Source organism: Rhinichthys klamathensis, unplaced genomic scaffold (genome assembly GCF_029890125.1).
Source record: "Rhinichthys klamathensis goyatoka isolate OS25496 unplaced genomic scaffold, OSU_Roscu_1.1 h1tg000093l_1, whole genome shotgun sequence".
Lineage (NCBI taxonomy): Eukaryota > Metazoa > Chordata > Actinopteri > Cypriniformes > Leuciscidae > Rhinichthys > Rhinichthys klamathensis.
The window spans coordinates 2,924,841-3,190,921 of NW_026606632.1; the positions used below are offsets into that span (position 1 = coordinate 2,924,841).

The window sequence follows — 266,081 nt, forward strand, 5'->3', positions numbered from 1 at the left end:
GCAGATGTAAAAGGAGGAGGACAGAAAGCCTGCAGCACAATAGGCCTCGGAGTCAAGGTCGGCACCTTAGGGACGTATCCCTGTTTTGGATATAAGAATGCCTTGACCATCCCCGGTGCAAACTCAAGGCAAGTGGGGGAAACCGAAAGGGCCTGAAGGTCTCCAACTCTCTTAAGGGACGAAATAGCTAGCAGAAAGATAGTCTTAAAGGTAAGAAACTTCTCTGAAACCGAATCTAAGGGCTCGAATGGAGCCCTAGACAGGCCTTCTAGTACTAAAGCAAGATCCCAAGCTGGCACCCTAGTGCGAGTTGCAGGCCTTAGCCTCAAAGTGCCACGAAGGAAACGTGTAATCAGGGGGTCTCGACCCAACGATGTACCCCCCACCAGGGCGTGGTAAGCCGCAATGGCCGCCACGTAGACCTTGAGCGTGGAAGGACATAGACCTGACGTAAAGCGCTCCTGCAGGAACTCGAGTACTGTGTTCACAGAACAGTTAACTGGATCCCACTGATGTCGGTGACACCATACAGAAAAAACTCTCCATTTAAGCGCATATAGTTTCCTAGTAGCTGGAGCTCTGGAGCTTAGAATGGTCTCAGCAGCCTCAGCTGAGAGACCACTCTCTATGAGTTGGGCCCCCTCAGAGGCCAAACCCACAGGTTCCAAATTTCTGGTCGAGGGTGAAATATTGTGCCCCCGGCCTGAGACAGAAGGTCTCTCCTGATCGGGATCTCCAAGGGAGGACCGTCTAAGAGATGGATCAGGTCCGCAAACCAGATCCGACTCGGCCAGCGTGGTGCTACTAGCAGTAGGCTTATTCCGTACTGGCGGACTCGTTCCAGAACTCCTGGGAGCAGAGCAACAGGGGGAAATGCGTACAGACTTAGCCTCGGCCACGTCTGCACCATAGCATCCAGCCCCAGGGGGGCTGGGTGAGTAAGGGAGAACCAAAGTGGACAGTGCGTCGTATGCTGAGACGCAAACAGATCCACCTCTGCTTGGCCGTAAAACTCCCAAATTTTCTCCACCGCCTCGGGGTGGAGTCTCCAGTCCCCTGGCCTCAGCTCCTGCCTCGACAGGATGTCTGCCCCAATATTCTGGTCCCCAGGAATATACACTGCCCTCAGGGAGAGTACCTTCCCCAGAGACCACAGGAGGATCTGGTGCGCCAGCTTGCAAAGCGGACGCGAACGCAGACCCCCCTGACGGTTCAGATAAGAGACCACCGATGTGTTGTCTGTACGGACGAGCACATGATGGCCCCTCAGGTCTGGGAGGAATTGCTTCAACGCATTGAAGACGGCCATCATCTCCAGGCAATTTATGTGCCAAGAAAGATGATGACTCCTCCACCGACCCTGAACCGAGCGGCCTTCCATTACCGCTCCCCAGCCGGTGAGGGAAGCATCTGTCGAGATCGTAACTCGATGGCAGAGAGCTCCCAACACCGGACCCTGGGTTAAGAACCAGTGTTTTCTCCATATAACCAAGGCACGAAGGCATCGCCGCGTGATCTTGATCATACGAAGTGGGTTTCCCCTCGGGGAGAACCCTCTGGTCCTGAGCCACCACTGCAAAGGTCTCATGTACAGCAGGCCAAAAGGAATCACGTTGGACGCTGCCGCCAAAAGACCCAACAGTCTCTCGAACTGTTTTACAGTGCGTGACTGGCCTAGCTTTAGCTCTTTGGTGGCTGTCAGGATAGCAGCTACACGAACGGGCGATAGAGTGGCCCGCATCGTCACTGAATCCCATACCACACCAAGGAAAGTGGTTCTCTGTACTGGAGAAAGCACACTTTTCTTGGCATTGAGCCTCAACCCCAACATCTGCATATGAGCGAGAACGACACCTCGGTGCCGAACCGCCAACTGCTCTGATTCCGCTAGAATCAGCCAGTCGTCGATGTAGTTCAGAATACGTATGCCCTGAAGCCTGAGAGGGGCTAGAGCTGCATCCACGCATTTCGTGAACGTGCGGGGTGATAAAGCTAGACCGAAAGGAAGAACCCGATATTGGTATTCTTTGCCCCCGAAAGAAAACCTTAGGAACTTCCAGTGCTGAGGGAGGATGGAGACATGGAAGTAAGCGTCCTTCAGATCTATCGTGACAAACCAGTCCTCGGATCTGATTTGAGTCACGATCTGCTTGAGTGTCAGCATCTTGAACTTGAGTTTCTGTACTGAACGATTTAACAGACGAAGATCTAAAATGGGACGCAACCCTCCATCCTTTTTTGGAACAATGAAATAACGGCTGTAAAAACCCGACTCTCTGTCGGGTGAGTACACCTGTTCTATAGCTTCCTTTGCTAACAGGGCCTTTACCTCTTGCTCCATTACCAGAGCCTGCTCGGGATGCACCACTGTGGGCAGCACCCCGTTGTAACGAGGAGGACGAGAACCAAACTGGATTCTGTATCCTTTCTCTACAATCTGCAGGACCCAACGAGAAATATTCGGCAGAAGCTTCCACGCTGCCAGAAAATTTACTAAGGGAACCAGCCTCTCGAGGCTGGTCTCTGGTGTTATCGAGACGGCTAATTCCGGAGCCTGAAACATAATGGCAGGAACTACCTGAACTGGCCGCTCTAAGGCCCCCCTCAGAGGGCGCGAAACCGATGCTGTGCCGCAGCATAGCATCAGGGACTCGCTGGAGACCGCTGCGCCCTGAAGCACCGAGGGTGGCAGGGTTGGCAGAACGGTCTCGTGAGGACCCCGAAATGGAACGGGCACCGTATAATGAGGTGTACACCGCTCCACTTCGGTCGGGGCTGTCCTCACAGGCCTGATGCATGAACATCAGGACCTTTTTTTTTTAACCGAAGCCTTCTTCGCCTGAAGAACGGTCCTCAGATCCGGCTTCGACTTAGAAGACTTCGGTTGAGAGGGTTGCGTCCGTCTCCAGTCTCTACGTGGAGGTGCACGAGACGCAACACTCTCTTTCTGATGCACACGATATGATGAGCTCGACGGCTGGGGCTGCTCACGCCCAGCAGCCCCAGGGGGCTGGACCCGGCGAGGGATAAACTTTTTAAAAACGTCAGCTTGTTTCTTTGACTCCTGAAATCTCTCGACGACCGCGTGGACTGCGTCGCCGAAGAGACCAGAAGGTTCAAGCGGAGCATCTAATAAAAAAGCTCGATCTTTTTCTTTAATTTCAGACAGATTTAACCATAAATGTCTCTCAGTAGCTACCAAGGCTGCCATAGACCGCCCAATTGCTCTGGCGGTCTCCTTAGTAGCCCTGAGAGAAAGATCGGTAGCCCGACGAAGTTCACGAATATCGTCATGACTGACTCCCTCACTACTATCCAGATCCCCCAGCAGGTCAGCTTGATAAGCCTGGAGCACTGCCATAGTATGCAGACATGCTCCAGCTTGACCTGCTGCCGTATAAGCTTTGCCCACTAACACCGAAGTGGCTTTGAGCGGTCTAGTGGGCAAAGCCGAGGCTTTCAGAGACGATGCGGGACCAGGGGAAAGATAACTGGCTAAATTCTCTTCCGCCTGGGGCATCGCCTCATAACCATACTCTTTCAGCCCTCTTATTCTCGAATAAGTGTTAACTTGAGGGCTGAAAAGACGTGATGAGTAAGGTTTATTCCACGATTTAGATATTTCATTGTGCAAATCGGGAAAAAATGGAAGCCCTCGTGGTGGAGATAATGTGGTGGAAGATAAAAAGCGCTCATCTAATTTGCTTTTAGGACGAGCGCCCTTCTTCTCAGATGGCCATTCAATATTTAATTTCTCTACAGCCCGCGACATAACATCCACCAGCTCATCATATGCTGGGGAAATAAATTGTGAATCTCTTTCCCCCATGTGTGTGCTTTCACTCTCCAAACTCATCGCATCAACCTCCTCGGAGGAAGAGCAATAAAGTAATGGAGGGCTCTCTCCCCGGGCGGAAGAAACCGCAGAGCGTGCTTCCGACACCGGGGGGAGAGCGTTGGACCTCTCGGGTAAGGAAGGAGAAAGAGCCCTCGGACCCGTCTCCAACCCCTCCGAAAGTTCCTTTTGCGATCCCCAGGAATGCAATCTCCGCGCTGCCTCAGCAGACGCGGGTCCTGATCCCTGCGGATCGCGAGCCTGCCCACTCTCTTTATCAAAGAGTGACAGGCGAGAGCGGAGCATGCGAAGCGGTAACATCTCACAATGCTGGCACTCAGCCCCCTCGAAGGCTGAGACCGCATGCTCCACTCCCAAACAAACGACACAAAGCTCGTGTGTGTGTCCACCCGTTAAATAACGCGGGCAGGGAGAAGCACACTGTTTGTACACTTGTTTAGTTTCCATCCTTTTCCGCAACAGACAACAGTAAATAGACAGAGACAAAATGACACAGATCGCTTGCTGAGACACAGAAGCTGGTGCCGCGTTTCACCGGGTGAGCCTTTATCCCTTCCTGGTCATGACGTCACCCGCCCGTGACGCTCATTCTTTCCATTGGACTAGTTGACATTGATGCTCAGACGCATGCACGCTGGGGGCGTTCCCAAAGCGTCAAGTGACGCATCAAGAGTTCCCTCGAAAGGGAACTCTGGGTTTTCTGTTTCAGAATGGGAGGTAAGTCAAACCTGAGAAAGCAGAGTAAGTCAAGCCCGTTTCTGAAAGAGAGGTAACTTATACTCAGAGTCAGTTACCATGGTAACTGTGAACGTAACCTGGTCGGAAGCAGGTTTACTTCCGTAAACCCAGAGTTTATTTCGGTCTCCTCCCCTTTTTTAAAGAGGAAGCAGAGTTTAAACACCTCATTCATTCTTTCGGTACATTTATTCATTGCTGTTTTTTTTTTTCTTCAATTTTTTTAATAAGATGAAGTCAATATAACTTCTTAACTGGCAACTGAAAATACAGTAGATTAGAGATACATCATGTAGTTCTAAACACATTCTACAGAATTAAACTGTGGCATTCACTGAAAATCACTGTGTTAATCTGTGCACCAGAAGTTGATGGACCTTCCTCCTGCTGTTCTTCCACACCCTGGGGACGGTGAGAGATAAGAATATCTGTTTATACTTAGAAATAAACTTAGATTCTATAGGCTACTCTACATAAATAATGTGAAGAAATTTGAATGTGTAGATTGTTTGATGTCTAGAAAATATTAACATTTCCTATAGGCCTCTCTGTGGCAGCAGAAACTGTTTCTTCATCCCCATCGTCCTGTGAAGATGAGCATTTGATTGAACACATTTTATAATACTATTTGTCATAATTTTTGGTGTATTGAGTATTTACAACTGCCTGGGGTTCTGTTGGGACAGGAGGCTCCAAAAGACAGATATTACCATCAGAATCGGTTTGGAACAACAAAAAACCCAAACCCAAAGTAAAATATATGGAAATATCAAAAACAGCCTATATAAAAAATAACACATATGTAGACCTCTTATACATTTTATGAAGGCACTTGAATCTTCGGGAGTGACTGGCTCTGATGAAGTCCCTTCAGGAATTCCCTCAGCCATTGGCCTTCCAGCATTCAGGCTCAGGGCCATCTCCATCTCCATCTTCTCTCCATCTTCTCTCCATCTCCATCTCCTCTGCATCTCCATCTCCATCTCCATCTTCTCTGCATCTCCATCTCCTCTGCATCTTCATCTCCATCTCCATCTTCTCTGCATCTCCATCTCCTCTGCATCTTCATCTCCATCTCCATCTTCTCTCCATCTCCATCTCCTCTGCATCTCCATCTCCTCTGCATCTTCATCTCCTCTCCATCTTCATCTCCTCTGCATCTCCATCTCCTCTGCATCTGCATCTCCATCTCCATCTTCTCTGCATCTCCATCTCCTCTGCATCTGCATCTCCATCTCCATCTTCTCTGCATCTCCATCTCCTCTGCATCTTCATCTCCATCTCCATCTTCTCTCCATCTCCATCTCCATCTCCTCTGCATCTTCATCTCCATCTCCATCTTCTCTGCATCTTCATCTCCATCTCCATCTTCTCTGCATCTTCATCTCCATCTCCATCTTCTCTGCATCTCCATCTCCTCTGCATCTTCATCTCCATCTTCTCTGCATCTCCATCTCCTCTGCATCTTCATCTCCATCTTCTCTGCATCTCCATCTCCTCTGCATCTCCATCTCCATCTTCTCTCCATCTCCATCTCCTCTGCATCTTCATCTCCATCTTTGTGAGCCTCTTCCTTCTTTCTGTTGGCTGAGTAGAAGTCAAATGAGAATGAACATTTAATTGTGTTAATTAGACCTATGTCAAAAATTCTGCTGCACTGCTAAACACTGGATGCTATTTAGTTATTTAATATGTCAAATGTTTGTAAAGTCAGGTACCCTACTACATCCATGATATGCTCAAGCCTTACCTGATTGAATTATTATTATTTTTTTTTCAGCTGCTGCCATGTTCTTTAAATGCCTGCAGGATTGCACCTACATGAAAATTAAAATTAGGTTGAATAACATATTGTTCTTCCAGTTTCACCTCTGATATTATAACAGTTGGGTAAGTTACTCTAAAATAGTTATTAATTACTAAATGACATCTTCAACAGTGTAATTAGATGAATGTAATAATTACTATCTCTAGAAAGTATTGGTCTACTTATTACTAATTACTTTCTAAATCCCATATCAACCTCAACCACTTGAACAATACAAAAAGAGACAATAAACTCCACTTTTAATGCTTTCAAATTAACAATATACAATTCCATGAATTATTCTTGAATTGACCAAAGTGTGTATAGTGAAGGTTACATTAAAAATGTACCTTTTAAAAATTTATGTTAAATCCACTATTGTTTTATACAGAATTGTTCTATAGTCTATGCAGTATTTAATGCAATGACATCATATTTTACTTTATATTACAGAAGAATTAAGAGTAATCCCTTTAACTAAATTACAGTATTTAGATTACTTGGCAATTACACCCAACACTGTATAACAGTAATTAAAATGTAAACTTACGCATTGATTCGAGCAACTATTTTTTTCTCCCAAACTAACTCTCTAGATCGCCGCTGCTGCCGTGTTGCTTAAAACATTTTTTTTGCGTACTGCTGGTGAGAAATATGCAGACCTCTTTTTGTCTGGCGCTGTTACCATAGTGACTCATAATATCTGCGCTCCATTGATAATGGCTTTTTATAGTTGTGGTGCACGCGCTTAACTCAGAGTCAGTCAACTTAGAGTTGATTGAACTTACTCATTTCAGATGTTCTGTAACCAAAAACTCAGACTTTCCCATCTCAGGGTAAGTCAACTCAGAGTTCAAGTTTTAACTCGGAGTTGGTTGAACCCTTATTGAAACGGGCCCCTGATCTGCACTTTCCCTGTCATGCTCCGTTTCTTTCCCTTTCCCTTTTGATTTTGTTTTTTATTGTTCCCTTTCGAGGGAACTCGCGATGCGTCACTTGACGCTTTGGGAACGCCCCCAGCGTGCATGCGTCTGAGCATCAATGTCAACTAGTCCAATGGAAAGAATGAGCGTCACGGGCGGGTGACGTCATGACCAGGAAGGGATAAAGGCTCACCCGGTGAAACGCGGCATTAGCTTCTGTGTCTCAGCAAGCGATTTGTGTCATATGTCTCTGTCTATTTACTGTTGTCTGTTGCGGAAAAGGATGGAAACTAAACAAGTGCATTCCTGGGGATCGCAAAAGGATCTTTCGGAGGGGTTGGAGACGGGTCCGAGGGCTCTTTCTCCTTCCTTACCCGAGAGATCCAGTGCTCTCTCCCCGGTGTCGGAAGCACGCTCTGCGGTTTCTTCTGCCCGGGGAGAGAGCCCTCCATTACTTTATTGCTCTTCCTCCGAGGAGGTTGATGCGATGAGTGTGGAGAGTGTAAGCACACACATGGGGGAAAGAGATTCACAATTTATTTCCCCAGCATATGATGAGCTGGTGGATGTTATGTCGCGGGCTGTAGAGAAATTAAATATTGAATGGCCATCTGAGAAGAAGGGCGCTCGTCCTAAAAGCAAATTAGATGAGCGCTTTTTATCTTCCACCACATTATCTCCACCACGAGGGCTTCCATTTTTTCCCGATTTGCACAATGAAATTTCTAAATCGTGGAATAAACCATATTCATCACGTCTTTTCAGCCCTCATGTTAACACTTATTCGAGAATAAGAGGGCTGAAAGAGTATGGTTATGAGGCGATGCCCCAGGCGGAAGAGAATTTAGCCAGTTATCTTTCCCCTGGTCCCGCATCGTCTCTGAAAGCCTCGGCTTTGCCCACTAGACCGCTTAAAGCCACTTCGGTGTTAGTGGGCAAAGCTTATACGGCAGCAGGTCAAGCTGGAGCATGTCTGCATACTATGGCAGTGCTCCAGGCTTATCAAGCTGACCTGCTGGGGGATCTGGATAGTAGTGAGGGAGTCAGTCATGACGATATTCGTGAACTTTGTCGGGCTACCGATCTTTCTCTCAGGGCTACTAAGGAGACCGCCAGAGCAATTGGGCGGTCTATGGCAGCCTTGGTAGCTACTGAGAGACATTTATGGTTAAATCTGTCTGAAATTAAAGAAAAAGATCGAGCTTTTTTATTAGATGCTCCGCTTGAACCTTCTGGTCTCTTCGGCGACGCAGTCCACGCGGTCGTCGAGAGATTTCAGGAGTCATAGAAACAAGCGGACGTTTTTAAAAAGTTTATCCCTCGCCGGGTCCAGCCCCCTGGGACTGCTGGGCGTGAGCAGCCCCAGCCGTCGAGCTCATCATATCGTGTGCATCAGAAAGAGAGTGTTGCGTCTCGTGCACCTCCACGTAGAGACTGGAGACGGACGCAACCCTCTCAACCGAAGTCTTCTAAGTCGAAGCCGGATCTGAGGACCGTTCTTCAGGCGAAGAAGACTTCGGTTCAAATGAAAAAAAAAAGGTCCTGATGTTAATGCATCAGGCCTGTGAGGACAGCCCCGACCGAAGTGGAGCGGTGTACACCTCATTATACGGTGCCCGTTCCATTTCGGGGTCCTCACGAGACCGTTCTGCCAACCCTGCCACCCTTGGTGCTTCAGGGCGCAGCGGTCTCCAGCGAGTCGCTGATGCTATGCTGCGGCACAGCATCGGTTTCGCGCCCTCTGAGGGGGGCCTTAGAGCGGCCAGTTCAGGTAGTTCCTGCCATTATGTTTCAGGCTCCGGAATTGGCTGTCTCGATAACACCAGAGACCAGCCTCGAGAGGCTGGTTCCCTTAGTAAATTTTCTGGCAGCGTGGAAGCTTCTGCCGAATATTTCTCATTGGGTCCTGCAGATTGTAGAGAAAGGATACAGAATCCAGTTTGGTTCTCGTCCTCCTCGTTACAACGGGGTGCTGCCCACAGTGGTGCATCCCGAGCAGGCTCTGGTAATGGAGCAAGAGGTAAAGGCCCTGTTAGCAAAGGAAGCTATAGAACAGGTGTACTCACCCGACAGAGAGTCGGGTTTTTACAGCCGTTATTTCATTGTTCCAAAAAAGGATGGGGGGTTGCGTCCCATTTTAGATCTTCGTCTGTTGAATCGTTCAGTACAGAAACTCAAGTTCAAGATGCTGACACTCAAACAGATCGTGACTCAAATCAGATCCGAGGACTGGTTTGTCACGATAGATCTGAAGGACGCCTACTTCCATATCTCCATCCTCCCTCAGCACAGGAAGTTCCTAAGGTTTTCTTTCGGGGGCAAAGAATACCAATATCGGGTTCTTCCTTTCGGTCTAGCTTTATCACCCCGCACGTTCACGAAATGCGTGGATGCAGCTCTAGCCCCTCTCAGGCTTCAGGGCATACGTATTCTGAACTACATCGACGACTGGCTGATTCTGGCGGAATCAGAGCAGTTGGCGGTTCGGCACCGAGGTGTCGTTCTCGCCCATATGCAGATGTTGGGGTTGAGGCTCAACGCCAAGAAGAGTGTTCTTTCTCCAGTACAGAGAACCACTTTCCTTGGTGTGGTATGGGATTCATTGACGATGCGGGCCACTCTATCGCCCGTTCGTGTAGCTGCTATCCTGACAGCCACCAAAGAGCTAAAGCTAGGCCAGTCACGCACTGTGAAACAGTTCGAGAGAATGTTGGGTCTCTTGGCGGCAGCGTCCAACGTGATTCCTTTTGGCCTGCTGTACATGAGACCTTTACAGTGGTGGCTAAGGACCAGAGGGTTCTCCCCGAGGGGAAACCCACTTCGTATGATCAAGGTCACGCGGCGGTGCCTTCGTGCCTTAATTATATGGAGGAAACATTGGTTCTTAACCCAGGGTCCGGTATTGGGAGCTCTTTGCCATCGTGTTACGATCTCGACAGATGCTTCCCTCACCGGCTGGGGAGCGGTAATGGAAGGCCGCTCGGTTCAGGGTCTGTGGAAAAGTCATCATCTTTCGTGGCACATCAATTGCCTGGAGATGATGGCTGTCTTCAATGCGTTGAGACAGTTTCTCCCAGACCTGAGGGGCCATCATGTGCTTGTACGAACAGACAACACATCAGTGGTCTCTTATCTGAACCGTCAGGGGGGTCTGCGGTCGCGTCCGCTCTGCAAACTGGCGCACCAGATCCTCCTGTGGTCTCTGGGGAAGGTACTCTCCCTGAGGGCAGTGTATATTCCTGGGGACCAGAATGTGGGGGCAGACATCCTGTCGAGGCAGGAGCTGAGGCCAGGGGACTGGAGACTCCACCCCGAGGCGGTGGAGAAAATTTGGGAGTTTTACGGCCAAGCAGAGGTGGATCTGTTTGCGTCTCAGCACACGACGCACTGTCCACTTTGGTTCTCTCTTACTCACCCAGCCCCCCTGGGGCTGGATGCTATGGTGCAGACGTGGCCGAGGCTACGTCTGTACGCATTTCCCCCTGTTGCTCTGCTCCCAGGAGTTCTGGAACGAGTCCGCCAGTACGGAATAAGCCTACTGCTTGTAGCACCACGCTGGCCGAGTCGGATCTGGTTTGCGGACCTGATCCATCTCTTAGACGGTCCTCCCTTGGAGATCCCGATCAGGAGAGACCTTCTGTCTCAGGCCGGGGGCACAATATTTCACCCTCGACCAGAGATTTGGAACCTGTGGGTTTGGCCTCTGAGGGGGCCCAACTCATAGAGAGTGGTCTCTCAGCTGAGGCTGCTGAGACCATCCTAAGCTCCAGAGCTCCAGCTACTAGGAAACTATATGCGCTGAAATGGAAAGTTTTTTCTGTATGGTGTCACCGACATCAGTGGGATCCGGTTAACTGTTCTGTGAACACAGTACTCGAGTTCTTGCAGGAGCGCTTTACGTCAGGTTTATGTCCTTCCACACTTAAGGTTTACGTGGCGGCCATTGCGGCTTACCACGCCCTGGTTGGGGGTACATCGTTGGGTCGAGACCCCCTGATTACACGTTTCCTTCGTGGCACATTGAGGCTGAGGCCTGCAACTCGCACTAGGGTGCCAGCTTGGGATTTGGCAATAGTACTAGAAGGCCTGTCTAGGGCTCCATTCGAGCCCTTAGATTCGGTTTCAGAGAAATTTCTTACCCTTAAGACTATCTTTCTGCTAGCTATTTCGTCCCTTAAGAGAGTTGGAGACCTTCAGGCCCTTTCGGTTTCCCCCACTTGCCTTGAGTTTGCACCGGGGATGGTCAAGGCATTCTTATATCCAAAACAGGGATACGTCCCTAAGGTGCCGACCTTGATTCCGAGGCCTATCGTGCTGCAGGCTTTCTGTCCTCCTCCTTTTACATCTGCGGACCAGGAAAGGCTGAACCTCTTGTGTCCAGTGCGAGCACTGGATACTTATGTTCATCGGACATCTTCTATGAGGAAGTCCGACCAGTTATTTATTTGCTTTGGATCACCTAAGAAGGGTCTTCCTGCTTCTAAACAGACGGTTAGCAAGTGGATAGTCGAGGCTATTTCACTTGCATACGAGTACTCTGACCATCCGTGTCCCTTGGTGGTCAGAGCTCACTCAACGAGGGGTATGGCGGCCTCTAAAGCCTTGTTATTTGGGGTTTCCCTCCAAGACGTTTGTGATGCGGCAGGCTGGTCCTCACCGCTCACATTCGTCAGGTTTTACAGTTTGGACCTGGATGCTGCCCCAGGTTCTCAGGTGCTTAGTGCTTAGTTCCAACAGACTGACACTCAGGTACTTGGAATTCTGGCGTTTTGGGTATTCTCGTTCCCAAAGCGTCAAGTGACGCATCGCGAGTTCCCTCGAAAGGGAACGTCTCAGGTTACTACTGTAACCATAGTTCCCTGAGAAAGGGAACGAGACGATGCGTCACCCTGCCATACTTCCTGCTTCCCTGTGATCGGCTTGCTTCGACTTTTTGAAGCTAATGCCGCGTTTCACCGGGTGAGCCTTTATCCCTTCCTGGTCATGACGTCACCCGCCCGTGACGCTCATTCTTTCCATTGGACTAGTTGACATTGATGCTCAGACGCATGCACGCTGGGGGCGTTCCCAAAGCGTCAAGTGACGCATCGTCTCGTTCCCTTTCTCAGGGAACTATGGTTACAGTAGTAACCTGAGACGTTTTATTTACTCCCTGCCACACTCAAAAAAAAAAAAAAGGTGAAAAGAATAAGCCTCAGTCTGAAGGAAATGCAAATTCATGCCTGTACAGTAGAGGGCTCAGCTCAAACAAACCTTCCGCTGTGCCATTGTGGATTGCAGAAAAATGTGAAAAAAGTTTGCATTTCATTCATTTTTGAGGAATCCTGAATCTGTTTCAAGCGAATCAAGCGAGTAAAATGCATGCTCACATTTAGTCTAGATCTACAATAACCATCATGTTTACACAGTGCTTACTCCCGATTTTGGAAGAGAGGTGTCAGTCAATACATGGGAAAACAAACCTGTATTCGTTATTTGAAAAAGGACCGGTAACTCAGATATTTTTTTTGTAAATTTAAAAGTGATGTGTTACTTTTTTCCCTTTTTTCTTTTATTTAACCAGGAAATAAAACTCTTAAGATTTAAAATCGTTACTTGAAAAAAGTAATTTGATTATGTATAACTCATGTTACTGTGTTATTCCCAACACTATTCATTTCCCTAAACATAATTTACTCTTGGTGATCCAACCAGAGTGCTGTCGATGGTCAAATTGGTGCCCTGTGCAGAGCTGCGTGAGATTTCTGAGTTTTTAATGTGTTCTTGTTATGTTGGACAGGAGCTTGTTCTTAAGTTGTGTTTGTTTTGTGAGTATGTTGGCTATTTGTTGTAACTACAGTAGATCTTCAGATAAAAAAAAAATAGAAAAGGTAATACATTTGAGTGCAAAAGACAATTAAGTAAAAAAAATAATAGATTTGTGTTGCTTTAGCTAATTTTAATTAAGGAAACTGTGCAAACAGCTATAACAAACCTCCTGTAATATCAGTTTTCAAATCAATGTTGATATCATACTTTGCCCAGAGAGTTTCAGTAAATATATTTTCCCAATTTAGCATTTTCTTAGTCTGCATTTGAATGGACCATCAATCAAGTCAAGTCACATTTATTTCTATAGCGCTTTTTACAATACAGATTGTTTCAAAGTAGCTTTACAGAGATAACAGGAAAATAATGCAACAAAGTTTGTTTCCAAGCAGAAAATAGCGTCACAGTCCAGCTTAAGTAAGTTCAGTGATGTTTCATTTTTGTTGTAAAAAAGTTATTAATTTAGTTAATTTATACACTCACCTAAAGGGTTATTAGGAACACCATACTAATACTGTGTTTGACCCCCTTTCGCCTTCAGAACTGCCTTAATTCTACGTGGCATTGATTCAACAAGGTGCTGAAAGCATTCTTTAGAAATGTTGGCCCATATTGATAAAATAGCATCTTGCAGTTGATGGAGATTTGTGGGATGCACATCCAGGGCACGAAGCTCCCGTTCCACCACATCTCAAAGATGCTCTATTGGGTTGAGATCTGGTGACTGTGGGGGCCATTTTAGTACAGTACATGGTGCATTATCCTGCTGGAAGTAGCCATCAGAGGATGGGTACATGGTGGCCATAAAGGGATGGACATGGTCAGAAACAATGCTCAGGCAGGCCGTGGCATTTAAATGATGCCCAATTGGCACTAAGGGGCCTTAAGTGTGCCAAGAAAACATCCCTCACACCATTACACCACCACCACCAGCCTGCACAGTGGTAACAATGCATGATGGATCCATGTTCTCATTCTGTTTACGCCAAATTCTGACTCTACCATCTGAATGTCTCAAAAGAAATCGAGAATCATCAGACCAGGCAACATTTTTCCAGTCTTCAACTGTCCAATGTTGGTGAGCTCTTGCAAATTGTAGCCTCTTTTTCCTATTTGTAGTGGAGATGAGTGGTACCCGGTGGGGTCTTCTGCCGTTGTAGCCCATCCCCCTCAAGGTTGTGCGTGTTGTGGCTTCACAAATGCTTTGCTGCATACCTCAGTTGTAACGAGTGGTTATTTCAGTCAAAGTTGCTCTTCAATCAGCTTGAATCAGTCGGCCCATTCTCCTCTGACCTCTAGCATCAACAAGGTATTTTCGCCCACAAGACCGCCGCATACTGGATGTTTTTCCCTTTTCACACCATTCTTTGTAACCCTAGAAATGGTTGTGCGTGAAAATCCCAGTAACTGAGCAGATTGTGAAATACTCCGGCCCGTCTGGCACCAACAACCATGCCACGCTCAAAATTGCTTAAATTACCTTTATTTCCCATTCTGACATTCAGTTTGGAGATCAGGAGATTGTCTTGACCAGGACCACACCCATAAATGCATTGAAGCAACTGCCATGTGATTGGTTGATTAGATAATTGCCTTAATGAGAAATTGAACAGGTGTACCTAATAATCCTTTAGGTGAGTGTATATATAGCCACTCTGGAGAAAACCGTGATGTTATTGTCTAGCTCAGTTCAGTTCTCATATAATGGTGTCAATGCAGACAGATCCATGTTATTGTTGAAAATTAAATGAAAATGTTACATTTTATATCACCAACTAAGCAAGCCAAAAGATAATGGCAACAAAAAAGGAGAAAAAAGGCGAAAAGGGTGACAGTGGCAAGGAACCAAAACTCCATCAGGTGGCAGAATGGAGAAAAAAACCTTGGGAGAAACCAGGCTCAGTCGGGGGGCCAGTTCTCCTCTGGCCAACAAACGAACAGTGTATGATTATGAATCAAGCAGCATTAAAGGTCAGAAGTCAGATTGGATTGGAACAATCAGAATATTATCCAGTTCCATCTGGTTGAAGATTGGAGTCATCACACCGGTATAGAGACGGGTTTTTTGAGGATCAGTGCCGATGGCTGTCGTGTCGATGAGCTCTTAACAGGGAAGAGTCTAGTTGACACAATCTCTGCTGACACGTCAGGGATGCGTTGTGTCGTCGTGTCTAGGAGCAGGTCCTCCATCTGATCTGGATACGGCCCGGATCCGGCTGACTACATCATGTGTTGTGGTCGTGTCTAGGCGCAGGTCCACCATCTGATCTGGATACGGCCTGGATCCAGCTGATTACAGTAAACCTCGGAATAATCAGAAAGACTAACAGTAGCGTAGATGCCATTCTTCTTATGATGTAACGTGTACATCGGGTGTTATAGGAAGTGTTCCGAGTTTCGGCTGACCTAATTTATGCAGCCTAATAATCATTTTACTGATTTGAATAAAAGGAATGTATAATTTTCTATGTGTATGCCAGGTTAAAGAGATGTGTTTTTAGTCTAGATTTAAACTGACTTAGGGCCCTATTTTAATGATCTAAGCGCATGGTCTAAAGCGCAGGGCGCAAGTTCACTTAGGGCGTGTTCGAATGTTCGAATCCACTTTTGCTAATTTAACGACAGGAAAAATGGTCGGCGCGCCAGGCGCATGGTCTAAAAGGGTTGTCCTTATTCTCTTAATGAGTAATGGGTGTGTTTTGGAATTTACGTGTGTTAATCCAATCAGAGTCTCATCTCCCATTCCCTTTAAATACCAGTTGCGCTCGATCCATGACGGATTTGCTGTTTACATGACGGAATTTGATAGTGGAAAGACCGAACGCGTCTCCAGACCGCAAACGGAACTGCTCGTGCGCGAGGTTAAAGTGCGCAAGCAAACCATCTACGGGACAAGCCGGATTCCACCATATCTTTATGTACACAAAAATAATCTTTTACATTGTAATCCTTTTATTTAAAATATTTGACATGTTTGTGTGCTGCTGTGCGTCCTTGTGTGTTTAATAAGCAGAGTGTACGCGTGTTTTGGACCCGCTTATAGGCGCACATTACTACTGTAACGCGCTCTTTGAATAACAAAAAATATATATTTCTGTCAGTCTATTTCTGTTGCCTCAAAATAGCAACGTGCCAACAATGCGCCTGAACACACCTCGTATTCAGACCAGCACGCCCAATGGCGCACAAATGGTCCCAAATGCATTTGCTATTTAAACAACGTGGCACAGGACGTGAAAATGATGGTAAATGGACTGCATTTATATAGCATTTTCACAGACCCAATGGCCACCAAAGCGCTTTACATATTGCCTCACATTCACCTATTCATACACCGACGGCGGTGTCAGCCATGCAAGGCGCCATCCAGCTCGTCGGTAGCAGTTGGGGTTAGGTGTCTTGCTCATGGACACCTCGACACTTGGTCAGGTGGAACCGGGGATTGAACCACCGACTTTCTGGTTTGTAGACAACCTACATGAACCACTGAGCCACTGTCGTTAAATGATAACTGCGTCGGGCTGAAACTATCAAAAAAACACTTGCGTTGCGCCTGGCGCTGCATTGCGCCGGGTGTAAGTGCTCTCTCTCCACGAAATTCGAAAAACGTCTCTTAATAAGGGCCCGAGTGTGCTCGTTTTACCACGGCGTTGGACTATTTTCTTTAATCTTCTTTAAGCGGAAAGGAGAGTCAAAAGTTTCTGTCGCAATATTTTACATTTCTTCTAAGCTATCTGGGATGCTAAGGAGACGAAACTGATCAGGACTATTATTAATAAAGCAATCTTTAGTGGCAGAAGTGATAGTTCTAAAATATTTGTAACACGGAGTCGGCTTTGCAACCTTGGTTAAATGGAGTATACACAAGACTAGATAATGATCTGAGATGTCATCGCTCTGCTGTAGAATTTCAACGGCATTAAAATTGATTCCATGTGACAATATTAGATCTAAAGTATGATTATGACAATGAGTGGGTCCTGACATGTGTTGTCTAACTCCAATAGAGTTCAGAATGTCTCTAAATGCCAATCCCAATGCGTCTTTTTCGTTATCTACATTTATATTAAAATCACCAACAATTAGGACTTTATCTGCAGCCAGTACTAACTCCGTTAAAAAATCAGCAAATTCTTTGATAAAGTCTGTATGGTACCCTGGTGGCCTGTATACAGTAAATAGCACAAATGTCAAGCGTGATTTATCACTCACACTAGATAGTGTTACATTAAGCACCAACATTTCAAAAGAATTATATTAGAAAGTAGACTTCTCAGTAATTCTGAAGATATTACTATAGATTACAGCAACACCTCCCCCTTTTCCTTTCAGACGTGGCTCGTTTTTACAACAGTAATCTTGGGGGGTGGACTCATTTAAAGTAATGTAATCGTCTGGTTATAGCCATGTTTCTGTCAAACACAGCATGTCTAGGTTATAACCTGTAATCATATCATTAACAATAAGTGCTTTTGAAGTAAGGGACCGGATATTCAGCAACCCAAGCTTTATCATTTGTTCATCTGTATTATATTTATTTTTTATTTGTTGAACATCAATTACATTTTTACTCTTAAAGGGATTCTCCACCGTTTTTTCATATTAAACTATGTTATTTACTTAACTAAGACGAGTTGATACATACCTCTGTCGTCTCAGTGCGTGCACTCAATCGCTCTGGCGTGAGACACTTTGATAGCAACTAGCCCAGTTCATTCAATATGGGCCAAGCAGAGAAGCGACCAAACACCGCCACGTTTTCCCTATTTAAATACAGTTACTCGAGCAGTGTAACTCGACCTAGGACGGTGACACAAAATAAAACGTTGCGCTTTTCTAAGCGTGTAAAATGGATAACTATATTGTATGGCGGATTACCACAGCGAGTGCTTGGGAGCACTTCGACTCGGCGCAGTAATATCATCACTCGTGAAAAGTCCTCTCCCCCCTCTCACTCTCCGGAGTGATGATATTACTGCGCCGAGTCCATAGATATATATGCGCCCATATTGGCACTTGGCCCATATTGAATTAACTGGGCTAGTTAAGTGCTATCAAAGTGTCTCGCGCACCAGAGCGATTGAGTGCACGCACTGAGACGAGAGAGGTATGTATCAACTCGTCTTAGTTAAGGGAATAACATAGTTTAATATGAAAAAACGGTGGAGTATCCCTTTAATTGGGTTTGGGAGTTTTATGTATTTCCTAATTCGGGGAACAGACACAGTCTCTATATGATGATATCTAGGTGAAAGAGGCTCTATGTGATGGGATTTATCTGACCTCAGTGACGCGAGACAGCTGGCAGACGGTCGGATTAGCCAATCTGTCTGCTTCCTGACCTGAGCCCCAAATTGTCATGTTTGAGCTCTAAGACTATGTGCCATATTACTAGAGAGAAGAGCAGCACCATCCCAGGAGGGATGAATACCATATACAGTACAGTATAATGGTATAGTACATATACACTCACCTAAAGGATTATTAGGAACACCTGTTCAATGTCTCATTAATGCAATTATCTAATCAACCAATCACATGGCAGTTGCTTTGATGCATTTAGGGGTGTGGTCCTGGTCAAGACAATCTCCTGAACTCCAAACTGAATGTCAGAATGGGAAAGAAAGGTGATTTAAGCCATTTTGAGCGTGGCATGGTTGTTGGTGCCAGACGGGCCGGTCTGAGTATTTCACAATCTGCTCAGTTACTGGGATTTTCACACACAACCATTTCTAGGGTTTACAAAGAATGGTGTGAAAAGGGAAAAACATCCAGTATGCGGCAGTCCTGTGGGCGAAAATGCCTTGTTGATGCTAGAGGTCAGAGGAGAATGGGTCGACTGATTCAAACTGATAGAAGAGCACCTTTGACTGAAATAACCACTCGTTACAACCGAGGTATGCAGCAAAGCATTTGTGAAGCCACGACACGCACAACCTTGAGGCGGATGGGCTACAACGGCAGAAGACCCCACCGGGTACCACTCATCTCTACTACAAATAGGAAAAAGAGGCTACAATTTGCAAGAGCTCACCAAAATTGGACAGTTGAAGACTGGAAAAATGTTGCCTGGTCTGATGATTCTCGATTTCTGTTGAGACATTCAGATTGTAGAGTCAGAATTTGGCGTAAACAGAATGAGAACATGGATCCATCATGCCTTGTTACCACTGTGCAGGCTGGTGGTGGTGGTGTAATGGTGTGGGGGATGTTTTCTTGGCACATTTTAGGCCCCTTAGTGCCAATTGGGCATTGCTAAGTAAGTAAAGTTTAAATGTCACGCCTACCTGAGCATTGTTTCTGACCATGTCCATCCCTTTATGGCCACCATGTACCCATCCTCTGACGGCTACTTCCAGCAGGATAATCCACCATGTCACAAAGCTCGAATCATTTCAAATTGGTTTCTTGAACATGACAATGAGTTCACTGTACTAAAATAGACCCCACAGTCACCAGATCTCAACCCAATAGAGCATCTTTGGGATGTGGTGGAACGGAAGCTTCGTGCCCTGAATGTGCATCCCACAAATCTCCATCAACTGCAAGATGCTATTTTATCAATATGGGCCAACATTTCTAAAGAATGCTTTCAGCACCTTGTTGAATCAATGCCACGTAGAATTAAGGCAGTTCTGAAGGCGGAAGGGGGTCAAACACAGTATTAGTATGGTGTTCCTAATAATCCTTTAGGTGAGTGTATAATATTAGTACAGAAGACAGTGGGAATAATTCTTCATAGCATTCTAAATGAAATATACTGGTGTCTGTAATTAAAAATCTTCATATTTTTGAAAGTGACATCGTTTGTCACTAGAAGTGTCCACATGCACTGCTATTAACTTTTACTCAGCCTAATGCGTTATGTAATGGGAACATTTAAAGGAATATTTTGATTTTAATAATATACAGATAAATCCAATTAGTTTTCAGTTTCTCTTGGCCTTTTCCTTTTCTTCAGAGATAATGAATTTTCCTGTGGCCAGTCTTCTAAGTCTTAAATATGGCTAGATGTCAGATAAGAGGAGCAGCAGCCCCGGCTCACGGAAGCGTCAGTGATATTAATGAGTTCCGGGTGAGAGCGGGTCAGTGTAACGTCTGCTCTTCCCTTCCTTAATGAGCAGAAGAGGTTCTGTTTATCTTGAGTCTCTGCTAATGGTAGACCCTAAACAAAAGAATTTCATCATCACCATCTCGCGGAGCAGTTTAAGATCAGAATGGATTCTGAAGCCAGCAAGAGAGAGAAAACTTTAGACTCATTTAGAAATGTTGAAAAAGAGCAGTATGACATAACTGTATTTTATCTATATCTTATTGTAAACAAGCTTTGTTCCAAACCCTTGTGAACTACTAAAAAATACAGAATTTTAAGGCTTCATATCTGCATACTGAAGGAAGAAACATTAATCTGTCAACATGAATAGAAGATAATGATGAAATAAGCAAATCAAATACAAAATGATTTTAGCCTAAATCTAAGGCAGCATCCTGTACAGAGGCAAAAATCTGAGTAATATATCACACCCTGGGTCACATGATAAAATTACTTCCTTGAAGTGACCATCGAATGTAACCTTTGCTTACAGACTTGTGGAAGGACCCTTCATGAAGGGATTCAGGTGTTAACTTTCATTTGGAACACCCCTCCAAATATCGTCCCCTTCCCAGAGTGCCCTTCAAGGAAGCAAAAACGCAGTTTGGAATTCACACCTTATCCACACTATCTCTAATATCACATTCAGGAACTTGCATCCCCCGATTTTTGCTACATTTCTAGTAAAACTTTCCAGTGTAAGGTAAATTAATTAGATTTTTAAAGCGTATTGGAAATCAAAATGGTTAATTTAAATAAATCTCTTGCATTTTTACAATACTATGTTATAAGTATGTCTTATTGGGTAATCAAAAGTTATACGCACACTTGTGGTCTTGAACTCTTGGGCCAAATACAGGAAATATGTCATGTAACTAGACAAGTGGTGAAGTGCAAATACCACAAGTGAGGGTTTTAGGACAGGCCCTAGTTATTAGTCATAAACTTTTCTCTCGTTTCCTCATTTTTAGGAGACTTATATATATACCTTTATTTAACCAGAAGAAAACTCGTTGAGATTAAAAAACCTCTTTTCCAAGAGTGTCCTGGCCAAGACAGGCAGCAGCACAAATAACAAAGTTGCAGACATAAAAAAACATATATATATATATATATAACATATAATAACATAGAACTAGTTATTCTAGTTATAGTTAATAACATAGAATTATTCTAGTTATCTAATAACATAAAACATAACATGTCTACCCTGTTGAGTCAATGTATACCGGACGTATTTCTTTATTTTTTAAATAGATTTTATCAATTATAATCTATTAAAATTCTCCCTAAATGTAAATCTTCTGCTAGCATGTTGTTCTGTTGTAAAAAAAAAAAAAAAATGTAGGAAACTGTAGGAAAGACCCAGGACGTTGTTAGCATTGTAGCATGCTAACATCAAACTGCAAGTAATACATGTAAATGTGCATTACATGGTGTTTGGTATCACATTCCGTTACTTGTTCAGAGTTTAATGACATAAATTTACTTTACATTTATTTTATTTATTTCAAGACTGGTCAAGACGACCACTGCAAGGATATGACTAAATTCCCGGTGCATTGTCTGATTTATTTGTTAACATGATTAATGTGTTTGGATGCAAAACTTGCTGCTTCAAATGCAATCAATAACTTATTTCTAATATTTACTGTTGTGCTCTTGATGTTGCAACAAAATCTATCAACTCTCTCTTTTCTAGCACTGTAGACATGGTTGCTCCTTTGCGCTTTGCTAAAGAAAATTAAGGAAAACAGTCCAACGTCGTGGTATAGCGAGCACACTTGCGCCCTCAAGATAGCAGCCTGGAAAATGGAGTGCTAGAAGAAAACAAAACTAGAAATATTACGCATTGCATGGAAGGACAGTGTTGCTGCATATTCAGAAAGGTCTTAAAAACTGCTATATCTGCTTATTTCCGTCTCTTTTAGACGAAAACAACCCTAGGTATTTATTTGATACAGTGGCTAAATTTACGAGAAATAAAGCTTCAACAATTTCAGACATTTCAAAACAGCACGCCAGTAATGACTTTATACATTTCTTTACTTGATTGATAGCAAGATTGATACTATCAGAGGACTTCCACGGACTTGCGAGCCGTCCGTTGCGTTAAATCTCCACTCCCCTAAGGCTCCGTCTGGCTCCGCCCTCCCTCTGGCTTCACCTTGGGCCTCAGTTGCTCCGGCTCCACCTCAGCACTCTGGTACCCCGGTTCCTCCTCGGACAGTCATCGCTGTGTCCTCATGATGCCATCCCCTTCTCCACCATGGCTCCTCCCTTACTCGACGCCGCCATGGGCCTCCTTCTTGGCTGGCTGAACTTCTTGGTTCCTACATCACCACTCTTTCTCCTGGTTGTCCGCTGAATAGGATTTCAAACCACATATGTAGGCTATGTAGCTTGATCCAGATTTGTAAAAATTTCATGTAATTTTTTGCTGTTCACATTAGCTAATTCTGATCGGATTTCAATCGGAAATATTCACAAAAATCGAATTTGGACTGACAGTCTGAACGTAACTCTAGTTCCCTTTTGAGGGAACTTCCGCTGCGTCGAAAATCGACACTATGGGGAACGCCTTCAGCGTGACGCGTCTGAAGCCTGTATGGAACTAGTCCAATCTTGATTGGTGCTGCGTGATGACGTCACTCGTGACGCCGCATGTGACGGTGAACCGGAAACTATAAAAGGACACCGGCAACATAATGGCGCCAGCTTTCTGATCTTCAGCAAGCGTTCTATGTGACTGTGTGTCTTATTTGGTGTTGTTTGTGATTGTATATTGTGAGAGATGGCAGCTAAGAAGCAGTTCAGACAGTGTGCGTCCCCTTGTCCACGCTTTTTGAGCGAGGGTGACACACACTCGCTCTGTGTTGTTTGTTTGGGAATGGAGCATGCACAGGCAGCACTCGAGGGTGCTGTCTGTGCAAACTGTGATCTCATGCCCATGAGAACGCTCCGTTCCCGGCTGTGCCTGTTCAGTGAATCAGGACAGGCACGCGTTCCCCAGGGATCGGGTCCCGCGTCTGCCGAGGCAGCGCGGCGCCTGCATTCCTGGGGATCGCAAAGGGATCTGGTTGGGGATGTTGAGACGGCTGAGGCCCTTTCTCAACATTCATCAGCCAGTTCCCATGGTCCCGCTCGCGGGCCGGGAGCCTGCCCTGCGGCTTCTCCCGCCCGTGATGAGGACCAGATGCTCGAATTGTCTGCCTCTGAGGAGGTGGATGATTTGAGCATCGGTGCAGGGGAATGTGGGGATCTGCCACCCTATTCTCCTGCATCTGAGGAGCTGCTGGAGGTTGTGACTAGGGCTGTGGCCAAACTAAACATCAGTTGGCCACTAGAAGTGCAGGAAGCGACGGTAAAAAGTAAACTCGATGAGCGCTTCCTGCAAACCCAGTCACAACCTTCACGCCGGAGTCTTCCATTTTTCCACGATCTCCACACCGAGGTGTCGAGGTCGTGGGATAAGCCCTTCTCCTCTCGACTTTCCAGCCCCAATGTCAATATATATTCCACCATAATGGGGTCGAGAGAGATGGGCTATGGGACGATGCCTCGGGTTGAAGAGATTTTTGCATCTCATCTCTCGCCCGAAGCTGCATCGTCCCTGAGGGCTCCGGCGCTTCCCTCCAAGCCCTGCCGTACAACATCGGCCTTGGTTGGGAAGGCATATATGGCGGCAGGTCGGGCTGGTGCATGCCTGCACACAATGGGGCTCCTGCAGGCGTACCAGGCCGACCTGTTGAAAGAGGTGGACGATAGCGGGGAGGTCGCCCTCGACGATATTCAAGAGATGCGTCGAGCGGTTGACTTGTCTCTCCGTGCTACTAAGGAGACGGCCCGTGCAATCGGCCGTTCTATGGCAGCCTTGGTAGCAACGGAGAGGCATTTGTGGCTGAATTTGTCGGGCGTCGGGGATAGGGACAGGGCCTTCCTCCTCGACGCCCCGATTTCGTCTTCTGGCCTCTTCGGCGACGCAGTCGATACTGTCGTCGAGAGGTTTCAGGAGACAAAACGACAATCAGCCGCATTAAAACAGCTAATCCCCCGCCGTCGTCCCAAGTCGCGTGGGTCTGCTGCCAGGGGGCAGTCCCACGAGGCGGCCGCCAGCTCCTCCCACATGCAACAACAAAGAGAGAGTGTTGCTTCTCGTGCTCCCCCGAAGAAGGCTTGGAGCCAGAGGCAACACTCTCAACCGAAGTCTTCCCTGCCGAAAGCGGATCTGAGGACCGTTATTCAGGCGAGGAAGGCTTCGTCGAAGAGGTCCTGACGTGTTGCGCAGGCCTCTGAGGGCGTTCCCCCCCGCGATCGAGTGTCAACAACTCGCTCCTTCGCGGAGCCCTCAGGAAATCGATGTATGCTTCCCGCCGCCAAAGGCGCTTCGGGACGCATCGGTTTCCAGCGAACGCAGATCGCAGTGTCCACCCGTAATATTGGTGGCCCGGTCGAGTTCGCTTCCTCTCAAGAGGCCTGCAGAAGAATTATTTCGGTTAAGACCTGCCAGTCATCTGCTTCAGGTCACCGAGGTTTTAAATGTAACACCAGAGGTCAGTCTCGAGAGACTGATCCCCCTAGTAGAATATTTAGACACCTGGAATGGTCTTCCAAATATATCTCAGTGGGTCCTGCATATAATAGAGAAGGGCTACAGAATCCAGTTCGAATATCGCCCGCCAAGATTCAGCGGGGTCGTGCACACACTGGTCAGCTCCGAGCAGGGTCAGGTCATGGAACAGGAAGTTCAGTCCCTCTTAGCAAAGGAGGCCATAGAGTATGTTCCTCCTCAAGAGCAGGAAGCCGGGTTCTACAGCCGGTACTTCATAGTTCCCAAGAAGGATGGGGGTTTACGTCCTATATTAGATCTCAGGGTATTGAACCGGTCTCTGAGGAGATACAGGTTCAAAATGTTGACCATACCTATTATCGTAAGTCAGATCAGGTCCGAGGACTGGTTTGTAACGATAGATCTGAAAGATGCGTATTTCCATGTTTCCATCCTTCCACAACACAGGAAGTTTCTAAGGTTTGCTTTCGGGGGAAAGGCTTACCAATACAAGGTTCTTCCGTTCGGTCTAGCTCTGTCACCACGCACCTTCACCAAATGTATGGATGCTGCTCTTGCTCCTCTCAGACTTCAAGGCATTCGCATCCTCAATTACATCGACGACTGGCTAATTCTAGCAAAGTCGGAGGTAGTGGCAGTTCAACATCGAGATGTTGTTCTGCACCATCTAAGGTGCTTGGGACTGAGACTCAATGTCAAGAAGAGTTCATTGACTCCTCTGCAAAGGATTATGTTCCTGGGAGTAGTTTGGGACTCACTTACGATGCGGGCACAGTTGTCTCCTGCTCGTGTAAATTCCATCTTGACCACAATAAGGAGTTTCAGGCTGGGCCAAACCATCACTGTCAAGAAATTTCAGAGAGTGCTGGGTCTCCTGGCGGCAGCGTCCAACGTGATTCCTTTTGGCCTGCTGCACATGAGAGCCTTACAGTGGTGGCTCAAGACCAAGGGGTTTTCCCCGAGGGGGAACCCTTTTCGCATTATCAAGGTAACGCGCAGATGCCTTCATTCCTTGATAATGTGGAAGAAACCTTGGTTTCTCTCCCTAGGTCCTGTGTTGCGGGCACCGTGTCAGCGAAAAATTGTGACCACGGATGCTTCCCTAACAGGCTGGGGTGCGGTTATGGAAGGCCGCTTCACCAGGGGGCTTTGGAAAGACCACCATCTGTCTTGGCACATCAACTGCCTGGAGATGTTGGCGGTAGTTCTGGCTCTCAAGCACTTTCTTCCGGACCTCAGAGGCCATCATGTTCTGGTACGAACAGACAATACGTCAGTGGTCTCCTATTTAAATCGGCAGGGGGGCCTGAGATCGCGCCCTCTATGCAGGCTGGCGCACCAGGTCCTCCTGTGGGCCCAGGGCAAACTTCTTTCAGTCAAGGCTATGTTTATCCCTGGAAGCAGCCATGTGGGAGCAGATATTCTGTCGAGGCAGGGGCTGAGGCCCGGGGATTGGAGACTCCACCCAGAGTCGGTGGAGCTAATATGGAAGGAGTTTGGACAGGCCGAAGTGGATCTTTTTTTCCACTCACGAGAATTCTCACTGCCCACTCTGGTTCTCCCTATCGCATCCAGCTCCCCTGGGGCTGGATGCCATGGTACAGACGTGGCCGAGGCTACGTCTGTATGCGTTTCCCCCTATCGCTCTGCTCCCAGGGGTTCTAGAGAGAGTCCGGCGGTACGGGATCAGCTTACTCCTGGTAGCCCCGTACTGGCCGGCCCGAGTATGGTTTTCGGACATCATGGTTCTTCTAGCAGGCCCTCCTTGGCAAATCCCGATCAGGAGGGACCTTCTTTCTCAGGCCGAGGGCACGATATTTCACCCTCAGCCGGAGTTGTGGAAGCTGTGGGTCTGGCCCCTGAGGGGGACCAGCTCGTAAATACTGGTCTCTCAACTGAGGTTGTGGAGACCATTTTAAACTCTAGAGCCCCCTCCACGAGGAAACTTTATTCATTAAAATGGAATGTTTTTAACATATGGTGCAGAGAACTTCAGTTGGACCCAGTTAACTGCCCGGTGGCTTCAGTGCTGGAGTTCCTCCAGAGTCGCTTCTCTGACGGGCTCTCCCCGTCCACGCTTAGGGTCTATGTGGCGGCCATAGCTGCCTTCCACACGCCTCTAGGGGTGGGCACCTTGGGGAGACACCCACTTATTGTTCGTTTCCTTCGTGGAGCAAGGAGGATGAGGCCTGTCGTCCAGTCCAGAGTTCCCTCTTGGGACTTGACAGTGGTCCTCGAAGGGTTATCCTTGGCCCCTTTCGAGCCCTTGGATGAGGTGTCTGAGAAATTTATGTCCTTTAAGGTGGCCTTCTTGCTGGCAATTACGTCCCTCAAGAGAGTTGGGGACCTGCAGGCTTTATCGGTTGCTCCCTCGTGTCTCGAGTTCGCTCCTGGCCGGGTAAAGGCCATTCTCCACCCTAGACCTGGCTATGTGCCTAAAGTGCCGACAAATGTGGCACGGTCTATAATTATTCAGGCGTTTCATCCTCCACCGCATGTGTCGGATGAGCAAGCTAAGCAACATTTATTGTGCCCGGTCCGAGCCCTGGAGGTCTATACTCAGAGGACCCTGGGCTGGAGAAAGTCAGACCAACTTCTTGTGTGCTTTGGGTCAATTAAAAAGGGTTCTCCTGTTTCTAAACAAACTATCAGTAGATGGATAGTAGAGGCTATATCTTCAGCTTACGAGGCGCGCAGTTTGCCTTCGCCTCTTCTGGTGAAAGCCCACTCGACTAGAGGAGTGGCTTCCTCTAAGGCTCTACTGTCAGGAGTTTCTCTTCAAGAGGTCTGTGATGCCGCAGGCTGGGCCTCCCCTCACACCTTCATAAAACATTACAGTCTGGATCTGCCCTCTACACCGGGATCTCAAGTTCTCTCGTCTTGAGTATGCCAGATTTCATACCAGGGCGTTTCTCTCAGAGTGGCGCAGTGGGCATTCGTTCCCCATAGTGTCGATTTTCGACGCAGCGGAAGTTCCCTCGAAAGGGAACGTCTCGGGTTACGACTGTAACCCTCGTTCCCTGAGAAGGGAACGAAACGCTGCGTCCCTCGGCCACTCCTTCGCGCTCCTGAGAACGACTTGCTTCGACCAATTGAAAGCTGGCGCCATTATGTTGCCGGTGTCCTTTTATAGTTTCCGGTTCACCGTCACATGCGGCGTCACGAGTGACGTCATCACGCAGCACCAATCAAGATTGGACTAGTTCCATACAGGCTTCAGACGCGTCACGCTGAAGGCGTTCCCCATAGTGTCGATTTTCGACGCAGCGTTTCGTTCCCTTCTCAGGGAACGAGGGTTACAGTCGTAACCCGAGACGTTTCCAAGTCTGTGTTAGTTTCATTCAGTTCACCTGGTGTACATTGATTAGCTCATTAGTTCCCTTTTTTAGTCTGGTATGTCGCTGTATGTCTCGTCAATGTTATGTGGTTGTGTTTTCCCTTTCTCCTGCGATTCTCTTGCCTAGATTTAATAAAGACTGTTTGTTTTTTAATATTCTCCTACGTAGTGTGTTTCTACTCAGCCACACGTGACATGTGCCACCTCTGCAGTGCAAATATGAATTGTGTTTTTAGTGATTTCATTAGATTGGTAACAGCTCTATATAGTGTCTTATTATTCTAGTTGTATTTATTGATTAAAAATATTACATTTCACAGGCAAATAATGTGGATCTTTTAGATGGTCTTGGTCTTGGTATTGTCTTGGTCTCAACCCCTCAATTTCTTTCTGGTGGTCGAGGAGATTCCCCCTCCTATGTGAAGCACTTTGAGTGTCCAGAAAAGCGCTATATAAATGTGATGAATTATTATAATTATTATTATTCTTGGTCTTGACTTGGTCTCAGTTTACTGTAGGTGGTCTTGACTACAACACTACCAGAAAGTGTCCTCCATAGAAGTTAGCTGACTAGAGTTAAAAACAGTTTTGTTTTAAATGACAAGCAGCATTACAAATAATGAAAAGAAGCTCAGGCTTCTACTTTTTGGCAATGCATAATACACAGCATAACATACTGTACACACACACACACACACACACATTCACTCAAGTAAAACAAACACACCACATTTCCTGGTAAGACTTTCCACGTTATCTTGATCTTTGTAATGCTCAAAAACAGCCAGTTACAAATGTAATTTGACAGCTGTTATCTCTAAGATTTGCTCTTAAGTGGCGCATAAGGACAGTCTGAACTGGAGCGGTCCCCTATGAGCTCGACAGCATATGGTGAGGAGCATCTTGCTATTTATGGCCAGCCTCTCGCAAGAGCTGTGACAGGGGACTCTTCCAGCACAGCTCCAGCAGAACAATTATTTTAATTGTGCAGATTATCTCCCATCAGCGAGGAGCAATTAATGCATTTTAAACTTTCGCAGTTAACACAGCAGCCAAAAAATCTTCCAGAGATGAGGGGGTGCTGTGGGTGAAGAATCTTTTTGTGGTATAGACACGCTTTTGTAAATGATACAGATTCTGTCATAAATATCCAATGAACAATTTGTCAGAAAAGAAATAGAGCATGAAATAAAGACAGATTGATTTAGCTGAACAAGAAAGAGATACAATGTGCAAAACAATGTTAGGATTTTCCGGTAGTCGTCAGGGTGTTGTTGTGGCTGCTAATGTGTTCTTAAAGCTGCATTTACACTGCAGAGCCAAAACTCTGCTCAATGCCTCTGACAATGCTAAAACGCCTCACTGCACAGCTAATACAATCGTCACATATACACGCAATTACATTTTAAGATGCAAACTTTGTTTCCGAATGGCCAAAGTAAAGATAAGTGTCAATTTAATCATCTTTTGTAAACACAGGCAATCTATTCACAATGAAAATGTCCAAACTGCAATATTTAACATAACAACTTATGCATTCAATGTGTAAACTCTGATTTATGCACTAAATCCAGCAGAAACTCTAGCACAATCTAAGTATTTGTAAACGCTCAAGACAGACGTCACTACCTTAACCTCACAGCTACAGCTGCACACCAGCCGTTTTCTGCTCTTTATTTGCATAAAGTTGAGCATTTCTCAATTTTAGAGCTCTTGGCCGCTCTCAACACTTTATCCTGTCCGCTGTCAATCTATGACTGAATTTCACCCGCAAAATTACTCCAAGCAATAGTAAATGTGACTGCAACTTTAGTGTTTGGAGCCCACCTCATGTTTTTTTTTTATATATTCTCATCTCTATATATGCTTTGAATCCACCTTCATTGCATGTCTAATGGAATTTATGACTTTTCACCCATTGCATCATCCACGAGGAAAAGCAACTAAACATTCTTGTCAAGCAGTATGATTTGAGGGATCATTTATGTCAGTAGCACAAACACCACTAATTAGGTCTCTGCCATTCTGGGGCAGAAAACTCTGATTGGCAACTCCAATTCTATCTATTTCTGACTTCGATTTGCTGCCCCATTTCTATTTATTTCCGATCTTTGACAAATCCTGTGAGAGCAATGATCCCTTATATCTCCTCTCTAAAACTGATACTCGACTCTCCAGAGACCAGGGAAAGAGATTTGTGTAACCCATTTCATAAAAATAGTCGGGTTAAGGCCTGATAGGGGATCTTGGATTTATCTTATTAATATAATCAGCCAGGAAAGGGGACACAAGATGACTGAGTTCAATTCTCTCGCAGCACTTCCATGCAGGGTCACTCAGCCAATCACTCCAGACAATCAATTCTCTCGTTTCCCACTGCGTGCCTTAATCACTCTCATCAGAGTTATTGCATGAGGTTGTTTGCCTCCATTGTGAGCTCAGATAAGGTCTATTAGAGTCTTTAGTACCTCTCAGAGACTGGTGGTGTAGTGTGGGATTAGCTATTTCACAGATATTGGAATCCGTTGTTCTGTTGTGAAAGTATTGATTACCAATAACTGCTTTCTGGGTAACAGTTTTTCATCTTCATAGAGGAAATGCTATACAAAACCTATTTTCAATCTTCTCTGAAATTTATTGGCTGTTTTGTTGATACTCTATCTATGTTCTGTAATGTTGCGGTCGTGCTGGGTGAATGATCAGAGGATTATATGAGACACCTGCTGGGGAGTAAAATACAATGCGTCCATAGCAAATTAGAAACATTTCAGTGAGTACAAAGATCAGTAGAGGTGTCACATGACTTACTTTTCTGTTTTTACAATGCATAGTATCCACTATAGCGCTCAGGGCAATTCACTAAAAAATAATTTATGCCCACTGTCATTTCTTGCATGTTTCAGTTCTAAATGTGTGACAGCAGATTACCACCATATGGCATACTTTATTGTATGCTGTCAAGTACAGCATCACTTGACCACTGTGATTCTAACCCGATCTTAGTATTTATAGGCATCAGTGTTATTTCAGTATCATTACTATTATAGTTTTTATTAATATTCTGAAGTAGTTTTTATTTTTAATTTTAGTAATTTTGCTGTGTTTTTATTTCTATTAGTTTATATATATATATATATATATATATATATATATAGATATAGATATAGTTCTTATTAATTTGTATTTAAGTTTTTGTTTTTGTTATTTTAATACTTAAAGTTAAACAAAAAAAAATGAGAAATTGTGTCTTGGCAACTAGCTAAAATAAACACAATAAAGATAATAAGATTTTAATATTATATTTTATTTAATTTCAAGTAACATTTTGTTATTGGTTTTAGTTTTAATTTAAAGATAATAAACCTGATAAGCATTATAACATACTCTAATGTATTTGTACAGATTTAAAAAGTAACAATCAATAATAAACCTCTATACACGTTAATGATATGTATTTTTGCATTGCACGAGGAACTGGCTCGCCAGTCTTAATGAGATTCATAGTGGGCTACACTCGGGCTATCAGCATCACCATGGTTCCTATCTACCAAAACTATCTCAAGACCAATTCGTATGAGTGAGTACTAGGTGGCTAATTCGTATTAAGGTAGGTTATGGTCCCATTTATACTGTTCTTAGGAAGCAGTATATGTTTATCACAGTGCCCAGAGAACAACTTAGTACTTTCTGGTATACTGTGAACTAATACACACCGTGTGACAGTATTAAGTCAAATCTCACAGAAATGCTAGGGTTCATTTAAGAATGAGTCTCATTTCCATATGGGAACAAGGGTATGCTTTTGCCACACTGAGGATTTAGAGAATGTGTCCAGCTTCACTGTAGCTCAGGATCGACCCTTCCCATGAGACTCACACTTGTAACACCCTCTAATTAAAACCGCTTTTGTTCTCTGGAGCAACCGTACCAAGCGCCCCCACCCCAATTAAGAGCAGCAACATTTCTGAGATCAGTGGGAGAGAGAGATGAGACACTAACCTGCCTGTTTTTTTATTTTTTTATTTTTTTTTATGGGTGTTTTTTGTCATTTGTATAATCATCTCAAATATACGAAACCATAATACCCATGGAGATGCACACACAAAATGCACACACAAATCACAAAATGTACAGACACTGTATTTATAATCATGTCTCCCTCTGCCTCACTGTCTTTCTCCCTGGAGAAATAATCTCCAGCAGTTATTTTGCAGTGTTATTTAAAGAAACACAAAACAAGTCTAAACGTGAAACAGAGGGTCTTATTAACTAGTGTGTTTTAGAGAGGAGGTCTGTCAGTTCATCTGCTGATCTCTTCTCCTTAATACTCTTTAAATGTAACTTCAGGTCACATCTGACACCAGTAAGATTGTCTATCCATTGAGATGACATCATGAACAAATAAAAATGGCATTCTCATGGAGACACTTATAGCTCCAAAAACATACCTAATATAGTCATATCAGGTTGATATACACTCACCGGCCACTTTATTAGGTACACCTGTCCAACTGCTCGTTAACACTTAATTTCTAAGCAGCCAATCACATGGCGGCAACTCAGTGCATTTAGGCATGTAGACATGGTCAAGACAATCTCCTGCAGTTCAAACCGAGCATCAGTATGGGGAAGAAAGTTGATTTGAGTGACTTTGAACGTGGCATGATTGTTGGTGCCAGAAGGGCTGGTCTGAGTATTTCAGAAACTGCTAATCTACTGGGATTTTCACGCACAACCATCTCTAGGGTTTACAGAGAATGGTCCGAAAAAGAAAAAACATCCAGTGAGCGGCAGTTCTGTGGGCGGAAATGCCTTGTTGATGCCAGAGGTCAGAGGAGAATGGCCAGACTGGTTCGAGCTGATAGAAGGGCAACAGTGACTGAAATAACCACTCGTTACAACCGAGGTATGCAGCAAAGCATTTGTGAAGCCACAACACGCACAACCTTGAGGCGGATGGGCTACAACAGCAGAAGACTCCACCGGGTACCACTCATCTCCACTACAAATAGGAAAAAGAGGCTACAATTTGCAAGAGCTCACCAAAATTGAACAGTTGAAGACTGGAAAAATGTTGCCTGGTCTGATGAGTCTCGATTTCTGTTGAGACATTCAGATGTTAGAGTCAGAATTTGGCGTAAACAGAATGAGAACATAAGTAAACAGAGTTACCACTGTGCAGGCTGGTGGTGGTGGTGTAATGGTGTGGGGGATGTTTTCCTGGCACACTTTAGGCCCCTTAGTGCCAATTGGGCATCGTTTAAATGCCACGGCCTACCTGAGCATTGTTTCTGACCATGTCCATCCCTTTATGGCCACCATGTACCCATCCTCTGATGGCTACTTCCACCATGTCACAAAGCTCTAATCATTTCAAATTGGTTTCTTGAACATGACAATGAGTTCACTGTACTAAAATGGCCTCCACAGTCACCAGATCTCAACCCAATAGAGCATCTTTGGGATGTGGTGGAACGGGAGATTCGCATCATGGATGTGCAGCCGACAAATCTGCGGCAACTGTGTGATGCCATCATGTCAATATGGACCAAACTCCCTGAGGAATGCTTCCAGCACCTTGTTGAATCTATGCCACGAAGAATCGAGGCAGTTCTGAAGGCAAAAGGGGGTCCAACCCGTTACTAGCATGGGGTACCTAATAAAGTGGCCGGTGAGTGTATACGTCAAGGCTTTTACTAATTTTAGGTCTTTAACTTGAAAAAGAATTAATTACTGCTTTGGGAATCTTTCATTTAGATTAATTTAATTAATTTACAGATGCATTTATCAAAACTTAGGAAAAGAACAAACAATTTATTGTAATATAGACAACCATTTAAAAAAATATGTTATGACGAATGTCAAATTCCAATTAAACTGGCTGGATTTAACAGTATCTTAACAATAGTGAAAATGCAGGAAAGCAAAGAAAAGAGGGAAAACGAGTAAACTTGAAAAAAAGGTACATAGTAAAAAAGTGTCCAAGTCAAGTCATCCTCATTTATATGGCACTTTTAACAATGTAGATTGTTTCAAAGCAGCTTTACAGAGATAAACTTAATATAATGTAAGGTAACGGTTTTATAGCGGTTCTTGAATAATGTTATTTCCCAGCTAAAGTTAGTCTTGATTGATTCACTTCCGTTGAAATGATCATTTGTTATTAAATTAGGGGCAGCTAAGATGACACCGTTCTCTCTAAACAGACTTTAAACGCAGACCTGTGATAAACGCTGATGGCGATTTTATTCTTCTTTCAAAGTTGCAATTTGGTTCCCTTTCGAGAGCGGTAACTCTACATTGCGTACCAAGCTATGCGGGAACTCCCCCCTTCTCCACTTTTGTTGAAATCTTAAATCCTAAGAACCAGGAGGGATATGGTTCGTGCTATAATGGGGACGAGGCCCACTGCCGCCAGCAAGCCGCTGGTGGGCCCTTCCCCGCCTGGAGGTGAAGATGACGACGGGGCCTGGAGCCACCGTCATCCATCGTCATCACGCTCACCTCTTTGCAGACGCGAGCTCCAGTCACTCCCTCCGGCTCTTTGGTGACGCCGTGGAGTCAGTCACGGAGCATTTCTCCGAGACGCAGAAGTGTGCAAAAGCGATGAGCCACATGACGCCCCATCGCTCGCTGCAGCCCTCGTCGAGATCACGCTCTTCCTCGGACCAGATGTTCGCCGCAAGCAGTGTACAGGGCCTGCGAGGAAGCATCAGGGTCAGAGTGGCACACAAACCGTTTGGAATTAACACATTAGCCCTGGAAGCTTTTCGGTCGAGGTTAGAGCAGCAGCATGTACTGATTCGAACCGACAACATGTCTGTGGTTTCGTCCATAAATCGCCAGGGCGGCGTACGCTCCAGAGCAGGCAGCTTTTCAAACAGGCAACGAGTCTCCTGTTGTGGGCGGATCGACACTTTCTCTTCATCAGAGCGGCGCATATCCCCGGTCTCCTAAACCGCGTAGCGGACATCCTTTCGAGGAACGGGATTTCTCAAAGAGAGTTGAAGCTTCACCCCGGATTGATGTGGATGATTTGGGATCGATTCGGTAGGGCGGACGGGGATCTGTTTGCCACGAGCGAGAACACGCACTGTCAGACGCTCTTCTCACTATCTCACTCCCCACTGACAGGAGATGCTCTGACATCGTGTTGGCCGAAAGCCAGGCTTTACGTGTTCCCTACGGTGAAAATTCTGCCTATGGTGTTATGCAAAATCAGGGAGGAGAGAGCATCAGTGATCCTCATGGCCCCGAACTAGCCGAACCAGCCCTGGTTTGCGGACCTGAGAGAGATAATGGTGGCTCCCCCGTGGCAAATCCCCCTCAGGAAGGACCTGCTGTCTCAGGCGAATTGAACTATATGGCACCCCAGCCTCGAGTTGTGGAACCTTCATGTGTGGCCGCTTCAGGGACCTTAACCATCTGGGGTCTGAGGTGTTTCCTGGGCCCTGGAGGTGTTCTGACATGCGCTGACATTTGAGCTTATTTCAGTTACTTGTAATATTTTCATGGCTAAAGTCTGATTACACTGTATTAAGCACAAACTCTGCCACAATAATATGTCAGCAACATGTATGTAAAAGTTTGTAGTTTTGAGATAAAGACATTTATGCGTGGTTTGTGAAAAAACTGAAAAAACTTGTCACTGAAATAAGGTCATGAAACCCATACTAATTATTTCTTCACAAGTCTTTTGAACATTTTATCACGTAGCCTAGAATATTTGCTTCAAAACTATTTGAAAATCACCCTGCATACTCATTCAGATAAAACAATATATTGATTTAAAATTTGTAAGACATGTTTTGTGCAGTGGCGTAGCAAGTCAGTCCCGGGCCCATATGCAAAATAAAATGGTACGGGCCCCCCTAACCCCGCCCCCAAGTACATTGAAGATAAATTTATGATACATTTATAGACGTTCACTGTAGTGTATCAAGAAAATACCATACCAAACAATATCATTAAAAAAAACACTCTACCCAACAACTTTTCACAACCAGAACGGAACAAAAACAAGTCTAAAACCAACCAAGGCTCAGCCAATGTCAATATTAATGAACTAATGATCTTGGCACGGCGGCAGTGGCGGTTCTAGCCCATTTCAACTGGGGGGGCCAAGCTGGGGCCAGTTGTACTGTTAGAGGGGCCAGTTACATTTAGACCTTATTGTTGTCATATCATTTTCTGCACTGCTGCAGGCATTAACAGGCAAAATACCGTGTTTATAATCATTCAACAATGTATTTGCATTTCCATTATATTTTTACATTTGCATTACATATTCAGTATTAGTCACAGTAACTGTAATAGACATGATGTCCTTCTTTCTCTTCATTTTGAGAACTATAGAGCAAAAGCAATGGGGACCAAGAAGCTTATTAATTCATTTACTGAAAATAACTGACTTGATATGTCTAACCGTTTACAGGGTTCCTGCACACTTTTTAAAGTCAAATTTAAGGCTTTTTAAGACCTAAAGAAATCAAAATTAATACCGTACATTAGGGGTGTGCAATATTGACAAAAATATATTTCAATATTTTCAACATTTTGTTAATAATTAGATAATATTTTGTGATTGTGTTTTTGTGCTGGTGCCATGGCTGGTTTAGGCCTGTTGTTGACAGCTGACTCACGAAGATATTAATATTTTTCATATTCTATGCAGTGGTCAGTTCACAGCAGTGACAGAAATACATTTTTTAATTAAGAGGCAATATTTGCCACCTTAAATTGATTTCCAGGGGCATTTTCACCTATATATGGACATTTTTTCTAAACTTATTTAGAGTTATGCATCACCTTTTATGTCAAATACTAACATTCAAATTATACAGTAATTATACTTATTTATACAATAATACTTAATTATGCAATAATTATAGCCTACAGTACCACTGTTACCAGTCAAATTAATTAATTCAATCAAAATCCATCTTTGCAGTGCAGAGGTGACACAGAAGTGGCATTAATATATTTACACTCTATTTAAAATTGCATAAATAAAGCTATGAGATTTTTTTAAAATCAATATTTAAAAATGAAATTATTTCTAATTTTAACGTTTTAATTAAAGGATACTTTAAATATGAAACTAAAACCGCCAGTAGACGTAGGCGGCGGCAAGTACCTGTAAGAGGGAGTCATTCATTCAAACGATTTGTTCAAACGGCTGATTTATTCGGGAAAGCAGCAAGTGATTCGTTCAAAACGCGGATTTCAGTCAATAAATCATCGCTGTGTTGTAATCAGTAAATTATCTTTTGACAGGGTCTGCCATGTTCTTATTCCTTGTGTCCATGCCATGTTGTAGCTTTTGTGACTGCGGTCTGCAAATAACCAGCATGGTTCACAATATGCTGCGTCAAGCTTAGGTGAGTAACACAGCCAAGATCTCGGTAGCTGAATACCAGCTTTTGTTGTGGTGGAGTAAAAACTCGTCGAATAGCACCTGTCTCCTTGCAATGGATCTCGAGGAAATGGACTGGGGGGTTTGCATGAACCTTGCGACACAATAAAATGCTTTACTTGCCCATCTGTTAGTGTGTCTGGATAGTTTCCTTTATCTGTTGGGTAACCCGCTGACATAATTCCCGCCGAATATCCAGCTTTTGGCTCGTCTGCGACTGCTTCTTCACTCCGGGACTCTTGGCACCTCATCAAGCTGTCAGCAGTTGCATTGTTGTTCTCATCCAAAGACATGCAACTGCTAATATTAGCTGGCAAAACTTCACTCTCACCTTCAACATCGTTGTCATTCGCACTAGGTCGGCACAAAAAACTGTCTATTTTTGGTAGTTTGTGTGTCGCGACTAACTTCTCCACCTTCTTTTTTCTCTTTACGGCCCCACTTTTATGTTTGTATTTTTCCATCCTTTTCCATCCAATGTTCGATTAGCTAGTGGCTAGTATCCTCTCTCACACTGTTTTCTTTTTTTAATTTGACGCGGCGATGCAGCGTCATATAAAACATGACGGCACAGTTCTACGGCAGCCGCCGGGTGCAAAAAATAATAAACGCACACAACAAGAAATGACGGAGAAATTAGACATTATAGAGACACAATCAATTATTACACATGACATGCATACAAAAATATATTTATTGTGGTTACTCTTTAAAAATGAATTCTCGTTTTAATTAAAAGTTTCCCATGGGCGGGGCCCCCTATCGGCCCGGGCCCATTTGCACGTGCATACCTTGCATGCCCAGACGCTACGCCACTGGTTTTGTGTAAGAAAGCTCTATGCGAGGAGCGCGTGAATCATCATAAATATTGATGTGTTTCACACCTGAGAAAGACAAAGACCCTCCCATAATGGCCATATAAGGTGCTATCAGGCCCTATCATTATGAGGAACCTTGCACAAAGAATGAGGAGAGATTTAAAAAAGAATGTCTTTTTGATTGTTTGGATTTATTACAACACAACACATAATCCAACGATACACAACAAATGACAAAAAAGCACATTATTGAACACAGTGATCTAAAGACTGAGACTTGAACAGTCACACACCTTTGTGCCACTCCTGAAACATGGTACAGACCTGTCATTTCCAAGGTGTTTGATTTTTCATTTTACCATGTTCATGTACAGAGTCTCATGTGAATGTTGAAGTCAGCAGGACTTATCAGTGGCATCTGGTCCCTGTAAAAAAAAAGAAAAGAAAAACAAACAGCTGTGAACATGGTGATATCAAGAGAAACTATAGGGATGCATGATTTTGGGAATACATTTTAGATTTTTCTGGTTAAAATTGCGATTTAAAATTGACAAAATACACCAGGTTTGTTGTGCCTTGTAGGCATATAGGCTACATGTAGTGCTGCATAAAATAATAATAACAATAGCCTATAGCAGGAGGCCTATAAATCGTTAAAAAGAAAAACTTCAGTAACACGACACTAGAGAAAAATATATGGATTATCATGTTACTTCAAATAATTCCATTCGTTATGACGTTATGAAATGAGATTGTAGTAAAAACATGAAGCCTAATGTTTGGCGCGTTTTGCTTTTCAAACGCACAGCGCGATTTACTCAAACTCACAGTGCGTGCAGAGAACATTTGTGACCGATCACGGAAACTAGGGACACAAGTCGGTTCTTCGGCATTTTGAGTTATTCATAGATTCTGAAAGTGTAGTCTCCAAGCTTTCCAACGATGTGTAACACGTGGAAATCTGATAATATTTGGAGAAGTTGTGGCCATTTGAAGGTAGGAACTCAAAAAAGGTAAAATGGGTGAAAACGGCCTCAAAAGATTGTGCATTCTCACCTCTCTCTCCTGCTGGGAGTGACAATAGGGCTCATTTACATCTCATTTAGATAAGCCATACCCCCTGTAAAGCTCCCCCTGTGCTTTACAGCTTTTTTTTCTTTCCTGAGCTAGCTAATAACAATAGGTAGGTATGGGAAGGTCTAAACAGACTAAACATGAGATAACATGTACGTGTTCTTAGAATTAAAACAAAACGACAAACTTTAATGCTTAATGCAAACTCACCCCCAGGACCGGCGAATGCACTTCTGCCGCTCTAGGCGAAAAACAATTGTGCTGCCCCTCTATTTGCAACGTTTACCAGCAACAACACACAAAGACCAATATGCCATATACATATAACGCAAAACCAGCAACAACACACAAAGACCAATAAGCCATAGGCCTACATATAACGCAAATAGTGCGCAACGCGCGTGTGCCCAAAATGTCAACAATATTAAAGTTTATGCAGGAGGTAAATGCCTGCTGGCATTTTTCTTTAAGCAGTCATGACAGGAATTTTCCAAATAATCATATTTCCTCCTCAGATTACTGTTGCAAATCTCTTTACACCACTTTCTTATGTGCGTATACACACACAAATGAAATGTCCGCAAGCACATTATATCATCAGCAGGTTCAGCATCTTAAATAACGACTAGAGAGCAAATGAAGCTTAACTTACGTTTCAGAAACGCGCACGGCAGGCCTTCATCGCAGCAAAGGTCTTAACTGCATCCTCTATTTCGATTCTCTGTGCCAGTTCATGTTCTATGGAGATTGTTGCCAGTCCATTAAGTCTGTTCCCTGTTCACAAAACGTTCCCCATTCAAAGCAATCGGGACATCACATATGAAACAGTTAGCCACCGCTGTCAGCGAGCCGAGCCGCCGTATTCAAGCACCGAGGGCGCGCGCGCCGCGCCCATACCTCCGGTTCAGTTTCCCGAGCCCACAAAGTGCGGCGAAAACATTTTCGGTGTAACTGCCACGCTTCAGCTCGTCTGCGACAATCTTTGCGGCGTCCATCTTCATTGAATTTTGATATCAGATAGAGCCGGCCAGAGCGCTGCATATTAAGTAGCCACGCTGTTGGGGGGCGGGGGCAAAAGCGCCGGCGGCTATTCAGTATGGAAATACACACAGACAATGACACGCCCCTACTGCATGCTAGAATCTCCGAAAAACAAGCCGATTTCAACCTCAAAATGTACGCTTTTAAATATACCAATACTGTTATCTCAAACATGTAGAGGCTTCTTCATGATCTCAACTAACAGATTCTGCAAAAAAGCGGAAATCACCAATTTTGGAAAAAAACGCTTCTTTCTCATTTTGCTCGCAAGTTGTGCTGCCGACTTGTGTCCCTGGTTTCCGTGACGGGTCACATTTATGGGGGGAGGTCCAGGGTGGATGGGAGGACTGGGGGTCTTGGGTCCACGGGAGGAGGGCTGAGGACGAGAACTCCGGGCAGGCTTGGATGGGGACACATGAGTAGAGGTCTTGGGAGAAACAGTCCGGGGTTTAATGGTGACAGGGGAAACAGACCGGGGACAAGTGGAGACAGGAACGAACGGTGAAACAGTCCGGGGACTAGTGGAGACAGGGACAAACGGGGAAACAGTCCGGGGGCTAGTGGAAACAGGGACAGATGGGGAAACAGTCCGGGGGCTGGTGGAGACAGGGACGAACGGGGAAACAGACCGGGAATTAGCAGCAACAGATTCAGACAAGGACACAGAGGATGCGGAACCGGGGCTCCTGACGTGAGACATAGCAGGCAAAGGGGCAGGACAGGGTGCAGCAATAACAGCGGCAGGCTCGGGTGCAGCGCTCACCGGGATAGGATCAGGTGCAGCGCTCACAGAGACAGGCTTTGGGAGCTGAGGACAAGGCAGGACAGACAGGGGGTTCAAGAATAGCGACGAGACGAGACAGGTAATCGGAAAGGGTCTTGGCCGCAATGATGACGGGCATCTCCTGACGAGCTGAAACTGCTCGCAGAACCTCCTTAGCGGCTAGATCGGCCGCAACTCTCTCAGCGGGTTCTGGGACCGCGCTTGCTGAGGCGGGCTCCGGGACAGCGCTTGCTGAGGCGGGCTCCGGGACAGCGCTTGCTGAGGCGGGCTCTGGGACAGCGCTTGCTGAGGCGGGCTCTGGGACAGCGCTTGCTGAGGCGGGCTCTTGGACGGCGCTTGCTGGAGCGGGCTCATGGACGGCGCTTGTCCCTGAGAGGTTGGACTTTTCTCAGGTTATAAATTGCATCCACACCAGCCCTTCCCTCTCGCGCGCTCTCTTGTCCTCTTCGCTTGTCCTCTCTGGTCCTCTTGGCCTCTTGCTCTCTTACTCCCTTGGTCCTTCTTGAGAAGTAACATAAAGATGAGGCTGGACTAGAAGTCCCTCAAGGACTCCCAAGCTTGTGCCAGGCTGCGGCCTTGTCTTTCCATTCACCAAAGATCCTCTGACTCCCACTGGTTCTCTCTCATCAAGACCAAATCAGCAAAGATCAACTGGAGCCTCAACAAATTGCATCAGGACAGTTTAATTCAAATGGACGAGACATGCAAGTATTTGATACATTAAGTATCCTTACCCCTTTTTAAGAAGGGCGTGTTAGAACTAAACTGATGGTTTGCTCAGGCTGTTGATCTGCTGAACATCAAACAATGCTATAACTTCTTGCTTTCCTGTATTCTGCTTCAGCTCTCTTTCCCTTGGTAAACTGTATGCATGTATGTATGTGTATGTTAGAGTAGTTTAAAAGTTTAGTCTAGTTAATAAAGTCTTTTTCATATCACACGTAAAGTTGTCCGTGTCTCAAGCTCATATCTGGAGTCACTAATCATAGATCTTGACTACTTGCTCTTAGTAGTACTTAGTAAGAAAGACATTTCCCATGCCCCGGAAATGTACATTTCTATTAATTAATTAATAACCAATATTGAGTGTTCACAGGATGAACCGAGTAATTGGTTGTAATGTTAATGTAGCTACATCAAGTTAACCCGATTAACTGATCCAAATATTCATAATCAATTATAACAAGTTATGATTGATTATTAATATTTCATAGAGCTAGTTTGCTACATATTATTTTCATGTTATCACTGTGAAGCTGCTTTGATACAATCGGTTTTGTAAAAAGCGCTATATAAATAAAGGTGACTTGACAAAAAGTTGATCTGACTTTCACCACAGGGCAGCTCTGTGGATATAAGCATCTAAAGCCCTAACAGGGCACAGCAGATTAGGTTTCTCCTGTTCTGATGATTGATAAGGTGGAAAACAAAAGGCCTGCAACATAATAGGTCCCGAAACATTCATGGGGACCATGGGCACGTAACCCGTTCTAGGGTGAAGAAAGGCCTGTTACGACCTGTATAAATGTAGCTTATTGTTTTTTTTCTCTATTGCTCTGTGTTCCTCTACTCTTCCTTGTTTGTCTGATTTCTAATAGGTTGTCCAATGATGGAGTGTACAAAAGCCATTGGTTGTCCAGTCGGGGCGTGGTCTTTATACGGACGCTGCTGGCACTCGTCTGGGAGCTCATTGTTGGTTCGGTCGCACTTGGGTTGAGAGCTCCGTAATCCCTCCTCCGGCCGATGATCAAATTAGTGATGTAACATAATATAAATTAGGTTAAGTGAACGTGCATCCTGTTGTAACATCTGAATCCATTTTCCCTATGTCTAAACAATCCATCCTAAAGGTGTGGAGCGTAGGGGTGTCCTGCCTTGTTTATTTTGAAATTGGTTTGCGCTCTGTTTTTTGGCAGGGAGTTAGGTAAGCTAAATGTATTTTCGTTTGTTATTGGATTAGGTTAATAATTCTCTCCTATTTTCTTTTTATATTTGTTTGTTATTTTGGCCTTTGGGACACCCTGAAGAGATGCTCTTTATTTCACTTGTTATTTCTTAATAAATTTATTACTTTTTCTGCTTAGTTTTGTGTATTTGTTTGATTATCGACCGGAGTGATTCGTTGCTGGGATTCCATTACCACAACCCAGAACTATTTATTACGCCTCTTTAGAGTTTCCGAGTTCCCCCTAGACACGGGGCGTAATAATATACCAGGTGCAAATTCTAGGCATGAAGGAACAACCGACAAAGCCTGTAAGTCTCCAATTCTCTTGAGAGACGAAATGGCAAGAAGATAGTTTTTAATGTGAAGAACTTTTCTGAAACATCTTCAATAGGCTCAAAGGGAGCCAAACCAAGGCCTTCTAGTAAAATGGTCAAATCCCATGCCGGTGCTCTCGTGCGTTGTGCAGGCCTTAGCCTCAAAGTGCCACGAAGAAAACGAGTAATAAGTGGGTCTCTCCCCAATGATGCACCACCCAAAGGAGAGTGGTAAGCAGATATTGCCGCCACGTACACTTTTAAGGTAGACAGAGAAACGCTCCTGCAGAAATTCTAGCACTGACCCAACAATGCAGTTGACCGGGTCCAGCTGACGTTATCTGCACCAAGAAGAGAACAACCTCCACTTCAAGGCATACAATTGTCTCGTGGAAGGAGCTCTAGACTGGAGTATGGTCTCAACGACTTCAGTTGAGACACCAGATTCTATGAGCTGGGCCCCCTCGGGGGCCAGGCCCACAGTTTCCATAACTCCGGGTGAGGGTGAAATATTGTGCACCCTTCTTGGTCCGAGGTCACGTCTGTACGCATTTCCCCCGATCGTTCTGCTCCCAGGAGTTCTGGAGAGGGTTTGCCAGGACAGGACCCATCTGTTACTAATTGCCCTGTTCTGGCCGGCCCAAGTTTGGTTCTCGGACCTGGTGTCCCTCCTCGACGGCTCTTCTCTGGAGATTCCGATCAGGAGGGACCTATTGTCCCAAGCAGGGCCACATCTTTTGCAATGGTGGCGGCTGTAGCAGAAGCGGTAGCAGTCGCAGGGGGCTGTGAACTGCTACAACAAACAAACATCAAATACGCGACAATTCAGGCATCTGCAGGTCTGATATTTGTCAAGAATGCTGCAATATGGATATTTTACTGGCTCCGATTGTGTCATGGGTCTAAGATGTTTTTGGGGTCCTTGAGATGTTTTGACATGCCCTGACATTTGTGCTTTTTTCAGTTGCTTACAAACATATTAATGGAAAAGGTGTCATTACACTCTATTCAGCACAAAAAGGGCTACCATAATATGTGCGCAACATGTATGCACATGTTTGTATTTTTGAGAGAATAATGTTTATGCATGGTTATTGAAAAAAACTAAAAATGAAGGTTTCTGAAATAAGGCCACAAAACACATACTAAATATCTGTCCACAAGACTTTTGACTAATGGATGTTGTCGCCTAGAGTTTTTTTCTTCAAAATGATCTGAAAATCATCCTGCCTAATCATCCACATAAAACAATACATTGATTTACATTTTGTAAGACACTTTTTGTTTGGAAAGGCAATATGTGTGGGGGCGGAATAATCATTAATAATGCTGTGGTTCACACCTGAAAAGGCAATGACCCACATAATGAGCTGCATAAGGCCGGATTCACATATAGCGCCTAAAAATGCGTAGTAAACGCTGGGCGCGCCGCATTCTCCTTTTTCCAAAGCGCTAGGGCGGTTGCACTCCGGTTGGTTCTTGTCACGTGACCTATTGTGCGCTTATGGTGCGCTTGCGGCATTCTGAAAAGTTGAGATGTTTTTATCTCGATCCGGCGCGGACGCGCTTGGAAAAAACGAGCGTGTCGCACCGCGACCGCGTCGCTTCCATTATGAGCGGCGCATACCGCGTGACTACATTTGAAATAACGAACTTGAGCGTGCAAAAGACGCGATATGTGAGCAGGCCCTAATGAACCTTTCAGTCAGGTGTGTCACTGAGAGGGTACCACAAGAAAGGATGTGAGGACAAATATATAAACATATATATTCTACAGAATTGGATTAAAGTTAGAGTTGGAAACATCTTGAAAAAATAGTCTTTTCCCACAAATTTTGTATGCATGCAAATTGTATAATATCCAAGGTCAGGTCAAGTCATGTCACCTTTATTTATATAGCGCTTTTTACAATACAGATTGTATCAAAGCAGCTTCACAGTGATAACATGAAAACAATATAAGAAGTTTGTTTCTAGAAGAAAATTGCGTCATCGTCCACCTGAAGTAAGGCAGATCAATAATATTGTATGTCCCCAACTAAGCAAGCCAAAAGTCAAGGCAACAGTGGCAAGGAACCAAAACTCCATCAGGTGACAGAATGGAGAAAAAATCCTTGGGAGAAACTTGATTATGATTCAAGCAACATTACAGGTCAGAAGTCAGATTGGATCAGAACATTCACAATATTTATCCAGTTCCATCTGGCTGGAGGTCGGAGTCATCACGCCGGTATGGAGACGAGTTTGTTGAGGTGTTCATGAGGCCTTCACAGGGCTGATGAGGCTGGCACTTCAGGGATGCGTTGTGGTCGTGTCCAGGCGCAGGTTCACCGTCTGATCTGGATACGGCCCGGATCCGGCTGACTTCAGTAAACCTCGGAATAAATGGAAAGACTAACATTAGCGTAGATGCCATACTTCTTATGATGTAACGAGTACATCGGGTGTTGTAGGAATTGTCCCCGGTTCCGGCTGACCTAATCTATGCAGCCTAATAATCATTTAACTGATTTGAATAATAGAAATGGCCTATGGCCTTAATCAAAATGCCCTAGTCATCAGAAAACCTTCCCCCTCTCCCCTGTTGTCATCGGCCCTAAAACCAGTTCTCTTCAAAGGCCGTTATCACCTCGGCTCCACTGAACGATCTCAGCAAGAGACTGTGTCTACAAGCCTCAAAAGACAGCACAGGAGACACTAGCCATTTGGTAAAAGACTATAGAGACAAACTCCAATACACAAAGGACATTTACTCCATTCTTACCCACAAACTATACCTAATGTTATAGTATTTCTGCTGTGTTTTATGCATGCCCCTATGTTTTATTAGTTATGACTAGTTATGATTCTTTAGTTATGTTAGAGTAACCAATGTTGATATCCAAAGATGATGTATCACTGCTTTAATGTCTTCAAATCCCTTCTTTCTTGGTATCAAAATTAATCCTCTTTTGATTTTATAATAAATGGTGTACAATATGGTATGATAAATTGCATCAGGAAATTTTTACCATACTTTTGTGTAAAGACTGCACAAATTCCCCATGAACATGCAAATGGCGATAGGATGGAACAAAGACTTTCTCCAGGTCATCTTAGATTGGTCACCTCACCAAATGGGTGTGAACTGAATCTGATAAGACCTTTAAGAGTATCTGATTAGGTCAGATCCTTTGCTCAACCTCTTTGAGACAACATCCTCCTGTCTTCTTCCGGCAACTTCATCTTCAAGTTAACTTCTTTGGATTCAACGTGGACAACCCCAAGAACCCAAACGAATGCTTCAGCACACTCCTGGCATCAGGAATCTCAAGAATCTCCTGCATCTGGACTTGTTCAGCAACCAAAACCAATGCAAGTAACCGTTTGCAGCCTTAAGATGCGTTTTTAAGTTATTGTGCCCCTTTAAGGTGACCCTGATTCTCTAATGTTTCTTGTAGTTTGTGGTTAACTGATTGTAATCTTGCCATTCTCTTTTCTTCTCTCTCTCGTTCTTCACTTCACTTTTCTTTACTTTCTTGATTCTGTATACAATCTTTGCTTAGTTTAGTTGTGTGTGTAGCCTACCGTAGTTTCGTTTATTAAACCATTATATTCACACCTTATTGTCTGTGTTTGCCACTCACAAAAATATCGAAGTCACTTAAACATCTTGATCTAGCTAACTATGCCATTACCCTGCTAGTACTTGATTTACTTTAGCTGGAAAAGGTTATTCCTTCTTGGCCAGGATGATAATATATTTCGTAGAATTAATAATTGATTATGCTTTCTGTTCATTGGATGAACTGATTAAATAATTGTACCATTAATTCTGCAACAGTCAATTCTAAAACATTAAAAAATGTATAATTAATTATAATTCGTTAAAATTAATTTTATATATATATATATATATATATATATATATATATATATATATATATATATATATTTCAAACTGTAACTCGTTACAGATGTATAATGTTCTATGTGAATACCAGGTAAAAGAGATGTGTTTTTAGTCTAGATTTAAACTGACCGAGTGGGTCTGCTTCCCGGACAATGTTAGGGAGTCTGTTCCAAATTTTAGGTGCTAAATAGGAAAATGATCTACCGCAAGCAGTTGATTTTGATATTCTAGGTATTATCAACTGGACATAATATTGAGATAGCAATAGACGTGAAGGACTATAATGGGTTAAGAGCTCGCTCAAGTACTGGGGAGCTAAACCATTTAGTGCTTTGTATGTAGTCAGCAATATTTTAAATGTATACGATGTTTAATAGGGAGCCAATGCAGTGTTGACAGAACTTCCTGGTTCGAGAGAGAACTCTAGCTACTGCATTTTGGACCAGCTGTAGTTTGTTTATTAGGCATGCAGGGCAACCACCCAGTAGATCATTACAATAATCTACCATTGAGGTCATGAACGCATGACCTAACTGTTCCGCATTTTTCACTGAAAGCATATGTCGTAATTTAGATATATTTTTAAGATGGAAGAATGTGGTTTTACAGATGCTAGACACGTGACTTTCAAATGAAAGATTGGTATCAAAGAGCACACCCAGGTTCCTAACCAACAACAAAGACTTGACAGAGCAGCCATCAAGTGTCAGACAGTATTCTAGGTTATTAAGTGAGGAAGTTTTTCGGCCAATAATTAGAATCTCTGTTTTTTTCAGAGTTAAGTAGTAGGAAATTACTAGTCGTGCACATTTTTATATCAGTTTTGCATTCCATTAATTTTGTGAATTGGTGCGTTTCGTCAGGGTGCGAAGAAATATAGAGCTGAGTATCATCAGCATAACAGTGAAAACTAATGACATTTTCCTAATGATATCTCCCAAGGGTAGCATGTGCAGAGTGAACAGCAACGGTCCTAATACTGAACCTTGTGGTACGCTATACTGAACTTTTGATCGATAAGACATCTCTTCGTTTACTGCTACAAACTGATAACGGTCAGATAAGTATGATTTGAACCATGCTAATGCAATTCCACTAATGTCAACATAATTTTCAAGTCTATTTAAAAGAATATTGTGGTTGATGGTATCAAATGCAGCACTAAGATTGAGTAACACTAATAGAGAGATACAACCACGATGTCGGATGTTAAGAGCAACTCATTTGTAACTCTAATGAGACCAGTCTCAGTACTATGGTACGGTCTAAATCCTGACTGGAAATCCTCGCAGATACCATTTCTTTCTAAAATGGAACATAGTTGTGAAGAAAGTATTTCTCATAGCATTTCCAAGGTAAACATTTCTAGCAATTGTGGAGTTAATTATCATACTGTATTTTCAGAAAGTTTTGGAATATATATCCTCTCCCCAAATTTGTCGCTAATAAAACACAATAAACCGATTTAGATTTTGTTTAGTTTATATTTACCTTGTAAATATATTTTTTGCTATTTTATTAAAAAGGTTACAATTACAACAATTACAATTTTAACAATATTTCAAGTGTCTTTCTTTGTAAAAAGTATACATTTTATCATACGTATTTCAAAGTTAAGGATTCATTAGTTTGAATATTGGAACAAACACTATCTTAGTTGATAATTCAATATACCTACTTTATTTTTGACAAAACATCCCATACTATATATTTAACACATGAGCAGAAATTGGCGAATAAAAGCTTATTTGATGTGGCAGTAGTCTCTTTTACAGTAAAAACTTTACTATAACAATATAGTTTGGTAAAAGCTAAACTATATGTGTTCATGTAAAAATAACATGTTTACTAATGTAAGTGCCAGTGTGAATGAACGGCACTACATCTGTGCCATTCATTCATTCATTCACACACAGACATGCGATTCATATTTAAACAGTCTTTTTGCGGTTTACAGACACTATTCCATATCGCGATTAGAACAAAGCACTTAAGAATAAAGAACTTACCATTCACAATTCTCAGCTGGATCCTTTGCTCCTCGAAGTGAAACTAAACCGGCACTTCTGAGGTAAATTTCCCAGGATTATTATTACGATAGTTTTATTCCACACAGCGTAGCAAGACGACGTAGAGTACATTAACCCTCTGGGGTCTGAGGTGTTTTCTGGGTCCTGGAGGTGTTCTGACATGCTCTGACATTTGTGCTTATTTCTTTTACTTGTAACATTTTCATGGCTAAAGTCTGATTAACACTGTATTCAGCACAAATTCTGCTACAATAATATGTCAGCAGCATGTAAAAGTTTGTAGTTTTGAGATAATGACGTTTATGCGTGGTTTGTGAAAAAACAAAAAAAAATTGTAACATTTCCAAGGTGTTTGATTTTTCATTTTACCATGTTCATGTCTCATGTGATTGTGAATGTTTAAGTCAGCAGGACGCGTATCAGTGGGGTATCTGGTCCCTGTAAAAAAAAAAAAAAAAAAAAAACGAAACAACTGTGGACATGCTGATATCAAGATAAACTACAGACGGAACAATTTTGGGAATACATTTTACATTTTTCTGATTAAAATTTAAAAATGTACAATATATATATATATATATATATATATATATATATATATATATATATATATATATATAATAAACACCAGGTATGTTGTGCCTTGTAGGCATATACTATGTGTAGGCCTGCATAAAATAATAACAATAGCCTATAGCAGGCGGCCTATAAATCGTTCAAAATGAACACTTCAGAAACACTACAGTAGAGATAAATATATGGATTAACATGTGTTACTTCAAATGTTTCCATTCGTTATGACGTTATGAAATAAGATTGTAATAAAAACATGAAGCCTAATGTTTGGTAGCATTAGGCTTCATGTTTTTACTCCAATCTCATTTCATAACGTACATTTTAGTATGGCACCAGTTTGACTAGTTACTACAAAGTTTATATAACATGCTTACTATTATGAGTGAATGTCTTACCTTAAAAATCTTTCTCATCTTTAAATCGCGCTCTTCTTCTAGGTAATCCAAATTAAACAGCACAGCACAGCACAAAGACAGTCTTCCAAACTCGATGAAAAGTTACTGGAGTCTCTTATTCTTTCTTTTGAGGCGAAGAGGGCATTAACAGTTTCGCATTCCTCCACATGGATAATTTGCATGTGAATCGCTCGAGCGTGCATGGGTGTGGTCACATTACAGTTAATTAGGACGAGTTTGAGAAACTGTACATGTCGTTGCTTTCATATGAATTACTTAGAGTATATTTGTTTTTGATATAATTTACATCATTAAAAAATAGAGACTCCAAGCGTTGTAACGACATACGTTTCAAGTCTGTGTGACAAACATTCGCTGAGTTACAGGTGTACACAAATAAAAGACGACATTTAACAGTTTTGATTGATGTGTAACACTTATATGTAAGATCAAAATCAACAGAGTATTTTGAGTCTGTTTTGCACTGATAAGAAAAAAAGCGAGCAGATCACACCGGCGTGATTGCCGACCCCAGAGGGTTAAGCTGATTAAACTTGATGTTTTATCGAGTTGATGTGGGCGTTCACAGGTTTGCCTCAGATCATTTGCGTTTGAATAGCGTGCGCTCTCTGTGGGCGTGTTCACATTAGCAGTTAATGAGCTGAACTGAGAACGACTGACATCTCTCTCTTTTCATACAGATTTCATAAACAGAGAATATTAGTTTTTTTATATAAATTACTTCATTTAAAAGAAGAGAATTCAAGCTTTATAAAGACATATCTCTCGTGCCTGTGTGACTGAGTAGTCGCGGAGTTAGTTCATTCTCGGACGAGTTTCAGAATGAACTTCACTGACAAGAGAGAAGGCAGAACTCGCATCATGTTTATTTTTCTTTATTTGGCGAAAAGCACAACACTTTGTATTTATTGTGAGTATACACAAAAAAAAAATAGACACTTAACAGGATCGAATGATGTACAACACTTATATGTAAGATCAAAATCAACAGAGTATTTTGAGTCTCTTTTGCACTGATGAGAAAAAAAGTGAGCTGGTATCACCGGCGCGACCGCCGACCCCAGGGGGTTAAGGTGATTGGATTCTCTGCTGGCTCTCAAAGGTTAACTGTTTGTGATATTTGCCATTCGGTGATCTGCTTTCCCTTTCTTTCCTTACTTCTCGTTATTATGTCGATATGTATTTTTTGTTTAAGTATAGTCGTATCTGTCACACTACTAGAAGGATGAGGACACAAGGAATACGGTTAACAGACTTTATACACCTGTTGCAATATCCAATCTTTTAGATGGCTTCGAGATCCAGGAAACAGGGAATAACTGGAACATAAACAGTCTCTTGAATACGTTGAACTCAGAGGTAGACTTGATGATAAATCAGGGCTTGATGGCAGACACAAATGCACTTTGAACTTGAAATGCAGATACGTAGAAACTTGAATAGGAATACCGATCCAAAGACACATGAACTGAGAGAGAACATGAATAAACTTACAACTTGAATGCAGAGAAGAGATACAAGGTCCATAGATGCACAGAAGAACTCGGAGAATCAGACTGGAGAATCCTGAAGCACCGCCACACACAATGGCTGCTTGGAAATACACACAGGAGAGTGGTTACTGATAAACTTGAGTATACTTGCGAGTACACAAGAACCCTGGAACCAGAGAAGCATGAGGAACCGGGTGAGTCACACGCATCGATAGATGAGACCGGACAGAGAACAGTGGAGAGACTGAAGCTTAAATCCTGTGTGCAGCGTGGTGAGTTCGTGATGCAGTGCAGATGGTGAGTAATCAGTATTCAGGGGATGATGAGTGTGACCAGGTGTGCTGAGTTGATGCTGGCTGGGGTGTGTCGCTAGGTGTATTCAGTCCAGGGAGATGCATGATGGGAAATGAAGTCCGTAATCACCCAGGGAGTGAGTGGCTAATCGTGACAGTATCGTATATATTTGTACTTTCATTTATTAAAACCCATTATACTCTTGATTGCCTCTGTCTCCTGCTCACCTAACAAAGTCTCTTAAATGTGAGATCTTAAGCTACAAGTACTTTATAGTAATCTAATAGAACAGGGAAGTTATTCTTCATGACCAGAAGAATAACCTTTCTTGAGAGTTGATAAGAAGAATAATCTTCCTTGAGAGTTGATAAGATGATCGTACTGTCGGTTCGGTGGACGAACAGATTATTCGATGTGAAATTAATTCTGTTAAAGGTTATTCTTAAAATTGATCTAGCCTATCTATTAGGGGTGGAACGGTACACAGAAGTCACGGTTCGGTTCATACCTCGGTTCAGACATCACAGTTCGGTACGATTTCGGTACAATGGAGGGAAATTTTGTATTAATAAAGGCATAGAACCAGTTTATTTGTAGTGGACTGACAATAGTTTTATATAATTAGTTTATTAATTAAATTAATAAAAAGACAAAAAGGCCTTGCTTTGGTAATTGTACCTGAATTAATTTAAAATTATTTTGCTATATTTCAGATCAATATATTTGTTTTCCTTAATTTTAATTAACATTATTAATTAACAATGTAACATTTTCATCTGAATTATAAATGATAAAAGATGGAACCCACAGATTGTTTTGAAATGGAGTTGGATAAATATGTTGTGCTTTTAAAACAGTGTGTGTGTGTGTGTGTGATTTTGGTTGGGTGAAAGTTGTAGTAGGTTACACTTTGACAAGAGTTTACAGTGTGACAAAAGCACAATGTTGTGTTTTATTGCGAGTGTACACACATATAAGTGAACACTTTGCAGGTTTAATGATCTGTATGAACAAAATGACGGAGTATGTTTTTTAGGTTTCCACTGTTCGATCGCGCTCGCGGCTCTCTCTCTAGCGCGCACACACACACACACACACACACACACACACACACACACACTCCAGCATTGCAATCTTGACATCGCAGCGTTTTCATTATGCCGTCACACCAAACGCGAATAGAGCGTCAAATTCGCGTCTATCGCGTCTAGTTCGACGCTAGTCCAAAGCGAATAGGACGCGCGTATAAAGCAAAACGTTTGAAGTGAACGCGCGTTCAGAGCTAAGCCGATGGTACAGATTCCGCATTGCATTAAGTAATTTGCACGGGAGTTTTATTTATTTTTATACCGTGTATTCTCCGTATAAATTCGTGCACCGAACCGTGACGCCCGTACCGTTTCGGTTCAATACGAATACATGTACCGTTCCACCCCTACTATCTATATATTCATTATTGATTATAATTTGTTGTAATTAATGATCCATATAGATACAAATACATGGGCTATGTATCTATCTCCTTTTTGGGCGATTGAAAATATGAAGTTAATAATTGATCATAACCAGTATGATTAATTATTAATTATATATTCCCTTTTTGAGCTAATTCTCTAAACAAGTTAGCTACCACTGCAGTCACACGGCTGATGACGGAGGAGCCCCCTAGGGGGGAGGAGTCACTAGTCAATCCCCAGCCGGTAGAGGCGGCCGGTCAGTCTTTGGATGTTAGGCCGGTGCATCTTTGTTCTGGACCACCTTCATCTTTAGTAGCCAGGAAAGTCTAGGTTAGGCAAGGGGAGGGGACACAGGGAGTGGTAGTGACTGTTCCAGATCCCCCGGCAGCTCCAGTAGTGTGGAGAAAGCCGAGGAAATACCCCAGAGCCTGCGGTTGGCCAGGTTGATCCTAAAATGCCCCGGGTGGTTGAGCGTGGTGAGCTCAGTTTCTCGTGGTCCCCTGGACCAGGCGATAGTCTCATCTTGTTTTGGGGAGGGGATAAGGGAGTGGCGGATCAGGCTGGTCCAAGCTGAGGCCCTACACTAAAAAAAAAAACAGGACTCCCGACAGGCCCCCCAAATGTCTGTGGTTGGGCATACTCGTCACACAGTCCCAAGGGAACCCGTCACTGGCCTCCAGGAAGAGGTACAGATGGTAGCTCAAAGCCTGCACATTAGACAAGAACATTATGAGGACAAGTTTAAAAACTAGGATCTGGCCCCGGTTAGGCCGATTCTGCTTCTGGGAGATTTGAACCTGGGCTGTCTGCCATATATATAATATATATATATATATATATATATATATATATATATATATATATATATATATATATATATATATATATATATATATATATATAATCAAAATATAAATGAAAGTGAAAAGCACATTTTTAGTCATACCTGGAAACAAATCCTGTTCAAATAGGTTATATGGGCCATTCTATAGAATTGGTTCAAAGTTAGAGTTGGAAACATCTTGAAAAGAACATTGTCTTTTTCCATATACTGTATCTCTGATAAAGTATTATTTTTTAAAGTAGGCCAATACATTTTATCATACATATTTCAAAGTTAAGGATTCATTATTTTGATATAGCCTAGCTTGCATTGGAACAAACACTATAACAGTTGATTAGTTTATTTTTGACAAAACATACTATATATTTAAAATATGAGCATAAACTGTCTAACAAAAGCTTATTTGATGTCTATTTTAGAGTTAAAACTTTATAATCTATCCAAAACTAGTCAACGAAATGTTGTCATTACAGACACTATTCTATATTGTCACGGTTTCCCCTGGTCCTGTCCCACACTACACTTCCCAGCATTCCCCTGGATCCTCACCTGCATGCACTCTCCCTGATTATCACCTGCACCTTGTCTCCTCATGATCACCACTCACGCTGCATAAAAGCCTCAGTCACCCTACACTCCTGGTCCGATCTCATCAACTCTGGTCCCTGGTTCCTGAGTATTCTTCAAGAGACTATTCTGGTATTTTCGGTATTCCTAAGTATCTTCTGAGCGTTTGTTTTACCTTTTATTTTGGAGTCTGCATACCGTGTATAAATAAAGCCTTAATTTTACTTATTCCTGAGCGTTGTGTGACAGAAGATCGGACCACACACAATGCAGGACTCCATCCACGCCGCTCTACTGGATTTTCTCCACGCCCTTCGATTCCCAGCACCTCTTCCTTCACCGCAAGTCTACCCCACTCCGTTCATCCTCCGTCTCTGCCCTGCCGAACCGGCGTTTCTGTTTGGATCCACCAAACCCACTCCCCACACCTGCCCTTCCGAAGAGCCCTTTCGCTTCGGTTCCTCCGAGTCAACTCCCCTCACCAGCCCAGCCGAACCACCGCATCTCATCTGGCCAGCCGAAACGGTGCACAACCAAGACCACCCAGACCGCGTGGATCGACAGCAAGAGCCCACCTCTTTTTTCCAAGTCGAGCCTGCTTTTCACGACATGCCTGAGCTTCTTCCCGCCGAGACCGACATGCCTGAGTTTCTGTCTTCCGAGCCCGCGACTAACGTCTGCCCAGCCGAACCCGCGGTTCACGAGTCAAGTGAGTCAAGTGAGTCAAGTGCCGTGTCAAGTGCCGTGTCAAGTGCCGTGTCAAGTGCCGTGTCAAGTGCCGTGTCAAGTGCCGTGTCAAGTGCCGTGTCAAGTGAGTTTTTGGTTCCAGCACAGAGGAACTTTCAATGTTTTGGAGAGTTTGACATATTTGCCCCATTGTCTTCTGAATCTGTCTGTCATGTCCCGGATTCTCTGTTCCCGCCCAGCCTCCCTCTCCCACCACCTCTCCAAAATACTGTTTTATGTTTGGATGATGTTTGTCTGGCCCTTCAAGCTCCTTCCCAGTTCCCAACCATTTTTGCTGCCCAATCTTCGCCTCCCCCCATCAGCCCCTCTGTTCCACCTCTGCCTCCTCTCAGTGGTGTGGTTTCACTGCTGGACTGCTGGGGGTCATCTCACCCTGGGCGTGAGGACCCCGTGGCTTCGCCTCCAGCCTCTGTACACTCCACTTCGACCCGTCGCCCTGACTCCCACGCCTATGCTCCATCCACCCTTGATGTCTGCAGTGACCATCGGACATTCGGCTTCACCGGGCTCCCTCGGTACTTCGGCTCCACCTGGGTCGGACATCGCACCACCTTCGCTGCGGACTTGCGGGTCGTTCAGTGCTCTCCGACCCTCCACCCCTTCGGCTGCGGTTTGTTCCGCCCTCCCTCAGGCTCCACCTCTGCCCTCGGTCACTCCTGCTCAACCTCAGCCCTCCGGATCCCTGCTTCCACCTCGGGGGGATGTCACTGCGGCTCTGTCGTGGTCTCCTAGGTCTTCTGTGTCCTGTCACTCCTTCGGCTCTCCGGCGGCACGGTGGGCTCCACCTTCCACGTTGTCATCGCTTCCTGTCATCACCATGAGACCTGCCGGCTGTCTTTCCCCATGGCTCCTCCCTCCAGCTATGCCACCGTGGAGCACAGTTCGGTTTAGGCGCGAGGTCGCGCCTTCCGGGAGGGGGATGTAATGTCACGGTTTCCCCTGGTCCTGTCCCACACTACACTTCCCAGCATTCCCCTGGATCCTCACCTGCATGCACTCTCCCTGATTATCACCTGCACCTCGTCTCCTCATGATCACCACTCACGCTGCATAAAAGCCTCAGTCACCCTACACTCCTGGTCCGATCTCATCAATTCTGGTCCCTGGTTCCTGAGTATTCTTCAAGAGACTATTCTGGTATTTTCGGTATTCCTAAGTATCTTCTGGGCGTTTGTTTTACCTTTTATTTTGGAGTCTGCATACCGTGTATAAATAAAGCCTTAATTTTACTTGTTCCTGAGCGTTGTGTGACATATATCGCGATTAGAACAAATCTCAGAAGGCTGTAGCAATATAGTTTGGATGTCTTCATGTAAAAATAACGTTTACTAATGTAGGAGCGAGAGTGAATGAACGCACAGATGCGATGTACATCTGTAAACAACATCGCGTGCGTCTGTGCCATTCATTCACAAACAGACACGCAATTCATATTTAAACAGTCTTTGTGCAGTTTACAGACACTATTCAATATCGCGATTAGAACAAAGCACTTAAGAATAAACTTACTTCATCAGCTGGATCCGTGCTCCTCAAAATGAAACTATACTAGCACTTCTGAGGTAACTTTTTGGATGTTTTATCCAGCTGATGTGGGCGTTTTCATGGCTTGCCTCAACATTTGCGTTTGAATAGCGCGCGCTCTCAGTGGGCGTGGTCACATTAACACGTCATACGCTATAATTAGCTGAAAGGAAAAAGACTGACATCTCTCTCTTTTCATACCGATTACATAAACTGAGAATATTATTTTTTTATATAAATTACTCCATTTAAAAGAAGAGAATTTCAGCTTCATAGCGAAAAATATTTTGTGCCTGGGTGACAAGTATTTACTTAGTTACAGTTAATTTTCAGACGCGTTTCAGGATAAACTTCCCTGACAGAGAGAACGCAAAATTCGCATCATGTTTATTTTTCTTTATTTGACAAAAAGAAGAACACTTTGTTTTTATTGTGAGTATCCACAAAAAAATAGACACTTAACAGGATCTAATGATGTACAACACTTATATGTAAGATCAAAATCAACAGAGTAATTTGAGTCTCTTTTGCACTGATAAGGAAAAAAGCGAGCTCGTCGCGCCGGCGCGATAGCCGACCCCAGAGGGTTAATGAACAGATCCGTCATTAATCTGTCACAAATTCTTCAGTTATCCCTGGTGCAGTTCCGGCTTCTGAATAAGGGTTTATCTTTTTATTCCTTCCTACTAAATAAGGCCATTTGACAGGGGGTCCATTTTGGCAGATTTAGGCCGATTCCACATGTAAATGCAGAGGCCAAGTTCAGATGCTTCGCGGGCCCAGCCATTTTGTACCAGATCGGATTGGGTTCCTCCACCCCAGGATTTGCCTGGGGAGATTTGGTATTTTTTTGGTAAGAATTTTGAGGATGCTCAAGAAATAGTAATGCACACGAGCACAGGCATTTGTCTCTCCTGGCCGCCTATAAGCGAAACACCAACATGTGGGACCTGTTGGTTCATAGCCACCTTCCCAGGGCCAAGGAACATTTACAGTTAGCCAGAAAACCTTGGGTGGTCAGGGCCTGGGGTCGGCAGGAGGCCTTCTTCCTTTCGAACATCCCTTTAAACACTGAGATTTATATCTACATTATCAGATGCTCCAAGTGTGGCAGGCAGTACGTTTGGCCAAAAAAAAATTCCATCAGAATGCGGCTGTACCAACACTGGTACGTGATCCGTTCCAAGCGGCCATCGGAAAGGTCAAGGCGGTCCTTGGTGAAGCATTTTCGAAGACATGGGGTTGAGTTTTTGCAGATACAAGGATTGGAGCACAATCCGAGGAGGACAAACTGGCAAAGGCTGTATAAGGAGCATCTATGGATAAAGAGACTTAATACCAGAGTTCCTCATGGTTTGAATGAACGTAACTGTCACGGTCACCAGCTAGTCACCACCTCCTCACTACATTTCCCTGCCACTTAATATTTAATACTACTCCAACATTTAATACTACTCCAATACATCTACTACTCCAACATTATCAATAACAGTCCAGGAAATTCAAAACAGTTTTTTTTCCACCATAAATCATCTCCTCAATCCCAAAAACCAAACCCATACCGAACCCACAGCAGAACTCTGCAACAGGTTTCTTGCATTTTTCCAAGATAAGATCAACTCCATCCGGTCTCAGCTTTCTGGCTCCCCAGCTCCATCTCTGCCATCCGCTTGCTCACAACTTCCTCTTTTCAGCACTTTCACTACAGTCACACAGATCGAAGGCGAGGGTCTCATCAAAAAGATGAAGCCTTCCACCTCTCCCCTGGACCCCTTCCCTACAGCACTTATAAAATCAAATCTGTCGACCATTAGTCCTCTCTTCACACAAATAATAAACCATTCATTAAACTCTGGCCATGTCCCACCCCCTCTCAAAACTGCTGTTATCAAACCTCTCCTGAAGAAACCCAACCTCGACCCAGAATGCCTCTCTAACTATCGGCCAATCTCCCATCTTCCATTCCTGTCCAAGGTGCTTGAAAAAGCTGTTGCTGCACAGCTACAGGAACATCTACAACGTCATTCACTGTTTGAAACATTCCAATCTGGTTTTCGTACTGCCCATAGTTCAGAAAAAGCACTGTTGAGGGTAACCAATGACCTTCTCATTTCTGCAGATTCTGGATCCTCCTCTCTGCTCATTCACCTTGACCTTTCAGCGGCCTTTGATACTGTCGACCACCATATCCTCTTATGCCATCTCCATACTGACATTGGTCTCTGTCACTCCACACTGGACTGGTTCACCTCATACCTTGCTGACAGGACAGAGTACGTTTGTCTGGGATCTGCCAGGTCCCGAACAGCCCCTGTCACTTGTGGTGTACCCCAAGGAAATATCCTAGGACCCCTGCTCTTCATTCTATGCATGCTGCCACTGGGTCGTGTCATCAGCCGACACGGAATCTCTTTTCATTGTTATGCTGATGACACTCAGTTATACCCGCGAACCGACTCAAAAACCTATGCTCTACCCCGGTCCTTTCATCGTTATCTGCTCCCTCATCATATTCTGCTTCCTCTTCACCATCATATCTAGCCCTCTCTAACTGCCTGGAGGAGATTAGGGCATGGATGATACTTTTCTCCAGCTAAACAGCTCTAAAACTGAAGCCATACAAATCGGCACCCCTCATCAGGTCCAGTCATCACCCATTACCACTATCTCTTTCCCCGGTCAAGACATCCCCCTCTCAACTACTGTTACCAACCTCGGTGTGAAGCTGGACCCACAACTGACCTTTGCAAATCATATCAAACATCTGTACAAAACCTGCTTTTTTCATTTCAAAAATATTTAAAAACTCCACCCCTTCCTCACTTTCTCTGAAGCAGAAAAACTCGTCCACGCCTTAATTTCCTCCAGGCTTGATTACTGTAACAGCCTGCTTATCGGTACACTGTAAAACCTAACAGTAATATTCACTCAATTAAATTGAGTTCACTGCACTCAAATAATACTGAAACTTTAAGTGTCTTGAATGACTGAAACAGAACTCAATCTGAATGAGTTATAGAACATTTCTAGATCCCAGAATGTTAATTGAATAATAATTGTATAGTTAAGTTAATTAATCATCAATTAAGTGATGATTGATCATTAGTGATTATCACCTGCTGTTAAAAAGCAGAATCACTGAAAGAAAGAGAAACACAAGAAATACAAGGTTTAAGGTCACCATGATGGAGATCAGCGTTTGCTTTAGTTGGGCTCTTGACCCTTGACTTTTGAGTAAGAGTTTTTCTTTGGCTGCTGTAATTGAGTGTTTATGAAACATTTGTTATGGCACAAAATTTAAGGAAAAGTATGATCGGATGATGATGATCAAGGTTTGATGATGACAATGAGATCATAACTGATCTCATTCAGAGTCTAGTCTCTGATTATATTATTAGTTGTATTCGAAATTAAGATTCTACAACATACGAACTAGCAATGTTATGATTATCAGATAGTATGAAGGATTTTACAGAAAATGTAATGCATTACCAAAGCTAACACATATATCAAGAATCAGCATATGAATCTCAACAATGGTGACCATTAAAAACATATTCTTACTGCAATGCATGCCGGGTACTACCATAATACAAACCTTATCCATGGCTCCCAGCATGCATTGCAGCATGAATCGTTTTTTTAATGGTCACCATTGTTGAGATTCATATACTGATTCTTGATGTCTGTGTAAGTCTGCAAGACACCATAGAGGTTTTTAAAATCTGATTGTAACAACACTGGGCCTTACAGCAGAATCACAGTTATTTCATAATAAATAATACAAGTTATATATCACCTGTTTAATCAGAGATTATTCTCTAGAAAAGATCAGAGAATCAAGACACCAAATAATGATTCATCATTCCATAAATCATCATCAAAACATAACCACATGCTCAAATTTTCTTTTGGCTTTTGCTCCATAACACATGTGTTATATAAACACTCAGTTACAGCAGCCAGAGGAAAAACTGGTGTTATAAAGTCAAGGGTTAAGAGCCCAACTAAAGCAAACACTGACCACTATCATGGTGTCTTTAACCCCCTGGGGTCGGCGGTCTCGCCGGCGATACCAGCTCACTTTTTTTCTTATCAGTGCAAAAGAGACTCAAATAACTCTTTCGATTTTTGTGATACAGGCAAGTGTTATACATCATTCAAAACTGTGAAATGTCTACTTTTATTTGTGTACACTAATAATAAAAACAAAATGTTGTGTTTTTCGTAAAATAAAGAAAATAAACATGATGCGCGTTTTGTCGTCTCTCTCAATGTGAAGTTCATTCTGAAACGTGACAGAAAATTATCTTTAACTCAGCAAATACTTGCCACCCACACGTGAGAGTTATGTCTTTACAAAGCTTTAAGTCTCCATTTTTAAATGATGTAAATCATACCAAAAACAAATATTCTGTGTTTAAGTAATCCGTATGAAAGCAACGACATGTACAGTTTCTTCAGCCCGAGCTCATTAGATCTAATGTCACCACGCCCACACGCGCACGAGCTGTTCAAATTCAAATGATCCACATGAAGGAACGCAACGCCCTCATCACCTCTAAACAAAGATTCAGCGACTTCAGCCCTGCTCTGCTTTTCGTCGAGTTTGGAAGTGTTTGGTCTTTGCACCTTGGATTAACTTCAGAAGAATTAGAAGAACACGATTTGATTATGAGAACGATTTTTAAGGTAAGACACATAATAAGCGTCTTATGGTTGTATATACTTTACATTGTAGCTACTAGTTAAACTGGTTCCAGACTAAAATGTTATGAAATGAGATTGGAGTGAATATACATGTACACACAAGAATGTTTTTTTCTTCGATAATTAAACACAGCATGATATAAAGTATGCTTATTCTTCAATGGTGAATATTATAATGTTTAGACCCGTATTTACTGTTAAATACTGTGTTTGTGGATATCTGCTCAAACGTAGATATGTATAATGTAACAATAATGTTTCATAGTTTGGAGCGGCTCGATCGCTTCAGTAAATGTAAAAGTTTGAGTCACTCGCGCTGTGGGTTTGAAAAGCAAAACAAGCCAAACATTAGGCTTCATGTTTTTCTCCAATTTCATAACGAATGGAAACGTTTGAAGTAACATGATAATCCATATATTTTTGTCTAGTGTAGTGTTACTGAAGTGTTCCTTTTTAACGATATATAGGCTGCCTGCTATCTATCTGTATTATTTTATGCAGCCCTATACATAGGCTATAACAATGCACAACAAACGTGGTGTTTTTATATATATTTAATAATAATTTTAACCAGAAAAATCTAAAATGTATTCCCAAAATCATGCAGCCCTATAGTTTCCCTTGATATCAGCATGTTCACATGTGTTTATTTTTATTTTTTTATTTTTTTTCAAGGACCAGATGCAAATATTCCAGGCTATGTGGTAAAATTTTCAAAAGTCTTGTGAAGAAATAATTAGTATGGGTTTCATGACCTTATTTCAGTGACAATGTTTTTTTAGTTTTTTCACAAACCACGCATAAACGTCATTATCTCAAAACTAAAACCTTTTACATACATGCTGCTGACATATTACTGTAGCAGAGTTTGTGCTGAATACAGTGTAATCAGACTTTAGCCATGAAAATGTCACAAGTATCAGAAAAAAAGCATAAATGTCAGAGCATGTCAGAACACCTCCAGGGCCCAGAAATCACCTCAGACCCCAGAGGGTTAAATGAAACTCAATAAATCATCATCATCTAAATCTGTTCATTCACAATAACAACTTCTGTAGACGCATGATAAAAGTCAAACTGGTTAGTAATAAGCAAAGCTGGTAATGCTGTTTGTGGAGTTGTTCATTCCTCCTCTGCTGAGATCTTGAGAGATTTAAACATATTTTCTCTTCAGTTGATTTCATCTAAGGCTGTGGTTGGAAGTCAGTTGTAGTTCTTGTGTTTCTCTGTCCTTCAGTGATTCTGCATGTTAACAGCAGGTGTTCATCACTAATGCTCAACAATCACTTAATTAATCACTTAATTAATCACTTAATTTCTTGACAGCAATATCTACTTTTAGTGAACTCAACTGAAATAATTTCAGAGTACTCATAACTATTGTTTTTTATAAACTTAAATGAATTGAGGCAATCGGTTTCCTCAAATGTAATGAGTTAGTTTAACTCATTGGATTTGACTTTGTGTGTGATATTGTGAGCTAGAAGTAACTGCATGTGCTCTGAGTTCATTTAAAGTTTGTCATTTAAATTAACACCTTCAAAAACTTCAATTCATTCAGAACTGTGCTGCCCGAACTCTGATGAAAACCCGCAAATATGAACACATCACTCCCATTCTTTAGAACCTCCACTGGCTCCCCATAACCTCAAGAATTCAATACAAGATTGCCCTCATTACCCACCTTTGCATCTATAACAATGCCCCGCAATACCTCAAAGACCTCCTTACCCCTCATTGATCCATCCGTAACCTCCAGTCCCCAAAGCACAAACCTCCTCCATCAGCCACGCTCAAGACTCCGTACCATGGGAGACCGAGCCTTCTGCTCCGCTGCCCCTCGCATCTGGAACTCCCTCCCAGAACATCTGCGAAAACCCCAGTCTGTGGACAATTTTTAAAAAAGAGCTTAAAGAGCTTAAAAAGGAGCTGTTCATGCAGGCGTTCTTAAGTTGTCCTTAGGCTTTGCTCATTTTTTTACTCTGCACTAAAAACTCCTCTTTTAGCTGTTTTTTTTTCTCTTATGAATTTTATCAGTTGTTTTTTGTTTCTGATTTTAATTAGTGCTTTATAAATAAAATGTATTATTATTATTATTAATAAACCTGATTCTCACCTCAACCATCTTGTTTGGAGTATCTTTTCCGTTACAGAAGACCAGACCAAGACAGACCCTAACTGACTGCAATATGAGCCTATTCCTCCGCCCGATAGACTTGTTATACTCCTGCACCCAAGATGGCCGTCCAGTTGAGAAATATGTGGAGGATTTCCTGGAGCTGGCTTCAACAGTCTACAGAGGTTTGGACGAACGAAATGCCGTGGAAGATGCATGGCTGCACGTTAGAGCAATACATCCTATGTACTCCTGCTCAGTCGATTCGCCTCCAGAACGCCACATTCTCTCCCATAATTTACAGAGTCCTCTCCTAAATGCCCTCCAGAGTCTCGTCCCGTCGAGACCACTCTTCCAGAGTCTCGTCCCGTCGAGACCGCCCTTCCAGGGTCTTGTCCTGTCGAGACCACCCTTCCAGAGTCTCGTCCCGTCGAGATTACTCTTCCAGAGTCTCGTCCCATCGGTGTCACCCTTCCAGTCTCGTCCCGTCCAGACCACCCTTCCAGAGTCTCGTCCCGTTGAGACCACCCTTCCAGAATCTCGTCCCGTCGAGAACACCCTTCCAGAGTCTCGTCCCTTCGAGACAACCCTTCCAGAGTCTCGTCCCTTTGAGACCACCCTTCTAGGGTCTCGTCCCGTCTAGACCACCCTTCCAGAGTTACAGTGGCTGTAACCAAAGAGGTTACAGTAACGAAGATTCAGGGGTGTGATTCAGTTTTGTTTGAAAGAATCATAAGTTGAGTTGGAATTATTACACTTTTTGTTCAAAGAATGTCAATATTTTTTTTTTAAATAAAATGCATAAAAACAAAAATTAAAAAGAAAAAAAAGAAAGAAAAAATATGAGGTTGATGATGGCATGGGGAATGAGGGACGGATGTCCAATTTCATTCTCTGCTCTGAACACAACTTTAAGAGAAAACGTAAATTCTCGAATTGGGTGAGTTCGGGTTCAGGTAGGACTCTAAATATTCTCTTAAGAGTAAAAGTAGCCACTCGTGCAACAAATCGGAGAAGGGTGGTTTTTAAAATTTGTAATAGAAAGAAAAAGTTGATGTTCCATTTGAGAAAGAAAATTTTCGAAAAATTTAAAACATCGTTTGGGTTAGTTCAGTTACGGGAAGGACTCAAAAAATTCTCTTTGGAGAGTAAAAAAAAGGAACTCTGGAATTGATTAAGATTTACCGATGTCACTCGTACCAATAGTTGTTTACCAATAATGGTGGTTTTCGAAATTCGTAACTGCTGGGTGGGTTAGGAACAAAATTAGGGGTTCTCGGGCTTGAGATTCCTAGTGCAACCGAGGAATTCTTGCACCTGGTGGTTATCCCTAGTAAGGATGATGTCTGTTCAGTTCTTGTATGAACTTTTAGAGGGAAGGGCTGGTAGGAGCTTGGTGTGCAGCAAGGTGCACCCGCCAGTCTCGACTCTCAGCCCAAGGCATGTTTTTTGGGGGTCTTTTCTTCAGAAGTCGAGGGACCTGGCAACGATTATTTTTGTTGTACCTTGTAATTTGAAGAGACTCCTTGTTTTTAAGTCAGTGGGGGACAGGGTGGTTTGCACCATCATTTCCCCATGCCATGTCTTGCTCCCGGGTTGACAAAGGGCCCAGAGATGAGACCTTTCCCGCAGATTTTCTTGAGTAACCTGGATACCTAGCAGTGTTAACGAAAGGTTGCTTTCAAAATAAAAGTAGCATCAAAAATAAAAGTCTCGCATCAGAAAAAAAAAAACGTTTAGAATTACGGTTGTTGTTTTTTCTTTGACTACACACACTTAAAACCCACGTGATCCCCACGTGATCGCGATCCACCAGTTCTACACTGTTCTAGAGTTTAAGATTGAATTCTATGAGGATTCTACATAGGTTACAGTGAAAACCTTAATCTACTTTATATCAAATCTTCTTTTTATATAAAGGCCCCATGGAAATGTGAAGAAAACAATTTCCAAAATTATTGTCCCTTTTTTATAAGTAGCATCAGTTTATATCACAGGCATACTTGCACATTGCACAAATATAACACTTTCAAAATGAAGTGTTCCAGTCACAACCACAGACACATCGATGAACCATGATAAAAAAAAAAAAAAAAAAAAATAGAGATATTTTGGGTAAAACCAATTCCCTATTTGTTAAATGCAAGAACTGACCCTAATGCTGTTTGCTCTTTGATACCAATCTTTCATTTGAAAGCCACATTTCTAGCGTTTGAAAAAAAACTAATTTTTACATCTTAAAAATATATCTAAATTACAACATATTTTGGCAATGACAAATGCAGAAAAGTTAGTTAATGCGTTCATGACCTCAAGGCTAGATTATTGTAATGCTCTACTGGGTGGTTGCCCTGCACGCTTAATAAACAAACTCCAGATCGTCCAAAACACAGCAGCTAGAATTCTTACTAGAACCAGGAAGTATGACCAAATTTGCCCGGTTGTGTCAACACTGCATTAGCCAATTAATTTGGCTATTGAACATTGTATACATTTTAAAACCTTGCTAATAACTTTAAAAAAAAAAACACTAAATGGTCTAGATCCTCAGTACTTGAGCGAGCTCTTAACACATTATAGTTTTTCACGTCTATTGCAATCTTACAATTCTGGCCAGTTGGATAATACCTAACATATCAAAATCAACTGCAAGCGGTAGATCATTTTTCTATTTAGCACCCATATTTTGGAATAGTCTTCCTAGCATTGTTCAGGAAGCAGACACACTCTTGTCAGTTTAAATCTAGACTAAAACCCCATCTCTTTAACCTGGCATACACATAGCACATTATCAATTTATATTATTCAAATCAGTTAAATGATTGTTTGGCTATCTAAATAAGATCAGTCGGAATCGGGAACACTTCCTATAACACCTGATGTACTTGTTGCATTATAAGAAGAATGGCATCTACACTAATATTAGTCTGTCTGCCATATCCTTATCCTGAGGTTAAGTCAGGTCAGTGTGGTCCTCCGACTGATCCTGGTTTATCCCAAGGTTTTTTTTCCCCCCATGGCTTGCTTAGTTTGGGAGACATAATATTTTATAACATTATTGATCTGACTGTATCTGACGCTGCGGTATGACAACTGAACTGAGCTGGATGATGACATAATTTTTTGCAGAACTGCTTTATAGATGAAATTAACTAATTTAATAGATGATATTTACAACGGAACTGAAACAGCACTGAAGTGACTTCAGCTGAACAACAATTGTCCTGTTATCACTGTAAAGCTGCTTTGAAACAATATGTATTGTATAAAGCGCTATAAATAAAGGTGACTTGACTTGACTGAATTAGAACTATACAAATTATAGTTCAATTTGGTGATGTGTGTATTTCTCTACATTTCAGAATCCATTTAGATAATTTACAAAACCACAATGGATAACCTAGTCCAGATACTTCCTAAAAATATATATATTTAAATAATACATCTGGGTTATTAAAAAAAAAAAAAAAAAACACAGACATAGTAGTTTTGCTGTGCTAATCTTATTAATAAGAAGGTGATACATGTATCAACAATGGTTTATTACAGTTAGCAGTTATATTAATCTATTAAACATGAGGTCAGTTGAGAGAAAAAGCTGTGACAAAAAAAGTACAAAACAGTTAACATTAAGTTGATTACAAATTCACACATTTTCCGCTTTTATGAAGATAAAAAAAAAAAAACAGAAATGTACAGACTGTACCATGCATGCGATAGCTCATATTAATCATTGACATATAGTTTTATGATACCCCTCTCAATTGTGAGCATGTTTAATAACTAAATACACAAAACCATTAAACCCCCAATTCAAGAATCAATATTATTAAAGTTAAATTTGTGTGTGTGTGTGTGTCTATGTGTGTGTTAAACAGACATCGATAGAACATTAACAATACATGGTGGATGCATTAGTGGTAACACTTTACAATAAGGTTCATTAGTTAACATTAGTTAATGTATTAACTAACATTAACTAACATTGAGCAATACATTTGTTGCTGTATTTGTTAATCGTTGATAACGTTAGTTAATAACAATACAGCTGTTCATTGTTTGTTCATGTTAGTTCACAGTGCATTAACTAATGTTAACAAGATTTTAATAAAGTAAATGTTGAAATTAACATTAACAAAGATTAATAAATGCTGTATAAGTGCAGTTCATTATTAGTTCATGCTAACTAATGTAGTTAACTAATGTTAACTAACAAACCTTATTGTAAAGTGTTAACGCATTAGTTGTGTACATATAGGAGCAGTGGAATACAGCTGTACAGTATTTTCCAAACATTTTATATACACCAAGCAGTATTACAGCAGTATCGATTTTTCCACTGGAGTTTTTAGATTTAATCTTAAAAAAATATTTGCTTTAATATGTACATCAATGCTCAAAAGGCCTAGGTCATAATTTGTACAGTTGTGTGTCCAGGAACATCTATCAGTCCCACCTGTGTTTATGGAGATGATGAAAGTGGGGCTTCAAATGATTTGTTTTAGTTTTGCCTGTGAGATGCTGCTGCCTACAATTCTCCCATGATTTTTATACACAAATGGTAGCACATTACCAAATGTAGACACACAATCACTACATTTGAAATGTTTGATAAAAATAAAATGGACACTTGATAAGTAAATACCCTGAAAACAGAAATGTCCTGGTCATTTGTTTTGGGGTTAAATATGAAGCCACTTTTTTTTTGTACATGATAACCTGATGAAGTGTGAAGAAATAATGAAATGTTTCTTTTCAAACAAAGTGTTTGAATTTTTGCATTCTCCGTGCAATTTCCAATATCTTATTATCTAACTAAATTCAGATAAACTAGATAAAACACAGATAAATAATACACCCATAAATCACATGAACTGTACTATACATTAAGATGAAATGCAACTTCAAAATGAGCTGCTGTTTAAAAGAAAAGATCTTCCCTTGAATATCTGGATATGTTTGGTTTTACAGGTCCGTTTGTTTTTTGTTTTTTTTTGTTTTTTGCTGTCTACATGCTTTTCTGATCAAGTTTCCTTAAGGCAGGTCAAGTATATATTGCAGCCTCGCTGAAAGAGATCAAGATAGTTTTGAGAAACAGCAGCGAGTAATACATATAATCCACTGACCAACACACAATCCCTTCAGGTGCTTTAAAGAAAGTGGAGCTGAGGATTCTGCCCAGTGCTAAATGCACTTCAGCACAGAGGAGGCTGACACAATCACTCCATCTCTAAAGAAACATATAGGCTACTGTAAAAGATATGACATGTAGGATATTAAGAGGCACCATAACTCCCACACATGATGAGCAGCATAGATAGCCAGTGACACAGATCAGAGACAGCATGCGTTTAAACCTCGCCAAGCTGGTCAATGGCTGTGATCTGACCCTAGACCAGTGAATCTGAGAGTTAAAGGATGCAGTCCAGACATGAACAGAGACACAAGCCTGGCCACAATTGGGTCAGTAAATGGGCTGTGTGTGGTTCTTCTGATCAAAGCCTGGCTGGACTTGATCTTGAACCAGCAAATGACAGTTCACAGAGCTGTGAAGAAGGCCATAAACCTGACTTCAGGACTCGTGTTGTGTGGTGAGTGCCGAGATTCAGGTCTGAACTGGATGTTGCCGGCTCTGTCAGACACTTAGCGTCATATTCCTCAGGATCCACTGCTGTGAGCGCCTGCCGCTACAGTCTCTGAGAGTGGGAACCATCTTATCCTCTTCAGAAGGCATGTCGAGACACTGGTTACTGTTCACATGGAGCAGAGTCAGCCGCTGTGGGGCGAACACAGATTTATAGAAAATGAAAAATAATCTAGTGTGGATGAATCTCACAAAGTCTGTCAACATATCTGGCTCATATTTCACCATAACATATTATTAATTATAATAATAATAATATGCTTCATTAAATATTTAAATAATGCTTAAATGAAATTGTAACACTTTCACAATACGGTTTCATGTTAACATTAGTTTATTAATCTATTAATACAACATTTATTAATCTTAATGTTAATTCCAACAGTTTTTTATTCAAATATTGCATCTGTCAACATTAAGAACTATCATGAGCAAAAAATAAACAATTGTATTTGTATTATCCTACAATAACAAAGGTCAATAAATGCTGTAAAATATATATTGACCATTCTTAGTTAGCAAATGCATTAACTAATGTCAACAAATGAGGCTTATTGTAAAATGTTACCAATAAAATAAACCTATTTTAGGACCAGCAGGCTTGATTGCTGACAGTATTTTTATGATATTTAAGCAGATTTTAACCCCAGATTTCGGATTGAATTTGTAGCAACTATCCAACACAGTCCAATTAATTAACAGTAATATATGTTGTAATAAATGAAATGTTAGCAAGGTAAAATATGACTTGACAAAATATTATGTATATAATCAGTGCTGAAAGTCAGTGGTGCTCTTTTGGCCCAACTGTGAAAGTATAGAAAAGATAACCTTGCATCCAGACAGTAGTTTTTTTTTTTTTAAAGCACTGTCTTTTCATTTAATTGAAATGAATGCATTTTAATGCTGCATCTACACCGACAGCAAGTGATGCACAGGCAACATGCAATCGTCATTTGACTTATCTTGCACAGCTTTTTGGCCAAATACACACACTTATTTGTCAAAAAAGGTGGGAGAAAACGTCTCAGGTTACGACTGTAACCATAGTTCCCTGAGAAAGGGAACGAGACGATGCGTCATCGACGCTTTGGGGAACGCCCCCAGCGTGAATGCGTCTGAGCATCAATGTCAACTAGTCCAATGGAAAGAATGAGCGTCACGGGCGGGTGACGTCATGACCAGGAAGGGATAAAGCACATCCGGTGCAAACCGGCATTAGCTTCAAAAATGTCGAAGCAAGCCGATCACAGGGATGCAGGAAGTATGACAGGGTGACGCATCGTCTCGTTCCCTTTCTCAGGGAACTATGGTTACAGTCGTAACCTGAGACGTTCCCTTTCGAGGGAACTCGCGATGCGTCATCGACGCTTTGGGAACGAGAATACCCAAAACGCCAGAATTCCAAGTACCTGAGTGTCAGTCTGTTGAAACTAAGCACTAAGCACCTGAGAACCTGGGGCAGCATCCAGGTCCAAGCTGTAAAACCTAACGAATGTGAGCGGTGAGGACCAGCCTGCCGCATCACAAACGTCTTGAAGAGAAACTCCAAATAGTAAGGCTTTAGAGGCCGCCATACCCCTCGTAGAGTGAGCTCTGACCGCCAAAGGACACGGCTGGTCAGAGTACTCGTATGCAAGTGAAATAGCCTCAACTATCCACTTACTAACCGTCTGTTTAAAAGCAGGAAGACCCTTCTTAGGTGATCCAAAGCAAATAAATAACTGGTCGGACTTCCTCATTGAAGATGTCCGATGAACATAAGTATCCAGTGCTCGCACTGGACACAAGAGGTTCAGCCTTTCCTGGTCCGCAGATGTAAAAGGAGGAGGACAGAAACCTGCAGCACAATAGGCCTCGGAATAATGGTAGGCACCTTTGGAACATATCCATGTTTCGGGTAAGATTGCCTTGACCATCCCCGGTGCACTCAAGGCAGGTGGGGACCGAAAGGGCCTGAAGGTCTGACTCTTATAGGGACGAAATAGCTAGCAGAAAATAGTCTTAAAAGAAAGGAACTTCTCTGAGACCAAATCTAAGGGCTCGAAGGGAGCCCCAGATAGGCCTTCTAGAACTATTGCAAGGTCCCAAGCCAGCACCCTAGTGCAAGTTGCAGGCTTCAGCCTCAAAGTGCCACGGAGGAAACGAGTGATCAGGGGGTCTCGACCCAAAAATGTACTACCCACCAGGGCGTGGAAAGCCGCAATGGCCGCCACGTATACCATAAGCGTGGAAGGACATAGACCTGATACAAAGCGTTCTTGCAGAAACTCGAATACTGTGTTTACTGAACAGTTAACCGGATCCCACTGACGCTGGTAACACCAAGAAGTGAAAAACTCTCGAAATAGTGAATATAGTTTCCTCGTAGCGGGAGCTCTGGAGCTTAGAATGGTCTCAACAACCTCGGTTGAGAGACCACTCTCTATGAGTTGGGCCCCCTCAGAGGCCAAACCCACAGTTTCCAAATCCCAATATTGCATCCCCTGCCTGAGACAGAAGGTCTCTCCTGATCGGGACCTCCAAGGGAGGTCCGTCGAGGAGAAAAATTAGGTCCGCAAACCAAATTCAGCTCGGCCAGGGTGGTGCTACTAAATAGGCTTATTCCATCCTGGCGGAATCACTCCAGAACTCCTGGGAGCAGAGCAACAGGGGGAAATGCGTACAGACGTAGCCTCGGCCACGTCTGCACCATAGCAACCAGCCCCGAGGGGACTGGTTGAGTGAGGGATAACCAGAGTGGACAGTGCGTCGTATGCTGAGACGAGAACAAATCCACTTCTGCCTGGCCATAAAACTCCCATATTTGCTCCACCGCCTCGGGGTGGAGTCCCCTGGCCTCAGCCCCTGCCTCGACAGGGTGTCTGCTCCAATATTCTGGCCCCCCTGGAATATACACTGCCCTCAGACAGCGTAATTTCCTGAGGGACCAAAATAATAGGCCACCAACGTGTTGTCTGTGGGTCAAGAACCAGAGTTTCCTCCATATAACCAAGGCGCGGGGATACTGCCGCGTGATCTTGATCGTACGGAGTGGGTTTCCCCTCAGGGAGAACCCTCTGGTCCTGAGCCACCACTGTAAAGGTCTCACGTACAGCAGGTCAAAGGGTATCACATTGAACGCTGCTGCCCTGAGGCCCAACAGTCACTGTTTCAGAACAACACATGATGGCCCCTCAGGTCTGGGAGGAGATGTCTCAACGCATTGAAGACGACCATCATCTCTAGGCAATTCATGTGCCAAGCGAGATGATGACTCCTCCCAAGCCCTGAGCTGAGCGGCCTTCCAATACCGCTCCCCAGCCGGTGAGGGAAGCATCTGTCGAGATCACAACTCGATGGCAAAGAGCTCCCAACACCGGACCCTGGGCTAAGAACCAGTGTTTCCTCCATATAACCAAGGCACGAAGGCACCGCCGCGTGATCTTGATCATACGAAGTGGGTTTCCCCTCGGGGAGAACCCTCTGGTCCTGAGCCACCACTGTAAAGGTCTCATGTACAGCAGGCCAAAAGGTATCGCGTTGGACGCTGCTGCCACAAGACCCAACAGTCTCTCGAACTGTTTTACAGTGCGTGACTGGCCTAGCCTCAGCTCTTTTGTGGCTATTAGGATAGCAGCTACACGAACGGGCGACCTTTAGAGTGGCCCGCATCGTCACTGAATCCCATACCACACCAAGGAAAGTGGTTCTCTGTACTGGAGAAAGCACACTTTTCTTGGCATTGAGCCTCAACCCCAACATCTGCATATGAGCGAGAACGACACCTCGGTGCCGAACCGCTAACTGTTCTGATTCCGCTAGAATCAGCCAGTCATCTATGCAATTCAGAATGCGTATACACTGCAACCTGGCGGGGCCAAAGCTGCGTCTACACACTTCGTGAATGTGCGGGGTGATAGAGCTAGACCGAAAGGAAGTGCCTGATACTGGTGTTCTTTGCCCCAAAGAAAACCTCAGGAACCTCCTGTGCTGAGGGAGGATGGAGATATGGAAGTATACGTCTTTTAGATCTATCGTGACAAACCAGTCCTCGGATCTGATTTGAGTCACGATCTGTTTGAGTGTCAGCATCTTGGACTTGAGTTCCAGCACCAAACACTCCAACAGACGAAGATCTAGTATGTGACGCAGCTCTCCATCCTTTTTTGGAACAATGAGATAACGACTGTAAAGACCCGACGCAATGTCGGGTGAGTACACCTGCTCTATAGCTTTCTTTGCTAACAGGGCCTTTACCTCTTGCTCCATTACCAGAGAGATATATTTGGCAGTAGCTTCCGCGCTGCCAGAAAATCTACCAAGGGAACCAGCCCCTCGAAGCTGGCCTCTGGTGTAATAAAGACAGCCAGTTCGGGGACCTGAAACATACTGGCAGGAACCACCCGAACTGACTGTTTTCGAACCCCCCTCAGAGGGCGCGAGTCCGACGCAATGTCGAGTTGACGCTGCGCCAGAAGCTCGCTGGAGAACGCTGCGCCCCGAAGCACCAAGGGTGGCGGGGTTGGCAGAACGGTCCCCTGAGGGCACAGAGATGGAAAGGGCACCGTATAATGAGGTGTACACCATTCCACCCCGGTTGGCCCTGCCCTCACCTTTTCTTTTGAGCCGCAGCCTTCTCAGCATGAAGAACGGTCCTCGGATCCGGCTTCTGCTTTGAAGGCTTTGGCTGCTGTGTTGTGTATGAGAAACTAGCCGGCTGGAGCTGCTCACGCCCAGCAGCCCCAGGGGGTTGGACATAGCGAGGGAGAGATTATCTTGTATCTTTCTCCATGATTCCCATCAAATTGAGCCAGAGGTGTCTCTCAGTGACCACAAGGGCTGACATCCCTGAGAGATAAATCTGAGGCCCGATGGAGTTCTCAAACCCCATCGGGCCAAACTCCCTCACTTCTGTCCAAATACCACAGCAGGTCAGCCTGATATGCTTGCAGCACTGCTATAGTGTGCAAGCAGGCTCATGCTAGACCCACTGCCATATATGCTTTTCCCACTAGATTAAAAAATACTTTTCTTTAATGGTTTAGTGAGAGAAGCCGACGCCTTCAGGGACGATACTGAACCGGGAGACATAGCTCGCAAGTGTCTGTTCTACCCGGGGTATTGCCCCATAGCCATACTCTCTTAACCCCCAAATATCTGAATATACATGAATGTGGGGCTAAAAAATGAGTAAGGCTTTTTCCATGATCTAGACAGCTCGCTGTGCAGATCGGGAAAAATGGAAGGCCCCGTGATGGAGGTGGAAAAATAGAGGGAAGGAAACTCGTTCAATTTATTTTAAGGACGAGTGCCCCCTTAATTCTGCTGGCCATTAAATATTTAATTTATCTACAGCCTTAGTGAATACCTCCACCAGCTTAATATTATATATTTTTTTTTTATATATATACATTCTTTATATATATACACTTTATTTTATATATAATATATAAACTATCATATATATATATATATATATATATAGGCTATATATATTTCTCATACGCTGGGGAAGAGATGGCAAATCCACTTCCCCCATGATTGTGTCACTTTCAATGCCCAGCACATCTACCTCCTCGGAGGTAGAGCACTGAAGCATTGATTTCTCTCCCCGGGCGGAAGAGACCGCAGCGCGGGCTTCCGAGACCGGCGAGAGAGCACTGGATCCCTCGTGGAAAGGGAGGAGATAAGATCAGCGGACCCGTCTCCAACCCCGTAAAGAGATCCTATTCGCGATCCACAGGAATGCATTCTCCGCGCTGCCTCGGCAGACGCGGGTCCTGCACCCTGAGGATCGCGAGCCTGGCCACTTTCCTCGAAAAGCGCCAGGCGAGAGCGGAGCATGCGGAGCGGAAGCATCTCGCAATGCCGCAATCAGCCCCCTCGAAGGCTGACACCGCATGCTCCACTCCCAAACAAACTACACAAAGCTCGTGTGTGTCCCCACCCGTTAAATAACGCGGGCAGGGAGAAGCACAGAGTTTGTAAAGTTGTTTCGCCATAACTCTTCCAAATAATATCGAACAGACAACAATAAATAGACAGAGACAGAGTAACACAGATCGCTTGCTGAGACACAGAAGCTAATGCCGGTTTGCACCGGATGTGCTTTATCCCTTCCTGGTCATGACGTCACCCGCCCGTGACGCTCATTCTTTCCATTGGACTAGTTGACATTGATGCTCAGACGCATTCACACTGGGGGCGTTCCCCAAAGCGTCGATGACGCATCGCGAGTTCCCTCGAAAGGGAACTGGATCCATGCAATTAGTCTAATATACCTGCTGTTGTCTGTATCATTGATGTTAATCGAACAATAAAAGAAAAAGAGAAACTCACTCACTGCTTTTGACTAATTAACCATTATTTATTTCATACTGTAGCTGCGTTTACATAGACCCTATTCATCCGTTTGTAATAGTACTACAGTCCGGATAAAACAAGTCATATGTAACCAATTTAATCTCAATGAACTGGCCAAAAACCCTATCTTATCTATTCGATAAGATATGTAAACACATGATCTGATTGAAAACAGAACCTGGGAAGTTCTGCACAAATGGTATAATGACATATGACACAACGAACGAGCTGTTATTAGTGTAATACATGACTGTCCTGTCATTCTAAAATTGCTGCAGGAGAATGTCGTCCCGGCAGTCCTTGCTTCAGACTCTCATCCACAGATGACTTGTTTGGGTTGCGGGAAGGGGTGTTTTTCTTTTTATTGCTTGCTAAGCAGCACGGCACAAAGCTTCATGTGTTTTGGGCAATACAGGTGAAGCTGCATAACAAGATACTCACATCAACAACAATCAGACAGTCGTGTCCTTTGCACTAGAGTTTAACAGCCTTGTAGCCAAAGGAACAAAGGTTTATATCTAAACCTTGGGATACGAAAACGTCGACCCGATGGAAATGGTTCGAATTCTGGATAAAGCACATGAGGGTCCAGAGTCATATATATTTTATATAAATATATATTTTTTTAAATAGACTGAAGATGGGGGTAAACCCCTAGACCGACCACATTCATTGCCGTACGCACCAGATCTAGGAGTAACTGTCAAATTACCGAACCAGGCAGGCAGCAATACCATACAGTAAGATGGATTCAATAGAGGCATGATAAAACAGCAACATGAACCTCTGAGCAACTCCAACAAGTCTGAGCCTCCGGAAAAAGACATTTTTTTGTTGCACCTTTCGACACAGATTATTCACATGAACCTCCCATGAGAGTTTATCATCAATAAGCAAAAAAAAGTTGTTAATCATGATAGATGAGTGGTTGGCTACTAACTTGGGATCAAAAAACATTTCCTCGGTTTTTCTAACGTTAATTACAAGACTGTGTTCTTTACTCCATGTAACATAGTTAGCAATCTCTGTAGTATAATGTTGAATGTCCTTATCTTTATACAGAAGACCAAGAGTGGCAGTATCATCTAAGTCATTTTACGACAATATAAGATAAGATAGGCTTTATTCTCCCGAAAGAAATTTGTCTTGGACACATACAATACAATACTGCTGTTTAAATACAAATGACATATGACATACATACAACATCCAATCAACATATCACAAAAAAAAATAAAAAAATAATATATATATATATATATTCCCAGGATGGTGACTCCTTTATTCATTGGTGTACAGTGTAAATAAGAGTGGTGAACATACACACCCCTGGGGGACACCAATAGTAGACCTACACCCAGAAACAGTCTGCTTGACTCTAACTTGCTGAGTCCTACCAATAAGAAATGCATGGAATAATTTAATGCTATATGGATTAACAGCCATACTATTTGGTTTGGAGAGAATAAGGTGTGGCTGCACGGTATTAAAAGCAGAGATCAGACCAAGAAACAACAACCTGGCATAAGCCTTAGGATCCTCTAGATGTTTTAAAACATGATGGACCACAGTAAGGATAGCATCATTAGTGCTCCTATTTGATTTGATAAGCAAACTGATAAGGATCAAGATGGTCCCTATCCTCTTCCTTAAGCTTCTTTAAGCTTCCACACCATGATCCTCTTCAAACACTTCATCACAATGCAGGTTAAGGCGACTGGGCAATAGTTGTTATACTCTTGAGGACTAGGTCTTTTTGGAACTGGTATAATATTTTTATTTTTTCCCCCCAAATATCTGGAATTGTATGTAAATCAATAGACCTCTGAAAAAATGTCCACCCATGCAGGGGATAATTCCTTTGCAAAGGTTTTCAAAATAAAACCAGAAAGTCCATCCAGCCCAGTTGCCTTGTTAATGTCAAGAGCTTTAAAAACCTTAACCCTTTTAAAACCGGCGGTGTCGTCGCCGACACATACCACCAAGCTGTTTTCATGTTACTGTAACTCTTCAACCGTTTGCACTATCAAAACCATTCAAACGTCTCAGGTTACAAATGTAACCTTTGTTCCCTGAGAACAGGGAACGAGACAATACGTCATTCGACGCTATGGGGAAACGCCTCAGGCGTGACAGGTGTCTGAAATCACTATCAAATCACGTCAATCACATTGACCGGCGACAGCCCGTGAATCATTAGCGTGAATGATTAACGTGCGACCTGGAAGTATATAAGGGCGCCTTGCAAACATGACAAATCACCTTATCGTCTGAAGGGACTGTACGGCAGGCAAGCCCCGAGGCATGGCAGGGAGACGTATTGTCTCGTTCCCTGTTCTCAGGGAACAAAGGTTACATTTGTAACCTGAGACGTTCCCTTTCGAAGGGAACTCAACAATACGTCATTCGACGCTATGGGGAACGAAATACCCACTCCGCCATGCTGAGGGGAGTGCATGCCCTCAGGCAGTGACAACTGTCCGAACCAGCAAATTCAAATGAAATGCTAGAACCACTCACCCTCAGGTCACACTGGGCTGTCAGTGACAGCATTCCCTACGGTCATAGCCCAAGCTATAAGCCTAACAGGAAAACCTCCATAAACATAGTTAAATGAAAGCCTACCTGGGCCTGCTCAAAGGCCTAGGACCACAACTTCAATTAGAAGGGGCCCCTTCTAGGGAATGTGGCTAGGGAATCCGAAGGAACCCCAGCCAGTCACTATTCAGGGGAACGTACTCACCCCGATTTGCCACCAGGACGGCCTGACCTGGCGTCAGATACATAGACACTTAGTCTGGCCACTTCCTGTCTGTCCGAAGACAGAGCCTCTGGAAAAAAGCCTTAAGTAAGGCATCCAACCCGAGGGACTGCGACGCTGGCAGTGAACCACTCGGCCCGGATCTCAGAGACGGGATATCCCGGAGAGTATGACTCAGCATAGTGCTTTATGACCCTTGCTAGCGAGGGGAGTTTCTCTACTCGATCCATGGATCAACCCAGTGTTTGCAAACACTGAGGAGGCCTGTGAAGGCCTAATGGCTGATCTAACCGGGAGGCCTCACGAGAGGCCTACGACCGTCTGACCAGACTCAGGAAGCCGCATGCTCATAGAGACCCTCAGTGAGGGGAGCACAAGGTCTGCCTGGTAGGCAAACCAGGCTGTAGGCAGGAAAGGTTCCAGGAGGGAACAAATAGCAGAGAATAAACACTTTAGCGAGCCAGGGCGCAAGCTCGCCCTCAGCAGCTGCCTATTAAGGCTAGCTGAAACTGATAGCAAGAGGCCACTAGCTTCATAAACCCAGCACCATTAGAGAAACATTACAGGGAGGCCCGGAGAGGCCTACTACCTGATAACCCCAGTATGTGGGGTGCTCCACCTTCAGGGAGGCCCAGAGTGGCCTACTACCTGATAACCACAGTATGTGGGGAGCTCACCTTCAGGGAGGCCTGGTGAGGCCTGCTACCTTACAACCACAGTATGTGGGGAGCTCACCTTCAGGGAGGCCTGGTGAGGCCTGCTACCTTACAACCACAGTATGTGGGGAGCTCACCTTCAGGGAGGCCTGGTGAGGCCTACTACCTGATTGCTACAGTCTGTGGGAACTCACCTTCAGGGAGGCCTGGTAAGGCCTACTACCTGATAGCAACAGTATGTGGTCACCCACAGGGAGGCCTAGAGAGGCCTACTACCTGATAACCACAGTATGTGGGAACTCACCTTCAGGGAGGCCCGGTGAGGCCTGCTACCCTACAACCACAGTATGTGGGGAGCTCACCTTCAGGGAGGCCCGGTGAGGCCTGCTACCTTACAACCACAGTATGTGGGGAGCTCACCTTCAGGGAGGCCTGGTGAGGCCTGCTACCTTACAACCACAGTATGTGGGGAGCTCACCTTCAGGGAGGCCTAGAGAGGCCTACTACCCGATAACGATAGTACGTGGGGAACTCACCCTCAGGGAGGCCTGGTGAGGCCTACTACCTGATAATCACAGCATGTGGGAACTCGTCTTCAGGGAGGCCGGGTGAGGCCTACTACCTGATAACCATCTTAAGTGGGAATTCACCTTCAGGGAGGCCTGAGGGGCCTACTACCTGATAGCAACTGGTAGCTGAGTCCGGGTGACAGTTCCAAGGCGGCCTGCTAAGGCCAGCTAGCTGGGGACTCGCCTATCAGGGAGGCCCGGTTGGGCCTACTAGCTGATAGCAAGTCAAATCTGCAACAACGGAACACTGTTGGGAACCATACTACACCAATGTAACTACTGGGCCCACCCACAGGAGGCCTAGTACAGCTAGCTACCTGTAGCGGCATTAAAGCATGTCCCACAATGTTGGGACTCACCTCCGAGGAGGCCTGTTTAAGGCCTACTACCCACCGGTGAGTCAACTGCCCGAACCACCAAGGCCAACCAATTCTCTCGAGAAGTAGCCTATAGCGCCCTCTTGGGGGCTGCTCATACAAGGAGGCCTGCTGAGACCTACTACCTGATGGCGCAGCCCTCGTTGGCAGATAAGCTGTTTACACAGCGCCTACAGCATCCTGGTGCCTAATCACATTGCCCATGGCAGTGTACTCAGCATAGAGAGCTAATACCCTTAGAACAAGGGGAGTACAACATACGCCACTCTGCCTCAGTGGAGGCCCCAGTTAGTCAGGGGCCTACCATCTATGCATGGGCGTCAGCACAGGGCAATGCTCTGGCTTCAGGGGAGCGAACTTCGACCAAAGAAGAAGTGAAGGCTTACTTCATACTCGACCCGAGCCATAGTAGTGCGAGGTAGGATAAAAACAGAACTGGGAGTGAAGTGCTCAGACCTACCCTGAATCACAGGGGAATACTCACACCTCACCCTGAGTTTACCAGGGTGCGGGCCTGCCAGCGGCTCTAGGGGTAACAGAAAAACATCTGTGCCCAACCTAGGGGAGTGGGGCTTGAATGAAAGCCAACCACCTACAACCCACAGCCTGAGCAGTAGCTCAGCAAGGTATTAGTGAAGCCTACACTGGCGGCCTAAATCCGTAGGCCAGTTCTGCACGGCAGGGTCGGGCAGGAGACTCAGTCTTCTTCGTGAAGCGAAAGACGGCCTAACCCTGCTCAAAAGGACTTATATACCACGGAGGCCTAACTGAGGCCTACCATGTCCTTATAAACCATCCTCTGCACCACGCTGCATTACTCTAGTCACCCCAGAATGCAGAGAAGGGGGTGGGCCTTGGCCTAACGACTCCCATGGGAGGAGGCTGATTATACAGGGATGCCAAAACCTACATTCACAAAGTGAAGGGTCAGAGGAAGAAATGCTAATTTTAGCAGAACGCCTCTAATATCCCTGGCACAGCCTAGGCCAGCTACAGAGGCGGCCCTGGTGAGGGCCAACCTGTAAGCATAGATCTATCTGAGGGCTCAGAGGAGCCACAGCCTACTAAAGAATATAGTCTGTATTATTCCATACAAAGGGCTGCAGAACGCTCAACCTAATGAAAACTCAACAGAGCTCAAGGGGCGAAATACTCAGAAAAGTCAAACGGTCCCATGGGCCGGACATAAGATCTATCTGAAGCTCTAGCGTCAGTCAACACTCTAAGAAAACATTCTATCAGAGAGAGACCAACTACTCTACCCTGAGGTGGCTAATAGCCCGAAGGCTAACATAGTTATCATTCTGGCCACCTAACGGGGAACTTCAGGGCCCTGATAATCCAAAAAAGTTCTCTTACCTTATTACCTTGACATGGTCCCATAACTCTATACAGGGAACGAGGTCTGTAAAGAGAAACATATTATTTTTTAATCACAAAAAATACTCTTTGAAAGACCAGCAGCTCACCTGCGGCGTGCAAAGTGAAGACTCACCAGACAGTTCTTCATGAACATGGGGTCTACCACCTTTACATACCTGAAAGAGGCACTCTCACTAACCAAGCCGAGGCGGGCCATCAGAACATTGTTCTAACCATGAGCCCAGCCTCAGGCCTGATGTAAGAAGCGCCTGGGGAGTCGGGGAAGAGAGGAAAAGGCAAAGATATAATCACGCCCTCAGGGAAGATGATCCAAGACCAACGCAACGTGCGTTTGTGCCGGATCACCTCCCTCAGATCCCTCTTCCCATCCACGCATACCCACGCTCTCCTATCCTCTCAACATCAGCGAACTAGCCCGCTGATGTTGGTGGATACAGGCAGAGTATGGGTTCTTCCATGTCCTCTCGATCTCAGTATGAGATCGGGAAGAAATGAAAGGCTCACCTGAGCTGGTGGTTCTATGACCGGGGAAAAACCGCTCTCATCGCGAGCGATTTCTCCCCCAACGAGCAGCCACGGCAGCTGTTTTGCAGCCTGCCCGCGGCGCGTTCTATAATACCAACCAGCTCAGCATACACGGGGCAGGGTGGCTGAGAAGATACAGGAACATATTTTATTATTTCCACCCTCATCAGCCATCTCCTGTTTGTCCGGGAGAGCGCTTGCTGCCGGACTAAGTTTTCCCTTTTTTTTTAAAAACTTCATCCAATTGCAGCTTCTCATCAGCCGCCGCATCGTCTGAGAGGATTACACCCCTCTCAAGGCGATCGGCGAGCTTCAGCTGTGACATCCAGATGCTGAACCCTCTTCTCTCGAGAAGAGGGACAGGCGCGATCACAATTTGTACAGGCAGTTCCCTCGAGAACCGCCTGTGCGCGTCTTCCTTCCCAGACAAAAAATGCACAGTTCACGTGTGTCACCCGGCTACAAATATCTTGGGCACGGGTCTGCACACTTCTGAAAGCATTTCATAATTACCTGATTTTCAAAGCAGTTACAGACAAAACAGTCCCTGAAGACGATGAGATGATTTGTCATGTTTGCAAGGCGCCCTTATATACTTCCAGGTCGCTCGTTAATCATTCACGCTAATGATTCACGGGCTGTCGCCGGTCAATGTGATTGACGTGATTTGATAGTGATTTCAGACACCTGTCACGCCTGAGGCGTTTCCCCATAGCGTCGAATGACGTATTGTTGAGTTCCCTTCGAAAGGGAATTGCCCCTGACAGTATGCGCTTTTCTGCAATATACAGCTTATTACGGCAATTTCATGCTTTCCGTCAGCAAATGACAGCAGCATTCTAGCAAGGATTTGAACAGAGAGATACGTAGCGCGGCAGTTTAGAGTGTTTTGGATTGCATAAAATAATAAAACAAACAAACAAATACATGATGAATGAAGGAGTAGACAGCAGAAGAGGCGATTGGGATGATCTTTGATTAAAACTTGCGAGGCAGCTAAGCATTACTCTTTCACGCAACTTAGCATGTGGTGTGTGCACGTGTATGTGCGCGTGCGTAAGCATGTGTATGTGTGTATGAAAAAAAGTCTCCTGGGTGAAAACTGTGCAACCCAGTGTCACAAAAAAAGACTTGTATGTCTATTAAAGGTCATTTTTCAACTTTAAAGTGTTAGTTTCTTTCGTTCGTGATTTTTCCGATTTTTTCTAAATAAAAATCAGTACATTTATTCACGTTTCTTAATTTGTGTCTATTTAAATTCTATTTACAAACTCACCACACACAGTAATGGCCAATAACTAATTTATTCAAAGCTTTTTCTGAAAAAAATGACACCTTGCACTTGAAGATAGCATATTGTTTTAGAATTGTGCAGTCAAAAAAACAAAATATATTAAAAACACCTATTTTAGCTTTAGGTTCTAAAGGGTTACAGTCAAACTCATTTGGGGTTTAGATACAGAATCATCAATCCTAATAGCCCACAGTACCTCCCTACAGTCATAAGAATTGACATCAAACCTACAGTAAAAATCATTAAGCTCATTTACCAATGTCTCCTCATTTAAATCATGCATACTTATCCTTTTAGGTATTAGTTATACACCTTACCTTAGACCACAACCTTTTATGGATTTTTACTCAGATCACCATCAATTAAATCTCTGTAATTCTTAGGACTGTCTCTTATTTTATGATTAAACTTTTTTTCTGAGCCAGTTTTATAAGATCAAATACGTTTTGAAGCTTGTTGTTACGTGGATGAAAGGAGATGAACCCAAAACAGACAGAGTGCAACGAACAGGGGGTTTATTGGAACAAAACAGGAAAACAAAGCCCACGAGGGGGCAAAACACGACAAGGAATGGATGGCAGACTAGACTAGACAATGACTGTACAATAAACTGACAATACTTCAAATAAACGTTCACAAAGACAAGACTCTACACTAAGTACTCACGGGTAAGAAATGGCAAGGTATAGCAACATAGACAGATTCGACAGCATACGTTAGGCAATGAACCGACACAAGACAGCAAACACAAGGGGATTAAATACCAAGAAACTAACGAGGGGAACAGGTGACGCTGACAAGGCAATCATGACTAAACACGGATAACAAGGGGGCGGGGTTACAAGACGAGACAACACAAGCACATGGCCAAACAATTGGCCATGCGCTTGTACACAAAACATTGGTTCTGTCATGATCCTGCCACAAGACTAAGAATAATCAATAACATGATGGCAGAATCATGACAGAACCCCCACCTTAAGGAGCGGCTACCAGACGCTCCTCAAAGAGACACTAAGCACAGGACAAGACGGAACGAGACATAGACAAAAACCAACAAAACATGGAAAACACTAATAACGGCATACATGAATAAACAATAACAGGGTTGGGATGGAACAATAAAAACATCAAGCATGGCAGGGGAGGTGGAGGAATAACAGAGTTCATGGGGGGTGGTCCAGGGAGGATGGGTGTGCTGGGGTTCTTAGGTCCATGGGGTAATGGCAAGGAACGAGGAATCCGGGCAGGCTTGGAGGAAGACAAACGAGGATGGGACTTGGGCGAAACAGTCCGGGGTTTAGTGGTGACAAGGGGAACAGTCCGGGGATGAGACGTGACAGAGGAGACAGGGGAAACAAACGGATGACCGGAGACAGCGGGGACTGCAGCAGCAGGAAGTGGAACGGAGACAAGGGGATTATCAGGTGGTAGGGGGGTGGGAACAGGAACAGAGCTCCCAGAGGTAGACCCAGAATCAACGCTCCAGAACTCTGATTCAGTGACCGCCATAGGCTCTGAAACTGTACCCTCAGCGGTAGGCTCGGGTGCAGCGCTCTCGGCGGCAGGCTTGGGTGCAGCGCTCTCGGCGGCAGGCTCGGGTGCAGCGCTCTCGGCGGCAGGTGCGGGGACTGAGGGCGAGACAGGACGGACAGGGACTTCGAGGATCTTGGCTAGACACGACAAATACTCAGACAGGGTCCTGGCAGCTATGATGACAGGCATTTCATGTTGAGATGAAACAGACTGTAAAACTGCATCAGCCGCTCGATCGGCCGCGGCTCTCACGGCAGGCTTCACTGGAGGCTTGGGCGGTTCGGACGCAGTCTTCACTGGAGGCTTGGGCTGTTCGCCGGCAGGCTTCACTGGAGGCTTGGGCTGTTCAGACGCTGGCTTCACTGGATTAGACCTCGCCCTCTCAACCGCGGGCTCAGGAATCACGCTTCCAGCAGCAGACACAGGAGAAGCGCTCACAGATGCCGCCTCAGAAACAGTGGTCACAGCTGCAGACTTCGGAACAGTGCCTAGAGCTGCAGCTTCCGGAACAGCGGTGGCGGCTGCAGATACAGGAACAGCACATACTGGTGCAGCTTCATTAACAGCACTCGCCGCAGCAGACTCAGGAAAAGACGGCGATGGGGAACAGGAAGCTCCCTTCTTTCTCCTCTTCTTCTTTGGCCGCGGGACAATGGTCACAGCAGGGCTCGCGACCGGCTGGCCGGGCTCAACGGAAGACGAAACGGGAACAGGATAGACCACTTCTGGTTGGGTGAGCTCAGATGACGATGACTCCGAGGGGGAATCCCAAGAAACCCGTCTCCCTCGTTTACCACGGAGGTCAGCGGGTGTGGAAGACGCCTCTGGAGTCGAAATAAGGTGAGCTTGGTTCTCCTTCGTGACCACCGCTAATATGCGACCCTCCGGGATTACTGGCAGCGCAGTAGAAGTAGGTCTCGTGGAAGGAGCCTGCACCTCTTCCCGAGAAAAACGATCCCAGAGTTGGGCGTAGTTCCTCAGGATCCACTCACCCTGGGGAGGCAAAGGAAGCTCGCCCCTCTCACTGTTGGTGGGAGCCGACAACCAGCATTGTCTTCGGAACCCCGACTGTCGCTTGAGCAGGGAGGACGCACTGTCTGCTGGGTTCAGTTTTGGTCGGTTCATTCTGTTACGTGGATGAAAGGAGATGAACCCAAAACAGACAGAGTGCAACGAACAGGGGGTTTATTGGAACAAAACAGGAAAACAAAGCCCACGAGGGGGCAAAACACGACAAGGAATGGATGGCAGACTAGACTAGACAATGACTGTACAATAAACTGACAATACTTCAAATAAACGTTCACAAAGACAAGACTCTACACTAAGTACTCACGGGTAAGAAATGGCAAGGTATAGCAACATAGACAGATTCAACAGCATACGTTAGGCAATGAACCGACACAAGACAGCAAACACAAGGGGATTAAATACCAAGAAACTAACGAGGGGAACAGGTGACGCTGACAAGGCAATCATGACTAAACACGGATAACAAGGGGGCGGGGTTACAAGACGAGACAACACAAGCACATGGCCAAACAATTGGCCATGCGCTTGTACACAAAACATTGGTTCTGTCATGATCCTGCCACAAGACTAAGAATAATCAATAACATGATGGCAGAATCATGACACTTGTGACATATAAATGCGCATATTAGCTATCACTTTATTTACAGAAAAACTACATGCATTTTACATGTGCAAAAAAACATGTGGCCAAATGTGGAGCACATGTGAAACCATCTTGTATGCCTGAGAAGGGAACGAGATGCTGTGTCAGATTATTGCTATTGGAACGCCTCTGTGTGAGCCGGTGTCTGAAGTACGTGTGCCGACACGCCAATGATATTGGCCTTTTAAGTAGTCAGGTGATGACTGGTAAGCAAGTCAGCAAGACCATAAATAGACTCACGAACATACGTCATCCGATTTTAATTGTCTGAAAGAATATGCCCAGGTGTTCATGCAGTATGGCACAGCAATGCAGCATCTTGTTTCCTTCTCAGGAAATCAGGGTTACATACGTACCCCAAAAAGTTCCCTTTCGAAGGAAGTCGATGCTGAGTCAGATTGACGCTATGGGATGTCAATGCTGCCATACTGCAAAATGCCTGGTGTTACATCCTTAGGGATGTTTAGAGTCTGTTTCGTGTGTGTTTCTCTTTTCGGTTCCTTTTGTCTTTCTCTTACTTTCACTTTAACAGACATACTGATCTGCTGTTTTGCCTGTCAATCATCCGTGACGAGTTGATTGACTGTGCCCTGTGAGGGCGTGATCCTCCAATCATCCCGATGCTCGACACCTGGGGAATCGCTACTTAAGGGACATGCTACTGCCAGAGCGAGAAAGAGACTTTTTGTATTAAATTTTGACATGTGATGTGTTTCTCTTTGTTTGATTTAGTTTTGTTAAGTGCGTTGACTGTCATGTTAAACTTGCTTTTTTGACTGCCCTTACAAACTTCTCATTTGTGAGTTTTTGAAAGTCTTCAAAGCTGGGTTAAGCTGGATGGAGGAGAGGGGTTAGGTAAGCATGTCACGTGACATACATGGCGCCCATTTAGCTTGATTTTGTCTATACACACTAGGTTAGGGATTTGTGCCACTCTCTGTATTTTTGTTTGGATAGTTAGAGTAGTTAAGTTACGACGTTGTGGACGTTGAAGAATTTTTCTTTTAGGATTAGATTGAAATGGTTTAGTAAGTTCCTTTTTGATTGTTATTTTCTTTTGTTTGGCACAATCCAGTTTTACCCTTTGTTCTAACCCAGTTCCTAAATTTTGCCGGTGTTTTTAGTTTTCTTTTGTTTCTTGGTTTATGTATCTTTGTGTAAATATTGATTTTATTAATTCATATGTAAAATAGTTATCACTTTGTTTATTAAAGGTGCCCTAGAATGTGAAATTGAATTTATCTTGGCATAGTTAAATAACAAGAGTTCAGTACATGGACATGACATACAGTGAGTCTCAAACACCATTGTTTTCTCCTTCTTACTTAAATCTCGTTTTTGAAAAACACCCCTGAAAAATAGGCGAATCTCCACATAACACCGACTGTGACGCAACAGTCGGGATCATTAATATGTACGACTCCAAGAATTTGCATATGCCAGCCCATGTTCAATGCCAGGCGGAACTGCGCAGCCGAAGCATAGCAGTTGCTCAGTGTTTGGATGTACACATGAACACAAAAGTATTTTTTATTTCCTTCATCCGAGCCTCTGAAGAAACAATGGGTTAATTTTATTTTCTCTGGAAATTTCCAAACATTTCACTGACGACTGTTTCCTCAACTTGGGCAAATACAGAGCTGGCCTCGGATCGAGCTACCAAGCAACACTTTCTGATGTGTAATTGTTCAAGTTCAGACAGGTAATCTTTCTCTCAAAACCGTTCAATACTGTTTATGCATCAGTAAGTCAAGCCAGTGACTAAAATATCAACTTCACATCGTTTCTTTTAGTAGGATGAAAAAAAAATTTATTTAAATTGTGAATAAATTATATAAAGAAAGCGATCAAAGAACAATCTTTCCACAGCGCGAGTTTATCTGGACACTTGCCAAACTCGTTATGACTTCAATGACGCACGTTACACTGCACAACGAAGCTCTTACTGTATTTACATGATCGTGTTTGCATTGGTGAAAGCATTAGAGAGAGTGCAGAAACTGCATTGCAATGATAAGATCTTCATGCTCGCGATCAACAGACTGTGATCTGCTTGCTCAATGCTCAGTCATCACGGCAACATTGTATGTGATGGGAATAGATCTAAATACTTTAAAAACATCTCACGATTCGTTAATCTCGATAGCTGTAATAGTAAAAACGTATAATAGCTGTAGTAAAATTATTCGAGAGAGTTTCACATGTAATACATAGCTATTTCACATGCAAGCATGTCAGCCAATCACAGCAGAGGCCGGTTACACGCCCCTTCAAACAGAGCGTTCAAATCAGAGGCTAAAATCAGGCTAGGAAAAATGCCTTTTATTTCTAAATTATGACTATTTTTTTATCTAAAAAAACATACTAACATTATAAGGGCAACCCAGGAAACATTATAAAATAATATAAAAAACCATTCTAGGGCACCTTTAAATTAAAGTTCATTTGACTTTTCATCTTGTGTCTCTCTTTATTTTCAACCCATTCAGTGATTATTGGTGACAGGGGTCCAAACTGGTTTAACGTTCCCCTTCTCAATCCCTAGATTGTTAAGAACCAAAGAAGGGTTGTGACACCTGGTCATAAAAAGATTGTGAAAAATGCACAAGTCTATAACCAGGCCAGGAATTAAAGGATAGTTGAGAAGGACCTTCCCTTTCTCCTTCACTAGGGAGGCCGCCGCACCAACTGCATCTGCCAACAACTTGAATAGAAGAGGGCAGGTTGCTGCCATCTTCAAACTAAGCATATATTGCAACACCTCTAACTTCACTGCTATTCCCACTCTCACTTTCGGCTCACAATGCAGAATGGGGCAACAGAATAAGTGGAACTCAGTCAACTAGGGACACTGCAATTACGGTTACATCCACCAACAACTTCCAATGGAAGTGGGCAGGTTACTGTGCAGCTATATTAGGCGTACCCCATCTTGCAGACTCTAAAAGCAACCCAACCTTGGGGAGTAAATATAAACATGGAATCCCATGAACAGGAGAGAGCAATGGCCTTCATCTCTGTCAACTGCCTGCTCAACTCTTAGTCCTCCTAGGAGGAAAAGTAAGAGCACTTCAGAGGAACTCGCCCGAAAGGGCTGCCAATGAAGAATGGCGGACCTCTTTCTGACTTCTGACCATTGTAAACTCAACACTCTTCCACTCCGCTATCCCTTTCCTAGCAGACCATCAGGGAAGCATGCCGGCTTATAACATCTACACCAGGGGTCATCAACTATATTTGTCCAAGGGCCAGAATTTTTCTCTGCAACACTGTAAGGGCCAGATGCTCGTAACATAAAATAAAATTAGTATTGTATCCTAAGTAATATGTTATTATTTGATAAACTAATTCTCATTCCAAATTTCTGTTATTTTTTACATATTACCTGTACTGCAGCAAGCCACCAGGGGGTGATAGCGATATTTTAGGCTTCATATTTGTGAGGTTGTCAATCTGTCCATCACTGTCATATGCAGGTCGTAGTTTGTGGAGAACACTAGAAGAAAGGCCTTCTGAATATATTTGAATGAAAAATGGCACTCTCAAAGAGCCTTAAAGGGGTGGTTCAGGATTTTGGACATCGGGCCTCATTTCCAAGTTAGCCTTAGTGTTATTTATCAGTGGAGACAGTTTTCAACAAATTTCATCCAGTCGTTCCAGTTGCATAGTTCGCCGGTGCTAGGCTAGCACGAGTCAACGGTAACTGCTTTAGCCTGCCATTAAAAACAGTTTTACCCACTCCACAGTACACCAAAAGCAAATAAATTATAACGCCAGACTATCGATGTAAATGTCTGTTAAGAGAATAATGTTAAAAATCAAACTACTCTTGCATCTCAATGATCGCAATACATTTACAGGAACTAGTTTCTCAGCAGCGGCGGAATTTTACTTTGCTCCGGTTAGTAGTACTGCGCCGAAAAGTAAACACAGAACCGAAGCGCACTACAGTCGGGACTACCTGCACTACGTCTCTCTACCTCTCTCTCTCTCACTACCTCTCTCGATTGCCTAGGTAACTACATATCACTCCGCTGCTGCTGTAGACTGTGCTAATAAATACAGGGAACAAAGTATAACTATAGCAATGCAATGAAAGGTTAGTTCGATTTCTAACATTATTCTCTCAACCAGACTGATCTCATGAAATGGCGTATGTATGACACGCCAATTCGTATTTTCATTTTTGGCGTGCTATCAACACGCATAATCGCTTTTCAGCGTGTTTATCAACGCCTTTGACTTAACGTTATATTACTGTATTATGTATATATAAATATATGACCTACCCCAACCCCGTCCCTAAACCTACCCGTCACTGGGGTTAATACCATTTATGAGTCTTCTCCTACCATCCTAGGAAAATAAATATCGCTCCACAGATGTAGATATAGATTTTGCTTCGTTTCGCTCGGACATTTAACGGCGTACACATACACGCGGAATCACTCGGACATTTAATGGCGTAGACATACACGCAAAAGATTTCGGCGTGGACATACACGCGGATAGCTCAAAATGCGTATAGATAACACGCCACTTGAATTGAAAGTGGCGTGTATGTTTACGCAAAGTCATGATGTCATGTTGTCTCAACAGACATTTACATCGATAGTCTGGCGTTATAATTTATTTGCTTTTGGTGTACTGTGGAGTGGGTAAAAATGTTTTTAATGGCAGGCTAGCAGTTACCATTGACTCGCGCTAGCCTAGCACCGGCGAACTATGCAACTGGAACGACTGGATGAAAATTTTTGAAAACTGTCTCCACTGATAAATAACACTAAGGCTAACTTGGAAATGAGGCCCGATGTCCAAAATCCTGAACCACCCCTTTAAGCGGAAAGTTGATTCAGAGAACCGTAGTTTTAATGAAGAATGGACTGATAAGTACGTATTCACAGGGACGGACTGGGACTAAAAAACGGCCCTGGACTTTGACTAGGCCCGGCCCAAAGCAATCGGTGCGCGGAAACTCGACAACAACAACAATAACGCCTGCCATGAGTGTCACTTTAACTGTGGCTCATGATACTATACCATCCAAATTATAGCTAACAGCATATTATACAATCTATTCCATGCTGTCTTAAAATTAATTTATTACTTAATAATCTTAATTAGTTTATGCAGTAATTAATCTTAGCTACTGCACAAATAATAATACCACATCTAAATGAAAATACACCATTACAAATGTAACTTCTGTATTCAAAATCTTCAAAGTTTGTAAGCATTAACTGTAACGTTACCAACATTTTTAAAAGTAAAAACACAACATTTTTCTTAATATTAGCAACTGCATGTGGCATTTTACAGCTAAAATGTTGAAGTTTAGCTGTTTTAACTACTGTAATCATTAAAAATGTAGCAAGCTGAATATCACTTCCTAACATCATCCCTAGCAAGTAACTTGCAAAGTAATTTCTGATTAATTCGGTTCGGGAGTAGTAGAGATAAAAGCCCGCCCGCACTGACAATTGATTGGTTGGGTCCTTACATGCGCTTTGTGAGGGACACGCGCACACTAGCACACACACGCAATCTCTCGCTCCCTCTCTCTCTGCCGTGCACGCGGTACGCATGCGCGCTCTTGCTCGCTCTAGATTCCGAGAGATTTTAACTAATTTCCGGACATCAGGGAGCCGCTATCAATATGCGGGAGACTTGGGATGTGTGTGGCGGCTGGTGGGCCGGCCCGCCGGCCGTCCTGTAGTACCGGCCGTTCTGTGATTCTCCAGATCACACAGATGGCCAGTCCGCCCCTGCGTATTCATAGTGCCTACTTTTAGAAATGCTGTACCTGTGTGCCTCATTTGCAACGAAACTGTCGCTGTCACTAAAGAGTCGCTGTCGCTGTCCAACTACAGGGGAAAGAAAACCCTGTGGTGAATATGGTGGAAAAGCTTGATGCCTTTGGAAACAAACTTGATCTTTTCCACGAAGATTTGTTGTCGGGGAGACAGTTAAGCAGTTAAGCACTTAAGACAGTTGGTCACAGAGAACATGAAGACATTTATCACACAGCTGAGGGAAAATTTCTCTGCCAGATTTGATGACTTTGCCATTTCCAGGGATGTCATTGGATTCGTGCGTGACCCGTTCAGTCCAGGTGGAGAATTCTCTGGTAACGTGAGGAAGGTGATGCCGCTGGACGAGGCGGCTATTCAAAGTGAACTGATTGACATCCAGGCCGCTGGTGACATGAAGGCTGCTCTCCGTGGTGGTGAAAGCTTGAGCGCCTTTTGGGGGGCTTGTCCCCAAGAGTATGACACACTGAAGACATTGGCCATGTATGTGCTCACCATGTTCGGATCAACATACACCTGTGAAGCTTCGTTCTCAAAAATGAACTCTATAAAAACGCATGAGAGGAACCGACTGTCAAACCAGTCTTTGGAGGACTGCTTGCGCATTAGCCTGACAGCTGTCAAGCCCGATGTCAAAAAGATAGTGTCGAAGGGGAAATGTAACTTCTCCCATTAAGCAAACGTGAGTATTTTAGTCTTGGGATTTTCTTGGTTTTACTTTATTTGTGTTTATTTGTTGGATCACAGGCTAGTTTAATTTTATGTGAATAGCAACATTTCTAATAACTGAGGCCTGTCGCTTTTATTTGTCATTAGAACTATTTGCTGATGTGCAAGGCTTGCAATTACCATGTCCTTCTCTGTTATGTTGATGGTTGTTATTGAGACAATTGTGCGCAAATCCCAGGCGAGGAAAATTTTGACATTTGTGAAAAAATGAGCATGTGAAACAATAAAAGATGTTCAATGAGAGCAATGCGTTTATCGTCATTTTTTATTGAAGGCAGGCTATGGCACAAGCTACAGTACTTTTCAGTAGGCTTTTTTTTTTTCATTTGATTTTAAAAATAAATAAATATAGAAACATACTTTTTCCTCTTACTAGGCTATTCCTGAATTCAGTATTATTCTGGGGGTCGTCATTCATCGCCATACCGGTTACATAAAAAAGCATGTTGTACATACTCTCACATTTAGCTAAAATGCTAAGAGGAGGCAATAAAGGAGTTAAACAACTAGCAGAGTAAGCCAGGGAGGCTGCAGCTACAGCAGTGGCCAACAACTCTCAATTGAAAGAGGTCATGCTACTGCACAGCTAACGTCTAGGTTTCGGCTTTAAAGAAATATGATTATCTTAACTCTGTTTCCACTCCTACAGAGAGTATACCACAAGGATGCATCTATATACACTCTCATCTCCAGCACAGTACTGGGTATTCCTCAGTCACCTTGCTGGATTGAATGTGCCTCTTCCTCCTTCACTGAATAATTGTGCAAGCTGTATACAAGTCCACATTATCCCCTCTAGCTAAAGTCCTGAAAAGGGGCATGAGATGAGTGGAAACTATCACGCCAGACATAGAATCAACTGACCACGTTGTTGTACGAAAAAACAGGGGAATATTATATCGGAGTAAACAACGGGAGTGTGAACTACACTCAGTCTCTGTCTAACATTTCTCATCCCCTTGTAGACTCCTCAGAGATGCATGCTAATGAAACATGCATGACCACCAGGCTAATGGGGAAGCACAAACAGACGTCACCCGACAGGAGGAGGCGGGAACCGGCGAACGATCAACATATTTTAATCATAAAATAAACAAAACGTAAATTTCAGGCCTGTTCCTCTCTCATCCTGTCGTCACTCCTTTTATCCTCCCAGAGCATTCTCTAAATTTGTAGGGCAGACATGTCAAAGACAGCCCACAGAATTATTTGATTACATTATTTATTGTATTTACAAAAACATAAAAAAATTGCAAAGTATTCAAATTTACTAGGGCTGTCAGTTAAACGCGTTATTAACGGCGTTAACGCAAACCCATTTTAACGGCGTTAATTTTTTTATCGCGCGATTAACGGTCTTTTTGGCCTAGCAAACTTTGTATTTTTTTTTCACATGCTTTTTGCAACAGGACGCAGCATGCGCGGCGCGGCGCTATGAAACCTATTCATTTCAATGGCTTGCGCTGCGCGAGGACGTTTTATTGCTTCGTCGACCAAAGCGCAAGCGGATCTAGCTAGACTGGATACAAAACAACAGGCACGACGCCGCACACACTCGTTTGGGCTTGCGAGCCGGCCAAATAGTTGGTTAACGTTACGTTTTGAGTGGATGACGAGCGCGAGACGCCGAAATGGATGTCAATAAGATTCTGAATTGAAAGTTTACTTTTAAAAAGTTGCCAAATGGTTCCATTGACAAGACCAAAGTGATCTGTGTGTTTTGTCGTTGTGAACTGAGCTATCATCATCACAGCACGTCCAGTCTGAAACACCACTTTTCTTTTCTTTTTCAAAATTATATGACATAATACAGTAGATATAAATGTTTCACATATACTGTACTAAATTATTACAAATCATCATAAGATATGAAGAGCATTAAAGATAACATTCATATCAATGAAATTAAAGAACATTCGAATCACATATTAGAAACAAGAAAAAGAAAGAAAAAAAACAATGGAAAGGAGGTATACATGTATAATTAAAATAAAGAAGAGGAATTTAATTCTTTTGAAACACCACTTGATGGCCAAGCACACACACACACACACACACACCACACACACAGCTGATGCGAATTCTCCGCCCCCTCGTCAATATCAGGACCTCGTCCTTTCACCCTTTTATTGATAGACAGTGTTACATTGTGTGAGAGATTATTTGCTCCAAGTGAGAATGTTAGTGTGAAATTGAACACAGTATTGTCAATGTTGTTTTCAATAAAAAAAACATTTGCACAAAGCAAGCCGATCCACTTTTCCATGTTGATAAGAGCATTAAAATGAGAAAAAATAATGGGACAAAAAGAAATCAAGAGACATTTAGAATAGATAAAAATGTGCGATTAATTGCGAGTTAACTATGACATTAATGCGATTAATCGCGATTAAATATTTTAATCGTTTGACAGCACTAAAATTTACATTAATGTCTGGTCACACTGTTAAATTCTAGTTTTAAAATGATGAAAAAAATATATTTCTAAATTTTATGTCTCTAATATTTGCCTTGGGGGATGGGGGTGGGGTAAGTTATCAGTTACATGGATTTAGTTAAAACCAAACCCCATTTTTACACCGTTTAGCTTCTATATTAGTCTTCAGAGTGGGCATTCAGTACAGTCTCCAATGCCTCATGCCATCCAACAGAACTCCAGAAGCGGATAATGAAAGCTGCTGCCCTGCTGAGTCCAGACACCCTTCCAAAAAGCCTGGAGCCTGCGGGTGATTGCTCCTCAACAGCTCTGAATGAAGGTAATCAGTCACTGTCTCACACTGAGAGATAGGTGAGAATATGCACTGTTCTGCCTCTCCTCAACTATAGACTGCTCAGACTCTGACACTATTTTACAGTTCATGCAGAAGACAGCAAGACAAATGAGTTGACCGCATGCGGCTCAGGTTTAGTATGAATCACTGAGCATTTTGAGTTCATCATGAACAGCAGATAGTTAATATCCAAACATAAGAAACATGTGTTGTGTTTTAGAGCTCTCACAGCTCCCCGATGCTTGCCCTGATTTTACTGTTTAACACAGAACACACATGAGTGAAGAGCTAATGATTTAAGAAATATCATTGATGACTTGGAATACAGCAAGAACAAAAAGGTGTTGAAACAATTTTCACTCATAAATGGCTAATAAAAAAAAAAAATAGTTACAAAGAAATGGCAAGTAACATTGAATCAAACATTAAACTTTGAAGTAAAAAGACTGAAATGGTATTTTCTTGTAAAAAAGCACTCCAATAATCTATTTACAACTCGAAAAAGGCATTTTTTACATTGTATTTTTATTATACTTTTATGGTGCTTTTTGGAGCTGGTTACGAATTGAATGATGCTTTAATTGAATGATCCATATTCTGATAAACATTTAAAGAAAAGAATAAGTTTGGAAAGACATTTGGGGTGATAAATAATAAATAATGACATCATTTTTATTTTTGGGTAAACTATTCAAAACTGCTTAACTGAATCCTACCCAGGTGTGTGTGTGTGTGTGTGTGTGTGTGTGTGTGTGTGTGTGTGTGTGTGTGTGTGTGTGTGTGTGTGTGTGTGGCAGGTTCCAGGCAGGTCTTTACCGCATTACAGTTCCATATCACTTCGCCAAATCAAACCAAAACCTACAATGACACTGACCAAGCAAATAAATATAGTAAACAATGGGATAAAAACGACACGACACATTATTTACACGTTTTTGCCACAACATTACCTTTTATTATGTACGGAAAGCACATACTCTCTTTCTCCCTCTCTCTCTCCCACTCAAACGTGTGCACACACACATACTGACACACTCACACAGAAAGAAACGTGTGTCCGCTTCGCGTTGTGGCGGCATTACCACCTCAGGTGTGTATTAGCCTACTTTTCTATTAATTCATTGGCCAGTCCAGCCCGTTCTCATCCTTTGGCGTCATACATGTGACGCTTTGGACATTTCGTTGAAATCTTACGCACATGGCATCCTTTAGCATCAATATGAGACGCAGAACCCAAGGCGTCATACAGGTGACGCTCGTCTAAATCCAACGCACATGGCATCGTTTAGCGTGAATATGAGACGCAGATCCCAAGGCGTCATAACCGTACCCTACTCCAGACCTAAACCTACCCACAACAGTGCGTGTTATATTGACGCTAAAGGATGCCATGTGCGTAAGATTTCGATGAAATGTCATATGGCGTCGCCTATATGACGCCAAAGGATGAGAATGCGTTGGCCAGTCATAAATTATTCCTTACATACTGTGGGCTATATATATATATATATATATATATATATATATATATATATATTACTTACAGTATATTTCTTAAATGTTGTTATGGTTTGTTGTAATGTTGTATGGTATGTTTATTTGGTTGTTATTGTATCTTTTTTTAAAAGCCAATTAAAACTGCAATAAAAAGGAAAAATCTTATTATTCACTGAGAACAGTAGTACAAGAACCAGGTTGTCACGCGTAGTCTGATGATAAAGAAGAATGGCGTTGATTAACAAAGTAAAATAGTTCTTTATTTAAACAAAGTAAATACAGGTATCCGGGGAAAAATCCAAATCCGGGGAAACAAAAACAAAACAGTGTGCATAGCACAAACAATACCGGACAATGACTGAAAGGAAATAAGGAACTTAATTAGACGTGGTGATGAACTAAATTGTTAATGAATGTCCATGACAACTAATGACTGGCGGGAAACTAGAACAAAGGAAACAGCTAACTAGAGAAAGACAAACTCAGGGTACGTTTACACGACAATGATATGCTTAAAACGGAGACATTTTTCTTTGAGTTTTCCGCTTACAGGCGACAAAACGATCGTCAAAACGATCCCCATTCACACAGATCCGCGAAAACGACAAAAAAACTCTGTATTCTGCTGCAAGGCCATTAGATGGCGATGATACACTATAGACTGAACACGTTATACGCATGTGCATGAAGTCATCGTCTTCAGAGATTCGCGTTTTTGTTGTTTAAAAGGAGACCGGTTTTAAAAACTTGCACTTTGAAACCCATTTTTAAAGGTTTGCCTTTTCAGGCACCCAAAACGCCATTGTCATGTAAACAAACGGCCAAAACACATACAAAGTTTTATGTTTGTAGTAGAAAACAGTGTCGTGTAAACAGCCCCTATGTCCATCAAAATCAAACTAAACAGAGCATAACCATGACAGAATGCCCCCTTCAGGAAGGTGCCGTAAAAAGACTGAGGAGGTGGTGAAGGAGGAAGCTCTAAGGAACATGGGTGGCGATGATGGTGGGATTTGAAAAAAATTCCCAAGTCTTTGTTGTAGCTGTTATCAGTGACAGAAATCTGCACACAGATCCAATCTATTGGTGTTTTTCACTGCTGCAGGGGCTTGCTAAGCATTCAAAAGACAAAACAAAATTCAAACAAATGTTCCACTTTTGATATACATACACTAATGTAGATCTAAAAATTTGGTTGGTTGATTAACATATATGAGATGGATTAGAACAACTGGTACTAATTTTGGTTTTTAATTAATGCATTTCAGTCCTTACAGCTCTCAAAATAGTTTTAGCATGTAATTGAACTGTCAATGTTGATGTATTTGGACTTTCTATTGCTAATAGATACACAGACACACTGCTATGAACATGTAAGTTATGCTGCTGCTACATAAATATCCTACTGCACATAAATCCTGTAAAAGATCTAGGCAGGTGGAGCTGAAGGATTTCAGAGGAACTCAGATAGCCTGTTGGAGGACCAGCTCACAGCAAACGCTGAACCAGACTATTTAAATGTTGAGCAAGCAATCTCATTGGCTGCAGGATCAGCAGAGGCCAAATCAGCCTTGCAGTAATGAAGTGATTGCTAGCAGATTGCATGTGAACCTGTGACCTCTAAAGTTTAGTGTCTGAAATGAGATATTTATCATCTGACTATGGCGTTATTTCCCTGTCAAATGTCGAGAGCGCATTATTGTAGCGCGAAAGTACATTAATATAATGCGCAAGCGTGAATCAAGCAAGAACGTTAATACAACGTTTATATAACGGGAGAATTGAACGTTCTTATAACCAAGAAATAACGTTAATACAACGTCTAAAAAACTGGACGTTTTGAAATTCCCTGGAACATTCAGAAATAACGTTTTTATAACTTAATGGGAACGTTATGAAAACGTTCTTATAACCTAAAATTGCTAGCTGGGGAAGATGAGAGATTCGCGATTGCACTGAACACGTTTTAAGTGAAGGCATATTCTCTGAGCGAGCCCAGAGAGAGAATTCTTACAAGAGAAGTGTATCTGAGAGCGCGCGAGCAGAGAGATTCGCGCTCGGCACATAATATTCCGCGCGTGCGCATAGAGATTCACGCTCGGCACATCATATTCCGCGCGTGCGCAGAGAGATTCATGCTCGGCACATCATATTCCGCGCGTGCGCAGAGAGATTCATGCTCGGCACATCATATACCGCGCGCGAGCAGAGAGATTCACGCTCGCGCATTATATTAATGTCCTTCGCGCTACAATAATGCGCTCTCGACATTTGACAGGCAAATAATGCCATATCTGACCAAGACAATCCCAGGGAGTTATAATATTAAATGTCACAAGTTCTTTTGAGTGGTTTTTGCTGCCTTAAATCAATGTGGAAAAAATGAATGGCAACTTATAGATGTCAAAAAACATCTGATAAACAAGAAATCACACAGGGATTTACTATATCCGGATACTTCCATAATCAACTCTTCGCATGGATAAAAATAATGGTTTGACCTTTCTGGCATAATTAATGAATGGAGTGGCATCATCATCATTTTTTGACCACATATAGGTACTAGTTAAACAGTGCTACATGGTTTAATTCTGGCTAAAATCAAAATAATCAATATTTTACAGAAAAAAATACTGTTATTGGCAGAAAGCACAAGTATGCGGACTAGAAATAGTGTAGCATGGAGCAACAATATATATAAGTTAAGTCTGTTAGACATTTTTGCACCAAATTTCAACCATGTTATTTTCAATGCAACCAGGTCTGAAATAATTTATCATTGGTTTGGGTTTAGGCTTGTGTTAAATAAATAAATAAATAAATAAATAAATAAGCAGTTTTATAAGGATTACATTACATTTTATATAATTCTGTTTGCTACAATGGCACCCATAGCTTGTGTGGTTCTCGATGACAGATATAGTTTCAGTGTGTGGTGGGTTACAGAGATCTCTAGGTGAGATGCTTTTATCAGTGTGCATCTGAGCAGCGACGGACACAGACAGCATCGCTGAGTGACGGCATCAGCTGTGAGCTCACACTAATGGACCGTCCTCACTAAAGTCAATAACACTCGTTCACATCGATGCCTATTTTACATAGAACATTAAATATACAGCATCCCTCTATAATATATGTGTGTTTGAAGAAGAGTTCAATTACACTCACCTAAAGGATTATTAGGAACACCATACTAATACTGTGTTTGACCCCCTTTCGCCTTCAGAACTGCCTTAATTCTACATGGCATTGATTCAACAAGGTGCTGAAAGCATTCTTTAGAAATGTTGGCCCATATTGATAGGATAGCATCTTGCAGTTGATGGAGATTTGTGGGATGCACATCCAGGGCACGAAGCTCCCGTTCCACCACATCCCAAAGATGCTCTATTGGGTTGAGATCTGGTGACTGTGGGGGCCATTTTAGTACAGTGAACTCATTGTCATGTTCAAGAAACCAATTTGAAATGATTTGAGCTTTGTGACATGGTGCATTATCCTGCTGGAAGTAGCCATCAGAGGATGGGTACATGGTGGCCATAAAGAGATGGACATGGTCAGAAACAATGCTCAGGTAGGCCGTGGCATTTAAACGATGCCCAATTGGCACTAAGGGGCCTAAAGTGTGCCAAGAAAACATCCCCCACACCATTACACCACCACCACCAGCCTGCACAGTGGTAACAAGGCATGATGGATCCATGTTCTCATTCTGTTTACGCCAAATTCTGACTCTACCATCTGAATGTCTCAACAGAAATTGAGACTCATCAGACCAGGCAACATTTTTCCAGTCTTCAACTGTCCAATTTTTGTGAGCTCTTGCAAATTGTAGCCTCTTTTTCCTATTTGTAGTGGAGATGAGTGGTACCCGGTGGGGTCTTCTGCTGTTGTAGCCCATCCGCCTCAAGGTTGTGCGTGTTGTGGCTTCACAAATGCTTTGCTGCATACCTCGGTTGTAACGAGTGGTTATTTCAGTCAAAGTTGCTCTTCTATCAGCTTGAATCAGTCGGCCCATTCTCCTCTGACCTCTAGCATCAACAAGGCATTTTCGCCCACAGGACTGCCGCATACTGGATGTTTTTCCCTTTTCACACCATTCTTTGTAAACCCTAGAAATGGTTGTGCGTGAAAATCCCAGTAACTGAGCAGATTGTGAAATACTCAGACCGGCCCGTCTGGCACCAACAACCATGCCACGCTCAAAATTGCTTAAATCACCTTTCCTTCCCATTCTGACATTCAGTTTTGAGTTCAGGAGATTGTCTTGACCAGGACCACACCCCTAAATGCATTGAAGCAACTGCCATGTGATTGGTTGATTAGATAATTGCATTAATGAGAAATTGAACAGGTGTTCCTAATAATCCTTTAGGTGAGTGTATAAGCTTGAGATCAGGACAGCACAGATGATTACACATTGCACACACAACAAATAAGGATGTCCAAAAACAAAATATTTTAAATCCATCTGCCAAGTTCTTTGAAATGTATTCTTTATATTAATGTATGGTTTGCAATAAAAACAAAACACTTCCATTTCGTTTTCAACAGCAGTGGCATCTTAAGAGATTTTTTCAAAGCTCTAATATTTTTTTTTTTTAAAGAATGTTTTCATGGGCTTTCTTGTTTACTAATGCGTGTGTGAATACTAATGTGAAACTACATTGCCATGACATATCAAATATAATAACATAAGACATATGTCTTTCTGCATGTTGGTAACTGACAACACATGTGGGAAAGTACATAAGTTGGGGACACTTAATATTCAATATTATTGATATGTCTGTACTGACGCTGTTGTATGAGAACTGAACTGAGCTGGACGATGATATCACTGCTTTCTACTGAACTGTTTTATAGATGAAATGAACTAAATTAATAATTGATGATCTTTACAACGGAACTGAATCAACACTGAATTGACTTCAGCTGAAATGCATCATTTTCCTGTTATCACTGTAAAGCTGCTTTGAAACAATCTGTATCGTATAAAGCGCTATGTATGACTTGATTCGACCACACAACACTAAAATATTTTAAATGTTCTTGCCCACAAAATCAAATTCAAAGTAAAACAAAACCTTTTTATTTTAAGAAATGTTTTTGTCATCCTTTGAACGAAACGTTTTTTTTTTAATTCTCAAAATTGTATATTATTATAATTATTATACATATAAAAAATATAAAAATATATAAACAATATAAATTAAAATCTAAAATACAATTGCAAAAATATGACAACATGTTCATCATAAAAGATTAGTGTAGATACCAAGTCATTATCTTGTATGAATTCAATTTTTAAAATACATTTATAGATTTGTAGACAAAACAAATGGTGGTATAATATATTTATATATGTGCATGAATGTGTGATTTGGTGTCCACTCTGTAAATTGAATATGCATTAAGAAATTCAAAAGAATAAAAGTTAAATGCTGTATCCTTTGGAAGACATTCAGCTTTGTAAGACTTCAGCTTTTAAAGCCATACCATAAAGTCTTTGCAGTGTGTAAAATCATGCAGTACTGCTGTCATTCATATGCACCAGTTAGAAGACAAATGAATGATGAAAAGAAAAACCTACGAGTGAAAAAAGCATTCACAAAGACACAAGCACTGATGAAGCGTTGGTGGCCAAACATATGCTGAAAAAAAAAATGCAGATTAAAAAATGCTGAGAGGCCATTCAGATTCAGGGTTTAGACAATAAATAAAATAATAATAAAAAACCTCATTCTTTTTGTGCTGAGCGCAGCTGCCGTGTGACCGTGAGATCGTGTTAATGCAAGCCCGGGCCATGAAAGAAACCTTTCACAATGAGATCACTTCAAAAGAGCTTGTAAACAAAGACAGGCCCATTTCAGTCCACCACGAACAGATAATCAAGCTTAAATAAAACCGCCTTCTCTGATCTGATACTAAATAATAGCTGGAATAGGTGGCCATGCTGGCTGCCAGTACACTTCCATTTCAACATAAAATATTTGTGTAATAAAATAAAATTTCAAATAAAATTTTATTTGACATAGAGGTGCTCTGAAGGTCGTTGAAATAGCTGTATATATCCAGCTGCTCCTGTGATGTCTGTTATTTCATTTGTGTGTCTTTGAGTTGCTGTCCCCTCACATTTCCCTCAAAAGGTCAGCAGTAATTGCTCCTAAACGCATGGAAACCTGCCTTGAATGTAGACTCACAGCACAGCCTGAGCTCCGTAAACCAATTTAAGATCAAAAAAAGGCCTCACAATCAAAAGGCCATTCAATAGATACTCACTAAAACCAAAAAATGTTTCACAACTTAAAATGAACAATTGTGATTTGTGTTCTATGCATCTTCCCATGACTTATTACCGATTAACAGCACACTGTTTTTAAATATATTTAACTACAACATATTTTAGTCTAAAATGTGCAATAACTTTAAAATAAAAATTTAAAAATAACTTTATTTTTAAATAAAATTAATATTTTGAGTTTCCATTTATATTTAATTTTGTTTTATAATTTTGTGGTGTGTTTTGTCATAAAATATTCATATTTTTTGTTAAGTTTTATCAAGTTAAAGTCTTCTTTATGGAATATAGCTATCTATAATATATCCAAGCATCATTATTATTATTTATTTTTTTGTGCCCTCGTTTTATTTAATCAAAATAACTTCCTTTCCCTCGTGCAGTGACATCTCCTCTCTTCTCTGATAATGTGTTTACCATGCAAGGGCAGGGCAATCTGTCACTCACATGAGATCCACCAATAGCAAACCACAACGATCCAACAATCCAATCAATTCCCGATTGATAAAATCAAGTCCTGCTCATATTTTTTTCTCGTTCAAGAAACCGTTTCTTGGATATGTCACTCTAGGGAAGAAAAGACAATCGCAACTTGCGTTTCATGCCGACTTGATTGAACTAAATTAAATTAAGCAGACTAAATGAACCAAATGAAATGAAAACGAGAAATGTTGCTTTGGCGACTATAGGTGAATAGCTTTTTTTTATTTCAGTTAATATTTATTTAAAATATTTAAGGTTTTAGTTAATTAACTACAATAACCCCGATTCTGCGTAAATGTAGTAATGACTCAAGTATTACCAAATCTTTCAGAAGGAATTGGAATCCAACAGAAGCAATTAATATCAAAAATCTTACAAAAACCTAAGTAATTCCTTCTGAGGAATTTGGTAATACTCAAGTCATTACTAATGGGTTACCATGATCTTTACATTAGAAGTAATTATACATATATTGCATTAATCACATTCAATATGAACCTGCATATAGTAGTTCTTAGTAGTCCTTCCGGGAGTTATGGAATAAATAGCAGTTATTGATTAGCTAAAAGTGAACTACCACATTCAACTGAGTGCTATTACTTACTAATCAGAGTTTCTTATTAGTTAATAGCAGTTATTAGAATGTTAATATTGTGTTACTAATTTGTTCCTGTGTATAGTTATTCATTAATGACAAAATAATAAACTGAATGTCTATTTCTAAGTGGACCATCGAAATAAAATTCGATACATTTTTTTTACAGTAAATTTAAATTATATCCGTAATACCAAAAATGTTGCTTGCATATTTTTTCAGTAAATTTCTGGCAACCTAAGCTGCTTAGCTGATTGGAGATTGGTTACTGAAATGCTGTAACTAACTACTGATGTAGGAATCATACACTCTTCAAACCCATGTTTGCCGAACATTCATTTGAATATTAACTGGGACACATCCCCCATCATGATCTCCAAAAATGTCTGGTGAAAAAAGTTCAGCAGTAACCTTTTCAAATGAAAATAAACAGTACCATATCTTGAGAATATCCAATGCACAGTCCATACATGGCATCATTACATATCCAATGATCAAAAACACTAGACAGACCAAATAAAATAACACTCAAACTAAATCCAGAATCATGTGCAAGACAGATATGCCTAATATTTCAACAACTATGTGCATGTGGTCAAAAGGACACCATACAGCACGACAGCTCTAATTACTATGGGTTGCCTACCTAAATCCTCATAACCTCAAAGGAACTGTTCTAAGGTCTGGTTTTGGATTGGGTTGCTGACTCGTTCAGTACTGACCTGCCATCAACAGGACGTTCTGGTAATTACAGAAAGTAATCAGTTGGACTGTAGTAGAGCTTCTTAAAGACCTCCTGTCTGGTGAAGTTGCGCAGGGTCCAGGCCTGAAGGGGACTATCATCACAGTACTCCACCGTTGGGCCGTACGTTCCATCCTCCAGCCGACTGAGGGTTAGACACGACTGGGTGATGATGTGGAGGAAGGTGCGTTTCTGATGGTTCCCATGTAACATGACAATAAACCAGGTATGGGTACTGGTGAAAAAGAGCTCAAAACATGGCCCAGTCTCTTACAATTTAAATGACTGTTAATATTAAATAAAAAGATGCACAGCTAATTGCATATAACTTTTATTGAATTGCAATTAACATGCAATTAAGCGTCCGAAAAAGAAATAAAAAGTGTGAGACTGAGACCACAAATGATATTCTACTATCGTTATAATAATAAAAAACATTACAAATTAATTGAAAATGTGAATTAATTTTAGAATGTATTTGCTTTAATGACAGCAGTACTTGAACTGACATGGACAAAACCTGATGATCCAGGTTATTCATGACTTTCAAATGTTTCAAAGAGACACACACAGACGTTCTAAACAAGGGCACAAACTAATAGGAGTCATGGGAAAAGGTCAGATGTTGAAATGCAAATGTAGGGCTGGAAAGTCAGGAAATAAGTGTGGGTGTGTAGTTTGTATTTGCTGTTGTCTCGTAATGACAGAAATCAACTGTAATGGGGCTGACTTGGCAATGCTGAGTTAATGGCTCTTTTCCTTCTAAAACAGCTATTTTTAATAGCTAATTGGAAACAGTGCCAGAAACTGAGCACATGACATCTCGGTAAACCAAAATCATCAATTTCCACATGCAGTGAGAAGAACCTGAGAGCTATTTTTAAAGCAAATGTCTGTCTCTCCGGTTGCCAAGTATCGAGTAGTCTATGGATAAATTGGAAACTGAATCACAATTTAATGGTGGCAAATTCTAGGATGTGAAATGATGTCAAGATCATCTTTCTTTATGATTTGATCATTTATAGGACTAAAGTCCTGCAGCACAAGTCTCCAGGAGATGGAATAAATACAATGCCCTAAATTAGAGGCAATTTAGAGGTGAAAACTAAACACTGGATTCATGTCTGTGTCCAACATTAAAACCAAAGCCACCGAGGGGATGGAGATCTATTTTTAGATGCTTCTGATTTCTTGCGCCCCTTTGGGATTCGGCACCAATGTCCCTTATGGCTCAAGTGTGATGTCTTCTTTTTAATCAAATGACTCATTTATTTTGATATATAAGCACCACAATCGACCTAGCTGACAAAGAAGTGTCTGTTATATTAACATAAGTATCGATGAGATCAAAGATCTCCAACTTTTTCTTTATTCAGTTGTGGCGTCTGTGAAATGTGTTTCTTGATATCTTGAGAATGCTATAATGAATCTCAGATATTGATTTTGTAATATTCACAGAAAACAAATGCCCACGGAGGCTAAGAGGAGATGTTATAGGGCTGTATGTGTATAGTAAACAAATATATTCCTCCATGTCATCACTCTAAACCGACTTACAAAGATGTCTGTATATGAATCTATGCAAGTGTGTTTCTAAACCATTCACAATGTGACTCAAATACAGTGGGAGTCTAGTTCACAAACATCACCACCAGAATACTGAAACAACACGCAGCAAAACACAATTCAGATTATCTTACCTTAAAGTCATACTCCCATTTGCCAACATACTAAGACATGCACACAAAGAATAGTTTCAATAAGCTTTCATTAATTTTCAGGGCCAGCAAGTGCACAGCATCTCAAATACACAGTTCTGCTCCAGACAAGGAAAAAACATGACACACTACAAAAATAAAGGAGCACACAAGGTGGATAATAATATGATATGCAGCACCATCTGGTGGTTAAAAGCAGAGATTTTCAACTAGTTGAAGGTCTGATGTGATATGGTTGTGGACAACAGGGCAATAACAATGTTAAATCTGGAAAAATGAGTAAACATTTTCATTTATATATATTGTTTTCTTTCCATAAATATGTGAGCATGTGAACGACGAATGTGTCATATGACTAATTAATACATTGCAAGCTTGAAAATGCAGAAGCGAGAATGAGATTTTTGAGCTATAGCAGAAGGGAAGAAGAAAAGTTATATTTAAACGAAATTAAAGATGACCATTTTCAATTCTGGATGAGCATTCCTTTAGGGTCTCAACCCACTCTGTATGATCTTTGTGAGGCTCAAACTTACAACTTTTTGAGTCCTGGGACTCTTCCACTGCATCACACCAATAGATTTATCATTTATCCCATGTAGCAATTTTCACTTGATTGCACTGCAAGTATCAGAAGATTAGTATGGAGGCAGCTGAAGCTTTACTCGCAAACTACATTTCCTGTTCTACATAAATAAAGGTCAATAAAGGTGAGAACCAGACCCGTTATAAACCTAAATATGCTGTGATTAAATTAATTGAAAAGTGTACTGTCGTGTCCTAGTAGTAATAGAAGATGTTTGCTGTCGTAATGATGACAGCAGGGCACAAAAGAGTAGTAAACGTTCAGTTCTCCGGCGCGGTTGTCAATCACACTACATGCGTTCCGCACCCGAGCCCGACTGAACAAGCGGGACAGGGACGGTTAGGTGAACCGCACCCCGGCACGGTATGGAGCGATCACACTAGTCAAACGACCCAGACTTTGGGTCAAACGTGCTCGGGCACGGTTTAGATGGCCTAGTGTGAGTACACCCTTAGTACAAATTAAACTTTTCCTAAGCTTATCTCGATCTAAATATTATGTACAAGTATAGGGCAAGTATCCTTATAATTTAATACTTGTCAGTATAAACCAAATGTGGTTTACTATATACTTAACTATACACTGTACCTTATATAGTACTACTCAGTTTTTTAAAAGTATATCTTTACATAAAAGGTAGACTAAATGTATACTCTCTTATTTTTCATATATAATTATACTAACAACTTGAATAAACTACTTTTTTTATGTGGGAATAATTTGCATAATTTGATTTCTATGTTTCACTGACTTCGATTCAGTGTGTGCAAGAGTGATGTGGTTGTTGTGTGAGGTATATTCGGTGTAATATGTACCTCTGCATCGTATTCAAACATCTGGTTTCCTTTCATGTGGTGGCACTTCAGCATAACAACAGGTCCATTAAGCCGCGATGCATCCAGACACAGGTCATCAGTACGGATCTCTTTATCAGCAGTATATGAGAACACCTGCAAACAGGTTGATCAACAGGGAATTAATTGTGTTAATAATAATGAAATTTCTTACTTTTTATGCATTTATTCCTCTACAATTTTACTTGTGATCTCCCTAAATGAGTTCCCTTTCGTAAGGGAACTCCCGCTGCATCGATACTGGACGTGTGCAAGCCACAATGGGGTTATTACAGGCATACCAAGCTGACCTCCTCAAAGAGGTGGATGATAACTGGGAGGTCTCACTCGACGGTATTACAATGCAGCGTCTCGTTCCCTACTCAGGGAACGAGGGTTACAATAGTAACCCGAGATGTTTTCCATGCCACTGTTCTATAGAGTCAGCAGTCTAAAAAATATATTAACACCACGATTAGTTTTAACAATATGTAGCTAACCATTGTATATCTACATTTATTAATTCAAAATCACCTACGTGTATTATAGCTGCATATTTATACTCTAGAATGCTTTGACGCACTACCACACCGCATGATCCCTAAGGGAACGTCAGCCAATTCCTCCAAGTTGTTAAAACGTATAATTTGTATTAATTCAACATTCAAAAACAGACATGTTCAAAATCCAAAGCTTGATTGTCAGTAAGACTGACTTACTACAGGTGAATTATTTCCAATACCTCCCTTCATGTTTTTACAGTAAACAATTATATTTTAGGATATTTAGGAAATGTCTGTAATATAAAAGTTTTTTTTTTTCTTTTACCATGTTTCAAAGGTTGTAGTTCCTAGTAACCAGACTGACTTACTACAGGTGAAATTTTACCAATAGTTTCCTGTATTAGGACTACTGTAATTCACCTAAAGGTTTTTTTTTTCATGTCCCAAAGCTAGTGGTAGGTTCCTAGTGACCAGACTGACTTATTACAGGTGAAATTGTGCCAAAACCTTCCTGTAATTCTGCAATTCACCAAATGGTTTTTATTTTTATTTATCAAATTATATTATAATAAATTATACGTTTTAACCACTTGGTGGAATTACCAGACGTTCCCTTAGGGATCATGCGCTGTGAAGCGGGCCAAACCATTCTCGAGTATAAATACGCAACTATAATTCATGTAGGTGATTTTGAAGTAATCTTTTATGTCGATATACAATGGTTACATATTGTTAAAACTAATCATGGTATTGATATCTTAAGATTGCAGACTCTATAGAATAGCAAGGAAAACTAACTTTACCGCGCTTCGAGAGCCCTCTAGTGGTCGGGAGCATTTCTGTGTTGCGGCTTTATTCCGTTGTGTTGTGGCTTTATTTCTTTGTGTTGTGGCTTTATTTCTTTCTGTTGTGGCTTAATTTAGTTGTGTTGTAAACTTATGTTTGCTTTTTAAATTTCGTTGTGTTGTGCACTACTGGGCCGCCATAATATCCAGACCAGATGGAGGACCTGCACCTAGACATGACCACAACGCATCCCTGAAGTGTCAGCAGAGACTGTGTCAACTAGACTCTTCCCTGTGAAGGCCTCATCGACACGACAGCCATCGGCACTGATCCTCAACAAACCGTCTCCATACCCATGTGACTCCGATCTTCAAGATGGAAACTAGATAATATTCTGAATGTTCCAAACCAATCTGACTTCTAACCTGTAATGCTGCCTGAATCATAATCATACACTGTTCATTTGTTGGCCAGAAGAGAACTGGCCCCCTGACTGAGTCTGGGTTCTCCCAAGGTTTTTTTCTCCATTCTGTCACCTGATGGAATTTCGGTTCCCTGCCACTGTCGCCTTTTTCAACTTTGTCACCTTTTTTTCACCATTGTTGGCATTGGCTTTTGACTTGCTTAAGCCTAGTTCACACTACATGATTTTAAAACGTCGGGCTGAACTGTGCGGTTCACACTACATTGCTCTCTGTGAAATCAGGAGTGTTCAAGTAGTTGAGCTAGTTCACACCACACGACACAACGCGATTGATCCGCAACAGGAGGTAACGCACTACACGAGTTGACAACAACTCTGTCACCCAACGATTCTATCTATTCTATCTACAAACCACGTTTTGTCACGTAAAATCACGCGATAAAACGAACCGGAAATGACGCGAAACAGCTAGCGCGCCTATACCCAGCGAAGAAGACGAAGAAGAAACAAAACGCGAACATGCCTTGGTCTGATTGGCTGTAGCTCATGACATCACGTGAGCTTGAGTCGTGCGACAGCTCTGGATATCTAGCATGCTAGATATTTTTCTGGGCTCGGCAACGCGTCTGCGAGCGTCTTTGATGCGTTGTTTGCTCTTTCATACTAACAGATTGGCGAGCGTTCATCGCCCGCTAATCCCCCGCGATTTGCATGCGATAACACCCTGACCACGCCCATATGGGGCGGGATCTCACTCACAGAATGTAAAGACAGTGTCAGCCATCTTTCTGTAGAAGCTAAGCTAACTGGCTCTTGCCTCTTGGTCTGTGTAGAAAGTTTGTATAGTAGGCTAATCACGATGGCGGAAGGTAGTTTTAAAGTTAAAATGGTAGAAGGGGATTTCGAAGATCTGTTGCGAGAATCTGATGCTCGCGGCTACCTGTACGAGCCGCAATACAGCGATAAACAGTTGCGGGAGATGGAGGAACAAGAGACGGAGCAGCTGCTGCAGCAGGGGAGCGAGACCTGAGCCCGGCCAGACTCGAGCTGAGGCGGACTGGCGGTGTCAGTGCTCTCGCTGTGCGCCTATGGAAACAGATATAGAGTCCTATTGAATCTCAGCGATGCCATTTTCTTCTGGACAAGATCGCTGAATCCGCAGAGCTTTGAGTGTAAAAGTGGTAATATTAATTATTTTTTCAATTAAAAGTTATAACTCACATTGGTTGTGGTTCTTTTTATAAACCTTTGGTGTTACTAGAGTATGGATTAGCCTAGATAATGCATAGCTTAGAGAAATAGTGATTTCAATTGGAGGAAAACAGTTCATATGCAGAGCTACTAAGCTACTCTGTTGACATGGTCCTGCCTTGCATCATATTTTTAATGCGAAAGTCTAAGTTGTGTTATATACATTAGGCTAGTACATCCCGGACGGTACAACGCAATTTAGCACCATTTCGATGGAAATTTATCAAATAACTCATGATGTATCAAAGCAAGCCTAGTTGTATCCATTTTTCGGATTCTGCCGCCTGTAACCGGTAGGCGTGGTTTGGGAGTGGCCTCGTAAGGGCAGCAAAGCAAGTGCATTCTGGGAGTTGTTGTCTTTCAGCCACATGAGTAAAAAATAAATTTTCTGCCTTTTCTCAGTCTAGAATGCTTCAATTTCAAAAATAATTTCACATTTCTACTATATAAATGACCAATATTAAATACACATTCATCTTCCCAGAGGTGAAGTATCCCTTTAAGCTGGACTGTGACGCTACTTTCTTCTGGAATCAAGCTTTGTTGCATTATATTCCTGTTATCTCTGTAAACCTGCTTTGAAACAATCTGTATTGTAAAAAGCGCTATATAAATAAATGTGACTTGACAGCTTTCTTACCTGGTTGCCGCCCATTCCATGACAGTTGAAGAAGCCAACCTTTTCATTCTCTTTACGGCCCATGTTATCCACACACTGATTTGTCTCAACATTTCTGATCTATTAACAAGAGGACAATGTCTGAGGATTTCGTACAATGCAATATTCTTTTAATTTAATTTATAATAGTGCTGGGCAACGATTAAAAATTTTAATCGCGATTAATCGCATGAATGTATTGCGATTAATCGCGATTAATCGCGTTGTTGCGCGCAAGAGTGAATAATGAATTCTAAAGTAGTGTATTGCGCACTTTTGATTTAAATGTACTGCTATATACACAAAAGTGCAATAACATGTGGTTTGCAAAAACTTTAAACAAACAAGGTGCTTTATACCAGCAGTATTACCTTTACACAGTAGCAATAAAATATTTATTGTAAATCTCAACTTAAACATTAATGTAATCAAATCAAATATTAAAACAAAGCTATGCCACATACCAGGGCATTACCTTTAATCTAGCTTGTTAAAACGAGTCCAGTTTTCTTGTTTTTTTCTGAACAGGTATCAACAGGTATCTTTTATCAGGGAGCAGCAGAAACAGTCTATGTAGTCAGAGGTCATGACCACTACTACAAGTCGACCAACGTTACTTCTCTGATAGTAGCTTAGGTTTGGTCATGACATGGTTTCCCACGTACACTAGATTACATTAAACAGATGTAAAGCCCAATTTATACTTCTGCGTCGAACTCACGCCGTAGCTACGTACCTGCTGTGTGTAGCGCGCGTACCCTGACGTGCTTACCGCAAGCGCTGTGATTGCTAGAACCGCTCCCTGCGTTTCACATGCATGTTCTCTCTGCATGTTTAATTGCGCGTCAAGGGGGACAACGACGCAGAAGTATAAATAAAAACCAACGCGTAGTCTATAGCGTAGAGGCTCCGGCGTAAAGGCCAATTTATACTTCTGCGTCGGGTGCGCGCAGTAGGTACGGCGTAGCATACGCACAGACGCGTACCATACGCCGTACCCTTCGCCGTAACCTGACGCGCACCTCCTCAAAAATGTAACTACACGTCGCGACGACGCGGACCGCAAGATCTGTGATTGGTCGGCTTGGTAGCATCGCGTTTCCTCCTATGCATTTCCGGCGTGTTCTTCTGCACCGCCCGCCATTTTTAAATTCTAAGTACAGCGAAACTGTTAAAAAAACTAAAAATGTACCTTTTCCACCTCGATAAGCTCCAACTCCAACATGATCTGCTCTCTTTCAGTCGCCATTGCTTGTAGTAACCTAAACTCAAAACAGCCGCGAGGAATCTTCTTCTTGTTGCCGCGAGGAATCTAAACACAGTGGAACATTAAAACCCTCCGCCGCCAACTAGCGTTTCGGCGCTGTACTGCAGAGCAACGCAGACCTAAACGCAGAAGTATAAATGCTCATGACGCCGTCGCCCACGTGCGTAGCCTACGCCGTACACTACGGCGTACACTCGACGCAGAAGTATAAATTGGCCTTAAGTCCGACGCAGAAGTATAAATCAGCCTAGAGTGAGGTGAAGTGGTCGAGCACAGGTGCAGCGACAAGCGGGTGCGTTCCTGTGAAACTGTTGCGGTCATGCTCGCCTCACGCACGCGCCCGCGCTCTCCTGTTGCCGAAGTTGAATTGTCTATTTTTGTAGCTACACGAAGCGCAGCACAAATCATTGGAAGAGACTGGACCTCGGCTCGCTGTTTGTGAGTTTCCCAATCTAAATAGTTATCAGGACGTCATCAACAGAAGGGAATTCACATGGCAGAGCATCCCCGCTAAACTAAACGCAGGTAAAGTTATGTATAATTTTAATTTAAGTTAAAAAGGCTACAGCTGCGTAGCGCACAGAAGCCATTGCCATGGTTACTATCCATGGAGCGCCTGTCATTCACTCGCGGAGCGCTGTCTCCCTTTCTGTTCACCTGAGAAAACCTGCCAAAGCCTCTCCACTGTTTGTTTGGGTGGGTTATTTGCTGGCTGACCAACATCCCACCCCTCCCGTGATCATGGTTTGACTGTAGGCCTATGTGTATTCAGAGCCAGTGAGCAACGGACTTTCAAAATAAAAAAAATAAAAAAAACTGCGTTAACGTGCGATAAAAAAATTGTCGGCACTAATTAATAAATGCGTTAACGCGATAATAACGCGTTAACTTGCCCAGCCCTAATTTATAAATTTTTATATTGCAGAGATTTCAGCATAACCACATACATAAACCTGCACATTGAGGGCCAGATTTACAAACAGCATGCTCCAGCGCAAACCCTCGTTTGGTGTTAAAAAACTTCTGTCAAGATTTACTAAAGACACGCAGTGAAAAATTAGCACTGAAAAAGGCGTGGAGGCTGACGAGGGCGTGGCCTACCCGGAGCAGGAAGCCTCCAGGGCGGAGTAGGATGTGCAGGCTGCCAGGGTGGAGCTCGCAGTGTAGGTGGCCAAGGCGGAGCAGGCCGTTCAGACGGCCATGGCGGTGGCGCCCGTTCGGACGGCCATGGCGGTGACGCCCCTTCGGACACCCCTTCGGGTGGCCATGGCGGAGACGTCCCTTCGGGTGGCCTATATCCCCCCCCTATCCCCCCCCCCCCCCCCCCCCCCCCCCAAAAAAAATTTCTTGGGGGGAGTGACAGGCCCAGGGATGTGATCAGGGACCGGGACAGGCTCCGGGCTGGACGGGAACAGTGGTGAAGGCTCGGGGTTGGAGGGGACCAGCGGAGAAGGCTCGGGGTTGGAGGGGACCAGCGGAGAAGGCTCAGGGTTGGAGGGGACCAGCGGAGAAGCCTCGGGGTTGGACGGGACCAGCGGAGAAGCCTCGGGGTTGGACGGGACGAGCGGAGAAGGCTCGGGGCTGGAATGAAGCTCAGGCACGTCAGGGCTGAAGTGAAGCTCAGGCTCGTCATTTTTGCTAGTCAAAAATTTTGCTAATTTGCGCTGCTCTTGGTAAATTGCGTTGGTCATTACACAAATGATCCGGCTGCGTCTGTGTACTTTAATTTCCACGTCGTCAGTAGATCATGCTCAGAACATTCCATTTCCTTCTGCGTTTTTATGGGATTGTGCTCTCATGCTAATTTGACCTGTTTAGTAAATCTGGCCCTTAGATGTGGGTAAAATGACAAAACGAAAGGTGAAAATGAAACAGTTTATTAAAAATTCTAATTCTTTTAACGACCATATTGACCAAGAAAGCAATGGAAGTCTCATACCTCCCCGAGTGAGTAATATCTGCGTGGAATCTGAGAGTCAGGGTAGATGTTCTCCAGGTACCATGAGAAGTGTTTACACTTCAGAGTTTCCCTCAAGGCCTTCCGAGATGAAACATCCCCATAATCCACCCGAACCACACCTGAAGAAACACAAATAATTAACATCCATCAAATTCATCATATTTTGGCGTTTGAAATCAATGAAATGACCCTCATTTAGAAGTCACTTGAGGTAAAAGTGTCTGCTAAATGAACACATGTAAATTACCCAGTTACAAACATGACACAGGGTAAATGAGGAAGACATATACAGATAATGAGTCTATAGCACCTGGAAAAACTTGGTCCATATCCATATTAGCGAACATGTTTACGTTTATTAAAGTCATTTCTGTCAGGACTAATATTGTCAAAGATGATTAACAATTAGCATATAGTTTGGATTGACAATATGGTTCCATTCTGGGCAATAACTCCCTGCCCATCCATGCAGCCTATGGATAAGAGCAGGGAGCAACGATGACCCCTCAAAGCAGAACCATATGCCAACATCCCTAGTCTCGCGTAGCCAGACCTTCAGACTGACGGCTGAAGGTCTGGCCAACGTTCCGTGGGCGTGACGTCTGAGCCTGAGACTACAACATCCCCAAACCACAAACTGACAGTGAAAATGTTAGAAATGCTCTATTATATTTGTGTTTTCAAAATAGACATTGTAAAACAAATTAGATTTTTTAAAAACTTTATAATAGCTGACAATTTCATTAACAACTATCATAAAAACTATCTTTTTATATATATATATATATATATATATATACAGATACTCAAACACAATTAACAGCAATGGGTTTTTTCACCACTAAAGACATTTAGGAATCAGCCTTTTTGAATATGGTTCTGAATAGAATATTTAGATATGAAAACAAGATATAACAAATACTAAGAATTATTTACTGATTTACTTGTATTAATTTAGTTATTCATTGCAGTGATGTGAACAACCGGTGATGAAATAAGGAGGGTTTCATGAGCTGTTAACGAAAATATCCAACCCCCCCATACTGTATAAAATAAATAAAACACAGATACAATATAAATAAATAAAACACAGATACAGATTCCCAGATTCACATTATATGCCTAAAATAAAAAGCAGTGGCACAATTGAAAAACCTCAGATGTCTCGATTTAAAACAGCAGACACTAGAGGGAGCGTCAACATCACTTTTCTCCAGTAAAAGTCCTATCTGCTCACACTAAAATTTCATCCATACATTCACCAAACCGCTTATCTTCTTTATCTTATCTTCTAGATGGGTGGTCTCTTATATGCGTGGCTTTGCAGAGGGGGTACATCTGCAGGACACACACACAGAGCAGCTGACGTCCCAGAAGCATCAGTGATCGAAGCACACACTGACAGCTAAAGTGCCAGGCATTGCTGAGTGTTAACTTTCTGCATTTCATCCATAGTCTAACGTTTTCTCTCTTTACGTCTGTTTTGATTTTTTTCTGCTGCGTTTTGTGACCTCTCTCTCTCTCTCTCTCTCTCTCTCTCTCTCTCTCTCTCTCTCTCTCTCTCTCTCTCTCTCTCTCTCTCTCTCTCTCTCTCTCTCTCTCTCTCTCTCTCTCTCTCTCTCTCTCTCTCTCTCTCTCTCTCTCTCTTTGTCTGTGGTGCAGATGATAAATGATCTTGTGTGTTTCAGTAGACACTGTGGGGCAGAGCTACTCTCAGTTGTGATGACTGGGTCGAAGTTATGTGCTCTTGTGTCCCCTGTTATATCTCTCCCCTCTGAGCTCAGGCCTCAATTAAAAGAACGTAGACTTATTGTTCCAGGAAAAACAAATGTACATTCTGTTGTTTTCCATAAGATGAAAAGAGATAGTGACAGGTGTTCGAAAGGACAAAAATAAGCCACAATATCTATAAATGTAGTCCACATGCTAGGTCAAAATTTAACAAACCGAAATGCATGCCATTATTCACAGAAAATCTTTGTTGTAGCTCTCAAATCTCATGAACATTTCCACATATTCAAACTTGTCACATCACACGTGTTTTGAAACACACATAAACCTTGTGACCCAGCACATTTGTTGAATGAGATATAGCAGAGTAGAAGATTTTCAGTGAATAATGTCTAAAATTTCACTCTGTTCTCTACCCTATTGTTTGGATTTATAATGTAATAATATAGCAATATAGTCCATGAATCAAATAGACTACATGAATAGAGGTTTTATAGTTCTGTTTTGTCCTTTTTCAAGACTGACTGTATGAATAACCACTCTTAAAACATACAAACTATCCATTATTTTAGGCGTTTCACAATTTTTTATTTTTTTATTTAAAGCAAAACACATCAATAATTATATAACATTATTATCCTCCTTCTTTTTTGTCAAGCCGTGGTTCTATTTAAATCACCGGACCCTACAGGACTCTGCGGTGTGTGAACCAGCAGCATGTGGTCCATATAAATTGTGCTCTGGAATACCCGAGACATTGAGTGCAGGGATTTGCTTATTAATATTAACATAAATATACATTTCCGTCATTTGAGGTGCAACATAACACTTATGTGGTTTATCCACTTGGAAGTGCTCGCCCAAGCAGAAAAAAAAAAAAGTAGAATATTACAAATTATGACAGATATTAATTACAGAATAGTTTTGTTTGAGGAAAACATGAAAATACTTCACGGTTACATTTCTGTTCATTTTATTGAATTGATTAGGACAAAATTAACAGAAATGTAACCGTAAGTGTATAGTTTCATGTTTTCCTCAAACAAAACTATATAAACAAGCATTTTCCCCCATTTTTGACATACACAAAGGTTAGATTGTCTGGCAACATGGGTTAAAAACATAGTTAACATAAACGTTACAAAAAAGGACCAGAGAATTAATTTAATCTACAACTAAGACAGGAAGGTGGGCATACTTTTACATTATTTGTCTATAATTTCTTATTTATCATCTCTGATTTTGGCTGAAACATGGTTGAAAAAGTCCCCACTCCAGTGCAGGGCTGTTCAGACTTTTTGATGTTCTTTACATTCAGGTACAGTTGAGTTCGGAAAAAAACTGCCATTGGGTCAGACTAATTTTAATAATTGTAATAGGCCAGTCTCAACCCAGGTTTTGCCTCTTTCTTTTTTTTTCTTCTTCTTTTTTTTTAAATGAAATGTATGCATGTCAAGTTAGGGGCAGAAGTGTAGCATTTCTGTATCTCAAAAAGTAGAGCATGCACTAGCAACACCAAGGTCATAATAGGTTTGATTCCCAGGGAATGCATGAACTGATGAATTTGGTATTGAATGCAATGTAAGTTGCTTTGGATAAAAGCTTCTGCCAAATGTAAATGTAAGTGATCGGGGTCAGGTACAGATCTTAGAACTAGAAGACCTCTATTGTGAATACTGCGATAAACATCTAATTGTGTATTTCATGCACTGAACACAGTAAGTCATAAGCATTTTGAATAGCATTAGGGTATACTGTAAGTACATGGTGCAGAACCTTCTTTTTTGGGGGTGAACTATTCCTTTAAATGTGCAAAGATTTGACACTTCATTCTGTTGAGCCCCAAACCTCCTTATTCCAAATAACCTCAGTCTCTCTAAGAACAGCCACTGCCCTCGACTCTAGAAATACCAGACCACACTATTTATTCATCACACACACACACACACACACACACACACACACACACACACACACACACACACACACACACACACACACACACACACACACACACACACACACACACACACACACACACACACACACACACACACACACACTCCAGTCGGCACACCACAACACAGCCCAGCACAGCACCACTGGGATGCTTTTCCAGGAACAATCTCCCTCCTGTGCTCCACATTACCACAGAGTTCCTCCTGAATCTTTCCCTCTCAAGTGAACTGACAGGGGTTTCAGTAAAGGCTAATCTCATTATTGTCCTTGTACAGGATACTGAGGCTTTCTAACCCCACTATAGCACTACATTTCCCAGGTCTCCCTAGGGGTGAGATGCAGATAAGAATAGCAGGACTGTCATGAATACGTGAGCAGCAGATTAGAACTCAGACACTTAGCACAATGCCAGGCATGAATAAAATATGGAAAATCTCTCATCAGAGTGAAATATCTGTCCGGCTGAACTGTGATGGCAGAACCGCTTGCGGACTGTCATGCAAAAAGTCCATATCAGCAAATACGAGGAAGACAGATTGATGTAAAAGGTTTTAGGGGGATTTGGCACAGTTAACGTTGAATGGGGATTAAATATTTATGTTTTATGGTAGGAATTAGAGGCACTGTATCTTTTGTAGAAAGAAAAAAACACTCACTGGTAAGTTTGTGAAACAGAAGTTGTGAATGGTAGCACAATGAGTGTAACCAGGGTGCCACAAAAATGTTGTCCTTATGACAGTGTGATTATTTAATGAATTTAATTTTCCTCACTTCATCTGTCACTGAAACGTGAAGAGGGGTCTTGTCTTTGATTTGAATAGCTCAAATAATTTCAGCAAGGACTATTATTATTACAATTTAACTTTATAATAATGTTTTTACTTTGACCCTAAAAGTTTTATTTACTCACCCAAGCTAGATTTATGTGTAGATCAGAGTGTTAAAATAGATCTCATTGTCATTTTAACCCTTTGTATTTAAACAATTGTAAAGTCAAATGCTGTTGTTTTATATAGAAAGGCTTGTGAAAAAGAAGTGTGCTTAATTGTCTTAAATGGGTGTGCTCTTTGATACCAATCTTTCATTTGAAAGTATCTGTAAAACCGCATTTTTCCATCTTAAAAATATATCTAAATTACGTCATATTCTCTCGATTACAAATGCGTAACAATTAGTTCATGAGTTCATGACATCAAGGCTAGATTATTGTAATGCTATTATGGGTGGTTGCCCTGCACGCTTAATAAACAAACTACAGCTGGTCTAAAATGCAGCAGCTCGAGTTCCTACCAGACCCAAGAAGTATGACCATATTAGCGCGGTTCTGTCAACACTGCATTGGCTCCCCATTAAACATCGTATACATTTTTAAATATTGCTGATTACTTACAAAGTACTAAATGGTTTAGCTCCCCAGTACTTGAGCGAGCTCTTAATGCATTATAATCCTTCACATCTATTGCGATCTCAAAACTCTGGCCATTTGATAATACCTAGAATATCAAAATCGACTGCTGGCGGTAGATCTTTTTCCTATTTAGCACCTAAACTCTGGAACAGTCTTCCTTACATTGTCCGGGAAGCAGACACACTCTGTCAGTTCAAATCTAGACTAAAAACACATCTCTTTAACCTGGCATACACATAGACAATTATACATTATTCATATTATTCAAATCAGTTAAATGATTATTAGGCTGCATAAATTAGGTCAGCCGGAACCGGGAACACTTCCTATAACACCCGATGTACACGTTACATCATAAGAAGAATGGCATCTACTCTAATGTTAGTCTTTCTGCTTAATCCGAGGTTTAATGTAATCAGCTAGATCCAGGCCGTATCCAGATCAGATGGTGGACCTGTGCCTAGACACGACCATAACGCATGATGAAGTCAGCCGGATGCGGGCCGTATCCAGACCAGATGGAGGACCTGCACCTAGACACGACTACAACGCATCCCTGAAGTGTCAGCAGAGATTGTGTCAACTAGACCCTTCCCTGTTAAGACCTCATCGACACGACAGCCATCGGCACTGATCCTCAACAAACTCGTCTCCATACCGGCGTGACTCCGATCTTCATCCAGATACAAATGGAAAATATTCTGATTGTTCCAAACCAATTTGACTTCTGACCTATAATGCTGCCTGAATCATAATCATACACTGTTTGTTCATTGGCCAGAGGAGAACTGACCCCCGACTGAGCCTGGGTTTTTCTCCATTCTGCCACCTGATGGAGTTTTGGTTCCTTGTAACTGTCGCCTTTTTCCACCTTTGTTGCCATTGTCTTGGCTTGCTTAGTTGGGGACATTAAAGTTAACATTTAATTTAAAATTCAACAATAATATTGATCTGCCTGCATTGAAACCATTATATGGTTTCTTAGCGGCCCCTAAGTCGGCCCCTAAGTTAATAACTGATTATCTTTGCAACGGAAGTGAATCAATCAAAACTAACTTTAGCTGGATAATAACTTTATTCTAGAGCTGCTGGGAAAGCCAAACAATTTATGTTACTTCAATTTCCTAGTATCACTGTAAAGCTGCTTTGAAACAATCTATATTGTTAAAAGTGCTATATAAATGAAGGTTACTTGACTTGACTTGACTATAGAATGTGCACTTGTAGTGTACTACAATCTTAAAAGCACACAGACTCATTAAGGGCTGCTCAAGTTAAACTGGTGTGTAATTACAAATATGTGGCAACTTTGTAAACCTACAAAAAGCCGTGCTGCCATGTTCTTTTTAGAGAGAAGAGTCTTTCTCCTGGCAACCCTTCCAAGCAAGCCATACTTGTTCAATCTTTTCTAATTGTAATGTCATGAACTTTAACATTTAACATGCTAACTGAAGCTTGTAAAGTCTGAAATGTAGCTCTTGGGTTTTATTGCAGTTTCTCTGAGCATTGCACAATGTGACCTTGGGGTGAATTTGCTGGGACGTCCACTCCTGGGAAGATTGGCAACTGTCTTGAACGTTTTTCACTTGTGAATAATCTTCCTCACTGTAGATTAGAATGATGGACTTGGGAAATGGGCTTGTAACCCTTCTAAGATTGATGGGCAGCAACAATTGCTTCTCTATGATTATTGCTGATGTCTTTCCTCCTTGGTACTGTGTTAACACACCTGCCGAAACTTCTACTTTTATAGAGTTGGTGACGCTTGCTGATGATCAATTAATAAAAGTCATTTGATTAGCAGTGTCTGAATAATACGTACCCTCTTAATTCCTATGGAAGCAGTAAGATTGTTGTCACACATTGCTTCTCCATTTGGGCCAAGATTTTGTTAAATAAACCATGGCACTGTGTAATATGTCTTGTGTTGATGAGGTTGTATTTACCTAATTGTAAGACCTGCCAAGGACCAAATGATTTGTTATGTTGTCATGATACGTAAAACCATAGACGTATATAAGTAATTATGAAATTACATATAAATATTTACTTAAGTCCTACTTAAGTGGGTCAAAAAGCACTTTTAAGTAAATCTAATTGCTTTTAATATATATATTTAAACTATAATATGTTTCTTTATTAATTGTAACATAAATATAATGTAAATAACAGAGTCCGGAATTACTGAATTACATTCAGTTAAATCTTATCAAATATATTACTTCCGTAATAAGTACTCTTTTTAAAACTATGTTAAAGTGTACTTATTTTTCACAAGGGTCTTTAAGAAGTAAACTTGTGCAAGTGGGCAAGAGGAAGAAAAAGGTACAAGGAAAATGAAAGAGGAAGATAAGAGGAAGTGCGGTGAAGGAATTGCATTTGAAGAAATTTAGTCTGCTACAATTCCTTACTGTCTGTGTAAGCTTGAGGAGAGCTGTGTTTGTGCCAGGATATAAAGCAAAAGAAAAGCCCACAACAATGGCCCAGGAGGCTGAACGATAAGATAATTGCAGTCTTTCACAACAACCATGACCACATGTGCAAATCAACACGCTACTTATAGAAACCATCTCTGTAAAGACAGCCATACCCCATGATGACACTAATAAAGACCTGTGAGAACACAATTACTGCTTCATAAAAAAATTGTGGCATCATCTTGATTTCACTTTTACTTTTAGTTGTGTTAGAAAGTAGTAGAAACAACAACCATTATCAAAGATTACCAAAGATGATGGTCCATCTCAGTGAAGTGTCATTTAAAGATTTCCTGAAGACTATTACCTGGTGAGATGATGTAGAAAAAATCTTTGAACTCGTCCATCCAGACTTCAGCCAGTCGTCTGTTGTTCTTGTTGATCACCTGACCAGTTCCACCAGGGAAGCTGTATGGTGTGGCCTTCCGGAATACATGCCCTACATGAGAACATGTAACTATCTCTAGAGATCCTCCACACTGCCAGATCTATTTTCACACAAAATGAATTAAATCAGAATGGTTTTAAAAATTGGTTACATAAAATTACAGTAAAAAGAGCATTACAAAGTGTATTTATGAACACGTATATGGCATACCAGGACATTATGAATATGTGAGACATTTATGAGCCTTGCTGGTGATCTTTTTAATATCTTAAACTTACCCTAAAAGACATTTCAAGATTTTCCCCTCCCCATATGTCCATTCCTGAGTCATAAGTGCCGATCTCTTCAAAATAAGTTCGGTCAATTGAGAACAGACCTCCTGCCATCGTGGGAGTTCTGTGGAAAAGATTTTAAAAAAAAAGAATTTAAAAAAAATCTGACAGTGTTTATATATGTACAGTGATAATAGCTAGGTTAAGTGATGTGAAACCTTTTATACTGTGTAAACATTTTAGAGCCCACAGAAGACTGAAAGACTTTCTTGACTGCAAGCCAATGATGAAATGTCATCAGACGACAGTGTATTTTTTTGTTGTGGATGTCTCAATTGGGAGACAGGATATGCAATTTTTAGAGAATAACTATGGGCCCTATTTTAACAAACAAAGCGCATGGTCTAAAGCACAAGGCGCAAGCACACTTAGGGCGTGTCCGAATCCACTTTTGCCAGTTTAACGATGGGAAAAATGATTGGCGCGCCCAGCACAAGGTCTAAAAGGGTTGTCCCTATTCTCTCAATGGGTAATGGGTGTTTTTTGGGCGTATCGTGCAAAAAAAAAACAATCATAGTGTAATTTGCCATTCCCTTTAAAAGCCAGTTGTGTTCGCGCCATGGCGGATTCGCTATTTACATGGCGGAATTTGCAAGCGGAAAGACTGAACGCTTCTACAGGGAGCAAACGGATCTGCTCCGAGGTTAAAGCGCAAACAGATCATCTACGGGACAAGCCGGATTCTACCATATATTTAGGTACACCATATAAATCTTTTACATTGCAATCCTTTTATTTTTAATATTTGGCTAGTTTGTGTGCTGCTGCGCTTCCCTGTGTGTGTAATAAACGCGCGTTGTGGACCCGCTTATAGGCGCACATTAAACACTTTAAATAACAAAAAAAAAATACTACGCCATTGACCAGGTTTCAGTTGGTTATTTCAGTTGCCTCAAAATAGCAACACGCCAACAATGCGCCTGAACACACCTCGTTTTCAGACCAGCAGCCTATGGGTGCACAAATGGGCATTTGCTATAAACAATGTGGTGCAGGACGTGAAAATGATAACTGCGCCTGCATGAAACTAGCAAAAAAACAACAACACTTGTGTCATGCCTGGAACTGCATTGCGCCGAGTGTATGATTGGGCCCTCTACAAATATGTATATCAAAAATGTGTATCACGCATGGTTTGAGGTATTGGCAAATGCTGTATCGTTGACTAAGAGAATCGATGTCGGACTGCATCGCGGTGAAACGTTTAATTTAATTTTTTCACTGACACTGTTTGTTTTGCATAACAGATTTGACAGACAAATGAAATTTAAAGGTAATGCAGTTTAAAACTTTTCTTAAATTCTCAAGTTAATAAAAGAAATACATAGTTCAGTCATGAAACTCTACCGAGCAGCTGATTGGTTTTCTTAAAGCCGACTGCTTTGACCAATAGATCTGTTTGTTCTATCTACATAGCCTATTTATTTTGGCATATTCCTTGCAGCAGCTCGCTTTCTATTAAATTCCCCCTGTGGAGAAAATCAAGCTTTTAATGTTTTTTATATGTCTATGTGGTGTTTTTAATATACTTTAAGGCAAACCATGTGCAAATTCATAAGTCAACACCATTGCTGAGTATTTTCTCCTTAAAACGGCAGTGAACCAAAGACAGTCTCAAAAACGCTGATGTTTCTGACGTCAAAAAATACCTTGTAACCAATCAGGTCAACATATGATCGTCAACGAATGGATCTCTGAGCTGGTGTTCATTCTTATCAATAAATGCTGTTTAAATCTATTCTGTGAGTTGTCATTATTGAACTGGTATAAAGAGTTGACAATATCAGATTTGAGTTTTACATCTTACTTAATGGTCAATTAAAAATCGGCAGTCCTGCAGTGACAGCAACTGTTTAGTTTGTGCCACCTAAATTACATGCTGTCAGCTCAATTAACCAAGAAGTATCAGCTATTATGTGAGGGTTTCGAAATATGTGGAATGAAGGCAGGGTGTCTTTATGAAGCTGTTGTCATTAATTATTTTTGTTTGAAAGAAACAATATAGCACAGAACATTTGTATATATATATCAGTGTCATTTGTGTACAATTAACAGGATACCGAACTTACATAATTTTATAAATTTAGCATATAATTCAAAGGAAATGTCATTACCTTACAGGAAGGGTCCGGTCCCCCTTGCGTCGGTCCATCTCTCTCTGAGGAACTGGATACCATCTGAAGTTGAGTTTCCAGTTGAATCCCCCGTAGGTCATATCTGAGCCGGCCATATACTCAAATGTCTCATCACTGATGACATCAATGATAGGGCAGACCACAGCCCTCCTAGAATGTCAAACACAAATGACCCATTCACCTTCAACAGGGTGTCATCAAGTTTCTATTTTTTAATATATAAAATTTCAGTCATAAACCAATCACTGATGATGATAAACAAGACATAAAAAAAGCTAAAAAAAAACATAAGCCAAATTCATGGACACACCCCTAATCATGGTCATATCCTTTTCACTAAGTTCTGCGAACTTAGAATTAAATCCTCTGATATTTGTATTATGTCAGCCCAGCAGTAAGTTAACTTCTGTAGGTGACAAGAGACTCTTTCATATTATGACTTTTGCAGCATGGAAGAACATTCTTTTGTAGTGGAACACTGTGAAATGCTAGAAAAAACTTTTAATAGAGTTAACACCACTGGAATACCATTCATGTATAATTCACTCTGTGGGCCCTATCATTCACCCGGAGCAATGCAGTGCCCAGCAAGTGTTTTTTTGCTAGCTTCAGCCCGACGCAGTTATCATTTTCACGTCCTGCGCCACGTTGTTTAAATAACAAATGCATTTGCGCCCATGTATTGGGAGAGTGGGCGCTTTAGATACTTTCAGATACTTACAGCACGCCGCTGGTCTGAAAACGAGGTGTGTTATTGGCGCGTTGCTATTTTGAGGCAACTGAAATACACTGCGGATTTGACCAACTGAAACCTGGGCAAAGTCAATAGTGCAATATTTTTCTGTTATTTAAAGAGCGCGTTAGTACTGTACACCTATAGGCGGGTCCACAACGCAAGTACACTCGGCTTATTACACACACAAGGACACACAGCAGCACACAAACATGCCAAATATTAAAAATAAAAGGATTACAATGTAAAAGATTAATATTGTGTACATAAAGATATGGTGGAATCCGGCTTGTGCCGTAGATGGTCTGTGTGGCGAGCAGGACGAGGCCGAGGGCCGTGTGAGAACAGTGCGAGGCCGGTGGCGTGATTGATAATGAGCGACACCTGCGCGATACGAGACGTATCTCTCACGGAGCGCAAGCACAAAAGGAGGAGCGACGACAGTGAGGGACGAGAGAGGCCAGGCCTGGATTTATGTTTCTGTTTTATTGTGTGTGAATGTGCCATTTGTATCCGCACATTAAGCACATTATCGGTTATGTAGCAGAATTATCCCAAATACATTTCCAAAAAGAAACAGTCCACATTGTAGCTCATGCTTCCATGTTATTTGGATTAACACCTCCAGCTCCAGCTCCAGCTTCAGCAACACTAGACTGATTCTAAATCCTCAAATGACAAACTCATCCTTTACTGCTCAGTGATTGGCAGTAGATCGAAATGATCGTGTATATGATATGTTGATAGCTGCACAACATATTAGTTTTACAAGAATCTTTCATAGTTTCTTCATCAGCAACCAATCCAGCTGCACATGCAAATGAGCATGCTTGAAACAAAAGATCCATAAATCACCAACAGAGGAATTTTCCACCTTTCTCATTGGTCAAGCAAACTGGTTTCTGGTTTCTACTGCTGCTTCTTTGGGTATATGTCTGTGGGGACCCCCACCGTGGCCCATGGGCGTCGGCAGGTCTTGACCACAGCCTGCTATGCCTTCAATCTCCCAAAAGAGTCAGACTGTAATTTCTTCATTCCAACTCAGAAGAAAACTGCAACTTTACCATCACTGAATGGACAACCATCAACTCTTCCGACTTCCTCCCTTCTCCTGGTTGCTCTGAGTGGCTTCTCTGGCCCAGGTCCGGCAGGCCACAATCTGCAATCCAGCCAGGAACTTCATAAAATGCTTTCACTGCAAAGGTCATGCAAGTATACATTTAATGAGGTGCTCTGAAAATAATATGCTGATGGTTCTTTTCAAATTTAGATGGATCTTTTCCATCGTTCCATTTCCTGCTTCTATTTCATACTTTCATGTATGTGTGTTTAGATTAGTTATGTTTGTAATTTAGTTAATAAAACTTGTGCACAATACATGTTTGGTTCTGATTCTCTGCTTGCAAAAAAGTTTATTTTACAATTTAGGTTTTGACTACAGGCTCTTTGTAGTACTACAGTAAGAAAGACATTTCACTTCCCCGGAAATACACATTTCTTATAATTAATAAACAATTATCACTGAGTGTTCATGGGACGAATAGGTTGATTGATTGCAATATTAATTTTAATTATATTAAATAAAATTAAATAAATGAATGAATTATATTAACAGATACAAATATTCATAATTAATTATTGCAAGTTATGATTGATTATTAATATTTATTTTGAGCTAATTTGCAACATCAGTGTGAACGTAATAAAGGTCATTTTACAAATGGAGGACACGTCACACTTACTGATGGTTAAAAGGATTATACTTTGAGAAACCACAAACTAAAGCAGCTGGAAAGGTAAGCATTCAAAGCAAGCTAAATAAGCAGTAGAACAATTTTTTACCTCAGTTGAATAGGTTAAATTTGACTTGAGCATGTTTCTGTGGACTTTCACCTAAACTTCAAAACATGTACACCCTTTCCCTACACTTCTACATTACACCACAGAAATCACTGCAGTTGCAAGTGTACTGTAAGTACCTAGTGATGCAGTGTTTCTTGATCAGGGGACTTAGCACACTGTTAAGGTGGCTTAAAATAATTTAAAATAAGACAAAACAAACTTTAAAATAAGCTCTAAAAAGTCCCGATATAAGCAGTTTGATAACTTTCTGAAGTTATTGAAACTTCAGGAATTATGGAATTTAATTACTTAGTACTATATACTGCCATTCCTAGTTTCACGGGCAGTCATTCGGACTGTTAAGGATGCCTCATCAGGCAGATTGTTTAGCAGCTTTGAATGAATGTCATTTTTAGTGCGATGGACTTAACTTCTAGTTTTTATAGCGTCGTAATGTCTGAAGAGGACAAGAAGTTCACTGCCTTCATGACTCCCATGGGCCTGTATAAATTCAACCGTCTACCTCAGGGGCTCTGTAACAGTTCAGCCAGCTTTATGCGACTCATGACCAACATTTTCGGGGATCAGAATTTCCTCACTTTGTTATGCTATCTCGACAATTTTCTTGTGTATGCTCCAAATGAAGAACCAGCCATTAAACGGCTTGAGCTTGTTTTTACTAGGCTCAGTGTAGATGGACTGAAGTTAGCTCCGAAGAAGTGCCATTTTCTTAGGATAAGTGTGAAATGTGTGGCAACAGATCCAGACAAGGTTAGCGCCATTTCTGCCATATCCGAATCTGATCTAATTATGCCAGATGGAGTGACACCTTCACAAAAAAAGTGAAGAACTTTTTTGAAGTTCACACAGAGTGGAAAGTAGGCACGAGAGATCGAGCAGTCCAGCGGCTCACTCAGGATACCCACCAGTTGTTGTCTCCAGGTCCTAGTCCCCTGCCAGTTTTCTCATTGAGGGAGTTGCAGGAGAAGAAGCAGGATGACACAACACTGTCAAGAGTCTTGTTCTATGTGAGCAGAGGAAGGAAACCATCTAGATGTGAGCGAACAGGAGAAACTTACAAGGTAATCAAAACACTTAAGCAGTGGGAGAAGTTCAAAATGCTTGACGGAATACTCTACGAGTGTCCAAGGATGTCCTGACTTAAAAAAGGAGACTGCAATATGTTGTTCCAAGTTCGCTGGTGAAGCAAGTTCTTGAGGGCATTCATGATGAAGCTGGGCATCAAGGTCAGGGAAGGACTTTATCTCTTGCAAGACAGAGGTTCTTATGGGTCAGTTTGGAACAGGAAGTGTGTGAGCATGTTAAATGTTGCAAGCGCTGTGAAAGTAAAACTCAAGAACCTGAAGGAAGAGCTCCTCTGGAAAGAATCAAAACATCGAGCCCCCTGGAATTGGTCTGCATAGATGTTAGGTCAGTGGAGAATTCCTGTGGTCACAGCGTGGATGTTTTTGAGGAAACATGTTCTGTGGATGTTTTGTGTTTGAGGAAGTTGAACCCTCATTCAGTGACGGCAGTGAACCAGTTGATGACTGTAGTGGAGCAGGGACTGTGGCTCCAGATGCTAACCTGAGCAGTACATCCTCTAAGACAGAGAGTGTCCTTCCATTGGTGGTGGATCCTGATCCTGCACAATCTGTGCTTTCAGCAACACTGCGGTGAATCTTTGAGATGTGACATTGTTTCTGATCATTCAAGTAATGGAGGATTGACTTGTGATACAGTGATATCTGCAGCTGTGGGAGGTTCAGTTGATGATATACAGACCTCTGATCCTATGTATTCACTCCCTAATCAGGTGGTGACTCAAGTCACAGGTTTGGCAGGCTTGTGAAACCTGTGAACAGGTTAATTCATGACCAAAAACATGAAGACGACCAGTTCAGTTAATGGGGTTACCAGCTCTTAATTGTCATTAAAATGATTAAGCAGTTATATAAGTAGTACAAGTGCGTTTCCTTTGAGTTTACAGGGTTCTCAAGTCTCACGCATTGGCCGTGAGACACACACAATTCAACCAGTTCACACGCCACACCATGTATTTCTCACGCTGAAAAGGAAATGCCAACCGAGTTGTCCTGCAAGCTTTATATATAACGTTGTATTTGAAGCGCAGGCACACAAAGTGAAGTTTCCTGCCGCCAGCACGTATCTCGGCCAGATTGCGTTCGTTACTAGGCAACATAGATGCGCGAACACACGGAAGTTGACGGAACATTCTCGGCCACCGTATGTCCGTAACTAGGTAACCAACAACATCGCACGAACACACATCGTGATGGAGAAGGTAAGTTGGATGAAAGCTCGTCTAACATTTTTAGGCTAGAACATTTAATATATAGCCCATCATATACATTATTATTGATGCAGTCAAAAACTCTACATCTACTTTGCAACCAGGCCAGAAGCTTTGGCTCAGTTTGGCTAGCTTACGTTATCTGAAACTAAGGGAAATGTTAGTGGGTATGGGAAGGAATGAAGATGTATTTCTTCATTTTATTTTAAATTATATATTATACTGTATTAATAGTCTTTCTAGTTACATTAAGGCTACATGTATTAAAGCAGAGTGCTCTGGGTAATATTTTATATCCTTTCAAAACATACATTAATCATTGCCATTGCATTTGTATTTTTCAAAGATGTCAGGGAAAAAGCAAAAAGATATTTTATCATTCTGGGCACCAAAGGGTAAGCCCCTAAAAAGGTTGCCAGATTAGAGGAGGAGACAGTGGAAGAGGTGGCGGAGAAGACACCAAGTGAGACAGTAGGAGAGACAGTGGAAGAGAGCACACAGGAGACAGTAAAATTGGGGGGCGGGGATGGGCGGGGCTTCATTAGGGCTACCGCATGTGATCTCACTCCAAGCTTTTGATAAAACTTGAGAAGCATCAAGTTGAAAGAGCCAACATTCAGAATTAAAGTAACTGTCATATTGAAATCAAAGTAGTTGTGTTTGGGGCACCATATTTACAAGTGTTCTCTTTGTAGGCCTGATCAGCCTGCTTAGGTCACTTTCCCTGTGGGTTGGGCAGCATGTTGCTGTGTCAAGTGTATTGGGCGTTAATTGTGTTATTCTGTATGTGGCTTTTTATTAGTTATTTATCTGGTTTGAACAAGTTTTGTGAAGTTCAGCGGGGAGTATGTAGCTGGTTCAAAAAGTATCAAATGTAATGAACTCCATCATTATTTTTTATTTGTGTACTGAGTTATAAGGTACAATGTACATTTGTATACAAGGAACCATACAAGGAACCATTTATGCAGAATGTTTTATAAGGGGCACATATTGGTGACGCACATGATAACTCCGATGTGCAATGTGCTAACAACGCCATCCTTAGAAGCACATTTGCCATTGACGGGGTTCGGATGTGCTTTCTCTCGCTCTTTAACAAGCATGCTGGTAAGGACATTTTGAAGTGAATAAAACTACGTCATCGATTTATTTCATGAGATAAAAATGTTTAAGTGTAATGTAAAAATCTAATGAAATTTGCATTTTGATTGATTGCATTTTAAGTGTTTTATCGATGCTTACTAGCTTTCTCCGTTCTATATGAGCAGACTGAAGGGGAGAGACGTGTATCCCAAATATTTCACTGTGCTCTGTGTATTTCTGCAGGTATGTTTGATTGTTTGTGTTATATATTGAGAAATGTTTGAAATGTGTTTAATATCAAGTTTATATGAGTTTAATACATACTAAAAAGTGAGGTCTGTATGCAAAAGTGATGTTGTCATATTGAATGTTTTTTTCTTTCAATTTATTTGTGTATAATCTTTGACATTTTTCTCAATCTAATTAATTAACTGATATGAGTAAACGGTGAGGAAATTATATTTTTCCTTGTATATTATTTCATATGCCATATAACGGTGACATGTGTTTTGTGGCGTACTAAATTTTGTGATTTTATTTAATTTATTTTATTATTGTCTTTGTTTTGTAACTATTAATTGAGTAAATTAAGATCTTGAGAAGCACATTTGCCATTGACGGGTTAGGATGTGCTTTCTCTCGCTCTTCTAACGAGCGTGCTGACTGAAGGGGAGAGACGTGTATCCCAAATAATTCACTGTGCTCTGTGTATTTCTGCAGCGAATAAAGCATCCTGAGGCCTCTTCCATCGACATTATCTTTATTGACGAGAACAACAAACACAACCAGAGTAAAACTGTTACATGTTCACATAAAAAACATAGTACCAGAAATATTATAGCCTACATGGGGGGCTGGAAAAATTGTCTTTGCCCTTACAAAACAACAAGTGTACTTCAAGTTCATTTTATTAGTATCAAGTTCAAGTTTATTTTAAGTATATTTTATGTAGTAAGAAATACTAATATCAATGTACTAGTAGTATACTTTTAAGTATACTACTAGTTCAATAATATTTGGGACTAAACTGGCCCACTTTTTAGTTTATAAAAGTATAACAGTTGACATGTAGTTGCAAATTAATGAGAGTTAGTTGACATGTAGTTGAAAAGTTGCTTATAGTACGTATAATGTCTAAAGTGGACTATAGAGACAAAGTGTAATCGGTAAAATAATGCGAATAACACCGGAAGCCTCGCACATTCAAGTTTCACATGGCAGTGCCCACTCTTACGATAAAAATAAGGTGGATATAATTCAAAGTTCTAGACTCAGGAATATAGTGTTGTCTGCAGAGTACACTCACCTGTCCTCTTTGATTCGGGCCAGCAGTGGCTCTAGCCACCCTATAGTGCACTCACAGTGGGCGTCCAGAAAGGTGATGACCTGCCCTCGCGTGGCAGCTGCACCCCTCAGCCGTGCTCGAATCAAACCGGATCGCTGTTCCATCCTCAAAATTCGGACTGGAACCTCCAGAGTTGCAACATAGTCCTCCAATTTCTTCTTTAGAAAATCTGGAAGAAAGAAAAAAAAAAGATAATGTCATCTACATAGATGAGTTATGGTGGACAACACATCTTAATGTTTCCCTACTGAGGTATCTAAGAACCTGAATGACATTTATGAACTTAATATAGGGTTCAAGGGTTGTATAGAAAGTACAACCCCAAATCCAGAAAAGTTGGGACATTCAAGAATCTGTGATTTGTTAATTATCTTTAATCTTTATTTAACTGACTAAAACTTTTCACCAACCAACTTAAGTGTATTTTTTTGTAAATATAAACAATTTAGATTTTTATGGCAGCAACGCACTCCAAAAAAGTTGGGACAGAGTCATGTTTACCACTGTGTCAAATCACCTTTCCTTTTAATTACACTTTTTAAATGTTTGGGATTTAAGGATACTTATTGTTGAAGTTTTGCAAGTAGAATTTTTGTCCAATTTCACCTGATACAAGACAGCTGCTCAACAGTCCATGGGGGCTGTTGTGTGTTTCTCCTTTTCATGAATGTGCAAGTTTTCAGTAGAAGACAGATCTGGACTGAAGGCAGGCAGTCAAGCACATCCACGCTATGGTGTAGAGTGTCTTCAGAACCACTCTGTTGTAGCACATGATGAATGAGGCCTGGCATTGTCTTGCTGCCCAGGAAAGATGTCATCTTGATGGCTGTATATGTCTCTGTACAATCTTAATATATGCATCCACGCCAGTGGTGCCTTCACACTCATGCCGTTTGCACTGATGCACCCCCATACCATGACAGAAGTTTGCTTTGTACCTGTCACTGATGAAAGTCTGGATGGTCCTTTTCGTCTTTGGGACTGAAAACTCAAAAGCATTTTTTTTCCCAAAAACAAGCTGAAACATGGACTCATCTGACCACAGAACACATTTCCACTGTGTTTTTGATAATCTGAGAGGAGCTCGGGTCCAGAAAACGCTGCATTGAACAGGTCAGATGTATAGCTTTGCCCTTGCGTAAGAGAGATTCAAGTTGGATTTCTTGATGCAGTAGCAGACTGTGTTAAGTAACAACAGTTTTCCAAAGTACTCCAAGCACATGTGGCTGTATTTAACAGAGTAGCATGACGGTTTCTCATTCAATGCTGTCAGAGGGGTCAAAGGTCACGCATGTTCAACAGAGGTCTCATGCCTTGCCCTACACGGACTGAGATTTCTTTGGATTCCCTGAATCTTTTCACAACATTATATATGGTAGTAGGTGAAAAACCTAAATTCTTTGCAATCTTGCATAGAGAAATGTGATGAATTTGAATTGTTTGACAATTCTCTCATGAAATTTCGCACAAAGCCATGACTTGCTTGCAAAGACCAGGTCTTTGGTGGATGCTCCTTTTATACCTAAACACGATACCCTCACATATTACCAATTCACCTGTAAATTGTGGACTGTTTCAACAGTTTAACAGTTTAACTTAGATATCTATAGTCTTTTTACACATTTATTTTGCCTCTGCCCCAACTTGGAGTGTGTTGCAGCCATAAAAATCAAAATTGGTTTATATTTACAAAATACACTTAAGTTGGTCAGTGAAAACATTGGACATTTTTTGTCAGTTAAATAAAGGTTAAAGAAAATGAACAAATCACAGATTCTTGATTTTATTACATTTTACAAAATGTCCCAACTTTTCTGGATTCTGGGTTGTAGAATTGCACAAAGTGTGATACCAAAGTAACAACTCAACATGGAAGCATAATTAATATAATCAGTAAATTAAGTGATGTGATTAGGACCTCTCTCGCTGGCATCATCCACCAGTAGTATCTCAAGCAGCAGGTGTCTGGGCGAGCGGTTTATGGCGCTGTGTACGGTTCTTAGGAGCGTACTCCATGCCTCATTATGAAACACGATCACAATGCTGGTGTTTGGAAGGTCATCGGGGAATGTCTTCGTCTTACATCTGAGGAACAGACAAGAACAGAAACATGTTAAGACGGAGTCAAGTCAGTCAGATTTATTTGACCTTTCACAATACACATTGTTTCAAAGCAGCTTAAAAGACAATTATGATATTAATGTTGATGAAATGTTAATATCTTTATGCCTTGCATTTAGCACATTAGAGCTGGGTGATAAAATATAGATACATTTTGTGGCGTTACAAACAATCAAGCAGCCAAGATGCTATTTAGTATTTATTGCTTTGTACTGTGTACTGAATGTATGCAGGTAAACATAAGGGTGGGCACAATATAAACAAGCAGATGAGATTTGCTATTTAATATATATGGGTTATGTTGTGTGTTACTAATTAGTTATGTGGTAACAGGACAAGACTGTTTCCTTAAGACCATAAGGTTAAAATTGCAATAAAAATTCAAAACATTGTTATGGTCTTAGAGTATATTGTGCATCATTCTATCATTTTGTGCATAGCTTTCAAGGCATATCTGTCCCAGGTTGCATTAATACAACATTGCATCATTGTTGATCTCTGACAATGATAGTGAACATTGATTTCATACAAACAAAAAAACAAATACTCTTCACCAGACTGGGAAATATGTTACTTGCAAACTTTTAATTAGAATACATGACTATTGAACGGCTCTCAATGAAGAAAGATGCTTTTTGCAAGAAACATGGTAATTATGGTATCTAATTATCTATCAAGCAAGATATTGACCCTCTGCGTACCATACTTAAATTGAAAATAGCATGAAATGGTTCCCTTCATACAGTAAAAGCCTAAATCTCTTCAGTAACATAATCTGGTCTTTCTGTTCCATAAAGTGAATAAAAAGGACTATATCAAGCACTTCAAACAGGACTGTCAAGTGTATTATACACAAGAATTGGCTGTCAAGTACACAACTGACAAGTGTATCCAGCTGCTGTCCTAATGTAGCCACATTAGCTAGTGGCTAGCATCACCAAGAGATCCTAAATAAAGCATGAAACTGCACTGGAGATGGAGTGAGCTGAAAAACAGAAAGAATATGAGAGGGAATGAAAAGAGATGGATGAGCAGCTAGGGAAGGAGGTTTCTGATTCTCTTTGTGTGCACAGACAGACAGGGGCAAAAGGGTACAAACTGGAGACAGATTACAGATGATGGCATGCAGCATCTATCTATGAATACCACAGTGACCCACAGGAGATTTCTGCTGTATGCAGTGAGTGAATTGCACAAACAATAGACCTGCTGAGTTATTTTACTGCAATATTATACCATGTTGTTGCTCTAGGAGACAAATTGATTTAATTTCACCCCAAGGTTTTCTTACATGATTTTCTAAAGTATTCATGAATAGTGCTTGCTATGGCAACCCTCACTATTTCTATTGCTCATAGATGTGATTTAAACAAACCCATAACCACAAAGTATTAAACTTAAGCATGTAACTCGTTCCACACTGTGGTATTGGCATAAATGATTCCTCAAATCAAGCATCTTGTTGGCTATTAGTTGTGCAAGTGATCTGACATTTTCAACAATTTCGTTGTCCAACTGACAATTTTCACCCGGTAGATGATAAAATAGCAAAACTATTCCACAGACTTAAATTTAAGGAGAGACCAGAGCAATATATCTTTTGAGACCAGAATGTCTAGCCTTGGAGGTGGGCTCTATTAACTTGGGCTGGTAAGCAACCACCTACCAATGATCTTTAATAGTCAAGAAAACTTATTAGCAAGCTTAAAACCACTCAGAATAACATCTTAGCAAACATAAAGCAGCACCACTGACATTTTCTTCAGGAAGTGTAAAAATCGAGTTGTTCTCCTCCCTCTTTCTTTCTCAGTGCAATGAAAAAGGTCTTTGTTTACAGAATCCAAAGAGCCATTCGAGTTACATAATGAAATCCCAGAGAGCTGTTAGAGCAAAACATGCCACATTCATCTGGTGCATTTGAGTTATGCCACTGTTCAGCACACTGAAGGATGTCTCCCCTCCCTGCATTCATTGATGTATGATTCTCTTGGAAGCAGCATTTGCTCTGCAGTTTACCAAAGATATGGCATTTTTGTTCCCACGTTTATTACCATTTGTTTGACTTCAATGCTTCATTTTAAAATCTTAAGGGAATGTATAGTGACAGTTAAATGCTTCAGGAAACTACTGTAAAATAAAAACTCTGGAGCTTTAACAATTATAAATAATAATAATAAAAATAAACTGTAACTAAACAGTGTTTTAATCCTTACCAACTATTCTTGTTGAAAGTTAATTAAAAAATAATATCTCATGACAAAATGGATGTTTAAAACATTTGAACTCAATTAAATCATTTAAATCTAAATTTCTAAAACAGACGGACATGTGTTTTCAGTATATATTAAACATATGTATTGACCTTAAAGCTGCAGTTCGTAGCTTTTTTTGGGTTAAAAAATATCCAAAATACATATTTGAGAAAATACATAACCAGCCAGTGTTCAAAAGTACCTGCTTGCCTTAGCTCGATTCAAAGCGGTAAGCTTGTAATAATGTTTTTAATTCCAGTGGTACTAGTGGATTTCCGCGGGAGATTCGAGCATGTGTTTGCGTCATTACGTCACATCTGTACACATAAAGAAGGAGTCTCGGCTAGTAGACTGTATTGCGTGTGAGGATGCTGGAGGTGGACATTTATAGCCTTTTCTCACAGCACTTGATATAATTAAACTTATCAATTTGATGGCGGATCCAGAAAGGTTCAAACGACAATCACCAGTGACAACTAGAGATTCACCCGCTGTAAAATACAAAAGACTTCGTTCGGACTTCGGATTGGCTACAGAAAAAAAGAAACTGCAACCGGACACATGCGAAAATTCGTATCGAAGTACAACTCACGTTAAGTTGATAATTCCGCGAATGACTGCAATTGCAGATTTCGAACAGAGATGGCGACAAAGAGGGAAAACGCCAGACTGCAGCTTTAAAAAAATCCAAACTTCCATGTTATGCTTTATTTTGTCATCTAATTGGGCTTTTGTATTTTTGGTTGATATTTGTGTACAATATATCAGCTCAACTAACAAACACGAACACAACTATCTAATCAATTCATAATCTTACCCTTTTCTCCCAGAAAAATTGCTAGATTTAGAATGTATGTGTACAAAACCACAAAACTTTTACCACTGCGATGACAAATACCCTATTGGATCCAGAGCACACCAATTACGATTATGTAATCATCATGGACCAATAGAAGTTTGAAGGTGTTTGACAGCCAGCGCAAAGTTTTCTTGGAAAGTATGCACTGGTCAGCTGTTTGAAACCACCGAAGCAAACTCCTAACGAACTTTGCTATGGCCAGATTTAGTTCAAAATGACTTCATACCTGGGGCCTTGTATTATACAAATTTTGATCAGAGGTTCATGAGAAAAAAATCACGTAAAAATATTGTTTTTAAACTGAAACTGTTTCATTGTGGAAAGTCCTTGAGGGTAATTTGTTTCCATGAAGACAGGGACTCTCATGTGAAATTTTAATTGTCTAACTCAAACAGGCTAGCGGGGCTGATGGCAAATGTAACCATGAATTTCGAGGTAAGCACACATGCCATTCATCTAATAAATGTACTAATGTAAATGTCTGTAGTTTTCACTATAAAAATGACAAATTATTGCTGTTTATATCATTAAAAAAGAAACATAAAAAGTCTATTTTTGTTTGAGTTTCTTGTCATTGTCTTTCTTGAAATCTTTCTTCATAAAACACGAAGGACAACAAATAAAAGCTGATTTGTGTTTTTGGAATTTTGGCAGCAGATTGGATGCTGTGATTTGTGTCATTAATGTGATCATGAAGCATTTGTCTGTACAAACACACACGTCCTCACCCGTCCAGCCGAACATCTGGCAGACTCCTGTTGAGCGCGATCATGTCACTGGCCATCAGGTTGAACTGATTAATTTTAAAGAGCTCTTTCATTTTGTCCTGCTCATCTTTGGGAATAATCACAGCCTTCCCCATTTCACCTGGAGCCTCGTAGGTGCGCGACATCACCGCTGGAACAGAGAAAGCAGGGTGAAAGTCAGTGTGGATTATTTATAAAAATTGCATGGTACTCTGTCTAAACCTTGTGCCCGCCCATATATTAATTGCACATATGTTTTGTCTCTGGTTGGATTGTTAAAAGGGTCAGCCATGACATCAAAAAAGGTGGAATTTGCATTGCATTTAAAGGTAACTATTAAAGGTAATTATTTAGGATTTTCCCAATCAATTCCCACTGAAAAAAAATGTCCTGCCCTTCATTATTTCTTGTTGAACATCCCTTTTCACTTAGAAGTTATTTGCAATTTAATTCACATATGGAAATAAAATGGCTTGTAAACACTCAAGCTCAGATATCACAACCACATATTACACATGACTTGTGGTATATGAACACAAAGAAGACTTTCAGAGCCTTCACTGCAAGCTAAAATCCATCTAAACTGGCAACCGTGTTCTGATCTATTGATCCATGTTATAGGATCTGTCAACACAGACACTTTCTGTCCTTGAAATTTTAATTAACACCGTAATCAAACAGAGATGGCAAAGAGAGCAAGCAAATCAACATGATTTTTTTTTTAAATCGAATATTTTTTTAACCTTTAGAGAAAAAACAAATCAGAGGCCTGATCTGAGCAAAATATACAATTTAGTGCAGAGCTCTGAGCTCCCTCGGCTCCACCGTGGTCCATCATCCCTCCAGCTGCTCCCTCGAGCTCCCTCGTCCCTCCAGCTCCACCTTGGTTCATCATCACCCTGGTTCTGCCATGGACTTCCGGGCCTCCGGCTACACCTTCCACTTCCAGCCTTCCACTTGACTCCTCCTTACTCCACATATTCATTTTACCTGTGTCTAGTTTGGTTTCCTTAGTTTGCCCCATGTATTTGCCCTGTGATTTCAGTTGTTTGTTTGTTGTCATTAGCCGCGTTTCCATTACAGATTTGCGCAAAACTTTTGCGATATTTTCTAAATGTCAATAAAAAAACGATGATGACGCCGTTTCCATTAAAGGGATAGTTCACCCAAAAATGAAAATTAAGTCATTAATTACTCACCCTCATGTTGTTCCACCCCCGTAAGACCTTCGTTCATCTTCGGAACACAAATGAAGATATTTTTTGTTAAATTTGAGAGCTGGATCACTGCTACATAGGCTTCCTAAGGGAGTGAAACTTGACAGCCCAGAAAGTCATTGAAGAAAATGTTTAAATATTCCATGTGACTACAGTGGCTCAACTATAAGTTTATCAAGCGACGAGAATACTTTTTGTGCGGAAAAACAAACAAAAATAACGACTTTATTCGACTATTCCTTTTCTTCCTTGTGGGCCTGAGACGAGAGTTCAAGAGATTTCCACGACCCATGCGCGAGAACTGAACAAGAAGTAGTAGAAGAAGAACGTCCTCTTCTCTTTTTTGTCTTTATTGTCTGAAGTCAGTCTTTATTGTGGCATTTTTTTGTTGTTTAGAATCCAGTATTCCCGTAATTCTTGTCTTTTATGAGTTTAATAAAAGACTCTGTCTCGACTTCTGTCCAAACATACCGCACCATCTACGTCAGGCGACCTGTAAATGCGCAAAAACTGTTTCCATTGCAGGTTTGCAAAATATTCCTTTTTCGAACTGCCTGAAAAACCACCTCATGCGTATGGGATGATTATAGTATCAAAATGATTAACACGTGCAAGCACACTTATCAATGAACTTGATACATGTTGCAGAAATGTTTTATCCATGCCTTTCAACTTGCGTGTGCAAAATTCAAAATTGAATGAATGTGAAGCAATTTGTACAAATAGAGACATTTTTGTGAATACAAATGTTTTCCTTTGTATTAGTGTATCATAATTTGCACATGCAACACAGAAGATGTGCATGTGTGGATCAGGTGACACGCGTGCATTCATTGACGTCTTTTCTTTGTCGATCTCATTTGATTCATTTGGATTTTGAGACTTTCTTTTCGCGGTTTTTAAGCATTTCACAACCCACACACAAACAACTACAAATGAATAGGCCTAGTGCTAATGATTAATGTGTGCACAACTACCCATCTATTTGACAAATTCACAAATGTGCGTCACTACATTTAAACTAATACAATACAACTTGTGTGTGCAAAATCCAAAATCACATGAATGTGCAGCATTTTGTACAAATAGAGACATAGTTGTTAATACAAAACCTCGATTTTGTATTAATGTAGGCCAGAATTTGTGCATGCAACAAGTAAGATGTGCATGTGTGGATCAGGTGACACGCGTGCATTCATTGACTCGTTTCTGAGTCGATCCTATTTGATTCATTTGGATTTTGAGACTTTCATTTCGCGGGTTTCGCCTTGCACGATCCACACACAGCTGTCTGAGAAAACCTGCTACCACTAGATGGCAGTATTGTGCTAAAACAGACAACGGCAGCATAATCAAGCGTTCTTCCGCATTTAAGACGCTTAATGAGAGTGATATTGAAGCACCAAATTTAGTACACAATAATATAGGCCTACCCTATTAATAAAGCATACTTTATAGAGGCAAACATTACATCAGATTATGAACAACACCCATAGAAAACCATTATAAAACGCTTAACGTGCAATCCAAAGTTTTCTTTATAATATGCTCTATGGGAGGAAAACTATATAGCCTACAGACAAGAGACTACATGAACGCAACGTACGGCGTTTCAAGTTAATAAAATGTATATAGTTTTCCTCCCATAGAGCATATTATAAAGAAAAAGCTTAACGTCAATGCAGTAAGACGGTGATATTTAAACTCAGTAGCCAATACATCTATCATGCAACGCGCGATTGCACGTTAAGCGTTTTATAATGGTTTTCTATGGGTGTTGTTCATAATCTGATGTAATGTTTGCCTCTATAAAATATGCTTTATTAATAGGGTAGGCCTATATTATTGTGTACTAAATTTGGTGCTTCAATATCACTCTCATTAAGCGTCTTAAATGCGGAAGAACGCTTGATTATGCTGCCGTTGTCTGTTTTAGCACAATACTGCCATCTAGTGGTAGCAGGTTTTCTCAGACAGCTGTGTGTGGATCGTGCAAGGCGAAACCCGCGAAATGAAAGTCTCAAAATCCAAATGAATCAAATAGGATCGACTCAGAAATGAGTCAATGAATGCACGCGTGTCACCTGATCCACACATGCACATCTTACTTGTTGCATGCACAAATTCTGGCCTACATTAATACAAAATCGAGGTTTTGTATTAACAACTATGTCTCTATTTGTACAAAATGCTGCACATTCATGTGATTTTGGATTTTGCACACACAAGTTGTATTGTATTAGTTTAAATGTAGTGACGCACATTTGTGAATTTGTCAAATAGATGGGTAGTTGTGCACACATTAATAATTAGCACTAGGCCTATTCATTTGTAGTTGTTTGTGTGTGGGTTGTGAAATGCTTAAAAACCGCGAAAAGAAAGTCTCAAAATCCAAATGAATCAAATGATATCGACAAAGAAAAGACGTCAATGAATGCACGCATGTCACCTGATCCACACATGCACATCTTCTGTGTTGCATGTGCAAATTATGATACACTAATACAAAGGAAAACATTTGTATTCACAAAAATGTCTCTATTTGTACAAATTGCTTCACATTCATTCAATTTTGAATTTTGCACACGCAAGTTGAAAGGCATGGATAAAACATTTCTGCAACATGTATCAAGTTCATTGATAAGTGTGCTTGCACGTGTTAATCATTTTGATACTATAATCATCCCATACATGCGAGCCTGTTTTGCGATATATGGGAGTTTTTGCGAAATTGATGTGTTTCCATTGGGCATATTTTCAATTCGCAATTTCGATTTGTCCAATTTGAAGGGTAATGGAAACGCGGCTATTGATACATTGTGGGGTTTGCGTTTATTCCTTGATACTTTAGCGATCTCCTGCATGTTTTGTTTTATGGTAATACGTTTTTGAAAACGACAGCGTATCCTTCATCATATGTGTTGGCTAGCAGTGAGATGACAGAAGGCATGGAAAAGATTGTGTACAACAGACTTTTCAGCAAACTTTTGATCATGTTAATAATTTAGACGCCTTATAAATTTGCATATTAAGTACGATAGAGTAGGCGTTATAGGTTAAGCCCATATTTGCCCTGTGGTAACTGAAGATGCTCCTTCAAAAACATTAAAGTACCACACGTTTGCTAGTGAATCATTTCCAGGATTTTCACCCTCCTACAGACTGGCCTGCATCTGATTACTAGAAAATGAAAACAAAAATAGTATTTATACAAGTAAACACAAAAACAAATGCATCCTTTAAACAGCCAACAGAGTTTTTTGAGTTTCTGAAGAAAATGTAAGTTGTTTTGCCCTTGGAAAAACTCACTGCCACAATGCTAGGATGCATTCCAAGTGGTTACTGGGGTATTACAATGTGGCTGTTAAGATGTTGAGTTGTTGCTAGGGTTTTATGAACGGTTTGATAATCACTGTGATTTGTATTCTACAATATTATTTGAGGGTTTTTATCACTGCCTTCTATAAACCTACAGTCTGAGCTCTCCCAGAGTGACATCCATCTGCAGAAGAACAGGTTAAGAGGGTTCAATCCAAACCTCTCTCAGCCAATCACAGTCCTCAGTAATGGCTTGTCTGATCTGTTTCAGGGTGAACCTGGTGGTCTGCAGGGGCAGGTTTAGGCAGGATTACTCTGCAGAGCATATGCATGACATGATGGCTTTATGAATACTGACAGAAAACCGCATATGAAGCAGCAATACACGGCAATATAAGAAGGAGTGCTGTGACTGCAGTATGACGAAGAGCAACTTATCTAGGTCTTTGACAATAACTGCAAGAATGAAACTCTGCAGCATCGCTTCTTAACGTCTGTCTTCAACCTTCACAGTATTTCAAAGCAGAACACCGCGGGATTTGATATACCCTTACACACTACTCTCTTACTTAGCTGCCTAATCCAAAAATAGCATCCATTTGGGCACAAGGACAGCCCATAATATCATGTCATTGAACTAAATCTGGAAGCGTTGTCCCATACTCTGTTCCAAAACCTAGTGAGTTGCCTTCGTAAGCAGTATTTTAAGCTTTTTGAAAAGGAAAGACACCACATTCTGGATAAATTGCAAATCAGCAATACTTGTAGACTTTATGCAGGAGACAGTGTCAAATGTACTTCTTTAATAATACTAAAAAATTATAAATCCAAGATATCATACAAAGTGAAAAAAAGTTAATAGGTATGAGGTTTTGGAACAGAGCCGATCTGACCCTTTTAAAGAGATTCTCTAGAGTTATTCATAAAGATGTATAAAAGATGTTAAATAATTAATACTCACTAAGCATCTCTCTTTTGTTTTATTAGAATGTAAAGCTCTGTTGCATTTCAGTCTGGGAAGAGGGTGATGTATACTTAATGATGTAGCAATTAAGATGTGGAAGCAACAATGCACCACTGCATTACTATATTGATCCCAGTACACTATTTATTAAGCAATAAGATCCATATTTGTAACAACCTCTGTCCTCTCTTTAAGGCGGCTGTTTTTGTGATGCATCTACTGCAGCGAGAACAACTTAGTAATTGGCTGCACAGTAAAGCTAAAAATAAACCAACTTATTTTATCTTTTGAAAAGTCAAATCTTCCTTAGATAGGATATTTGAGACATGAAATAGAAGGAAACTCTAAAGACTGGACAAGACTGATCACATTAGTTAGTGGTGTTTCCATTACTATTACTACACTTAGGGACATATTAACTAAAATCTTCCGCCAGCGCAAACCCTCTTTTGGCGTAAAACAAATACTGTCAGGATTTACTAATGACACACAGTGACAAAAAATAGTGCCGAAAAGGCGTGGACAGGGTTATTTTTGCAGCTGCCCTTATTTGATATGCATTTGTAGAAAATTCCCTTTCAGATGCAAAATTTATGGGAGAGTATTTAAATTAATCATGCAAGGTGATTTAATAAGGTTTGTGCTCGTCAATTTACTGTATATGTGCCATTGTTTAATGCCCCCAAAAAGCATGTCGATAATAGGGGACCTATTATGCAAAATTCCATTTTATAAGATGTTTGAATACCAATGTGTGTCCACAGTGAGTGAGAACAACCAGCCTATAATAGTAATAGTATTCCCATAAATCAAAAGCAGTCTCTTCAAATGAGCTGATTCTGTATCCTCGCTGTAGCAGCTGGAGATGTACAGTGTCTGTGCCAAATAGGCATTGCAAGTGTTGGGGTTTGGGATGCACCAATGAACATAAGGGTGCTTTCACACCTGCCTCATTTAGTTCGGTTGAATCGCACTAGAGTTCGTTGTCCCCCTTGGTGCGGTTCGTTTGGGCAAGTGTGAATGCAGCAATCGCCCTCGGGTGTGCACCAAAAAAGCATACCGGTTTCAAACAAACTCGTTTGTGGTGAGAACGTGATCCGACCTCGAACAGACCCAACTGCCAAAGAACTGCACATTTTTGGACTAAACCAGCTGCCGTAGTCAGCTGCGCTGTGCATTATGGGAAAAGGATAAATGTTTATTGACAGTTTGCACTTTTAGCATGGCAGCTTGCGGACAAACTTGGAGTTGTGAGGAGGTGCGGAGCCTCATATAAATGTACTCGGCACTCTTAACTTTATCAGTTAAGAGCATGCTCTCTCCGCCACAACCGTCTTGCAGCACATATTCGTCTTCGCAAAATCCTAATTACAACATCGTATGACATTGTATCATATGATGCTCATAAGTTTCTTGGTAACACTTTACAATACGGGTGCACTAATATGCATTAATTCATGTTTAACTAATGCACAGATAATCATGAGTTAATGTATGACTCATGAAGAACTAAACCATTAATTCATTATTACTGCATCAGCAACTAATAAAGAGTCTAAATTATTAATAGATTAAGTAATACATGAATTGCTATTAATTCAATGTGTCATTGTGTATTAATTCCTTAATAACATTTTATTAACTAATAGTGTAAATGAATGTGTTAATTACCACAATTAGTCAAAGCTATGCACTTCAACTTCCAGTTGTCTGCTTTAATTAATCATTAGCTAATGATTTGCCAAGGGATCATTATGTTATGACTTTCCTTGTTGAGGCACATCATTATTAACTAGTCATTTAGTAATTGTAGTAATTTACACATGAATTTGCACTAACAATGAAGTAATTAATCATGTATTAATGCATATTAGTGTACCTGTATTATCTGGAAGTTGAAATACAAGGCTTTGGCTCATTCTGGTAATTAACATATTAATTAACACTATTAGTTAAAAAAATGAGTTATTAGGGAATTAATCCACAATTACATATTTAATTCATAACAATTCATGTATGAACTAATACATTAACCATACAGACTCTTAATTAGTTCCTAATGTGGTAATCATTAATGAATAGCTTAGATAATCATTAGTTACACATTAATTCAGTATTATCTGTGCATTAGTTAAGCATGAATTAATGCTTATTAGTGTAACCGTATTGTAAAGTGTTACCAGTTTCTTCATATTGCGTTAGTAGCTGCTGACACCAAATCAGTAAAAGAAAATATTGCTCTATAAATATCTCCATAAATTGCCTGTTTTTGCACTTCCTGCTTGTCCCTGCTTGAGAATTTCTGTCCAATGAATGGATGACCTTAGCACAAGTGTGGTTTTGTTTACACATTTTGGTTCACTTGCAAAAAGGGCAGTGTGAAAGCGAACCACACCAAACAAAACATTTTATTTGGTGCAGACCAAAGTAAGTTAACTAGCGGACTTTCCTGGTGTCAATACACCCTAAGAGTCTCCATAGACTCCCACCATCTGAGTCAGGACATCGTGGTTAAATTTAATTTTCGAACGAAATGTCTTGAAGAAAATCACTAAAGTCTTATACTTTTGCGCCAATCATTTTGCGCCAGTCTGCTTTTCAACGCTGGATTTAAAAAAAGGTTGATTCTGAAAGATCAATACCAACGCTTCGGATCCAGACAACGTATACGTCATATGCTGTGAGTCCTTCCAAACCGTTTCGGAACTCTCTGTCATGGTCACGGAGGCCGTCCTTGAACACTCTTGTTCCACCATGGCCTCATGGCTCTCTGCAGTCACCGGCTCCACCGTGGTGATCTCCAGCTCCACCAGCGGAGCTCCACCCTGGCTCCTTGAGCCGCCCTTTTACATGTTCCTTGTGTTGCGTTTGAACATTTATTAACTTTTAGTTACTTCCTGTTCCTGGTGCCATCTTTGTAGTTCTTTGTAGTGTATCCCATTGATTAGTCTTTATGGTTCCCAGGTGTGTCTTCTTTGCTTGTGTATATATACCCCTGTGTTTTATATGTTCATTGTTGGTGGCTGTCCTTCCATGGATGTCATCTGTGGTAGTTCTCAGTTTGATCTCTTTGTTTCCTTTGTGTTCCTTCTTTGTTGTTACCATCATCATTTATATCATTAAAGTCAACCTGCATTTAGATACATCTCTCCTTGAGTCTGCTTGCACATTACAAGAAGATTACATTCATCTGTTTTGGATAAAACTGAAAACCCTTTTGCTCCACTCACTGGACATTCCATTTTAAAAGTGCAGATTGAAGCACCATAATGTCATTTTGCAGAAACGTCGCTACAGGCACATTTTCCCAATGAGCCTGGGTTGTTGTCTTGGGCCAGTTAGTATGCAATCACTATAGAAATTTCATGCAACCATCTAAAAACACTCAGGACACCTTATCAACCTCATAGTAATGCCCTAGGAACCACTGACAACACACTAGCATTGTTACAATGAGCTGTGCAACGGAAACCATCAATACCCTTTCACCTTTTTTTTACAGAAAATGTAAAAACATAGTTCTGCATTATTAAATATGTATTAAATCCCAAAGGAAGTGGAATTCTCTGCATTTATAAGACTAGGCATAATAAGGATAGATTCACATCAAAAGATCTGTGACGAACTGTGCCAACTGCCAATTAATTGTTATATAAGATATTTCCTAGCCAATGAAGTTAAACTCTATAATTAACAAACTAATTAAGAGAATCAGTAGGTAATAACAATTCAGGCTAAAATATAAAGGCAATAATTAACAAGCAATTATGGATCTAAAATCATTAGTGCACGTTGGTATATGCACTGTACAGGTATAAGTGGCTTGCTGAAATGTATAAAATGCCCTGCTTTGAAACTGAACTTTCAATTTATGTGCTGATTTCATAACCTTTAGATAACCACCTCTTGCCATCAGGACTAGCTAATCACTGGCGATGACCTCAATAAGAGAAGATCTTTAAGCTGGTCCGACCCTATAAAAAAAGCAATCTATCGCAAATAGCCGACAGACTGCAGTGCGTCTAAGCCCTGCTCTTTCAGCATTGTGGCTGCTTAGACCTCATCTGACTGTTTAATACCCTAATTGCTTTCCTGCCATTATTAAATCCTGAATGCATGGATACAGATTGTATTTCAGACCAACACAAGCTTCCTGTTTGTCCACTTCATTAGAAGCAACAAGCAGACCACAGAATCTGAATACATAACAAGACATTTGATGAGGCTCAGAAAAAGACTGTGATTATGGTTGTTGGTGGGCCACATCTAAACCTGAAAGCAGCTTACGGTACGAGTTAAACCTGTTTACCAGGCAGAGCATTGAAGTGAGGACAAGGATCTGATAATGCTGGGATTAAACAGTAAGAAATGAGCAGCTGGTGAGCACACTTCAAGAGATTTCAAGGCCAGAAAACAATGACAATTCACTTTATATTGAAAGTTCTGCTTGAAAACAGAAGTGGCTTGATTATAACATCTATGAAGGCAAGGCTAGTTTAATTATATAGCACATTTCATACACAATGGTAATTCAAAGTGCTTTACATAGAAGAAATTAAAATAATCAAAATAAATAAGAATAATTAAAACAGTTTAGAATAAAAAATAAAATAAAATACAGTAAAAACAGTCGGACGAACAGTGGCACAGTGCTCATTCAGTTAATGCATAGCTAAACAGATGTGTTTTGAGTCTGGATTTGAATGTGACTACTGTAGGAGCACATCTGATCTCCTCTGGAAGCTGGTTCCAGCATAATAGCTAAAAGCAGACTCTCCATGCTTAGAGCGAACCCTTGGTATTTCTAGCTGATGTGATCCTAATGATCTGAGTGATCTGTTAGGTTTATATTCAGTGAGCATATCTGCAATATATTGAGGTCCTAGTAACCTAGAAATCTAGACGCACCCTAGCGGCAGCAAAAAGTATTTTGCAGCAAAGTGTGGTCTAGCAACTCTCCGTTGGTATTCGAGCTGGAAAAACCAAACTCTGGTCAGGCCAATCACATTGTGTATAGAGTTGGTGGGCGGGCTTAACATAATGACGGCAGAGTTGTGGCGGTTCCCCCGCATGATTTCCATAGGTGATTTGAATTCCCTGCTACTTGAAAACAAAGAAGATGCTGCTGGCGAACAGCGGTCTTTCGAATCGGCTTTGGCCGCGACTCTGGATGATTTGGAGTTAAGAGAACGTCACTTAAGTCATTCTTAAAAAAGGAAGATGTGTTCGGAGTTTTGACGACCGGATACGGCAAAAGTTTAATATATCAACTAGCTCCGCTGGTGGAAAAACGCACAGGACTCACTCAGCCACAACCGTTCGTTGCTCTGGTTGGTTGTAGCGCTGTCCTATTGCATGCAGAGGGAATTTGAAAGACAACCGTTTATCCCGCCCCTCGGATTGAGGTATGCCAATTGGGAGTTCCCAGACCTAACATCTTGATGTAGGTCTGGCTTGCCAGGCTAAGGTCCTAGCCCATTGAATGATTTATATACCAGTAATAATACTTTAAAATCAATCCTAAATGTAACATGGGAGCCAGTGTAAAGACTTGAGGATGTGTGATATGTTCATATTTTCTGGTCCTGCTCAGAATCCTGGCAGCAGCGTTCTGTATGAGCTGCAACTGTCTTACGGTCTTTTTGGGAAGGCCAGTGAGGAGTCCATTACAATAATCCACCCTGCTGGTGATGAAAGCATGCACAAGTTTCTCTAAGTCTTGACTGGAAACAAAACATCTAATTCTTGCAATATTTTTCAGATGATAATATACTGATTTAGTTATTGCTTTGACATGACTACTGAAATTAAGGTCTGACTCTAGAGACACACCAAGTGTAAAACATTTTTTTTTTTTTTTTTTATGAAATTATTGTTGTTTTGTTTTGTCCATTTAAAGGAATGATCACACTCATGTTTTGTAAAACTTCAGACTACTGGAAATAAAACCTAAATATATATTTAACTGTTTATTTTATTACACTTTTTGTGTCAGAAGATTTTTATTACAATACAAATATTTCTAGGCAGTTTTTTTTTCTCCTGCACTGAGCCAGAAATCTCCACTTTAGTTGCACTTGCATACAGCACCCTAGTGAAAAAAACCTATAACATTTAATTCATACGAAGTATACAAATACATTAACATATTTACTGACATATCACTTGAGACTTACTGATATAAATATTATAATTAAACTTTATTTGAACTTTAAAATAATTACTTTAATAATATCAATTTAGTATACCAAAAGTACAATTGCAGGGTATTTATATTAAGTACAAAAATATCTAAATGTATTTGTCTAAATGATCTAAATGTATTTGTAGTATACATAAAATAAATGTATTTCAAATACATTTTGCTATATTTATTTTTCACTAGGGCAAACTATAACACTAATATGAAAATTGAATAAGAATTTTTAACACGACTTGTTCAAATTTATATGTTTTGGAATAATTTATGTAAATGAGTGCATTTTCAATTAGATAAGGCCTCATTTGCATTTTTAAACATTACTGACGAAGTATGGTTGTATCTATTAGTTAAAATTTGTATCGTTCTCCTGCAGTTTCTTGCCTTCATTATTTACTGAAAATGTTCTGCCCAAATGTTATTTGTACTTTGGCAAACATTCAAACTGATGTGTTGCAAGGTCTGCATTTGCCCTCAGAGGTATTGGTTGTATAAAATAAAGCAACCTGCAATCTGAACAAAAACCTGACATTTTGTGTTTCACAGAAGAAAGAAAGTCACACAGGTCTGGAAGGACAGTAAATGGTGACAATTTTCATTGTTGTTTAACTTTTCCTTTCAAATACAGGCTGTATTAGGGCTGGGCGATATGGAGCAAAAAATATATCTCGATATATTTAGCTATATCTCGATATTCGATATATATCTCGATATCTTTACAGGAAAATGGATGTGAATACAACTCAAAATATAGGCCTACAATCAATAGAAAATTAATTTTCCATAACAGAATGTAACCAAATGAGAAAAATTAAACACAGGGCCTGAATTTCGTCATCATTATTAATCACGTGATTCATATACAGAAACTGAATAAAGTAATCAAATGGAAAATAACACTGAGTAGTATTTTAGTCCTGAATAAATTAAATACATAGGTTATTAATCCTGATTCCTTTAACTTAAAGCTATCTTTTGTTGTATTGACAACAAAATGAATGACACACATATGGCTGCCGTCACTTTAAGAGGTAGTGCACGGATCCTGTGTTCATTATACTGGCATGCGTTTTATGCTTATTAAAGACAAAACCGACTATGTTTAGAGTATACTCACGACGACCGAAATTGACAATTTTGCGTGTTAAAGCAATATAATCCGCGAAAAATAACTTTTGTTACTGGCCAGCTGTTCTTAAGGCGGATTTTCTATGAATGTGCGCATAGAGGGGTTTCACCAACGTCACGTTCTGGGCGGTAACCCGGATGCGCGGCCATTATGGAGGCACTCGGATGTAAACAACAGCATGGATTGCACTGTTTATGTACTACTGAACACATTGTTACACTAATAAACCACGGAAAAAACACGTGGTAGGTGCGAAATCATATAGAGAAGGACTTGGGAAGCAGGAGAGAGCGCAACATTTTGACAAACTAAAGTTAATATGTGGTAAAGATCCGAACGAGTTAGCTTCTCTAGCACGTAACATTACTGCAATTCTTCCATCTATTTATTATCCCGACATAGGATACGTTCAGATTGTCAGTCCAAAAAAGCACATGAAATCCGTTTCAAGTTACATCCATATGTGGTTTGAAATCCTATTCAAATCACATATCAGGACATCAGCCTCAGTCTGAACGATCGGATTTCGCGTGGTATGTCTTAAAAATGCAAACGTCATTTATAGGAAACATGCTGAAAGTCACTGCCGAAATGCTGTGTTGTTGCAAATTGCCGGACGAGCAGAAAAGTAACGTTATTATTTCTGAAACCGGCGCAGACGAGCGTGGGGAAAAAGCAGTAGGCTACATACCAGCCTCCAGTAGTCCAGCGCGCCAGTAGCTGATACTGTACCTCTCTCAACCACAAACGCCTTCTTTCATCAGTTTTTGCACTCTTTTTTTAACTTTTGACAGTCTATAGCACTCAACATGTTTTTTCCCGATGTGACTGATTGGTACAGACCAAAACTCGACCATTTTTTAGCAGCAATAATCACCCAAATTTGCGAGTCCATTCAGTTCAGCGGCATTATTTACGTTCTGTGCCTCCAAAATGGCCGACTTCCGGATTGATGACGCGTCGTGAAACCCCTCTATAGAAAATAATCTCTCAGAGAGCACGCGAGCACTGATTAGTTTAAAATCGCTTGAATGTTTAAACTAGTAAGACTTAAAAAGACGTGCAAATGGTAAACTTCAGTCACGATGCACTGCTGGCCCGATTGTGCGAGTGAATATCCATCATGTCCCGACTCCTAAACGCGAGTGTGTATTATCGCCGCAGCGCTTGATGCTTGCCTTGCACAACACATTATGAGAGACGAGAAAGAAGCGGCACCGCTGAACACTCACGCTGTTTGTGAAATTGCGTCTGGCAGATAGTTGTTAAAAGAATGATTTGATTTTATAATCTGTGTGGATTACGATTGCGGGAATTTCCCGCATTATAAATGGGAGACCTGCGGGAATGATTAGAATTATGCGCAATACCCGCGCCGAAATTCGAGCCCTGCAATAGTTTAAAACAAGACGTTTGTAGTAGCCTTCTGATTACTGGAGTCCATTAATCGAACTTCCATGCCTCTTATATAGTAATTATATATTGTAGTATGTAGGCTACCAATTTACTAATGCAATTAATGCTCACACTCGGTTTCTCTCGTGCTCTGTCGCTCGCGCGCAGACACACTCGGAGTTCTGTAGCCTCCGGGCTGGTTGCGGATGAGACAATTGTTGAATGAGACAACACCAGAGGTGAGGGGGAACAAAAGCAAGGAGGCGGGGGCGAGCACAGCACAGAGAAGGCAAACAAGCAAAGTGGCGAAATCAGGATTAAATATAAACAATATATCGATATATACGATATGTCAAAATCCATATCGTGTTTAAAAAATATCTCGATATATTTTAAATATCGAGATATCGCCCACCCCTAGGCTGTATGCCTTATCATTATATTTACAAAGTGAGTGTATAAGTAAGTACACAAACACATCTGCACGGGTGCACAACGAGCCATCTTAAGAGGCAGTAAATATGAATAGTGGACACCTGGACTCCTGGAGGTAATGCATAACCCTTACCATTATGTTAAACGGTCTGACTCACCTCTGAGCGCAGGCAGGAGTGAGTGTTCCTTCTTGCTATCGCATTTGTTGCACTCACTGAAGTACAGCAGCAGGAAGACGTCCACTAGCACCCAGACCAGAGAGGTGGTCAGCACCACCTTACAGTACACAAAGCGTCTCATGAGCCCCTGTTGGCGTCAGGACCCCACAGATGGGCAGATGAGAGGGACACAGGAGATGGGGCAGGGGGAGTTGTGACAGGACACACGCTGAGACGTCATCCCACTGGAAGAAGAGAAGAAAGGCATAAATATTATAGGATTGAAATCCTTCTTTGCAAAACTCAGATAACATAGAGCAGACACATTTTGTCATTTAGCCTTTAGAAATGATACATAGCAAGACTAGCAAGAGATCTGAGATAAACCCTGAGGGCCCTATTTTAAAGGTTGTATCAGCGATTTCAGGCCCAAACATAAATGATCACATTCATCTAATCTTTCCTAACGATCCGCTAGCTGCCCGCCCCATAAGCAGGCTGTCAAAAAAACGCATCTCTGCAGGCAGCCTAGGCTTTGAGATCTGCACACAAAAACAAATGGGTACAACCACCACTCAAAACCAAAATAAACAGTGTTCCAACCAATCACCGACAGGGGCGGGTTTTGTTTGTTTTTGCGCTCGTGCACGGCGCCTGCACGCAAAGTCAGAGCTAAAGAAGAAGTCAGCGCGTCTATCAACGGACCAGATACAGTGAACATGGAAGAGGCAACCCCCAAGAAGAGAAGGAGGATTAGGGCGAGGGAAAACCGTCGTTATTCGTTAAAGAAACGAATAATAATTGGGAAGGCTTTTGAACGGTGGAGAGAGCTTAAAGATTTGAAAATTTTTAAATCGGACGCTGAGGTTGCACTGTTTCTTCTGGACAGGTGAGTAGCTTCTAGTGCTGACTTTTTCAGATGTGAACTGTGTGTGAAAATATCCTTCTTTAAAAAATATGAGTGAAGCTTGACTAAACTTTAAGAAATACGCGTGCATGATCTTTTTTTTTTTCATGATGCATGAAACGGGAGGGAGGGGCGAGCTAACTTGGTTTGTTTGGGATCTCGCTTCAAACACAAACAGAAGTGACGTCACCCACAATCGCTGATACAACCTTTAACGATCTAACCGCATGGTCTAATGTTCACGGCGCAATTGTAGTTAGGGCGTGTCTGAATCCACTTTTGTTAGTTTAACGATATGAAAAAAGGTCAGCATGCCCGGCGCATAGTCTAAAAGGGTTGGTCCTATTCTCTTAATAAGTAATGGGTGTGTTTTGCGCGTAACATGTAATAAACCAATCAGAGTAAACCCCATTCCCTTTAAAAGCCAGTTGCGCTCGCGCCATGGCGGATTGCTATTTACATGACAGAATTTGCAAGCGAAAAGACGCTTCTCCAGATCGCAAACCGATCTGCTCGTGCGTGAGGTTAAAGCTCTACAGGACAAGCCAGATTCCACAAAATATTTATGTACATAATAATAATTTTTTTACAATGTAATCCTTTTTATTTGATATTTTCCATGTTTGTGTGCTGCTGCGCCTCCCTGTGTGTGTAATAAGCAGAGTGTGGGCGTCTTTTTTTTCTCTCTCGCGTGCTCATGCTTTTTACGAGTCTATCAAACAACTGTGGTAAGTAGGATCAGACAACAAACAGGGTGAGTAATGTTATTGTTACTGTTATTGTCACTTCATCTTCGTGTCACATGTATAGCATAGCCTTCTCTGTCAGTACTGAGGGCTTTACATGTGATGAATGCAGGGAGATAGTCATGCTGACGGAGAAGATTTTAGAACTAGAGACACGCATCCAAACTTTAATTGAGGATAGTAAGATTGCATGGGCTTTAGATAGTCCTTTGGATGCGACTAACTTTATGAACTCTGTACATTGATTGGTTCCAGCTGTAGAGCCCGTGCAGCAGGGCAACTGGGTGATCGTGAGACGCTGTAGTCGCGGGAAAAAACACAGCTCTTCTGCTCCGATTACCATAACAAATAGATTCTCCCCACTCAGTGAAACAACCACTGAGAATTCTGTTGAAAGTGCCCTAGTTATTGGCGATTCTATTACACGGAACGTGAAAATAGAGACACCAGCCACCATAGTCACATGTTTGCTGTGAGCCAGAGTGCCTGACATCAAAGCAAAAAAGTGCTGGCTAATGCTAATCGTAAATTCTCTAAGATTATTAATCATGTCGGCACTAATGATGTTCGACTTCGGAGATCACTAAAATGCAATAAATAAAAATAAAATAAAAAAGCAGCCAGAAAACTGGAAGAAAACAATAGTTTTTTTTCGCATGTCATGGAAAGAGAGCACCATTGCGTACAGAGAGGCCTTAAAAACGTCTCGGTTACGGATGTAACCCTCGTTCCCTGAGTAGGGAACGGAGACGTTTAGGGCTGCAACAACTAATCGATAAAATCGATAATAATCGATTATGAAAATCGTTGTCAACGAATGTCATTATCGATTAGTTGGTCTGCTTACGTCACGGGGAGGGTTTACTGGTGATTGGTTGAAACAGGCCAATCAGGATGCTCTCTGTCTTACACGCGCTTCATGAGGCACATACGCACACACGCAAGGCCTCTCTCGGTGCTGATCCACTTGTCCGTGCGACACTTCAGCCGCGCCGCACTCCACTTTATTCCTATGGGTGACGTCACGCGACTTTAACGCGCCCGCAAAGCATCCCGGGAAGGCGGCGCTTCATTTGAAAAAATGCTGCGCGTCCAAAAGCTGGCCGATGCCCAGCTTTATGCAAATGAATCCGTCAAACGCGAAGCGTCTATCCAATAGAAGTAGTCTCTCGAGGGGCCTTTGTTCTAGACTGGCCGCTGGGTCAAAGCCAGGAACGCCCATCAACATACAAATGTGGGGAGGCGTCGCGACACCACGCTTCAGTCGTGTCGCAAAAGTGGATCAGTAACGTCTCCCTCCGCCGCTCTGCCGCACGCGCGCGCTACACGGTTTGGAGCACAGTCTCTTCTGTCTCGCATGCGCGCTCAAATCCCGGGAGTTTGAACTAATTTGCGGGCATCAGGGAGCCGCATAAGCCGCTATCAATATGCGGGTGACTCCCAGAACTTCCGGGAGACTTGGGATGTCTGTATTTTGTCTCGAGCATCAGGTTGCGCAATCAGTTCGCTCGCAACATAAGTGATGGATTAAAATAGCGCTACCACAGAAATAGGTTAAATTAAAACGGTCTTTACAAAGTAAAGCACTAAATATAAAGGCAGTTAATAACAGCAGCAGTAAAAGATTGTTTTAGTCACTGTACTCAGTGGTTTTCAGCGAATGCTTGTGCACTACTGCATCATTTTTCCTGTCTTTTTAATCAAGCCTGTTAACTTGCTGCGTACTTCCATTCCGTTCTCTATTTATAGCATTTGTCTATTAAGTTTTAATTGTTTTTCAAACGCGATCTACTGCAGCTCTACGTTCACACGCTTGTTTTCAGTCTTTCTATATTTATTTTATCAATGTATCCTTATAATTCAATTAATTTTAAATAAAAATTAAATGAATTATATATTTTAGATGTTTTTAGTTTATATCTTCACATCTGAACAACATGTCTGTGTACATTTGTTTTAACAAAAATTGTGTTAAAACAATATGTTGGATATAATATTTTTTTTTTTTTTTTTTACATTAATCATGGTTGTCAACTTGCCATCAGCAATTATCATTAAAAACAATGCAAATATTGATAATACTAAAACTCAATGTGTGGCTTTTGCACTTTTTAAAGTACACTTTTACACATAAATATCCTAATTTAGGGTTTTAGGTAACACTTTATTTTACGGTGTCCTTGTTACATATGTTGGTAAATGGACTGCATTTATATAGCGCTTTCACAGACCCAATGGCCACCAAAGCGCTTTACAATTTGCCTCACATTCACCCATTCACTCACTCATTCACACACCGACGGGCGACGGCAGCCATGCAAGGCGCCATCCAGCTCGTCGGGAGCAGCTGGGGTTAGGTGTCTTGCTCATGGACACCTCGACACTTGGTCAGGTGGAACCGAGGATTGAACCACCAACCTTCCGGTTTGTAGACAACCAACATGAACCACTTAGCCACTGTACATGTACTTACTGTAGTAATAACAGTAAATTATGCATAATTACATGCAACTAACCCTCAACCAAATCCTAATCATACCCTATTCCTATAGTAAGTACATGTAGTTCCTTAATATTACTCTGTACTTAAATATATAATTACACTGTAACAAGGACACCTTAAAATAAAGTGTAACCGGGTTTTATTTAGTCAATAAACAAAAAAATCAAATTGAATTTTTTATCCGATTAATCGATTAATCGAAAAAATAATCGTCCGATTAATCGATTATCAAAATAATCGTTAGTTGCAGCCCTAGAGACGTTACGTCGGATGACGGAGAATGGGGGTTTCGCCAGAAAGCCAATCCTCTTCGAGTATTAAAAAACGAGCCAATGGCAAAGAAATGCCATGGGTCTGCGGAATTTGCATAATGTATCTCCGCCTCACCGCGTGAGTATTTAAGGAGAGACACCTGCAACAGCAGATCATGTCTTCGCTGAGGAGCCGAGACTGAACTCAGGCGTCTACCCAGCGGTACAGCGGAAGTGGCAGGGAGACGTAACGTCTCCGTTCCCAACTCAGGGAACGAGGGTTACATCCGTAACCGAGACGTAGTCCCTTTCGTAGTCACTCCGAGTTACGTCGGATGACGGAGAATGGGGGTCCCCGTGTAATCACGCCACCTTCACAGCTGTCTTCCAGTGCCCTGCGAAGTCTGACCTCCCTGTCGTGATATAGGCACGGACGAAGGAGTCCTACTTAACACAGGAATACCAAGGTACACTGGGAGGCATATCTCAGGGGAGATATGCCGCAGCATGCCTACCCGTAGGGAGGACTTTAAGAATACACATATGGCCCGAGGGGGCTACATATGGAGGAACACTGGAGTGACCAGCCCGTGGGGTGGCATCTACTTTCAACTCCAGGAGTGGCAAGATGGCTTGCCGAGGGAAAGGCTCAAAGAGGCTTACAGTGGAAATACACATGTGGGGGTTACTCAGAGGAGAAACCATGCACACGGAGGCACCTAGCCGACGCACAGGCAATAGACACTGGCGCCAGTGTCAACAGTGCTGGAGGAACTCAGGGCTTCAGAAAGGAAGGCTCAGCTGAGGAAATATCGCACGTATCCAGTCCGTGGAGTGGAGTGGCGAGCAAGCGTAGACATCTAACGGTTCCCGTGTTAGCTTGAAAAAGTCAGTACACGGGAGGAGACTGGCTCCACTCGGAGATTGTAAAATCTGGCGAATGTGTTAGGTGTCGCCCAGCCTGCAGCTCTGCAGATGTCTGTTAGCGAGGCGCCACGCGCTAAAGCCCAAGAGGACGCCTCACTCCGGGTGGAGTGGGCGGTCACACCAAGGGGGCATGGTCGACCTTGCTGCTGGTATGCCAAAGCAATGGCGTCCACTATCCAGTGAGACAACCTCTGCTTTGAGAGAGCCTTTCCCTTCAGTCTCCCACCATAACAGACAAAGAGCTGGTCTGAGGTCCTGAAACACTGCGTCCTGTCTACGTAAGCACGGAGGGCGCGTACTGGACAGAGCAGTGCCAAGGCTGGGTCTGCCTCCTCCAGGGGCAGCGCTTGCAGGTTCACCAGTGGTAGGAACCTTGGGCACATATCCAGGCCGGGGTCTCAGGACCACGTGAGAGTGACCCGGCCCGAACTCCAGGCACGCTTCGTCAACGGAGAATGCGTGCAGGTCCCCTACCCTCTTGATGGAGGCCAGTGCAACCAGGAGCGCTGTCTTCATTGACAGGAACTTAAGCTCAGCTGATTGCAGAGGCTCAAAGGGAGCCCTCTGCAGGGCATTTAAGACCACTGAGAGGTCCCAAGAGGGAACGAGAGGAGGGCGAGGAGGATTCAATCTCCTCGCTCCTCTCAGGAACCTGATGATCAGGTCGTGCTTCTCAAGAGACTTACCTTCAACTGCTTCGTGATAAGCGGCGATAGCGGCCACATACACCTTCAGGGTGGAGGGAGACAGCCTTCGCTCCAACCCGTCTTGCAGGAAAGAAAGCACGACACTGATCGAGCATCTCCTGGGGTCTTCTCGGCGAGAAGAGCACCAGTTGACGAAGAGGTTCCACTTCAACGCATAGACATGTCTCGTGGACGATGCTCTAGCGGAAGTGATGGTAGCCGCCACCGCTGGTGGCAGGGTACTCAAACCTGCCTCGTCCCGTTCAGGAGCCACACGTGGAGTCTCCAAAGATCGGGACGAGGGTGCCATAGGGTGCCCCGTCTCTGAGAAAGGAGGTCCTTCCTCAGAGGAATTGGCCAAGGAGGTGCTGTCGCGAGGAGTATCAGTTCGGAGAACCAGGTCTTGGTGGGCCAGTATGGGGCGACCAAAATGACCTGCTCCTCGTCCTCCTTGATCTTGCACAGAGTACGTGCGAGAAGGCTCACTGGGGGAAACGCATACTTGCGTAGGCCCTGCGGCCAGCTGTGCGCCAGTGCATCTGTGCCGAGCGTGCCCTCGGTCAGGGAGTAATACAGGGTGCAATGGGATGAGTCGTGGGAGGCAAACAGATCTATCTGTGCATCCCCGAACTGGTCCCATATCAGCTGGACCGACTGGGGATGGAGTCGCCAGTCGCCAGAGGTTGGCCGGAGCCGTGACAGCTCGTCGGCTGCAAGGTTCCGCACTCCTGGAATGTAAATAGCACGAAGGGACCTCAGGTGCTTCTGACTCCATAAGAGGAGGTGGCGTGCGAGTTGCGACATACGGCGAGAGCGTAGACCATCCTGACGGTTGATGTACGCTACAGTCGTGGTATTGTCCGAGCGGACAAGTACGTGTTGACCCAGGAGCAACGCGTGGAAGCGGTGCAGGGCAAGGCGTACTGCCAGCAACTCGAGGCAATTGACATGCATGAGGCGCTGGGGTCCTGTCCAGGAGCCCGCGGCTGCATGTCCATTGCACATGGCGCCCCAGCCCGTGGCAGAGGCATCTGTGGAGACAACAACATGCCTGGAAACTCGTTCTAGGGGAACTCCGGCCCGTAGAAAGCTGAGGTTCCGCCACGGGGTGAAGGTCTGACGGCTGGTCGGAGTTATTGGAACTCTGAGCGTACCGCGATGCCATGCCCACCTCGGGACCCGATCGCGAAGCCACAGCTGAAGCGGTCTCATATGAAGCAATCCGAGTGGCGTTGCCGCGGCTGCGGATGCCATATGCCCCAGGAGCCTCTGAAAAAGTTTCAGTGGGACCGCACTCTTGCCCTCGAACTGTCGAAGATAAGTCAGCAGTGAGTGTGCGCGCTCGCTCGTAAGCTGCGCGGACATGGCGACCGAGTCTATCTCCATACCGAGAAAAGAGATCCTCTGCACGGGGCAAAGTTTGCTCTTCTCCTAGTTGACCCGAAGGCCCAGACGGGCTAGGTGCCGGAGCACAAGGTCTCTGTGTTCGCAAACCTGATCTCGAGAGTGAGCTAATATTAGCCAGTCGTCGAGATAATTCAGGATGCGAACCCCGTGTTCGTGTAGGGGAACAAGGGCTGCCTCGACGACCTTCGTAAAGACGCGAGGAGACAGAGCCAACCCGAATGGGAGAACCGCGTACTGGTATGCCTGCCCCTCGAAAGCAAACCGAAGAAACGGTCTGTGTCGAGGTAAAATGGAGACATGAAAGTAGGCGTCCTTCAGGTCTATCGCTGCAAACCAATCCTGTGGCCGCACGCATTCGAAAATGCGTTTGGCCGTTCAAGTCAGTTCAAGACGCGCAAATCCAGGATTGGCCGTAACCCACCGGTTTTCTTGGGGACAATGAAGTAGGGGCTGTAGAACCCTGACCTCATCTCGGCTGGAGGGACAGCCTCGATTGCACCCTTCGCCAGCAGGGTAGCAACCTCCGCTCTCATGATCGGGGCATTGCCACCGACCATAGTAAAGCGGACTCCCCTGAAGCGGGGAGGAGACCGTGCGAACTGAATCGCATAGCCGAGCCTGATAGTTCGGGCGACCCAACGGGACAGATTGGGGAGCTCTAACCAAGCCCCCAAAAACTGATCCAGCGGAATCATCCGAGCCACAGGCGTCCCCCCGGAGGGGCAGCGAAGCGGAGTGACCGGCACAGGCAAGGGTGGCATAGCGGCCCTGAGCGTGTGCGCAGCCAAGCTCCGCGCCCTGACAGAGGAGACCAGGGAAGGACCAGCGTTCCACGGGGGTCTGCTCTGCCAGGGGTCTGGCGATAGAGGGGGATGAGAGTGGCGAGGCACGGGGGCGTCGCGCACTGTCATCCGGCTCTGTGTGCTCAGTGATGGACATTTCGGTTCTTTCTTTAACCACATTAGGGTGCTGCCCACCCGTGGCTGAGCAGCGGGGAGTGGAGAACAAAAGATTCTCCCCCGGCCCTCCACCGGGGGAAGGAGGGGGCCTGCAACCGCCTCCTGGGAAAAAACCGACACCATCACTGAGCAGCCTGTCTCAGGAAAGCCGCTTGGCCTGGCGTTTAGCGGGGCGCGGGGCCTGAGGGGGCTGGGGTGCCTTCCTGCGGCTTCCTCCACGACGCGGCCCGGATGAAGGCTGCTGCTGGGGCCGTGCGGGAGGGGCGGGAGCCGCAGGAGGGTGCCCTCGGCGGCGAGCAGGCTGAGGCGTCTGTGCCGACGGCTGGGTGGAGGCAGCAGCTGGCCATCGGGGCAGAATATTTTTAATCGCCTCAGACTGCTTCTGTGCGGTTGAAAACTGCTGGGCGAAGTCTTCAACCGCTCCGCCGAAGAGGCCGGCCTGGGATATGGGGGCGTCGAGCAGACGAGTCCGCTCAACGTCCCGCATATCGGCCAGGTTCAGCCAAAGGTGACGCTCCTGGACCACATTATTGGCCATCACCTGACCCAGGGAGCGTGAGGCCACTTTCGTCGCCCGGAGAGCGAGGTCAGTTGCGGCACGCAGTTCGTCGAACGTCCCTGGGTCAGTCCTGCCCTCGTGCATGTCTCTGAGCAGCTGGGCCTGGTAGACCTGCAAGGTGCTCATAGCATGCAAAGCAGCAGCCGCCTGTCCTGCAGCTATGTGAGACCTCGCCACCATAGATGACGAGAATCTACAGGCCTTGGACGGGTGCTTAGGATTACCACGAGAGGAGGCGCTCTGAGGACACAGTTGCATCGCAACAGAGCGCTCCACCGGGGGAATCCCAGTGTACCCATGGACAGCTGTGCCATCGAGGGGAGGAAAGGCGGAGAAAGCTGACGAGCGTTCACGGGAGGTCAAAGGAGCCTTCCATGATCTCGACAGCTCCTCATGCAGCTCCGGGAAGAAAGGAATTGGGGTTGGCTGAGGCCGTGAGGCGGCAGCCGCACCCAAAAACCAATCGTCCAGCCGCGAGCGCTCGGGGCAGGGCGGAGGGTTCCACTCTAGCCCGTGGAGCTGTGGAGTGAAGAGGTTCTCTTGGCTCCGAAGCGAAAACATGATCTGCTGTTGTAGGTGTCTCTCCTTAAATACTCACGCGGTGAGGCGGAGATACATTATGCAAATTCCGCAGACCCATGGCATTTCTTTGCCATTGGCTCGTTTTTTAATACTCGAAGAGGATTGGCTTTCTGGCGAAACCCCCATTCTCCGTCATCCGACGTAACTCGGAGTGACTACGAAAGGGAACTGCTAGATCTGCTTATTTTTCAACCCTATTAGAAGAAAATAAACAAAACCCTAGGTCTTTTTTTTAAACAGTGGCTAAATTAACGAAAATAAAGCTTCAAAGCAGCACAGCAGTAATGACTTTATGAACTTTACTTACAAGATTGATAATATCAGGGAGAAAATTATAACTATGCAACCGTCTACTACAGTATCACATGAGGCAGTGCATTGTAGTCTCCTTGAGAAAAAATTAGATTCATTCAATGCTATAGGAGAGGAAGAATTTTCTAAACTCGTTAAATCATCTAAATCGACAACATGTATGTTAGGGCTGCAACGATTAGTCGACGTTGTCGACAACGTCGACAATAAAAATTTGTCGACAAATATCTTTGTTGTCGAGTAGTCGTTTGATCTCACGTGACCTAATGTAAGGGCCTGCAATCCCGCGATTTGACCGCTACGGCGCTGTAGCGCTAGAGTGTAGTGCAGCCCTTACAAATGCTATTGCGGTAGAAGAGAAAACAGCGCGAATTATGACAGTGCAAACGAATCCGAACTAGCAAGGTTTAGGTTTGGGAAAGTTTCACAAAACTTCAAATCAAGAATGCTGTCGTGTGCAATTTTCACGGGAGCACAACATGCATGTTGGGGTGCAAGAGGAAACATCCCGGCAAAAGAGGAGCCGGTGAGAAGTGAGTTCTCCAGCTGGAGCTTAGCCTACTAACCAGCGGTAAATCTCTCTTTATTAGAGAATGCAATACTACTAATAATAGTAATAATATTATCAATAGTAATATAATTACAGTAATGTGATGACTTATTTTGTATAGAATAAAGCTTGATCGAGCTTAGGAGTCAGGGCTGTTTTTATTATTTTAACACTATTAGTATATTAGGTATTATTATAGTCTTATCACTTGCCTGTATTTTGTTCAATAATCATGAAGACTTACAAAACAAGATGTTATATCCTTCCTATGATATAGGAAGAATATCATGGCAGTTACTTTATCATACTATAAATTAAAAGGTGAATGAGAACGTCTCTGTCAGCTCAATTGTCATGTAAAAAAAGATTGTAATTTTATAATTATAATAATTGTTTGCAGATTAATATTTTACCATTCTTTGTGTCCTGAAGTAAATGTCCCTTTTTCTGTTTCAGTTCTAAGAAAAGCAGTGGGCCTATTAAACAATGCTTAGAGAGCATTTGTGTGTGATTTGAGTTGGACCGAAATCTGAAAACTTAAAGAGAATGACCTGTTTAGTTGGCTCAAAGTTCATTAAAACAACTATTTCAAAAGCTGAAGTGATTTTCTTTTTTTATATTATAGTTAGAATATGTATAACTCAATGTTTTAACTAATTGGAAAAGCTGAATAATCGTTCCAAACTTACTGATTAGTCTGCGAAATAATCGACGATTAGTCGATTAATCGTTCTAATAATCGTTAGATTAATCGATTATCAAAATAATCGTTTGTTGCAGCCCTAATGTATGTTAGACCCATGTTGCTAGTATGTTAGCTATTTAAAGAGATGCTTCGAGAGGTCATAAATCCTCTTCTTAATATCATTAATTTATCTTAGTGCTCATTTGATACTATTGACCACAACATTCTTTTAAATAGACTTGAAAATTATGTTGGCATTAGTGGAATTGCATTAGCATGGTTTAAATCATACTTATCTGACCATTATCAGTTTGTAGCAGTAAATAAAGAGATGTCATATCGATCACAAGTTCAGTATGGCGTACCACAAGGCTCAGTACTAGGACCGTTGCTGTTCACTCTGTACATACCACCCTTGGGAGATTTCATTAGGAAAATGGCATTAGTTTTCACTGTTATGCTGATGATACTCAGCTCTATATTTATTCACACCCTGACGAAACTTACCAATTCACAAAATTAACGGAATGCATAGCTGATATAAAAAACTGGATGAACAGTAATTTCCTACTACTTAACTCTGAAAAAAACAGAGATTCTAATTATTGGACAAAAAAACGTCCTCATGTTATAACCTAGAATACTGTCTAACAATTGATGGCTGCTCTGTCAATATTCATCATCGGTTAGGAACCTGGGTGTTGTCACGGTGTGGGTTTTGTGTTTTGTTCCTTGTTCTTGTCTGTCATGTGATTCCCTGTTTGTCATGTTATCCTGCCATGTGTCTTGTCTTTTGTCATGTTGTTGCTCAGTGTCCACAGGTGTTCCTCGTCTATGTCTATTAGTCTCCCCAGGTGTCTCTTATTAACCACGCCCCCTTGTTATCTTGTTTAGCTTGTTTGTCTGTGTATTTAAACCCCTGTGTTTCAGTTGTTGGCTGTCGGTTGTCGTTTAATGTTACTACTGTCTTGTTCTGAGTTCCCTGGATTTCCTGTTTGTTTCTGTTTAATTAAATGTGCTTGCGATTGGATTCACTCTCTGTTTCATCCTTGCTGCCCCGTAACAGAACAACCGACCGCCAATGAATCCAGCAGCACGGATCTCGTCTGATCTTCCCAGCATGGACCGGGAGTTTGCTGGGAAAACCGCGGCCTTAGCCCTGAACAGCCCGGATTTGTTTCAGTTTACCTGGGGGTTTGCTGCACTTGCTGCCTCATGCACCCTAGGGAATGAGGCTATAAAATTGTGTTACCGGCTGGGGGCTAAGGCGGTCAACCCTAGGGAGCTCCCCGATCTCTCTGGCCTGGATTGGAGAGAGGCACTCTCCAGTTGTCTGGAGAGCTTCAGCCCGGGGTACGCCAGGCCTTCAACACTGGTCCCAGTTCCGGTGGTTCCGAGTCCGGTGGCCCGGAGGAGGAGGAGAAAGGCCTCCTCAAAGACCGTCCAGCCAGAGACCGTCCAGCCAGAGACCGTCCAGCCAGAGACCGTCCAGCCAGAGACCGTCCAGCCAGAGACCGTCCAGCCAGAGACCGTCCAGCCAGAGACCGTCCAGCCAGAGACCGTCCAGCCAGAGACCGTCCAGCCAGAGACCGTCCAGCCAGAGACCGTCCAGCCAGAGACCGTCCAGCCAGAGACCGTCCAGCCAGAGACCGTCCAGCCAGAGACCGTCCAGCCAGAGACCGTCCAGCCAGAGCTTCACGTCAGCCACGTCCAGCCAGAGCTTCACGTCAGCCACGTCCAGCCAGAGCTTCACGTCAGCCACGTCCAGCCAGAGCTTCACGTCAGCCACGTCCAGCCAGAGCTTCACGTCAGCCACGTCCAGCCAGAGCTTCACGTCACTTCTGCCCAGCCAGAGACTGTTCACGTCACGTCTGCCCAGCCAGAGACTGTTCACGTCACGTCTGCCCAGCCAGAGACTGTTCACGTCACGTCTGCCCAGCCAGAGACTGTTCACGTCACGTCTGCCCAGCCAGAGACTGTTCACGTCACGTCTGCCCAGCCAGAGACTGTTCACGTCACGTCTGCCCAGCCAGAGACTGTTCACGTCACGTCTGCCCAGCCAGAGACTGTTCACGTCACGTCTGCCCAGCCAGAGACTGTTCACGTCACGTCTGCCCAGCCAGAGACTGTTCACGTCACGTCTGCCCAGCCAGAGACTGATCACGCCACGCATGCGCCGCCTGAGCCCTCAGTGACCGCAACACTGGCCATTATGGCCACAGCCATGTGGTGTGTGTGGGCTACGCACACCCTTGAGCCAGAGCCCGCTGATCCTGCGCCAGAGCCCGCTGATCCTGCGCCAGAGCCCGCTGATCCTGCGCCAGAGCCCGCTGATCCTGCGCCAGAGCCCGCTGATCCTGCGCCAGAGCCCGCTGATCCTGCGCCAGAGCCCGCTGATCCGGCGCCAGAGCCCGCTGATCCTGCGCCAGGGGCCGTTGATCTTGCACCAGAGCTCACTGATCCTGCGCCAGTCCTGTCCAGCGCAGAGTTTCCTTCGCCGCTGGTTCTGCTTAGCTCAGGGCCCTCTTCACCGCCGTGGCCGCCCGAGGGGTCTTCACCGCCGTGGCCGCCCGAGGGGTCTTCACCGCCGTGGCCGCCCGAGGGGTCTTCACCGCCGTGGCCGCCCGAGGGGTCTTCACCGCCGTGGCCGCCCGAAGGGTCTTCACCGCCGTGGCCGCCCGAAGGGTCCTCTCCGCCGTGGCCGCCCGAAGGGTCTTCACCGCCCTGGCCGCCCGAAGGGTCCTCTCCGCCGTGGCCGCCCGAAGGGTCCTCTCCGCCGTGGCCGCCCGAAGGGTCTTCACCGCCCTGGCCACCTGAACTGCCTGCTCCACCCTGGTCGCCTGCACAGCCTGCTCCACCCTGGTCGCCTGCACAGCCTGGTCTGCCCACGCTCCATGGCCCAGGTCCACCATGTCCTGGTCCCGTTCCCCTGTGCGGGCCTGGCCCTCCATCCCTCCCCCAGACCGCCTCCGCTTCACCACCCTCCTGAACTATTGTTTTATGTTTTTATGGGCGTCGGGAGCCGCCCATAGGGGAGGGGCTATGTCACGGTGTGGGTTTTGTGTTTTGTTCCTTGTTCTTGTCTGTCATGTGATTCCCTGTTTGTCATGTTATCCTGCCATGTGTCTTGTCTTTTGTCATGTTGTTGCTCAGTGTCCACAGGTGTTCCTCGTCTATGTCTATTAGTCTCCCCAGGTGTCTCTTATTAACCACGCCCCCTTGTTATCTTGTTTAGCTTGTTTGTCTGTGTATTTAAACCCCTGTGTTTCAGTTGTTGGCTGTCGGTTGTCGTTTAATGTTACTACTGTCTTGTTCTGAGTTCCCTGGATTTCCTGTTTGTTTCTGTTTAATTAAATGTGCTTGCGATTGGATTCACTCTCTGTTTCATCCTTGCTGCCCCGTAACAGGTGTACTCTTTGAAACCAATCTTTCATTTGAAAGTCACGTTTCTAGCATCTGTAAAACCATATTCTTCCATCTTAAAAAATATATATCTAAATTGCATCATATGCTCTCAATGACAAATGCAGAACAATTAGTTCATGAATTCATGACATCAAGGCTAGATTATTGCAATGCTCTTATGTGTGGTTGCCCTGCATGCTTAATAAATAAACTACAGCTGGTCCAAAACGCAGCAGCTAGAGTTCTTACTAGAACCAGGCTGTATGACCATATTAGCCTGTTTAGTAATAGGAATAATTTCCTAGTATCACTGTAAAGCTGCTTTGAAACAGTCTACATTGTTAAAAGCGCTATATAAATGAAGGTAACTTGACTAGAGGCAGGAAAACAAACTTTTTTCCTTTTCCCACAAATTATGATTGGGGCAGATAATTATGGAAGCTTGTTTTCGCCACAGAATAAAAAATAAAAAAGGTAATTGCAACTTTGTATCTTACAATTCTGACTCACAATTGCGAGTTATAAAGTCGTAATTGCGTGTTTTAAAGTCAGAATTGTGAGATATCTCACATTTCTGACTTTATAAGACACAATTGTGACTTTATATATCGCAATTCTGAGAAATAAAGTTAGAATTGTGAGATGTAAACTCGCAATTGTGAGATAAAAAGTCGCAATTATCTTTTAAAATGTTTTATTCTTTGGCGGAAACAAGCTTCCATTGATAATTGATTAATAAAGGCTTAAAAAGTTATTTCCTGGTGCACAAACAGTTAAGCATGACACTAGTAATGCCAAGGTCAAATGTAAATGTGTAACTTAATGCAATATAAGTTGCTTTGGATAAATGTGTTTGCCAAAGGGAAAGATTTATGTTGTATCATAAATGATGCACTATACACTATGCACTTAACCGTGTATACATTTTATAAAATTATTTTCTCAATCAACATCAGAGTCTAATAGCCCCTCCCCCTCCGCTACCTAGTTAAAGCTGCGACAGTTGAGTGAATGTGTCCAACATTCCACACTACAGTGTCTACACCAGACATGACAGTTGAAACATTGCACCGCAACAGCTTTTGACTGTCTACACTAGACGCAACAAAGCGACCGTTGCGAATCCATTTGTTCTTCATGTCAGAAGTAGCGTGAGTGCTTGAAGTACGTCAGAAAGAGAATGGGTTTAGTTTGCTTAATCAGTTTACTGTCGGGAATTTGTCATGTTGCGCCAATCTGTGTAGACAGCATTACTGATTATAATGAGTTCTATTTAATTTGTCGCATTGCATCGTGCCGCTCGCTTCCAGGTTGCTCGCACTATTTATACTACAAAACGTCATAGAATAGTGCAAAAGTACACAAATTGGGACACACCTTAATTTTAGTGTGAAGGCCATTGCACACTGAAGTCCGAAATTTTTGCATGCTCACTTGTGATGCGGAGCGCTTGAATATGAGTATTGTCATACACGAGTCACGATAAAAGAGCTTGAAGACATGTAATAGCAAGCTAAAATGGCATAGTTGCTTCAGTTTTTTTTTTCTCTCACGTTTGCTTTTGTTAACACTTTTAGTTAGGTTTAAGATATGATATAGAATGGTGGTACATTTTTTTTTTTTTTTTTACATGTAAGAGCATTACACTTTTAGCACCACTCACCAGACATTTCATTTACAAACTGCCACGATACATGCAACAATCAACATAACAAAATGATGCTAGATTCAAAATGATGCCTGTTATAATGAACAAGGTGCTTTTCTTTTTTTCTCTGTGCCCTCTCTCCACCTTCTCTCTTTCCAGCAGTCTGGAAACAGTACACTCACTCGACTGTATGTCCTTTTCCTTTAGGGAATGCCTGGACAGAACACAGTGAATCTATATAGAATCCATTCTATACACTCAAAAGCACAAGCTGACAATGAAATCTGCAAAAAGTGAAAGCTATCAGAAAACAAATAATTCCAGGTTTAAAAACTGAACTGTTTTCTGTCGGGACTCCAGTATGGACAGCTTCATTGATTATAAATAATGAGTTCTGTTTGCTTTTGATGAAATGCGATTCCCTCATCTCGTGTAGACCTGGTAAACTAATCACATTTTCTTCAGGAAGTTTAAAAATTAATAAAAGAATAGAGATGAAATTGAACTAATTTTCTTTTAAATGTTTGCATTGTTTGATTTCTTCCAGTGTTTCAGTTAACCAGCAGACTGGTATAAAGTCTAAAAACTCAGCTCTTGAGACTGTGGTGTACAGTTACCTCAAAGCTATTACCATTAGTCTCCTGAAACTCAAAACCCAAAGAAAGCATTGATTGGATCTTAATTAAGAGGCTTTCACTTCGCATTGGGCCTTTGAAAGTCTGATAGTCACAGCTTTGTAGCAAGTGAGACCTTGTTCATTTGCAGCCATAATTTATTTGCACATTTGCTAAGCGTTTACTAGTAACAAAGTGACTATTTTAGATCTGCAGAATTTTTACAGATTGCTTCAATGTATTAAAATAACAACTATCACTGCATAAAGGTTATGAAGCACAGAACTGCAACACAATAAGAGTAGACAGATATGATAAAACAGCACAGTGAGATCATTTGCAGATATTTTGCAGAATATTGCCTACATGTTTCATGTCAAGTCAACCAACATAACAGAGTATTGAATATGCCACAAGATAAGAAGAAAAAAGCAGTTTATGACATAGGCCTGCCCTAGTTATCTACAAAGGTCACCAAGTGACCATGTCTCAGAGCTTAGTTAACTCACTAATCCTCTCATCCTTTAGCTTTTATTTCCTTTTACAAAACACTTACACTAAAATCAGTTCCAGTGGCAGAAAATGTGCTTGAGGTCTTGAGTCAGCAGCTTTCACTTCAAATTAAAGACGAACAAAATTTTTCCTTTTCTCATGCAGGGATGGTGGCCTGCATATATCCACATACATCTGTTAATCAGATGATTAACACACACACACACACACACACACACCTGTTTAGACTCACAGTAAGTGATGCCATCAGATGCCCAAGGCAACATTTGAGAATAATTATTCTCTCTCTCAGTAAATGACAGCTGGGGAATTCAACATAAAATTAATATGTCCGGCAATAGGATATGTATCAAAAAAGCCATTTAAATTGTATTTAATTTTAACTACCTTCTGACAAACATTATTCTTTGGTTGTTAACAAAAGATCATCCAAGTCAAGTTGACTGGAGCAACTGCATTTATTCTGTCCACGCCCACCAGTAATAACCCCTCACAACCCGAATATTATAATGTTTCAGTTAGTTATGCATTCCAAAACTCAAAATTGGTTTGACAAGAAATGTCATAACAATCACAAACTGACATAATGCCGATGACGTGATAATTTTAAAATATGTTTGGGTCACAAGCTCCCAAATAAAGGTAAGTTTTAATGACATAAAATGCTCAGGTTTTAGCTATTAAATAAGTAAATAAATAAATGTTGTTGGTTGGTTTCCACACGAAAACAAAACGATGACTGCTATACAAGTTTAGAATGTTAACCCCCAAAGATTTTGTTTTCGTATCCTGGCTTTGGTTTTGGATCGATTCGTGAATGCTGAAATGTCCTCTCAATATTTAAGGTAGTTATTTACATGTAAAGCAATGGCACTTCTGTACTTACTGAATAAAGGCTGAATGACACCTTGAGCTCCCGATGACCAGCCAGCAACGTGTTGCGTCCGTTTCCTATAATTTATAATTCCAACACGATTTCATGTGTAGGCTATCTCTTGGTACGAGCAATGGCATATTCCCAATAAAAACAATAATGAATGAGTAATTAAACGAATAGCAGGCCGGATTTATTTGGCCAAATACACCTCGAGCTGCCCCTTACAGCACTGTCTGTGTGACAAATGATGCTGCATGCATTCTGTCCACTGCATCACTGGCCAGATGTCATTCCTGAAATCAGATGAGGATGAGGATGCTGGAGCTATATGTCCTGCACCAGGTCTCAGGTTGTGTCCTCATCTGAAAAACAAACAAACATTTGCTTGTCCTCAGAAATGCTTTCATATGATGTCGGGTTCGTTCCGGTTGGGGTATTGGATTTAGGATGACTGGAGACAAGAGGCGTGTCCTTCTTAAAACACCAATGCGCAAGTGCGCCGAGGACATCTGGTAGATGTAGGCTATTTCCAATGGCAGATCTCTCGTTGAAGAAAAAAAGAGACAATTCTACTTCTGATGCATGACACTATTACCAGTCATTCAGAATCATAATAATTCAGTGGTTAGGCTATTTCTTTACTGCTGCAAACTCATGCCTTCTTCTTCCCACGATTAAACGTTACAAAAATATATGGGTGCTGTTGTTGTATTTAATTAGAACCTGCAGTGCTACTTAATCCATAATACCCATTCCCATTTATTATTCACAAAAAATACAATTAATAAGTATGATACATAGTAATTTGTTACATTTTTTCACGGGACATGAGGACATGATCACATGTTTTAACAGCGATACATAACTATTGTATATTTCATAGCCTAAAAATGATTACAATAATTTTATAAGATTTTTACATAATTGTTAAAACATAGATATTTGAATTAATTTTCAATTTGCCATCCATTGTTCACAAATTTGCTGCCCACAGTGACATTTACAGACACAGCAGCGACACCTGCTGTACGCAGTAGAAACTAGACGCAGTGGATATTATTTTAAAAATGTCCAACTTAACCCGTTCTGCCTATGCGATATTTCAACACACACACACACAAAACTTTGTCCATGTTTTATGGGTGTGAACTGTCTGCTGTCTGATCGGAAACCTATGATAAAGTCACTGCAGAATTCCTTTTTTTTTTTTTTTTTATGTTTCTGGTCAAAATTTTTACAAATGTAAGATAAATGTGCAAATAATTATAAAAAAAAAAATACAGAACATCTGAATGATCTAGACTGGATTGATTTCCAACAGATATATAATAGTTAAGACATACAGTATGATACAACAACTTAAATACATGAGACAACTGCCATTTTAGTTTTTTTTCTTTTGCTGTGTTCTTCTCCATACCTGGTAAAGATTTAAAATTGGTTCATCCTCTGTCATTGACTGGCACCCCATCTGTGTCCTAATACGTTTTTGCAAATTACACAGTTGTTATTCTGTGCCATGTGTCCTGCACTGCAGGATATGGCTATGTAATGATCAATAACACAAATTGATGAAGCTGAAACATGTATGATCTTAATGGGGCTTCAGTTGAGGGAAACTTTTGACTGAAATCAAGCGTTCAACTTTGTTGTCTCTCTGTTAAAAGTTTATGACATGTCCTGAAGTAAAGAATGGATGATGGCTACTGGATGTTTGTATGCACCCGTCACACGCTGGCTTGACCTGATAATCCAAACAGAGAGGTTTGACGCAGATGAACGATAAACACACATTTAATAAACATCAGGAACCATGAAAGACAAACACCAGTACAAGACAATAAACAGAAGACAACTGAGGGAATAAAGACAGGATGACAATGGGCTAATGACGGAAAGGTGATTTGGTGTCATGGAGATTAACAAGGGTTGCAATGGAAACAAACAAGATGGCAATGGAAACAAGGAAACAGATTCCAAATACACAGGAACTGAAAACAGGCACATCAAGACAAAATATTATCCAAATAAGAGTCCATGAACAAAGTCAAACTGTATATAGGCTAAACTCTTTGAAGAGTGAAAGCAAACCCATCCAACAGAGCTCAGAGCTGCACCGGGAACATTTTTTTTTTTTTGACATGGCGCGTGTCGTGGAAATTTTTAATACGAATACAACCTACTAAATCTGACTTCTTCACCACGGGCAATTTAAACAACCTCCAGTCGTTAATAATAATAATTACAGTATCTCAAGGCAATACCCTGAAATTCGTACAATACAATGACAGCGTCCCATCAAGAAGCTACTATCACAATCACACTTTGCACACTTTAGCTGTTTATTTTGTTGTCTTTTGAGCGTAGAATCTTTAGTACTTCTATTACTACCTCAATCACCCATAGTTGTTCTGTTGTTGACTTTTGAGCGTAGAATCTATTCCTCAGCTATGAGGTATATACCTGACACGACTGCCAAGTTGCTCTTTGCAGAAATGAAGTTTTATTCACGGCCGAGGTATCACTGGCTACAACAACCAAGTGAGTCTCCTGAATAGAAAGATGCATGTACATTTAAATCATATAGTTGAGTAAAAACCAATGTCACTCAAGTCTTCTTCACTGTGATTTCTGGTGATTGGTTTGTAATAATCTAAGCTAATCATATGACTGTTAGTTATACTGTGTTAAGCAATGTTTGGGTAAGTATACTAAATGGTCTTTGACCTGAGCATCCTTAGTCTGCATTTCTCTGTAAATTTAATGTTGAAAATGCCTATACATAAAATATTTATATCACACATGCCACAACTGTTTGAGGCAGTTCACATCAAAAACACATCAAAGTAAACATAGAAAGACAATATTTGTTTTTCTGCATGATGATGTTGTATTCAGACACCATGCTCTGGCCCCCTCCCTGTTTACCCGGTGGGTGAAGAGATACTTAGTAGACTGTCCTCACTCAATGGCTGGCTGTCTAAGTGGTGTCCACGGAATAATATAAGGTTCATATACAATTGGAAAAGTTTTTGGGGCAGACCTGACCTTTTGAAAAGAGATGGTATTCAGTCTTTCTCCTTCATGGTGGTGCCGCTCTTCTCTCTAGTAATATGGCACATAGTCTTAGAGCTCAAACATGAATTGGGGCTCAGGCCAGGAAGCAGACAGACTGGCTAAACCGACCGTCTGCTAGCTGTCTCACATCACTGAGGTCAGATAAATCCCAACAAGTCAGTCAAGTCAAGTCATCCTCATTTATATAGCGCTTTTAACAATGTAGATTGTTTCAAAGCAGCTTTACAGAGATAAACTTAATATAATTTAAGGTAACACAGATTGGTTTGATTTTATAGCGGTTCTTGAATAATGTTATTTTCCAGCTAAAGTTAGTTTTGATTGATTCACTTCCGTCAAAATGATAATTTTGATCATTAAATCAGGGGCCTTATCTTGCCTATAAATTTTGATACAGAATATTTGATCACTTCTGGGTTTGTACGTGAACCCTAATTTCCACAACGCTTTATCTGTAGAGTGGAATAGGGATCCTCCATAGGGAGAGGCTAGTTGGCACTTCAGCACTGCGTTGTCATCGGGTCCAGGCGAAGGTCCTTCGTCAGATCTGGAAACTGCCTGGATCCGGCAGGCTGCGGGGAAACCTCGGGATAAACAAAGACACTAAAATTAGCGTAGATGCCATTCTTCTTATGATGTAACGAGTACATCAGGATTTAAGGGAAGTGTTCCCAGTTCCGGCTGACCTAACCTATGCAGCCTAACATTGAATTATAGAAGTCGATAATGTATTATGTGAATGCAAGGTCAAAGAGATGTGTTTTTAGTCTAGTTTTGAACTGACAGAGTGTGTCTGCTTCCCGGACAATAGTAGGAAGACTGTTCCAAAGTTTTGGTGCTTAATAGGAAAATGATCTACCGCCAGCAGTCGATTTTGATATTCTAGGTATTATCAACTGGCCGGAACTTTGAGATCGCTATAGACGTGAAGGACTATAATACATTAAGTGCTTGCTCAAGTACTGTGGAGCTAAACCATTTAGTGCTTTGTTAGTAATCAGCAATGTTTTGAAATTTATACGATGTTTAATAGGCAGCCAATGCAGTGTTGATAGAACCGGGCTAATATGGTCATTCTTCCTGGTTCTAGTAAGAACTCGAGCTGCAGCATTTTGAAATTTTGAACTAGCTGTAGTTTGTTTATTAAAGGGGGGGTGAAATGCTGTTTCATGCATAGTGAGTTTTTTACACTGTTAAAGAGTTGGATTCCCATGCTAAACATGGACATAGTTTCAAAAATGAAGTTGTAAGTTTGATGGAGTAATTCTGTTCCAAAAATACTCCTTCCGGGTTGTCACAAGTTTCGGAAAGTTTTTTTCGAATACGGGCGTGTGTGACGTCAGAGTCGCCGGAATTTCCTTATACGGGTCTTCAGGGCACTTCTCCCGGAAGGGCGCGCGCGCATCTGTAGCCTAGTGCGTGCGAGAGTACGCCTATGCCCATCAGAGCGCTGGGCTCGGTCAGCTGCGCTGTAATAAAAAAAATGGCACCAAAAAAGTGTGTTTTTGGTTGCCAGGGCAAGACATCACTGCACAAATTTCCAAAGAACCCAGCGTTAAGGGACCTGTGGATGGATTTTGTTTTTCCAGAGCAGCAACGGAGTTGTGCAAGTGTTTTTGTTTGTTCCCTTCATTTCGACGGTAATAGTTTTATAAACAAGGCCCAGTTCAACGCCGGATTTGCAGATCGCCTAATACTTAAAGATGGAGCAGTCCCAACGATAAAGGTTCACGGTCGTGCGTTGGAACCGCAGGCGGTGATTAAAACTGCTTCAAATGTCTTTGTTAACTATCGGCGTGTAAGCACAGCAAGTAAACAACATGATCACATACAGTTAATGTATATCTATGGAGCATGCGATGTATGGTGTGTGTGTGTGTTTAAATACATTTGTTTAGCTGGCCACTGTAGGTGTCAGTTTGTTTATTGTAAAAATAAATCATGTCCTCATAAACCACGAGTCTGTCTGTTTACAACACACAAATGTTATAAAACTCGCGCATGACATGGTGTTCTAAAAACACTGCGCTCAAGTTCAAATCATTTCTATTTTTAAAAAAACGCTCGAGACCTTATGGTTTTCACCCATTTCACTGCCCATCTCACGTTTTTGTGAGCAAAAACGCGTTCTGTATAAACGAGCCCTTAGTATTGTTTAGATCCTTGTTCTGCATGGGATTACTATCTGATTGTTAGCCATGGTTTATTTTCGGATGTCCACTCACAGCTTCCAGACGCTCTCAACGCAAAAGCTTCGCGCGCTCGTGTCGTGATTATTTAGCTCCGCCCACACGGCACGCCTCCACCCGCTCGGGTTTTTCCGGAAAGACTCGGTACAGCCTATCTTTCTTTTATAAATATAATAAAACTAAAGACTTTTTGGAGATATGAAGGATGCAATACTACTCTATAGGTACTCAAGATTAACATGAGATTGAGTGAAACTGAGTGTTTCACCCCCCCTTTAAGGGAACAAATCAAGAGGGAACAGGTGGAACAACTCAAACACTAATCAGGTAACGAGGGGGAGGGATCAACAATCACAACAGCACATGGCACAACATAACAACACCCATATGCAACACAAGACAGGACAGGCATGTGACATAACCCCCTCCCTACGGAGCGGCTACCAGACGTTCCATCAGGCTAGGGCGGGGCAGGTAGGAAACATCAAGGTGGAACGGAAGGGACTGAAGGGACAGACAAGGGGGGGCAAGCCAGGGCGGGACGGGAGGGACAGACCAGGGCGGGACATCGGGCGGCCAGGGCGAAACAGAGGGTCCATAGGGCGGTGAGGGAGAAACACAGAGTCCATAGGGCGGTGAGGGAGAAACACATAGTCCATCGGGCGGCGAAGAGCCCTCGGGTGGCCAGGGCGGCGAAGAGCCCTCGGGCGGCCAGGGCGGCGAAGTGCCCTCGGGCGGCCAGGGCGGCAAAGAGCCCTCGGGCGGCCAGGGCGGAGCAGATCTTTCAGGAACAGACACCGGCTCGGGAACAGACACTAGAACAGAAATGGTCACAAAGACAGACACAAACACAGACACAAACACTGGGTCCGGCACCGACATGAGCTCTAGCTCTGGAACAGGCACTGGCTCTGCCTCCGGCTCAGGAACAGGCACTGGCTCTGCCTCCGGCTCCGGCTCAGGAACAGGCACTGGCTCTGCCTCCGGCTCCGGCTCAGGAACAGGCACTGGCTCTGCCTCCGGCTCCGGCTCAGGAACAGGCACTGGCACTGGCTCTGCCTCCGGCTCAGGAACAGGCACTGGCTCTGCCTCCGGCTCAGGAACAGGCACTGGCTCTGCCTCCGGCTCCGGCTCAGGAACAGGCATAGCAGAGACCGGCCTCTCCAAGATCCGAGTCAGACGCTCCAGATAGTCTGTCACAACTTTGGCGGCCACGCCAAAGGGGATTTCTGGCTCTGTCTCAGACTGGGCAGACGGGACGTGAGCAGTCTCTCGCTGGGCAGACGGGACGTGAGCAGTCTCTCGCTGGGCAGACGGGACGTGAGCAGTCTCTCGCTGGGCAGACGGGACGTGAGCAGTCTCTCGCTGGGCAGACGGGACGTGAGCAGTCTCTCGCTGGGAAGACGGGACGTGAGCAGTCTCTCGCTGGGCAGACGGGCGTCTCCTCCTCCTCCGTCCATGACGGCGAGAAGCCGGCCCAGAACTGTCTTCCACGGGTCCAGGATCGAAGGGGGGCCAGGATGGAGAGTGATGTTGACCCTCCTCTCGACCACCTCCTCCTCCTTTACAACCTCCCCGGGTCCCACGAAAAATTACCTGGCGGGTCCACCGAAAATCTCTCCTCTCCCGCTCCTTGGCTGGGGAAGAGAAGTCCGAAAACCCCCCGCTGGAACCCAGGTTTGGCGAAGTCCTTCTGACACCGCCGATCGGAGAGAATTGGGTTGATCCAAATGTGGAAATGATGTAATCTGGGCAATCCAAGTCGTCGTCATCCATATATATACCTCCAGCAAAAATCCTCCATGCTGCTGAGTTCTCGAAGAGGTCGGTTCGTTCTGTCACGGGTACAAGTACAAAAACAAGGAAGAGAACTCAAGTGCAAAACAAGGAGGATTTAATAACAAAAACAGTACAAACACAAATCAAAAACCCACGAGGGGGAAAACATAATAAATGAACATGAAACCAACACTGACTCTGAACATCGACAAGGAACTGGGAAGACGTATGACAACAAACCGACAAAGACTGCATACAAGAGGAGACTTAAAAAGGGAACAAATCAAGAGGGAACAGGTGGAACAACTCAAACACTAATCAGGTAACGAGGGGGAGGGATCAACAATCACAACAGCACATGGCACAACATAACAACACCCATGTGCAACACAAGACAGGACAGGCATGTGACATTGACGCCTACAAATATCAAACTTTTTTGAGTGTGACAAAATAGCAAAACATATTATTTATTCATATTGTTATTATCTTTCTTCAGGGCATTCATACAAAACAAGGGATGCAATGTCTCAAGGTGGACATGTGACACAGTCCCACATCCCAAACAACCAGACAGTACCACGTGTGGAGTCTTTGCCTTTAAAGTATGTTAACTATTCAGAGTATTGTCCTCACCCTCACATTATAATATGACTACTGTTCTGTTAAAGGAACACTCCGACTTTTTGGGACTTTAGCCTATTCACCTTATCCCCCAGAGTTAGAAAAGTCCATACATACCTTTTTCATCTCCGTGCGTGCTATAAGTCTGTTTGACGCACCCACCGCTAGCCTAGCTTAGCACAAAGACTGGATGTAAATGGTTGCAGCTAGCATACTAATCCAAATAAGTGACAAAATAACGCAAACATGTTTCTATTTACATGTTGTGATTTGTATAGTCACAGAGTGTACAAAAAAACAAAGTCACATGAGACACAGACATATTTTAACCGTATAAATACTGGGAACTATATTCTCTGAAGGCGACTATATTCTCTGAAGGCGAAGCACTGCTACTTGGGCGGAGTGATAACCGCAGCACCTGAGACGCGCTCTCTGCTCCTCACCACGGCACGTCTCAGGTGCTGCGGTTATCACTCCGCCCAAGTAGCAGTGCTTCGCCTTCAGAGAATATAGTTCCCAGTATTTATACGGTTAAAATATGTCTGTGTCTCATGTGACTTTGTTTTTTGTACACTCTGTGACTATACAAATCACAACATGTAAATAGGAAAATGTTTGCGCTATTTTGTCACTTATTTGGATTAGTATGCTAGCTGCAACCATTTACATCCAGTCTTTGTGCTAAGCTAGGCTAGCGGTGGGTGCGTCAGATAGAGTTACAGCACGCACGGAGATGAAAAAGGTATGTATGGACTTATCTAACTCTGGGGGATAAGGTGAATAGGCTAAAGTTTCAAAAAGTCGGAGTGTTCCTTTAAGAGTCTTACCAAAAAAAAAAAAAAAAAACCTTTCTTTTACACAACCATTGACTAAAACTACGAAGTTATTCACTGATTTATGTCTCTGTAACATTATTTTTTAATGTAATCACAAAATATGTCTTTTTCAGTTTGCAGAGTAACTCTTGAAAAATGACAGAGTAGGATTAAAGGGGATGTTTTGGCAATCCAAATAATTGTCCGTACAATAGCTGAGAAAATAAGTATAGCTATCAGAATTATTCGGTAACGCTTCCTTTTACAGTACAGTACTTACGTGTACTTACAGTGTACTTACCTAGAAAGTACTGGCTAATATAAGGTAAGTACATGGGTTAGGGGTAGGTTTAGGGGTAGGTTCAGGGTTAGTACCTAGTTATTACCCAGTAATTATAATTACTATAATAAGTACATAGTAAGTACATGGGTAACAGGACTGTAAAAGGAAGCGTTACCAATTATTCCATACTTACCTAAATAGTATTACAGTGTGGTAAATGACGAATTATAGATGCATGCTCTGTGTTTTTTGTGTTGTGTTTTGTTTCAAAGATGACCTGACTGAAGTATGTAACTTCATGGGGAAGAAGTGCCTGAGACAGACTTGAGTTGGGTAAATAAAACTCAAGAAATGTGAAATGAAATATGATTTGTTATAAAGTTATTAAGAATTATCTTGTATTGTTATGTTGGATTCTTATTTCTTCTATTTTACCCAGGACTAACAAACATTGCAATATTATTTTATCTCTACATAAATTATATTAAAAATATAACATCAAGTACACAAGAATGAAAATTTGCAGCCGCTTACTGAAGACATCTTATTTAAAATCCAAATGATTTGTTTTCCAGATTCAGTGTGATATTTGTTTGCTGTGGTTCCTAAATATGTTCGTTCAAGGCCCACCAACAAAAGAGGCCTTCCTGTGTACTGCTTGTACTTCTGCTTAGTGTTGTGTACAACATTGTTGTACTGGAGGAAGTGATTCATTACATCGTGTTGAATTCCGTTACACTTTCCAAGTTTGTGTCGTCTTATCTTAAACAATCTGGATAGGTCTCCCTCCACTGCATGCCTCTCTAAATAATCATAATATTATGTTCAAGTACTTGAACATTTCTTTGCCAAAACTGGTAAAAAAAAAAAAAAGAGAGATGACAAGCTGTTGCTGTTGTCACTGCCAATCCATCTGGTCTCTAAACGTCTTAATTTAATATTTTTGCTGTTTATATATTTTTTTAAAGAGTAACTTAGAAATGCTTTCATTTGGCATGTCAGTGTTGATAAACATCTGGAATAGTGTTTTTGTTATTTAAATTTTTTATTTTGCTTGAAAAAATGGCTTACAATATTAATATTTTTTACAATATACAAGATTGATAAAATAATTGCAGATTAACTTTCTTTGATTGATTAATCGACTGGTATGAACAGCATGTCAAAAACAGTTGCCAAATTTATTGTCTTACTGTATTGTCATACTGAGCAACTTTGAGGTAATTCAAGTGATGAAGAAAGTGGATACAGGATCTACTGTGTGTATCCTATTATACATTAAAACTGAACTAGTACTGGAAACTCACTTCAAGTTAAGCCTAAGCTTCAACAATTCCTAGATGCAACAGAACAAATAAGTGTTCTGGTGTGTGGAAGTGTTCGATGTTCACTTTGGTGTTTAGAGTGTTGAGAAAAAACTGTGAAACTGTTTCATAGTCTGGTGGTGGCAGCGCAGATGCTTTGGTACCTCCGGCGGGCCTTAGTAGCTTAGTAAAGACGCGGGCGACAGCCCGAAGTGTAGGACTTTGTACTGATATGCTCAACCCTCGAACGCAAAGCGCAAGAATGTCCTGTGTCACGGGAGGATTGAGACATGAAAGAACACGTCCTTCAGGTCGATCGCTGCAAACCAATCTCAGGGACGGATGCATTCGAAAATACGTTTCTCCGTTAGCATTTTGAATGGAAGCTTGTAAAGAGCCCGATTCAAGACTCGCTATTCCAAGATTGGCCGTAACCCACCGCCTTACTTGGGTACAATGAAGTACGGGCTGTATCGGCTCTATCGCACCCTTAGGCATTAGGGTGCGATCTCTGCATGCATGACAGGGGCCCGTTCGGTCGACACCGAAGTGTAGTGAACACCTCTGAACTTGGGTGGGTGCTGGACAAACTGAATCGTGTAGCCGAGTCTGATGGTACGGAGGAGCCAGCTGGACAGGTTGGGAAGCGCTTTCCAGGCTTCCAGAGACCGAGCCAGAGGGACCAGGGGCGCCACAGACTTACCCCCGGTGGGGCAGCGAGGTGGAAGACAGGGACCCGGCTCGGAAGCGGCCCGAAGTAGGGTCTGAGTGTGCGGTGCAACAATCGCCTGTCTCCACGAGTCGTCAGGGGGTGCATGAGAAGGCGTAGTCAGGTCCTAGAACTGCACCAGGCTGCCGGCTTGCGATACAAGAGGGGGCTGAGGATGGCAAGGCTTTACAGGGTCGCACACCGCCAGTCTGGCCCTCTTGGGACCCAGGAACAGAGGCATTTGCTTTTTTATTGAAAATGTGGGTACCGCTGGACTCCATCCCTGTGTTGCCCGTCTCAGGGCCGCTTGTGCTTTCACTTGCCACCTGGTCTGGCAGCGGCGGGGGCGGGCTGGGCAGCCTGCTTGCGGCTGGCTCCACGCTGAGGCTTGGGTGGAGGCTGCTGCTGAGGCCTAGCAGGAGAGGAAGCGGCGGCAGGGGGACGCCCCTGCCGCTTTTTCCCGATTTTGGTCTGGAGCTCACCTATTAACTAACCGAGAGAGGATGAGAACTTACTGGCCTTGGAGAGAAGACGTGGATCACCATTCCAAGAGGTAGCGGTCGCCGGACACAGCTGCATCACGACAGACTGCTAAACTGGGGGTATAGCTACGTACCCTTTGGTCGTTCCTCCATCAAGGGTAGTGAGGGAGGAGGAGGTCCCAAGCCGGTTTCGGGCAGAAAATGGTGCCGTCCACGACCTAGTAACCTCCTCATGGACTTCGGGAAAGAGGGGCACTGGGGCGGCGTGCCGAGGACAAGCGCGGCCCGCCCCGAGATACCAACTATCCAACCGAGACGGTTCAGGACACGGTGGAGGGTTCCACGCGAGCCCAACCTTCTCGGCGGCCCGAGTCAGCATAGCTGACATTATTGGATCTGGCTCGGGCAACGCTATTCTCCCAGAAGGATTATTTATTATTTATTATAAATACAGCTATAAATGCTTTATTCTTGATTTATAAGCATGTCTATGAAAGCGTAAGCGTAAGTTCTACCAGAAAGACTCCATTGCACGTCACTAATTTATAATTCCACGCAACCAATCACAGCTCGACATTGAATATAAAAGACTGATCCTACCGTTCCATGTTGTTGCCCGCAGGTATCGTAGCAAAGTTTTCCCCCATCCTCCCCACCACCACCAGGATGGCTCCCGTCCACTCGTCGGGGGGTAGGCTCCGCCCCTGCCTCTAACATCAGGCAGGACCTACAAGCTAACATTCAGACCCTGACGGAGGACGAGGCCTACGCCAAAGAACTCAGAGACGAAGCTTGTCGAGCATCTACTTTTATTTTCGTCTGTAAACTCCTTTCACAAAATAAATTCTATTTATTTGAGAACTCTTCTGAGTCTTTATGGTAGAAATAATGTGTTTAATAATTGTATTTTCATACTTTATTAATGATCAATTTCTAAATTAAGTATTACATTATTTACAAACCAGTTATTTAGGAGTTGTCAGTGGTTCATAAGATCATTTAGAAAGTGTAAGTAAATGATTAATAAACTATTTAAATGTACATTTATATATCTTATTATTTAGACATATAGTAATAGTTACTCAGTGTGTTAAAGGTCCCCTGACATGAAATTTTCACTTTCTGAGGTTTTTTAACATTAATATTAGTTCCCCTAGCCTGTATATGGTCCCCTCGTGTCTAGAATTTTCAATCGGTTTAAACCAAGCTTTGGCTATTTTTCTCTTCTCTGCAGCTCAGACGCGCTGATCTTGAATCTCCTCGTTATGACATCATAACGAGGAAAGGTTACCTCCCCTTTCTCTGCTTTGCCCGAGAGATATCATGGCTTGCAAACGAGCGAAGCATGGCAGTTGATCAGTGTTCGGATGTACAAATGAACACAAAAGTAGTTTTTTAGTTCCTTCATCCGAGCCTCTGAAGAAACAATGGGTTAATTTTATTTTCTCTGGAAATGCGCCGACACAACTTCCCAAAGTTTTGTATGGTCCAAACATTTCACCGACGACTGTTTCCTCAACTCAATGAACGTCTGAAAATAAATCGATCGAGCTACCAAGCAACAATTTCTGATGTGTAGCCTAATTGTTCAAGTTCAGACAGGTAAGTTAATCTTTCTCTCAAAATCGTTCAATACTGTTTATGCATCAGTAAGTCAAGCCAGTGACTAAAATATCAACTTCACATCGTTTCTTTTAGTAGGATGAAAATAATCTTATTTAAATTCTGAACAAATTATACAGAAAGCGATCAAAGAACAATCTTTTCACACAGCGCGAGTTTATCTGGGCAACTCGTTATGAAATCAATGACGCAAGTAACACTGCACAACGAAGCTCTTACTGTATGTACACCATCGTGTTTGCATTGGGGAAAGCATTAGAGAGAGTGCAGAAACTGCGTTGCAATGATAAGATCTTCATGCTCGCGATCAACAGACTGTCATCTGCTTGCTCAATGCTCATCACGGCAACATTTTATGTGATGGGAATAGATCTAAATACTTTAAAAACTTCTCACGATTCGTTAATTATGATATATGTAATAGTAAAAACGTATAATAGCTGTAGTAAAAGTATTCGAGAAAGTTTTGCATGTAATACATAGCTATTTCATATGCAAGCATGTCAGCCAATCACAGCAGTGGCTGGCTACACTGAATCCCACAGCAGACACGCCCCTTCAAACAGAGCGTTCAAATCAGAGGCTAAAATCAGGCTAGGAAAATAGCCTTTTATTTCTAAATTATGACTATTTTTGATCTAAAAAACATACTAACATTATAAGGGCAACCCAGGAAACATTATAAAATAATAAAATAACCCCATGTCAGGGGACCTTTAATAAATGCTTTATTAACATGTATTCCTACTGTAATTTAAAGGCCCACTGAAGTGCCTTGGAACGCACAGCTTTGTATGATGCATTGACGTAATTTCCACTGAAACAGAAAGCTAAGGTGGGACATATTGAATGGCTCCTCCCCCTTTTCAAATAGCCAATAGCATTTAGTTTACCCCACAGACTGCAAGTCGTACTTGAGAGCACCGCGAATTCGAGTGCTGATGATACTTTGGATTCAATAGAAGAGGTGTGAATAAATTCTAGCCATTTCTTTCTTAACCAGCTTGCTTTCGGACGTGCCTGACCGAAACAAACCACTCCAACAGTTCACTGAACTGAGACATGTTGTGCTGAGAGAACTGATGAGCACGAGCAGCTGATACTGAGCATACATGTACTACCGAACGTACAGGTACAGCCCCTTTTTTTTCAGTCTATGGTACAGCCACGGTCGCTTTGGCCAGGTAGTATTTATGGCATAGGGGGCGGGACCCTTTAGATTCTAGAAAGCATTTGAATGGACAGAAGATGTGATGAGAAGCTGTAGTCTGCGCTGATGTCATAAAAATCCATGATCCATTTTAGCAGAAGTAAGAGATTGTAAGTTGTGAATGCTTATATCTTCTGAATGTGAATTTTGTCATTATTTTGGAACAAACCAGCTTATTTACAATCTTAAGGCTAACATATTCATACTAAGAGCTTAAAAACTTAAATTTTGATTTCAGGGGGCCTTTAATATTTATACTTTCATTAAAGCTGCAGTCGGCAAGTCTGGCAGATTTAGTGGACTTAGGCAAAATTTTGAATGTTTACAACTCTCATGGCCCTCCCCCACTATCAACGAATACCCTCCCACCGAGTTCATGCGCACCAGATTTTCAGTGAACGTGCCCGTCTCATCAGCATCCATCAACATCATGGATTATTTGGAGGTATGCTGTCCTGGCTAATCTACCGATAGATTGCAATTGCTAACGTCATTTATACTCTAAATGAGCTTACTTGATTTTCCGCCATCACTCTTCGTTACTGCGTGAACTTCCACGAACTTCAGGCGTGTGCATGTGATTGTAACGTGCGCGAGGGGTGGCGTGTGCCCGATCTGTGATTGACAGTCAGATCTCACAACCCCCCATCAACCCCCCCCCCCCGTGCTGATTGGACCCGATGATCTGGGAGCTGTGGATTTTTGCAAAACAAATATCATGCTCCAGGTGGAGTTAGAAGCCTGGTTTTTTTTCTAAAACCACTTTATTTATGTTGTTCTGTCGGATTATAGTGTCGATTTCACTGAATATGATCAAAAAAATGTTCCCGACGGCAGCTTTAATAGCCTATGATATGCTACTCCACATAGGAAAGCAGCATGCCAACTAGTTAATGACCTGATGCAGACACAGGATATCTGGACTGATATCGTCTTGGTCTGGAGCGAGGTTTACGTGAGGTAACGTAAAAATAATAGAGTGGTGCAGGTATGACATCACTTTGTAGGCCAAAATGTGGAAGTGAGTTAGCATTTTAGCACTTCCGGTTTCACCGTCCCGAAGTCATTGGGTTTTTTGAATGGGGTTTTTGTTAAATGGCTGAAATAAGGTCTGTGGTGAACATAAGCTCAAGACAACATTCTAAACATGTCTTAAAACTTGCAACATTCTAAAACAAAATTTGGAAGCAATAAATACTACATTAAAGCAATTCTAAGATGGCATTCTATGCGTTTGTCATCTGTCATGTTTACTAAAGTTTGTCAATCATCATTAGCCAGCCTCAGGCTGCAAGTATAATTAGGAGGATTAGGAGCAGCTGCTATAACAACAATAACAGGTCGTTCCGTGCATCATATGTCATTAAAGTGTTTGTTTACATGTCCTCTCGATCGGACCACCCTTACAATCCGAATGAAATATGAATCGTATTTGGCCAAATCATTCTGATTGATGTGGTTACCTGTGACTTTTTTTATTTTTTTATTATTCCAACTGTGCTACTAGTCCAATTACAATCGGATTAATCTTAGAATTCAGTTTTGGCTGGCTTCTGGAGGTCATGCTGTGGGTCTCAACAGGATCTGGTTGTTTATATTTTTTGATTACTTTCAATATACAGTACATAACCAAGTCATCACTTGAAAATAACAGATCTAATCCTGAAATCCAAAGAAAATAAATGAAACATTTCTTTATCAGGATAGACTGGTGTTTGTACTGCTCTAATCTTTGATTTTGTTTTTCTATCCCAAACAGGAAGTCTGCTTAAGGAAACACAGAGGACTTGAGACAACATGCATGCATAAACACACAATACACACACACGTCCGCTACATCTGCATTTTAGAGGCATTTGTATGGCTAATTTTAATATATGCTTTGCATGTTTTAATTTGTATCACTTGTTTGTTGAGTTATTTATGGGGCTTTTTTCTAAATTGTATGGACTGCTTGCATTTGCATTGCATGTTTTGAAATAAAGCTCAATTTGAATCAGTTATATGTGTGTTCATGTTGTAAAATAGATACACTCAAAAAAATGATATGTTGGCTTTACTTAACTTTTTTATGTAAACAGGCTCCACCGGTTCCACATAACTATGTTTCGTTAAACAAACATAATATGTTCATGTAACTTCAACATCATGGAATTTGGTCATTTTAAGCGACCCAATTAAGCTCTGAGCTAATGAGTTAATTAAGTGAATAACTGAGTGATGATTGAGCATTATTGAAGACACCTGATGTTAACAAGCAGAATCTCTGAAGGAGAAAACCGGAATGTTTAAGTCACCATTATGGAGATAAGTGTGTGTTTTAGTTGGGCTCTTGACCATTAACTTATTAACTTTAGATTTTGTTTGGTTGCTGTACATGAGTTATAACAGCCGGATGAACAATAAACAAAGGTCATCTGATGGTGTTGGTTGTGATTTAACCTAATCATTATTTCACAATCATTTGACCTCAATCACTGAACTTATATTAAACCCAATTTCTGAGTTCTGCTTGTTAACATCAGGTGTCTTCAATAATGCTCAATCATCACTCAGTTATTCACTTAATTAACTCTTTAGCTCAGAGTTTAATTGGGTCGCTTAAAATGACCAAATTCCATGATGTTGAAGTTACATGAACATATTATGTTTGTTTAACGAAACATAGTTATGTGGAACCGGTGGAACCTGTTTACATAAAAAAGTTAAGTAAAGTCAACATATCATTTTTTTGAGTGTATAGGCCCTAAGAACATGTTGTTGTGGTAAATTGCTGTTTACTCAATGTGACTTATTAGATGTGCCTTGTGCCTCAGTCACAGCATAGTGCCTTTACTTTTCATACCAACAGCTCAACAGGGTCATGGCTTGCTTTTGGTGTCAAAGGTTGAGTTTGAGTCTGATAAAATGTAGCCTACTTTATTTGCTTTAACTTTCTTTCCTCTTACACGACATGGAATACCTCCATGACCGCTTGTCGGCCACACACCTTCTTTGAGTTTCATGCATGTATTTTATGTGTATACACGATTGTACATGGGTTCCACATGAAGTTACATGGAGTGCATATTGGTTTAACATACATCAATTATTGATTTATATGAGAAATGTTTGTTGATGGGTTTCACATGGGAATATACATGTTTTACATGTGATCTTAGGTTTCACATGGGAATTTACATGCATTTCACGTTATCTCATGGGTTTATATCCGTTTCACATGTAAATTTATGTTTCACATGGAAATTATCATGGGATTCAAACGAAAATGTTTTAAAAGCACATGGTTCCCCTGTGCAAAACATGTTTCACATGTACTTTTAACATGTTTTCACAGTTAAATTTCACATGTGCAAAATCACATGTGTAATTCGAGCCCGTTCTCATCCCAAGGCGTAATATACTGACTCTTTTGCCAAAGCGTCTATATCCAACGCACATGGCACCCTTTAGCGTCATATGAGACGCAGCATACCTCACTTTCCAGCTCCATGTTCAGACCAACATGTTGAATATCCCAGTAAAATAAGTTGTAAGCCCCTACTTTAGAGAGGAGGACATGGGCATTCTTTCCTGCATCCTGTACATCTGCTTAAAAATAATGAATAATGAAGTAAAAGAATAATACAAATATCTAGTAAATCAATGTGGAAAATATAAGTGGCAATTAAAATACGATCAAAGCTTGTAATGCATCACTACATACATTATTGTAACCACATTGTCCATAAAATGTATACAGCAGTCATAGTCTCATGTAAATCATTAAGGGTGATTGAGAGATAATTATGAGACCAGTGTGCTTGGGTATTAACATCTCTTCCATTAAAATGGAAAATAAATCATACATTTCTCTGCAACAGCTGTCCATGAGTCGGTGGTGGGGCTGTTGCTGGTGGACCTGTAGCAGGTGGGTCTGCTGGTTGGGGTGTTTCTGAGGATGGGATGGCTGTAGCAGGCGGGTCTGCTGGTTGGGGTGTTTCTGAGGATGGGATGGCTGTAGCTGGCGGGGCAGGTGGTTGTGGTGGGGGTGTATTTGGCATGGCTGAGGAAGGAGGTAAGGCGGGCTAAGGCTATTGCTGGTAAGGCTGCTGGTTGTGGTGGGGCAGGTGGTTGTGGTGTTCCTGAGGATGTGAGGGCTGTATCTGATGGGTTGTGGTGGGGCTTTATCTGGCAGGGCTGAGGATGGGGGTGTTCCTGAGTTTGCAACAGCTGTAGCGGGTGGGGCATGTGGTTGTGATGAGGATTATGTTGTTTATGCAACCACTAAAGTGTTCCCTTTCTTTTTTTAAATCCCAGTGTGGCACTCTGGGTGTGTCCTCAATGCTCAACTTCAGTCAATGTTCATTTTGTGGAAGATTGCCCCATTGTCATCTTGGAGATCAGCATTTTTACCCTGGATTTCCTTAATTGTGTATGGTCCTAAAAAAATTGGATGTGGTCATTCATAATAACAAGGTTATGTCATTTACACATGATTTATAAATTAATCTTTTTTATATATTTACTTGTGGAGTGTTTACACATTTTGCTATATTTGTTTCAAATATGCTTTTATAGACAATTATACTGATATTGGTTTCAGTGCATATGGTTTAACTAAGTTAGAGGGTAGATTATTGACCATTGGGGTGAACACTGCAGTTTAGTGGGAGTTGTTCCTCACATTCATTACTAGACTTGTCTTTGCTATGCAAGTCATACTATACACAGCAAGCAGAGTTTTGGGTGTGTTTGTATTGTAGATGTCATAGATTAGTGGGAGAGGAGTTCCTATGATCTAGCTGTCTTCAGCTGTAAGATCATAGGAGTCTGACAGTGATGCCGCTGACTGTAGAATGTGGTGAGGATGGGTGGTGGGGGGCTTTCCTTGCTTTCTTCAGGCACCGCAGGAAGTGGAGACGTTGATAGTCCATCATCTGTGCATTATGGAGAGGGGATACTTTTTATAGCAGGTTGAAAAACGGTCTGAAATTATCTATTGTGGAAGCAATTTAATATGTTCTATATATGTGCATTTTCTTATATTCATGGTAATTAGATTAAGGTAGTAAAATGCACGAGGATTGCATGTGGAGTCCCATGATTCTCTGCTACATTGATCGAACAAAGAACTATTAACCCTTGTCTGTGTATGTATGTGTATGACCTTGTATACGTGACTTGACAAAAAGTAATGTGTCACTAATGTATGACTGAGACAAAGGGCCTTTTACACATTATTAGTAGGATGCAACAATGTGTTTGTTATGGGACATGTTGTTCATGATGACATAGAGGGAGTCAACTATAAAGAAGAAAGGATGCCCTCCCTTCTCTGTCACACTCTGCAGGCACTCTGTATGACTGTTGACCTTTTCTTGCAAGAAGATAAATAACCTTTAAAGACAATTGATCATGTTTGTCTCTTATTCAGGGATGTAAAATTGTTTGCCACCACACTATTCACCACTGTTAGACATGATGTGTAGTATTTACAAAATATAACACTTGATGATAGGCCATCATCTGTACATTTTGGAGGGGGGTACATATTTTGGCAGGTTGCAGAAGTCATAAAAAGTTGCATTTTCAGTTGAATTTGGGGAAACCACTTGAAACATTTGTTGTGTTGAGCTATTTTAATTACTTTTGTTTGATTTGCTCATTGCAAACAGCTGAAAGAAAAAATAAAGCTAAAAAAAATAAAGCTCTTTCTGATTCTGATTCCTGATATAACGCTTTATACAATACATATTATTTCAATACAACTTCATAAACAGAAAAATAACAGTATTTATGCTGTAAAGTGCATCAATTATTAAATGAATTCAGTTTCAGCTGTAAAGCAATGCTCGAGAAGACAATAGTGTCATCGTTCAACTCGATTTCATTTAGGTTTTGTTCTCATTTTATAGTGTCAGTGCAATAAAATCGATAATATTAACTGTATTTTAAACCACAAACTTTATCAGGTGACAGTAGTGGAGAAGCACAGCTTGGGAGAAACCAGAGGGGGGCCAGTTCTGGCCTAAATGAACAAACACAGTGTGATTTATGATTCAAAGCTGCATTAGTCAAACTTTGTGGACTGACATTATGAAACATTTTGCATCCAGCTCCTGTTGAATAAATGTAGGCATAATGTTGGTAACACTTTGACATTGTTTTATGGATGATAGGCTACTGGAAAATATCACTGAGGTTTTTTTTTTTTTTTTTTTTTTTACTTACTGTTAACACCGTCGTTGCCACAAAGGAGTGACACATCAAATAGTCCTGTTTTCAGTTATTTATCCACACGCTAGATGTCAGTATTACTCAGTGTAGTGCACTAAACGTTCTTTAAAAAAGATCATGGTTCAACAATAATGCTATTTTTTATTTTTATTTTAATAAACATAATAGTTTATTTAAAAAAATATTACAAATATATGATATGATTTAAAACATTTAGAATACAAAGACACATCACATTAACTCACATGGCCTATTATAGTTTTTTAATTATTTTTTGACCATCATCTCGAAAATTATCACTGATCCACATATATGGCTTTTAAATGAATAACTTTTATATATTTTTTTTAATCGGAGGACTGTAACACTACAAGTTTTAATGTAGGTGGCGTCACAATTCATGCACTTGTGAGTGGGGAGTCACCTCCCATCGGCTTTTTCGGTGCTTTTAACCGAGCAGGTGTGATGTTGAGCAGAAGAGCTCAGTGTAGTTACTGTGAATCAGAGCAGGAGCGCGTCATGGGACGCCAGTGCGCAAAAGAAGAGACGTTGGATATGTGCGTCTGACTTTACGGACACTTTTTACGCAATTTCTCATGTGTTCAGACTTCCAAATCGGAACTGCCTAAATTCTTGGACTCTTCAAAGTGTTGGTGAACAGTAGACATGAATACTACTTTTAACCAAACGGACAGTGGAATCTTCTCCAACCGGACTGAGGACATCCTCTTGTGTTGTAACCTCTCGTCGGTGGTGACGGATAACGGCTTCACGGCGGCCCCTCCGGATGAAAGGAGCCTCTTCATCATGAGAATAGTTCAGATAGCGGTGATGTGCGTCCTCTCCCTCACCGTAGTCTTCGGGATCTTTTTCCTGGGCTGTAACTTGCTCATCAAGTCGGAAGGGATGATCAACTTTTTGGTAACGGACCGGAGACCCTCCAAAGAGGTAGAGGCGGTCATCGTGGGTGCGTACTAGACATGATGAGGATTATGATGAAATTAAGTTTGTGGACCACCTGATGGACATGTGTTTCGATGGCCTCTTTAAAAACCAGGACACAGTGTTATTTGGCCGGCTAATAAACTATTATGTAGAGATCAACTGAACGCACTGTCTCCATTTTGCGCACACGCCTTTCCACTGTTCATTCAAGCGGACATTTAGGAGATGAACCACTCAGATCTCAAATCAGATACAGGCATGGAGTCTTTACATTTGTCATAGAAAATATGTATATGCCTATGTGCACACGCAGATGAGTTGTGGCACATATTGATTATTTTGTTATGGACCTCATCTCTGTAAAACACATTGTAAGCACTGCACGCACTAATTATTAGTTGTTTAGCAAGATTAAAGCATCATGTTTAATACAATAAATTCGTATTTCGAATAAAATTGTCTTATTGAAACAACTGAATACACTGGGCAATGAGTGTTATTTTAAGGGTCAGAACAGTCTTTGTTGGTAATAACTGCACATATCAATCTTAATTTAAACAAGTTTCATTAAAAATAGTTTGCTAATGTGTTACTGTATATTTTAGTTTTATATTTCATTCTGACATCTAGAGTGTAGCATTTGTAGATACATTTAGTCTGTCACACATTAACAGTATTGCTGCAGCAAAAACTTTCCATTTAGCCTGTATTTTTTAATTATTGTCACTATCTATCAATGACTGATATACATGGCTTTTTAATGACCATGGCATAGAACAATAAGCTGTACGTATTTTTCTTAAACATCTGTTTGTGCATATACCTTTCAGTCTTCATCCTGCAGACACAGTAAGATATTTGGGGACATTTATGAATAAGACTCTATAAGGCAATTGTATACATCTGACCATTTTCAGACCAGATAATTAATAAGTTCTAAAGGGTTTCACAAACAAGATGATAATCCTTTGTCGTCTCTTATTATCCACAATTTATATTATACGTTCTTCAGATGATCATTTAGTTAAAGTTCGTGGATAATTTGTTTGAATGTGCAATTAAGAAATTGAATGGTGCATTTTAAAAGCAAGTAAAATGAGCTTACTGTTGCTCAGGTCTGGATAATTAAATGGAATTAATCAGTGGTTTGAGTTCAAAGGTAAACTAATTAAATTCAGTTGGCTGTCACTTAATCAGACAGAAACAAAGCCCATCCTGTTTCAGCATGGCTATCAATAATCATGATGTTTTCATTTTAATGTTTAAGCATAGACGTGTCATTTTTTTATAATGTTGAAACCATAAAGATTAGACTCAATTAGCCTGCAAGAATGGGTAAATCTCTTCTAAATGTGTTTACCAGGGCAGGCAGAGTGCTGTTGATGAAGGAGGCCTGCCACTTTTAAGACACATCTATTTATAAGAGTGTCTGTGAAAGCTGAGAGCTTGTTAACTTCACAATGAATAATTTTGCATCAGTCGCATCTGTACTGAGCCAGACACTATGCAGCGACTTCAACAGAGAAAACTGGTTTGTACAATGATGATTCTCATGAGAGATAGGCAAATATTTAGAGTGGCTTTAATTGATGATTCTATCTATATATTGAAGCCCCCAGATATCCACCAAAAAAAAAGAAAGAAAGAGAAAGAAAGAAAAGAGAAAATGCCACAATCAGCATCAATTGACTCATTCATGACTCAAAATAGCATTAATCTCACTGTACTTGCAGATTATATAATGAAATAAAAGGCCACTAAAAGACTGTTTAGTTACACTTTATTTTAAGGTGTCCGTGTTACAGTGCAATTATACATTTAAGTAGAGTAATAAAAATGTACTTACTATAGGGTTTGGGTTAGAATTAGGGTGTGAGCCTGGGTTGTTAGGGTTAGTTACATGTAATTATCCACTATTTATAGTAACTACGTGTGTAAAAAAGTACACAGTAAAATAAAGTGTTGCCCTATCTTTCTAAACACACTTAACTATACTTTTAAAATCTGCACTTTGTAATATGTCAAACTAATTTTTTATGTACATTTTAAATCACTGTGTTTTAATAATAGTTTGTCATGCTTTAAAGAAGTGCACTTGTTTTTGACGTGTTGACTATAGACTACTAAAGCACATGAGAAGTACTTGAATATAATTTCAATTGAAGTGTTATTCAGTAGTAAATATATTTTAAATATACTAAATTGCAAATTCATCATTACAAATGTGTAATTGCACATAAATACATAGCACAAAATGGCCATTAAATTATATATTTTTTTTAAGTGCTTGTGAGAACATTCAACAGTACACTTTAACCATATTTTTCAAAGACAATTATGACATTTTATATGTATTCTTTTTACTTAAGTGGGTCAAAAGGGCACTCTTAAATTCAGATAATTGCATGTAATATACATTTTAATATTGTAAAACATTTACATTTAATTGCAAATAACAAGCAATTAAGTCTCCAAAAAAACATTACATTCAGTTCTCACTTATTCTATATTATTCCCGTCACACGTATTTAAAAGTATCCTAAAGTGGACTACTTTGGCATGCTAAAAATCTCCAGAGCATTTTCTCTAGAAAAGAAGTTGTTCTTTCAGAGTTGTAATGGTTGTTGTGGAAGAAACAGGTTTCTGGGTGAGTGAATTGGCCTTAAAATAGAGAAGACATTGTCTTCCTTGTGTCATGTCCTCTCCAGTCATGAGCCTAACTACAGGGTGGCAATCGACGGGGGACGGCACTGCCACGAAGGGAGGTGATTGTTTTATGATTATTATGCATGACTACATCTTGACACTGATTGCAAACATATCTTCATAAAAGATAGTCCAAACTATCTTTTATCCCCCGAACAATTAGATTTATAAATTCTTCATCTAGTGTTGATTGATGGTCAGCTGGTCTGGTTATCCTAAATTAGATTTATCTGCTTTAAATTATTGTTTGTATATGCCAACAGTGTTTTTTTTTAAATGTCTGTGTGAGCTTGCTGCAAACTGCTTTCCCTACGGGGATAAATAAACACTACTACTTCTATATACAATAAACCATTGTGGGTTATGTTGAATGTATCTGTCATAAGGAGTTGAAATATCCTGGAACATGTAGATCTCAGAGACTGGTGTCTAATCCAAAAACAAGTGTGCACAGTAAGTTTCCTTTATTTTCAGATGTGAGTGATGATTACATGACGGCGCCCTGAGCTTCAGCTCGTCCATCAGCTGATTGGCAGAACCGCTCAGAAGCTCAGTGGGGCTCATCAATGATCGTGATGTTGATTGACAGCTCTAGACAGCACTGAGACAGAGCCATCATTTCTGGTCCTGTGTTTGTCACAAGTAATGTTGTAGGATTGTTAGTAAGTAAGTGTTGGAGTTGTACTTTGTAGGTTTTAGGGATTTGATGAACGTTTTGTAATTCTAATCAGCATTCTCCTAGGGCTCAACTGGTTTCAATTCAGTACCAAATCCATTTGCAAACACCTTTAAAGTTAAAATGAACATTTTATTTTGTCTGCTTGTTACATTTTACATATATTTACCATTAATAACAGTAAATTCCGCATAATTACAAGTAACAACACTAAACACAGCCCTAACCCTAAATGCAGTCCATGTTGTTTATTCAATACTTATGTGTGCAATTACACTGTAACAAGGACACATTCAAATAAAGTGTCACCTTAAACATTTAAATTTATTTGGTTTATTGGTTTCTAAATATCTCCTGGTTTCATGCAAGGGGCAACCTCCCCGTCTCTCTCTTGAAGCCAACACGGAAGTGACTTAAACTGCAGTTCACCAACTGACCGCTTGAGACAGGCTCGAAAAGAGAGTCACTTCCATATATCCCTCATGTTAAAATGTCCAACTTTACAGCAGAAAAATGGATATCGTTGCTTTTTGGAGTTTTCAGATTTAAAAACGTCTATATAGAGGCTACACTCGTTCTTCGGTACCGTTGCTCTCACGCAACAGATAGACTATGCTTGCTTATTTACCGTCTGTCAAGGTTTGGGTTTTTTCATGTATTGTTACTTTGTCTTGTCATGTTGTCATTGGTTCATTGTTCACCGGTGTCCCTTGTCTTGTCATTAGTCTTGTGTGCATTTTTAGCCCTCATGTTTGCCATGTGTCTTTTGTTTTTGTTTCCCTGTAACCATTGGTAAGCCTCACGTTCATGTTTTTTGTTTTGAGTTCATGCCACGCCATGTTTTTGTTTCATGTTTAGTTTTGTTTGTAATAAACTGCACTTCGGTTCTTCTCTACAACTTGCCTTCAGTGGATCCATTACACCGTCAGATGAAATCCTGCGGGTGTCAGTGCTTTCTCCGTCCATGCAATAAATGCACATACTTGAATGAGCACAGATTTCTAGCACATTTACTTGCACTTCTTAGGTAATATCTATGGTTTGACCTATTTGAGAGGCGGCCAAAATCAGAATTTAAAATGGACTGAATATGAATAAAGCTCTCTACGAACTTGACGTGCGATGCCGCGCTGACTGTCATGAATGCGCATGAATAACTGTCACACGCACACGCTCAGAGCAATATTGTAAGTTACTGCATAATACATTTTTAACTAGCAGAATAATACAGCATAATGGTACACAGTCTCAGTCTTTTAACTATTATTTCAAAGGGCAAAAACATGAACTTTAACTATTGGCTTTACTTCTTCAAGTCAGCTGTCACTTTAGCGCGAGGCCAGTTGCATATAGCATTAGCTCCTAAGCCTGAGCAAACTCGATCACGTCGAGCTAGTTATTCAGCAACAGGCTTCTCAGCTCCACCCACGTCCCGCCTCTTTGCCCATTTTCTGTTATCCGGGAGTGACGCGCTGTCAAGATGGCGACGGCCGGCTCCGCCCACTTTAGGCTTCAAAACCGCTCTTCGGAAACCCACGGGTGACGTCACGCACACTACGTCCTTATTTGTTTTTACTGTCTATGGTTTCATGCTGGCTGATGTTTATCATGATCTATGTTGTCAGCAGTTTTTCGCCACAGTATCTTTCTTGGCATCCACCTACTGTATGGCAAATTAATTTGTGATAAAATAGCATCCAATTCCTTTGGCATTTTCCCCACTCAAATCTACTTGGTATTTCTATGTTTTTTTTTTTTTAACAACAGAACAACAACTCTGTTGTTTTTCAGCTGCAACACTCACATACTGTATGTGCTAAGAACAAGTCCTCTGAATTCACCAATGATGTTTGATGTTCACTCATTTCACAGAATGATTTCACTTGAGCCGATGTTCTTATGATTAATTGTGCAGAAACGACTAGCAGGGTGATATTGATCATAAAATATATTTGTACAGAGAATCAAACTCAGACCTACTGTTCTTACAGAGCGTTGCATCTAAACTCACTGGGATTATAAATTGGGCCAAACTTTACTCCTGGATTTTCCAGAGGCCTCTAGCAGATATTTGGAATGCATTTTGAGTTAAAAGGGACAAACTGTGGAAATTGTTTACACAAGAGTTAAACGTATTTAAAATGTTTAGTCTGTGTACTCACTAATGCTGGAATCGTGTTTATCACTTCTCCTTTATTGTTTACTTTTGGGATTGCAGCATTTCACTGTGTGCTAACCAGGGACAATTTGTCTGTCCATACACAAAACTGCTGTGCTCAGCAACACAATTGCAGCTAATTTGAGATTAAATATACAGTTATGTGATGTAGGATTTGATTGTGGATAGAGCTACCAGAACAATAAATACCAATGCATTGTCAAAAAGTCAACAGAACACAGAAGGGTCAAATATGTGCTTATACTCCCTTAAAATGATCCTGTTGATGGAAAATCTGAATTGTATAGATGTGAAAAATTCCCTTAAATTGATTGGCAACAAATTACCATCAGATGCAACCTGATAACCAAACAAGAGCTACAAAATGGCATCTACCAAATTGCTGTCTGATTAAAAAGATTTTAAATTCTGAGTAAAAAGAATATGAACAAACTGAAAATGGAATAAAATCCAAGCAATAGGAGGTAAGTGTCAGGGTTATGTTTAGTTCTGTTTAATTTTATTGTGTTTTGGTTTAGTTTTCCATGTTCTCGTTTTGCCTGTGTTCCTGGTCATTATTAGTTTCCATAGTTCTCATTAGTTCCACACCTGTTTGTAGTTCTATTAATTACTCTGTTTGTATTTAAGCCCTTGGTTGTCTCTGTTCAGTGTTTGGTCTCATTTATGTTAATGTGGTTGTGTTTTACTGTGATTACTCCTTCAATCTCATTTTGTTTGTTTGTTTTGGTTATTAATAAAGTGTTTTTGTTGAATTATCCTTATTTGTGCACTCATTACAACCACAGCGTTACAGAAGACCGAAACCCAAAAAGGATTCAAATGAGCAGGAGCAACAAACCCTCAAGGACCACACAAGTGACTTTTTAAGACAAAAAAAAGCACTCTAAAGTTCAACTAATTGCATTTAATATAAATTTAAATTATAATACGTTTTAATTTAATTGCAATTAACATGCAGTTAAGTGTTCAGAACGTTACATTCAGTTCACACTTAAGCATATTCTTTTAAAGTATACTATCTCCATAATAAGTCGTCTTTAAAAAGTTTGCTAAAGTGAAATTCTTCAACACAAAGGTAGCCTACACCAAAAATCAATGCCCTGACCAAACACCACCCATATTTTCATGTACATTTGTCATGTACATTTATGACTTTACTTACTTGTCTAAAAGTCCTCATAAATGCTGAATCAATAATAAAAACACCAAATCTCTCATCACAGTGTTAGCTTTCCCATCACCTCCTTAATAATATATGATGAATTTGAGCAGTCGCCTCATCATACTGAGGTGTTTAATAGCACTATACATTATTAATAATATATAATCTGCTTGTCTCAGTCAACACATCCCTTGTCTTTGTGCTGTTTATGTTTAAGCTCATTTATATTTCAGGGTTTTTGTCGTGTGGCAGATCTTCAGCGAAACAGCTCGGCAGTGGAGGTGTCATACTTGAGCCATGAGGGACGAAAACAGTTGATGACTTTAAAGATTAAGGTTGCTCTCCTGAGAGTCTGAGCTACGACAAACACACAGAAAAGTGTGTGCAAGTGTGTGTGTCCAGGAAATACTTGACTGCATTGCCATGGCAACCTGACAGCTGTACCACAGGTGGTTCACACAGGAAACAGCAAGGATTCAGGTGTCTGTAACAAGACTGTATTATCCTGAAAAAAACTGAAATAGTCCTGCATGACTGGAAACATTTGGTCTTTAGCACTTTCTGGCAGGCCATTTAACTTTCTAGGTGGTCTTACTGGCCCGAGTCAAAAGAGCCCACCCAAAGTCTCCCATGATATACTGGTGCAAAGTGTAAAAAAAAAAAAAAAGTGGAACTGGATTGTATTGTTATATTATTTGGAAAAAAAAATTCTTTAGTTAAATATGAATATGTCCTGAACATTTTAAATGTCATGACTGTGGCAAAAGCAAGGCTGCGAAGGATAGACTTAGAGTCTTTACAATGGCATGCGCTTTTTTGAGATTTTGTCAACTGAATTTTTTTTTGGAAAGACGTTTCATCAGCTGAACAATCAGTATTTTGTTACACAAATCTAATACTAATACTAATCCACTGAACGCACTGTAATTCTATGCCTCACACCCTTGTTTTCATTCCTGTAAAAAATTAAAGATGGCACCCTGACTAAGGTCTATATCAAAAACTAAATGATTGCTTCTGTCTAGGGTCCCTCCATCAATTTCAAGGGGACCGTTTACAAGATGTAATATAAGTCTCAGGTGTCCCCAAAATGTGTCTGTGAAGTTTCAGCTCAAAATCCCCCACATTTATTATACCACTTTGTAAAATGCTCATTTTGGAGTGGAAGGAAAAACACACTGTTTTTGGGCATATATCTTTAAATGCAAATGAGCTGCTGCTCCCCACCCCGCTTTCCAGCTAAAAACTAAAACATATGTTTGGTTTAGTTATTTATATTAAAGTTTATTATCTGCATGCGTTTTAAAGCCATATCAGTATAAACTTATATCTGTCAGATGGCACATCCCGTGGGTATTAAATTAAATTCTCTTTCACGTCTTATTGCGTTTAGACTGTCAAATACTGTCTGTTATGTCAGTGAATGTAAACAGCAAGTAAAGAAATCACGTGTATAATTATATCTGTGTATTAAAGTGAAAGCAGCATAAAATACAGTAACTACTGCTATATGTTGTTAATATGAATCAAACAAAAGACAAACAGAAAATCACTCACTGATCTTGATTGAATAACTTTAGTTTCTTTAATAAGAATACATTTCTTACCAACACAGTCTCATGAAAGTGCGTATCTATACCACGAATGTCATTTCTCGTGCCATTTATACGCCAAAAATGGTTTTTGCGTGCATATGCTACGCACTGAAAACCCCTTGGGTAGGTTTAGGGGGGAGGGGGGTGGGGAGTGCGTGCGTATTACACGCCATAAAGTGCGTATCATATGCACGCGAAAACTGCGTATCATATAGACGCAAAAAACATTTTTGGCGTATAAATGGCACGAGAAATGACATTCGTGGTATAGATACGCACTTTCATGAGATCGGGCTCTTCTTACTTGAATGCTGCTGTTAAATGCACTGGCGAAGAGATAAACATGGTGTTTAGCCCACTGAGGGCGGGTCTATGCTAATAGGGTAGAGTCCGTCAGCAGTCGTGGGCAGGGCGCGATATTTTTTTTCACAGGATGGTAGGGGAAGACTCATGAATATTCATTAGGGAACTCATCCCTGATTGGTCTTAACCCCGGTGACGGGTAGGTTTAGGGGCGGGGTTAGGGGTAAGTCATCAGACCCCCAGTGACGGGTAGGTTTAGGGGCGGGGTTAGGGGTAGGTCATCAGACCAATCAGGGATGAGTTCCCTAATGAATATTCATGAGTCTTCCCCTACCATCCTGTGAAAAAAAATATCGCGGGCAGGGCCTGTGCAATGGGATGTCACATTGCATATGTAGTAGGTTGAAAAAGTGTCTGGTAAAAATAAGAGACAGGAAAAATAATTCCCCCCCCCCCCCCAATAATTTTGTATTGTTCAAAAACGTATGAGCCTTCGTTAAAATTTGGTTCCAACTATTGTTACATTCTTTGTTGTGGGCTAAGAAAATGTTGCTGCTATTATTGTCTCCTGTAGAGGGCGCTAGGCGCTGTTAAAGTAAAGTAGCCTACTGCACTGGGAGCGTCAGAGTTAATTAAACTTTTCCGGAGCTTGCAGCCAGTACTCCTTTCTCACAGCGTTTGCTTTGTTATTCTACAGGTGAGCAAAAACTATTCAAAAACTGATCGAAACTGATGTTAAACATTGTGTTTCAAACATGTATATGTTGATGTTCATGGGTTACTGAGAAAAACTGTTTTATTAATATGCATGCGGTAGTATTGAGTCACATATTGGATTACACACGAGTGACAAATATGCGAATTTGTAGTGAAATGATAGAAAATACTCATGTGAAACGAGTTTAGAAATGTGTCTAAAGTGCTTTATATGTTGATAGTAATTGGATGATAAAGTTTAAGCGAGTTAAATGTACCTTGGCTACTAGAGTTATCTCGAGCCAAAATGGCGGCACATGCGTGCGTGAACTAGAGCCAAAATGGCGACTTTCATGTATAACATGTGGTTAGTATGAAGCCAAATAGGTGAGATTTATTTGTGTTAGTGTGAAAATGTAACGAGTGCTTTATGATGTGAAAACACTGTAACAGGTCAATGTATTATGATTGATTATAATGTGTTACAGACAAAAGTAACTTCTGAAAAGCTTTATTGAAAAGATATTGTCTTTATTGGAATGGGTTGAGTAATAGAGAAATGAGTAATTGTTAAGTTACTTATGTAAAGTTACTTATGTTACTGTTGTGAATATATTGTGAGTTAATTAAACTTTTCCGGAGCTTGCAGCCAGTACTCCTGTCTCACAGCGTTTGCTTTGTAATTCTACAGATACCCCTTTTCCACCAACAAGAACCGGGTGCTGGTTCAGAGCCAGAGCCAGAGCTGGTTCGGAGTTGGTTCGACTGACAAGCTTACTAAGAACCGGTTTGCCTTTCCACCGGCTAGAGAGCCACAACAGAGCCAGATCTTACGTCACTGCATACGTCTCATGTTGCCCAGCAACGCTATAGTGCGGTAGCGCCAAACACGCCAGGCTTGTTCGAGATGCATCGGCTTCTCGCAGATCGATCGCCGCATGACATCAAAGCACTGCGAAAGCGATCCAAAAGCACAAGGAGTCGTATGATCTCCAAACACTCCTGCAGCTCCGATCGGTCCGTGCCGCTCCGATGCATCTCGAACAAGCCACCAACAATAACGGACGTTGCGTTACTATGGATGCTCATGGTTTGCAAAAATACATCGGAATCCAACGTGTTTGTGCAGCTCACCGTAACTTACATAGACGGATATTATAATCAAGCTGCTATTAGCTCGACTAGCTGCTATTTAAAAATGGCGGTCACAAGTTTCTATTCGTCTTGTTGGTCACGGTAACCCCGCCCCCAGCCCCTGACGCAAGCGGTTCTTACTTGGCTCTGTTCTAGACCAGCAATGATTTGGTGCTACTTAAGAACCACTTTTCCTGGTTCGGAGCTGGTGCTTTGCGTGTGGAAAAACAAAGAACCGAATTGAAACTAGGCTCTGGCTCCGAACCAGCACCAGCTCTGCCTTGGTGGAAAAGGGGTAAGAGAAACAAAGCCGGCAAAGGGTGGTTCATTCAGATTATCCATCCAGGCTTTCCAGTCCGGAGGCGGGTAACACATAGTAAATGCAAACGGCTTATTCTAAAACACTGTTTATGATTTATGGGGAGTAAAAAAAGGAGTGGGTGGATTTGTACCATTGTTGTGTACACACTGCCGACACACATTTATGTTCAACGACTGTGTAAAAGTTAATTTTGCATAATAGGTCCCCTTTAAGTCTATGATAATCTTGTGTCTGACATTTGCTGTCCACCAGACAATAATTGTAAGCATAATCAAAAGTAGTACTGTTTTCTTGTAAAAGAAACAAAAACAAACAATTACACAAATATAGAGAAACAAAGGCATCAAAAAATAGAAAAGACTTCCTGTAAACAAGAAAAAAAGCTTGTAATAATAATAAAAAAAGTTTTCTTTCTGCTTTTTGTTGCAAGCATAGTACAAAGAAGACATGGAATTGTGGGGAAAATGGGCTGGATTGGGAATTTCCACAAAGATTCTGACTGAAGTCGTCTAAATATCCACCATGACTTAACGCCACTAAGCCAGGCTATTTTGTGGCTTTTTCCATGGTTCAATGATTTTTCTCTAAATTCCTGATAATGAAACTTCAAGAGTGCAGATAACAGAGTTATCTTCACAAGAGTCCAAAGGTGTGAAGTTGAACTGGCCGCTTATGGTCTGTCTAAATCATATACAAACAGTTTGTCTGCTACAGTACCAGGTCATCTCAACATGCTGTTTATATATCTGGTTTAACTGTCCCAATGTGACATAAAGGCATGAACATAATATATTACTATTATTTTATTATCTCATAGTTTCAAATGAGGTTAAACCTTATCTTCTGTCCACAGGCTGTGTAGGGAAGGTGTTGGCAAGAGAGATAACATTAGTCATTTTCTTTTTTGAGGTGAAACAGACAAAATGAAAGGGTAACACTTTTTTTCGATAGTCCACTTTAGACATTCCACTAACTATAAGTAAGTTTGCAGCTACATGTCAACTAACTGTCATTATAGTATTAGTAGACTGTCTGCTTAATATTTGCTAAAACTTTATTGTGTTGGTCCCGCAATGGATATTCTACTGACTATAAGTAACTTGGCAGCTACAAGTCAACTTATTCTACTAACCCGAACCCTAACACCTAACCAAAACCTAACAGTCTACTGACAGTCTTCTACAGTCTACTAATACTCTAATGAGAGTTAGTTGACATGTAGCCTAGTTGCAAAGTTACTTATAGTTTGTAGAGTCTCTAAAGTGGACTATCAAAATAAAGTGGAACCAATTAGAGAAATATTTTCTCTTAGTAAGAGATCAATTTTGTTTTAAGTATGTATTGATGTTTTTTAAGTATCTCTCTCTGTTTAATTCTCTCTCTCATGTCACTGGATTTCAGTAGCGTCTGTATGTATTTTTTATCTAAAAAAAATTAGAGCCTCTCTGTAGCATCGCTCTTTTCCGCTCTTTTCTGCTTCATCCTGACTGCTCCATCTATATTTTAGATTACATAAAATACTGTCCTTTCCCACTTGTGTAATGTGCTTGAATAATTTGTGTGATGTTTTGCAGGGTCATTTTTTTTTTTGCTGTGTTTTGGATTGCAATGTACTAGTTAAGGCTTTTGACATTTGCAAATATTAATTTCATTGACACTCAATGGGACTTGAGCAACTTTCTTCCTGCCCTGAAGAAATCTATTGTAAAAGTATAATCCTAAAATGGTGTTAGAGCTTAGATGGTGTAGTTGGTGGCCTTGGTGGTGTATATAGTGATAGATGAATTTTTAATTTGTATCTACTAATTTATGCATTTGTTGGCACACGGCCACCCTCATACTGGCTAGCATGGCTATGATTAGAGAGAGCATATTTCCCAAATGGTGTCTTTCTTCATCTTTTGGAGAGAGTATGACATTTGAATTGTTCAACATGAGTCAATGCTGGATTATTTCTTGCCAGTGACACCATTTGATTGTTGTGTCTGATGTTAACATGACATGATATTTCAATGTGAAATGTCTCTGAGTGAACATTGTGCCTTCAAGATCCCCAAAAACCTCTGATCTTAAACATTTTAGAACAATATATATTTTAAATAATTTTCACTGTCTTTTAAAATCTATACATTGCACACATTCAGTTGGTCTATTTACATTTATCAATTCAGTTAATCGGAAGTATAATATGCTAACATGGCATGCAGACATTCTTAATAAATAATGTCTTGTAAACATTTCTTTTGACTGACTTTGAAGTAAATGTTTTCCGTGGTCAGTTAAATTCAGGTCAAAACAAATAGCTATTTTTGCCTCTGGTTACTGGTTTAAATGGGACATGCTGTACTTTCAGAACTGGAGTGTTTGGTAATGAGTTTTCTCTTACCAGATGATGATGATGGTCTGATTGACTTTTATATAAGGCCAAAACCACCACAGACACTGCCCTCCCTATGTTTTGATTTGTTGTCAGTCAAAATGGGGTTTTATTTTAGTAACTGATGATTATATTTGAACTTTAACTCATATAACTATAATTTATAGAGTTTGTATAGAAAACCTCAAAGATTGTAATATTTAATATAACAATAATGTTTTGAGTTTGGAGCTCTGTCAAGTTGATTCTTAATCCTGTTTTCATCTTAAAATCTATTTTATAACCTATCATTCTCTCTTTCTACAGCGGATGAACATATCCCTGATAGTAGTTCTGTATCAAAAACAATAAGAAGTTTTATCCGATTTCCTGAACATCCGCTACTAGCTTTAGCCCGATAGCATCACTAACGTATTCCCGACTATCACTTGGTTTGTTTCTCACTCAGAAAATTACAGTTTATCTGTACTAATAGCGAAGGTATCGGATGTGTGTCTTTGAGTGCAAGTGAGGACACATTCGAGCTGCACATGATGCAGTAATTAGTACTTATTACTAGAGGAGCAGACCTGGCTGCGAGAGCAGTAGAGTTCTGACGAAGATAATTCTGAGCATACTCGGCCCAGGGGAGATAGCGGTTCCAGCTATGTTGGTAGCTGTGGCAGTATGACCACAGGTAACATCAAATCTCTTGGATTTTCCTTTCTGTCTTTCCATTGGACTGTGGGTGGTAGCCTGAGGAGAAACTCATGGTAACTAGTTGAAACTCCCACTAGTTGAAAAAAAAACCTTCCATACTCGGGATATAAACTGGGGTCCTTGCTTGGAGATGATGTCCTCAGGAAAGACTACCCCTGAGGGAAATAAACCGACAGGCTTTTGAGAATTGATCAACTGCTATGAGAATGCAGGTGAAGGAGTCAGATGGTGGGAGATTGGTGACGAAGACCACCCCGAGATGGGACCAAGGTCTTTATGGTATGGGCAAGGTGATTGGCTCATTTCTTTAACTTTCAAATGTATAATGTACACAAACAAATCTCTGTTGCATCTGCTCCCATTGATTTTCTACTCTGTTCAGCTGGGTTTAATGGTACTTCTCCCAGTAATTTCCCACATCTCGATTCTGAGGCTCTCAAAAGAGAGGTATCTAGCATGAAATCTTTCACTTGCTTGCTTGATCCTATTCCCACAAGCTTATTTAACCCTCTGGGGTTGTTCGTTTAACAGTCACACTTGGGGTGTTCGGGTCCAAATGGACCCAATGGGCAGGATTCATTTAAAAAAAAAAAAAAAAAAATCATAATTTTTTTTTTTACTTGTTTTTTATAATTCTTTTTCTTTTCTTTTTTTGGTGTTTTGAGATTTTATGATTTATAATTAATATTTATGCAATAATTATGACCCATTTTTTCCCATTGAACATAATAGAATTTTTTTTATTTTTTTTATCAAAGCTGTATTACATTTTAGAGTGAAGCCTAGGCCTCATGAAAGCAATTTTTTAAAAAATATAGATGCCATCTGGTGGACACACTAAGCATTTTTATCACGCAATAGCACATTTTTACCACTAGTGGATTTACAGCTCTCTGTAGAAAGGCTTGGGGATTCTAGTGATTTTTGCAAATATTTACCAATTTTTTTTCAGGTTGTTAATTTTTAAAATATAATAACAGATTCTCAAAGACTATTTTTGTCTTGTTTTTTGTTTGTTTGTTTGGTTTAAATGGTAATTTGAAGTGCCAGTTTTACTTTATAATACAGATTATTATAAATATATAATACAGTGTGTGTGTGTCTGTTTTGCACTCTTGATGTTTTAGAGATTCACCCCTTCACCGTTGAGTAATTTTTTCTGCATTCTGGCTGATTTGTATATTGTATGCACAAAAAAACTCTTTTCATATTTTTGACAATTTCCCACTATTTCCAATGGGGGTCATTTGGACCCGAAGGTCCTAAGTGTGAGTTTTTATTTATTTTTGTACAACCACTTAGACTATTCAAATAGACTATTCTATTTGAATAGTCTGTGTTTTCATATTGAATAATCTGTGTTTTCATATTTTTGACAATTTCACATTCATTTCCTATGGGGTCCATTTGAACCCGAAGGTCCTGAGTTTGACTCTTTTTTTTTTACAACCACTTAGACTATTCAGATCCTGTCCCCAATTTTTTTGTGTGTTCACATACCTATTACCATAAAAGTCACATAGTTTCGTAACATTCCGATTAAGCTGTGATTTAAAAAAATTCAAAACAGATTTATGTAATCTGAATTTATGAGTGTACGTGTATAAAAGTGTGTGTGGATGTGTCTGTTTTGCACTCTTGATGTTTTATAGATTCACCCCTTCACTGTTGTGTGCTTTTTTTATGGATTGTGGCTGATTTGTAGATTGTACGCACCAAAAAACTCTTGTTTTTTCACATTTTTGCCAATTTCCCATTCATTTCCTATGCGGGTCCATTTGGACCCGAAGGTCCTGAGTGTGACTATTTTTTTTACAACCACTTAGACTGTTCACATCCTGTCCCCAATTTTTTTGGGTGTTCATATACCAAATACCAACAAAGTCACCAAATTTCGGACCATTCCGAAGAAGCTGTGATTTTTAACATTTTTTTTATTTGAATGATTCGGGTCCATTTGGGCCGAACAACCCCAGAGGGTTAAATCTTGTTTCAATGTTTTGAGCCCTACTCTTCCTCAGTATTATAAATGTCAATTGCAGACTGGGGATGTTCCAGCAGCATTAAAGTTTTCTGCTGTAATTCCTGTGCCAAAAAAGAAAATGCTGCACTGGATTATTTGAATAATTTTCTAATCTTCCATTCTTGGCAAAAATACTTGAGCATGTTGTTGCCTCTCATTTGTGTAACCATCTTACAATTAATAATCTCTTTGAACCCCTTCAGTCAGATTTTCGTAAATTTCACAGTTCTGAAACGCCTATGGTCAAAGTTACTAATGATTTGTTGATGGCTTCTGATTCTGAAGCAACTTCCATTCTCATCCTTCTTGATTTAAGAGCCCTTTTTGATACGGTTGATCATAGTCTATTACTCATCCTCCTTGAAAAAGATTTTTTGGTGTGTCCAGGACAGCTTTAAAGTGGTTTAAATCATATTTCACTGAATGTTCTCAGTTCATTTCTATGGGTGGTTTCTGGTCTGAGATTAGCTCCTGTTCTATTTCGTTCTTACTGACCGCCAGAGGCAGTGTTTCCCACTGAATATTATCTCTCTTGATCATGCTCAGGTCGAGTCTAATAACAACTAAGTCATCACATGACCAGGTACGTCATGGGGATCCCCTCTATTTAACCCCGTGACATCCTGCAAACTGTCTCTTTAATCTTCTCGCATACGTGCAGATTACAGGTCGAAGAGAAAAATCTTTCATTCAGAAAACTTGGATTCCGTCTTTCACAGCCTCGTAACAAACATTTTTGTTGGAGCCGCGCGTTGTGCGTCCTCCAGAGGCTGCGGCGGATGGAAGACAAACTTACTTTGTTGGAACACGGCTGTGTATTCCGGTCGCTGCCAGAGCGCGGTAAGTTGCTTATAAGCACCGGATATTGTTTCTTTGATGAAACGTGTATAAGTGGCATCTCAGAGTGGTTTCGCTCCGAAGAAAAGCCACATAGTGATTAATTATCGCGAACAGTAAGAGTGTGTGCGCTCCAGGAACAATATATTTTTCGTTACAGACCATCGGCGTTCACGGCAGTCGGTTGTATTCATATTGAGCATTCAAATTAGGTAAGTATTTTTATAAATTACATAGTCTTACACATGTAGCTATGTACATCCAATTTCATTGTTTTTTCTTATATAGGTAGTATATTTCAAGCAGTTGCGTTATATACGAGTGTTTTCGCTCTGTTTTCTGGACTGCTACCACCTGGTACTTCTATTAACAGTGGGATAAGTATTACCACTAGTTTGGCTGTGTAAAAAAAATAAAAAAAATAAAAATAAATAAATTAAAAAAAGAATAATAAAAATTTATAATTCGGTACCTTACCGTATAGAATTTTTGTGGCTCCCAGAGTGTTCTCGCTTGGCCTTCAATAAAGCACTGCTGTGGCAGTATGGAACAGCTTAGCCTGACGTGCACTGCAGGGCCACTTTACAGCAGGACGATGGACATGACTGCTGTCCATCCTGCTTAGGATTGGAACATTTGAAGCAGGGCCTCACTGAGGATGCCTGTATGAATTGTAGCACCATGTCGTGGGAGCGGAGAACCTCCAGACTAGCTGCAGTAGAGGCACTCTTGATCTCAGAGGCCCCTTGGCAGGGAAAAGTGTCGGCTAAGCGGAAAAGGGTGAAAACGGTGAGTGTCTCCACCAGTAAGAGACATAGAGAGGATTCTTTAACTAATAGAGTGGAGGTGTTGACCTCAGAGTTTGCCCAGATTAAGTCTTTAATTCTAAATCTGCAACCAAGGGAGGCATCATCACCGATGTTGAGAAATCCCAGTAAGGAATTACCTGTTCCTGAGGAGGATATGCTGTCCATGGCAGCCTCTCAAAACCAGTTTCGGGAGGAGGGAAATGAGGAATTCTTATCAGTAAGCCACTCTCACTTCTCTCATGAGGACTCTCAGAACACGGCACAGGGTTCAGCTGAAGGAGTAGAATCAGATCAGGATGTGGTGAGACAAGCCCTTCAGATTGCGTTGGCACGCTTAAGCCTGGACACTGCCCCTACAGTGGCAGCTCCCTCCAGTGCCTTTTTCAGAGGAACGGCAAAACCATCTGCTCTTAGCATTCCCCCATCCAAGGATTATATCGGGGAACTACAGAGGTGCTGGGCTAATCCCAAGTCACTTACTCATCATACCACAGCAAGCAGGGCCTTGGCAGCAATGCACGAACCAGACTCTTATGGACTGGGTCAGATGCCGAAAGTGGATCCATTTATCGCCTCTTTTATTATATCACCGGAAGAGGCTTGGAGACCTAATGCTCGCTGCCCACGACCTCAGTGCAGAATAACGGACGATCTTCTTAGTCAAGCGTACAATACTGCAGCACGCATGGGTCGCATAGGGAACTCACTCTCCCATCTTATGCTGGCGCTATCCCAGTCTCTCCAACCTATTGGGGGTGATCCTTCAGCCCAAATACTAAGCAATGCAAGCATTCGCATTCATGTCACGAGAGTTGGGTAGACTCATGTCAACACTCACTCAGGCACGCCGGCAAGTATGGCTGGCACAGTCTCCATTGTCAGAGGCCTGTAGGAGAACACTTCGTGACCTCCCTGTAGTCCCAGGCCAACTGTTTGGACCAGCGGCACAGCAAACTCTGGAACAGAGCATTCAGACGAATAAGACCAGACAGCAGCTGGCAGACCTAAGAGGAACTCCACCATCACAAGTTAGACAAGGGTATGGGGGACGGTATCCTACTCGCTCTCAACCTTTAGTTCGTTCTGGTGCTGTTCAGAGGAGCCAGCCAAGGCAACTAGATCAGCATGTGCAGTACCCCCAGAGCACGAGGACAGCAAGTATTTCGGGCTCCAAGGAGCAGGGCGTCAGGTCAGCGCCCCCCCAGAGACAATAAAGCCCAGGCTCGCAGGGCATGAAGACCTGGGGCCAACCGTCGGACGTTTTTCACACCAGCAGCTCAATTTCTGGAAAGAGAACACCTCAGACCCTTGGTTAATAGCAACGCTATCTCAAGGGTACAGGCTGCAATTCCGACGGCGGGCCCCTGCTTTCAATGGGGTCAAGATGACTACTGTCAAAGACCCCAACAGCTCACTGGCATTGTCAAGACAAGTAGCCGAACTCCTAGAAAAGGACACCATAGAACCAGTAAAATGGTCAGCACGGCTAAATGGGTTTTACTCAGTGTACTATATAATCCCGAAAAAAGATGGCGGCGTAAGGCCCATTCTCGACCTTCGTGGCCTCAATCAGTCCCTCAAGGTTTTACCATTCCACATGCTACGCACAACAGAGGTCCTTCAGGCAGTCAGACCACTACAGTGGTTCACCACAATAGATCTGAAGGACGCTTATTTTCATATCCCAATTGCACCGCAACACAGACCCTTTCTCCGCTTTGCATTTCAAGGTCAGGTCTATCAGTTCCGAGTCCTACCATTTGGGCTGTCCCTGTCCCCTCGGGTGTTCACCAGGTGCGTAGCGGCAGCGTTGTCCCCAATACAAGCCAGGGGGGTACAGGTGCTCCCTTATCTGGACGACTGGCTCATCTGTGCTCCATCTCAAGGGCAGGCAACAGAACACACCAATCTGCTGATTCCCCATGTCACTCAGTAGGGTCTCAGGGTGAATTTCAGCAAGAGTCAGTTGACCCCATGTCAGTCGGTGAAATTCATAGGCATCACTCTAGACTCGAGATCAATGAAAGCATTCCCATCACCTCAGAGGGTGGACAGCATATTGCGCTTACTCCAGCATTTTCGGAAACAGATCAAGCTGCCATTCAGAGCGGTCCTCAGATTGATGGGCATGCTAGCAGCAGCAGCGGCATTGATACCATTGGGCCTACTTTCGCTGCGCCCTTATCAGAGATGGGTAAACAGTCTTCACCTGAACCCCACATGGCACAGGAGCAGGCTGGTCAAAGTTACAGAACGATGCCTTCTTACCTTGAAACAATGGAAAAGGAGGTCATTCCTGACGAAAGGGGTAGCTCTGGGTGTGATTCCCTCTCGCCGGGAGATAATACAGACAGATGCTTCACTAAGTGGCTGGGGGGCAGTGTGGCAGCACAGGATGATCAGGGGATTATGGAAACCCGAGCAAGCCACAAGACATAAATACCCTGGAGCTCCAAGCAGTGCAATTAGCTCTGAAGCATTTTGCGCCGGCCCTAAAGAATCGCCATATTCTCATCAGAACGGACAATACATCGGTGGTATATCATATCAACCATCAAGGCGGCACAAGGTCCAGTCAGTCCTTGAGAGTAGCACAAGACCTCCTGACATGGGCCTTCCCTCGATTCGCAAGCGTCAGGGCAATGCATATACCGGGAGTGTCGAATGTGGTGGCAGACTTCTTGTCTCGCCACAGACCTTTGCCAGGAGAATGGAGACTCAATCCAGAAGTTGTTCAGATGATTTGGCGACGATTTGGCAGAGCACAGGTGGACCTGTTTGCCTCAGAGACCTCGACCCACTGCCCCCTGTGGTTCTCCTGGACAGAAGTCCAGCCCGTTAGGTCAGGATGCGTTAGCACATGCCTGGCCAAATCTTCTACTCTATGCCTTTCCCCCGAACCCCTTAATTCTGCCAACTCTCCACAGAATTCTTCAAGGGAACCACAGGATGCTCCTAGTGGCACCGAACTGGCCAGGGAGACATTGGTTTCCAATGTTATGCAGGCTTCTCAATGGGGAGCCCTGGAGCCTACCCAGGAGGCAGGACCTGCTCTTTTAGTTGCAGGGGCAGATTTGGCACTCAAACCCAGATCGGTTACAGCTCTGTGTCTGGCTGCTGAAGAGCCAGAATTACTGTTGAAGTCTTGTGATGTTAAGGTGCAAAACACAATCCTGAATTCTAGAGCACCTTCCACCAGGAATATCTATGCTTGCAGGTGGAAGCTTTTCACTGATTGGTGTACACTAAGAAGTTTGGTCCCAGACCACTGCCCAGTGCCAATGGTGTTATGTTTTCTGCAGTCCCTGCTAGACAATAACAGGGCTCCCTCTACCCTAAAGGTATATGTGTCTGCAATTTCTGCCCAGCATGTAAAGGTAAATGGTCAATCACTAGGGTCACATTCTAATCACCCGCTTTCTGAAAGGTGCTCAGCGATTGCACCGTGCTCCAACTGTTAGAGTACCCGCATGGGACCTCAGTCTGGTTTTAATAACACTTGCACAACACCCATTTGAGCCAATGGAGCATTGTGACCTGAAGTGGCTTTCAATAAAGACTGTATTCCTTTTGGCAATAACGTCAGCCAAACGTGTTGGTGAGCTCCACGCACTGTCAACCAATACGTCCTGTATGCGTTGGAATGCGGATGGAACAATGGTGACATTGTGGCCTAACCCCTCATTCCTACCCAAAAGGCTCTCAACTTCCTTTAGGAATCAACCAATTGAGTTGGTAGCACTTAATCGTTCTGTGTCTGACACACAAGAGCGCAATCCAATGGAACAAGTATGCCCAGTGCGAGCCCTTCGGGGCTATCTGAGTGCCACAGAGAAACTGCGACGGTCAGACCAACTCTTTCTCTGCTACGGCGGGCCAAGAAAAGGGCAGCCTCTGTCAAAGAGTTACATTCGTAACTCTCGTTCTATTTCGTTCTTACTGACCGCCAGAGGCAGTGCTTCCCACTGGATGACTCATAACAACAAGGTCACGAGGAGGCTACTCCTAACCTTAAGCTGAAGTTGAGGGTCCCAAGAGGACTGCCGCTTCCAGAGCACCAGGGGCTGCCACATTAACCCTGTAGTATCTGGAAAAGGTATCAGTGGATGACCAATTAGCCGCTGCACAAATGTCCATTAGAGGTACACCTTTTAATGCTGCCCAAGATGTATCTCAACATCTTGGGCAGCATTAAAAGGTGTACCTCTAATGGACATTTGTGCAGCGTCTAATTGGTCATCCACTGATACCTTTTCCAGATACTACAGGGTTAATGTGGCAGCCCCTGGTGCTCTGGAAGCGGCAGTCCTCTTGGGACCCTCAACTTCAGCTTAAGGTTAGGAGTAGCCTCCTCGTGACCTTGTTGTTATGAGTCATCCAGTGGGAAGCACTGCCTCTGGCGGTCAGTAAGAACGAAATAGAACGAGAGTTACGAATGTAACTACGGTTCTATGAGTTCTGGATGACCGCCAGAGCACCCTGTCACTCGGAGTCAGAGCCGGACAGTAACGGAGTACATTTACTCGAGTACAGTACTTAAGTACAATTTTGAGGGATCTGTACTTTACTCGAGTATCATTTTTGGGGAGTACTCATGACTTTACTCAAGTACATTTGAGAGGCAAATATTGTACTCTTTACTCCAATACATTTCTATACATAACCGTGAGTACCCGAGTAAAAAAAAAAAAGAGAAAAATCTCGGAAACCCTCAATTTGTTGTTTCCCTCTCAAACGTGATTGGATTGTGCAGGCGCCACTGATTGGGACAGCCTATCAGCAATCACTTTCAGCTTTCCGCCAAAGTCAACTCCATGGTCAGATTTTATATTACACATTAATGTAAGCCAAGCATTTGGTTTGATGTTCTTGAGTATGTGGTGTGTTTAACACAGTCAGGTTCAAATGTGGCAGTGGTGTAGCCACGAGGGATTTCTGATTTCTTAAAAAAAAATACTTTAGGAGGCAAAATATATTTTTACTGATTATGTGAATTACACTGCGCAAACCAAAGTAGGCTACTACCCAGCGAATGAAGAAGGGTTGGCGCTCAGTCTTCACAGTACATAAAATATTAATTTTGTTTTATTTTATTTTTCGGGTTTGCATTTATGAGGAAAAAACAATGTTATGGACGTGTTCTCCATTACGGACGTGAGCGCTCTGAAAGCGGCATAAAAAATGCTTTAAAACTTTCACAGAGACATCAAACAGAAAACACAAAACCTTTCTTTAACCTGAATTTCGTTTTGCATTAATTGTATCTTAATTTTAATCAATGTTTCATCAACCAATTGTTTGGGTTTAATAAATAAGAAGTAAATAGCAGACGATAGATAAGAAACAGAGGCGCCGGCACGTGAACTGGATCTCGTCTCATAAATGAACCGAAACTCAGTGTATAAGGTAGCCTACTTGCCTCTCACAGACATGTCTACTTTTAAACAGAAAAATTCAAAACGAAAGAAAACAGACTACAGACTGTTCTCTGCTGATGTAATCCGTATGAAATGTGCATTTCTCTCTGGCGCGTTCACTACTGAAGATCGCGAGTCAGCATCGTCAACTTCATCTAGCCGACACTGACAAAGAAAACACTTGTTTATTAACGAGTGTTTATTAATAAACAATTAAAATATCTCCTTGCTATATTTTACATATTCATAATCATTCCTTTTGCCGGTTCTTTGTGACAGCTTTTAGGTGCTTTATTGGCAGCGCCACCCTTACATGTGGTGTGTGTGTGTGTGTGTGTGTGTTGTCCCCGCATTTAAAGATGGGACCCCCCAAAAATTAAATTAAATTAAATAAAGCAACATGGTAAAAAGATGAAAATGACTTGATTTTACTTTCAATTCCTTTTACATTCTCCAAGGTATTAACATTAACATTTTTCATAACTCCATGTAGGACGTTTCTGTGCATAAATGTAAGCACTGTGGCAGTAGACTAGTAATGCAATATTTAGAAAATCTACTCTTGTACTCTTGATACTCAAGTACTTTTAAAAACAAGTACTTTAGTACTTTTACTTAAGTAGACATCTGACTGTAGTACTTTTACTTGTACTTGAGTAAAATTTAGCAAGGGGTATCTGTACTTTTACTCAAGTAACAAAGCTCTGTACTCTGTCCGCCTCTGCTCGGAGTCTCGCGAGAAGATTCTGTAGAGACAGTTTGCAGGATGTCACAGGGTTAAATAGAGGGGATCCCCATGACGTACCTGGTCATGTGATGACTTTGTTGTTATTAGACTCGACCTGAGCATGAGCAAGAGAGATAATATTCAGTGGGAAGCACTGCCACTGGCGGTCATCCAGAACTCATAGAACCGTAGTTACATTCGTAACTCTCGTTTTCACTGGTGTTCCCATGGCTCAGTCATGGGCCCTTTGCTCTTTAATATTTTTTATGTCACCACTTGGTCCACCATTTGTTGCGATCGCTTGGCCTCCATTATCATGCTGATGATACACAGATGTATATACTCTCAATATCTATTTAAATAATGTCAGGGATCAGCCAGGCTCCATCACCACTCAATCACAAAAATCTCCGTCACCTGAGTATTAATCACCCACACCTGCAATTAATCTGCTCATCATCACAGACACATAAAAGCAAACACCTCACTCTAGCACGGATCTCGTTCATTAAGGACTCACTTACTCATCTGCACTTACCTCCTATGAAGTGTATGCTACGTCTGTTCGTCTTCCTGGTTTCCTTCGCCTTGCCTTGAAAATACTCACATTGCCAATCACCTGTTTATAATAAACTTGTGTTGTTGTTACTCACCATTCCTGCCATTCTGTGTATCCTGACAATAGTAAATTATATAATAGAAATTACATGCAACTAACCTTAACCAATCCTAAACCTTAACCTCAATCCAACCCTAATGTTATTTAAAATTACTCAGTAATTAAATGTATAATTGCACTGTAACAAGGACACTAAAATAAAGTATAACCTATTTTTTATTTCATCAAGATGTGTGGTTGTGCTTTAGATTTGTTTCTCCATTAAGATAAGAAGAGCTCAAGGAGGCCATGTGGACACTGATGGGATGTGGCAGTGAGTACTTGATGGTGCTTGATGGTGCTTCATGGTCTCTCAAACTGTGAAGATGTTGCAGTATTGTCGCATTCCACATGTCTCACTCAGTTCATGGGTGGACGTGGCTCTACATCTCTCTTTAAGTCTTGGTGGTGACTGAGGATGCTTTTATTTTAAATATAATAGAGAAGGTTCTTAAAGAGTCTGTCAGGGAGCATAAGAAGGGGTGTTCTCACAGCCATGCAATCTCCTCACACATTTTAGTGCATTGCAACACATAAAAAAATATATATATATATATATTTATTTCATGACAATGCCCCTGTACATATAGTGAAGTCTATAAAGTACAATTTACTGAGAATTGTGTAAACTCCACTGAACACGTTTGGGATGAAATAAAACAGTTTATGAGCCTGACCCCATCAGCCAACATTACTGACCCCACTGATGCTCTTGTGTCTGAATGGGAGCAAATCCTAGCAGGCATACAGTATATTCCAACACTGTAGTTGAAAGTCTTTCCAGAAGAGTGGAATCTGTTATGGAGGACCAACTCCCCATTAATCCCCATGTTTTTTTTTTTTTTTTTTTTACAGGGTCCATGTACAGTATACACATTTCTGGCAATGTAGAGTAGGTCTGCCTTCAATAGATTGTAATATTGTTGTTAAAAAAGTAGAGTTTCTCTATAGATATGTTTTTGAACCTGTGTTTTATTAGATTTATTTATAATATTTGATATTTTATTTGTTTATTTGTTTAGCGCATTGAAAAACAACTCAAGTTGGCCAAAGTGCTTTCCATTAAAAACAATGATATGATTTATATTGAATTATATTTTATTATATTATAATATATTGTGACCATCATCATAAACTATGATTTGTGAATGTGTGATTTTTTTTCTGGATAGCTGTAGTGCCACCTGGACGCTGTCACGGCCTGTCATAGAGGTGACAGCACAGCTTCCCACAACACCTGTTCACAGCAATTAGCAACACATGCTGTGTGTATGAGAGAGGGTCAACTCTCAGCAAAATTTAAGGGATTCTTTTTCACTTTGAGACTTTAAAATCGGCAGGTTTGAAAAAGGTGTCTTGATTTGAAGGACCTCACTGATGCCATAATGTTGTAAGAGAGTCAATACAAAGCCACTTTTTTACTGTCTGTGTGACCTCCGGATACGAGTTCACTTATCCTAAAATAGCAACTTAGTCATAATGAAATTAAGGGCCAGATTTACTAACAGCTTGTACCCTCTTTTGGTGTTAAAACACTACTCTCAAATTAGCGCTGAAAAGGCGTGAACGGTTATTTTTGCGGCTGACCTTATTCCATATTCATTTGTAGGAGTTTACCTTTTAGACGCAAAATTTATGGGAGGAGAGTATTTAAATAAATCACGCAAGGTGATTTACTAAGGTTTACACTCGTCAATTTACTTGTATTTGCCATTATTTACCACCCAAAAAAAGCATGTCTTAAACCAGACGCTAATTTGCGCTGATTGCGTTGGTCATTATGGAAATTTTCCGGCTGCGTCTGTGTTCTTTAATTTGCTGAACTTTTCACTCCCATCTGGACTATTTTGGAATTGCACTCACACGCTAATTTGCCCTGTTTAGTAAATCTGGCCCTTAAAAGGGTAATTCACCTCTGGTAAAATGGGATTTCAATACTTTTCAAACTTGGCTGCCTATATGCAGTAGAAAGACGGTGTTTTAATTGGTGCTACCTGACTAGAGTGCCTCAAAGGGTTAGTTCACCCAAAAATGAATATTAGCCCATGATTTACTCACCTTCAAGTCATCCTAGGTGTATATGACATTCTTCTTTCAGACAAATACAATCGGAGTTATATAAAAAAAATGTCCTGGCTCTTCCTAGCTTTATAATGGGAGTGAATAGCTGAAAAAAATTTGAAGCTCAAAAAAGTGCATCCATCCATGATAAAAATTATCCACACTGCTCCGGGGGGTTAATAGAGTCCTTCTGAAGCGAAGCCATTGGTTTTTGTAAGAAAAATACCCATATTTATAACTTTATAATCTAAAATAACTAGCTTCCGCCAGACGACCGCACGCATACTGCGCAAAGACGTGCGCCACAAGAGTTATTAACCCGGCATGTATGACGTAGGATGTAGGAGTATCGTAAGCTTAGATGCCTCTCACGGTGTAAACAAATAGGGCTGTGCAACAAAATGATGCTCCTCTTCTATTATATAAATACTCCTGTGTTTTGTTTTGCTCTTTCCTCTGAGCTTCCGCATTCATCATTACTTTGTCCGCCGGGTCAGGGGTTAGTCTTCCACCATAAATCGATGCGTAGGGCCGTCTGTCGGAAGCTAGTAATTGTAGTTTATAAAGTTTTAAATATGGGTATTTTCCTTACACAAATGCATGGATTCACTTCAGAAGGCCGTTATTAACCACCTGGAGCCATTTGGATTACTTTTATAATGATGGATGCACTTTTTTTGGGCTTCGAATTTTCTCCAGCCATTCACTCTCATTATAAGGCTTGGAGGAGACAGGACATTTTTTAATATAACTCTGATTGTATTGTCAGTATATTTGGCAGTATGTTTAACCATACTGTATTTCAAAGACAATAGAAGTAATCATGAAATTACATATGAAGATTTAAAACTGTATAAGTTCAGCTAATTACATTTAATGTAATTGTAAACTATCATACAGTTTCATTTAATTGTAAATAGCATGCATTAAGTATCTGAAAACATTACATTCAGTTCACACTTTTCTTTAAAGTAAAGGCTATTATTGTTCTTTAAAGTATATAAGAACTGTTTTTAAAAGTATGCTAAAGTTTACTTCTTTTTCACGAGGGACATCATCAATGAATATATCAGAGTAAAAAATGAAATGATAAAAAACAATTATGAGATGACTCTTTTAAATGATCTTGGCATGTATTTACATTGTAATCAGAACTAAATAAAATCACATTTCCATGCTAAAGGTTGAATACAGCTGCTGTTTCCTGTAGCATGGAAATGTGATTTTTTTTTTTTTTTTTTTGATTACAATGTAAAGGTTTAATATGTTTGCAGTAAACATCTAGCATGTGTGAGAAACCAAACACCATTTCTACAAACACGGGACAAATATGTTGAATCCCCAAGACATCTGACCAAGATATGACAGCAACCCAATCCTTAAGATTGCCCCCGTTGAAGTGAAGGGGGAAAAACTACACCTCCGTCACACAATCCTTCCCTGAATTCATCACTCCATCCTCTTCTCACATAACACAGACATGGTTGACTGGTCGTTCAGGCAGCTCGTTCTAACTGAACTCCACAGGGACAAGTAGGTTAGTCTATAGCTATGTTTCCATCCACGCGTTTTTATCCGAATTAAGTGATATCGAATGAAAAATGCCTTATCAAAACAATAAAATTCGATTGAATTTCATAAATATCGACTCAAATGAAATACGTTCGGTCTCATCGGATTTTATCTTGATCGATATACGGCTTATGCGATAAACGCAGATGGAAACGTTATTTGCCGAATAAATAATGAATTGCGATTAAGTTTTAGGTCATTTTATGGTTGCAACACGCTACAAAACATAGAAGAAGTTTTAGTTAATTTCCGCCCAGTATTTCCGCTCTGTTTGCGCACACATGGCGGGTGTCAGCAAAGACAGATGTAAGTGGACAAAGCAAAAAAATGCTTCAACCAAATGGTTTCCGTGAAGTGTCTCTGAACCACGATCTCCCAGAACAGTTTGGAGCGCTGTCGTTCCCACACCAGAGCCGTTGTCCGTTGTCGTCGGACATTTACGTGCATCCTGCATCATCATAGCAATGTGTTGATAGCGTCGTTGTTTTCTTATTATAGCTTGTTATTACATGGCTTGGTTGAATTCTAATGTAGAATGCGGTCTGTTATTTCTTGATAACAGACCGCTGCTAAGCATAACACACCGTTGCCATGAAAAACAGAGCGTTGCCATGGACGCAGTTCAGAGACGGAACGGAGTATTTTCTTTAGCGGAAGGAATACAATCGTTTTTTAAATCAATAAACTCCTTTTTAAATCAATATTTTGTGTCAAATTATTGATTTATTTGGTAGGTAGCCATGTAATAAGCGGGATGATGTATAGCGAGGCGGTTGTTATAGCGAATACAACCCCTTCAGGCTGATTCAAGACCCTGACGCGAATAATCAGCCTGTCGGGGTTGTATTCGCTATAACAACCGCCTCGCTATACATTATCCCTTACATTTGTCGCTATCAGCTGGCACATAAGCACTATTAGGCTACAACTTGTGCAATATTGATAATTTGTAGGAAGATGGCGCGATCCATTTTGACTAGCAAAACTTTGTTCGTAAATGTTTGCTTGAATGTTGTGCGATTCAGTGCGAAAATGAATGGAAACACCTTAAAATGTCTCAAATCAATTCGATATACCAATTTGATCGCAAAACAGCATGTGACGTCATTTCGCACAGGTTTTTATTCGTTTTAAAGCCGTTGGATGGAAACACACTTTCACCAGCTTTATTCGCATGAGCTTTTTTTAATCGAACTTCAGATAATTCGATTGACAAGTGGATGGAATTTTGGCTAGTGATACAAAGCAAACAGAACCTAATTAAAAATGTATACTAATTTCCTCTGGCAAAGAGTGAACATTTTCCTTGGTTTAGTTATTTCACATGCTTCCTTATTGCCCAGTAAAGCTCAACAGTGGCTGCCTATTTTTTAAGCGGCCTTCCTGAAGTATTTTTCTGATTGATTTGCATATGATTGTCATTACTGCTGGTTTGCCACAGGCCACTTGATCCAACGCTGCTGAAATACTCTGCCTGGACCCAAAGAGTTTTGAGAGCTTGCAGGTTCTGGGCACTGTGGGGTGTCTCCGGGCGGACTCCTCCTGCGTCTCACCAGAAGTAACTTCTATGTGTTACGCTGTGCTCTCCTGTACCATGCATTTAATCTTGGCCTGATGAATTTTAAGGTTGGGCTCATTCTTGCAGACCTTGTGTTTAATCCAATCCGTTGTTGAAATATAATCATTAACACAGTGGCTGTCATTTTCATGACATATATTTAAATCACTAACAGGTTAAGTAAAATATAATTAATAATTAGGCTAATATGGGGCATATATTTAGCAAAAGAGTTAATTTCTATAGCTAACTAACAAGCTGTGGACACTGAATGACTTGCCTGAGGTAAATGTAATGCTATACGTGACATTATTTACAAGCTGTTTTCCACCGTTTAACACCTGAGTATACACAGTAAAATCTGTCCCTATCTTAAAGGGTCATGAAACCCCAAAACACATTTTTTTGAGAGGTGAACAGATAGGCTACACATCACTGAAAACACTAAAAGCACTCATAATTTTTAACAATGAGTGGAAATTGGTTATTTTTGCTTTTTTTTTCCGAGCAATTTCGTTCTTCTGGGTTGAAATGGAAAGTCGAGGCAACATCACGGAATTTGAGGTAGAAGCGCCTCTTCGGTGTGTGTGAATGGCTGCAGGTACGATTCCCAAGCGATTCTGCCCTGAATGCCGCGATGAGTTCAACAACGCTCGCAACGCGGCGCCCTCCCTTGTTCCCTCCCTCTACACTCCCATTTTTTCACAGTTTACAAGCCCATTTTTTTTAGACTGTTTTCCAACTCCTAGGACCTAGGATTCCAGGATTTCATGACAATTTAAATAAGGGATGCACGATATAGGATTTTGGCCGATATTCGATATGCCGATATTTTCTAATTAATTTTGCCCGATGCCGATACCGATATATTTGTATTTTTTTTAAGTGCAAAAAAAGCTTATTAAACCTTCTATTAAAGTTCTCAGTCAAGAGCAGTGAGTGATTTCCTCTGTGTTTTGTTGTTTTATTAACATTAACGGGATAGTTTTCCCAAAAATTTAAATTGTCATCATTTACTCTCTCAAGTTTGTTTCTTCTGTTGAAAATAAAAGTTATTTGGAAGAATGTGGCTAACCAAACAGTTGCTGTACTTCAGTGACTTCCATAGTATATTTAAGCACAAGAAAGAAATTAATACAGGTTTGGACCAACATTAGAGTGAGTAAATAATGACAGAATTTTTATTTCTGGGTGCAGTATCTCTTTAAGGACAAGCGGCAGAATTTTATTACTGTCTCTTTAAGAACTGCATTTGACAAGCAGATTTTCTCTGTTTGCTTTCACTTTAGACATAACCAACTTTGTTTATGTAAACCTTGTGTGTATTTGATAGTATCAGCGCAATAAGACTCGAAAGATTAGGCCAGTATGCAGGCGCTGTGACAGGCTTTTAGTTCCTGTGAGCGTCACGTGTACACGCTCAGAAAAGCGCATGTTAGAACAGCGCATCAGCACGTGATTGACATGTTTACCTAGCAAGACTGACGTACATGCAAATAATGAACTTTTGTGAATTGCGGTGTCCCGTGAGTGTAACTCTACCTCTGCGTTTACATGTGATGTGATGTGATGTGATGTGAATGTACGTCACGTTGTACAGTATGTTGAGATGAAGGCGCCAGAATTGAACTGATAGAATGTACGATACTATGATTTTTCTTCAAAAGCAGATCGTGGAGACATTTTAATCGTCCACGATCAAAAACCGCGTGAGACGCACACCCCTAGTTGGAAGTTTAAGTTGCTGGCGCTCATGCTTCGTTCGTGGTCGTCACGTGCGCATAGGAAACACGCCACCCTATCGGCAAGGCTCATCGGCAGAAATATTCATATCGGCCGATGCCGATGATGGTCATTTTAAGCTTTTATCGGCCGATGCCGATGTTGTCCCGATATCATCGTGCATCCCTACTTTAAATCTTAAGGTAGGGACACACCAAAACGATGCCAAAGAATTAGCACTGATGAAAGCCGACTGTGTTGTCGCCTTGCATCACCTGCGTCGGGGAAAAAAAAGCTGCGATTGAACACACCGAGAGAACTACAGCCGACTGTCAGGTAGAATGCGCATTCTGCGCCTCCGTGTAAATGAGACAACTGTCTATTTCTGCAGATGTATTCATCTATATTCGTCATTCAAAAAGGGAAACCGATGTTGCAGGCTGCAGATACACAACCGAAATGAAAGCATTGCGCGCTTACCGTTTTGAAAATAAATCCTGCTAAACACTTTCTTTATTCCACTCATGTTAATATTGAAATATTCGCCAAGGAACACTCGGGTAAGATGACGTAACATTAGAACAGTCTTCTATCTGTCCTGTTTTGACTTCTTTATTCTCTATTCTCGTGCACTGGCCAATCACAGTTCCCTCTTTCACAGACGGCCCGACGCTGATTCAACATGTTGATTGAATTCAACATGTTGAATCGGCCCCCCAAAAAAACGACGGCGTCTGACTAGAGTCAACGGTGCGGAACACACTGGAAAAACTACGTCGGTCGACGCTCAAAAACGGCCTGACGTTGCCCGACGGCCGATCGTTGGCTTGGTGTTGCCTCTTTTGTGCATTAAAAAACTACTGTCAGGATTTACTAAAGACACGCAGTGAAAAATTAGCACTGAAAAGGCATGGACAGGGTTATTTTCGCAGCTGACATTATTGCATATGCAATTCCTCCACGACGGCACCGATGAAGGGGAGATTTAGCCCGTGAGTGTCTTCTCCACATTTGGCATCCCCCCCATACCCCTGATTGCACATGTGTATGATGCTTGTGATGATGCTTGTGTATGACCATGAGCAGAGTATGGATTCTTCCACGATCTCGACACCTTAGTGTGGAGATCTGAAAAGAACGAAAGATGGCGGCGAGGAGGCTGAACTCATGTTGATGTGAGGAAGCAGTAATCCAATTTAGAGAGCACGACCACTTGCCACCTATGCCATCTCAACCTGCGATCCCCATGACCGGAGTCACCATGCTGCCTCAACAGCAGCGGGACCCAAGCCAATTGGGTGCATAGGCTTGACCCTCTTCCCTCAAGAAAAGGACCAACCGAGATCAGGGTTTGCAGCATGTAAAGCGTTCGCAATGCTCACAGTCAGTCCCGTCGAAATATAATATCGTATGAATATCGTATGCTTCTCTCATGCACATCACGCAGAACTGGTGTGAATCATCCACCGTGGTAAAGCAGGGACATGGTGTCACACATTTCCTATAACTCAACCCTGCCATTGCACATACTAACTCCTGACTGATTTAAAGGAGGAATGCAGGCACACATTAATTAAACATACGGCATCTAAAGACAAAGAAGCTGCCAGGACACTTTTTTGGCATGAATTTATGGACTCAGAATTGGAATCAGCGCCTCCACATGAGCTGGTGTATGAAGCACGTGTCTACACAGGCCATTTCTGATTCCAACATAGTGTCAATGTCATGACGCAGCATTGAGTTCCCCTCGAAAGGGAGCCTCACACTTTCTTTTTTCTGTACAGCATATAACTTAACAAAACTGCTCATATTTGTTCTATTCAGAATGTTCAGAAATCTCATTATCAGTTCAGTGTAATACAGCCCTCGCATTTGAACAGTTGTGAAGCTCGGCAATTAGGCATCTTCTTTTTCATCTACATGGCATCAGTTGCAACATTTCTGGGAAATGCACTCTGAAATAAACTCTGACATAAGTGTTCTTTCTCGTCCGCTGTGTTTCTCTAAGTGTGCAGAGGCTGTCTGGAGCCTGAAATTACCTCAGTGCTCTGCTCGTGTCACAGGGGGGTTTTAGGGAGAGCAATTACCACTGACATTTAGGGGAGTGCTCACAGGGTCAGACGTTTTTATGCAACAATGACAAATTATCTGTACATTTTTAGATCTGTGAAATGTCTCATGCAGTTATTGTATGCTTTACGTCTGCATCTGCAGCTTTATTTTAGGGGATAAAATGCATTTTAAACCAGAAGGCCTTTACATGTACAGAATTTCAAACCTGATAGATGGCCTCACAAAGGACCACTAAAAAGGTTATAGGTCTTTGCCTGGTATTACAAACCAGTGGTTTGACACAAGGGTATCACCGATGGGGAAAAATCTGTGAGGCAAGGGAGATCTTTAAGAGCGTTGCAACAAACCTCTTAACTGTCACCCTTAGGCTACCTAAGAGTTTATACAAAGCATTTCACAATGTTTTCTGGTAAAACAGCATTGGTTGAAAGCACTAACTTTTAAACCAGTTTAACCTTTACTACAACTATACAGATGCATTACAAAATTTGATGGAGATAATTAAAAGGGGTTGCACACCAGACGCTTCTCGGGAACATAGAACATAGAAGGGATTTTCACACAGCACTTAACTGTTACTGATGTTCTAATACACTTAATTTAGAAGTGGGATTAGCGCCGTTTTTTCCCAGTGTTATGAAATTCTGCTCCACAGCACAAACATGTTTGAGTTCAGTAAATTATTTACATTAAATTGTTTTGGGTTAAATGGTTACCAAGGACTTAATTGCAATGCATAACAGACCGCTTAATAGAGCACTTTAAAACAGCACAGTTAAAGGGAAATACTTAATGATGAACTTAAAGGGATAGTTCACCCCAAAATGAAAATTAGCCTCACTTTTATGATGGATAGATGCACTTTTATGGACTTCAGAACAGACACAGCCATTCACTGCCTTTATAAAGCTTGGAAGAGGCAGGTCATTTTTCAATATAACTCTGATTGTATTCGTCTGAAAGAAGAATGTCATATACACCTAGGATAACTTGAGGGTGGGTAAAACATGGGCTAATTTTCATTTTTGGGTGAACTATCCCTTTAAGCTATTTTTTTTTTTTTTTAAACCCAAGCTGAATTAATAGGCTTGTTTGAGATGAGCAAAATCTGCGCAGAACCGATCACCGGTGATCAGCGCGAGATGCATGCCGGTTAGAAATGTGTCCGAGTGCGGTCCGCCTTGCTCTGATGTCATGCTGACGTGAGTCAAAAAAGTCTCGCGACCGCAAGGCGCACGTGTCGGATTCTGCAGTCGCGCGCAGTTGCTCTCCACCGACTGCGCTGATCAAAAGCATGATGGGAAACGACTTGCTGACGACACAGCTTAATGCTCATTGGTTTAAACAACCGTGATGTATTGTTCTCTTTTAAAATGTTTGATTTTAAAACTCTGATATCATGTTTTATGTGTATAGATTATGTGTGGATATCCCCAAACTCTCAGACAGTGCGATCTATTTGATGTAATTTTTTTTTTTTATTAAAAATAAAAACACATATCTGTAAAGAAAAAAAATGATTCATAAACATATAGGCCTATTTAAAATGGAATTAAATAAGTACTTTGAGTGTCTTGTTCATTATATTTATTTTCATATTCAAGCAACAAAACTTAAAATACATCCAGTTTATTAGCAACACCGTGCACGAGTGTGAATCCCGTGAATCCCGCGATATCCGCCTTTGATCTCACAGGTGTCTGATCCACTGCGAGAAGAGCGATCTGTCCGGCTTGCCTGCGCTTTTTTCACTCCTCCTCTCACTGCAGCCGCCTACTCTCGACTACATTTCAGGCGAGGCAAGGCGCATCTCAAACAAGCCTAATGTTGGCACTGGCAGCAAGTATTTGAATGTTGGCACTGGCAGAAAGCTCATTGGCTATTGATACAGCAGGAACTAATCAGCTGTGCCCTATAGAGAATTATGTGATTGCAAGCTGATTGGGGTAGGGACTTATCAGCCTGCACAATGAGTTTCATCACAGAAATGGAAGCTTTAGCGTTAAGTTCTGCCAGGAAGACTCAATTGCTACGTCATTTATTACCTTCTCATCTATCCAATCATGTCTAATACTTGCGGTATAAAAGACCGGTACTTACACATGTTTGAATTCGCAGATGCTGACGCTTTCATTTACCTCCATCCTCCACACCACCTCCAAGATGGTTCCTTCCCCTCCATCCTCCCTACCACCACCAGGATGGTCCCTTCCCCTCCATCCTCCCCACCACCACCAGGATGGTCCCTTCCTATACCTCCCAGGGGGTCGGCTGCGCCCCTGCCTTCGTCTTCAGGCAGGAAATGCAGAGTCCGGACCCTCGGATTGCGAGCTATGGACGGGGCCTACGCCAAAGAACTTTATTGCTTGCTGGGCTATCAATAAATGTATTTATTGTTACAGTATTTATTCTCTTTCAGTATTTAGAGTCTTTCTGGTAGAACTCGTTTTTCTGTAATGTCAATGTGTTTGGTCTTGGTGGAATAGATCTGCTACACTAGGTCTTAAAAACAAAGTGCTTTGAACTATTTTATTTTTAAAAATCTGTAAAGGGATATGTAAAAGTCACTGAGTGACTGATTTGAAAAGTTAAATGAAATTAACAACAAAGTACAACAAAGGTGGCAGGGCTATTAGTTTGCATTTAGCTCAAACTCCAAGACTTAAAGCAACTTAAAGTCGCCCTACAGGTTGGAAGCGGAATTGTCCATTACCGCTGTCGTAAATAATTTGACTTACCACAGCCTACTGTCGCACGCATGCTTGCTGTTTATCCAGCACCGGCTTTGGAATGAACGATGTCCACAGACAAGGTAGAGTATGTTGCATGATTTCATGAAAGTATGATGTATTGTGACATCAGAAACAAAGAAAAACTAAATAATGACTATTATCATGCTTGACGTAAAGCAAGTCAAATTTGTAGTTTTATTATGTCTCATTTGAACTACAGAAACGTGACCCGGTCTGGTAAACTTGCATAGTGTGTTTATAGCAGATATAGCGAATCAGATATAGCGGCTGCAAAGCGAATCCAGAAGTGCCTTTCACCCTGTTACGACTTAATGAACCACTGAAACGATTTTGAAAACATTATTTTGAGGGAAAAAAAATTTCTTTAGTGTTGCTTTAATGCACAGATCGTTTGACATACAGGAGCAGATTTTTTTTCTTCCGTCCATTGCTATGGTAATCGCTGTAAATCGGGTTCAGTCACACATTTATAAATGGTTATCAATCCAAAAACTTTGCAATGTGTATTTAGCTGCATGAAAAATATACAGTCTATTATATACGTAAGATAGCAAATGTTGAAGCTGAAGCTGTCAATTACAACGCGAGGTAAAAAGCTGCACTCTTGCAAAACATCTCCAATAGTATCCAGCTGCAGCCCTGCAGCACCCACACAAGTTTCAGGACACATGTCTCAGGAAGGAAGTGAAGGGGCGGAGTTATTAAAACATAACAACATGGCGAAGAGAGCATGGTGAGTTGTAAACATTTTTTTTTTTAAGGATAACAGTTTACAACAATAATTTTTTATTGTAATAATCCAGTAAGATATTTGGATGCACAAGGAGCCTTTATTGAATGCACTAATTAATATATGATCATTGTATGAACCTGCACGGCTCTATTTTTACTGTATTTAAAATTCTAAGATAATACTGATATTGCACTATCCCCCTGCACTTTGTAATTTCCACTGTATTGCCAGACTAAACATATAGCAGTATTCTGTTTTTAATATACATTTCTTCACTCTGTGTTTATATGTCATGTGAGTGTTGTAGCCTGTTGTAGTTAAAGGAGCTGTATGTAAGATTGTGGCCAAAACTGGTACTGCAATCACTTTCAAATTACTGTAGAGTGGTGTATCCCTTCCCCCTCCCCCCTGACTCGAGGTTGCCAGATAGGCTGCAGGATCCAGCAGGAACGTAGGCTGCTACAAGGAGCTTTCAACTAGAGCAGAGCTGGCAACCCGGATGCCGAAACACTACTGACTTCGTGATTGGTAGATAGGTGGAGGGTGGGGCTTCAGGCCAAAACACAACATGACAACATCAACATCAGTTGAGGGCTGCAACTTCACTTTTTAAATGACAATATCGTGGCCGTACTACTGTTGTCAGTGAAATAAGTATTTGAAATGAACATGATTTCTTAATGTCGAGAGACACATCAGGGCCATTTTATGATTAATTGAAAAACATTTCTTACATACAGCTCCTTTAATGAGTGTTGTAATTTGAGAGCCTCATTGTTACCAAGTCAAATTCCTAGTTTGTCTCTGCAAACATGGCCAATAAAGCTGATTCAAGATGATTCAAGATTCAAGATATCAACCAAAAAAATGTGTGTTACAGGACAGAAAACCACCAAACCAAGGAGATGTGAAGAACAAGCTACATCCAGCAGTAGTGAGGTATTTACCAGTATATATGTGTTATTGCAAATATTACAAATATGAAATATTAAAACTTCATTATTCTTTGCCATTTTATAATGAATGGCATGTAATTGGCGTGCGAGATCTGCATCTCACACTCCGCCCCGCGGCGCAGGTATAAATACGGAAGTAGATGCACGCACCATTTGCTTTTCGCTGAGGATCTGAGCAGAGCCCAGAGTCAGCGATGGTCCAGCAATAGTGGCGAAGGGACTATGTCCTCCGTTCCCTCCTTCATGGAACGGTGGTTTGCATACGCAACCAGGACGTTCCCTTTCAGTCGAGAACGTCAGACATTGTCGACGTTGACTGAAATGGGATCCATCATTGAAAACGACAGTAAAGCTGCCACCTTCCAGTGGATTCGTCTCTAGACAAAGATCCTCCCGACATTTTTAGCGGAAAAGGACAGGGCTTAGGCCAGGAAGTCACTGCTGTTCCACAAGACTGAAAGCGGCTGTCTAAGGAAGGAAGGGTACGCTACGGAAGCCATATCCTGCCAGTAGGGAGGTAACATGTGGAGAATACACATATGAGGTGAATTGCATAACATATGGAATGTCACTGGGGTGGCTCCAGCCTAAACAGGGGGGGGACAACACCGAACAGCGACTGCAGAAAGAACTCTGCCAAGGGAAGACACGGGCTCGCCGTAGGGAGCCATACCGTGGAAGAATAAACAAATGGGATCACCATAGGAATCACAACATATGGACCCAGCCTAACACAGGTTCCACACTGCTTACGAGTGGAAGGCCTAACACCGGACGCTCCGCCACGTCCAATGCCGAAGGGGTGTGGAGGAGGAACTCAACGGGGTTCGGTTAAGGGCAACTCAACTGAAGCAGAAATGGCGCACGTATCCAGTCCATAGGAGGGGAATTGCGAAGCAAGTCGACACTTCGTGCGGGCTCACGGTGTAAATTGGCTTCTATGTGAAGAGAGCACACGGTAACTGGCTCGACACGTAGGCTATAGAATCTAGCGAACATATTAGGTGTCGCCCAGCCCGCAGCTCTACAGACATCTGTCAGCGAGGCACCCTGCACCAACGCCCAGGAAGCGGCTTGTGGAGTGAGCCAGGGGGGGCAGGGTTCACCTTGGGATTCATACGCCAAGATGACGGCATCCACTATCCAGTGGGCCAACCTCTGCTTGGAGACCTCCCTTCCCTTTCTACTGACCTCCGTAACAGATGAAGAGCTGATCTGAGGTCCTGAGACTTTGCGTTCTGTCCACGTACAGGCGCAGAGCGCGGATGGGACAGAGAAAAGTCAGGATGGGTCTTTCCTGCTCCGGGGGCAGCGCTTGCAGGTTCACCACCTGGTCCCGAAAGGGAGTGATAAGAACCTTGGGCACATATCCAGGCAGGGGTCTCAGGACAACGTGAGAGTTGGCCGGCCCGTTTCAGCATAGCTGACAATTCTGGATCCAGCTCGGGCAACGTTATGCTCCCAGAGGGACACAACGTAGTCGAGTCATCATCTACAGAGGCCAGCTCACCCTCCGATGCTGCAATCGGCGTCCTGTCCTCTGGGGGAGCCCCGGGTAATGGGGACTCGCGCTTCGCTGACGAAGACGAGTCTTGATCTCAACACTGCGACAGTCATATTTCGCAATGGGAACATGAAGTGTCCACAAAAGCTGACTCAGCGTGCTGTAAGCCCAAACACGTGATGCAACAATTGTGACCGTCAGAGAGAGACAGGGAACAACCACATCCAGAAACGAATGGGCGGAGAGACGAGCACAGAGATCATACTATCCTTACTAATAGTGATATTAAACACATTTTAAAGGGACACTAAGTAAGAATTACCCCCATCTAGTGGTGAAATAGTATTTTGCATTCAAACGAATTTTGCTCTCCAGCGCCTCGCTTTTTCAAGTGCGTATTGCATCTACGGTTGCCGTTATGTACCAAAAATGCTATGACAGGATGTCTTGTAGTAAAGACTTCATCGAGTTTTTCTCCGGGTGAACAGCAACATGACACAACGAACAAACGAATGTTACAGTATGAGTTGCTGAATAAAGCAACTCATAAGACCACACTGAAAAACATGAACTGTTGTAATTAGTAGTAATGCCGCCTTTATTCGTTATATTTTCTAAATTACGTGATTGTTAGATATCATCATCGGATGATTCAGCAGTAGGGAGAGGAAGAGGGAGAGGTAGAGGGAGAGGAAGAGGACAGAGAGGCAGTGGATCAGTGGGATCTAGGCGAGGAGATGGACGACGAGGAGCGCGAGAGTCAACACAACGACGACAAAGATGCCCGGCAGCTACAAGAGACGATCAAAATAGAATTGAAAGTTTCCAAAGGCAGCGAAGAGAAACGACCGAGGTTTGTACAATTTATGTGTCTAGCAGTAGTATAAATTAATTGTAATTCTCAGTACAATCTTATGCACATAGCAAATTCACAACTTGAGCTAATATTAAAAACTTGAAGTAGCCTTAGGTGTGCAAACCATGCAAAAACAATCACTATCTCTATATTCTTACTGAATTTATAGGTTATAAAGAGTAAACTTACAAACCTTGTTTTTAGCACCTTCTAAATAGCAGCTATTGAGTAAAGTAATCAATAGCTGCTATTGAGTAAAGTAGCCTAATCAATAGCTGCTATTCATCAAAGAGCCTGTTTAACTTTTTTGACTATAAATGTTATACTGTCTATATAATAAAATACACAACCAAGCAATGACAAAAAAAATAATTAAGACTGTAACATTGACTTAGCTGTCGAGGAGAAAGCAGGCAACTTCAGCGTCTCTTCTGAAATCTTTCTGCTGCATTAGCTCTTTCCACCTTGAAAACGCTATCCCGACATTTACTCTTTTTTTTTTGCAATCTCCGGTCAACGTTTCCTTTTTCGTTCAAGTCTGGCCTTTTTTTGGGACGAGGATGTCTTCTCCTGTGGCTCGGCATATGTATGGTCCGCCATTACAAATAATAGAGCAATCAGCAATTATAGGAGTGCAATACAGCCGTTTAAACTTGCCGGGAATGCGCCTCTCACTGCTCTCCTCCTCCGTTTCTACTGCTTTCAGTCACGTGACGCTGGCTCTGAGTCTGAACGAAAACGCGTTGTGGAAACGCGTTTGGTTGGTACTTTTTGACCCTCTCTGCTATTATAGTTTTTCAAGATGGCGGAACGACATGGAAGCCTCCGTGAACCTACCCGTCCCATGTACATAAAGATAATAAATTCTTCATTTACGAAGATAAGTCAGATAATTTGCAGAGGTATTTGTACACCATTGAGGACATATTTATGAATAAAAATATTGATTTCAGATAATAAAATACCTAAAAACCTACACAGTGTCCCTTTAAGGCTTAATATTAGGAAATGTGCAATAAAGATGTACTCCAAATAAAGTTTAATTATAGTTATATCAGTAAGTCTCAAGTGATATGCCAGTAAATATGCTAATGGATATGTAGTATACTTAGTATGAAATACATGTATTTTATATACATTTTGGTATAGATTTGTTCACTGTGGAAACATGCGTGAATGCATATTTCACATAAAGTGTCCTCATATTTGCAATGCTTAGCCACTATACTCGCACAGCAACTATGTATACTGCTTGCTGCGGCTGTATAAACACAATAACATATTTGCTGCTGCTATATGCTAAGTAATTTACACCTGCATCAAATACACAACTGTAAAACATGACTCTTGGTTATGAAACCAAGGTGGAATCATTTAGGATTAAAGCAAACCATGCGATAATGCAGAGTGATAAGCAATTAAGAATGCTAATCTTATCTTGGATCCCTGATAGCACAGGTACATCACCAAGAAATCTGCATTTACATCTGCAAGATCTATATTTTAGAGTGTTTGCTTATGCAAAGACATTTCCTGTCAGATGTTAAATAGACATTTAGAAAATGTCTTTAGAATGTGTGTAAAACTTTTTCTAAGATGTTTCTCAGATGTGTGTACACAACAGATGATTTGGTGAAAAGTAGAGAACAACACAGCCATTCCTTTCAACAAAAACAACTAGAGAGTGTATTTGTCTGTGTGTCAGTGTATGCGCACACTGGAGGGTTGCAGCCACTGGGCTATAATAATATTCGTAGATCTAGCCTATATGACGTGGTTGTGTATGATATACACTGGTCAAAATCGGGCAGACTCCCCAAATTTTTGAAACATGTTTGAAAATTATCGTGGGTTGGGAGGTGCTTGTAAATTACTCGGCTCGACTCCTAATTCCTCTCACACAATGACCATACGAGCATCAACGATTTCTACGCGATTTCTCCCGAGAGAAAAAAAAATTACCTGTGAGCTCCTACAACAGCAGGAAACAAACAGCTGTGCTATAGAATGATGTGATTGCAAGCATTTGGTTAAGGAGTTAGTTGGAAAGTGTATGATGACTACTGTTTTAAAATCTGTTAAAATTTTGAACCTTTAACCTTATTACAAGATCTGAGGTACCATTCATGTCTCTATACAGTGTGGCAAGAATCAAATGCTAAAGTTCAGTACTTAAGGTTGAGGGTTTGTTCAAATCCCTTAACTATGAGCAATAATAATAGTGATGCTTGCCTTAGCAAACAACGCCACGGTTTCTAAGAGCTAAAACACAGGGACACTGGAATTCACACAAGCCAGAGTGTTTATCAGAACTCACTGAACCATAACAGGATGCCAGTGTACTCATTACACAGTGAAATTATCAGGGTCACGTGAACATCAATTAAACGGCCAATAAAGATGTCACTTCATTATTTCTTTATATCAGGTGTAGACACCAGCTGCTGAACAGTGAGTGTAACCATGGCAACTTCAGACTGCTTTGGGAAAACGTGTATTCCTCAGGGCCTTTAAAATGGCACAGGGATTCATATCAAATGCATTCTCTTTTACCATATCCATATTGTGATTAAGTGACATTTATTTATTGGAATTGGCGGTGGGCTCTATTTGCACAGGTTGCCATGTTTTAATCATTTGGGCATTCATCGTGACAAGCTTAGATATATATGTGGTCTCTCCATGAACTTCCCATCACAAGGTCAGTGTCAGTGTCCAGCGCCTGATCCAGACAAACACAGCAGTGTTAGAAAACCTGCCAGGATTTGTCTCACTGCCTCAAGGTCCTCATAAAGGCACCGGTCAAAAACATCTCAAAACCTGCAGTTTGATGTGTCTAAAATCATCCTCAGTTGTGGGTCTTTGAACCATTAAAACATCCTGCAAGTGTCCTAGCTTAACATGTCCTACTCAGTATAATACTTTTTCTAAAAAAAAACATTTGTTTAACCATGCTTGTTAGGATGCTGTGGGATTTGTGACTTCACTAGCAAATTTGCATATGAATGCATCTAGAGCAAGACATCATGAATACTTTGACATCATTGCACCATAGACCATGCCCAGATTGTTTTGTAAATAAGGCACAGTCTAATGAAAATTTCGCAAGGAAACTTGATAAACCATGCTATATTGCAAAGCACAAGTAAACAATTTTATAATGCCTTCTCTGTAAGTTAAAATTGAATAATGAATGGATTTTTTCAACAAACTTAGGGGCCGTTTACACGATACTGTTTTCAACAAAAAATGGAAAACTTTTTGTCCGTTTTGGCAGTTACAATGGCGTTTTGGGGGCCTGAAAACACAAACTTTTAAAAATAGGTTTCAAATTGCAAGTTTTTGAAAATTATACCATTATCGTCTCCATAAACTACACAAATGCGAAATTTGTGAAACCGGTGACATCATGCGCATACACATGCGTATTACGTGTTCAGGCGCATATGTTTCTTTACAAAGTGACATTGGGAGCTAATATCCAGGCATTTATAATACTGTGTTTTTAGTAGTTTACGTGGATCTGTGTGAATGGGGAACGTTTTGACAATGTTGTTGTCTGTACGCAAAAAAATGCAAAGGAAAAACTTTTCCGTCATTTCAAGTCAACATCACTGTCGTGTAAACATACCCAAACTCACATGAAAAAGCGAGGGGCTTTAAATATTTTATTGAGTTCATAGTATCATAGTAGTGGCTGAGACATCCCTAAAATATAATTTTAGACAGAGGGCCAGAATAAGGGTTGAAAATAATAATTTTTGAGAATATATGACTGTTTTTTGTAAAAATCAATATACACTCACAGAAAGCATATTTGCCCTTAATCCAATGTGGACAGGACTGCGGATGAACAAAATTTAGATTATATGACACATGACTCCACACATGACTCACAAAACAGACTCTCAGAGAAGATTCTGATATTAGCCTGTAGCAGGTTAAGCTAACAAGTCGATTTAAAGCACACAGCTTGGACAGAATTCTCTTTTCTTTACACATTATGGGATTGCCTTCTCTGAAAGATACATGTACTGCTATTTCAAATTACCTTAGGAGCTATAATAGTTTGCTACATAAAATTTGAGACAACCTTCATTGTGAGTACAGTATGTCATTGATGCTGTGTATGCAGCTCACTAGGATTTACAGTATTAAAGACTGCTTTACTGGAGGTGGGGATTGATTATCTTTGCTTGAACTGGGTCTGTCTCTTCATGCATGCGAATCCAGAAGTTCTCTCAAATTATCTGTTCTGTCTGGCTCTGGGACAGCAACAAGGGACACACAGGGTCCAGAGGACACAGCTGTCAGAAAAAAAAACTTCCTTTAACAGAGAGTAATGAGTTCACAAGAGAGTAAATAAAAGAGAGCAATAAAAAAAAGTGATGTGAAGTGAAAGAGGACTTGTGTGGATAATGATTGTTATGGATACTATTGTGGTATTTCTTTACTTCACATTTCTTGGTTTTATCATTTTTACGTGTCACTTATATTCAGTGTTGCTTTTCATTTAGCAGATGTTTTTCATAACTTTCATTATTAAGTCATAAACATTTTTTATTTTTTTATTTTTAAATATTATTAGTGCTGTTAAACGATTAAAATATTTAATCGCGATTAATCGCATTAATGACATAGTTAACTCGCGATTAATCGCAATTAATCACACATTTTTATCTATTCTAAATGTTTCTTGATTTCTTTTTGTCCCATTATTTTTTCTAATTTTAATGCTCTTATCAACATGAAAAAGCAGATCGGCTTGCTTTGTGCAAATGTTTTTTATTGAAAACAACATTGACAATACTCTGTTCAATTTCACACTAAAACATTCTCACTTGGAGCAAATTATCTCTCTCACAATGTAACACTGTCCATCAATAAAAGGGTGAAAGAAATACTTGACGAGGTCCTGATATTGACGAGGGGGCGGATAATTTGCATCAGCTGTGTGTGTGCTTGGCCATCAAGTTGTATTTTAGACTGGACGTGCTACGATGATAGCTCAGTTCACAACGACAAAACACACAGATCACTTTGGTCTTGTTAATGGGACCATTTGGCAACTTTTTAAAAGTAAACTTTCAATTCAGAATCTTATTGGCATCCATTTCGGCGTCTCACGCTCGTCATCCACTCAAAACGTAACGTTAACCTACTATTTGGCCGGCTCGCAACAAGTGTGTTTTCGGTCTAGCTAGATCCGGAGCTAGAACAGAACGCGGAATGCGCGGCGCTACGCCAGTTTTCAAAACTTTTTGAATGGCAAAAAGTTTATATTGGTCGCGCTGGTAATCGTCACAGCGGCAAAAGTTGAACTATTTTTAATTTTGACCGCGGTGTGCGCGCCGCTGTGCTTGCACTTTGGTCGACAAAGCAAGAAAACGTCCTCGCGCGGCGCAAGCCATTGAAATGAATGGGTTTCGCAGCGCCGCGCATGCCGCGTCCTGTTGCAAAAGCATGTGAAAAAAAGTTTGCTAGGCCAAAAAGACTGTTAATCTGGCGCTAAAAAAAATTATCGCGTTAAAATGGGTTTGCGTTAAGGCCGTTAATAACGCGTTTAACTGACAGCCCTGATTATTATATTTTGAAATGTTTAACAGATCATAATTAAAATGAAAGTACATTCAAATACAATACATATATTAAATATAAATATAATATCAAAGTTTAATCAATAAAGTCACAAAAATGTCTCTATTTGTACAAATTGCTGCACATCCATTTCTTCTTTGTCCTAGCATGTATCCCATATAGGGTCCGTTTGTTCGCATGCATTTCGCCACTTGGCTCGATCCAGGGCATCATCGGTGGTGATATTGACTGTGCGCATGGCTTCTTTGGCCGGCCCCGCTGTCATCGTCCAGGTGGTGATAGATAATAGCCTCTTTTCACCACTGTCTCATCGCCACTTTTGATGACGTGGCCATACCAGCGGGGTCAGGCTTCACGCATCTTTTCAACTATGGGTGCCAAGCCCATGCGCCTTCGGACGTCTTCGTTCACGACATGGTTGAATCGCGTGAGGCCGAGGGACCAGCTGAGCATCTTCGTTCCCATAACGTGGAGGGCATGCTCATGTTTGGTGGTGGCTGGCTAACACTCGGAACCGTACAACGCGACTGGGTGTACAACGGTTTTATAAATCTTGCCCTTGAGTGGTATGGGCATTCAGCGGTCACAGAGAATGCCCATGACTTGTCGCCATTTGAGCCATGCCGTGTTGACTCGGGCTTGGGCCGTCAAGGAGGGAGTCGCCGTCGCCGTCGCTCCGAATAAGCGAACCGAGATATTTGAATTCGGTGACTTTGTTTAATGGCTGCCCTCTAATTTTGATTGTCCCGTAGGTCTGGGGTCCGCACTCCATATACTCAGTCTTTTTGATGTTGAGGTGCAATCCATGCGCGTCCAACCGCTCATTCCAGTCTTGCACTTGACGTTCAAGCCTCGGGCTTCGTCAGCTTGGAAGATGTCGTCGGCGAATAGAAGTGACCAGGGCTGAGACGCCTAAATATCCCCTGTGGCAGTGTACAAGAAAAGGATGAAAAGGAGCGGGGAGAGGGCGGATCCCTGGTGCACGCCGACGGTGTTCGAAAACGATTCGGACAGGCCTGCAGGACATCGGACGACGCTGGTGGTGTTGGTGTAGAGGAGCTGGATCCACCATACGTACTCTTCGGGGGCACTGTGAGAGCCTAAGGAATACCAGATGAGATCCTGGGGGAACACGGTCGAATGCTTTCTTGAGGTCGAAAAAGGCCATGTGCACTTGCTGGTTCTTCTCCCGGGTGCCTCTCCAGCAGCAGCCGAGACGGAGTGGATCGCATCAGTAATGCCGCTTCCTCTAACAAATACGCACTGATTGAGACTGATGGAGACGGGTGTCAATTACACGCTCGAATATCTTCATGGCATGGCAGAGCAGGCGAATCAGGTGGTAGGTGTGGCATTCGCCGACGTCGCCTTTGCCTTTCGAGATCGGGACCGTAACTCTGGCAGCCCTCGTTGAGGGAGTGGTGCCCTCATCAATGATCTTATTAAACAGTCGGGCAAGGACTTCAGTGCCTAGGCGTCCGAGTAGCTTCCACGCAGGAATGTTGTCGGGTCCCGGGGCCTTTCCTTTCTTCATCTTTTTGACAGCAACCTCGACCTCGGCAGGGCTGATCTGCGGTACCGGCCCGGGGATTGGGATGCCGCTTGTGGATGCGGGAATTCCTTGTTGCACATCGAGTCAAAGTACTCTTTCCAGCATTGCAAAATGGCGGGGGGAAAACGGATGACTTGGTGGTCGGCATCTTTGATATTCATTACTTGACCGATGTCCAGTGTTGAGCAATGGCGGGCGTTCGCGAGTTTATAGATTCGGTTGGCTCCTTCAGGTCTGTTGAGCTGGGCATAAAGGTCGGCGTGGTGATGGGCCTTCGCGGTTGCCACTGCCTTCTTCGCTATTGACTTCTGTTGTCTGTACTCATGCCAGTCGTCGGCCACCCGTGAGAGACGCCACAACTTGAACGCGGCCTCCTTCGCAGCTTCTTAAAACTTGTCGGTCCACCACCAGACCTGCTTGTCTACGAATCGTCACCCTGGCTTGGTCGCACCGAGGCTCTCTCCCGCCACGTCACGGATCGTCTTAGTCATGTTTGCCCAGAGTGTTTCAACAGGCTGGTCGCCGTCAATGGCGGGCGGCAATATGGGTGTTGAGCGCGGCAGCCAGTTGTGTTGTCTTCACTTGATCTTCGGTCAGAGGCCAAGGTCAAGGGCTAGTAGCCGGTGTTGGGAGGCAATTGTCTCAGATGGATCCACCTTGGCATCCATGACCAGCTTGAAGTCGCGCCGTCGTATAAGCCAATAATAAATCCGGGTGGATCGTCCACTGCTGATATAAGTGGCGAGATGGGAGTCACGTTTCTTGAAAAACGTGTTGGCAATGACCAGATCATGGGCCTCTGCGCAATTGAAAATTTGACCGCCCCCTTCATTTCGGGTCCCATAGCCTTGTCCGCCATGTGCCTATTCGTACCCGTCTCACGCAGCCCCAACATAGCCATTGAGGTTGCCGCCGATCAGGAGATCGAAGGTGATCGTCGAACTGACACCAGAATTCCTTCTTCTTGCCTTCAGCGCACCTGGTCTGGGGGGCATAGCAGGAGACCACCCTCAGGATCACTGACCCAGTGTCGATCATGATTGACATGAGGCGATCCGAGATGCGGTTGACCTCAACGAGATTGCTGCGCAGCTTCTCGCTGACGATGGTCGCCACTCCATTTCGGTTGTTTGTCACTCCATAGCAGTGGTGGACGAAGTACACATACCATATACTTGAGTAAAAGTAAAGATACTCAAGGTAAAATATTACTCAAGTAAAAGTGGAAGTGCTGCCTTTAAACATTCACTTGAGTAAAAGTACAAAAGTATTTGCCTTCAAATGTACTTAAGTATCCAAGTACTTTGATTTTTTTTTTTATGGCTATAATGTCCTATTATAATTTGTCACAAGACTCTTGCTTAACTCAGTCTAAGTGAAGACTAATGTCACTCTTGGCACACCAATCTATTAATGAAATGACATTAATTAGTCTGATATATATATATATGTATATATATACTATATATATATTAATATAATATATATGTATATATATTTGAATTGAATTGATTTTGTGTGTGTTTCATTTTGGAGGGAATGGGACTGTTCCCATAAGGTATGAAGCATTTACAGTATTTACTGTATATATTTTTCTATGGTCATAATTATTAACATCTTAATGTTATGATATATTCACATAAACCTGCACAATGCCATTAAGTATATATATATATATATATATATATATACACACACACACACATATACACTCACCGGCCACTTTATTAGGTACACCTGTCCAACTGCTCGTTAACACTTAATTTCTAAGCAGCCAATCACATGGCGGCAACTCAGTGCATTTAGGCATGTAGACATGGTCAAGACAATCTCCTGCAGTTCAAACCGAGCATCAGTATGGGGAAGAAAGGTGATTTGAGTGACTTTGAACGTGGCATGATTGTTGGTGCCAGAAGGGCTGGTCTGAGTATTTCAGAAACTGCTAATCTACTGGGATTTTCACGCACAACCATCTCTAGGGTTTACAGAGAATGGTCCGAAAAAGAAAAAACATCCAGTGAGCGGCAGTTCTGTGGGCGGAAATGCCTTGTTGATGCCAGAGGTCAGAGGAGAATGGCCAGACTGGTTCGAGCTGATAGAAGGGCAACAGTGACTGAAATAACCACTCGTTACAACCGAGGTATGCAGCAAAGCATTTGTGAAGCCACAACACGCACAACCTTGAGGCGGATGGGCTACAACAGCAGAAGACTCCACCTGAAGACTCCACGCACGCACGCACGCACGCACACATACATACATACATATATATATATACGCACGCACGCACGCACGCACGCACGCACGCACGCACACACACACACATACATACATACATATATATATATATATATATATATATATATATATATATATATATATATATATATATATATATATATATATATATATATATATATATTCTATATTCTATGTTATGGGAGCAGCCAATTTCCCTCCAAAATTAAACACAAAAACGTATTAATGCAGTGTTTCTGCTAGGCTACTCCCCAGAAAAAAAAATCATTTTAGTGGCAAGTTAACGTAAGCAATGTACATTATGTGTCAATACTTACCTATAATTGCTGCAATAATAGCTGCTGCTCTCTGTCCCGCTTAAAATGATTGTCAACGCGATGTGTTTGGAACTATTGAGAGCTACACGAATAACGTGACCGCGCGGCGGCGAAATCACTGTCACAACCATCTATGTTCACAACTCTCATATTTAACGGCTCTGGTTCGCACTTAGTAGATACCGCCAAGGCAAGTTCAAAACAAAGCGCGCGCGCTGTACTGTGATTGGTGGCTCGTTTGACCAGTTACGTTTTACTGATTTTGAAAATGTAGTAGAGTAAAAAGTAAGATATTTGACTTTGAAATGTAGTGGAGTTAAAGTAAAAGTCTCCCAAAATTTAAATACTTAAGTAAAGTACAGATACGCAAAAAAGCTACTTAAGTACAGTAACGAATTGCATTTACTTCGTTACTGTCCACCACTGCTCCATAGTAGTAGAGCTTGTACCCTTCTCCAATGTCTTTCGCCTTGGCGCCTTTCCATTTCGTTTCTTGTATGCAGGCGATATCGACACGCCGGGTTTTAAATGAGTCGGCCAATTCACGGGTTCTACCAGTAAGCGTGCCAATGTTTAGGGTTGCAAATCGTAGATGTCGGACTAGCCTCTTCAGCCTGCCCTGTCCTTGAGCAGGAAACCCTCGTCCACTTTTTTTGATGGCAGGATTTGGCTGGATGGGACAGCGCCACCTGTGGGGGACGCCCTAGCATTCGGATCCAAATGTCGTTTAGGCATTGCATTTTTTGATGCGACAGGAAGTTTCGGTCAGCCGATGCGTCACACTGTCTGTCACTGACCACCCTCACCCTTATTACTAAATTCATCCCATAGGAAAATGATCTCTGCCAATCAGATTAGATTATTTGGCTATATTATTTGACTTTATTTGAGATTATTTAAATTCTTTATTATTACAATTTTTCAAGAAATTCATATGTACAGTTATATTTATTTTCCAACAGCACTTGTTTCATGCATTGAATAATGAACCAGATTACGATGAGTATTGTAAATTGACTGGTCTGTTATGTATTATTTAATCATTGCTATGACTTAAGTGCTACTGAATTGTAACTAAATAGTTTTTTCCCTAAAGTTGCAATGTTATGAAAGTAGTGACTGATCATTTCTTCTGTATTGTAAAGAACATCCGAGTGAAACGGATTATCGTAAAAGTAAAAAATGTTGGTTGGGAAATGGTAAGTAAGGGGCGGGTTTTAACCAGATTAAATGATTGGAGTAGTCCGGCATACATTATCAGATCAAAGTCTGTCATTTCACCGGAAGAGTGAAAAAAATGATGAAACACATACAAGAATGAATCATTCACAATAAGATCAATACCAATACAAAATAGTGAATTTTTATTTAATGTCGACTTAAATAGTGTTTATTCTGTGTAATTTGTCTGGTGATGGATGTTGGTTGGGGAAAGAGTCCAGGTGGTCATAGCAGTTCATACTCTGCCTTGCTCTCTAGGGTGGAGACTGACAGCCACCCTGACAGCACAGACTTTTGACAGATGTATGACAGCAGATGCGCTCTCCGCTTTCATCCGCAGAGAGAGCTGCACTGACCTCAAATCAGATATTAAATATTAATATGATCCCTGATGTGTCCTTCTGTCTACAGCACACAGAGCGAGCAGATGTCACCCAAATATTGGTAAGAGGAGAGAGAAGTTTAAAAAAAAGTTGAAGATTCAGTGAATATAATTATATATTTTCGAAAGGTGGTTCTCTCTTCGAGAATAAGAGACATTAACCTTATTCAGTTTCCTGTGGTTTTCAATCAAAGCTTCTGAAATCTGCTGGAAATTTGATGAAAAGATGAAACAAGCAAGAGATGGCTACTGTGTGTTTAAAATAGCATACTATCACACTACTCTCACTGTTGCATTCCCCAAAATGTGCAGTATAAAAGGGAGCACACTGCATAGACTACTGCATTGCACAATATAATGTGCTCAACTTGACTTTTATGGTTCCAGCTCGATAAATGAACTAAAAGAAATAACATCTCTTTTTTTTTTACATCTCTTTCTTGACTTGTTGTTTGATCAGGCAAAGGGTTCAGGATTTGGATGGTAAGCTCTCCTCATTAACACCTGCTGGTGGCTGTTATAACTACACCATTTGGTTCTAAAATGTATCTTTCTCCATTAACTGTTATCCGAAATTAGCTGTGTACTCTGATAGAATAAGTGAATACAGCTTTATATGTTTCTCTGCTGTCTTTAATGTAACAAGTCAAGTGCATTTTTATTGTAATTTCTCTATATAGCATGTATACATTGGAACAAGATGGCGTTTCTTCAGGACCATGGTGCAACACTGATACACATACAATATACACATACATATATAAAATAAATAAATAGATGCACTGATTATGGACTGTAAATTGTAACCATTGATTATGATTATTGAATGGCATAAAGTAAAGCACAAGTATAGCAGCAATACTGGTAAAAGTATTGTCGCTAAAAGTAAAGCGTAAAGTAAGGTAAAAGTATCGCTGGTAAAGGCTTGTGTGTGTGTTCTTGTAGTGCCATCAGACAATCAGAACTATCATGATACATGATGATGTAATTGATCACATGGCATTGGCACCTCAGGCAATTGGTTCAATTGGTTCTGGGGTTGCATGAGCAGAAATAGAGTTCAATGTTATTTTGGGTGGTTTGCCATTGAGATGAATGTTTTCCAAATCTATCCATCCATCCATCTATCCATCGAAGGCTGCTGGAAGCCCTGTAAATAGTAAGTCATAAGATGTCACCATCCTTCTTGCACGTCACTTTGGACAGAAGTGGCTACTACAGTTTATTTCCTATTAATTATTTCACTTATGATGTTTCTTACAACTCTAAATGAACAGTGTGCAATGGATATAATTTTTACCTCCAGTTGCATTCACCAGTTTGTTTTGGTTCTAGATTAATTCTGAAAGAGCATGTGTAAATTTACCATTCTCAAAAGAGATTGTGTAATTTATAATTTACAGATAAGAGATTTCATCAAGGGAATGAATTGCTATCTTAGAAATCATAACTAAACAAAAACTATTGCATAACAGTCCTTTAACTATTAAACCATGTGAGGTTCTTTTTCCATACGGCATATTTCAAAACCCTCATCAGCTGTTTTTGTTGTTTAATCCACTCTTATTAAATATAGATTTGTCCAGTCCTGTTTGAATGCTGATGCTGATTATGGTAAATTTTGTTTTGTTTTGGTTTTTGATCAGAGAAATAGAACTCTGTTGAGATTTTTCTTTCCTGTATACAGATTGGAAAGGAACATGAAAGGAACATTTTTTACTTTTTCTTGTTATCTTTTTTTTTTTTTTCTAAAATGCATTTAGGAACACAAGGCAGGATGCACTCTTCCACACAGAGAAAAGTGTTTTCCTGCAGGTGACAAAATCATAGCGAGCTTTCAGGCTGTTCATCAGAGTGTTCCATCAAAGCATGATGACAAGCATTGTGTTACGGCTGCAAACACATATTCATTCTGTGTTTTAATACTTGCTGCATCATACTAAGACACAAATACATCATGACAGGCTGTCAACTACAATTAGAACACCTGTCTATGATCAGAGAAGCTGACATTCTTTAAAAGAGAGAGAGAGAGAGAGAGAGAGAGAGAGAGAGAGAGAGAGAGAGAGAGAGAGAGAGAGAGAGAGAGAGAGAGAGAGAGAGAGAGAGAGAGAGAGAGAGAGAGAGAGAGAGAGAGAGAGAGAGAGAGAGAGAGACCAATTCACTGAGCTTGCACAGACAACAGCAATAGAAATAAATAATTAAATTAATAAGCTAAATACCCTGGACGTTTCACACAGACTTCTTTTTAGGTATCACTCTCCTAATCTTTTGTTTAACCACTGGTTGAATACATTTTCTATATCATATTAAAGGGTTAGTTCACCCCAAAAATAAAATTCTGTCAGTACTCACCCTCATGTTGTTCCAACCCTGTAAGATTTTCGTTCATCTTCGGAACACAAATTAACATATTTTTGATTAAATCTGAGAGCTAGATCACTCCTCCATAGGCTTCTAAAGGGATCGAAACTTAATGGCCCAGAAAAGTTAAAGACATCGGTCAAATAGTCCAAGTGACTACAGTGGCTCTATCTTTAAGTTTATCAAGCGACGAGAATACTTTTTGTGTGCAAAAAAACTTTTTTCAAGTATTCATTTCCTTCTCTGTGGGCCGTTTCACGTAGTGAAACTGCGCAAAGCTTCTGTGTTGTACGTCACACGTAGGCTCACGATTGGCCGATGCTGGTCATGTGTGTGATGCGTGTGACGTACAACCTAGAAGCTTTGCGCTGAGCCTGACGTGTGACGTACAACACTAGAAGCTTTGCGCAGTTTCACACATCTCAACGGACCCACAGAGAAGGAAATGAATACGTTGAAATAAGTTTGTTTTTTGCACACAAAAAGTATTCTCGTCGCTTGATAAACTGTAGTAGCCACTGTAGGACTATTTGAACGATGTCTTAAACTTTTCTGGGCCATCAAGTTTTGATCCCTTTAGAAGCCTATGGAGGAGTGAGACAACTCTCAGATTTAAACAAAAATATCTTAATTTGTGTTCCGAAGATGAACGAAAGTCTTACGGGGTTGGAACAACATGAGGGTGAGTAATTACTGACATAATTTTCATTTTGGGGTGAACTAACCCTTTAATGTTTGGGGTGTACTAGAATATGTTTTCATGCTTGATTGTTAAAAAAAACACACATTATTTGTAACATATTTTACATTATTAGAGCTTTTTTCTCCCCAGTCTGGTTGAACGCATTGCTTTCGATGAAGCCGCACCTTCCGAAATACGAAATGTGCAGTGATTGGTTAGCTGGCCCAGTGTGTTGTGATTGGCAGCGCATAGCGCGTGTTTGGGAAATATCACTCCCCTTCATAACCGCAAGCTCTACTCAGATGTAAATATTAACGATGGCGTCAAATTAGAACCATTTCGAGCCCGATTTAAACCCTGACAATTTTAACGAACAAGACAATTTTAACGATTGTGCTGAACGGATTTCAAGCACGTACTTTACAAACACGGATTTCACAGGACGTTTCAGAGTAGAATGGGGTTTTTTTGTTGTTGTAATTTTCTTATACGATGTTTTCCACATTTAATAATTTTTGTCAGAAATCTATGGTAATACAAACAGTAATCGATCACAAAATCATGGGTAATTTTCCTTAGGGGTGGTGAACAGTCTTACAAAAGCAAGAGCTTACAAAAGCTAAAGTAAACACTACATCAATACTGTAATGTTAGTTAGCAGGCTAGCGGAGGCAAAGCTTTGCCCTTCCTTTACATCATAGATATCATAGCAACTACAAAAAAAATAAGACATAGTTACAGTACAAGTTGTGATCCATAAACAACAGATTGTCCCGACAAAATGGGAATGGCAGTCTTTCAGGAGAAGCTTTTGTGTGTATATTCTGTATTATACTCTGTTCTGGAAGCTGTTCACTGTAAAATGTGCATCGCAAAGACACATTTTGAGGTTATAATGTTCAGGAACACTGTTAAAAATAAATTTTATCCTATCTAAGTTCGTCAGCCTTAGGACATACTTTTTCAGGGGTGTAAAAAACAGCGAGAAAAACTCTTCCTCATCTCTAGTCTAAAGCAGCCCAACATACCCTTTGTTGTGTGTTCCCGGAGTTAGGGTTTATGTAAATGTTAGGGTTCATGATGTCACCAACCGGGAAGAAGCTCATTGTAGTCCCTACCAGCCGTTTGTCGTAGTCCTTAAAAAGGGATTTCTGTAAAAGAAAATATCTCCCTTTGCATTGAACTTTGATCGTCATAACTTTGCAGATGTTGATTATGCTCAAACAGCAACATTACAATCAAGGACCCCTTTACGTATTCACAATGGCTAATATAGAAATGGTGCAGAACCTTAAATATTTCTAAAGCAATGTTTCATAAAATTTGTTTTTACAATTGTCACAATCCTTTAGTTTGTTTGACTTCAGGTTTAAATTAGACTTTGAAAAACCAATGGGCCTATTCACACCTGGTCATTCATGCATTTTTACTGATCAGATAGCTATCCATTTTGTTAAAACTGTTCCTTTTACACTTGGCAAAAGAAATGGGTCACTGCAGAACGAATTCCTGTGCTATATGTAAATTTAACGGAGATCACGTCAAAGAAAGCAATATGAGCTTCATTTTACATATCATCAGCCAATTTCAAAATCAAAGACCGCAATTGGAGAGAAAGAAGGGCATCAGCACTAGGAAGATAATTTAGTGTCACTACTATTAATGAAGACGACTGTGTGTTGAGTTTCAGGATGTGACGCTGAACTTTCGGTTTTATTTGCGGTAGTTTGCACATCGGCTTGCTGAAGAGATGTTCAGCTCCTCTGTGGAGAAACGTGGTGAAGTAAGGCTGTCATATCTGGGTACTGGGAGCCGCTTTAACGCTCTCACGTGTATAGGTTTTATCATTTTAGGAGGTACATTTGTGGCTTCAACAACCAGATGCGTTTTGTCCAGTTTCATCTGGAATGCAAAAAAATGTCCTCTTTTGTTTGATGTAGGACACAGGTCCCGTTCTGGACATCACCACTCCCTGTATCCATTATTCTCCTTTCCGGTAGTCTCGAACAAGGACAGAGTCTCCAGCACAAAATTCTCTCAACTTAGAGTGTTCTTCCCGTCGTAACTGCTGAGCACCTTGGAACTGACTCACGGTTTTGGCGAGACTAGGTTTTAGAAGATCCAGCCGGGTTCGTAGTTTGCGCTTGAGGAAAAGCATGGCAGGTGACTCCTTTGTAGTAGCATGTGGAGTGTTCCTGTATGTTAACAGGAATCCATCAAGTCTCTGTTGGATTGGAGCTGACCCTCTGGAAGCTTTTAGAGCGTGTTTGAGTGTTTGGACAAAACGTTCAGCTTGCCCATTACTAGAGGGGTGATCGGGCGCAGAGCGGATTTGCCTTTAGGAAAAATGTAAACTCTCCAGCACAAAATTGTGGGCCGTGGGACATTAGAGACACCATAATGACTGAAAAGTCCTCGTAAGACCTTTTGCTTGTGGTAGTACTGTCCATAATGGAGACTTCAGGTCATTTGGCGTGCGCATCAACTACAATCAAGTGCATATGGCCTTCAATGGGACCGGCAAAATCCACATGTATCATTCATTTCCCAAGGATGAGCCGGCCAAATCCATGGGTGAAGGTGATGCAGGACAGGGGGCGTTTTGGATAAGCTGACAAGACTTACATGATTTGGACTGAGACACGATCTGTCCATCGAGACCCGGCCACCATACGTAGCTACGGGCCAGATGTTTCATCCTTACCACCCCAGGATGGCCCAAATGCAGATCAGTTAACACCCAGTGGCGGAGTTTGGTAGGTACAACGACACGACTCCCCCACATTAAACATCCTTGAATGACTGTGAGCTTATGGCGACGTGTCACAAAAGGCAGTAAGTTTGTGAATGTGGCAAAGTCTTCAGCTGTTAGGGTCGATGAAGGAGGAGGGGGAGGGTTAAGAAGAGAGGAGAAGGTTTTGAAAAGCATGCGAGAATCAGAAGAATTGTTAATTTTGTTGTGGTAGTAAGTCATTTTAGCAGTAGAGACATGAGCAGAGAAGGAAGAGAGGAAGGATTGATACAAACCAAGGTCAGTGGGAGCTTTTGATTTGCACCACTTCCTCTCTGCAGCCATGAGTTTAGAACGATGCTCGCGGAGAACATCAGATAACCAGGGGAAGAGGGGAAGATACATTTCCATATATGTGAAACCTGTGCTTATATTTTTACTGCTTTGACCACGTATGGCTATATATTAATTAATATAAAATATTTATAAATGAAGCCAAAAATAGCATTCACAATGACACAAAATAGCATTCACAAAGCATAATATTCACAAAGTTTTATCTTTTATTGTCTAGCCTACATATACAAGTGAAACTCAAAAAAATTTGAGTATCGTGCAAAAGTTCATTTATTTCAGTAATTCAACTTAAAAGGTGAAACTAATATATTATATAGACTCATTACACATCTAGACAAATTACATACATTATGATATTAGTAAATATATTGTCACATATTTTTTAATATATGAAAAGCTTTAATGAGTTCTTTAGGAGTTTAAATTTACATTTTGCTTTTTAATTTTACTTTAGGAGTAAAATAACATACATTATGATATATTATTAAATATATTGTCACATATTTTTTTTTAATATATGAAAAGCATCAATGAGTACTTTAGGAGTACTCATTGATGGAAAATGTAAATGGAAGTCACACATAGCTTATGTAAGACATACAATTTGTAAAAACATTGCCGTTTTGAGTAAAGTAAAGTTTATGTTAAATTATAAGGCAATGAGAATCCTGTTCCTTTATTTTGCCATATTTGATGTATTGTTTGGAGATATGGGGTAATTCTTATTTCACTAATTTAATGCCCTTATTTATTTTGCAAAAAAGGGCCATAAGAATAATTAATGGAGTTGCTCCAAGAGAACATGTTTCTGGAGTCAGGACTACTCAAATTGAAGGATTTGGTTGCTTTACAAACTTTATTAGTTGTTCATAAAGCAAAACACTGCCTGTTACCGCATGGGCTGCAAACCCTTTTTACAGTAAATAGTGAGAGAAGCAGAATAAACAATGACTTTAAACAACCTTTTGCTGGAAATACCCTCAAACAAATGTGTGTTTCAGTTTCTGGTGTGAAAAGATGGAATTTTCTAAAATGATCTAAAATGTTGTTCAAACATTCTACAATTTAAATACAAGTATAAACAGAAGATACTTAATTTATATAAAGATGAATGTGAAAATTGATAAAATTATAACAACAATGATGGTCTCGTTGTTGTTTTTGTTGCTAGAGTTGTCATCATTGCATCATTGTTGTTTTTGTTTGTTTAGTGTTGTGTAAGCAAGCAGAATTAATAATAAATTAAAAAAATTTAAAAAAGGGAAAATTGTTACAATTGAAAGTAGATTATATCTGGTCTGGGCTATTTTGTTATTTTGTGTAGTTGTTATCTTTTGTCATGTCGGTGAGGCCATCTAATTTGTATTTTTTTTTTATTATAAGAATAGGGTAGGAGTTTATACGATTTTTTTTCTTCATCCTACTCCTGTTCTTCTCATGGAATGTACTTTTGTTGTGTTTGTTGGATTTGTTAAATTGCTGTTGTGGCATTTCGTGTTGCATTACCATGAAAAGAGAATACATTAATAAATGAAATGAAATGAAATGAAATATATGAAAAGCGACAATTCCTTACGTATTATTCAATATATTGTAATATATAGCAAATATATATTATTCTGTATATTTTCAAATATACTGTTAAACCATTTAATATATTGATCATTCATAGGGAAATATATTTTCGTTCCATAAGGGTTGCACGGTCTGGCCTGGATGAAAGGGGGCAGAAGTTATCTAAGCACAATGTTAGAGTGGAGAAAAGAGTATCAGTTGCACTGTTAATATCTAGTCAAGTCAAGTCAAGTAAAGTCACCTTTATTTATATAGCGCTTTTTACAATACAGATTGTATCAAAGCAGCTTCACAGTGATAACATGAAAATAATATAACAAAGTTTGTTTCTAGAAGAAAATTGCGTCATCGTCCACCTTAAAGGTCCCCTGACATGGGGTTATTTTATTATTTTATAATGTTTCCTGGGTTTCCCTTATAATGTTAGTATGTTTTTTAGATCAAAAATAGTCATCATTTAGAAATAAATGGCATTTTTCCTAGCCTGATTTTAGCCTCTGATTTGAACGCTCTGTTTGAAGGGGCGTGTCTGCTGTGGGATTCAGTGTAACCGGCCACTGCTGTGATTGGCTGACATGCTTGCATATGAAATAGCTATGAATTACATGCGAAACTTTCTCGAATACTTTTACTACAGCTGTTATACGTTTTTACTATTACAGCTATCGAGATTAACGAATCGTGAGAAGTTTTTAAAGTATTTAGATCTATTCCCATCACATAAAATGTTGCCGTGATGAGCATTGAGCAAGCAGATGACAGTCTGTTGATCGCGAGCATGAAGATCTTATCATTGCAACTCAGTTTCTGCTCTCTCTAATGCTTTCACCAATGCAAACACGATGATGTAAATACCTAATTAATACAGTAAGAGCTTTGTTGTGCAGTGCAACGTGCGTCCTTGATTTCATAACGAGTTGTCCAGATAAACTCGCGCTGTGTGGAAAGATTGTTCTTTGATCGCTTTCTGTATAATTTGCTCAGAATTTAAATAAGATTATTTTCATCCTACTAAAAGAAATGATGTGAAGTTGATATTTTAGTCACTGGCTTGACTTACTGATGCATAAACAGTATTGAACGATTTTGAGATAAAGATTAACTTACCTGTCTGAACTTGAACAATTAGGCTACACATCAGAAATTGTTGCTTGGTAGCTCGATCGATTTATTTTCAGACGTTCATCCATCGAGTTGAGGAAACAGTCGTCGGTGAAATGTTTGGACCATACACAACTTGTCGGCGCATTTCCAGAGAAAATAAAATTAACCCATTGTTTCTTCAGAGGCTCGAATGAAGGAACTAAAAATACTTTTGTGTTCATTTGTACATCCGAACACTGATCAACTGCCATGCTTCGCTCGTTTACAAGCCATGATATCTCTCGAGGAAAAACTCAAATCTCAAAGCTATTTCTCTAGGAAAAACTAAAATCGCGCCGGCGCGTTCGTACTTCCTGTTCCTAGCTCGTTTTCTCATGGGCGAGCCAAATTCTCTGGGCGGGCAAAGCAGAGAAGGGGGAGGTAACCTTTCCCCTATATGACGTCATATAGGGGAGATTCAAGATCAGCCCGTCTGAGATCTCATTTTCTCACAGGCAGAGAAAGATAGCCAAAACTCGGTTTACACCGACTGAAATTTCTAGACACGAGGGGACCAAATACAGGCTAGGGGAACTAATATTAATGTTAAAAAACCCCAGAAAGTGACAATTTCATGTCAGGGGACCTTTAAGTAAGGCAGATCAATAATATGGTTGAATATTTAATGTCCCCAACTAAGCAAGCCAAAAGCCAAGGCAACAGTGGCAAGGAACCAAAACTCCATCAGGTGACAGAATGGAGAAAAAGACCTTGGGAGAAACCAGGCTCAGTCGGGGGGCCAGTTCTCCTCTGGTCAACGAGCGAACAGTGTATGATTATGATTCAGAAGTCAGATTTGATCGAGTATTTTATCTTATTAAACTTGTTTATTGTTCACCGGTTCCCGCCTCCTTCTTCCCACAACAACGAACCTCGTTACAGTCGGTAACCAAACAGTTTATGGGCCCCGTTGACTTCCATTGTATTGCTTTTCCCATACTATGGAAGTCAACTGTTTGGTTACTCATATTCTTCAAAATATATTATTTTGTGTTCAGTAGAAGAAAGGAATTCATACAAGTTTGAAACAACTTGAGGGTAAGTAAATGATGACAGAAATTTAATTTACGGTGAACTTTCCCTTTAAGTACAATTTTAAGGTTGTACTTTATGCTTGCTTTTTTCTAAATATTGTTTATTTTCATACAATTCATATTGTACAATTCATGCAAACTCTTTCTATTTAATGTAACTATCTACTTTTTCCCATAATATCGGGTTGTAACAACAACTAACTACTGAACTCTACAAAAACAACAGACACCCATATTAAGGAGTGCTTGTAGGAGAAATTATACCTGCAACTCTAGTTTAAAGTTATAGATCATAACTTCTAGAGAGAAATTGCATAGACACTGAACAAGGATGAAACATTCTAGCGTGCAGGCCTGTGTACGCACACTTTTAAATGGACTACACTTTGAAAGCATATGGTTTTACGTATGCAATAAGCATTCACATCAAAACTGAAAGATACTTTGGAGTTTAGGGTTGGGGTTAGGTGTGGACATCCATGCTTACGTTTTTATTTTTAATCATGTACGTTTTGGTACGAATCACACTGTTTGAATTCATACAAAATCACCAGATTGTAAAATAGTTACATCTTCTCATGAGATCAGTTTGCAGATACTCTATAAAAAGAGAAAACTTTAATAGTTTGGGCTGAGCAGTTTCTGTTCGAGATCAATGGTGGGTGGTTTAACATCAGGAGAACAGCGCGAGGAGAGCTGTGTTAATGAAAAAACTATTTCCCTGTCGCGCTGGACAGACGTGCTGTGTCTGCGGGGCTATAAAGAGACCCAAAGCTCGCTCACAGCACGTATAAAGTCAATGATACACACACACACACGTGGCAGCACACACACTGGCAAGCAGGCAGCTTTGCACTGGCAGCAGCCCAACTGTTTCCCAGAGATAAGCGGGAGAACTGAGCGCTTCAGGTGCCTCTAATTTAATAAGATGTAGAAAGATGTGCACATCATCACTATCTAATTAAGAATCTGGGCTCTCAACAACAACAAAAAGTTTCTAAACAAACAGAATGTGGAGTGTTTACAGTGTTACAGTGATGTGATGTGGGTAGCTATTCAATGTCAATCTGATAATACACTGCAGAAGTTTATCTAGAGACTGCATTGTAACAATACCTACAGGGTAGCAATTCATGTGGCTGACAATAAGAATTGCGCTGAAGAGGATGATGTGTGATGGTCACAATACAGGTTGTCTATCATACATGGTGTGGGTGAATCACAATCTTACTTTATTAGAATAAAGATTATACTGATGTGCATGAGTCAATGATCAACTGTACAGTTTAGCATATAAATTATACAAAAATATCAACCACAGAATATGCAATGTTTGACCAATCAGAATTCAAATATATACTGTAAAAAAAATATATATGTATATAGTAATTTTTACAGAAAAATGGTTTCACTTTATTTTGATGGTCCACTTTACACTCTAACTATAAGTAACTTTGCAACTACAAGTCAACTAACTCTCATTAGAGTATTAGTAGACTGTAGACTATTAGGTTAGGGTTAGGTGTTACACCGTATCTACACCGGACGTGACTGTTGTCGCTTGCAACAGCTTAAGCGTGTGCACTCGACGCGACAAAGCGCCTGTTGCAAAGCATTTGTCCTTCATGTCAGTACGTCATAAATAGAACGAGCCATCTGTTTACTGTGGGAGATTTGTCGCTCGCGCCGCGCCGCGCAGATCCAGTGTAGACATCACTGTTTATAATACAGGTGAAACTCAAAAAATTTGAATATCGTGCAAAAGTTCATTTATTTCAGTAATTCAACTTAAAAGGTGAAACTAATATATTAGACTCATTACATGCAAAGTGAGATATTTCAAGCCTTTATTTGTTATAATTTTGATGATTATGGCTTACAGCTATGAAAACCTTTTCACAATATTCTAATTTTGACTTTGGATTTTAGCACAATTTCTTTATTATTTTCTACATTTTAGAATAATAATGTTATCTAAACTATACAACAGTACAAATGCAAAAATGGGAATTATACAGTGACCAAAATGCTATGTATTTGAGTACACACTAGACATTGACTCAAATGAGCAGCATCCTGAGATGCTTTATATTATAAATAGTATTGAAGTAACTCCCATATTGGATACCCAATCTCATCAAATGTGTCTCTATAGCACGCATTGCATTTATCGTGGAATTTATACGCGGAAATTAGTTTTTACAAAAAAAAAAACAGAACAAAACAAAGGCACGACTGATTTAACTAATTTCAAACATTTAAGCAAGCCAAACAATTTTGAATAAATCAAGTCAATGTTGAAAGTTTTAAAATATGCATATCTGATATTATCCCGACATTACAGTTCTCATCAGTGGAGTGATATCATCATGTAATGGAGAGCCTGTAAAGAGAGTCAAACAGATGCTTTGATAGCTTTAGAGAGTTGAAATCTTGATTAATCTGAGCCGTGGAGATTTCAGAGCAGACTAATGAAAAAAATATTATTCATACCAATGGGAGACTAGGGCTGCTATCTCCCTGGGTTTGTTTTTGGTGTGCTATTATATTCTACCCTGCAAAAAAAGAGAACTGTTCATCAGGTGTTTCAGCTCTGGGTTCATGGCAGGCCAGCTCTACGGGCTCATTAAAGCTTGGAGCAGGTGCACTTTCATGAGTGAATATTATAATGCAATGTCAGTCAGAGAGCAGGTTAGCGTGGCTGCTGTATACCGACGGCAGAGAGACCGTGTCTCTTTCAGAGCACCCACTGTACGCCATCATTTCCATGGCTACAGCAAATCACAGGAGAAGCAGATCCCATTAAAAGTTTTACATAACCCCCGCCTTAAACATTTAACGACAAGCCAACTCTGTTCTGGAAATATGACTGTTTATATGAAGATGAAAGACAGCAAAAGAAATAACCAATTCCTCTTGAGGATGTGATGTCAGAAAATGTTTGGACAAAGTAAATCATGCTGAGTTTTTCAAAGCTCTTCTGTGCACCTTCTCCTCAAAGGAATAGTTTCCCTTACAAAAAAAAAAAAAGTATACTTATAAGTTAAGTTCAAGTCTATTTTTAAGTACTTTATGTAGTAAGTACTACTAGCCCCGGGCCGGTGCTCTGGAGGAGTACAAAGGCAAAGGTCAGGAAACCAACTGAATTCCCCAGGTAATCCATTTCAAAATTTGCTGTTTAAATCCTTTTTGACCACTGCGGAGCACAGTAGGCTACAATAACTTGTGCACTTCACTGTAATTTGCATGCATTTTAAAGATGTAGGCTACACTTTTCTTATTGAAATGCTGGAAATTGTATAAGAATATTTCATCACCGCTCCACCTGTGATGGAGAAAGAGAAAAAAGCATGTAAACATTTTAAATGGGCCGTTATTGTGTCAGCAATACGCTATGCAATACAAATTTTAATACAATTATATACATTAAAGATATAAACCAAGTGGCTTTTTTGCATATATCATTTCCATAGGCTATTTTTTAATTACATCCATAATTTTTTAGATAAAATGCAAGCAGTCTAGCTTATTATTTTTAAATAGGATATATAAATAATTAAATAATCAAATAGGACATTATTTTCCAGTTATTAAATTAAATATTAATGTATTATTCTTATTCCAAGCATATGCCTTTTATATAGGCTACAACAGACAATCATGCGACTGACCACGTGAACAACAACAGCGCGTTCCCGGGTTTGTAGGATCACAGAACTCACTCCTCCACCGTGAATAAATCACCATTCGAATGCATGAGTTGTATCACTGAGGAGCCATGCACCTGTATTTTTACAAACGTCCACATGAGAAACAATTACCATCCAAACAGGTCTAAAGTGTAACTTTGTAATTCACCGAGTTTAAAGCATCTGTGTTGTAGGTTTTCACTGCATGTTCTCACCCAGTTTCAGCCACCCACATCCACACAGGCCAGTTACTGCCCCCAGCTGGACACCGACTGATAGCAGCACTCAGGACAATTGCTGAAATTAGACTTCAGCCTCAGAATCCTAAACATTGATCCATAAAGTCCATCTATCACCAAAACGAGCATAAATAAATAAATGAATGAATATGTGGAATTAATAGTTTATATTCTCATACTTAGCACTTAGCTCATACTTACTTCTGCAGGTGGAATTAAAGATTTGAATGCCACATTACGCTTTCAGATCAATTTAGATTCCTGCTCCTCTTCTTCAGCTCGCACAGCGAAACATCCACATACTGTCATCCTCATTAATCAATTATGGATGCTTTCTGCCAAACCAAATGATGGCGGTCATTTGTTTTTCCCTCTCGATGCCCCAGACAGTGTTTTAGGGTGTCCCAGTTTCAATAGGAAGAGAGAGAGAGAGAGAGAGAGAGAGAGAGAGAGAGAGAGAGAGAGAGAGAGAGAGAGAGAGAGAGAGAGAGAGAGAGAGAGAGAGAGTCTTACTGACTGCACAGCCCTGATAACCATTCAGAAGAGAGAGAGAGAGAAGCCTGTTTCATTTGGTCTTCACTCAGTTCAATAAGTAATAGGCTATTATGTAGTATTTCCAGCAAACTCTGTTTAATAACCACTTTGAATGAAAAAATGAAAAAAAAAAAGAAAAAAAAAAAAAACTAATCCACATATTATAACTTAAAACTACCGTCCAGTCCAGGGTGTTTTTCTGCCTATATGGATCAAGACCCTGAGATGAACTCCAGCATTCCCGCAACCCTACATAGGACAAGCTGTTTGGTATGGATGCTATGAGTGATTTTGTGGGTGTTGCTGCAGTTGTTGCTGGAGTGATGCATTCAGTTGCTAAGGTGTTGTGGGAGTTGCTAGGCCAATGCTTACTGCCCAGTCTACATTCTGGTAGTTTTCTGGTATTGTCTTACTCTATGGGATTTTTTTTTCAACTTACGCTGGTTAAATACTGTATATTTGTCTTTGAAAAGAGATAGCACACCCCTCCTAAACAAGCCACATGATTTATAGTTTCATTCATGTCTGAATAATAAAAGCAATTTCCTCGCTGAAGTTTAAAAATTAGGGTTATATGAGCAATAACACCAATGATAATACAACTACATCTTGATATGTGAGACATAGGCAAAGAGAGACAGTACGCTTGCTGATTTATATTCATGAAATCAGGCATCTTTAGAGAGGCAGAGGTAGGGAGTCTGTCCGTCTCTCTCCCCATAATCAGCTTCTTTGTGTTGGGCTTGAATGAGCTGAAATCACAGCATACAGAGACACAATCAGAAAGACATATTTAGACACGTCCAACCACAGCTGTGCTTTACCTGGACAGAGAACAGACTGACAGAGATGAGACGAGAGAGAGATATTAAAATGAGGAATTGAACAAAACATACTTTCACACCTGTGACATTGATGAAATGAACAATGGCTATGAATTGTTACACTATTTTTCAAGCAAAACTCGTGGGAGAATGTTATACACACACCGCATTTGTGTTAATTGTGTGTTGTGACTGACATGACACCTGTTGTGAATAATTCATTGGTGCACATTATTCTAAACAACAAATATTTAGAACAATGTGCACTCTACTTTTCTGCTGACATCACCAGCACCTCCCCTTCAACCACCTATCATATAAAGACCACTTTACAAAAAATGGCATGCCTTGTGCATTTTAAAATGATTAAAATATCATTTTAATAAAATAAAATAATTTAGCTTTAAGCAAAAAAATTTAATTGTTGTCTGAAGCATGTTCCAATAAAGTATATGTAAGAATAAAAAACAAAAAAATATTAGATAGATAGATGTCTGTCTGTCAGAATTTTCTTTAAATCATTGAATTTGGAATTAATCATAAATGATCCTAATGGGAAATAAAATAAAATCCTCCTGAATATTCTAAAAATCGGAAAAGATTCCATTTGATTCATTGAAATCTTTTTTTTGTTTGTTTTTTTAGCATTGTCTGTTTGCAATGGAGACTTAATACTTGACAAACACAATACGAACCATAGGAGCTTTGAAATCCTGAAATATTTTGCTTACATTGTTATGCAGGTTAATTTATTCTTTTGTTAATCTTAATAGTTCTATTTTGCGCTGTGTGTTCTAAAATATATAATTTATGTTTTGTTGTAGAATCCTCTAAGGAAATCATAGGAAACCCTTTGGGATTACATCCAAATTATGGTACAAAAAAATGAACCCTGTACACATTCCTTTATGTTTTTTGGGGGTCTGATGAGCTGATTATCTCTCTTCCCCAACAGACCGTGAAAACTCCTCATTATTACTGTCAGGGGCTCAGGTGAGAGATAACACACTCTATTTATAAATAAAGCAGAGCATTAGTGTTTTTGTGTGTGGGCATGTGTATGTGTTAATGTGATTTTGTTCATTTTGGCATGGACCAGTATGTTTCTGTGTGTGAGCGAGTGAGAATTCTCTCTCAAGCACACAGGACGGACATGTGTCTGAACACCCATTCTTACACAACATCTGCTCACAAAACCCTCAGACAATCATGCTGTCGCTCACCGCAGAGAATAATGTGGCAGTGTTAATGTCACGTTCACTTTTGAGAATGCCATAGATCGAGTCAAATGCTGATGTCTGGAGCTGTGTGCTTGTTAATGAGCATGTGTTGTGTGTATGAGCGTGTTCTAATGAGGGGCAGATTGAGTGTGTGTTGCAGATTTCCAGGGCCACAGCAGTGGTGGTGAGCCTCTCTACACCCACCCAGCTGATTTTCAGACAGCTTTGAAGTCGGCCTTACCTCCAGAATCCACTGATGACACCCAATTACATGAAAATTGCTCCCTGTTCCCTAAATGATCTCAATGTCCCTGTCTCATAATGATGTTTGCGAACACCAAATGAAACATTTCCAAGAAAACTTATGTGACTTACTGTTTGATATGCTAAAAATAGCAGTTTTATATGTTAATGATACTTAGAGATCAAACAGCAAAGAAATATACCTTGATGTGAATGTCATTTAAAAATAAAATAGGGGGAAATGCAATAATGAAAATAAAAAAAAACCAAGTAAGAGGGATGCAAATAACAGGGCAGCACTGCAAAATATGATTTTCATGAAATGAAACGAATTTTTATGAAATAAGTCTCTGGCTCACCAAGGCTGAATTTATTTGATCAAAAATACAGTAAAAGAGTGTAATATTGTGAAATATTATTGCAGTTTAGAATAACGGTTTTCTATTTTATTATATTTCAATATTCAAGTCAAGTCACCTTTATTTATAAGGTACTTTATACACTATAGATTGTTTCAAAACAGCTTTACAGTGATTAAGTAAGGGATACATGGTCATTGTCACAGAATAAACCCAGACTGTCATGGGCCGTTTGCAGCAGAGATGAAACAGGATCTAAGTGCAGCAGTCTTTATTGATAACAAAATCAAACTAACATAAATACTCAGGTTTCTTCAAAGATTCAAAACCATGAACAGAGCAACCAGTAAATATTAACGACGACAGACAACTGACCAGGATTAAACACAGGGCTTAAGCAAACAAAAGATGGCTAATTAACTAGACACACCTGAACAGAACTAACTCAATCAGTAACCAAGGAGACAAACAGGCACAAACAGGCACGGGACAGAGGAAGACAACTAAGGCCCCGTTTACACGAGAACGATTCCGGGTGAAAACGTAAAAATATTTTATCGGATGTGCCTTTCGTTTACACGGCAACGGCGTTTTGGGGGCTTAAAAACGCAAAAAAGTGAAACCACCCTCCAGAGTGGACATCTTAAAAACGCTCCACCGTCGCGTTCCCGTCTAAACGGTAAAAACGCACATCTGCTCACGGTGGCTCTCGTCGCGTACGCGTTTACGTCACAGGCATGCGCCAGTACAGGAAAATAACAACCAACATGTCAGATTATTTCCATACGTCGGACCTTCCAGTTGCCCTAGCAGCTCTGAAAAACATACAAGAGTCTTTTCAGCAGTTGTACAAAATATTCTAAGATATTGGTGTTGATGTGTGGCAGTGCTTCACATTGCCACCTAGCCGCCTGAGTGCATACTACATCGAATTTCACACACTTTTGCGTCACCATGTACGCGGATTTCCCAACCATAACGCTCGTCTAAACGCAGAATAAAAAGTGATAACGCAACGCCACTTTTGCGTTTTCTCTTCAGATCGTTTCCGTGTAAACATAGCCTAATTAACAACCTAGAAGATATTCAAAGAAAGGCTATGTTTACACAGAAACGATCTGAAGAGAAAACGCAAAAGTGGCGTTGCGTTATCACTTTTTATTCTGCGTTTAGACGAGTGTTATGGGTGGGAAATCTGCGTGCATATGGTGACGCAAAAGTGTGTGAAATTCGATGTAGTATGCACTCCAGGCGGCTAGGTGGCAATGTGAAGCACTGCCACACATCAACACCAAGTCCACGCACCTGCGTACAATGCACTGAGGGCAGCCTGACGAGGCCTGGTGGCAAGCATAAGTAGGGCAAAATCAAACTATGCTCAGAAAATCCAGGGACACTTTTCCTCAAATGACCCTCAGAGCATGTGGAGGGGCATCAAATGCGTTATGGACTACAGCGAGAAAAATCTTTACTCTTCCCGAGACCCCCGACTACCTGACGCCCTTAACTCCTTTTATGCCTGGTTTGAGGCATTAAACAACACCACCACGTCCAGGGTCACACCTCCACCGGAGGACCTCCCTCTCAGTCTGACACCAGCTGAGGTGAGGATGACACTGCAGAAAATAACCCCCCAAAAAGCTACCGGCCCCGATGGGGTCCCGGGCCGGGTCCCTTAAGAACTGTGCGTACCAGCTGTCATGACGGATATTTTTAACATCTCACATTTTCCCAGGCCACAGTACCAACGTCCTTTAAGACGTCTACCACTGTCCCAGTGCCAAAGGCCGCCACAGTGTCCTGTCTAAATGACTACCGCCCGATTACTCTTACACCAATAGCAATGAAGTGCTTTGAGAGGCTAGTTATGTCACACATAAAAAAGTGGTCCACAAGTCCCTCACACACCTGGATAACAAGGATTCCTACGTGAAGCTGCTCTTCTTGGACTTTAGCTCTGCGTTTAACACAATCATCCCACAGATACTAGTGAATAAACTAGCAGCACTAGGTCTAGCTCCATCACTCTGCAACTGGATTTTGGACTTCGTGACCAACAGACCCCAGTCTGTAAGAGTTAATAACATTACATCATCATACATCATCCTCAATACTGGCTCCCCCCAGGGCTGCGTCCTCAGCCTGCAGCTCAACACACTGCTCATGCACGACTGCAGAGCTCACTATGACAGCAACCTCATATTGAAGTTCGCAGACGACACTGCAGTGGTTGGGCTAATCACCAAATGGAACGAGTTAGCATACAGGCAGGAGGTGGATGGACTAGAGCTGTGGTGCAAGGAGAACAATCTCATCCTGAACACGAACAAGACCAAGGAGATGATTGTGGATTTTCGTAAGAAGGGCACTGCCCCCCCTCCTCTCCGCATTGACGGTGCAGTTGTGGAGAGGGTATCCAGCATCAGATACCTTAGAGTAGACATCTCCAACACCCTCACCTGTTGCCAAAACACCTTGACCGCCCTAAAAAAAGCCCATCAACGCCTATATTGCCTGAGGAAGCTGAAGAAGGCAAAGATGGACATTAACATCCTCAGCTCCTTCTACAGGTGCGTGGTGGAGAGTACCCTGTCTTCCTGCATCACTGTGTGATATTTGTCCTTTTAATAAATAGCACTGCACTTAATTTATTTATTTATTAACTTGCTGTTATGCTGATATTGTCTTTGTAAATTATTTTATTTTTGGAAATGTTTTAAGGAGGTTTTTAAAGTATTTTTTTATTAATTACTGAAGTAGTTGGTCAACACCGAGACCTGAGTTCTTATTTCGTTCCCCTCATCCGTGTTGTGAGAATGACAATAAAGTTAAGTCTAAGATTTGAAAAATATTGTTTTCTCCCATCCAAATTTTTTTGGTAGTAGTACAGTAGTAAGGTATGAAACACGCATGTAACAGTACAATTCATTCTGCCTCAGCATCACATCTTCTTGTTGGGTCCAGTCTGAGGACTTTGCCCACATCACAGGCAATGTTGTTTCTTGCCAGGTAAAGGAAAAACACTCTGGGTGTGAAAGATCCAGATCCAGCCTTGACAACATTTTGCTGGCTCTTTCTCGTCCTCATCCTCTTCCTCTTCCTCCTTGTTCACCTCTTACACATACTCTTCCTCCTCTCCCTCTTATTAAATTGTTTCCATCCATTGTTGGTATCAACATTCAGTGCAACATTTTGGCACTCTGAACTGACTTGTATTATGTACAATTGGTTTGGTCACATCATTAGAAATAAGTGTGAACAATTTTGTGTGTAAATGATGACAACTGTGTTGTTGTTGTGTTTAACTTTTGCCTGCCTGTGTTTAGTGTTTTGAAACATAAGTGCATCACCTTGCCGTTCATCTTCAAGATCTCCTCTTCACCCTGGTAACACATCAAAACCTTTGTTAACTTACTATCAACCATCCAGAACCTGAAATTTTGACATACTCACCTGATTGTCTTTTCTGTACCTCTGTTGATAAAAACACTGCTTTGAAACTCTGAGTCTGATGTTCCCTGATAGAAGACCAGACCACAAAGTATGAACCCAGCAGACCAGGATCTCTTTGAGGAGATCTTCAATTCACTTTGGTGAGTTCTCTCCACTCCAGCAACGATCACTTCACCTGTAGCTGCACCGAGCATTTGTACATTTGTTGTCCCATGGTCAACCTGGTGTCCTACTCTGGCTCGGCGGAGGACTGCAATAGATTCTTACACGAGAGAGCAAAGATCTCCTTCATCCTCTCCTTGATGACGAGGCATTAGCTAAAATGGACTGAAATTATCTGCCCATTTCAGAGAGGTCTTCAGACAACCCACAACCCATTTACGTCA

At 41.5% G+C, this 266,081-nt stretch overlaps 2 protein-coding genes and 1 pseudogene across 4 annotated transcripts; 1 reads left to right on the forward strand and 2 right to left on the reverse strand.

The window, feature by feature from the left end:
* Positions 1 to 69,196: 69,196 nt before the first annotated feature.
* On the reverse strand, positions 69,197 to 173,028 carry galnt13 (UDP-N-acetyl-alpha-D-galactosamine:polypeptide N-acetylgalactosaminyltransferase 13). 3 transcript variants are annotated; one of them, XM_056252237.1, is made up of 14 exons: positions 172,555 to 173,028; positions 154,415 to 154,659; positions 139,582 to 139,750; positions 135,540 to 135,706; positions 133,583 to 133,790; positions 126,281 to 126,451; positions 124,113 to 124,230; positions 123,754 to 123,934; positions 115,851 to 115,990; positions 112,627 to 112,725; positions 109,005 to 109,139; positions 107,586 to 107,615; positions 105,866 to 106,077; positions 69,832 to 69,965 (listed from the first exon to the last, which is right to left on the reverse strand). In XM_056252237.1, the coding sequence occupies exons 2-13, from the start codon at positions 154,554 to 154,556 to the stop codon at positions 105,892 to 105,894; spliced, it is 1,746 nt and encodes a 581-aa protein (XP_056108212.1). In that variant the 5' UTR covers positions 154,557 to 154,659; positions 172,555 to 173,028; the 3' UTR covers positions 69,832 to 69,965; positions 105,866 to 105,891. The 3 variants fall into 3 exon arrangements, with proteins under 3 accessions (XP_056108214.1, XP_056108212.1, XP_056108213.1); XM_056252238.1 differs by lacking the exon at positions 107,586 to 107,615; XM_056252239.1 differs by lacking the exons at positions 105,866 to 106,077; positions 107,586 to 107,615 and having other exon boundaries at positions 69,197 to 69,965; positions 172,555 to 173,025.
* A 20,290-nt stretch (positions 173,029 to 193,318) lies between these two features.
* Positions 193,319 to 194,286, forward strand: rprma (reprimo, TP53 dependent G2 arrest mediator candidate a). Its single transcript, XM_056252171.1, has one exon. It carries the CDS (start codon positions 193,530 to 193,532, stop codon positions 193,839 to 193,841), a length of 312 nt encoding a protein of 103 aa, XP_056108146.1. The 5' UTR covers positions 193,319 to 193,529; the 3' UTR covers positions 193,842 to 194,286.
* A 45,814-nt stretch (positions 194,287 to 240,100) lies between these two features.
* Positions 240,101 to 241,230, reverse strand: LOC130086062 (uncharacterized; annotated as a pseudogene).
* Between the last annotated feature and the right edge of the window lie 24,851 nt (positions 241,231 to 266,081).

What these genes read in the sequence shown, in the direction of transcription:
- galnt13 (XM_056252237.1), bottom strand. Translation starts at nt 154,556, where the DNA reads ATGAGACGCTTTGTGTACTGTAAGGTGGTGCTGACCACCTCTCTGGTC. An exon ending in GACCGGACCCTTCCTGTAAG is followed by an intron (nt 124,231 to 126,280) that starts GTAATGACATTT and finishes TCTTTTCCACAG; the next exon opens with AACTCCCACGATGGCAGGAG. An exon ending in ATGGAATGGGCGGCAACCAG is followed by an intron (nt 109,140 to 112,626) that starts GTAAGAAAGCTG and finishes ACCTGTTTGCAG; the next exon opens with GTGTTCTCATATACTGCTGA.
- rprma (XM_056252171.1), top strand. Translation starts at nt 193,530, where the DNA reads ATGAATACTACTTTTAACCAAACGGACAGTGGAATCTTCTCCAACCGG.